This window comes from Schistocerca nitens, chromosome 5 (genome assembly GCF_023898315.1).
Source record: "Schistocerca nitens isolate TAMUIC-IGC-003100 chromosome 5, iqSchNite1.1, whole genome shotgun sequence".
Classification (NCBI taxonomy): domain Eukaryota; kingdom Metazoa; phylum Arthropoda; class Insecta; order Orthoptera; family Acrididae; genus Schistocerca; species Schistocerca nitens.
Window position 1 is genome coordinate 316,541,903 of NC_064618.1, and position 288,358 is coordinate 316,830,260.

General features: G+C 43.2%; 1 protein-coding gene across 1 annotated transcript; it reads right to left on the reverse strand.

Annotated features, from left to right (window-relative positions):
* Positions 1-1,506: 1,506 nt before the first annotated feature.
* LOC126259687 (5-formyltetrahydrofolate cyclo-ligase-like) lies at positions 1,507-124,987 on the reverse strand. Its single transcript, XM_049956646.1, has 5 exons — positions 124,933-124,987; positions 92,547-92,660; positions 47,206-47,333; positions 30,704-30,843; positions 1,507-1,952 (listed from the first exon to the last, which is right to left on the reverse strand). Exons 2-5 carry the CDS (start codon positions 92,658-92,660, stop codon positions 1,705-1,707), a joined length of 630 nt encoding a protein of 209 aa, XP_049812603.1. The 5' UTR covers positions 124,933-124,987; the 3' UTR covers positions 1,507-1,704.
* Positions 124,988-288,358: the final 163,371 nt, after the last annotated feature.

Genomic DNA, 288,358 nt, shown 5'->3' on the forward strand with positions numbered 1-288,358 from the left:
ATTCCCTTTTTTCCTTAATTCGCAATGAGTGGTAAATTAAAAAGACACCACATGTGTACAATTAAGGCGAAGACAGCCAACGCTCTCTTCAGTACAGATGCACACCAGGCTCGGACTCTTACGGGAATCGGCGAAATGCCGCGATTGACGAGGATAATGGGCAAGGGGTTCTACACACTTAGTGTGTGGATAAGCTGAGAATTAGTGTCTGACAGGAGGCATGCTACTCAAAAAAGTAGGAATAGACTATAAAGATAGAAAAATGGTATGGAACCTGTACAAAAACGAGACAGCAGTTATCCGTGGACGGACAAAACAAGATGTGCAGATACGGAAAGGTGCCCGACAAGGTTGCGCACTATCCCCTGTTATCTTTAACCTATACATTGAAGAGGCGCTGAAAAACGTAAGGGAAAACTCACAGACAGGTGTAGTAATTCATGGCCAACGAATAGATATGATAAGATATACCGATGATATAGCTGTCCTAGCTGAAAGTGAAGAAGATCTTGTAGTCCTGCTGAATAGAATGGATATGTTATTGGGGAAGAATATAATATGAGAATTAATAAAGCAAAAACAAAAGTAATGGCATGCGATAAAAAAGATCAAGTGGAAGTTCAAGTTCATGTAGGCAACGAAATGCTTGAACAAGTTGATAAATTTACTTATCTGGGTAGTAATGTTACCAGGGATGGAAGGAACAAGGCAGAAGCGAGAAGTAGAATTGCTCAAGCAAAGGGTGCTTTTAACAAGAAGAAAAACATCTTAACATCAAAGAGCGTCAGCCTTGAAATCAGGAAAAGATTTTTGAAATCATATGTGTGGAGTGTGGCATGCTATGGGTGTGAAACATGGACTCTCGGGACAGAGGAAGACCAGAAGCTAAATTCTTTTGAAATGTAGTGCTATAGACGTATGCTCAAAATAAAATGTATCGACAAGGTCACGAACGAAGTGGTTCTGGAAAGAGCAGGTGGGAAGAGAAGCTTCTGGGGTTTCATTGTTAAAAGAAGAGTGCAATTTACAGGCCATCTATTAAGACATAAAGGACTCCTGAACACAATCATAGAGGGATATGTCGAGGGAAGAAGACCAAGTGGAAAACCACGGCTGAGGTACATGTATCAAATCGTGAAAGCTGTGGGATGTAACACCTATAAATAAATGAAGAGAAAAGCTGGAAGACGCACAGAATGGAGACAAGCTGCCATTGTAGCTGTTGCAAACCAATCCTTGGAAGAGGAGGCATGCTAGGGTAATCTGTACAAATGCGATGACCACTGTGTTCGGGTGGCTTAGTGGTCAGAGCATCTGCCTAGTAAACAGGAGACCCGGTTTCGAATCTCGGTCCAGCACAAATTTTGAACTTTTCTCAGTGATTTAAATCAATGCCCACTCGCAGCCAATGTCTAATTCCTTTGTTCTTGATGCTGTCTGTCCAGCCAGGACTAGTGAATGACAAAGAATAGGTAATAAAGGTATTATTTTCTGTAGAAAAGATGGTTTCCCAAGTATAAAAATTCAGAATTTATTCCCATGTCAAGTTAAGTAATGTAGCAGGTTTACTCCACCGTTCAGAACGAGCCGCAAATTTACCAAGTTTTCAAGGTGAACCTTCTCTCTCTATCCATATTGAGAAAGCGCGATGGTCTTCAGCAGTTTGTCGACAGCCAGCCAGACGTGCAGCAGCAGTGGGGTTGCTCAGGTGTTTCCGGCCTCTGGAGGGGGGTAGAGCACCAGGTGGAGCGGCACGTCCGCCTTGTCCAGCGGCAGGTCGGGCAGGACCTGCTGGCGGAAGGCCAGCCCCACGGTGAAAGGCTGGGGCCCCGCGTAGCCCGCCTCAGGCCGCAGCCTGCCCAGGTACACGTCGTAGTAGCCGCCGCCGCGGCCCAGCCGCCCTCCGTCGGCCGTGAAGGCGCGCCCGGGCACCACGATCAGGTCCAGGCCTCCTGCACAGCCACACACACGGCAACCCAGCTCAGTTACTGTCACTCGCACACATTAGGACACTCAGTCCTTCAGGTCTATGTTGTTTTCTTAACTTACGGCCATTGCGACTTGCAAAAAGCGTTCGACGGTGTAATGTGGCGCAAGATGTTCGACAGTCTGAGAAAAACTGGGGTAAGTTATAGGGGAAAACTAGTAATATACGATATGTACGAGAACCACGAGGAAACAGTAAGATTGAGAGACCAATAACAAAGTGCTCGCATCAAAAAGCATGTAAGACAGGAATGTAGTATTCCGCCCCGACTTTTCACTCTGTACATCGAAGAATCAAGGTTCAAGAGTGGGACTGAACTTCAAGGTATAAGGATAGCAGTGATAAGATGATGTATAGTTAATTTTACGAAGAAGAGCTACAGGATCTGTTGAAAGGAATGATCAGTCTGATGAGTAGAGAATATGGATTAAGAGCAAGTCGCAGAAAGACGAAAGAACTGAGAGTTAGCAAAAATGAACATTGTGAGAAAATTATCGTAATTGGAGATCACGAAGCATATAAAGTCAAGCAATTTTCCTACCTATGCAGTAAAAGAACTCATGATGGACGGAGCAAGGAGGACATAAAAAGCATATCAGCACTGGCAGAAGCGGGACTCCTAAAGGTACGCGTACCAAATAAGGCCCACCTAACGTTTAGCATTTTCGTATTCAGTATGTGTTAAGTGGTAAGATTCCGAGATCGTAAGTGCAACATCCTACAACTATATTGAGTTCAAAAATAAATGAACATTGAAAGTTTATTTAAATAATATCATCATTTTAAAGAAAATGTTTAACCCTTGCAAGTGGTCCTTGTTAGGAGACCTTGTTCCTAATATGGCCAGTAGGCACAACCTATTCATATTAACATTCTGGGGCGTGTAAATGGCAGGAAAACTGTTTGAATACACTGCAAGAGTTGTAATGTAAGTTTATTTTAGAAATAAGTGGAATGAGATGATACATAGACCTTTATAATTACTTGTTTTTACAAACGCTTCACACATAACTGTAGGTACTTACTGCTTATTAGCTTTTCAGATTTTTACATTCAATCAGCAATCAAAATTGTTCTGACAGCAGTAACTTTCCTTATCGTAATCATTACATTTTCAATGAACACATGAATAAGGATTTTTGAAACTGGTTTAGCTAATTTAAATCATTTTTTACAGGTGGGGCACAGGAAATTTAGCGCTTTGTCTTTTCGTGTCAACCCTACACAATCTTCATGCACGTATTTCATACATTTTCTGCAAAATCTCATGTCGAATATCCTGTCTTCACAGCATACGTGACAAAACCAGCCAACCTCTTGCAACACATTCTTAGAGGCAGACCTGCTGTTTGCTTCAGTGGAGTCTGTATTTTTGTATTTTTTCTTCTGAATATTCATTACCGAGGGTGAAATCTTTTGGCGACGTCAATCTGCCTTAGACGCAGTGCTTTCGTTGGTACCATTTTTCTTTTGAGTCTGCGTAAATAGTGCCTTAGATACGACTTGCGCCTTGTAATTTAGTGCCTTCTTCCGTGGTGTTTGGTTTTTGTTCTTCAGCTTTGGGGTTTGCAAAATTTCCTCGAAAGAACACTCGAGATCTTCAGGTGCGTCACTATCTTCAAGACTGAAGTCACTTGAACTATCCTCTACTGAATATGCCTCGCTTTCTGATGAACTGGAATCAATGGACTGGCGCCCCTTTTTGCGGGAAGCCTTTGGGACTGATTAAGTCTCTGGCAGTTTCCCTGTTTCAGGGGAAATTGTCATGTCCTCTTCTAGGTCAGAACACTCTGATGGACGACAGGGAGCAAATGCAGTGTCTGGAATAGCTTCTGGGTCAAAAGGATGAATCCCTGTTGCACGAAACCCAGACATGACATTTACTGGGGATGCTGCTTTTGGCCACACCTTGCTGAAGATTTTTCCAAACACACGTCTATTACTTGCTCTGTTTTCTTCCTTTTCATGTGTAGACCAGTACAGCTGAACTTCGTCATCCCAGTAAGACTCACACGGCTTGAATACTGATTTATCCATGGGTTGCAGCTCATGTGTTGTGTTGCTGGGCAAGCAGTAAAGTCTGATATTGTGCTCTTCAGCAACGTCGCAAATTTACGGGTCCACATGTGACGATGCTCCATCAAATATCAAAATAACATCTTTTGCAGGCTTGTATTTGGCAAAATGATGTATCCATTTGATGAATGTCGCAGTATTCATTGAGCCCTTATCTGTCATTTCTACTGCAGTGCCAGGTGGCAAATAGTCTCCCCATTCTGGTTTGCGTCGCTTTCCTTGGAAAAGTATCATAGGAGGAATAACCTGTGCAATTGCATTGCCACATGAGACAATGGTAACGTTTTCCCCATGATCTGGGGCAACAAAGTGCAAGCGTTTCACACCTTTCTTGGCTAAAACATCAGGAGACTTGTGGAGTGCGAGGCGACATCCCTTTTCGTCCATATTACAGATAAGATGGGGTTTGTCAAATAACTCCAATTCGGACAAGACCGTTTTCAGTTTGTGAAAACGATCATTTACAATAAACTTGTTCAGCTTTGCAGCTCTTCCTGGATTCAAGTGTTGTGCCCTCCTTCTTACAATGTCTGGGTGTCTTTGTAGGAAGAGCTTGAGCCACTTGCGTCCAGCCAATCTCTTCGTCTCATTAAAAGGATTATGCACACTATTCTTTTCACAATATACATATACACATTTTCTGAGCACTTTTGCTGTAATTGGATACCCAACTTCAGCGAGTCGAAAAATTCTTTGGCAAAGTTCTCTTTCCTGAGCTTCGTCCAAACAAGTTTTTCGTCCCAAACGTTTGGTTGTTAGTCCAGAACGTATGTGGTTGCGTAACGTACGTCGAGGAATCCCGTATGTTTCCGAAGCGGCTCTGACAGGCATCCCTTCAGAAACAGCTTCTACAGCTCGTTTTAAATTATCTGCATCCCATGTTGCTCGTTTTTTCTGTGGCTTCATCTAAAAACAAACATTACCAGTAAACCTGATGTTCCTGAATTAGGCTTGTTAAACTGTGATTATATATATTTTTAAAGTAGCGTACTTCAATTATAGCTACTAAACGTTATTGATCTAAATGCAGATCGCCCTGTCACAAAGATTACCAAGAACTAATTTAAAATGTTTTCTTTTGACATTTCTTGCAAGGACCAACTAATAGCTCGGTAAAAATGTATAAAATAATTTAGATTTAATTTGCGGATAGTAAATACGTGTTACATGAGGTTTCCCAGGATACACTGAATTTAAATATGCATTGCAGTTATGCACAGCTCTATACAACAGGGTGCCTAATAAGGCCCGCCCGGGCCTTGTTTGGAGCGCCACGGATGGGCCTTATTGGGAACAACAAGTTTAAAACGCGTGTGCGTTAATTGTTTAAAAAGAAACTTATTGTTAGGAAGATAATGCAACTATCTTAATACAGCACAATTTTCTGTTCATAAATACATATTTACTAGTACAAATGCTTCATAACCGAAACGATTGCATTAGATGAAACGTACCGTGCAAATAAGAAGCAGCCCTCCTTTGCTGAACGCCGGAGCACAACTGAAAGTAAAATAGCCGGCACGAGAGCGGGTGCGGAAATAGTTGTTGCCTTGGCCACTAGATGTCACAAGCTGTCACTACCGAAGACATTTCGCGCTGTTTTCAAACTTTCTATGCTAGGAAATGAGAGTGGGCTATATTAGGAACCGGGCCTTATTTGGCACATGTACCTTGATCAAAAGAAGTCTACTAGTATCAAACATTTCCGAGAATGTACGTTCGAAGCACGGCATTATGTGGTAAATAAACATGGACTATGGGAAAAGAAAATGGAAGCATTTGAGATGTGGTGCTACAGAACAATGCTGAAAAGTAGGCGCACTTATAAAGTAAGGAGGAGGTTCTGCTCAGAATCGGCGAGGAAAGGAAAATATGAAACGAAATGATCGTATTTCGTGGCTCAAGAAATAATGAGCATATTCAGCCCAGTTGTGAGTCGTGTGATTATTGCCAAATGTTTCGGGGCAACCTTACCCCATTTTCAAGTGCTTTGTTTTAAGCTCTGAAAAGGTGTAATGGCATGAAAAATTTTCAAGCACTTGAAAAGTGAATAAGATTGTCACGAAACATGTTGTGGCAATAATCACACGACTGACAACTGGGCTGAATATTCTCAGTATTGCTTGAATAACAGTTGTATGATGGCTTCACATCACTTAGTATAGCACTGACAGCTGGTAGCCCCCACCCATTGAAGTTCGGCCGCCTATCTGCAAGTCTTGTTAGCTGTCGCCACATTGGGTGACTCCGTGTTGATGATGATGAAACACAACACCCAGTCTCCGAGGCTGGAAGTCTTGGCCGGCAGCATCAAAACAGACAGGAGAATTACGACAGAAAGAAAAAAAAAAAAAAAAGTTGAACAATTCTCGGCCTAGCATAAAGATGACGTTGAAATCAAAACGTTTTTATTTCTGTAATTACTTGACATTGTATCAGTGTAAAAAGGCTTGCAAAATGAAAGTTTCATTGCTCAATTCACAGTTGATACATATTCTGATTACTAGTTTCAGCAAAGTTATATTGCCATATAGAGATCGTTTGACACGTGAATTTTAAAGCCTCTACCTGTGGCATATTTCCATATAGCCATTGAGAACATGGAGATAGCCTCACAGAAAAAGACACTCCCATGCCAAACTAAGTACCACTAAAATAAATCTATATCTGTATTAGCGAGACACAGAGCTGTCATATTCATTACTGCTGACAGGTGTATGTATGTACGTGTGTATGTGTGTGTGTGTGTGTGTGTTTGTGTGTGTGTGTGTGTGTGGCTAACTGGCTCCGTACTGGCAGTACGGAACCCCCCGCTGATACATTTATGGCTTTTATTTCGGTGTACTTAGTGATGCCTGGAAGTGTTTTTTCTGTGATGTTTTCACTGGCTAGGTGGAAATGGCCCGTACCTGGCGGCTTTATAATTCACGTATCCGATGATCTGAAGATGGCAATATAACTTTGCTGAAACTAGTGATCAGCACGCATCATCTGCGACCTGGGCAATAAAATTTATATTTTTGAAGCTTTGTACGTTTTTATTTCTTTTGTGTTGATAAATCTTCTGCAATAATGTGCCAGCTTGATCTACGGGATAGTTATTTTGTGTGCTACACTTTTGGCTAATATGGGTGCAACGTGAAAATCAGGCAGAGCCATAGCGTTGATACTAATGACGTTTTTTACATTGGTACATGGTGCTTGCCGCTTTGATCAGTTCGGGTGCAAGACGGTAGAACTGGCACAGATATAACTGTATTAACGATTTTTATGCTGGTACATGATGCACAATAATGAGGTGCTAACCTGACCAATAGGTGTTGAAGACGAAAAACTGTCATAGACAGAGCACTGTACCGACGATTTTTTTTGTTTTGGTGTGTGAGGCACAGTAATGCAAGTACTAGCTCGATCTGAGTTATATTTATGGTTATATGGCTCTTTTAAGTTATAGTATTGTGCATGTCCCCTTCAAGTGGATAAACTGGAAGGCTGTAGTCTCCTAAGTTTGTTTGTTACGAATTGTTTATCATCTACAGAAATTCACCCTAAGTTTGTGTGGGTTTGTAATGGAAATGAGCCTTATTTTGAAAATGGCTGATGTGAAGCACGTCGCGAAACTGCTACCATACTGGGTTACCTGCAGAGTCAATGGATCGTAATGGCCGTCTTTTGATGTGGTATGGAACTTGTTTATTAGTCCACAAATGTAACAAAGTTCTCAGGGACTAATAAAGGTACACACACACACACACACACACACACACACACACACATTACAGTAATTTGAGGCTTATAAACTATTATATGGAGCAGAAGGAGTTGTGAAGCACATAAGAGTTCAGTTTATGACCTATTAGATTCTGGGCATCACTCCACAGTACATTTCATATAAGGAGATAACTATGGCACAGTTTTGTCTAACACGTGCTTCTGCATTTGTTAAATGATAACCAAGACTAAATGCGAAAATGAAGCTCTCAAAAATATATGGACAGTTTTAAAAAAGAATGAAAAATAATCAAGAGGTCCATGACACTACAAGCACATAAAATATCGTTCGACAACTGTACGAGTGGGAACACCAGGGTTGTATTCCCAGAACGGAGCGATCCTTCCTATGAGGACGATACTTCAGGTACGGAGTTGGCACTTGGCCTCATACCGATACACGCACGAGGATGGTGTCTCACAGGGGAGCGTTTACAATGTTACCCATAAAATGCTCATTGGCCTTAGTCAGCACCCCTGTCTGATGCTGTCCTTTTGTGGACGATTCTACAGTCTTTTGTTCGTCTATGGGTCTCGAGAGGACTGGTCGAAAACTGCAACTAACGTTAAGAAACTCTAATTATCGGCTAAAACTACAGGCTTCAATTCGTCCCCAGATTAATGCGTGTGTCTCCGATTTAGTCGTGTATGTAGTCGTTAATCAACCCGATCTGCGACTGGGGGACATCAATTTTACTTTTAAAGATTCAGTAAGGTTTTGAGCTTCATCTTTGATGAAGAACTCGACAGACTGGCACACATGGAGCATCTGAAAGGAAGAGACTTAAATGATCTGAATATCTTAAAATGTCTATGGCAGGGCACTTACTGAGTGGCATTCCTGTATTCAAGATGTCCTCTTAGAGGAGCTTCTTTCTCAGATTGTAAATCTGAGACTTTTCCACGATGTATCACAAACATGTGGAGAGGCCTCAGCGAATGTGTCGTCCAGACCTTACCAAGAAAGAGCACGTGATTACTTGTTTAGTAACATTTACAATCACGCATTAATTCAGGAGCCAAAATTACAAATCAAATAATCAAGGCCAAGGGCCGATTGGACGAACATTTCAGAAGGTAGAAAACTGTTACGCAAATTTCTATTAAAATATTTTTTCTCTGTGTCTGAATCTGCTTGTGTGTTAGCTGTGTATGTGACATCAGATGATGGGGGAAAAGCAATCGAGGTCGCAATCAACTTTATCGATATGAGCTCCCGAGAACAATTACGCTGTTATCCCTAAGGTAACATATAATTTAACAAAGTCTAAAGATGGCGTAAATCGTTAAAAAATGTAGCCCTTGCGCTCAGACTGGAGAAGCAGACACGTTATAGTGGAGGTGTATCTTTTTTTTACATGGAGACGCTTCCTGGTAAAAAAGCGAAAAAGCTGCGGAAACGCCCCCCCCCCCCCCCCCCTCCGACGATAAAGTTGGCTACTATTTCTCCTGAATAGGCACTTCACAATGTCTCCTGGAGAATCAAACCATGGAGACCTGCTCTTGCAGCTCGTAATCAGCAGACTGTTGATGGAGCCCATTCAGCTGCAACTATGAGACTGCGCAGTAACTGCCACTACCTTTAATTAAAATGTACTAGCATCCATTGCCTTGGAGCCAGTCATGTGTAGAATTACGTCAGTAGGATTCCGGTCACGCTGCGAAGACATGCATGCATCTACTGCACTCGCTCGTGTTTTACACGTACATGCAGCTTTCTCTGTAAACTGACCGATGCTAATGGGTAGGTTTTGCCACACTGTCCGCCTTTGTACTGAAATCACCCACTGTCAGCAAAAATTGAGCCACTTTTTGTTCAGATGGTTTCCAACTTTTTCTAATTAGGTCTCTTTAGGAGCTGGACGAATATTACTTCTTGTTTCATTGTTTCTCTCTTAAAATTTGTAATTGACATGGAGCACTGACTACCTCACTTTGTGTTATGATTGAAACGGTCAATATATAATTATTTCACTGATCTACTGCTTTTCTGTAATGTGTTTCCGGGCTTCCGCCTGTCCCTTGTTCTGTATCTTCATATGGCTGAAACAGCTGCTGTAGTTTTGACCTGCGGTGCTGCCACGGTTCAGGACGCAGGAGATTTTCAAGTGAAACCGTTTTATCTGTTGATAGGGAACTGGTAACAGAGCTATAGAAGCAAGATTACGCAGGGAGACTGTGTTGTGTGAAGAACAGTTTGGGTTCATGCCTCGAAGAGGAACGGCTGATGCAATACATGCTTTAAGGCGGATAGTGGAGAGACACGGGGAGCTACAAGCCGATCTACATATGGCTTTCATTGATTTGGAGGAAGCATATGACAGAGTCCGAAGGGACGAAATATGGAGAAGCATGAGAGAGCAGTGCTTGCCAGAGAAGTATGTGAGATTAGTGAAGGAAATGTACAGAGGATCAATGACACAGGTGAGAAGTAGTGTGGGCATGACAGAGGAGTTTCCAGTAAAAGTAATGTTACATCAAGGGTCTGCGCTTAGTCGTTACCTCTTTGACCTGATTATGGATGTGCTGGTGAAAGGTGTGAAGAAGGAAGCGCCGTGGAATGTGATGTTTGCGGATGATGTGGTTCTTTGTGAGCAGAGCATTGACAGACTTGAGGAAAAGCTGGAGGATTGGAGGAAGGCACTAGAAGAAAGAGGGATGAAAATTAGCAGGACAAAGTCAGAATATTTAGCACTGAAGGATGTGCATATGAGGTCTTGCAAGATCCAGGATGATGAGCTGAAATCGGTCTGCAAATTTAAATACCTGGGCTCATACATACAGAGGGAAGGAGGACTGTAAACCGAGATACAGCACCAAATAAATTGCGGTTGGAACAACTGGAGGACTCGGGCATGGATGTGTGTGATGTCCTTAGGTTAGTTAGGTTTAACTAGTTCTAAGTTCTAGGGGACTAATGACCTCAGCAGTTGAGTCCCATAGTGCTCAGAGCCATTTGAACCAACTGGAGGAAAATGAGTGGAGTGTTGTGTGACAAGAAGGTGAGCATTGGGTTGAAAGTGAAAGTGTACAAGTCAGTGGTAAGGCCTGCTATGATATACGGGGCAGACACATGGCCAATCACAGTAGCCCAGGAAAGGAAGGAGTAAGTGACGGAAATGAGGATGCTGAGGTGGATGTGTGGGGTAAGAAGGAAGGACAGGATTAGAAATGAATTTGTTTGAGGAGCTGTGAAAGTGGGACCCATGGGGAAAAAGATACAAGAGAGCAGACTAAGGTGGTACGGACACTTGCAGAGAAAAGGGGAACAGTATATCGGAAACAGAGTTGAAGATATAAAGATTGAAGGAGCGAGAAGGAGAGGAAGACCGAAGATGAGGTGGAAGGATAAGATATCCGGGGACCTGAGGAAGAAAGGATGGAAGAAGGAAGAGGCAATGGACAGAGTACTATGGAGGAGAAGGATCCAGAAGAGCAACGCCGACCCTACGTGACGTGGGACAAGGCGACGATAAAGAAGATGAAGAAGAAGAAGAAGAGGGAAGTGGTAACAGATAGGACAACAATTTTAATCCATTCTTCTTATTTACTTCGAATGAGACTCCGTCGCGCAAACGTTTGATCGTTTTCTATAACAGTCCCACGACAGCCACAAGCTCCATATCAATATCTGATGCCAGTATAACTCTTTTAGTGCCGAGGTCCTTCTTTGCCAGTGCTAAATTAATTCTGATATCTTCTGTACTTGGGCTATCCTGTGTAATATTGCTCCCTCTGCTTGCTTCTTCCACTACTACATCGTTTCCAATTTTTATTTTAAGCAAGTCATTATTCTCCTTTCTACTACTTAACACCTTCGTCATTGCTTTTTTATCCTTAAGCAGTAACGTGTGCCAACTATGCTGTCCAATCCTTTAAACAGTTCCTCTTGGCCGTCCTTACGCCCACACAGACAAGCAACTTTGCGTTACACCCTGTATGATTAGGATAACTGGATAACAACTTGTAGGTGGCTATCTGGTTTCAGGATATTGACGGCCCCTCAGAAACCCCTATAGTGTGCGCGCTTCACACTGGAAACGGGAGAACGCCTTGCGGTCCAGGTGCGACCTGGCTGCCTCGGTGTTTCCGAGTGGCGTGTTTCGCCAGCCATCATTCAGCTGCCACGCCACGCGTTATCTCCCGGCTTGAGCGCTGCCGGCAGGTAGCAGGTGGTGGACCCCTCTGATGGATGGCCCGTGCGTCGCAGCAGACCGCTACAGCCGCGCGCTGGCTGCCTCTGTTCCGCTCTCTTATCTGCACGCGGCTCCAGTCGCTAAGCGCCCTCGTTACGCAAGCCTTAAGCGCTCGAGTTTGCCCGGCTATTCGCATAACAGCTCCGTCTACTTTCGCGCAAAACGGCGCAACGAGGTTTTCTTTTCCCTTAGAAAATTACGGCCACTTCTTCGAAAGAGGTCGCAATACCGCGGTACTGCACGGCTGCGCTGCAATGGAATATCTCGCAAGATTTCTGATGATGGAAAACATTCAAGCCCTGTGACGTCTGACTTAAAACTCGATCTTTCCTTTAACAGTCGAGTGCTAAGATCGATGTGTCTCATATAGTTGCTAGCCGTCCTGTATAGGAATTTGTGACAGTTAAGCTGAGTGAAACTTGTGGGGAGATGGAATGTGTTGATATTTCTGTGGAGCCAAGACATTTCAGATAGCTCTTATTTTCTTACTCTCCATTGGCGGTGCTCCTACAACCAACCTACTGTATGTCTGTCGATCCATTGTGGATGCGAGACAGTAACTGGTCAAATACACACATAAAATGAAAAGTTTTGCATTATCCCGGTTCCCAGAACTCCTGAAGACAGACGTTGACTGTGGATATTGTATCACAGACACAGTCCCTTTGACTGTTCAGAGATGTCACTAAACCCGCCCAAAGATGTAAACAACTATGCGTGAGCAGCGCCCATTACGCGGAGGGGGTCCGACAGCCGATCCACCAGGAAGGAGGTACACAGTTCGTGTTGTCTGCAGTTCAACCACGCCTAGACGGTCTATACCGTGGTTCGATTGCATCAGCATTGTTACTTAGTGCCAGGAAGGGCTCTCAACAAGGGAAGTGTCCAGGTGTCTCGGAGTGAAACAAAGCGATGTTGTTCGGACATGCAGGAGATACAGAGACTCAGGAACTGTTTATGACATGCCTCGTTCAGGTCGCCCAAGGGTTACTGTTGTATTGGATGAACGCTACCTACAGATTATGGCTCGGAGGGACGCTGACAGCAACGCCGCCTTGTTGAATAATGCTTTTTGTGCAGTCACAGGACGTCGTGTTACGACTCAAAAGTGTGCGCAGTAGGGTGCATGATGCGCAACTTCACTCCCGACGTCCATGGCGAGATCATCTTTGCAACCGCGACACCATGCAGCGCAATGCAGATTTGGCATGTTGTTACAACATGCCAAATTGGTATCACGTTCTCTTCACTGATGAGTGTCGCATATGCCTTCAACCAGACAATCGTCGGAGACGTGTTTGGAGGCAACCCAGTCAGGTTGAACGCCTTAGACACACTGCCCAACGAATGCACTAAGGTGGAGGTTCCCTCCTGTTTTGGGATGGCATTATGTGGGGCGCACGTACGCCGCTGGTGGTGATGGAAGGCGCCGTAACGGCTGTACGATACGTGAATGCCATCCTCCGACCGATAGTGCAACGATATCGGCAGCATATTGGTGAGGCATTCGTCTTGATGGACGACAATTCGCGCCCTCATCATGTACATCTTGTGAGTTACTTCCTTCAGGATAACGACATCGCTCGACTGGAGTGGCAGGCACGTTCTCCAGACATGATACCCATGATACACTATGGAACATGCCCACAGTTGCCGACTCCATGGGGCCTGAGGGGGCCCAGCCCACTCAAAAATTCGTTTGGGGAGTGGGGGGGGGGGGGGGGGGTAGAGCCCCCCCCCCCAATAATTTATGAAAATTATTAGTTATATTATGCTTTATAAAATGACAAAATTATGTTGGAATTTTATATTTTCCTTGTTTAATGATAGTTGCCTTTTAAGATACATTCAGTAATGAGTTAAAACAAATGATTGTAACTGTAGTAAGCAAGTTAACTGAAAACGAGTGATGTGAATCATGATAGTGTTACAGTGGTGCGGCCGCACTTAGAATTTCTCCCGGTGCACGAATCTTCGGGTAAACTCTGGCGCCGGCTGGCCACCGCTGCGGCCGCGGCGACATCTAAAGGCCTGGAGCAGAAGCGCCTGGTACCCTCCGCCTCACGTCGCCTTGACTTCCAGACATTACGATGCCAAGGCTATATAAAGACCACTCTACTGTCGCAGTCATTCAGTGTGGATAGTTTCGTTCAGCGCATGCTGCAGACGTGTTTCGTGTTCCGAGTTTGATGTTTAGTGGACTATTTTATATGACTATAGTTTAATCGTTTACTTTAGTCTCTTAGTGAATTGTGAATTAAGTTTCCAATGGATAAATTTATTACCAAAGGGCGCGCTTGGAAGTTGATGATACTGCATATCAACCTCCAACAATTATTGTGTCGTTAATTGCTTAGTTATTTTCAGGCGAGAACCGTTCACAGCCGAAACCTGGACAGTACAGTAAGGAAAGATCGTTTCAGAAATCTTGATTGATCAAATATACGTGGCTAGAATATGAAGCATCTAACGAAAAAGTTTTTGCAAAACCTGCAAAGAGTCAGATTCTAAACATTTATTACAATTTTCTTCAAAAAAAAAGATGCATTTACTTCTGTAGGGTTTTATAACTGGAAAAAGGTTTGGAAAAATTCCGTCTTCATGAAAATACGTTTACGCATAAAGAAGGTATTCTGAAACTAAATTCTATCACTAACCGAAGAGTGGCCTCCCAATTGAATGAACAGTTGGATTGTGGTAGGAAGAAAGGCCGTTTAGTTCTTGATAAAATTTTTACTACCGTGCAATTTCTATGCCGACAAGGACTAGCAATTAGAGGGCACGAAGACATAAACTCAAATTTTTTTCACTTGTTGGAACTCCGAAAGAAAGACATACCCGAGTTTAACGAAGGGTTTGGGGTTCGGGGTATAAGTGGACGTCCCACGATATTCAAAACAAGATCATTGATCTACTAGGAAAGTCTGTGTTGAGAAAGGTATTGGCTTCAATCAAGAAGACTGAACATTTTTCTATTATGGTTGACGTAACAAGTGAATCTTCGATACATGAACAAGTGTCATTTTGTGATCGTACTGTCGATGATTCCTTAATCATTAACGAAGACTTTACTGGCTTATACGAGACCCCCTACACTGAATCACAAACTCTGTTTAGTATTTTAGAAGACGTTTTTGCTCCTCTTGATTTGTCAATGGATAACTTAAGAGGGAAGTGCTATGATGGTGCCTTGAATATGAGAGGTAAGTTCAAAGGACTAAAAAAGTTAGTTTTGGATACACAACCAAAGGCACTTTACGTGCACTGCACCGCTCACAGTTTAGATTTGGCAGTTTTAGACAGTCTCCGCCATCTTACGTGTATGAGGGGTATTATGGCTTTAGCCAAGGACTTAATAAACTTCAAGAGTTTTTTGAAACATTTTCTGCAGAGGACAAAACAGAGATAGTTTACAAATGTGCAGGCTACCCTGAGTCAATGTTACAATTCAAGACATTTCTTTTTACGTCTGTACTGCCATGCAAAGAACCCAGTAAGGATGTCAATGAAAAAATTCAATGCCCTCATGTACGTGTTCCTGATCTGGTAAAAATATATGAGGGCTTCATTTGTATGTTAAATGGAATGCGTGATAGTTTGGAACACTTTTGGGAATTGTGTTTAAAAGAAAAACCTTCACAAACTGATGATCCTTCGCTTTCTCGGAATCGAAGTATACCACAGAAGTATGAAAACTAGCTCACCGCACTCTTTCAAAACCCCGAAGGAATACTACAAAGCTACTTACATTTCAGTTTGTGGAACGGTGCAATCTTGCATTACTGAGCGGTTTTCTTCGACTGGACTCACACACGTCATTGTAGCAGAGCAAGAGTGCTTGCTTTTAGTAAACAGAGGTGAAACAAATTTGGAAAAATCAACTGAGTTTTTCAAAAATGCCCTAGACATTGAGAGAATGCGCTTAGACTTGAATATGTTAGCCGATATCGCTAACAAAAAACAACTGGTCTTAAAAAACATGCCTGATGTAAGAAAGTACATTACACAAGAGCCTGCAGTTGTAGAAAAGTTATGCAAAGTACTGAAGTACATTAAGCTTCTCCAAGTAGTTCCAATCACGACAACAACAGAAGAACGGTCATTTAAAGCTTTAAAACACCTGAAGTCATATCTCCGATCAACAGTGGGACAGAAGGGATTGAGCAACTTCGCTGTTCTTCATGCCCACCGAGATGTTTTGGATGAATTGGGTGTCAAACCAGTCACCAACGACTTCATATTCAGTAATGCAGTCAGATGGTTGACATTTGCACCTTTCTAAAGCTCTAATGATGGCATTCAGAGCAATATTAAAAATCTTTATAATATAGAGAATACATACATAATGTTAAATTTTCAGATTCGAAATATTAGTACTAGCTTAGTACTGTATTACTACATTACAAGAGTACTGTATTAGTTATTTTCAAATTCTTAGATATTTTTAGGATGTAAGACCCAATTAAAACCTGCTATTTACATACTTTTTGACTGAAAGTATTAAATATACTGTATTAACTTTATTAACTGTATTAAAGCATTAACTTTGAGATATTGTTTTTATTTAATTAACCCTTAGCCTTATTCAAAGTAAGATTAAATTAGCTATTTCACTTATTAATCAAAGTGCTATTACTGTGCGACAGCAATATTTTACGTTTTATTCCTTTAATGATAATTTAGGATTTATATAAATATAATTTTAATCTTTTCAGAACTATATATTCACTGCTCTGTAATAGTCTATAATCATGATTATTACTGTAAATTAAATTAGCATTTTACGAAAATATCGTGCGTGTTTATGTTATGTTTCTTTTTTCAAAGCCAAAAAATGTGTCAGACTTGTCGAGTTTCCCGGAGAGTCGAGTTATTGAGAGTCCAGTTTTCGGGGTTCTAATGTTGATCATATGACTCTAAAATGCTTAAAAAACTTTAAAACTTACTATTTTTCATCTAAAATTTAGAAACTTTCCCCGGGTAAGCCCCCCCCCCCCACCCCCGTATGGGCCACTCCAATATTTTTGGTAAGTCGGCGCTCCTGAACATGCCTGGGATAATTGAAATGGGCTGTTTATGGACGACGTGACCCACCAACCACTCTGAGGGATCTACGCCGAATCGCCTTTGAGAAGTGGGAAAATCTGGACGAACAGTGCCTTTATGAACTTGTGGATAATACGTCACGACGAATACAGGCATGCATCAATGCAAGAGGACGTGCTACTGGATATTAGGGGTACCGGTGTGTACAGCAATCTGGACCACCACCTCTGAAGGTCTCGCTGTATGGTGGTACAAATACAATGTGTGGTTTTCATGAGCAATAAAAAGGGCGGAAATGATGTCTATTCCAATTTTTTGCACAGATTCCGGAACCATCGGAACCGAGGTGATTCAAAACATTTCTAGATGTGTGTATTTAACAAAGAAATTCGCCAAACAGTAGTGCAAATCAAGAAGTTATTTTATCTTCGCTACTACTTTCGGAAATTCAACATGCCATCTTCAGGCTACATATGCACCCCTCAAAAATTATCGGTATCGGCTTACTAGGGCCATCTGTTTCTGGATGTTGTGAATTCTCAAGAGCTTCCTTCGAAGACTTGATTGCAACTACTAATTGCTAACTGCTAGTTGCAATAAGGTCTTCGAAGTTAGCACTTGAGAATTCACGACATCCAGAAACAGTTGGCCCTAGTATGCCGGTATCGATAATTTCTCAGAGTTGTATATGGGGCCTGAGGATGATACACTGAATTGCCGAAACTTGTAGCGAAAATATTTATTTGCACGGCTGTTTGGCGAATTTCTTTGCTAAAAGCCTAATCTATGTGTAGTACGACGTATGACCCTTCGGGAATCCATAGCGACAACATCATACGGCTGCTCACTCGTGGTGGTTGTTGTTTTTTTGTTTATCGACCGACTCCGTGGTCAAACGGTTCGCTGGCACGATAGCTCAGCGTGTTTGGTCAGGGAACTGGTCACAATATTTAATAAAAGTAATTGAGTGAAGTTTTCATCGAGAGCATTGATGTCATGCAACATCCGGAAAGTACCACTGACGACATAACGACGAAGATACAGGTCAAAATCAAGAAGACAAAAAATTGTCGCTGCCTTCGGTGCGGATAGACCCGGGTTCGATTCTTGGTAACTCTTTAGATTTTTTCTCTGTACTAGTCAGTCTGAAACTCTGTTCACTCTGCTCCGTGAAGCCAAATGAGAATCTGCTCTAATAAAGAAGCACCGGCTCCATCAGAATTCATCTATTGACAGAAACGGAAGGAGGGGTTGGTGATACGCAGACTACATGTCCCACGATACACAGATCGCTCTTCGTACTGTCTTTAAGCATTCGGCGAGTCAGAACAGCCCTCTGGCCTGATTCCAGAGTAGCGGTGGTGATTTTTGTTGTTTAATTTTGAACTGATAAGTGATATGTTGAACTGTGGCTTGTATGTTCGCGTTTCAGTTTGGAGTGGTAGAGTACGACATCTGTGACCAATATGTTGTCGCCAACGCTGGTTGACTTGTCGGCCGCTGTGTTTCCCCCAATTGGTGTTACTTTATTGTACTCCCGCCCAGCCCTAGCACTGGAAAATACCATTGCTTTTGGAGGCTGTTTATCCTACGCGTCGACCACCTGTGACCTGGCTGCGATCGGAAGCGATGATGTTGCACCTTTTCCAGTTCCTGAGCGCGATTGTCACACTGACGGACATTACAAGGTGTAGCTACTCCAATCGCAGCGTCTACAGGAGCCGTTTTCTCTTCAACATAGCAGCTCTTCCTAACTTAACAGCTCACGGTTCTAAGCTCTGCCTTAAGTTCGTGGAAACAATGACGGCTTATTGTACAGGGTGGACCATTGATCGTGACCGGGCCAAATATCTGACGAAATAAGCGTCAAACGAAAAAACTACAAAGAACTAGATGGCGCTATGTTGGCTCGCTAGATTGCGCTGCTATACGTCAAACGGATATCAACTGCGTTTTTTAAAATAGGAACCCCCATTTTTTATTACATATACGTGAAGTACGTAAAGAAATATGAATATTTTAGTTGGAACACTTTTTTCGCTTCGTGATAGATGGCGCTGTAATAGTCACAAACATATGGCTCACAATTTTAGACGAACAGTTGGTAACAGGTAGGTTTTTTTAAAATTAAAATACAGAACGTAGGTACGTTTGAACATTTTATTTCGGGTGTTTCAATGTGATATATGTACCTTTGTGAACTTATCATTTCTGAGAACGCATGCTGTTACAGCGTGATTACCTGAAAATAAGACATTAATGCAATAAATGCTCAAAATGATGTCCGTCAACCTCAATGCATTTGGCAATACGTGAAACGACATTCCTCTCAACAGCGAGTAGTTCGCCTTCCGTAATGTTCGCATGTGTATTGACAGTGCCTTGACGCATCTTGTCAGGCGTTGTCGGTGGATCACGATGGCAAATATCCTTCAACTTTCCCCACAGAAAGAAATCATGGGACGTCAGATCCGGTGAACGTGCGGCCCAGGGTATTGTGCATCGACGACCAATCAAGCTGTCACGAAATATGCTATTCAATACCGCTTCAACCGCACGCGAGCTATGTGCTGGACATCCATCATGTTGGAAGTACAATTCCATTCTGTCATGCAGTGAAACACCTTGTAGTAACATCGGTAGAACATTACATACGAAATCAGCATACATTGCACCATTTAGATTGCCATCGATAAAGTGGGGGCCAATTATCCTTCCTCCCATAATTCCACATCATACATTAACCCGCCAAGGTCGCTGATGTTCCACTTGTCGCAGCCATCGTGGATTTTATGTTGCCCAATAGCGCTTATTATGCCGATTTACGTTACCGCTGTTGGTGAATAACGCTTCGTCGCTAAATAGAACGCGTGCAAAAAAATCTGTCATCGTCCCATAATTTCTCTTGTGCCCAGTGGCAGAACTGTACACAACGTTCAAATTCGTCGCCATGCAATTCCTGGTGCATAGAAATATGGTACGGGTGCAATCGATGATGATGTAGCATTCTCAACACCGACGTTTTTGAGATTCCCGATTCTCGCGCAATTTGTCTGCTACTGATGCGCGGATTAGCCGCGACAGCAGCTAAAACACCTACTTGGGTATTATCATTTGTTGCATGTCGTGGTTGACATTTCACACGTGGCTGAACACTTCCTGTTTCCTTAAATAACGTAACTATCCGGCGAACGGTCCGGACACTTGGATGATGTCGTCCAGGATACCGAGTGGCATACATAGCACTCACCCGTTGTGCATTTTGATCATAATAGGCATACATCAACATGATATAGACCTTTTCCGCAATTGGTAAACGGTCCATTTTAACACGGGTAATGTATCACGAAGCAAATACCGGCCGCACTGGCCGGAATGTTACGTGGTACCACGTACTTATACGTTGTGACTATTACAGTGCCATCTATCACAAAGCGAAAAAAGTGGTCCAACTAAAACATTCATATTTCTTTACGTACTACACGAATATGTAATAAAAAATGAGGATTCCAATTTTTAAAAAACGCAGTTGATATCCGTTTGACCTATGGCAGCGCCATCTAGCGGGCCAACCATAGCGCCATCTGGTTTCCCCCTTCAAGCTAAACGAGTTTCGTTCTGTGTAATTTTTACGTTTGACGCTTATTTCGTGAAATATTTGGCCCGATCACCATCAATGGACCACCCTGTATATGTTGTAGCTTTCACATTTGGAAACCTGGACAGTCGAGAACAACTAATACACCGAGGGTAAAAAAATCGTAACAGCAAAGAGGAGTTGTGCAACATAAACGAAGATTAATAGGTGTGTTTCTACATCTGAAAGATGATGTGTATTCAACATTTCGCAACAGTCGCGTAAGAGCGGCGCTAGTAGTGCCACAATGAGGATGCGAATCGCGTTTGCTTTAAATACACGCTTTAACGGCCGTGAGTGTTAGTTACCCTTGATTCTGGACTTGATGACTTAATGTTAATCAACGATGCCTTTCAGACGACTAAGACGCCATTAAAGATGGCACTATCAACACCTTACTTAGTTTGAACGACGTCGTCTAATAGGGCTAGAAGAAGCTGAATGTTGCTTCTGCGATGTTGCAGAAAGACTCGGAAGGGTGTAGCCACTGTACATGGTTGCCGGCGGTCACATGAAAGCACGGTCGTTAGAAGACCAGGCTCCGGACGACCATAAGATGAACGGGCTCTGAACGGCCACCGACATGGAAGAGCATCGTGTTCAGGGCATGGCTCTGGAGAATCCTACTACCCTGCAGCAGCAATCTGAGAAGCTGGCACCACAGTGACACATCGAAGTCTTACAAATCGGCTACTCAAGGACGGTTCCGAGCGAGACGCCCTGCAGTTTGCATTCCTCAGAACACCGCCGTTTGGTACTTCAGCGGTGTCAAGCGAGAGCTCATTGGACGGAGTGTTGGCGGTCGGTCGTGTTGTTGCCTGGAGAAAGTTAGTTCTGCTTCGGTGGCAGTGACAGCCGTGAGTTGATTAGGAGAACAGTTGAGGGCCTGCAACCAATCTGACTGTGTGCTACACACACGGACCTGTATCTGGATTTAAGGCCTGGGGTGGGATTTCGTATGACAGCAGGAGCACTCTCGTGGTTATTCCACGCACCCTGGCTGCAAAATTGAACGTCAGTCTGGTGATTTGACCTGTAGTGCTGCCATTCATCAACGACATTCCAGGTGGTGTTTTCCAGCAGGATAGCGCTAGCCCACATCCTGCACCTGTTGTAACCCAACATGTTCTACAGAGTGTCGACATGTTGCCTCCGCCTGCTCGATCACCAGATCTGTCCCCAGTCAAGGACATATAGTACATCACCGAAAAACTCTAGCGTCATCCACAAACAGCATTATCCGCCCCTGTGTTGACCGACCAAGTACAACAGGCATGGAATTCTATCCCACAAACTGACATCCAGTACGTGTATAACACAATGCAGGCATATTTGCGTACTAACATTCAACAGTACACCCGTTATTAATATACCAGCATTTCACATTTTCAATGGCTTATCTCATGCTTACATTACATTGTAATCTTGCAATGTTAAACGCTTAAATATATTACCTAAATAATTAATTCCTAAAATTTAATTTCTCTACATTATTAAATATATTAATTTTTTTTTTGGTACGGAGATTTTTTTCAGTCAATGTGGATGTGTGAGAAAGGTCGGTTACATATGCTTCTTCACAAAGAAAAGACAAGAGTGAAATGTCGACTAAGCTATCTGTTACAGACCCAGAAACATCTTTCTGTTCATCTTGCACTACCCACTGTCCTGGACCGGCTTTTTAGGTAGATATCGACTCATAAGTAGAAATGAAACGTGTACCATCTTTCATGAAATAAAGGCATACAACCTCAGGAAAATCTTCTACAGACACGAAATTACTGTAGTATTTAGGCAGTAAAAGGGAATGGCATCAATACAAAACCATGTTCAACGGCTCTTCTTTTAATTGACTGGAAATGTAATGATTTTATTTCCTTACATTGTGACACAGTGGTGTGTGATCTAATAGTGAGATGAAAACCAGAGACGAAAAAAAGAGCCCTTGCCCATACGCTCCATTATTGCAGTATTACACTCGGGCTTCTCGATGTGGTTTTAATATGGAAAGGACTGATAGTGCGATTACCTGTTTAGAACCAACAGGTTCATCATTTGACTGCTGATCACATCTAAAATTACATTGTACTTATGCTGTACATTTTGGCAGTTTTAGTTGTGTGAAAATTGTTTGGGGTGCTTGTGCTTGTACCACCGATGCTATTCTCTACCCTTTTGACACATGGTCCTGTCATCCTTTTCCTTCACCTTTTGGTATTTTCTGCATATTTCTTCCCTAAACGATTCTGCAGAGAGCCGTCTCATTGCTTATAATATTAGTCCACATAACATACAGCATCATTCTGCAACATCACGTTTCCTTCTTTTAGGTTTTCCCCACAATCCGTGATTCACTCTTACACAATGCTGTACTCCATACGTGTATTCTCAGAAATTTCTTTCTCAAATTGAGACCTATGATTTGACACTAGCTTTCTTTTGATGAAGAGTTCTGCAATTTTCTGTGTTAGTCTGCTTCTTACGTCATCCTTGATTCGCTTGTTATGCACTGTTTTGCTTCCAAGCGAGCTGAATTGCTTCGTTTGGTATTATAGCGTAGCATCTGTATTCGGTCAAAAAGTACACCAGACTGGAAGTGAGGTGCAACAGAGCCAGCCACAGGCAGGCAAGTGTGTTATGCATGGCAAAAGAAAACACGGAAGACAGGCGTTGCCAAGCGGACCGAGCTGGATGCAGTATGACAACAGCCAATATAGCAACAGCCAACACTGCGATACGCTGGTGAAAGGAGTGAAGCCTTTCCTCATTTGCCACCTCAGAAGTGTTTATTGCCTTAACCCCTGAACGAACATTGTCTGGAGTGTATAAGTACTCAGCCTTTTGCGAACTGAAATATTCTCATCCCAGTATCACGGCCTACACCTTAAGCCAGTGACAACCAGAGCGACCTGCTGGAATGCAGTACGGGGTTTGCTGTTTTACCAAGGACAGGACAGCCTGCCGTGAGACATGAACGCAGTCGCCGCCAGAGCGGAGAGCCGCCTGCTTGCTGGAAGGAGGTCACCCCACCCCCTGTGGAAGCCTCAGCTGTGCTGCTGCGCTGTCAGCGTGGTCACATCTGGAGATGTCACTGGTAGCAGCATTCTCCGCTCTTTGCACTGTCAGCAGTGCTGAACGTCTATTGATTCGCGTGAGAGGCAACTGGGTGCCTCCACCTAGCTGTTCCTGATGTACTATAGCAGAGGACCGGAATAAAGAAGCTAACTAAACAAAACTATTGTCGTCCTGGCGTCTCATTTCACTCTACATGGATCGTCTAACAGTCCACTGGCAAGCCTGTAATTCTGATGTTACGTTTTACCAAATCTCATTTTAGTTGCTCCACCGTACTTCAGTTTTCTTTGATTTATTCCAAATCTATATTCTGTTCTCAGCAGTTTCTTTATACCCTTTAACGTTGATGCAGTTGTTCCGCACTTTTACAGAGAACAGCAACATCAATAATAACCTTTCAACCTGAATTTTAATTTCATGTCTCAATCATTTTTTATTCCTTCGTTGCTTCTTTGAGGTGTAGGTGTATAGTTTCAACTGTAGAGGAGAAAGAATGTATCGCTTTTTAATCACACTACCAGTGACAATATAACTGTGAAAATGTCTCCTCGATGGTATTAAAACGGTGTTGTACGCTGTAGTAGCATATTATGTTACGTGGTATCTGTGATCCAGTCTTCTCCCCATGTTTAAATTGGAACATAGAAAAGACCCAGATACCTAACTGTTAGTGGTGCTGACAGCTCCTTTTGTTTTTTTATCAGTCACCAAAAATGGCTATTGAATACTGATGATGCCAAGGACTCCTTCTCGTCATAACTGACGTCCACAGGGGCAATGAACTCGTGCACGTATGGTGACACCAAGTGCATTGAGAAGCAAAAGACTCATTCATTCATATATTGTGTCCTGTAAATCCCAGGACAACCTCCAGGGATATGGCACAAGTCAAATTACACACTGACATGTAGAAGCAGCCACTGCAGGATACTTCTGTGAAGTACACTATCTGATCAAAGGTATCCAGACCCTTATTAGTGTCATTAATATGTGATGTGACCACCTTTTGGTTTTACGATGGCTTGAACTCTGCTGAGGACCCTTCCACTGAGAAGTTTGGAAGCTGAAACTAGAGAAGGTAGAGATGCTGGACGCGAAGTCAGCGTTCTAACTAATCATAAGGTATTCCACTGGCTTCAAATTAGGACTCTGTGTAGGTCAGTCCATTTCAGGGATGTTACTGCCCACAAATCATTCTTACGGACTCTGTTTTATGACAGGCCGCATTATCATGCTAATATAAAGAAGCACTGTCTCGGAACTATTACCCCACTATACGCAGTACACAATGATTTAAATGAGTTCGTATCCATCCACATTTAGTGTTTTCTTAAGTGCAATAAGGGGCACCACACCCAAACCACGAAAAACACCCTATACTGTATCACAACTACTCCATCGATAATTGTTGGCACAGGACCAGATGGCGAGTGACGTTCTTCAGGCATTCGCCAAACCCAAACCCTTTCATCACACTGCCACAGGATATAGCGTGATTCATCACTCCAGATTACTCATCCATTGTTAAGTGGCGTCGCTCTTAACACTGTCTCAAGCGTCGCTTAGCACTGACTGCAGAAATGTGTGGCTTATGAGGGGCTGCTCGCCCACTGTACCATATTGTTTGTAACTTGCTACGCACAACGACTGTGCTACCTGGACTGCTAGTAGTACTTCATCAGTGGTTCCTTCCGAAAATTTCAGGCGATTTTATAAAAAACACTCCCTGCAATGCTAGATGGTCCTTGTCCGTATACAAGGTCTGCTTAGCCTTGGTTCAGCTTTGGCCGTCCCTTCGCGCTTCCACTTCAGTGTCACATCACCGAGAGTCGAGTTGGCCAGCTTTAGAAGGTTTGAAATGTCCCTGATGAGTTTGTTACTCAGGTGATATCCAATGTCTAGTCCACTTTCGAAGTCACTGACCTTTCCATATCAACAGATTGCGCTGTTACTGCTTCTCTATTGGCAACACAAGGTTCCTCGCCTCTTTTTACGCTGGTGAGTCTAAAACGCCTCTTCTTCTTGATGATTTGGTTTGATTTGTACTCGACCTCGGCTAAAACTCGGCGACAATCGGTAGAGTGTTGAGATCGTTATCAAGTTACGAAGACGACGTTACACAAAATAACAGTGCTGAACCGAAATGTCGACGTGCGTGAGATATTTACTTCACCAAGAATCGTAATTAATCGTTTGTAATCGATGTTTAACTGATTAATGATGAAATATTAATGGTAAAACCAATACAGTCACATCCACGACAAATTCCCTACAAGCTGGTCGTAATTCCAAGTATCTAATAAATCGTAACAGTGGGCTTGTTATTTGAGTCAAAGATTCTAAACAAGCGCCGAGCGCTGCAGTCAAATATTATCTCTGAGCGTAATTATTACTCGGGAGTTTCATGTCAATAGTTTGATAGAACTGTAAATCACAAATGCACGACTTGGCACGAGAGGGTGTTTTATTGCACAATATCAGTCACTTCCTAACAGAGCCTTGAAAAGAAAACTATCCCAGGTGTTGGGGGGATTGAAATTATATGCTTCGGACCTATCACTGAAGTTCCATAAACCACTGGCTATTATGAATGAAAATTGTCTGTCAGTGTTCGTTGCCTAAATCACTGACTAAGTAATGTTTAGTTCAATTATCTAGTTAAAAGTTCACTTTATTCTAGTAGGTAAAAGTCCTCCGTTCGAATTCTAATGCCATGATATTTGAAGTCAGAAGATCGTATTACTGCGTCAAATTAGATCACAATTATTCAATCTCAAAAACAATCTAAGCGCGCCTACATGTAAAAGCATTCAAACATATGACCTGTTTCGGCTAGCTCTCGTAGCGTAGTGACAATGCATTGAATTATACTTAGTCATTACTCACGATTCCTAAAGAGTAATCACAAGGAGTATTCTTTGAGATCGTTGGTTCTACTTTGCGAATGTGAATTTATGCTAATTTCGCGATTTATTATGATTCTGATTTTAATTTTACTGAAATTTAATCTTTCTTTCGTAGATTGCTAAATTGTCAGGTCTTAGATTCCTGATTTAATTACTTGTTGTTGTTTTTGTTGTTGTTGTGGTCTTCAGTCCTGAGACTGGTCTGACGCAGCTCTCCATCCTACTCTATCCTGTGCAAGCTTCTTCATCTCCCAGTACTTACTGCAACCTACATCCTTCTGAATATGCTTAGTGTATTCATCTCTTGGTCTCCCCCTACGATTTTTACCCTCCACGCTGCCCTCCAATACTAAATTGGTGATCCCTTGATGCCTCAGAACATGTCCTACCAACCGATCCCTTCTTCTGGTCAAGTTGTGCCACAAACTCCTCTTCTCCCCAATCCTATTCAGTACTTCCTCATTAGTTATGTGATCTACCCATCTAATCTTCAGCATTCTTCTGTAGCACCACATTTCGAAAGCTTCTATTCTCTTCTTGTCCAAACTATTTATCGTCCATGTTTCACTTCCATACATGGCTACACTCCATACAAATACTTTCAGAAATGACTTCCTGACACTTAAATCTATACTCGATGTTAACAAATTTCTCTTCTTCAGAAACGCTTTCCTTCCATTGCCAGTCTACATTTTATATCATCTCTACTTCGACCATCATCAGTTATTTTGCTCCCCAAATAGCAAAACTCCTTTACTACTTTAAGTGTCTCATTTCCTAATCTAATACCCTCAACATCACCCGACTTAATTCGACTACATTCCATTATCCTCGTTTTGCTTTTGTTGATGTTCATCTTATATCCTCCCTTCAAGACACCATCCATTCCGTTCAACTGCTCTTCCAAGTCCTTTGCTGTCTCTGATAGAATTACAATGTCATCGGCGAACCTCAAAGTTTTTATTTCTTCTCCATGGATTTTAATACCTACTCCGAATTTTTCTTTTGTTTCTTTTACTGCTTGCTCAATATACAGATTGAATAACATCGGGGAGAGGCTACAACCCTGTCTCACTCCATTCCCAATCACTGCTTCCCTTTCATGCCCCTTGACTCTTATAAATGCCATCTGCTTTCTGTACAAATTGTAAATAGCCTTTCGCTCCCTGTATTTTACCCCTGCCACCTTTAGAATTTGAAAGAGAGTATTCCAGGCAACATTGTCAAAAGCTTTCTCTAAGTTTACAAATGCTAGAAACGTAGGTTTGCCATTCCTTAATCTTTCTTCTAAGATAAGTCGTAAGGTCAGTATTGCCTCACGTGTTCCAGTATTTCTACGGAATCCAAACTGATCGTCCCCGAGGTCGGCTTCTACTAGTTTTTCCATTCGTCTGTAAAGAATTAGGCCGGCCGAAGTGGCCGTGCGGTTAAAGGCGCTGCAGTCTGGAACCGCAAGACCGCTACGGTCGCAGGTTCGAATCCTGCCTCGGGCATGGATGTTTGTGATGTCCTTAGATTAGTTAGGTTTAACTAGTTCTACGTTCTAGGGGACTAATGACCTCAGCAGTTGAGTCCCATAGTGCTCAGAGCCATTTGAACCATTTTTGTAAAGAATTCGTGTTAGTATTTTGCAGCTGTGGCTTATTAAACTGATTGTTCGGTAATTCTCACATCTGTCAACAGCTGCTTTCTTTGGGATTGGAATTATTATATTCTTCTTGAAGTCTGAGGGTATTTCGCCTGTTTCATACATCTTGCTCACCAGATGGTAGAGTTTTGTCAGGACTGGCTCTCCCAAGGCCGTCAGTAGTTCCAATGGAATGTTGTCTACTCCGGGAGCCTTGTTTCGACTCTCGTCTTTCAGTGCTCTGTCAAACTCTTCACGCAGTATCGTATCTCCCATTTCATCTTCATCTACATCCTCTTCCATTTCCATAATATTGTAATCAAGTACATCGCCCTTGTATAGACCCTCTATATACTCCTTCCACCTTTCTGCTTTCCCTTCTTTGCTTAGAACTGGGTTTCCATCTGAGCTCTTGATGTTCATACAAGTGGTTCTCTTATCTCCAAAGGTCTCTTTAATTTTCCTGTAGGCAGTATCTATCTTACCCCTAGTGAGATAAGCTTCTACATCCTTACATTTGTCCTCTAGCCATGCCTGCTTAGCCATTTTGCACTTCCTGTCGATCTCATTTTTGAGACGTTTGTATTGCTTTTTGCCTGCTTCATTTACTGCATTTTTATATTTTCTCCTTTCATCAATTAAATTCAATATTTCTTCAGTTACCCAAGAATTTCTACTAGACCTCGTCTTTTTACCTACTTGATCCTCTGCTGCCTTCACTACTTCATCCCTCAAAGCTACCCATTCTTCTTCTACTGTATTTCTTTCCCCCATTCCTGTCAATTGTTCCCTTATGCTCTCCCTGAAACTCTGTACAACCTCTGGTTCTTTCAGTTTATCCAGGTCCCATCTCCTTAAATTCCCACCTTTTTGCAGTTTCTTCAGTTTTAATCTACAGGTCATAACCAATAGATTGTGGTCAGAGTCCACATCTGCCCCTGGAAATGTCTTACAATTTAAAACCTGGTTCCTAAATCTCTGTCTTACCATTATATAATCTATCTGATACCTTTTAGTATCTCCAGGGTTCTTCCATGTATACAACCTTCTATCATGATTCTTAAACCAAGTGTTAGCTATGATTAAGTTGTGCTCTGTGCAAAATTCTACCAGGCGGCTTCCTCTTTCATTTCTTAGCCCCAATCCATATTCACCTACTACATTTCCTTCTCTCCCTTTTCCTACACTCGAATTCCAGTCACCCATGACTATTAAATTTTCGTCTCCCTTCACTATCTGAATAATTTCTTTTATTTCATCATACATTTCTTCAATGTCTTCGTCATCCGCAGAGCTAGTTGGCATATAAACTTGTACTACTGTAGTAGGTGTGGGCTTCGTATCTATCTTGGCCACAATAATGCGTTCACTAAGCTGTTTGTAGTGGCTTACCCGCGTTCCTATTTTCCTATTCATTATTAAACCTACTCCTGCATTACCCCTATTTGACTTTGTGTTTATAACCCTGTAGTCACCTGACCAGAAGTCTTGTTCCTCCTGCCACCGAACTTCACTAATTCCCACTATATCTAACTTTAACCTATCCATTTCCCTTTTTAAATTTTCTAACCTACCTGCCCGATTAAGGGACCTGACATTCCACGCTCCGATCCGTAGAACGCCAGTTTTCTTTCTCCTGATAACGACATCCTCTTGAGTAGTCCCCGCCCGGAGATCCGAATGGGGGACTATTTTACCTCCGGAATATTTTACCCAAGAGGACGCCATCATCATTTAATCATACAGTAAAGCTGCATGCCCTCGGGAAAAATTACGGCCGTAGTTTCCCCTTGCTTTCAGCCGTTCGCAGTACCAGCACAGCAAGGCCGTTTTGGTTATTGTTACAAGGCCAGATCAGTCAATCATCCAGACTGTTGCCCTTGCAACTACTGAAAAGGCTGCTGCCCCTCTTCAGGAACCACACGTTTGTCTGGCCTCTCAACAGATACCCCTCCGTTGTGGTTGTACCTACGGTACGGCTATCTGTATCGCTGAGGCACGCAAGCCTCCCCACCAACGGCAAGGTCCATGGTTCATGGGGGGGGGGGGGGGGGGAATTACTTGTTATTGTCCTAATAATAGTGATAAATGGAACTTGGTTCGCTTATTCACTTTTCTGTGAATTTGGGACTTGGGGGGAAATCTTTGGGGTATTGGGAGCTAATTTTTGATTTTTATTTCTCGTCCGAGGAAGTGGCATTACAAGTCCTCCTCTCGTAGCATCTAGTGATCAGTTCGCATTCCATAGGGGTGACCGGATACTTTTGATCAGGTAGTGTATACTGGTAATAAAGAGCCTGCTGTGGTGGATAACATTAGTAGGCAGGTGCCTCGGAGGGAAATAGTTTGCTGCCTGCTGGTTACCGGGAGAGGCTCCCGTACCTGTGAGTAGCGCGTTCTCCCTGGAGTCAGCGTCGTCGCCGCTGGGCTGGGAGATGCCCCAGGCCGTGCTGGGCAGCGCGGACAGCTCCTCCACCGAACGCAGCCGCAGCATCTCCATCCGTGACTCGCACTCCCAGTACCTGCCGGACGAAACATTGTACCACTGTCCTGAAACCGGTTTTAACAGGCACGAATTACCTACACGCGCATGCCCCTGCAAGCATTCACGTAAGCCTAAGTCAGCTTACACGTGGAAACACCGTTCTTGAATACTGTCACGCCAATTTACGTGTAAGGTATGAAAGTTAAACGGCGTTTCGCTTTCTTGCAAGAAGTCACTTCTCCCATCATCGCCTACAAGCTAGGTGTATCTGCTCTCTTTCTGATCTCGTTTGTTCGACAGTATGGGTCTTGAATAGTTTCTTTTGTGAATAGTAAGTGCCATGGCAAAAAAATTGACCTAGTTTTAAACCAAGTGGTTGGGAAGGGAGTGAGACAGGGCTGTAGCCTCCCCCCGATGTTATGCAATCTGTATATTGCGCAAGCAGTAAAGGAAACAAAAGAAAAGTTCGGAGTAGGTATTAAAATCCATGGAGAAGAAATAAAAACTTTGAGGTTCGCCGAAGACATTGTAATTCTGTCAGAGACAGCAAAGGACTTGGAAGAGCAGTTGAACGGAATGGACAGTGTCTTGAAAGGAGGATATAAGATGAACATCAACAAAAGTAAAACGAGGATAATGGAATGTAGTCGAATTAAGTCGGGTGATACTGAGGGAATTAGATTAGGAAATGAGACGCTTAAAGTAGTAAAGGAGTTTTGCTATTTGGGGAGCAAAATAACTGATGATGGTCGAAGTAGAGAAGATATGAAATGTAGACTGGCAATGGCAAGGAAAGCGTTTCTGAAGAAGAAAATTTTGTTAACATCGAGTGTAGATTTAAGTGTCAGGAAGTCGTTTCTGAAAGTATTTGTATGGAAGTATTAGTATGGAAGTGAAACATGGACGATAAATAGTTTGGACAAGAAGAGAATAGAAGCTTTCGAAATGTGATGCTACAGAAGAATGCTGAATGGGTAGATCACATAACTAACGAGGTATTGAATAGAATTGGGGAGAAGAGGAGTTTGTGGCACAACTTGACAAGAAGAAGGGACCGGTTGGTAGGACAAGTTCTGAGGCATCAAGGGATCACAAATTTAGCATTGGAGGGCAGCGTGGAGGGTAAAAATCGCAGAGGGAGACCAAGAGATGAATACACTAAGCAGATTCAGAAGGATGTAGGTTGCAGTAAGTACTGGGAGATGAAGAAGCTTGCACAGGATAGAGCAGCATGTAGAGTTGCATCAAATCAGTCTCAGGACTGAAGACCACAACAACAACAACAACAAATAAATAACTTATGAACTGGCAAAATGTTCTTGAACAGTGCGAATGGAATCTCATTCCACAATAATAAAGTAATGCAGCATCGTTTAAAGTGGTGAAATGGACTAGAAAGTTATTGTAACAGAGAAAATGGTCTAGCTGAGGTTCATATTATTGCAGGACTGTCGATAGTATAAAGTTACTATTTATTTCAGTATAATGATAATAGTTTTATGCTTTAGTCATTGCCTGTATCATACCTCTTTCGCTTGAAAGAAAAGATCAAAGAGAAAGTGCAGTTATCTTAACGACGTTAGCTACGAAAGAAATCGGCTTAATCAGTGGTTGCTGATTCGTTTGCTAATAGGTTGATGCGTGATCGTGAATTGGTATTTCAGTGCCTGTATGACCTTTCTAATGCTATCATTTCTTGTAAGAAACCGGAATTCGTGTAATAAATTTAGAATACATGGAGGGTCTATTAATGACCATGCGATATGCATTGAAGGCTGCTGTAACAGTGGCCCGTCAATGGAATCACTGTGCCGGCCGCTGTGGCCGAGCGGTTGTAGGCCCGTCAGTCCAGAACCGCGCTGCTGCTACGGTCGCAGGTTCGAATCCTACCTCGGGCATGGATGTGTGTGAGTCCTTAGGTTAGTTAGGTTTAAGTAGTTCTAAGTCTAGGGGACTGACGACCTCAGATGTTAAGTCCCATAGTGTTTAGAGCCATTTTTTTGGAATCACCGTATTATGACTGTCCAGCTTAAATCGCCCTTTACCGTCACAGAAGGTGAAAAATATTTAAAAATAAATTTCAGAACAAGGAATTCTGATAACATTAAGTAAAAAACATCACCTCTCACAAGAATTTATTATTAGTCTAGGAAATACGAAACTAGAATGTCATAATCTTATACTGAGATTTGTGACAGGAAGCGCGAAAAGACGAGCGATACAGGAAGCTGAACCTGATCCCTCAGTCAACTGTTTTTAAACCAAATCCAAACGATTAGCCAGAGTTTACATACGTTACAAGTGTGTATAATATTATCTATGCGTTTATATGGTTCCGACATCCGTACCTATATTGTTCGACTGTAAGTGTAAACATTACAATAAAGTAGAAATACAAAATTTATTTTTACGTTTACAGATTTAATGCTACTTTTGACCGTAGTTAAAATCCTACGTAAATACAAATGTGTTCATATTATTGCAGTCACTAATTAGTCACTGTTTTGCACAGTACTACAGGGTTTTGTTATATACTGACGAGTCAAAGAAACTGGTATACCTGCCTAATATCGTGTCGGGCCCCCGCGAGCACGCAGAAGTGCCGCACCACGACGTGGCATGGATTCGACTAATGTCTGAAGTAGTGCTGGAGGGAACTGACACGAAGAATCCCGCAGGGCTGTCCATAAATCCGTAAGAGTACAAGGGAGTGGAGATCTCTCCTGAAGAGCACGTTGCAAGGCATCCCAGATATGCTTAATAATTTTCATGTCTGCGGAGTTTGGTGGCCAGCGTAAGGGTTTAAACTCAGAAGAGCGTTCCTGGAGCCACTTTGTAGCAATTCTAGACGTGTGGCTGGAATTTCTCAAGTCCGTCGGAATGCACAATGGAAATGAATGGACGCAGGTATCAGACAAGATGCTTACGTACGTGTCACCTGTCATAGTCGTATCTAGATGTATCAGGGACCCCATATCACTCCAACTGCACACGCCACTAACGTTACTGAGCCTCCATCAGCTTTAATAGTTCCTTGCTGACATGCAGAGTCCATGGATTCATGAGGTTGACTCGATACCCGTACGCGTTCATCCGCTCGATACAAATTGAAACGAGACTCTTCCGACCAGGCGACATGTTTCCAGTTATCAACAGTTCAATATCGGTGTTGACGGGCCCAGGCGAGGCGTAAAGCTTTCTGTCGTCCAGTCACCAACACTGCACGAGTGGGCCTTCGGCTCTGAAAGCCCATATCGATGATGTTTCGTTGAAAGGTTCGCACGCCAACACTTGTTGATGGCCCAGTATTGAAATCTGCAGCAATTTGCGAAATGGTTGCACATCTGTCACGTTGAACGACTCTCTTCCGCCGTAGTTGGTCCCGTTGTTGTAGGATCTTTTCCGGCCGCAGAGATGTCGGAGATTTGATATTTTACCGGATTCCTGATATTCAGGGTACAGTCGTGAAATGGTCGTACGGGAAAATCCCCACTTCATCGCTACTTCGGAGATGCTGTGTTCCATCGATCGTGCGCTGTCTATAACACCACGTTCAAACTTACTTAAATGTTGATAACCTGCCACTGTAGCAGCAGTAACCGACCTAACAACTGCGCCAGGCGCTGGTTGTCTGATAGAGGCGCCGATCACATCGCCGTATTCTGCCTGTTTACCTGTCTCTATATCTGAATATGCAGCCTATACCAGTTTCTTTGGCGCTTCAGTGTAAAATTAAATACTGGACTAGTAAAGCAAATGTCATATTTACAGCACCTGTGACCTTTCCGAACCTTGACCAACTCCAAAAGTACAAACAAATCAGACATGTTGAGTCAAAAACCCTGCTTTCCGATGCACCAGCAGTATATTGTAGGTAGGATCTAGTACTTCACATAATTTCCTTTCTCAATACTCTCTCGGAATCTAGGTGAGACGGCTTTACATTAATGAAAGCAGCAATTGTTCTCACATCTGAATCCGGTTGTTCTGACAATACGGGGACACTCGTCTTCATGCTCTCTCTATTAGTATTTTTCTTACAACCATTGTTCTTACATGGCAGCAAGTGGTACAACATTTCATCTAGACATATTGGACACACCACGTTGATACATCAGTTAACTGAGCAACTTCACTCATGGTGTGTCCGTGGAGACGTACAAGCACGATAGCCCATTTTAAAATTCTGAAGCGTGTGCCATGTCGACCTATCTTACTGCGCTGATTCTGTAAAATTGGCCTCCCCCGCCCCCCCCCCCCTCACCCACATACCACACCGCTGCATTGACTTATCGCCTGTTAGCAGTTCTAAACAATGTACAGCGCTCCAAAGCTATGAATGTGCTCTTCTAAGTGGGGGACTAACATTCTGTCTGGTGAGCATATTTTGAATGTTGAAGAATGCGGAGGGACCGCAATATTTCCACAGGTTATTATATTCACAATACAATTGGATAATAAATTCAAGTGAAGACATGTAATCCTTTCATAATAAAAAAAGCGTCACCTGTTGACAGTAGCTAATTTTTGTCACAAAACTAATGTAATGAAAGAAATACTGCGGAGGCGACTTAACTGGTTCACACTGCGACGGCAGCGATACGACCCCGATAGGCCTACGTAGTTGTGTCGTATAGCCTGCCGCAACACGGAGTGCTGGTCGCTTCAAACAACTCTTGTACAGCATTGTTTTATCTAGACGAAGGAAAGAGGAAACTATTGGGTAAAAAAATGACTTTTTTCATATTTTCTACTCTCATATCAGAGCTTTATGATGAACTAGTTTTCTTTTCGATGTTGCCCCAAGTAGCTACGATACTTCTAAGGGAAAAAAGAGCTCCGTGCATGTTTTGAAAAGTTTGTCGTGGAGAATATAGTCGCTGGCCAGTTTACATTTGGCAGTTCGTAAGTTCGTGCATACGAAATATAGCTGACTTGTGAAAATTGTTTTTAACGGTAGAAGGAGCGCGATACCTCTTCTATTCTCCAGAAAATACTTCAGATATATTGGAGATTGTGCGCGAGGAGATACGCCTCCGCGCCAGCGCCACGCTATTGCCGCCTGCCTTGGCGTGCTATGCGGAGTGCGGAGATGCCCCGTATTTCTCTTTTCCGTAAACTGCCGGTACGAGCCGAAGCAGGAAATGAAAAACTTACTGAAATGAAAAGATACCGGCAGTCCAGCTGGTGATGCTGATTGGATGTTTCTCCAATCTATGTTCCCTGGTTTTAAGAAACTTTGTGACAGGCGTAAAAGAGAAGTGAAAACAAAATTCCTGTTACTTCTGAATGAGCAGCTGGACGAATCCAAGGAGGACACATCGGAATGTTCCTTATCATGGGCTTCTTCCATTTCTTCGAAATATGGTCTACTCCTTCACAGAATTCACCACTCGCTGCTTCGCCACTGATGGTAACTGATCACACTTAAAATCCAAGAAGGTTTCTTCTGAATACTCCACAAACTGAATCACATACTGCTCCGTAGGCTATAACAGTTGTAGCAATGATGTCCTAACTTCATCAGTCTGCTACTAATATTTGTGTATCTACCACACGGAACGAACGTTGTGTCTTGCTTTGTCCGTGTAGCTGATACTAGTAGCTCGAAACAGTGGAAACTGTCTCGTTTCATTCTGTAAAATTCGTGGAATTTGTGTTTGTGTTGGGAAAGATCACCACAAATTACGGCTGAAAAGTGTTCGATATTTATGGCATCGTATGGGTGCACCCTGTACTGCCGGGTATTTTTCATTTTCTTGAGCTTTAGATAATAATAAGCCACAACAACGTCACATCAGAAGAGCAAATGATCGCAACTGAGAATGATACAGAAACGTGAATCATGTGGCCTTGTTGTCTTTTGTATGGTGAGTCACATCGCATAGTGTATCATCGTGTCCTCTCAGTGGAAACACGAGTATCATATGGACAAGCGTCGCGTCGCGCGACCTTCATTGCAACGTGTCGTATGACACATCGTATCACGTCAGTGTGAACCGCGCCTTAGATCCTCAGCAGCACCAGGGCTTAGGCCTATAGGCTTGTTTTAGATCCTTGTTAGCATCATATTTTACATTTAGGCATGTGCTGCAAGCGCTGCAATCAGTTCTTCCTGTACTAATGTATCATTACTGTATCAATAATGCTCTGAAGCATCAGCTCCTTATCGCGTGTCCTCGTTCATTTTGTTGTCAAATAGTGAATATTCCCCAGCGTTTCAGCATAGGAATCACACAGCCAGCGGGTTGCAAATAACAAAAATGGTTCAAATGGCTCTGAGCACTATGGGACTTAACTTCTGAGGTCATTAGTCCCCTAGAACTTAGAACTACTTAAACCTAACTAAGCTAAGGACATCACACACATCCATGCCCGAGGCAGGATTCGAACCTGCGACCGTAGCGGTCGCGCGGTTTCTTACTGTAGCGCCTAGAACCGCACGGCCACTCCGGCCGGCTGCAAATAACAGTTTGGTACATTGACCTGGGTTTAGACACCTCTAAGGATATTTTCGTCAGTATGAAAATTTAAGAAACCGTGAAGTTACATTGCGAGAAGGCAATGGTCAGAGTTTAGAGCAGAAATAGTCAACTCAAAAATTAAAATTAAACACGTTCCAGCACTTGGCAGATATGCCTTGCTGGGAACAACATCTCCTATAATGTTCCTAGCAAGGCATATGTGTCAAAGGCTGGAACGTGTTTAATTTTAGTTTTTGAATTGAGCATTTCTGCTCTAAACTTTGTCCATTGCCTTTACGGTTGATTAAAATTTCATTCTGATGAAAACATCCTTACAGGTGTCGAAACCTAGGTCAGTGTACCAAACAGTTATTTGCAACCGGTTGGCTGTGTGTTTCCCATGTTGAAACTTATATATGCTTGCTTGGAAACGGCCTTGTTTAAAATTGTCAGTCCCCAACTTGTCATTTCCACTAATCGTTAGACTTTTCCCGAAGTCCAGCTTTCACTCCCACGCAGCAAAAATTGTACTGCATTTACCTTACATAATTTCCTGCCTGTGGTTCCTTAATTCACTCATTCATGCACATACCGTGGTAAACAGATCGCAACGTGTACGACAACCTTGATGGATGTGGATCGAGTTAATTTGTACAGTGTGTTAGTGGTACAAGTGCAGGTACTTTTACTGGTGATTGAGTAAAGTGCAATGAACAACATTACATCAGTATGTACTTCATTTGCAGAATAATAATCATAACTATCACTAGTGCTATGTTTTGAGGATTGTTAATGCCTCGATGTACATGTCGCAAGAGCAAGCGGTCAATGTTTATTTTCTCCTGGGCACCAAGTCAGCTGCTGAAGTGTAGGTACGTGATTCAGAACTGTTAGTCTATACTAACAGGCGTAATGCACTTAGTAGCGCAGTTACGACCGTGCGGAAAACACCAGGTAGTGAATTATGGGACATGTTTGCAGTAAGACTGTTTGACGCAGAGGAAGAAACAACTATCGCACTGAAGTGTGTTCATGTTAAGGTACCACTGATCACACTACCTGCCCTTGCACCCCTAACACCATGTACGAGGCTGCAGCAGTCACTGTACGCTACTTCCATAGAGAATACTAGTAACGAATTATGGTTAGCGCTAATGTACTTATACGGATAACGACGAGAATTACTTATAAATTACTTCAGAAACGTCTGTGTAAAGTTAAAAAGAAAAGTTCCCCGTTCTAGCCTTGACAGGCCAATAGCGCCCGACCGACCACTATGCCATTCTTTGTCAACGACGTCACTGGATCAGTTGACCACTCAGCTACATAGGTGGACAAATGTTTATGTATCTTAGAAAAACAACGAACTCATTCAAAAAAATACAGCCACTGTACCTCTTCCTATACCACTCACTTGCTTTTTTTAGCCAATACTTCAAAAAAGCATTTACATAACTTCGCAAAGACTACTACAGGAAAAGTAAAAAACGGTTTAATACAAATATTACAGTTGTGCAACATATACATACCAGAGTCCATCTAATCTGATAAATTGTAGATGTAATGCCTAATGCTGTATTCTTTTCCACTCAGGTTCAGAAAAAGAAGCGAACGCCTTGAACGACTATAGATACCCTTAGTATATTCTGCAGAAATGATTAGCATTTGAACCATGTCGGCCCATGAGTTCAAGGTCAACATCGATATCGTCACGCAACACCACCCACCGTTAAATGAGTCTGCGGCTATCGTTGTTTCTATAAACCGAAGTAATGGATCAGTGTGACTTGAGCAGAAGTGCAGGATGCCATGCAGACGTAAGTGCGAAACGTACCGTCAAATCAGTGAGTTTGAAACATGGCGCATTATTGGTATGAGAGAATGTGATGCATCCATTCGGGAAATTTCCGCTCATTTGAGATGAAGTATTCCGGCAGTGCTACGGCTGTGTGCGGAATGGTTCGCGGAAGGCAGTAGAAGACACTGCACCGAACCCCCCCCCCCCCCCCCCCCCCGAGAATGTCGACACCTCAACCGAATGGCTTTGCAGGCCAGATACGCCTCCTCCTCGGCTCTGGCGCAACAGTGGAACAGTACAACACATCGGACGATATCAGAAGTGACAGTCCGTTGCCGTTTATTACGGCATGGTTTACGTGCGCGTCCTCCACTTCTCCGCCTACCTCTGACATGTTAGACGGCAATGGTGTATGGAACGACGTCACTGGGGACAGGAACGGCATCAGCTAGTGTTTTCGGATGAATCCAGGTTCTGTTTGTTTAGAAATGATGGTCGCATTTTGGTTTTCCACAGACCGGGAGGGGGGGGGGGGTTGGCGGAGATGGGGTGCGGTATCACAGTGGCTGCATTCTCACAAGACATGCAGCGCCACCTTAAGGCCTTATGTTGTAAACTGCTATTGGGTACAACCACAAATCACAGAATCACAGTTGATTAGTGTCCAGCGCACTATGACCAGTGCGACCTACGTGAATGACATCCTGCCACCCGTAGCCATACCCTTTCAGCACAACAACCAGACGCCATTTTTTAGCAGTGCCAATGCACGACCACTTGTTGCTGCACAACCACGTGCCTTCGTGGTGTTAATGGATGCCAGCCTTTTGCCCTGGCCCGCCTCATCACCAGACTTGTCGCATCGAAAATGTGTGGGATGTGGTGAAACGACGGGTGCAGCACTGACCCAATGCCAACGGCTACACATGAACTTTGGAACCAGGTGAATGCATCATGGACGGCTATACTTCAGGACGCCATTCGCGCCTTGTATGCGTCTACGTCATCAAGTATGGAACAAGTTATCACGGCCCATGGCGGACCCTCTGGCTACTAGGCGACACGACTGAAATGTTAATCATTTGTGTAGAACATTCTAAAGTACATGTCCTGTGAATATGAAACCTATCTCTAGTCGTTTTAGGTGTTCTGTTTTTTCTGAACTTTGGTATCGAATTACTGGACATTTTCAAGATGTTGCCAGGTAATATGTTATAGACTTTCATACCAAAATATGAAATAAAATTCCGATGGATTGTTTAGATTGTACATTATTATTACTCCTAGTACTGTGATTGTGATTATGATCGTCATTCGTACAGTTCATCCTAAGTTATTTCTTCTTGTTGAATGCAACTAACATTAGAGAGTATTTTTGTGCCACGTAGTTATGACTACATCCCTGAAGAGGTTTCTGCAAAATGTTCATTTTACACCACATTCTTACTGCACACTTGTTTAGACTAAATACTTTATTGCCTTTGACTGCGTTACCCAAAAAATGATGTCATAGCAATTCATTAGAAGTTTGCAAGGTATACTAACAATTTCTCCTGCAGGTCAACACAATGAGAAAGATTTTTAAGTGGAAACTTAGTTTAGGACTCTACATTTTTGGGGCACCCTGTATACGTGGTGGTCACAATGTTGTGACTGAAGTAAGTGTACGTTGCCGTACAGGGGTTCTACAGAAATATGGAAGCACAACGAAAAATGCATTTTTGAACACAAATGCAGATGCTAACTGAGCTTACAGGTTGCACTGTTGTAATTGACAACGAACGGCAGCTGTGTAATGTCCTCAATACGTTATGTGTTAGTCGTGGGTAGAATAGAGTTCCGTGTAGCTGTGAGCGCATTATGTCGGAGATAAGTGAAGTCGAGCGTGGGCCAACTGTTTGTGCTTGTATGTGGGTGCTTCTATAAACAAGGGGTACCATATCGCAGATTTATACCGCATACGGGGAAAGTGGGGAAACATCACCCGTCAAGTCATAACGCGGACGAAAGTCTATGTTGAGTGATCGCGACGGACGGACATTGTAGAGGACTCTGACGAAGAATAAGACGACGGCAGCTGTTAAAGTCACTGCAGAACTGAGTGTCAACACTCGCGAATCCCGTCAACACCAAAACAAAATGGAGGGAGCTCCAGAAGCTGGCAACTGCAGAGCGATACGGAATTCCAAAACCACTCATCAGAGAAGCAAAAGCTCGTAACAGAAATAAGTGGTATGGAAGCCCTGAAACCTGGACTGTGGAGCAATGGAACAAAGTCATTTGATCGGATGAGTCTTACTTCACGCAGTTTCCAACTTCTGTTCGAGATTACGTTCCAAGAGTGGAACATTGTGGGGATTCGGTGGTGTTTTGGGCAGTCATTACGTGGAATTCCATGGGCCCCATTGTTACTGTGCAGAGTAGGATTAAGTACGATGGTTATGTGGCCATTTTGACTGATCAGGTCCACCCCATAGCACAGCGTTTGTTGCCCAACGATGGCATCACTGTGTTCCAGGAGGACAGGGGCCCTGTTGACACATCTCGTATCTTTCAGGATTGGTTTTGTGAGCACGAGGATGAAGTGTTATATCTCTCCTGGCCACCACAGTCACCAGATCTCAATCTAATTTGGAGAGAAGAGTGTGCGATCGCTATCCACCCCCATCATTGCTGTCTAAACTTCCCACTATCTTGCAGGAAGAATGGAACAAGATTCCCTTAAAAACCGTACAGACCTGTGTTATCAGTTTCTCGATGACAGAAAGCTAGGCCGGCCGATGTGACCGAGCGGTTCTAGGCGCTTCAGTCCGGAACCGCGCGACCGCTACGATCGCAGATTCGAATCCTACCTCGGGCATGGATGTGTGTGTGATGTCCTTAGGTTAGTTAGGTTTAAATAGTTCTAAGTTCTAGGGCACTGATGACCTCAACTGTTAAGTCCCATAGTGCTCAGAGCCATTTGAACCATTCTGAAAGCTGTTTTGAATGCCAAAATGTCCCCTACACAGTATTACACATTGTAAAGTATTTTTGGTGTTTTCATATTTTTGTCCAACGCCGGTATATTGCATAAACATGAAGTACAGGAATATAATGCAATAAAATTTCTGCATCCGTATCATTGTGGTTCAGCAAAAGACGCCCATGACGAACGGCATCTCGAACACAGTGTCTGCAACGGGCAGGGACGGAGGGCTTTTTGTTCAGTTTTAGAAATTCAATGTACACCATAAACACCACAGCAGACGTTTCGACGCCGTGTTACTGGATTTTACGATCTTTCCTAAGTGCGACGTGACGGTAGTAACATTACCCGATTTACGTAATATACCGTGTACGTAAAATAACTTACCATTAATTTCTGCACACGGCAACACCGCGCTTAGACTCATCTGCAGAACTGGTATAATCAGAATTCCTGAACTTGACTGATGCCTCACGTACGGCGCTATTCTGGTAACGCTGTGTGTGTGCCTCGCGTCTGTAGTTTCGGGTGTCAACTGTGTTATCAAAACTTCCTGGAAGATTAAAATTGGTTGCCAGTCTACGACACCAAATAGGAACTTTGCCACTTGCCGGCAACAGTCTTACCAACTAAGTTATCCAGTCACGACAAACAGCCCGTCCTAACAGCTTCACTTCTTCTATTAAATCTCTCCATTATTCAAAGTGCACAAAAGCTCTGCTGCATACATGATGGAGTAACGCCTCAAAGAAACGATACAACAGAGAAGTGACTTAGCCATAGCCTAGGAAATTGTTCCCAGCACGAACCTTTCAGTCTATTTTGTACTGTGCGCTGCTTTGGAATTTTCTAGAAGATTAAAACTTGTCCTGATCTGATATACAGTTTTAACCTGCAGGAACATTCAAAACAGGTAACTACACTCCAGAGAGAAAGCTTCATTCTGGGAACTATATTATTACTAACCAGTGCATACCTGTAGAAAAACAGAATGAGCTTATTATTATTAATATGGCTAACTATATCCACGGTATAATCCTGGACCGGCATTCAGTATAGTTTCTCGTCAACATTCAGCTAACTGAATATTTCACTAAACAAATAAATAAGTGTCATATGGCTACAACTTTCGGCAGCTCTTTTTCATCAAGCGACATTAAGTAGGCCTCACAATGAAGAGTAGAGCCCCTTCCATATTTTCCGACAGCAGAAAAATTTGAACTGATCATCGGGCTTCGAACACGGGGTCTACGCATGGGTAGCCAGCGCCACTGAACACTTTCTCTTCCTTCTTCTGAAAATACTGAATTTATTCAACAATCCATAATACGAAATTCCTTACAGTTGCCTGAAAAACAGCATAATATATACTCTGATTTCGTTCAGAAACTGCATAAAGCACGTGGTGTATACACACGTATGTCAGATACTTTAGCGATTTGTTTCCGACATCAAAACTTTACACCAAGTTCATCTGAACATGGGTCAGAAAACCTTCGTTATGGATGTGTGAAAGAAATTACCGTAATGACTCCTGGTAATGTAATTAACTTCAAATGTGCATTTTTACTCACTTTCTTGTTTACAGTTGGCCATAGTATTTATTTAGCTTTGTCTCTCGTTGGTTTTGTTCTAGAGGAACTCCTATCGCGACATATCGCAACGATTTATTCAGTGTCTGAAACGACGGATATATGAGCACACTATACGTGCGGTTTAGCAGGTGGGAATGCGGACGCAGAAATTCACAGTCTTGCTGATCGTTACCCTGGGAGACAATTAACCTTGTGCAAGAACATTTGCACGACTCCACCAACTATTGCAAGAGAGAGGCTCATTTGAGAAGAGAGTTGTTGATGCTGGGAGACAACGTAACGAACGAACGACTAAGCTCGAAGAACGGGTTCTTCGTACTGTGCCCGAAACTCACGGCAATGGAAGCATTAATCAGATGACGATCTGGAATATTCTGCATGAAAATCTTCGACAGGTGCAAGGATTGAGTGAGGCGGACTTTAAGCCGAGAATAATTTTCTGTCAACGCACATTGGACAGTGTCCTGTGTTTCTGCAGGTTTTACCATGTACGCTATTCACTGAAGAGGGTTATTTGTAAAGTGATGGGATCTTCAGTTGTCTTAACAATCACGAATGGGCTTACGAAAACTTCCATGAAGTGCGACAAGACTGATGTCAGCAGAGCTTCAGCCTCAACGTGTGGGGTGGTATCATTCGTGTCCATATCATCGACTCCTATGTCTTTCTACAACGTCTGACTGGACAATCGTAGTTGCAGTTTGTCAGACATGAGTTGCTTCATTTACTTCATACAATACCAGTAGACGTCAAACTACGAGTGAGGTTTATGCACGATGGTTCTCCATCTGACTTTACACGGATAGTTTGATAGAATTGGGACAAACACTGACTGAACAGGCGGATTGGTCACAAAGATCTATTGCAAGGCCTGCCCATCTCCCAATGTGAATCCAATAATTTTTTCCTTTGGGGACATTTTAAATCTTTTCAGTTACCATACCGAATGTCTGTGTACTGAGGGAGCGTATCCAAAATTATTTGACCAAATAGGGACACAGCCAGAAGTTTGCTATAAAGTATAGCGAAGTAAAGAACACAGGTTCGGGGGATTCGTGGAAGCAGGAGGTGATTACTTCGAGCAGTTTCTGTAAACGTAAATGTGTTTGGTGTCACTTCTGTGCCATGAATAATACTTTCACACATTACGAACGAAGAATGTCAAGAATAAATCCCTAACGTTTCTGACACGTCTTCATACACCCTGTACATTCAAGTCAACTTCATATAACTGGTAGTCTGTTCTTTTGGAAGTTCGCCTATCTTTCCTTGCAGTTTTTAGTCTGTTTTGGCTTATGGTGCCGCGATTTAATGTTCCGCCAGATATCTTCTTTACTCTTAATTTCTTCTGTTAAGATATAACAGACTACATTAACACAGAAAAACTGTAACACAAGTAATCTGGCTGATTAAGACACATATAATAACGAGACAAAAATAGCACTGGACTCATACAGCAAAAAAAAAAGTACAATAGAAACGCATCAAGAGATGAATTTGCATGAATCACGGCTAGTTATTATACCACGTGCCATATTAATTTGTAATTAGACTACATTAACGTAGAAAAACTTTCACACAAGTAATCTAGTTAATCAACACGCATAAAAACACAAACAAAACCTAGATATTAGAACACTTCTGCGAGAGATGAATCAAATCCTGACAACCGAGACGTGAATTACCTCGTGTAATAAAGTAACAATGGGACTCGCTGCCCAGAGACGTTGGTTTTGTGACACCTTCCGAGGCCAGCTCCCTGAACAGCCCCGGCGAAGGGACAACTGTCTCCACAATTAGTCTTCCCTATCTTCTTCTTTCTCTTCTTTTAAAGAAATATTTTATAATTTTCCATTTTATAATTTAATGTACCATAATTTCACTAAGTAATCACAGCTGTGGCCTAAACAAAAAGAAGAGAAGAACACCACCTTTGCGTGGTCCTGCACGGTCAACGGTGCCCACGGCCTCAGCAGTGGGGCCTTGGGTATCGGCTAAGTGGACCGAGTGGAGCATTAAGACCCGAGTGAAATTTATCACATGGCGGGCCCTAGTTGTTTAAGTACAGCCTTATACACCAGAGCAAAAGCTGTGGTCGCACTGCGCTCCAGCGGGATGCTACCACGTCAACTGTGGTTGCTGGCCAACGATGACCTTAGAGATGGGTTGAATCGTCCGGCGGGGTATCAGCAGTGACAAAAGTTGTCAAGAATAGTTTTAAACATGGTTGTCTCTCAGGAACCGTACACATGTTTCAATGGGGAAATACCGGTTGCAAATAATTTTTATTGTATTGACCTAGGTTTCGACACCTATGATGTCTTCATCAGAATAAAATTTTAACAACCATAAAGTTACACTGTAAGCAGGCAATGATCAAAATTGCGAGCAGACATGCTCAAGTCAAAGATTAAAAATTAAAAATACTGTCAAGAACATCGTCCTGTTGCACATCACGCTGCAAACTGCCGTCTTTCACCGCGAAATATGTGAGAATCAGTATCACAAGAAAAGATGCGATTTCGATGACATCCTTTATGCCATCCCGCAAGGCCTTTTCGTGGCGATTCTGAGCGGCGGTGAGTCTCAACTATTTTCACCGTCGCCCACAAGGAAACCGAGTGATTTCGCCCACCTGCCCTCCGTCGTAGAGGCGTCAAAAGAAGGGGTGACTTGTGAGTAAGAGAGGCTGTGACTATTTTCTCCAGTGTGACACGTCACTGTGGCATTCGGTAAAATTGTGGTAAACTTTGATACCAATGTTACATCAATAACCCACCTTGTACCTCACATGAACTTCTGAGCTCTGGTCGTTTATTCGCAAGTTTAACACCTTGCTGTTTCAAGCGTCACCGAACCTGAGGGTGACTAGGACGCCACGCTTTTGCGCCATTATAGAGGAATGTTGGAGGCACCTTCGAGTCAAGTTTCAAACTTCTACGTCGCAATGGTGGTCAATTACGGTATTTCGAAGAAAGCGATCGTTTAATTGTGTTGCGCGTTGTACCACCCAGCTTGAAAGTAAAAAATAAAAAAAATGCACCTGTACTCTGAATGGTATTTCCAAACTCGGATATTTTAACGGAAAACTCTATCGGCTGTACTACCTAGACAGCACAACCAGGCAATATTGAATAAAGACACTTAACCATATATGTCATTACAGAGCTGCAAGATTTCCTTTCTTTGACGACAATTTTGTACCGGACATACGCAAGGTACGAAATTTTGTTAGAGACATTTCTGTAGTGCAGGTGTGCAAGGACTCGTACTGTGACGTCCGAGTGCACGATTTTTGGTCCACCCTGTATAATGCTGCATCTTTATTATGACATCCGCGACGTTTAGCCCTCCTCTATTGGTTGGACGTGATCACATGTCATATTTCTCTTTGAATGTACTGTATCTCTTTGATTAATGGAGTAGTCTGAGGCTGCTCTTGTCCTATTCGCTTTTTCTTGCGGCACTGGTGAAAATCTGGGCTGAGATAGAAAGCATATATTTGTTTGACGTCTGAGAACCATATAATTCAGTTTTAGGAAGCACACGCGCCGTGTCTACCACGCATACGTACGTGGGTATGAAGCACGCCCTTCCAGACTCGATGATGCACCGGATGAGCCGCTCGGTGCCGACCTCATCCGACTTGCTGACGTACGCCGCGACGCGGCGGCTGCGTTCATATTCGGGCCGCTGCAGAAGCTGCTGGCCGCAAAATCAACTCCAGAGTTACAGTACAATGAAATTCGCATTGTTAAAAACATCTCACTAACGTTTCTAATAAGTACCATCTATCATAAACATTACAAAGTAACTTGCAGTTCCGTCTACACACTGTGTGTGACAGCGATGCGTGTCTGCAACAAAACTAAAGATTCTTACTTAGTATCTTTCGTTTAAACTTGAGAGACATTCTGCGTAATACTCGTTAACAAGCGAGCTCTGAACTATTTTTGACGAAGCTATTTTCTTTGATCATAAACTGATCAAGAAGAAATACTTTCATTACCTTCTATAGGTAGTAGCTAAACCACGCACTTCTTTTAGCACCGAATTCATATTCGACCTCGGTTATTTTTGTGTCACGTAACGTTTTGACGCCGAGGCCCACGAGAAAGGTCCCATAATGCTCGGGGGCCTGCACCTGCACCCACGAGAAAGGCAGTCTGGGGCATGTACAGTCATGCTCAAAAGTATCCGAACGACCTGAATTATATTTCGCCTGATTCGCATGCAACTTACATAACGCAGCTGTCTAGCAGGTCCTCTAATCGCTCATTGGTACAGTCGTTTGACTATTGAAAATGGTTCCAAGTCACAATTATAAAACACTGCTCTGTATCGCAATAACTCAAGATGTTAAGTAATACCACGATACTACAAATATCAGGGAACACCTCATCACAAATAAGACTGTCTTGAAGGCTTGTAAGCTCACATTTATTGCAATAAATGACATACCTGAAATGTTAGCACTCTCATTATTACGTCAGATAGGTAATGCGTGTAGTAAGTTCGTCGTACTCATGATTTTCTCTTCAAAGTAACATACCATATTTGTTATTTAACACAAAATGTCATTAAAAATTTACCTTATTCACGAGCAGCTTGTTGAGAATATGTATGAACTTCAAATGACACGACGAACCGCCTCGTTCTGCCTATGGATTCAAACCCAGGTCATGCAGGCTAAGATTTCGTGGCTCTCGGAAATTAACAGTCATTCCTGACTAGGCATAAAGAGAGTGACATACCTCATTTTTGGACATATCAGTTAGCAAATATCAACTTTAAATTACATGATGTAACATTTTTAACGGACGCGAATTCCTACCCAGCATCTATTGTCCCTGTTAACGAAGTACGAGATATGTTAAATACTGCTTCTTCACTAGTAACTTACATGAAATGCAGTGAGGTAAAGCTTTGTGTTGGACAGGGATTCTAACCCAGAACCTAATCGGATTGTTATCGCAGCACAACCAACTTTCACATATCGGATTTTCTCGGCAGAAGCTAGATGTTTTAACTGAAATGACGAGACGAAACATTAATTTTACCTTCCCAGGACTCCAACCCGGCACGTATCGCTGTTATATTCTAGAGGAAAGGAACGTTAAGTATGGGTTTGTTACACCAGCAGCGACATGTGAGCATGTTTGAACTAGAAATAATATGACGAAGAGTTCAGTGTTCACTAGGAATAGAGCCCCACACATATCGTTGTTGACTACACACAAAGAGACGACAGTTACCGAATTTTTTTCCACCAGCAGCACGGAATAACATCCTTGAACTTACAGTGATCTCGCAAATAGTTCTGTGTCTCTCTGGGAGTCCTCCCTCGGGCATGGGTGCGTGTGTTTGTCCTTAGGATAATTTAGGTTAAGTAGCGTGTAAGCTTAGGGACTGATGACCTTAGCAGTTAAGTCCCGTAAGATTTCACACACATTTGAACATTTTTTTTTTCTCTGGGAGTCAAAAACGTCAGATATCGTTAGTGTTCGCTGCTACATTTTTTTTAAAAAAAGCAATTCTGCTGTCTGCTGAAGCTATCATTTCAATGGAACTTTGAACATAATTCTCTTCACTTCTCAAGCCAAAATAGTCGCATGTGGAAAAAAGGCTAACTTCTGCGTCATTTTGTTCTTTTCAGATTTAATAGACGGTCTAGCAGCAGATGCGTCTCGAAGCTTTTGTATTATGTATGGGGAGAGCGCATCGTGCCAAAATAGTCAGAAAGTATTTTCTACATTACCTGTCGTCTGGTAGTGGCATTTTATTCTTCTTCAAACCTTGTTTGACAGCTTTAACTCAGAGAATTCGCATATATCGTTGATGATTAATTTCTCTCTTATGTTTAGTATTTTTTTAACAACACTAAAACAAACCTTACGAAAACTGTGCACTGTATAGTAAGAAATGAAATAAAATTACCCACGATAACCTTACGACGAAAGTCTGTTTTAACAAAACTGAGTATCTGTACACAAGCGTGCCTCTATCTGCACGAAATAGTAAAATACTACTCACTTACATTCCGATTGGGTCTGTGTTTAAATGGTATGCTGTGTCATACTCAACAGGTATGCAAATGTGGCATTTCATGAATAAAGTTACGTATTCCTAGAAACCGAAAATTTGCTTGTCAGCAGCGGAAAGAGGCGTTACCTGTTGTGCAGCATTGTAAGTTTTTCACCATTGCACTATGAGCTGAAAGTATTTTCTTACGATTTGCTTATCGATGTTTGATCTGACTGCTTGCAGCTCTTACACAGAAGGGATAAAAACGTTAGATTCAGCTAGTCTGGAACCGCGAACCATAATAGTCACTTTTCGACAGGTCAGCACGTCAACACAGAGCCAGCGGATAGATATGGTTTGCGCCTTCCTCTTACGAGACCAATAGTTGCTAGAACCCGTAAACCGCTATTTACAGGACGAGATTAGTTGCGATTGCCACATTCAATAACTTTGCTGGGTTGAAAACCGTAAATTTACAAACTTCTGTTACACCTCAAGCAATAACAACTCAGATTATTCAATGGAAACGACAGGAGAAATCAAGTGAACTTTGAGACTTAATTCCGTGCACACCAGGAAGTAACTCGTCGATCACAGAGCTGCCAAACATACCTTGCGTTGTTTCCAAATCTCAGTTACATTACCAGTAGGAAGAAGACGAACCGATGTGATCCTACAGCGGGCTGGGAAGTGACCATAGCTGGCGCCTCAAAGACGCGGCTGCTACTGCCTGGAATACGTAATGCGTGTGATTCGCATTTCTGTAACTAGGGTTAGGGACTGGAGCTTAGTTACTAATAATACTCAGAACTGACTGCTACTAAGCATCATAAATCAGCCACTCTCAGCCGGCAGGAGTGGCCGAGTGGTTCTAGGCGCTACAGTCTGGAACTCCGCGACCGCTATGGTCGCAGATTCGAATCCTGCCTCGGGCATGGATGTGTGTGATGTCCTTAGGTTAGTTAGGTTTAAGTAGTTATAAGTTCTAGGGGACTGATGACCTCTGCAGTTAAGTTCCATAGTGCTCAGAGCCATTTGAATCATTTGAAGTAACTCTCATAGTTGTTTTTATATTTCTTTCGTAACTGTACTCAAAACTAAGAAACTCATTCACGGACGTTTTCGTGCCTCACCGAGCACAACAAACAAATAAAAATAAAAAGAGAATGTGTGTGTGTGTGTGTGAGAAAGAGAGAGAGAGAGAGAGAGAGAGAGAGAGAGAGAGAGAGAGAAAGTAAAGATATTGAATACTGGTATGTAAAGAAATCTTTCATTAAAATGACTCGCTCCACATCATTACGAAACGGCGTATTCATGATCTATGGAATAAGTATTAATCTAATCTAATCATATCATATTCCTGACTATCCGTAGAGAGTTATGAAGTACCGAAATTTTCGCCTATATCAGTAACCAAATCTAAACTTGAAAATAAACGACGACAGTTTTTGTAATAAACCGGGACTCCTATCAAGACCCTTTCATCCCTGTTAACTAACCATGAAAGATGTCTGATATACCTCAATTCAGAAGTAACGAAGTGTGTATGCATTTAAAGGTGAAGCGCATGATGTGAAGTTCTGCGACGGAGATACGAACCCAAGACGTAATCGGATTGTTAACTAAGTAAAATCAAATGTTACGTATCGGTTTTTCTTGCCAGCTGCTAGGTGTTTGATCTAAAATAAGGACACAAATTTTTGTGCCTGAGCGACAATAGAACCGCACTCCTATCGTTCTTCTTTATTGTCCACTAATATTGCTTAAGTATCGATTGCTCACTCACCAACAGTAAGATTTGTGCGTGTTTGTCCAGAAATTGTTGGCAATATGAACAGGCATTAAAAATGCACGTTAATTTTCACTAGCAGACCGGTGTGCACGTGATAGGGCTTGAAATGAAATTATGAATATTTTTGTACTGGATCAGGATTCGGACCCACATATTTACCTTTGGAGGAGACCTAGAGAAGACAGCAGTCTTGGGAAAAGGAACGAAATGATTGAATTATACTGTTCCGAGAGGAGCTACGAATTCGAATCACAGTCCAGCACCAAATTTTTCAACGTCTCTAGTTCAATCAAGTACAAGTAAAATAAGAGCACTGTTCCTTTAGACGGCTATTAGTTCATCAAATAAATTGAAATTTTCTAACGTAAGTAATTTTACTGGCGACTGTATTTCTGTTTACCCTGACCTCCACTTACGTCATTTTCCAACGTAAACCGGCTCTGCCCAGTTTGGAATGAAGGAACGTGGTGTTTAATGCGGATTCTGGATTCAAATGGTTCAAATGGCTCTGAGCGCTATGGGACTCAACTTCTAAGGTCATCAGTCCCCTAGAACTTAGAACTACTTAAACCTAACTAACCTAAGGACATCACACACATCCATGCCCGAGGCAGGATTCGAACCTGCGACCGTAGCGGTCACGCGGTTCCAGACTGAAGCGCCTAGAACCGCACGGCCACACCGGCAGATTCTGGATTATAACAGCTTTCTCTTGAGGTTACCAGACGTAAAGTAAATCTTTTGTGCCTCTTAAAGGTAAATGCCAGAACCCACGCATTGCACTTGTGATAGTTCGTTCCACCAGACCATTGTGGGCATATTTCCCAGCCCCAGGAGTGTGCTGTAATGGATGATGTGCTTAGCTTACAAAACTAGTCACGGTGGAAAAAAATGCGAGTCTATTATATGGTTAACTAGAAGCAAGCTTCTGACGTGGAGATTAAGCTATTATTATGTCAGCAGGATGTAAAGACTCTTCTAGGCCTCATAGCCTCGATTTGAAGCCATTTTGAAATTTTCACTAATTCAGGAAATTTCTTAGTTCGAGAAAATCCACTGTGAAGTGTGAAGTTACCGGATAATTCGATTATCACCGTCATTATTACTATCATTTTCTTCATACCGCTGCTGGAACACATGTGCTTGAAGATCATTTAAGGCCTTTTTGTCATTATAGAAGTAGTTGCCCAAGAACGCGTTCTTTGCCTGTCTACGGAATCGTTTTCATGTTAATATCAAACATCAGCAATTACTCGTAGATCACATTAAAACTAAAGTAATTGATGAAGACGTTACTTGATAACGAAAACGCGCTGCCTTTCTTCATTTACTTGCGCCTAGAAATGGCTGTCGAATACTGCCAAACCAAAAGCCAAGGAATCTTACTGCCTTCCGATATTATGTCGCTGTCGGGTTCTTCCATATGATTTGGTCGACGTGACCTGTTTCAAGTTGTTTATGACAAAGAATGTTTTAGAAAACCAATTGTTTTCCTTTGCAATAAATAAAAAGATTTTTATTCTAAGCTATCCAAGTCCAAAATTTTCGCAATATTAGTTCAATTTTAATATTCGCTTCTATAACGTAGGAAAGTATTTCACAGTTTCAAAACCCGCGTTGGACTCATTGTCCTTACACTTAGTCGCTGACCATAAATTCTAGCTCAGAGTGAGCCAGTTTGAGTAACCTAATGTAGCGAAGATTATTTACCAGTGCTCTTTCTCACCGGAAAATATGCAATTCACTCATTGGGATCCATAAGTACAATGTAAAAGTAATTTCTGTGTGTATGCAATGCATACAGATTGTAGAATTTAGTGGTGCTCTCTCTTCCACCTCTGTGTACAATGTGCCTGACCTAAACGGGCCCTTTATCAGTACAGGCCCTGGGCGGTGCAACGTCATATTGACAACAGTAATGTGCTTATACTGACAACCTCATTGTTCGTTTTACCCGATTTTGTAATCATTTAAGTAAAACAACATGACCTTCGAGTGGGGGACATTTCATCCCCCTTTTCTTTCTGCGAAATTTGTCAGTAAGCTTTTTGCCTTCGAACCAGCGAAATGCGGCAGAGTACGGATGGTAAACGATTTACAAAAAATGGTTCAAATGGCTCTGAGCACTATGGGACTCAACTGCTGTGGTTATCAGTCTCCTAGAACTTAGAACTACTTAAACCTAACTAACCTAAGGACAGCACACACATCCATGCCCGAGGCAGGATTCGAACCTGCGACCGTAGCAGTCGCACGGTTCCGGACTGCGCGCCTAGAACCGCGAGACCACCGCGGCCGGCATGATTTACAAACCACGATTTAGTGCCGTTAACGCGATTTCTTTAAACATTGGCGTAGCTGAAAAAATTTAGTTTCTTCTTAAACCGTCTTATACAGCAACGTTCACAGATATCTCAAATAGGAAAAGCTCTTTATGCAGGTACAAAGGTTGTAAAACAAACTTCCCACAGCTTGTGTCAGGTTGATCTTTTCGTCTGATAGCACTGCGTAAGTATTTTGTCTAAGAGGTATTAAAGTACTGTTCCTGTAGCTGTGGGAATCATTCGTTGAAAACGAGTTTCACACCAGTGGGTACAGTACTGATAAATATTCAAAATGATTATCAACCTAAGTCTGCGTTCATCCACAAACTGAGGCGTATTTGTAATATTGAAGCTAGACTATGTATCCTTGTCTTCCTTGAGTGGGCATTGAAAGGCGTTTACACACACGTACATGAGGGTAATCCCAAAGGTAAGGTCTCCTAAGGGACACGGAAGTGCCAACGCAGGCACAAACGAGAGATCCTTAATTTTACTGGCAAGCAGAAACCACAGTGTTGGCTGCATGGTGGCAAGGCGATAAAGAGCAAGAGTATGGATACGAAGATCTCAGGTTCGATCCCTCACCAGTCCCACGATTTTTATGTGCCATTTTACACATATTTCCCCTCGGGCAGTGTTTGTTGATGTGAAAAATGCCGAGTTGCACTGTGGTCCGAAAGCCACGTAAAACTGTAGGTTCCCCTATTAACTGGCTAGGTAAGTCACCTCAAAGGTCGGATGAAAGCAACAGCATACCACCTCCAACAAGACCGTGTCTATTAAAGCACTGTGGTGTTCAAACCACTCTTCCGACTGATGACTGCTTTACTTTCTATGAGTTCCAAAACTAATGACCTTCGGGTTATTAACATTTTTGTGTTTTCATGCTGTAGCTTTGATACCAGTAAACGTAAGTAACCGGCCGAGCACTGACACCGTTCGAGTTGTCAAGGTGGTAGACGACGATGCTGTCGACCCCAGTTACAATTTTGGTCATGGCTATGTTTCAGTCGAATACCTCTATGGGCCTTTCTGCCTATTTCAAGATATACTTTTATACACTTGGTTCGCTTCCAAATTGATATCTGATAGAGCCGTATTTAGCAACATGAATCAGATATGATTTCCGTGCAATATATCGGACAACACGTCAGTGCAGCGAGATTTCGTTTATGCGTTGCGCATGGTGCAAGAATTATTTGTGTTTTGCTTGCTTCTGTGATAGGTTTCACCCCACTGAATGCGAGCAAGCTCACGAATAGACTTTCAATAACTGGAATTAAGCAATAACACACTTAAAAGTTGTATTTTTGCATTATGTATCCCGATGAAAATAACTGTAAACAGGTTATATGCCTACTTGCTTATTATCGCGATTCTCGATGCTTTCCTAAAAAAATTAAAATAAAAATAAAAAGAGAGACAGAGACAGAGAGAGAGAGAGAACAGAAATGTATTTGAAATATCAGCTCAGTGACGCCAAGTTCGTCTCGTGATGGAAAGCAAGGATAGTTGATAGGTAACATCTCGTTGTACTAGCTATATGTATGGCTACAGGGTTCTTTGTTTTCTCTCTGCAAACAACTAGAACAGAATTCAGTAACAAAGTGGTAAGAACACCTACTCAGTGCGCCAATTAAACACTCACCCATTCTTGGTTATTTTGTTAATCGTCTGTAATGCAGTAAACACCCTTGATTATTGATTTGTAATTACTAGCATTGTTATTGTTATTCGTCACCCCACAACAGCTTTCCTATCACTCATTGCCGCCGATGCACGTAACTAATGGATCAGGATGAATGGAATGTGGGATGTTTCGTCACGGAGAATATACACATTTATCTCGGCGTCTTGTGTCAGGGTAATATGAAAATGTTAATAAGAGAAGACGACAACGGGATGCCGGTGATGGAGGCAATAACACCCAACTATTTCTGTCCACTTAACACCATGACGACAGACAAATTGGCGTCGCACTGTATTTTGATTATAATTCGTTAGCCTTTTTGCGACCTCATTTTAATACCTCGTGGGAGCAGACATAATATTTTCCTTTTTGAACACCGAACAATAACACTCAAAGATAGTATATGGAAGGATACAAAGAAAAATTCAGACTCATGGGTGTGCATCCAGTTCATCAGAAGAAGACTAAACAACAGGAAAAGCAATGAATACGCTGGTTAGTATACATTATTTGTATAGATCTGAAGATGAAAAAGCACAGATCTGCACAGTGCCGCATCTGCACTTTAGTTTCTGTTTAATGGGCATAATTTTTACATAGTTTCTTCTCTTCTGAATTATCAAATGAATTGATTATTACGTGGTACAGAATAATTAGGTAACTGTGTTTCTTACAGCTTCCATTCGCATCAACATTTTTCTACATTCTCGTGCAATTCATGAAATTCTACTTGTATGATCACAAGACTGCACATAGATGCAATCGATTTCGAGGTGCAAAGTGTTTGTTATCTTACTTTTCGTGACAGGTGGGCAAACTTAATTTCCAAAGACTTTTTATTGTACTGAAATAATATTTTGCCACAAAGTAACAAGATAAGTGTTTTATTCGTATATATTTTGTGGGAAACTGTAATCGTGATGGAAGATTACACACCTGAATGTTTGACACAGCTGTTAGGAGAAAACGCTGCATATTAACCAAACCCCGCGCCGCCTCTCCGTATCCTCCTATGACGCGAGCACAGGATTCTCCTCCTATAACGCTACAGAGCTGTTCCTAGTACAGCTAAGAACTGGCAACATCGTCACAAACATTTGGCAACACTGTGACAGTGCTATCAATTCCGCGTATGGTACCGAATTGACTCGCTAAATTCACTTGATATTCCCTTTCCATTTGAATGACTCGTGGTATATAATCTTCAAATCAAATGGCTCTGAGCACTATGGGACTCAACTGCTGTGGTCATCAGTCCCCTAGAACTTAGAACTACTTAAACCTAACTAACCTAAGGACATAACACACAGCCATGCCCGAGGCAGGATTCGAACCTGCGACCGTAGCAGTCGCACGGTTCCGGACTGCGCGCCTAGAACCGCGAGACCACCGCGGCCGGCTATATAATCTTCACGTAAACTAAGACACTGAGACAGAAATTTCAATTTTTTGGCTAAAGAAATGCTATTCTTCACATAAGTGACAAATTTTAATATCTTTCACGATGCGTTATGAGGCTGAGCGACCAATACCACGATGAGAATGGCGTGCTGGCGGCAGTGTATCCGTAGCCCCGTGGTACCGCGCGTGTCTCGTGTTCCAACGATTAAGAGAATCGTCAGTTCTAACCGTGGGAGCGGCAGCGGGTGCGAGCTTTTTTGTGTATTATTTCATGGAGCTGCGAATTCACAGAAAAATCGGAAGAAAACCTTTACACATCAAATCCTCTTGGCAGCTGGACTCAGTAAGTTGCGGTAATAGTCGTAGATCTCGGCTTTCTGACTGCCAAGCTGCTATACAATACAAGCGTCTCTGAAGAAATTCGAATCGCCCGTCAACGATACTACATTCAATATTGTTCTTCACTTAAGACTCACATGCCAGGGTGATAAGTATGAAGGAAAGAAATTGATTAGCAAATCGCAAGAAAATACTTTCAGCTCATAGTGCAATGGTGAAAAACTTACAATGCTGCACAACAGGTAACGCGTCTTTCCGCTGCTGACAAGCAAATTTTCGGTTTCTAGGAATACGTAACTTTATTTATGAAATGCCACATTTGCATACCTGTTGAGTATGACACAGCATACCATTTAAGCACAGACCCAATCGGAATCTAAGTGAGTAGTATTTTACTATTTAGTGCAGTTAGAGGCACGCTTGTGTACAGATACTCAGTTTTGTTAAAACAGACTTTCGTCGTAAGGTTATCGTGGGTAGTTTTATTTCATTTCTTACAATACAGTGCACAGTTTTCGTAAGGTTTCTTTTAGTGTTGTTAAAACAATACTAAACATAAGAGAGAAATTAATCATCATCAATATATGCGAATTCTCTGAGTTAAAACTGTCAAACAAGGTTTGAAGAAGAATAAAATGCCACTACCAGACGACAGCTAATGTAGAGAATACTTTCTGACTATTTTGGCACGATGCGCTCTCCCCATACATAATACAAAAGCTTCGAGACGCATCTGCTGCCAGACCGTCTATTAAATCTGAAAAGAACAAAATGACGCAGAAGTTAGCCTTTTTTCCACATGCGACTATTTTGGCTTGAGAAGTGAAGAGAATTATGTTCAAAGTTCCATTGAAATGAAGACTTCAGCAGACAGCAGAATTGCTTTTTTTAAAAAAAATGTAGCAGCGAATGTAATAGAACACGCGACGGCTTATCAACAGTGCGCGACGCCTACCGTTACGCTACTGGCTGTGACGTAGCTATAGCAGCTCTGGAAGTGAACAACAGTTCCTCCAGAACTTACACATTCCACAGTGCTGTGAGATAATGCATATGGCCGGATCTAGACTTCTGAGAGACAGACAGTTTCAGCATTTCTTTTGCACTGCACGACGGTTTCAACAAACAGATAGCGCAATAGAGTAGCTCAAATGGAAAGGAACACTTCCTATTTAAATTTCTGCGTCCTACACTGTTGGCAGTTCTGTGTAGGTGGCAGTTACGTTATTTTATTTCGGTGATTACAAAATAGAGTCGAATGTATGCGCTGGGTAGCCAAGGCAGCTAGTTCATGGCGATTCGGTCAACCAAGTAAATGAATGTACTGAAAATCCTGCAAACCACTACAGGGAGCCTGTGTGTCAGAATTTTCATCTTGTGTGTCGCAACGGTGTTATGATAGGGAAATGAGTCGTAGTGAAGAGGGTTTGATGGTCTGTTGGACTGATGATAGTTTCATATGATGATGGTGTGGGTTCGATTCCAACTTCTGCCGATGTTTTTTTTTTTTATAGGGAGAGGCAGATTCTATTCTCTTCTGGCTACGCCAAGTGAAGAAGGTATAATGGCATTGTGGTCTGAAAATCACATTAAACATGATAATCCTTCTCTACCAAGTAGACGTTAGGTGGAACCACAATAAAGTAAGGAGTGGCGACATGTAGAAACTCTATCACCAGTAACCTTTCTTATACTAGTTATTTATTTCTAGTGACGAAACAAACCCTGTGTATGGTCACTGGACACTTATTCCATCTTTTATTTGAGCTTTTGTATGTCGAAAAAATTGGTTCTGAATTGGGAATGCAACTCAGACCGCCCTTAACGCGGAATTTGATCCCTTCGTGACAATACAGCTCGACTACAACTTGTTTCTTGTTCAAAACTGCAGATTCCTCAACATCTCCACATATTGCGCATGAATAGGTTGGAATCCTGGCCCAGCACTAAAGTTTTCCCTATGTATTATCAAGCTCTAGCACAAGAACACCTATCTGCTGGTGGATAATAATTTTTATTTTTAATGCATTTTCATTCGTTGTCAACACTAACGATATCTGACGTTTTTGACTCCCAGAGAGACCCAGAACTATTTGCGAGATCACTGTTAAGTTCAAGAATGTTATTCCGTGCTGCTGGTGGAGAAAAATTCGGTAACTGTCGTCTCTTTGTGTGTAGTCAACAACGATATGTTTGGGGTTCGATTCTCAGTCAGCACTGAGCTCTTCGTCATATTATTTCTAGTTCAAACATGCTCACATTTCGCTGCTGGTGTAACAAACCCATACTTAACGTTCCTTTCCTCTAGAATATAACAGCGATACGTGCCGGGTTGGAGTCCTGGGAAGGTAAAATTAATGTTTTGTCTCGTCATTTCAGTTAATACATCTAGCTACTGCCGAGAAAATCCGATATGTGAAAGTTGGTTGTGCTTCGATAACAATCCGATTAGATTCTGGGTTCGAATCCCTGTCCAACACAAAGCTTTACCTCACTGCATTTCATGTAAGTTACTAGTGAAGAAGCAGTATTTAACATATCTCGTAGTTCGTTAACAGGGACAATAGATGCTGGGTAGGAATTCGCGTCCGTTAAAAATGTTACGTTATGTAATTTAAAGTTGATATTTGCTAACTGATATGTCCAAAAATGAGGTATGTCACTCTCTTTATGCCTAGTCAGGAATGACTTAATTTCCGAGAGCCACGAAATCTTAGCCTGCATGACCTGGGTTTGAATCCATAAGCAGAACGAGGCGGTTCGTCGTGTCATTTGAAGTTCATACATATTCTCAACTAGCTGCTCGTGAATAAGGTAAATTTTTAATGACATTTTGTGTCTAATAACAAGTATGGTATGTTACTTTGAAGAGAAAATCACGAGTACGACGAACTTACTACGTGTATTACCTATCTGACGTAATAATGAGAGTGCTAACATTTCAGGTATGTCATTTATTGCAATAAATGTGAGCTTACAAGGCTTAAAGACAGTCTTATTTGTGATGAGGTGTTCCCTGATATTTGTAGTATCGTCGTATTACTTAACATCTTGAATTATTGCGATACAGGGCAGTGTTTTCTAGTTCTGACTTGTTGGAACCATTTTCAATAGTCAAACGACTGTACCAATGAGCGATTAGAGGACCTGCTAGACAGCTGCGTTATGTAGGTTGCATGGGAATCAGGCGAAATGCAATTCAGGTCGTTCGAATACTTTTGAGCACGACTGTACGTCACGAGACTTGTCTCGTGCTCGCTCGCTAAGCTTATCAGACGAACTGCGTTTATACACCTGTTAAATAGTAATTCGGTATTTGCGATTGCATATTTAGGTACAAACAGGAATTGCATCTTCTACTGGAATCCGCTGTTATGAAGCCATACTGTTTATTAGTCCTACAAAGGTTGGAATTCTGTAGGCCTACTAATAATTTGTTAGGACTGTACTGGGTACAAATCAGTTGTAATCATGTCAAAATAAATATCTATTGCATGAGACACTACATCTTGCATGAAATGAGGACTGTTAAGTAGAAGAGACGAAATGCTATAAACATACCGTTATACTATTTGTATCGAGTATGGATCTAAAACTACAGAATACCTCAAAGTTATGTATTTCGTTGTAGTACTAGTAATCGAGAAGACTCCGTAATAGCAGATTCCAGTAGAAGATGTAATTGCCCTTTGTGCATAAATACCAAATCACGAGTTACCACGTGCAGGAACGCAGTTCATCTGTCGAGCTGAGCGAGCGTGCTCGGGCCTACCCTCAAGACGTATGCACTGCGGCTTGTCTTTCTCGTGGACCTCGTTTGCAGCGCTGTGACATTATCGTAAGCTAGAATATTAGCAAAACACATGTAATCAGAGGGAAATAAAATTTAATTTTTCAATATTAAGGGTCGTCTTATTTGATAGCAACCACTGACAAACCTCTTTATTACGTAGGAAACACATGGCAGTTAGATTATACACTGCCTGGAGAAAAGAAGTTCACTACCGAGAAGACATGGTAGACATCAGTGTAACTTCGTATACGCTATCGGCGGGAGTGTAAATGATTTAGAGTTGTAACTCTCCAAGATAGACGTAACGGGCACCACAGTGCATTAATGCTGTTACCAGGACTTGTAGGATATACGGGGTGTTCAAAAAGTCTCTCCGCAGTGCCGTATGATTGTTAGCCGTGGGTGCCGTATGATTGTTCACCTGCCTGGGTTACTGGGTTACTCGATTACCTTCAAGTGGACTCTCCCAACATTCCACTGTTTCGTTTATCTCAGCCAGCGTCAGTAATGTCGTTGGTGTGTGTCGTTACGTGTTGACGTGAACGTTTAAGTTTAGTTCCTTTGTTCGTTTGTTACATTTTTGTCAGAATGCTAACCATTGAAGAACGTGTGTTTTTAGTCGAACAAGTGTTCAAAGCTGGCGGTAAATACACAGTTTCAGTTCGTCAAACATTTAATTCAGTTTTCCCGGAGACAACACTCCAACATCAGGATACTGTGCGAGATTTGATTAACAAATTTCGAAGTACGGGTTCAGTGACATGCACCGAGACGTGGTCGTCCTAGCGTTTTGTCTGAGGATAAACAACTCTATGTTTCCGATAAAATGTCCACGAGTCCAAACGAATCAGTAAGAAACCTCGCCCAGGAAATCGATGTTAGTGTCGGAACGAAAAAATTACGGAAGGAAAAAATTACAACTTTTCCCATACAAAGTGACAGTCGTGCAAGAACTGAAAAATACTGATCATGGCAAGGGACTGCATTATTGTCAATGGTTCAAAAATTTCGTTCAACAAAATGGAAGAAATATTCTTAATGAAAAGTTTTTCACTGATGAGGCGTGGTTTCATTTATCCGGGAAAATGAACTCGCAAAATGCTCGTATGTGGAGTATTGCAAATCCATTGTGTATTCATGAGGAACCACTTCATTCTTTGAAAACAGGAGTTTGGATTGCAATTTCTAGACGTCGGATTCTGGGTCCCATATTTTTCAACGAAACGATAAACGCACAACGATACTGCAGTGATATTCTGTACCCATTCGTAGGAGATCTTGTGTTAACTGAAATACTGAACGGTTATTTTCAACAAGATGGTGCAACACCGCATACAGCTCGCTTTTTAATGTCACTGCTTGCTGTTTTTGGTGGTCGCATAATTTTCACAGGGACTTTGGCCTCAACGATCGCCTTACCAAACATCACCTGACTTTTTCTTCTGGGGTGCAGCGAAAGCAACTGTTTATAAAAACCGTCCAAAATCCATCGATGAATTGAAAACTGCAATATCCACTGTCACTGCTTCTGTTCCAGATGAAATGTTACAGCTTGTGTTTGGAAACATGATTAGACGGATTGAATTGTGTATTCAACAACAGGGATGACACTTTCAACATTTAATGTGAAAATTTGTAAGTAAAAATGAATATTCAATAAATTAATAACTTGTATTTCACTGAGTTTCATTTCGGTATATTCACTGCGACATACGGCACGCGCGGTTAATAATCATACGGCCCTGCGGAGAGACTTTTTGAACACCCCGTACAAGGGTGAACAGCGTCAGATGTTGAGTGAACACTCTGAAAGACACGGAGATACCGCACATTCTTATGAGACGATGTTATCAGCACCTGACAGTGAGGGACTCCATTTACGCGTTCGGTCGAATCGTGCAATATCTCGATTTCTGGTGCATTTGGAAGTGCCAGTGGCTCGAGGATAGACGGAACGTGAACGTGAGGGCAGACATACTCTTCGTTTAGTTTCCGGTCGACCACGTCTGACCATCACAAGGGAGGATCCTCGCACTGTGCACCAAGAACATCGTAACCCCTTCACATCTGCGCCTGCCATACGAGAACAAGTAATGGACTCCTTGATCCAGTCTGTGAAATCCCGCACCATTAGTGGGAGACTAGCAGACGGCAACGTTTGCAGAGGGGAGCATGGACTGCTGATAAGCGGCGTCTCATTGTGCTGAGCGATGAATCGTGGTTCTCCCCAACCCCGGATAACCGTAGTCGGGCGATTATCGCGGCGAACTGGGGACAAGTCCCATTGTTAAGGTGTGGAGAGCTATCAGCTAAGACTTCCCGTCTCTGTGAACGTCTCTGTGCTGTGCAGCTTGAAAAGACATTACTAAAATTACGATATAGTATTTGTAACCCTGTGCGGGAATCACGAATTGTGCGAGCATAAGAGTTGTGATGAAGTGATATACGGAGGTTTGGATCGGCCGTGAGGCGTGCTCGGATAGCTGATTTAGTAAGGCAACCGCTCACGATAAAAGGAAAATCCGTGTACGAATCTCTGTCCGGCACAAATTTTCATGGGACGCAAGCATCTGACGTCATTGCACAGTCACAGAACGCAAATCTACACTCCTGGAAATTGAAATAAGAACACCGTGAATTCATTGTCCCAGGAAGGGGAAACTTTATTGACACATTCCTGGGGTCAGATACATCACATGATCACACTGACAGAACCACAGGCACATAGACACAGGCAACAGAGCATGCACAATGTCGGCACTAGTACAGTGTATATCCACCTTTCGCAGCAATGCAGGCTGCTATTCTCCCATGGAGACGATCGTAGAGATGCTGGATGTAGTCCTGTGGAACGGCTTGCCATGCCATTTCCACCTGGCGCCTCAGTTGGACCAGCGTTCGTGCTGGACGTGCAGACCGCGTGAGACGACGCTTCATCCAGTCCCAAACATGCTCAATGGGGGACAGATCCGGAGATCTTGCTGGCCAGGGTAGTTGACTTACACCTTCTAGAGCACGTTGGGTGGCACGGGATACATGCGGACGTGCATTGTCCTGTTGGAACAGCAAGTTCCCTTGCCGGTCTAGGAATGGTAGAACGATGGGTTCGATGACGGTTTGGATGTACCGTGCACTATTCAGTGTCCCCTCGACGATCACCAGTGGTGTACGGCCAGTGTAGGAGATCGCTCCCCACACCATGATGCCGGGTGTTGGCCCTGTGTGCCTCGGTCGTATGCAGTCCTGATTGTGGCGCTCACCTGCACGGCGCCAAACACGCATACGACCATCATTGGCACCAAGGCAGAAGCGATTCTCATCGCTGAAGACGACACGTCTCCATTCGTCCCTCCATTCACGCCTGTCGCGACACCACTGGAGGCGGGCTGCACGATGTTGGGGCGTGAGCGGAAGACGGCCTAACGGTATGCGGGACCGTAGCCCAGCTTCATGGAGACGGTTGCGAATGGTCCTCGCCGATACCCCAGGAGCAACAGTGTCCCTAATTTGCTGGGAAGTGGCGGTGCGGTCCCCTACGGCACTGTGTAGGATCCTACGGTCTTGGCGTGCATCCGTGCGTCGCTGCGGTCCGGTCCCAGGTCGACGGGCACGTGCACCTTCCGCCGACCACTGGCGACAACATCGATGTACTGTGGAGACCTCACGCCCCACGTGTTGAGCAATTCGGCGGTACGTCCACCCGGCCTCCCGCATGCCCACTATACGCCCTCGCTCAAAGTCCGTCAACTGAACATACGGTTCACGTCCACGCTGTCGCGGCATGCTACCAGTGTTAAAGACTGCGATGGAGCTCCGTATGCCACGGCAAACTGGCTGACACTGACGGCGGCGGTGCACAAATGCTGCGCAGCTAGCGCCATTCGACGGCCAACACCGCGGTTCCTGGTGTGTCCGCTGTGCCGTGCGTGTGATCATTGCTTGTACAGCCCTCTCGCAGTGTCCGGAGCAAGTATGGTGGGTCTGACACACCGGTGTCAATGTGTTCTTTTTTCCATTTCCAGGAGTGTATTTCGTAGTGTTTACCACGGCTGTAATCGTCAAAGACACTGTCTGTTACCTTAGACATGCAAGCATGTGTCAAGGACATTGTACCGGGCAGATACAGAAGCTGCACAAACACAGGCAATGTAACCACCAATAAAAAAATGCATTTGTGATTTTTGTTTGAAAATCCGGAATACTCGAAACGATGACGGCAAACAATAAAAAATATTAAGAGCGCTTCGAGAAAACTAATATGTTTTTCAGTTACACTGATCAGTTAGAACATTATGACCACCTACCTAATAGCCGGTGTGTCCACTTTGGGCACGGATAACAGCGGCGACGCGTCGTGGCATGGAAGCAGTGAGGCCTTGGTATGTCTCTGGAGGGAGGTGGCACCACGTCTACAAACGCAAGTCATCTAAGTCCCATAAATTCCGGGCATTGAAGGGCCTGCACATCAATTGGAACTCAAAACTGTTCCTCAAATCATTCCATCACACTCTTGGCCTTGTGACATGGCGTATTATCTCGTAGAAAATTGCCACTGCCTTCGGAAAACATGATCGTCATGAAGGGGTGTACGTGGTCTGCAACCAGCGCACGATACTCCTCATGGTGCCTTGTACGAGGATCACTGGACCCATGGATGCCCACATGAATATTTCGCGGAGCATAATGGAGACGTCACCAGCTTGTCTCTGCCCCACAGTACATGTGTCAATGTCTTGTTCCCTAGAAAAGACGGATTCACGCCCTCCCATCGGCATGAAGAAAAAGATGTCGAGATTCATCACACCACACAACGCGCTGCAAGGCGCCAGCGTCCAATGCCGATGGTGACGTGCCGATTTCAGGCATAGTTGCCGATGTAGTATAAACAATGGCTCATGCATGGGTCGTCGGTAGCGGAGGCCCATCATTAGGGATGTTCGGTGCACTGTGTGTTGAGACACACTTGTACTCTGACCAGCATTTAATTTGATGTTAGTTGCGCCACAATTCGCCGCCTCTCCTGTTGTACCAGTCTGCCGAGCCTACGACGTCCAACATCTGTAATGAGGGGTAGTCGACAAGCCACCGCGACGTCTGGACATGGGTTCCCCTTGGTTTCGCCACGTGTTGAAGACACTCATCACAGCACTTCTCGAACAGTCAACAAGATGATATGATGATGATGATGATGATGTTTGGTTTTTCGGGCGCTCAACTCTTCTGTCTTCAGCGCCTGTACAAAGTCCCAATATTTACTTTGTCCATTTGTTTTCACGGTCCAATCTAGTCACTGGCACAAATGATGATTATCATGATGATGATCATGATGAAATGATGAGGACAAGACAAACACCTAGTCCGCGGGCAGAGAAAATCCCCAGGACCCCGTGATCCAGAGGCACCAACGCTAGCCACTACACCACGAGCTGCGGACAACAGTCAACAAGTCATCCAGTTTTGCGAAATATTTGTATCGAGCTTCCGGGCCATAGCAGTCTGCTCTGAATTAAACTCAGATGATCATGCGCCTTCCCCGTTCTACACATGGACAGCACGCTCACTGATACTACATGACCAGTGTGTGTGTGTGTGTGTGTGTGTGTGTGTGCGTGTGTGTGTGTGTGTGTGTGTGCGCGTGTGTGTGTGTGACCAGTAGTCTTTCCTCGCCAGGTGACGCTACTATCGCCTGAACTGGTTTATATCGATGGTAGATCTGTGGTCATAATGTTCTGGCTGATCAGTGTATAGGACAGTTGTGAACCCATCTTACATCAGATTACAGTCCATTTTTAATTTCACATTGTTTTGCGTTCTGGAAACGATTGAGTTCTCATTGTTATCGTAAGATTTTGTATATTGCATGAACTTAATCCGTACAGTCTCGTCAGGTGTTTCCTCATTTATATGTAGCATTCACAAATGTGTCTGTCTTAGTTCCTGATCCCTATGTACATTTCAGAAGAGTGCGTTAACGTATATCACAACCGCAACATTTGTGACGACAGGATTCGAAGCTGTTTCCCAACAGCGACCCCTGAACTATCAGGCTTCAAGTTAATACATCAGCTCATTGGAAAACAAGAGCAGTTAGCGAAACATGCTATTGTACATCTCGATCAGAGTAGAAGTCACGAACAAGTTAGGGCATTCAAGACAATATGAGGGGGCACATAAACTATTACGACTGAACGAACTGTGCACTGCTGTAACGAGTCACAGGTCGCCCGCTGGCAATTCACTTCGGCTGCTGCTAAGAGTTGGTTCATTATTCTCTCTCAAATACACTCCTGGAAATGGAAAAAAGAACACATTGACACCGGTGTGTCAGACCCACCATACTTGCTCCGGACACTGCGAGAGGGCTGTACAAGCAATGATCACACGCACGGCACAGCGGACACACCAGGAACCGCGGTGTTGGCCGTCGAATGGCGCTAGCTGCGCAGCATTTGTGCACCGCCGCCGTCAGTGTCTGCCAGTTTGCCGTGGCATACGGAGCTCTATCGCAGTCTTTAACACTGGTAGCATGACGCGACAGCGTGGACGTGAACCGTATGTGCAGTTGACGGACTTTGAGCGAGGGCGTATAGTGGGCATGCGGGAGGCCGGGTGGACGTACCGCCGAATTGCTCAACACGTGGGGCGTGAGGTCTCCACAGTACATCGACGTTGTCGCCAGTGGTCGGTGGAAGGTGCACGTGCCTGTCGACCTGGGACCGGACCGCAGCGACGCACGGATGCACGCCAAGACCGTAGGATCCTACGCAGTGCCGTAGGGGACCGCACCGCCACTTCCCAGCAAATTAGGGACACTGTTGCTCCTGGGGTATCGGCGAGGACCATTCGCAACCGTCTCCATGAAGCTGGGCTACGGCCCCGCACACCGTTAGGCCGTCTTCCGCTCACGCCCCAACATCGTGCAGCCCGCCTCCAGTGGTGTCGCGACAGGCGTGAATGGAGGGACGAATGGAGACGTGTCGTCTTCAGCGATGAGAGTCGCTTCTGCCTTGGTGCCAATGATGGTCGTATGCGTGTTTGGCGCCGTGCAGGTGAGCGCCACAATCAGGACTGCATACGACCGAGGCACACAGGGCCAACACCCGGCATCATGGTGTGGGGAGCGATCTCCTACACTGGCCGTACACCACTGGTGATCGTCGAGGGGACACTGAATAGTGCACGGTACATCCAAACCGTCATCGAACCCATCGTTCTACCATTCCTAGACCGGCAAGGGAACTTGCTGTTCCAACAGGACAATGCACGTCCGCATGTATCCCGTGCCACCCAACGTGCCCTAGAAGGTGTAAGTCAACTACCCTGGCCAGCAAGATCTCCGGATCTGTCCCCCTTTGAGCATGTTTGGGACTGGATGAAGCGTCGTCTCACGCGGTCTGCACGTCCAGCACGAACGCTGGTCCAACTGAGGCGCCAGGTGGAAATGGCATGGCAAGCCGTTCCACAGGACTACATCCAGCATCTCTACGATCGTCTCCATGGGAGAATAGCAGCCTGCATTGCTGCGAAAGGTGGATATACACTGTACTAGTGCCGACATTGTGCATGCTCTGTTGCCTGTGTCTATGTGCCTGCGGTTCTGTCAGTGTGATCATGTGATGTATCTGACCCCAGGAATGTGTCAATAAAGTTTCCCCTTCCTGGGACAATGAATTCACGGTGTTCTTATTTCAATTTCCAGGAGTGTATGTTAATACCAGTGACGTTTAATCAATGGCGTCATCCACAAGAAAACAATGCGTGATACTTGACAGATTCAACTTTTTAGGAGAAAGAATCATGCCTCTACACGGTCATGACGAGTTCTTTGCATTATACTTACAGAAATCTCGTACACCCAACATCCAGTCGCACACAGTGCCATTCGCGTTACTAGCCCTACCGCTCATTGATGGCTGGCCTTATACTGACAGTCGTAACGTTATTCATGAAATGTTGCGCTCTCGCGGTAACGTTACAAGGAATAGCCACACCTACAGCACCTGATCAAAAGCATCCGTACACCGTCTTGTAATGTAGAATTGATCACTATACGAGAGGAGGACCCATCAGTATAAAACAATGTGGTGAGTGTTATACTGTCAGCAGTGAAGAAGTAACATCAGAATGGGGCGGGCAGGAGACAGCTCAGTGACTTTGAACATGGAGCAGTCGTTGGATGTCAGCTGAGAGACAGATCCAACAGGGATATTTCAAACTTCCTAAAGCTGCTTAAGTCGACTGTTGGGGATGAGACTGTGAAGTGAAAACGCGAAGACAGACCTACAGCTAAACCAAGACGACTTGGAGTTTATGTACTGACGGACAGGGATCGTCGACCGTTGAGGAGTGTGGTTGTAAAAATCCGCATAAAATCAGCGGAACGAATCACGAGTGAGTTCCAAAGTGCTACCAGCAATGGAGATAGGACAATGACTGTGCGTAGGGAGCTAAAAAGGAAGGAGTACAATAGGCACACATTTCTGTGCTCACTGCTAATCGATTCTTCAGGTGGGGTGAAGAACGACGCTACCGGACACTGGATGACTGGAAACGAGCGATTAGGAGGGATGAATGACGCTATACCCTGTGGCAATCCTACGGAAGGGTTTAGGTTTGGTGAATACCTGGAGAACACTATCTGCCATCATGTGCAGAGCAGACAGCGAAGAATGGAGGAGGTGGCGTTACAGTATGAGAGAACCGAGCGAGGTGGCGCAGTGGTTAGCACACTGGACTCGCATTCGGGAGGACGACGGTTCAATCCCGTCTCCGGCCATCCGGATTTAGGTTTTCCGTGATTTCCCTAAATCGTTTCAGGCAAATGCCGGGATGGTTCCTTTGAAAGGGCACGGCCGATATCCTTGCCTAACCCGAGCTTGCGCTCCGTCTCTAATGACCTCGTTGTCGACGGGACGTTAAACACTAGCCACCACCACCACAGTATGAGAGTGTTTTTCGCGGCTAGTGTGTCATCACTTTCACTGTGCTTAAGAAAACATTAAATACGGAAAGATATGAACACCTATTACAGAACCGTGTACTGCGTGTAAGAGAGGACCAGTTTGGAGACGGTGACTGTGTCAGCTTGATAATACACCCTGTGCTAAAGCAGCGTATTTGAGGCAATGCTCTGTGGACAACTTCATTTCTGAAATGGATTGGTCTGCCGAGAGTCCCGAACTGAACCCGCTGAAACACCTTTGGGATGCTTTAGAACATCGACTTCGCTCTAGACTGGAATGTCAAACATCACTACTTAATATGGTTTCGACTTCTGATCAAGACTGGGCTGCAGTTTCTCTAGTCACATTCAGATACCTTACTGAAAGTGCTTCTAACACGGTTCAAGTCGACAAAGGCAAAAGGTCTTCGCACCACATACTAATGTTCACTGATAGGTGTCCGGATACCTTTGATCATTATTGTATACATGTTTTAGACAACTTGGGAATCCATCATACATAGTGAAACGCATACAATGTTATCTGAAATCGGTAACGCGTTGTACACTTTATTTCATTTCACTGTGTCGTTAGTTACGAATGTAATGGTGTTGGTTGTAAGATGTGGCTCAAATGGTTCTAAGCACTATGGGACTTAACATCTGAGGTCATCAGTCCCCTAGACGTAAAACTAATTAAACCTAACCAATCTAAGGACATCACACACATCCATGCCCGAGGCAGGATTCGAACCTGCGACCGTAGCAGCAGCGCGGTTCCGGACTGAAGCGCCTAGAACCGCTTGGCCACAGCGGGCGGCAGGTTGTAAGTTATAACACAAGAATTTCTTGAATCGACCGTCTTCTGCAGATGGGTTTCCGTGAACAGTAGCAACGCTTTGGAACAATTAGAAATATGTCAGGAAATAAGAACAACTTGAGAAGCCACGGCGCCGGCCGCGGTGGTCTAGCGGTTCTGGCGCTGCAGTCCGGAACCGCGGGACTGCTACGGTCGCAGGTTCGAATCCTGCCTCGGGCATGCGTGTGTGTGATGTCCTTAGGTTAGTTAGGTTTAAGTAGTTCTAAGTTCTAGGGGACTTATGACCTAAGATGTTGAGTCCCATAGTGCTCAGAGCCATTTTTTAGAAGCCACGGCAAAACCACGGACAGACGCTTCGCCGGTGGTAACCACAATAACGTGAACAAGAGCGCTAGAAGACGAGACAGAAAATGAAACAGCTATGTGACCGACGAAGGAATAAAAGACTAAGACGAAGATGATGCTGGCTTAGAAATCACGGCATGGCGTAGCTGACTGGCTGCAGCGACGGCCTCCCGCGGAATATCGAAGACCTGTGGTTCCAGGGATCCAGAGTGGTCACGGAAGGTGCGGTAGCAAGACATTTCCAGGGGCGCTACGGGCAGGACTTTGCATACGTGGTAAGCTAAAGAATATTAGTTCGTCTACGGATTGCTCTCTGTCTTCTGGTTCCACTTTAATGCGCTGCAGATGATCATTAACTGTATGGTTTCGTAAAACTGCTGAAAAAATTGACTGAAAAACGTGTATAACAAAAAGTGCGACAAAGTAGTCGTTTAATGTAACAGTAGTATCGATAAATTATTTTCACTTAATTTTCTTCTTTAACTGCTTAATCATTAAATATTTTCCTTACATGCACTAATATTACACTGTTAAGCCGAAACATTCTGACCGCTGCCGTCTGACGACGTTGACGTTGCGACCACATCAATCGGCAAGGAAAGTGCGAGGGCGGTCGATAAGTAATGCAACACTTTTTTTTTCTCTTGAAGCATGTTGATTTCATTCATGATTCCACTACACGATATTATTCCTCCATTTTTGGCTAAAAATTCCTATTTTTCAACATAATCTCCGTTCAATGCGACGGCGTTACGCCACCTTACTGGGAAGGTCTGTATGCCTTCACGGTACCACTCTACTGGTCGACGTCGGAGCCAGCGTCTTGCTGCATCAGTAACCTCCCCTTAAAACACTTACTGCTTCCTGCGAACTGCATCCTTCATTAGGCCAGATGGACGTCGGAAAGCGTGAGATGCGGGCTATATGGTAGATGAGGAAAAACAGTTCAATGACGATTTGTGAGCTCGTCCCGGGTGTGCAGACTTCTGTAAGGGCTTGCATTGCCATGGAGAAGAACAAGTTCGTTTGCATTTTTGTGGCGACGAGAACGCTGAAGTCGATTCTTCAGTGTCATGACGATAGCAAAATACACTTCCCGTTGATCGTTGCACCATGAAGAAGGGCATCAATCAGAATATCCCTTCACAGTCCCAGAAGATCGTCGTCATAACTCTACCGGCTGAGGGTGCGGCATTGAACTTTTTCTTCGGAGGAGAGGTGGTGTGGAGCTACTTCTAGTTCGAAGTGAGGAACCCATGTTTCATCGGCTGTAACAATGATCGACAAAACACTGTCACGATCAGCCTCGCAACGCGCAAGCAATTCCGCACAGTTGGTCTTCGTTGCTCTTTGTGGTCTTCTGATAGGCGGCGAGGAACCCATATGACACATATCTCTGAGCGCCACAACTGGTGGCGAGTGTGTCAGAACTACCAACAGAGACGTCCAGTTGCACAACAAGGTGTTTGTGATCCGTCGGTCAGGTCGAAAGGCAGTGTCTGCACGTTCCAACACTGTAGGAGTCACAGCTATGCGCGACTGGCTGGCAAGCGGGATATCGGACAGGTGCGTGTCACCTTGTTGCGATGATGACAGACGCCTCCCCCAACGACCCACCGTGCTTTTGTTCAATGCCAGCTCTCCGTACGCGTTGTGCAATGACTATGAATATCTGTCACGCTCTGGTTTTCTGCCAAAAGAAACTCAGTGGCAGCTCTCTGCACATGCGTTACAGACGCTGTTTGAATGCTATGTATAGCACCACCACCTATCGGGACTTCATGACTATAGGCGCTTAAGCGGGAATATTCCAAGATGTCCCACAACAAATTGCACATTTTTCAACCGAAACTGGCCGAGAGAAAAATTTTTTGTATCACGTATTGAACGCTCGTGGTATATAAGGGAAGCAGAGACGACTGTAGAATCATTCCAGGGACAATACGGACTGCAAGTGGGTAAATCTACTGACCTGAGCGGCTTTGACAAACAGCATATTGTCATGGCCTGGCGGCTGCTAACGAGCATCTCGGAGACGGCGAACCTGGTCGGCTGTTCGCGTGCTGCCGTTATTACTACCTGCGGAAAGTGACTGAAGGACTGTGAAACCACGATTAAGCGATTAGGCGTTGGATGTCCGGCTCTCATCGCAGAATATGCAGGTTGGAAGCCTTCCTGCAGGATAGAAGGCGATCTGTGGCAGATATGGTGACAAAGTACAATGCTGGTGCAAGCACAAGTGTTTGGGAGCCCATCATTTGGCATACGTTGTCGAACATGGAACCCCACAGCAGATGACCCCTACGGTTTCCCATGTTGATCCTGTGAGATAGTCAATTACGACTGTATTGCGTACGGAATCACCGATACTGAACCGTAAATAAATGGAGAAGTGTTTCCTGGGCGTATAAATATTTTTTTACGATAGTCTATAGTATTGTTAGAAGTCGCCGCTACCCAGGCGATCAGCTTCTCTAAACTTTCATTGTGGCACGGTCGCAGGCCGGTGGGACCAGTATTGTGATATGGGGGACATATACTTGGGCTTCCATCGGTCCTGTAGTGGTAATCTAAGGCGCCATGATAACTGTAGAATATTTGAAGATTATTACAGGTCACCCGCATCCTTTCATGCTTGATGTTTATCCCGACAGAGAAGGCAACTTCCAGGAGGGTAACTGTTCGTTTACAAGGCCAGAATCGTGTTATAGTGGATTGCTGAGCATGATAGTGAATTCACGTTGACGTCTTGGCCAAGATTACGGCCCCGTAATTTATCGTGACCAGTGCGTTGACATAAGGTGCCACATACTCCCGAAAACGTATCAAGAACTTGTCGAATCGCAACAGTATTGCGTTCCAAAGGAGAGAAAACATGCTATTAAGCAAGTTCACAGAGTTTTGGGCTTATTAGTGTATGTAAATTGCATATTAACTGGCAGAAATTCAGAAGGGCTGAGTTTGAGCTAGACTAAATCTGGAGGCTTGTATCCTGAGAATCCAATGGGAAGTATTCTGGATAGTGAGAGATCACCTTTTTTTAAAACTTAAATTACTTTGTTTAAAAATGTACGATCTGCAACAACATCAAGATTGCGGGCTACCATTAAATTACGTAAAATACGAAAAACTATAAATAGTAATCAAAATCTTTTTTTCTTGTCTTTCACCCACATATGTCTCAGCTGATTTTTGTCAAACATTCTAGACAAGTGACTTAGTTGCCAAGTGCCGCAGTCCATCTGCATTAAATAATTGTTCATTCCCAATAAAACAGTCTGATAATCTGTGAGGCTCCGACCGATGTAAAATGTCATCAAGTCAATGAAATGCCTCTAATTAAGCCAGTCACCAGCTTGATGATATTTTTTTCTGTTTCTGAATTAGCAATCCCACTTTTACGCAAGATGTCTCGACAGTGGACCTAACTAACTTCTTCAGGTGCTTTGAACCGTGGTCCTACGAGCGCTTATTGCTTGAATGCCAGCATGACTGCAAGACAGTTTTGTCCTTACTTTCATATAATTTTGACTATCAAATAAAAAGTTCAGTTTGTGATCTTGTGCATTCGATCGTAGCTCACCTACCAATAGGAATTTTAGTTCATACTTACATTTAAGCTTTTGCTATGCAACTGCTTGTCATGTACCTTTTTTTTTTGTGTCATCAGTCTTCTGGCTGGTTTGATAAGGCCCACCAAGAATTCCTCTCCTGTGCCAACCTCATCATCTCAGAGTAGAACTTACAACCTACGTCCTCAATAATTTGCTAGATGTATTCATCTCTGTCTTCGTCTGCAGTTTTTGCCCTCTACAGCTCCCTCTACTACCATGGAAGTCATTCCCTGATGTCTTATCATCCTGTCCCATTTCCTTGTCAGTGTTTTTCACATATTTCTTTCTTCTCCGATTCTGTGCAGAATCTCCTCATTCATTATCTTATCAGTCCACCTCATTTTCAACATTCGTCTGTAGCACCACATCTCAAGTGCTTCGACTTTCTTCTGCTCCGGTTTTCCCACAATCCATGTTTCACTACCATACAATGCTGTGATATAAACGTATATTCAGAAATTTTTTCTTCAAATTAAGGCATATGTTTGATACTAGTAGACTTCTCTCGGCCATAAATGCCATTTTTTGCAGTGCTAGAGTGCTTTTGATGTCCTTCATGGTCCGTCCGTCTTTGGTTATTTTGCAGACTAGATAACAGAAGTCCTTAAATCCATCTACTTCGTGACCATTACTCATATTAAATTTTTCTCTGTTCTCATTTCTGCTACTGCTCATTACTTTCGTCATTCTTCGATTTACTCCAATCCATATTCTGTATTCATTAGATTGTTCATACCATTCAGAAGATCATGTAGTTCTTCAACACTTTGACTTAGCATACCAATGTCATCGGCGAATCGTATCATTGATATCCGTTCTCTTTTAATTTTAATTCCACTCGTAAAATTTTCTTTTATTTCCATCATTGGTTCTTCGATGTACAGATTGAACAGTAGGGGTGAAAGACTACATCCCTGCCTTACACCCGTTTTTATCAGAGCACTTCGCTCTTGATCGTCTACTCTTATTATTCCCTCTTCGTTGTCGTACATATTGTATATTACCCGTCTCTCCCTAGAGCTTCCCTTATTTTCCTCAGAATTTCGAACACCTTGCACTATTTTACATTGTTGAACGTTTACTAGGTCGACAAGTCCTATGAACGTGTCTGGATTTTTCTATAGTTTTGCTTCCATTATCAACCGTAACGTCAGACTTGCCTCTGGTGGCTTTAACTTTCCTTAACTGATCGTCATCTAACACATCCTCAGTTTTCTTTGTCATTCTTGTGTATATTATTCTTGCAAGCAACTTGGATGCATGAGTTCTAAACTTGTTTATGCGATAATTCTCGCACTTGTCAGTTCTTGCAGTCTTCGGAATTGTGTGGATGTTATTTTTCCGAAAAACAGATGGTATGTCGCCAGACCCATACATACTATACACCAACGTGAAGAGTCGTTTTGTTGCCACTTCCCACAATGATTTAAGAAATTCTGATGGAATGTTATCAATCCCTTCTTCTTTATTTGATAAGTCATTCAAAGTTGTCTTAAATTCTGATTATAATGCTGTATCCCTTATCTCTTCTAAATAGACTCTCGTCTCTTCTTCTATCACATCAGACAAATCTTCCCCCTCATAGAGGCCTTAAATATACTCTTTCCACCTATCCGCTCTCTCCTTTGCATTTAACAGTGGGATTCCCGATGCTCTCTCAATGCTACTACCCTTACTTTTAATTTCACTGAAGGTCGTTTTGATTTTCCTAAATGTTGAGTCAGCCCTTCAGACACTCATTGATTTTTCGATTTCTTCACATTTTTCATGGAGCAATTCCCTCTTAGGTTTCCTGCACTTCATATTTATTTCATTCCATATGTACTGCTCGCTGGAAGTGGAGACTTTGCGAAGCTGGCGCCCCGGAGTAGGTCACACCGCGGTGTAGATCTTGGCAGGCGACCAGCTCCGCCCTGGAGTAGTTCTCGCGAGATTCAGACACAGCAAAAACGTGGCGACCTCGGCACACCATTCGGCGCAATTGTGCTCCGGTGCAGCTAATATACGATCTTCCATCCACCGCTGCAGGGAGCGCCAGCCCAACCCAAACCAACCCGCAAAACACCGCGAAGATGCGCTCAGCGAGCGAGCACAGTTGTGTCGGGACAACAGTGCATTTCCATTACAGGACAGGTGACGGCAATTCCTTACTGGATGAATCTGTTTCAGGCAACGTTCTTTGCCATTAAACGGAACATTCAGGCGGAGTACGTAGAGGGCATCATACTTCCGTTACTACAGCGTGTCCCACGAAAAATGGTCAATATTTAAGTCTATGACAGAAATGATGGTGTGAATCAAAATGCTTCATATGGACATAAGCCCTATTCCGAATATTTACTATTAAAAACAGTCTTGATCACAAATTTATTTAGTACGGTGACCGGTTTCGACCATTACTGTGGTCATCTTCAGACCAATGCGTAAGAACCTCCTTCTGCTAGAGAATCACTACAATTACAGCCGTTGCACAGTCCACAATAAATGTTCAAAATTCGCTACTGTGATTCTCTAGCAGGAGGAGGTTCCTACTCATTGGTCTGAAGATGACAACAGTAGTGGTCGAAACCGGTCACCGTACTAAATAAATTTGTGATCAAGACTGTTTTTAATAGTACATATTTGTAACATATTGATCACTGTCACTCCCATAATGTATTCAAAAGTAACCTATTTCGAATGTCTTCCGATAAAGAGCACATTTAATGTACACTGTTGTTTATGTTCTGTATTATTCAATATACTGTCAGGTTTCCACATGTAAAATTGACAGTAAGAATTACAATAGTGATTTTACTAAATATTAATTGAAAAAATATGTATTTTTAACAAATTCACCTCTAAGCATCATCGTACAGGTCAAATTACAGCCTTTGCACAGTCCACAACAAATGTTCAAATATCCCACTGGCAACTTGATTGCATTTGTGCACTCTTGAGAGAACATGCTGTGTTGCTTGTCAGAGTACCTCAACACGTTCTCTAATGAGGGAGCAGCGTCAATGGTGCAACTAAGCAGCTCATCTCCCGTATTCACCTGTCGTTTGTATACCTCAGACTTCATCCAACACCATAAACAAGAATCTAATGGCGTAAGGTTTGGCGGTGTTAGTGGCTAATTAATTGTACTACCGCAACCAATCCGGCCATTAGTGTAAGTCCGGCTGAGGTGTTCCCTCAAACGACTGATAAAATGTTGAGGGGCACCGTGATACTGGAGATACATTGCAGTTCCCGTGGCCAAAGGAATATCATCAACGTTTTCAAGAAATGAATTTTTCAAAATGCAAGTAATTCTGTCCCATCATTGCTCTTCTAAAATGACTGGAGCTGCCAACATGTTGCCTACAATGTCGCACCAAACATTAATCGAAAGGAACTTGGAAATAGGTTTCAATTGTAGCCTCTGAATTCTTCAGCGACCATTGATGATTATTACGTGTGTTGTTGATTCCATTCCGTGTGAACATTGTTTCATCAGTGAACAGTATTAACGCAAGCAAACGACGATTGTTATTTAACCATTGACAAAATTCAAGCCCTGTAGAGTGTGAAGATTGTGGAAACGCTGTATCTGGAAGGCTACAAGTTTTCCGCATGTCACTCGTGGGATACTGATAGCGTTAGGACGTGACAATTGTTTTGATTTCGTTTTTCAAAACAATGAGGAGGTTCATAAAGCTGTTTTGGTTAGTAATTCACAATTATATTTACAAGAAACGGCTGTTACATTGTTTTGCTTGATAAATAGCTACATAAATTTCAAGATTTTTGACGTTTCACGTAAAATTCGCTCAAACTATGTTCTTTCAAGAAGTGCCTTCTTATCATTATTTTTGTCTGTACTTCTGCTCTAAGGATTAGAATATACAATAAAATCTGTAATCATTTTAAGCCAATTGTAAAAGTTTTTAAACTAGCAATACTCATTTGCAGATGAGCTTCTTTTTCTTAATATCGCACAAACAGAGATATTTATTTTTCTTTTTCCAACCATAAATAGACTTTTGCACTTTCAAAATCTGAAAATTCAGAACCATGGCTAGTAAAAGAAGTACAGGCTGGCAACTACCACTCCCATGAGTAACTTCATTGGAAATGATCGGGAAATGCTGCCTTCTGAGCTCCCAACTCTGCGTGATGTTGTAAGATCTGGGTTTATGCTAAGAGAACAGAGTGGAGAGAGTGTCAGAAATTACCAGCAGCCACTCTTGCAAAAGATATTTATCCAAAGGTGCTTCAAAAGTGGCGGCTAGCAAAAAATTGTTTTGTGGTGAAGATTGTAAATTCTAGAGTCGTAGTCCTGAATAAGGTAGAAGGATACTGGGAAAAGACCAAAACATATAACCTGGTAGAGGACAAATGGAAGTGAAAGATGCTTTCATAGCATTAGATATGCTACTTGACATTTTCAATTGCAAGTTTGAGATTAAGCTATGTTCAGAATTTTAGGGTCCATGTCCAGGTGATGCTAAAGGACGTGAAGATCCCTGTCAAAGAACTGGTGTTTATTGAAGGTCAAAGAGAAAAATTTGGATGTGTGGGACGGTATAACATTGGGTTACCAGATCTACCTGAGTACGGAAGGCAAATTAAAAAGCAAAAGAGGCAAGAAAATTAATTAAGAAGAATTTCTGAATATAAGCTGAAAATGAAGAATTAACATTACAGTCAAATGAAATTCTTTTCTCCGAAAAAGATGAGGAGGCAATGATGTTAAAGTTGAAGTTTCTGAAGATTCTTTGCAGATATCATGTGATGATATGATGTACCCTCTACCTGAAGGTCATATTAGTATAATACATTACAACTGCGCAATGTTGCATTGCAAAGTATTACGTGTCGTGTCGCTCTTTGTGCTACAGGTGCCATTACAACAACTAAATATTGGATGCTGGATTAATTACCGAAGGAGACAGGACACTCGCTGTATATCTCAATAAAATAAAAAGGGCCCAAGAGAAAGTCATGAATCACTTGATTATGAATTTCATGGTCGATGCAGGATAGGCAAGATTGCATCTATCTTCTTTAATGGAGACCAAGATTCCACTGAAGTTGTGTTACAGCCAGATAACTCAAGATTTCTGTTTCCAAGTATTGTGAAAGAAGAGCGTTACATTGTTTGCAGTCAGCCAGGTGGAAGGTACGAGGGTAAGTCAGTTATTATCCCCAAATTAGTTGAAAAATTGTATTGTAATCAAATAGGAAACTTACAAAAATATCATTTTTCGACATACTCTCCTTGCGTTTCAACGCACTTGGTCCACCGTTGTACAAGCTTCCTGATGCCCTCATAAAAGAAGGTTCTCGGTTGAGCTGCCAGCCAGGAATGCACAACTTCTTTCACTGCTTCGTCCGAGGCAAATCTACGGCTCTTAATGCCCGTTTGAGTGGACCAAACATGTGATATTCAGACGGGGCAAGATCGGAACTATATGGAGGATGATCCAGTACCTCAAATTTGAGTTTCTGTAGCGATTCAGCAATATGCGGACGGACATTGTCGTGCAACAACACAACACCTTTTGACAGCAATCCTCGGTGTTTGCTTCCAATTGCAGGCTTTAGCCTGGCAGTATGCATCTCACTGTAACGTACAGTGTTTATTGTTGTGCCCCTTACCCCATAATGTTCCATTATGGACCTTGTGCGTCCCAAAAAACCGTAAGCATCAGTTTTCCTGCAGACGGTTGGGTCTTGAACATTTTCTTGCCCGGCGAATTTGGATGTTTCCACTCCATACTCTGCCGTTTACTCTCCGGCTCATAATGATGGATCCATGTTTCGACACCAGTAATGATCCTGTCTAAGAAGTTGTCCCCTTCGTTACCATAACGATTAAAATGTTTTTTTGCAGATGTCCAAGCGCGTTTATTTATGCAACTGTGTGAGTTGTTTTCGGACCCATCTTCCACAAACTTTATGAAACCCAAGTCTGTTGTGGATGATTTCGTAGGCAGAAGCGAGACAAATTTTCAGACCATGTGCCACTTCGTCAATAGTTAATCGTCTGTCTAAGAGAATCATTTCACGTGAACGCTCAATGGTTTCTTCATTTGTGGCGGTAAACGGTCGTCCGGCTCCTTCATTGTGCGTAACACTTGTGCCACCATTGCGGAGTTTTTCAATCCATTCGTAGACACTTCGTTTTGGCAAAACACTGTTCCCGTACTGTAACGAAAGTTTCCGATGAATTTCGGTCCCTGATACGCCTTCCGTCCACAAAAAACGGATCACTGAACGTTGCTCTTCTTTGGCCCAAGTAGGCAGCGGAGCAGCCATGATGAACAGCACGGCAGCGATAACGAAACTAACCTAGCAGCTTGAAAATTGCAAAGATATAACAACAAATAAACAAAGTATGTGTCATCATCGTAAACCGACAGTACTACCAATATAAACAAAAATATAACTCAATTGCCGGTAATACTTGACTTAACCTCGTACTAGTACAGACTTCGAGTAGTACAGTCTATAAACAGGTTAGGAGTGTTAACACCGTGTGTTCCGTCCTAGGTCGTCTTTGTTATCCAAAAGGCTCCCACAATTTGGTAGGAATTCGACGTGATGGAAAGAATCATTGTTACTCTTCGATAGCAGCAATAGCACTACCATCGCAGAAGTCTTAAACGTATGCTATGTGTTCTTCGTTAGAGTTGATGTGTGTCATTTTAGGCAGCGTGTGTATAAAGACCATTAACCGATGGTTCTCTCTGACACACTCTCAGCCCCTTGCACTACTTCACTCACAACGCGCCATGGACAACTGCACGTGGTATGTTGGCAAGGAAGTCGGGAAGTCGGTGAAAGAGGGGGGGGGGGGCGATGGGTTGTAAGACACACAGGTTTTTGCCTGTACATTAATTGGTTCTACCTCGGAAACAATTCAGAAGAGGCCACGCGGCAGCATGAAGTTTTTTGTTACATATGTGAGCTTTCATGTCGTACCCCTGAACGTTTGACGCCACGCATTAAACATTTCGGGAGAGGTACCGATGTCAGGCGCAAGTGGGCGTTGAAATAATTCAGTGGCTAAAGTTGAAAACTTGTACCGGACCGGGACTCGTACCCGGATTTCCCGGTTTAAGCGAGCGGTCGCCTTGACCGCTTCGGCTATCCGAACACGCTTTGCGTCCGACCCAAATCCTCAACTTACTGCACGCTACGAAGTAGCGTCCACTCTCCACTACCTCATTTGATCGCAGCGTTTCTTGTATTCTCACAAGAGGTACGGACGCTATCGTGCATCCGCATTGAGGATATCATAGCAGTCAAGCGAAAATTTGTTGACTTCTCTGATATCCGCAGTTCGGATGCATAATGGGATCCGTGCTAGACGTGGATATACGGGACACACAGCGAGCAATGAGGTAAATGGGCAGTGGACGCTACTTCGTAGCGTGCAGTAAGTTGAGAATTGGGGTCGGACGTAAAGCGTGCTCGGATAGCCGAAACGGTTAACGAGACCGCTCTCGAAAAGCGGGAATTCCGGTTTCGATTCCCGTTCTGGCACAAATTTTCAACTTTCGCCATTGAATTATTTCATCGCCCATTTGCGGCTAACATCGGAACCTCCCTCGAAATGTTGATATTAACGCCCGATGCATAAAAAAAGTGGTGCCCGTTGGGTTGGACATGTCCGACAGGACAGAAACCACAGATATATATGTAGTACTCTGAATCTAGTTTACGGGTTGTCTATCGGTGCCGAAAGACCTTCCCCCCCCCCCCCCCCTCCCCCGCCTTAACCACGACGGTAGTTTCGATTGTGTAACACAAACAATAGTCCATCTACGATAAAACATGAATTTGTATTCCGAAAGCCATCACATCATTTGCACAAAGGACACAAAGTGTAACAAAATCTTTACCGCAGACACCCTTTCTCGTTGCACTCGGGCTTGGTACCCGGCAATATTATTGTACACGTATGTACACGGCCGAAATACCCTAAGAGACAATCTCCATTCCTTCCCAACTAACTATGCAAATGTAGACGAGATGTGGCTCAAATTCAAAGATATAGTAGCAACAGCAATTGAGAGATTCATACATCAGTTGGTAAGAGATGGAACTGATCCCCCATGGTACACAAAACAGGTCCGAACGCTGTTGCAGAGGCAACGGAAAAAGCATGCGAAGTTCAGAAGAACGCGAAATCCCGAAGATTGGCTAAAATTTACAGACGCGCGAAATTTGGCACGGACTTCAATGCGAGATGCCTTTAATAGGTTCCACAACGAAACATTGTCTCGAAATTTGGTAGAAAATCCGAAGAAATTCTGGACGTATGTAAAGTACACAAGCGGCAAGTCGCAGTCAATACCTTCGCTGCGCAGTGCCGATGGTACTGTTACCGACGACTGTGCCCTTAAAGCGGAGTTATTGAACGCAGTTTTCCGAAATTCCTTCACCAGGGAAGACGAATGGAATATTCCAGAATTTGAAACACGAACAGCTGCTAGCATGAGTTTCTTAGAAGTAGATACCTTAGGGGTTGCGAAGAAACTCAAATCGCTTGATACGTGCAAGTCTTCAGGTCCAGATTGTGTACCGATTAGGTTCCCTTCAGATTACGCTGATACAACAGCTCCCTACTTAGCAATCATATACAATCGCTCGCTCACCGATAGATCTGTACCTACAGATTGGAAAATTGCGCAGGTCGCATCAGTGTTTAAGAAGAGTAGTAGTAGTAATCCATCGAACTACAGACCTATATCATTGACGTCGGTTTGCAGTAGGGTTTTGAAGCATATACTGTATTCAAACATTATGAATCACCTCGAAGGGAACGATCTATTGATACGTAATCAGCATGGTTTCAGAAAACATCGTTCTTGTGCAACGCAGCTAGCTCTTTATTCGCACGAAGTAATGGCCGCTATCGACAGGGGATCTCAAGTTGATTCCGTATCTGGATTTCCGGAAAGCTTTTGACACCGTTCCTCACAAGCGACTTATAATCAAGCTGCGGGCCTATGGGGTATCGTCTCAGTTGTGCGACTGGATTCGTGATTTCCTGTCAGGAAGGTCGCAGTTCGTAGTAATAGACGGCAAATCATCGAGTAAAACTGAAGTGATATCAGGTGTTCCCCAGGGAAGCGTCCTGGGACCTCTGCTGTTTCTGATCTATATAAATGACCTGGGTGACAACCTGAGCAGTTCTCTTAGGTTGTTCGCAGATGATGCTGTAATTTACCGTCTAGTAAGGTCATCCGAAGACGGCAGTTGCAAAGCGATTTAGAAAAGATTGCTATATGGTGTGGCAGGTGGCAGTTGACGCTAAATAACGAAAAGTGTGAGGTGATCTACATGAGTTCCAAAAGAAATCCGTTGGAATTCGATTACTTGATAAATAGTACAATTCTCAAGGCTATCAATTCAACTAAGTACCTGGGTGTTAAAATCACGAACAACTTCAGTTGGAAAGACCACATAGATAATATTGTGAGGAAGGCGAGCCAAAGGTTGCATTTCATTGGCAGGACGCTTAGAAGTTGCAACAAGTCCACTAAAGAGACAGCTTACACTACACTCGTTCGTCCTCTGTTAGAATATTGCTGCGCGGTGTGGAATCCTTACCAGGTGGGATTGACGGAGTACATCGAAAGGGTGCAAAAAAGGGCAGCTCGTTTTGTATTATCACGTAATAGGGGAGAGAGTGTGGCAGATATGATACGCGAGTTGGGATGGAAGTCATTAAAGCAAAGACGTTTTTCGTCGCGGCGAGATCTATTTACGAAATTTCAGTCACCGACTTTCTCTTCCGAATGCGAAAATATTTTGTTGAGCCCAACCTACATAGGTAGGAATGATCTTCAAAATAAAATAGGAGAAATCAGAGCTCGAACAGAAATGTATAGGTGTTCGTTTGTCCCGCGCGCTGTTCGGGAGTGGAATGGTAGAGAGATAGTATGATTGTGTTTCGATGAACCCTCTGCCAAGCACTTAAATGTGATTTGCAGAGTAGTCATGTAGATGTAGATGTAGATGTAGATCTAACTTTATCCTAGAGGACATTACGTTTCGGAGGACGTAATTACTTTCTGAATTCGACTGGAACGTATAATAACACGAAGCCGTGGGTCGTGGGGTCTAGTTCCGAAGCGGGAACTGGCTTCTGTTTTCAGTTTTTTCGTTCCTTACACTGTGAATAAACCAAAAGAATGCTGAGTCTATTGTATTTATTAATGTTCGCATAAAAGGCATGGAAAGACAAAGGAAAATTTTGGATTGCAAATAAACTTGAAGGGGAGGATCATAAGGCGCACATAAGAACTTCGTATCTAAAATTAAATACTTTTATCATGTTTACAGTTGATTTTTATATGCTTTGTGTGATATTCACCGTGAAAACAGGAGAAGCAGTAATTTTCTCGGAATCTTGCACACGTTATAAAGGCAGCATTTTTAAAATTGCATGGTTCAAATGGCTCTGAGCACTATGGGACTTAACATCTGAGGTCATCAGTCCCCTAGAACTTAGAACTACTTAAACCTAACTAACCTAAGGACATCACACACATCCATGCCCGAGGCAGGATTCGAACCTGCGACCGTAGCGGTCGCGCGGTTCTAGACTGAAGCGCCTAGAACCGCTCGGCCACACAGGCCGGCAAAATTGCATGGTTATCTAAAAGTTTCTATAGAAGAACTGACTTGGTTTACACTTATAAAAGACTCTCTCATACCATTGCTTACTAGGAAAGGGTAACGTACTACTGGAAATTGGAGATTTGTGGTAAGGTCTTCTGAGACCAAACTGTAGAGGTCATCGGTCGTTAAGCGTACACACTACTTAATCTAACTTAAACTAACTTACGCTATGGACAACACACACACCCATGTCCGAGGGAGGACTCGAACCTACGATGAGGGGAGCCGCACGGACTGTGACAAGGCGCCTTAGACCGCGCGGCGACCCTGCGTGGCCAACCTGTCATTTCGACAAATATTGGCAAGATAAGCTGGTGATGTACAGTGGAATGTATTTTGTTGCAGTCTTCTCGGAATGTGATTTATTTTTCTCTCTCGAAAAGATCCGTTTTGAAGCTTATTGGTTAAATTCTTTTCCTAACGGTAAAAACAGAAATCGGAGGTTTCCATTAGCAGCCGTGGACTGCTCACAGGCCAAAAGAAACTAGTAGGATACGAAATCCTTTATGCCTTAATTACAATCCATTCTTCGAAAGTTATTTACAGTGCCCTGGTGGACATTGTCAGTCTTTTCTCAGAAATTTAATTGCATTCCCAAATTTTCCTTTGCCTTTTATTTTCATGCCTTTTGTAAAAACATTAATAAATACAATGTATTAAGCATTATTTTGTTTTCTTTTTCAGTACAATTAACGAAAAAATTTAAAGTAAAATAGTGTTTCCGCATAGGGACTCGAGCCAACGACCCCCGTATTACCGTTCTGTACTCCTTCCGCTGCGCCAACCCCTGCCTGGAAACAACGTTAACATAAATGATTGATACCTCGCCCGACCCGCGCCACAAAAATGCTATTTTTTTCTAAACCCTTCGCATCTGGAGCTCGCACTTCTGTCACTTTCGTTTCTGGTCAAACCCTGCATGTGGGTTAAAACTGGACTAAACTGGCGTTGGAGAGTAGGAGCCGTCCCCTTCTTAGTAAGATCCCCAGACCGACGAACAATTGTCAAAAACTGGACAAGGTATTTGTAAGTGACATGCTTAGGATTCCTTCGATATCTCTGACTGGCGTGTCTTCCCCACCGCTACATTTTATTGTTCGTTCACAACAAATCAGACCAGACCAATACTTAACGGATGTGACTGATAATAGTGACTGGTCACCGCTTGGATACTCAAATGACATCGAATCTGTGAATTTAGACGCATTATACACTCCTGGAAATTGAAATAAGAACACCGTGAATTCATTGTCCCAGGAAGGGGAAACTTTATTGACACATTCCTGGGGTCAGATACATCACATGATCACACTGACAGAACCACAGGCACATAGACACAGGCAACAGAGCATGCACAATGTCGGCACTAGTACAGTGTATATCCACCTTTCGCAGCAATGCAGGCTGCTATTCTCCCATGGAGACGATCGTAGAGATGCTGGATGTAGTCCTGTGGAACGGCTTGCCATGCCATTTCCACCTGGCGCCTCAGTTGGACCGGCGTTCGTGCTGGACGTGCAGACCGCGTGAGACGACGCTTCATCCAGTCCCAAACATGCTCAATGGGGGACAGATCCGGAGATGTTGCTGGCCAGGGTAGTTGACTTACACTTTCTAGAGCACGTTGGGTGGCACGGGATACATGCGGACGTGCATTGTCCTGTTGGAACAGCTAGTGCCCTTGCCGGTCTAGGAATGGTAGAACGATGGGTTCGATGACGGTTTGGATGTACCGTGCACTATTCAGTGTCCCCTCGACGATCACCAGTGGTGTACGGCCAGTGTAGGAGATCGCTCCCCACACCATGATGCCGGGTGTTGGCCCTGTGTGCCTCGGTCGTATGCAGTCCTGATTGTGGCGCTCACCTGCACGGCGCCAAACACGCATACGACCATCATTGGCACCAAGGCAGAAGCGACTCTCATCGCTGAAGACGACACGTCTCCATTCGTCCCTCCATTCACGCCTGTCGCGACACCACTGGAGGCGGGTTGCACGATGTTGGGACGTGAGCGGAAGACGGCCTAACGGTGTGCGGGACCGTAGCCCAGCTTCATGGAGACGGTTGCGAATGGTCCTCGCCGATACCCCAGGAGCAACAGTGTCCCTAATTTGCTGGGAAGTGGCGGTGCGGTCCCCTACGGCACTGCGTAGGATCCTACGGTCTTGGCGTGCATCCGTGCGTCGCTGCGGTCCGGTCCCAGGTCGACGGGCACGTGCTCCTTCCGCCGACCACTGGCGACAACATCGATGTACTGTGGAGACCTCACGCCCCACGTGTTGAGCAATTCGGCGGTACGTCCACCCGGTCTCCCGCATGCCCACTATACGCCCTCGCTCAAAGTCCGTCAACTGCACATACGGTTCACGTCCACGCTGTCGCGGCATGCTACCAGTGTTAAAGACTGCGATGGAGCTCCGTATGCCACGGCAAACTGGCTGACACTGACGGCGGCGGTGCACAAATGCTGCGCAGCTAGCGCCATTCGACGGCCAACACCGCGGTTCCTGGTGTGTCCGCTGTGCCGTGCGTGTGATCATTGCTTGTACAGCCCTCTCGCAGTGTCCGGAGCAAGTATGGTGGGTCTGACACACCGGTGTCAATGTGTTCTTTTTTCCATTTCCAGGAGTGTATTTCTTTGGTTTACGTTTTGGGTCAACCGCCACTATTTCCATTAGAGCTGCAGTCCTCAACTACATCCAAACGACTTTATCTCAAGATATACTACTGCGTCATATGTGAACAAATGGTTCAAATGGTCTGAGCACTATGGGACTCAACTGCTGTGGTCATTAGTCCCCTAGAACTTAGAACTACTTAAACCTAACTAACCTAAGGACATCACACACATCCATGCCCGAGGCAGGATTCGAACCTGCGACCGTAGCAGTCGCACGGTTCCGGACTGCGCGCCTAGAACCGCGAGACCACCGCGGCCGGCCATATGAGAACATCTCAGACAGGAACAGACGTCTGCTTAGCCACGTGTAGGCTTACCCGCTCTATAATAGAGGACTACAAGTAGCTTACCCCGTCGTACAATGAAGGCTAGGTGATAATGAACTCACCTTGAGGTTTTAGCTGTTAATTCGGCTGATTTGTATTCGATGAAAAACATATGGGTTGCTACCGCGCTCCATTCCCGTAATCACAATCGGCCATTTACTTAACGGGAATTGCCTAGACCTCATGTGCCACGTACTCCGGAAACCCAGCAAAGGCTTGTCGAATCCTGACAAGCAGAATCTCCACTGTATTGGGTTCCAAAGGTGAAGTCTACCAATGCACCTGCAAACTCACACTGGCATATCTTAGGGAGAGGAAATGTCTGCTGGCGTGATCTGATCATACCTTGTCAGCAGACAGTTCCTTTGCTTTGTGCAAGATCTCACTTTCAGCGAATAGTTCCTCTGATTCGTTCAAGATCTCACTGCATTATTTCTGTTCCTTCCTTTGTCTTTAACAAATGAATTCATCTTGGACTCTCAATAATAACGACTTATTTTGCATTTTATTTAGGCTGCCGACGCCTTTCTTTTCAGATTTCCTCACGTTTTTACTACAGACATTTCACTATAGCTTCCTTGCATTTCCTACTGATTTTATTTCTGACAAGGGAACCTCCCCATCGCATCCCCCTCACATTTAGTTATAAGTTGGCACAGTGGATAGGCCTTGAAAAACTGAACACAGATCAGTCGAGAAAACAGGAAGAAGTTGTGTCGAACAATGAAAAAAATAAGCAAAATATACAAACTGAGTAGTCCATGCTCAAGATAGGCAACATTAAGGAGAGTATTAGCTCAGTGGCGCCGTGAGCCTGTGGTAAGCATGAGCAGCTGTGGTACGAAAGGTGCTTGGTTCAAGTCTTCCCTCGAATGAAAATTTTAATTTTTTATTTTCAGACAATTATCAAAGTTCAGGCACACACACACAATCAACGTCGCTCTCGAAAATTCCAGGACATGTTCAGATTTGCTTGGACATATGCAGGATTTGACGGTCTACACACGGAAAAATTTGAAAACGTTAAAAACATATGTTTTGACAGAGCACAGGGGAAACTGCGCGACTGTGAAACTGTTGCATTCATTTGTTGCAGTTTATGTGACAAACTCTTATGTTTTCATCACTTTTTTGGGGGTGATTATCACATCCACAAGAAAACCTAAATCGGGCAAGGTAGAAGAATCTTTTTACCCATTCGCAAGTGTACAAGTTAGGTGGGTCGACAAAATATTCCTGTCATGTGACGCACATGCCGTCACCAGTGCCGTATAGAATATATCAGGCGTGTTTTCCTGTGGAGGAATCGGTTGATCTATGACCTTGCGATCAAATGTTTTCGGTTCCCATTGGAGAGGCACGTCCTTTCGTCTACTAATCGCACGGTTTTGCGGTGCGGTCGCAAAACACAGACACTAAACTTATTACAGTGAACAGAGACGTCAATGAACGAACGGTCAGATCATAACTGCGAAAATAAACAAATTAAAATTTTCACTCGAGGGAGGAGTTGAACCAAGAACCTCTCATTCCACAGCTGCTCACGCTAACCACGGGCCCACGGCGCTCCTGATCTCACACTGTCCTTGATGTTGCCTATCTTGCACATAGACTACTCAGTTTGTATATTTTGCTTATTTTTTCATAGTTCCACACAACTTCTTCCTGTTTTCTTGATTGATCTGTGTTCAGTTTTTCAAGGCCTATCCACTGTGCCAACTTATAACTAAATCTGAGGGGGGTGCGATGGGGAGGTTCCCTTGTGAGTGACTTCTATTGCTGGATTCTTTTATTTCTGTTCCTTATTCTTTCTATATTTCCGTCTTTCGTCGATCAGTCGGAATATTTCTTGTGTTGCTCCGTTTGCTCTAATTACCTTCTCATTTTCATCTCTCCAACTACGGAGATGCGCTTTCCTTGTGGTATTATTATCTCCGTATCTACAGCCCAGGAACTTCAAACATACGTAACCATTCCTTAGTGCTTTAGTATCTCACTTATTTGGACACTGATGCTTCTTGATACTTCTCTTAAACTTCAACCAAATCTGCATTACTAAATTTTAATCTGAGTCTGTATCTCTTCCTGGGTAAGTCTTAAAATCTAATATCCTATTTCGATATCTGTCTATCCATGACCAATGTAGTTGGTGTCTTTCTGTATGTCCGGACTGTCCTCACAGTGGGCGTAAATAGCGACTGGCGTAAAAAAAGTTGCTGTTATAAATGAGAGATGATGCTCCAGAGTCGTAACACAAGTTTGTGTGCATCATCAATTCCTGTAAAAGCTTTACTGAGTTGTGCTAGTGATTTCCATCCATATGGGCCATGTTCTGTCACCGGACAACAAGTCGTTATTATGGGATTTTGATTTTTTGTCTGTCAAACATAGTTTCCGTAATAATGACATAAACAGCCAAACATGAGTATTTGTGTTGCACAGCACTTAAACTCTTTTGATAACTGATACATCTGTACTCTCAATGAAAACTTGGCATATACTCTTCTTAAAAAATGGTTCAAATGGCTCTGAGCACTATGTGACTTAAGATCTGAGGTTATCGGTTCCCTATAACTTAGAACTAGTTAAACCTAACTAACCTAAGGACATCACACCCATCCATGCCCGAGGCACGATTCGAACCTGCGACCGTAGCTGTCGCGCGGTTCCAGACTGAAGCGCCTAGACCCACTTGGCCACACTGGCCGGCTCTTCTTAAAAGACCTGTCCAAGTTACTCATATTACATTAAAGCGCAATCATGAGAAAATTTCGTTATGAAAAACGATAGCCTACAGACAAAAGGATTATTATTGATTGGCGACTCCATGGAGTGTTCTGTGCACTTTTATGTGATCGCTCTAAGCTTGTTGATACCAGTGCCTATCGATTTTAATTGTATATTACAGCACTGAGGATGGTCACTAAGTGACCGAAAATCGATTTTGCGGATAATAAAACAAAAAAATACGACCAATGCTGTTTCTTCTTCCAGTTATATCCAAAAGGAATATGTTTTTCATCACCGCAGTTACAAAATCTCTGTAATGGTTACAACATGAGGGTACTGAGAGCGACTTTGACAGATCTTCCAAGAAGTGTATATGCCGCCTTTTCAGCTAGAGTACAAATGTGACGAGTTAACAGAAGTGTGTTAATGACGCGTAACATAAATACGAAGCTTCAGTTATGACGTTGTGATTGCCTTGATCGCATGTAGGTGTACTAGATTACTAGCAGTATGTACCCGGTTTTCATCTCAGACGCATGCGACACTTTTTAATGTTGTTGCCATGAGAAGAAAGTTATGCTTTTTAACGTTTTACCCTTTTTTCGTTATGAGGTAACGTTGTCTTAGGCGTGTATTGGAATTTGTACATTTATTGTAATAACTACTGCAAAGGTAATCTTATTTTTTATTTCAAATTCATAGTCCGATACGATGGCACAAAAACAAACAGCATAATTTCACAACCTTTACACTGCGGGTATGTCAAAAAGAAATGTAAAATCGTTAGTTTACGCTTATAGCTACAACAGTAATATTTTTCTAATGCTTGAGGATCTGAAGATGGAAGCTTAACCATGCCGAAATTAGTAATCCAGTGCGATCAAGACAAGACACAGCATAATTTCACAACCTTTACACTGCGGGTATGTCAAAAGGAAATGTAAAATCGTTAGTTTACGCTTATAGCTACAACAGTAATATTTTTGTAATGCTTGAGGATGTGAAGATGGAAGCTTAACCATGCCGAAATTAGTAATCCAGTGCGATCAAGACAAAGAACTTCATATCTGAAGCTTTCTATGTACTATATAGATGGTAGCCCTCCAGGTGACATTGTCAGGTATCTATAAACACTCATGTTCGCCCATTTAAGCCATTATTAAGGAAAGTATTTTCCTACATCAGAAACCAAAATGCTGTAACGAATGATTGGCCAGTGCTGGAAAGTAGCCCACATAAGCGGAAACTACTAGTATCACATTTTAATAAGGTTTGTGCAGCTGCTGATGTTGTACATAAATAAAGTTTCCACAAAAAAAAAAATGCCTCTCTCTCTCTCTCTCTGTGTGTGTGTGTGTGTGTGTGTGTGTGTGTGTGTGTGTGTGTGTGTATCTGTCTATAGCACAGTCACACACGTTAAATCTAAACCCACCATGTTGGTGACGATCTGTGATTGGCGCAGCTTCTCTTCTGTAGTGAGCGCGCCAATGACGCTCTTCATTTGCCTCCGGACGGCGTTCTTCGCCGCCTTGAGGGTGGCTGTCATCTGCAAAGCAAAGAATTCGTACTTTACAGTCTACAACATTTTATCGTAATTTACGGTAAAAACTGAATATGAAATTTAAATTTAAGACAGTGTAAATTATTTAGGCCTACGCTAATGATCCACACACACACTTACGCGAATGCATTGAAGAGGACCTGGAGCACATAGTCTGTTCAGAATGAACTTTAACACAGAGAATTTTGCATTTACATAAATAGTTAGGGCCGCATGTTGACGGGGGCAGCACCCCGGCAACTGCCTGTAATTGAGCGACCGCCTACATTGTTGGATCTTCGCTAATATTAGGGGAATTTTATAGTTACTATTTGCACTTATGATTTTTGATGATGATTAGTTTGGTTGAGGGGGCGCTCGACATCACGGTCATCAGCGCCCTGACGAATTATGATTTTTACTGACAACGTTAACCAAATACTGTGTATTAATCTATTTATAAGTTTTTATGGACATTAACAGAATATTTGTGGCCAAGACAAACATAAAATTAAGTTGTACAGGATATCTCAGGAGGAATAGTAAATATTTTGGGAGGTGGAAGTATATACGAGGGGCGTTCAGAAAGTAAGTTCCGATCGGTCGCGAAATGGAAACGACTATGAAAATCCGATAAAGCTTTGCACAGATGTGTTGGGTAGTGTCTCTAGTATAACCCCAGTTAGCATCACGTCGCTCTTCTCATTTCTGAGCTCGCAGTGAGTGCGTAAAGATGTCTAGAAAATAGTGTCTGCCGCCAAGTACGAGGGCCTGGTGAGAAATTTCGCCTGAAGCTATGCAGCTAACATTACATAACTGTCGTGCTGTTTCTTCTTCAAGACAATTCTCAGCCGCATTCTGCAGGGGCAATGAAGATGCTCCTGCATCGTTTTCAAATGGAAATGTGAGATTACCCACAATACAGTCCGCAATTGTCTCCCCCTGAGTTTCATCTCTGGTCACATGAACCGCTATCTTTGAAGACAACATTTTGACACAGACAACGAGGTGTAGGCCAGCGTGGAGAATTGGCGGAAAGCACTGGCGGCTGCCTTCTACGATGAGGCTATTGAAAAGTTGGTACAACGCTATGACAAAAGTCTAAGTCAGAACGGCGACTACGTAGAGAAGTAGCTGAAAGGTGTAGCTAATTGTTACAAGTAAAACATTTCTGATGTTCACTGTGGTTTCAATTTGACAATCAATCGGAGCTTACTTTCTGAACAGGCCTCGTATTAACTCCAATAAAAGATTCCATATAACATGTGTTCAACTTTAATTGTTTACAGAGACACAGCCTATTACGTAGATAAATATTTATCGATTTTCATTTTCTTTTGAAATTCACGTCATGAATTTGAGTATGAATTTGCATTTATTCAGTTTTTTAAATGTGACTGTGGTTTTTTGGACTACTAGACTATTGTATTTAAACATCTTCTTAGAGGGCTGCGTTGTCTAGACTATTTAAAACGAACTTTCCGGATCGACTACAAGAATGAGTATGTTCTTCCAGCAAGACGGGGCCTCGCATATTCTACTCGTCAAGTGTCACATCATCTAAACCTAACGTTTCCGGGGCCTTACCCCTTCAATACTGACTGTGGGCATGACTAAAAGGAAATACTGAAATGAAATAATCGTATGGCATTGTTGGCCGGGAGGCCCCATTCGGGGGAGTTCGGCCGCCGTATTGCAAGTCCCTTTTAGTTAACGCCACTTCGGCGACTTGCGTGTCAACGATGATGAAAATGATGATGAACGACACACAACACCCAGTCCCTTGCCGGGAATCGAACCCGGGCCCCCTGCGTGATGGGCGGTAAGCCTACCGCTACGCTACAGAGGCGGACAAAGGATATATTTACAAACAAAAAGTAAACACAAGAGACGAATTGATCGGTCTGATTATTAAAACTTGTGCCCTCATAAAAGAAAGACTAAAACGACATTGGAGGAGCTATAAACTATGTTATTATGAGGATTCCAAGGAGGACTGAATTCGGAGGTGAAATTAATGAAATCAGCTGTGAGATTAATTATTTGCGTCTGCTTAGCATTTTCCGTGAGTATTTGTTTACGATGCAATCAAATTGTTGTATCTCTAAGTCTATGGGACTGATGACCTCAGATGTTAAGTCTCATAGTGCTTAGAGCCATTTGCACCATTTTTGAACAAATAATTGAACGCGTATTATATGGGTTGTTTTATTCGAATTAGTCTTCTCAAGTGTTTACTGTGCGTCCTGGGACACTCTGTACAAATGCAGCTATGACCACGGCATCTTTATTTGCTTTCACACAGTACGTATTTTCAATTTTCTATTCTATCATCAGCAGCAAAAATACTATTACATTTTGTACTATGATGTATATTTCCCCTGTCGATAGGATGAGCTGTTAGAGAAAATAGACCGACGGAAAAAGAAATCGCAACTGGGCGTTAAACCCTCATGTATATGCAGTCTGTTAGTGATTACTGTTTCCTTCGCAAAACACTCCAGATGTAAACTAATTCCCCGTTCTGATTTCTGAGTGGAGAAATCTGGGTGGGGATTTATCAAGAGGACGATGAATAAGGCTAACGCTATCTGAGTTGGATAGTGAAATATTACAATCTGAATGATTTAAGTGAACTGGTAGGTCTGAGAAGTGAAATTATCGTATTAAAATTATTCTTGCAAAGTACCAGTGAATTGAAGATGTTGTGAACCGCACTCCAGCTGAGGTGACAGAAGTCATGGTTCAAATGGCTCTGAGCACTATGGGACTTAATTTCTGAGGTCATCAGTCCCCTAGAACTTACAACTACTTAAACCTAACCAACCTAAGGACATCACACACATCCGTGCCTGAGGCAGGATTCGAACCTGCGACCGTAGCGGTCTCGCGGTTCCAGACTGCAGCGCCTAGAAGCGCTCGGTCACAGCGGCCGGCCAGAAGTCATGCAATAGCGATATGCACATATACAGATGGCGGTAGTATTGCGTACACGAGGTGTAAAAGCGAAGTGCATTGCCGGAGCTGACATTTGGATTCAGGTGATTCACGTGAAATGGTTTTTCACGTGATTACGGCAGTATGACGGGAATAAACAGGCTTTGAACGCAGAATGATTTGTAGCTAGACGCATGGGACATTCCATTTCGAAAGTCGTTAACGAATTCAATATTCTTAGATCCACCGTGTCAAGATTGTATAGAGAATACCAAATTTCAGGTACTTCCTCTCAGCATGGACAACGCGATTGCTTTCTTTCAAGGACCGACAGCAGCGGCGTTTGCGTAGAGCTGTAGTGCTAACAGACAAGCGACTCTGCAAGAAATAACGGCAGAAATCAATGTGGGACATAGGCACCCGTTAGGACAGTGCGGCGAAATTTGGCGTTAGTTGTCTATGGCAGTAGACATCTCCTGGGCTTCTAACCATTCTAATAGGACCTCTTACTTTAATCTTACGTGTTTTCAGAACTGGCAATTCCTCATTGGCATTACACTGCATGAATAAATTTTCTGAGATCACAGTCAGTTCACTTCCGCTATCAATTACAATATTGACTGGGATATGCTTTACCATGGCCTTCACAATTGGTTGAATTTGAAAGGGTTGGTCCTGTTCTTCTTCTTCTTGCATCAACGAATCCTCCACTGAATCATACATGAGTCTTTTTAGAAATTTCCCTTGTGAATTCGAACTTTCTGTAGGATAAGCTTCGACTGCTACTTCTCTCTCTTTTATTTCCTCTTCTCTATTTCTTCCTTCATTTACGCTTTCTTCAACATCCTCTACTTTTTCCTCATCCTCGTCTATCTTCGCCTTTTTCGTCGCTACTTCCACATAATCGCATCTAAATGCTCTAATTATCGCTTCATAACTTCCTTCCTTATATACGTTGGGTTGTGTGCCCACTAGTAACTTATTTTCAACTTCTGTCGACTGCGCATTATCCTCATTGAATTCGCTTTCCCTGGTTTCCATCTCAAATAGCTCTGCAATACTCATTACTTCGTCCTTTCCGCCTACATTCGTTGTGCATGCCTCTGGTAATTCATCTGCCTCGTCAGCATTCTCCCAATTAATTTCGTCCCAACACGATATTGTTATTTTCCTGTCTTCGTTTTCATCTGGTCCCTGCGGATTTGTTTCATCCTTCTTCTCTTCTCGTGATAAGGTATTTCCTTCTCTGTTCAAGGTGCTGCGATTGTCCTGGGTCGGTGCGTCATTCTCTTTGGCATGGGCGCTTAGCTGCCAATTCGAACGTTTTTCGGGGTTTGGTGGTCTTACATCCACCTCTTCTATCTGTATTATCTTTCCTTGCTCCGCCTGTTGATATTGGTTTCTTTGTTGATAATTTGTCGGTCTATTGGCGCTCCAATACCCGTTCCGGTTCTCGTTATTCCCTCTGTAATAGTTATTGCCGTTCCTGGGTGAATTATAGTTATTGCCATATTATCTTCTAAATCCATAACCGGTTCTTTGTTGAAATCTACTGTCGTTTCTTGGTGCGAAGTTATCACGTGGTTCGTAATTATTCTTTCTTCGTACTGTGTCTTGTGGATTCCACTGCTTTTTGGTTTCGTTTTCACGTGCGCTTCGTCTTTTTCTTGCGTCATCTTCCGAAAATATGAGCTCTAGTTCCCTTTGAATACCTTTAAATGCTTCGACGTCATTGCCTCCGCGACCTACTAATGATTGCTGGTATTTCAATAGTAACTTCATCGCGCATAATTTAATCAACTCTCCGTCACTGTATGGTACATCTAAGCATTGATTTTTCGTTGCCATTAATTCGAAAAATTTCACGGGACTCTTCTCTCCTGAATTTTCAAAATATGGGTTCTGTAATAATTCGTACTTCACTCTGTTCTGTGCTTCGCTGGACCAATATCGTGAGAGAAACTTCTCTCTGAAATCTTCGCACGATCGGCATGTCGTTGCAACATTCTGCATGGTTTCTGCGACTGTTCCTGACATGTGCGCACATATAAAGTCTAATTTGTGTGCTAACGTCCAGTGTTCTGGTAATCCTACTCGGAATTGATCAATAAAAGTTCGTGGATGTAATGAGTTTCCTTCTCGAAAGTGTTGAAATTTTCTGACTGTGAGGAAATGATCGTTGTCGTACTTCGTCATAGTTCCATATGACATTCGCGATTCTTCGCCACTTTTGTTTCTGATCATTTCTCCCGTCGTTCTTTCCGGTTGTGGTAGATCCATTGGATATTGTCCACTGTAACTTTCGCGTACCCGCGGTGCAGGCTGTCTGATTTCACGTATGTTACTTTCCGCCTGTGACTGGAATCGCAAATGTATGACATCTTCGTTAATTGTTTGTTTTTCCGGTGCTGTTACAGAACGGATGTGGTTACAGACTCAGTGCTTGTTCGATCCTGTTCACTACGCCCTTCAATGGTTTGCAACAACACTGTTCACAATTTCTGAAATTGTTGCTTCGTTTGCGCTTCTATTTTGAGTATGCGGTTATCATATCTTTTCAGCGCTGCTTTTGTGATACGTTTGCGTAACACACTGTTTTCAACAATTTCACGCGCTGTACCTGCTGCTTGTCTAGTAATTACGTTTATCTGTTTCTCTAGTTTATGACTTCTCCCTGGGTGTTGTTACGTAATGTTTTGATCTCGTCCTGAGTGTCATTACGCAATCTTTGTACGTCAGCTTGTACCTTGTCAATGTCTGTTCTCAATTGATTGTGACCTGTTACTAAGTTTCCTATCACTTCTCGAGATTCTTTTGCCTCGTCTTCAATATGACTTAGGTGTAACCAAATTTTTTTGTTTTGTTCTTTAATCTCACGCATTTTTCTCGTGGTTTATGCATTCTGAATTTGAATTTGGTTCGCTATGTCTTTATTTTGCCTTGTCATGGTTTCCGTAATTTGTTGTAATAATTCTGCCACATTGGTGGGTCCTATTGCGTTTTCTTCCGACGTCCTACGCTCTGTGTTTTCGCCCAAGTGTTGGTTCGCAACCGATTGCATTGAACTGTGCTGTGACACGTTTCTGCTCGCATTCCTTGTACTCTGTGGTGAGGGAGCTCTGATTACTTGTACTATGGGTTCTACGTATTCAAGGCGCAAGTTAGAATCTTCATCAACTGTCTGTCTACTTTCCTGCTCCTCTGTCGTATGCTGACTTATGTTTTCTATGCCTTGACGTACATTACCCTCGTTATGGTGCATTATCTGTCCTATTTCTCGCGATACTGCATCGTCTGTTGTACTGTCTTCTATTCTCTGTCCGTCTTCATGTTGGGTCTCTACTTCAATTCGGTCAAGTTCTCGATCTGCCATTGCTAATCTTTCCGAATCCCTTATTTTCTGTTTTAAAAGCAATTCACGCGCCCTACTTCGAGTCAACATGCGCTCATACGATCTCACGCGTTTCATAAACTATTTGTTCACACGACTTGACATTATACCCAAGACTGACAATCCATTCACTTACTTGTTGGGTCAGAACCAACTTGTCAACGATGTATCCGCCGCCTGCGCGCTTGCATTGAGGAGAAAAATTAATTCTAACAATATTAAAATTCATAAGTAAATTATGCTATTGTCTCTGCTAGAATGTCTCACTTTCTATTGAATACTTTATTACCATCTATCGGTGCAGCTACTGTTTTCAACTATTTATGCCTTTCAAAAAAATTTTTTTATTACGAAAACTTTTTTACAGGATATTTTTCTGACCTAGTTAGGCATGTGGCGACCTTCAATCATGGTATTTTACCATCCTGGCGGGGTCGCCATTCTCTAACATTCTGCGTGGTGTCTGTTGTTCTATGTCATGTCTCCTTACCACTTTCGCGCAATGATGCTCTGAGCGTGTTTTTTAGGGAATTGACTAGTTTGAACCTGGGACCTGTTACTGGTAAGGAGACGCCAGACCACACATGACATGTAGACTTCAGAAGAGTTCAGTGAGACTAGCGATGATTTAACCAAATACTTAAGGATTTCAGCGTCAGCTCCACTGTACTCCCTGTAAAAGAACCTTAATACTAACTAAATTTAGTGGAAGGGGTTCAAGGCTTTCCTATTTTTAGTTATCTGGTAAAATAACGTCGAAAAAGCAGTTAAGTTTACTGTTGGAAATTTTATTCTACTCACAACACATTGTTTATAAATTGCACTATTGATAAAAGGAAATGTTTTAATGCAGGATGATAAAAACCAACTGCGTTCAACAAAAATGTTAACAAATATTCCCTGAATGGGTTTCCAAGTTCTATAATGGATCGAAGGATGACCTATGCCATATCACATCTATAATCTAAGTTTAAATTAAGTTTCACAAAACAGAGAACTATCAAAATGGTCTACAGTGACCCTCAATTATCTTTAATTACTTATCTAACTTGTCGTAAATTACAGTGGCTGATGTGGCTTCTCAATAATTATATAACAGAAAAATCATCACGTTTCACATTTTAACTTATGTAGCAAATGTGAATACCATGAGCTTCAATTGACGATCGACACTAGTATTACTTAAAAATGGGATGTAAGAGATGAGACTTCTGCAGTTCTGACTGAAGCCTGATGCGCTCAAAAATGCGGCATCGCCTGCGTTCATTACCTTGTCGGTGTTTAGGCAGCGTCAGGGGGCGGCGGGCAGCGCAGCTCCTCACATCTTGCCGTCTCGGAAGCAACTCTTGTCCTAACTTCTCTTTACTACAATTTACCGAAGTTGGTTTAAAAAAAGCTATCTGGCTTTGTTTTCATCTGACCAATCAGGGTCTCAATGTTAACCTTAAGCTCCGCCTACAAAAATTCTGTCTATCCAATGAGAAACGTTATACTTTTCGTGGTGGGGCAATGTTTTTAAAGTTCGCAACGTAACAGAGACGCGAAAAAGTCTCACGCTAAAACTTGCGGCTGGTGTGGCCCTTTTAGTGTTATCGTAAGATCTATAATGTTCTTCTGGAGGGCTATATCTTTTAACATGGGCTGGGGGGTAGTCCTGGCGGTTACTTTTCGTGGTGGGGCAATGTTTTTTTAGGTTTACAACGTAACAGAAACGCGAAAAAGTCTCACGCTAAAACTTACGGCTGGTGTGGCCCTTTTAGTGTTATCATAAGATCTATACTGTTCTTCTGGAGGGTTCTAGCTTTTAACATGGGCTGGGGGGTGGTCCTGGTGGTTAGCTGGCGACGTGGGTGTCCGTCCCTTATCGTGGGGCCTTCTATCTTAACACAGTTCTGCTCTCGGCTTCTGTTCTCGTTTCTCCCCTCGGAACTGCGTCTGTCTCACGGTGGGAAAGTTGTTGTTGTTGTGGTCTTCAGTCCTGAGACTGGTTTGATGCAGCTCTCCATGCTACTCTATCCTGTGCAAGCTTCTTCATCTGCCAGTACCTACTGAAACCTACATCCTTCTGAATCTGCTTAGTGTATTCATCTCTTGGTCTCCCCCTACGACTTTTACCCTCCACGCTGCCCTCCAATACTAAATTGGTGATCCCTTGATGCCTCAGAACATGTCCTACCAACCGATCCCTTCTTCTGGTCAAGTTGTGCCACAAACTCCTCTTCTCCCCAATCCTATTCAGTACCTCCTCATTAGTTATGTGATCTACCCATCTAATCTTCTCGGGAGGACGACGGTTCAATCCCGCGTCCGGCCATCCTGATTTAGGTTTTCCGTGATTTCCCTAAATCGCTCCAGGCAAATGCCGGGATGGTTCCTTTCAAAAAGGGCATGGCCGACTTCCTTCCCCGTCCTTCCCTAACCCGATGAGACCGATGACCTCGCTGTCTGGTCTCCTTCCTCAAAACCAACCAACCAACCAATCTAATCTTCAGCATTCTTCTGTAGCACCACATTTCGAAAGCTTCTATTCTCTTCTTGTCCAAACTATTTACCGTCCATGTTTCACTTCCATAAATGGCTACACTCCATACAAATACTTTCAGAAATGACTTCCTCACACTTAAATCTATACTCGATGTTAACAAATTTCTCTTCTTCAGAAACGCTTTCCTTGCCATTGCCAGTCTACATTTTATATCCTCTCTACTTCGACCATCATCAGTTATTTTGCTCCCCAAATAGCAAAACTCCTTTACTACTTTAAGTGTCTCATTTCCTAATCTAATACCCTCAACATCACCCGACTTAATTTGACTACATTCCATTATCTTCGTTTTGCTTTTGTCGATGTTCATCTTATATCCTCCCTTCAAGACACCATCCATTCCGTTCAACTGCTCTTCCAAGTCCTTTGCTGTCTCTGACAGAATTACTATGTCATCGGCGAACCTCAAAGTTTTTATTTCTTCTCCATGGATTTTAATACCTACTCCGAATTTTTCTTTTGTTTCCTTTACTGCTTGCTCAATATACAGATTGAATAACATCGGGGAGAGGATACAACCCTGTCTTACTCCCTTCCCAACCACTGCTTCCCTTTCATGTCCCTCGACTCTTATAACTGCCATCTGGTTTCTGTACAAATTGTAAATAGCCTTTCGCTCCCTGTATTTTACCCCTGCCATCTTTAGAATTTGAAAGAGAGTATTCCAGTCAACATTGTCAAAAGCTTTCTCTAAGTCTACAAATGCTAGAAACGTGGGTTTGCCTTTCCTTAATCTTTCTTCTAAGATAAGTCGTAAGGTCAGTAATGCCTCACGTGTTCCAGTATTTCTACGGAATCCAAACTGATCTTCCCCGAGGTCGGCTTCTACTAGTTTTTCCATTCGTCTGTAAAGAATTCGTGTTAGTATTTTGCAGCTGTCGCTTATTAAACTGATTGTTCGGTAATTCTCACATCTGTCAACACCTGCTTTCTTTGGGATTGGAATTATTATATTCTTCTTGAAGTCTGAGGGTATTTCGCCTGTTTCATACATCTTGCTCACCAGATGGTAGAGTTTTGTCAGGACTGGCTCTCCCAAGGCCGTCAGTAGTTCCAATGGAATGTTGTCTACTCCGGGGGCCTTGTTTCGACTCAGGTCTTTCAGTGCTCTGTCAAACTCTTCACGCAGTATCGTATCTCCCATTTCATCTTCATCTACATCCTCTTCCATTTCCATAATATTGTCCTCAAGTACATCGCCCTTGTATAGACTCTCTATATACTCCTTCCACCTTTCTGCCTTGCCTTCTTTGCTTAGAACTGTGTTGCCATCTGAGCTCTTGATATTCATACAAGTGGTTCTCTTCTCTCCAAAGGTCTCTTTAATATTCCTGTAGGCAGTATCTATCTTACCCCTAGTGAGACAAGCCTCTACATCCTTACATTTGTGCTCTAGCCATCCCTGCTTAGCCATTTTGCACTTCCTGTCGATCTCATTTTTGAGACGTTTGTATTCCTTTTTGCCTGCTTCATTTACTGCATTTTTATATTTTCTCCTTTCATCAATTAAATTCAATATTTCTTCTCTTACCCAAGGATTTCTACTAGCCCTCGTCTTTTTACCTACTTGATCCTCTGCTGCCTTCACTACTTCATCCCTCAAAGCTACCCATTCTTCTTCTACTATATTTCTTTCCCCCATTCCTGTCAATTGTTCCCTTATGCTCTCCCTGAACTCTGTACAACCTTTGGTTCTTTCAGTTTATCCAGGTCCCATCTCCTTAAATTCCCACCTTTTTGCAGTTTCTTCAGTTTTAATCTACAGGTCATAACCAATAGATTGTGGTCAGAGTCCACATCTGCCCCTGGAAATGTCTTACAATTTAAAACCTGGTTCCTAAATCTCTGTCTTACCATTATATAATCTATCTGATACCTTTTAGTATCTCCAGGGTTCTTCCATGTATAAAACCTTCTATCATGATTCTTAAACCAAGTGTTAGCTATGATTAAGTTGTGCTCTGTGCAAAATTCTACAAGGCGGCTTCCTCTTTCATTTCTTAGCTCCAATCCATATTCACCTACTACGTTTCCTTCTCTCCCTTTTCCTACACTCGAATTCCAGTCACCCATGACTATTAAATTTTCGTCTCCCTTCACTATCTGAATAATTTCTTTTATTTCATCATACATTTCTTCAATTTCTTCGTCATCTGCAGAGTTAGTTGGCATATAAACTTGTACTACTGTAGTAGGTGTGGGCTTCGTATCTATCTTGGCCACAATAATGCGTTCACTATGCTGTTTGTAGTAGCTTACCCGCGTTCCTATTTTCCTATTCATTATTAAACCTACTCCTGCATTACCCCTATTTGACTGTGTTTATAACCCTGTGGTCACCTGACCAGAAGTCTTGTTCCTCCTGCCACCGAACTTCACTAATTCCCACTATATCTAACTTTAACCTATCCATTTCCCTTTTCAAATTTTCTAACCTACCTGCCCGATTAAGGGATCTGACATTCCACGCTCCGATCCGTAGAACGCCAGTTTTCTTTCTCCTGAAAACGACATCCTCTTGAGTAGTCCCCGCCCGGAGATCCGAATGGGGGACTATTTTACCTCCGGAATATTTTACCCAAGAGGACGCCATCATCATTTAATCATACAGTAAAGCTGCATGCCCTCGGGAAAAATTACGGCCGTAGTTTCCCCTTGCTTTCAGCCGTTCGCAGTACCAGCACAGCAAGGCCGTTTTGGTTAATGTTACAAGGCCAGATCAGTCAATCATCCAGACTGTTGCCCTTGCAACTACTAAAAAGGCTGCTGCCCCTCTTCAGGAACCACACGTTTGTCTGGCCTCTCAACAGATACCCCTCCGTTGTGGTTTTACCTACGGTACGGCTATCTGTATCGCTGAGGCACGCAAGCCTCCCCACCAACGGCAAGGTCCATGGTTCATGGGGGGGGGGGGGGGGGAGGGGGGGAAGTATGACATGCATTTAGGCATTGTTGTGTTAGTCTGTGGTATTCCATTTGCTCACTCGTTACTCGTATTACTTTGGTTAATTTAATGTCATGATTTATTCGGAGTTATGTGACATACTACTGGATTTGCTTATCATGTCAGGGTTTTCATGGAAGGTGTTGGATTTGCCTGACACCATACACCATATCTGTTTGACCCTAGACGTCTGGAAGACCTTGGCCCGGTCGGATGATTCCCGATTCCTGTCGGTAAGATCTGATAGTAGGGTTCGAGTGTGGCGCAGACCCCACGAAGCCTTGGACCCAGATTGTCAACAAGGCACAGTGCAAGCTAGTATTGGGTCCATACCGGTGTGGGCTGTGTTTATATGGATTGAACTGGATCATCGGTCATGCTTGGCTACTTGGGGACCATTCACAACCATTCACGAACTTCTTGATTTCAAACAACGATGGAGTTTGACACTGCACCATGTCACTTGGCCACAATTGTTAGCAATTGGTTTGAAGAACGTTCAGACAGTTCGAATGAATATTTGACCATCCAGATCGCCTGACGCGAATCCAGTCGAACATTTATGAGACATAATCGAGAAGCAAATCCGTGCCAAAATACTGCACCAGTAACATTTCCGCGCTTATGGATGGTTATAAAGGCAGCATGGTTCTATATCTCTGCAGGGGACTTCGAGCGACTTGTTGAGTCTATGCCACGTCGAGTTGCTGCACTACCCCGGGCAAAAGGACTTCCCACACCGTACTACAAGGTACCACATGAACTTTGTCAACACAATGTAATAGCCTTTGTCCGTTCGAATGTTCATTAGAGTAAATGTAAAGCTTTGACGTAAATCGGTCAATGATTTCTCGAGAGTTTTGGTAATAACGGTTCAACTTTACATGATACATATTTATTTGCATATTTTATATATTAAAAGCATAGGTATATAAGAACTCGCGTGTATTCGAATGCAACATTGTGTAAACATTTCAAAGCAACTGGCGATCAACTTTTGGAGATTTAAGATTTTGAACAAACGAATATTTGCATGTAAATATTCGTTTGTCCGATCCCTTAAATCTGCGGAAGTTCATTACCGATTGCTCCGAAATTTTACACAATTTTCCATCCGAGTACAGATGTGTTCTTACTGGAGCGCCGTACGGTATATACAGATATAAAAGGGGATACGTACTAAGCTAAAATCTTAGTCCTTATCTTCAACTCTTCTGTTCTCATTATGAAAGACAGCCACCAATCATCCGCAAGAATCCGTCGCACTCGTGTCATTGCAAAGTGGAATGAAGTTTTGCTTAAAATTATGGGAAAACCGCGACAAGAACTCATGAAACGTCAGTGCAAGTTTACGTTGTTGAAGCAGTGAGTAAAAAGTGAGTGTTAGGATGGATTAAACGCTTTTACAGACGGATAAGACGCTTTCGAGGATGAACTGCGTTCGCGTCGACGCCCACAATTCTAGACAACATTGAACGAGTGCGGCGGACTCTTGCGAATGATCAGCGGGTTCCTGTGGTAATGAGAGCGAAAGAGATGAAAATACGTACGAGCAGTGTAAGGAGATTCGCAGTCGTTGCGTCACTACGGTGCTTAGAACGATTCTACAAGAAGCGTTTGCTGACAGTTTCCAACAGCTTAAGATCCGGTCAAAGGTTCTTTGTAGCTAGTGATTATTACTTTAAAGGCCAGTAAAGGTATCTGGTTTGTAACTCTTGTATTGTTTGTTTTGTGAGAACATTCACCGCACTTTTCAGACGAACCTTGTCTTATAAACTGGCAACGCAAACATTATGACAATGCCCACCGCGACGTTGAATGCCGCCTGGTGGCGGTGCAGGCACGTGACGTGTAACGAAAGTTGATTGGTTGATTCCGGGGAGGGGACCAAACAGCGAGGTCAACAGTCTCATCGGATTAGGGAAGGACGGGGAAGGAAGTCGGCCGTGCCCTTTAAGAGGAACCATCCCGGAATTTGCCTGGAGCGATTTAGGGAAATCACGGAAAACCTAAATCAGGATGGCCGGACGCGGGATTGAACCGTCGTCCTCCCGAATGCGAGTCCAGTGTGCTAACCACTGCGCCACCACGCTCGGTGGTGAAGAAAGTATATAAGCGGAGCAGACACGGACGGGGGATCATTCCTCCCAAACGCAGAAGCTGGTCGAAATTTAATATCCTACTGTCGTCAGCGTCTAAGGAAAGAGGTAGAAGCACAGTGAAACTACCACTAGGCGCTAAGTGGTTGGACGTCCACGACTCTTCGCCGAACGTGGAGTTCGGAAGCTGTTCTGCTCTGTAAAGTAGGATAGAAGGTGATCCGTGGCATTTCTGCCGAAAGAGAACAATGCTGGTGGACCCACAAGTGTTCGGAGCACACCGTTCATCGTACACTGTTGAACGTGGAACTTCGCAGCAGAAGTGTTCACATGTTGACCCAACGACATCGTCAATTACGACTACAGTGGCCACGGGGCCATAGGGAGTCGACCGTCGATCAATGAGAACGTGTCCGTTTTTCGGGTGAATTACATGTTTGCTACACTATGTCGATGGTCGTTTCCACAAACGGCGTCATCGAGGTGAACGGCGGCTCGAAACGTGCAGCGCACCACTGTCGCAGGCTGGTAGGAGCAGTATTATACTATGGAAGACGTTTTCCTGCGCTTTCATGAGACTTGTGGTAGTAATCGAAGACACGCTGACAGCTTCGAACCACCTGCATTCCCTCATGCTCCTTCCCCGACGTCGATGTCATCATTCAGGAGTATAATTATCCGTGTCTGGGAGCCAGAAACGTGCTAAAGTGGTTTGAGGAGCAGATAGTGAAGTCATATTGATGTCTCAGTGACCAAATTTGGCTGTTTATAAATCTTACGGAACCCATCTGGTTCTCTATTGGAGGTCATCAAGGCGTACGCAAATCAGCGGCCCATTATTTACACGAAATACATGGCTTGTGCGTAGAAATCTAATTCCACATGCATCCACAAACCTACCAATGAGCTGTCGGATCCCTGATAAGCAGACTCAGTGATGTATTTTGTTCCACAGACGGACAAATACGCTATTAAGCAGTCTGTCGTAATGTTTTGGCTGATCAGTGTATTCAGTTTACGTATCACAATGTTGACAACTTAAAGTCATTGCCAATAGTCATTCAATAAAGACGTCGAAGAGAATTTTACTAAACGTCGATTAGGAATTTGTTTCTTCTTCAACACCAGTGCATCCGCAAATATACACTTCACACCCGCTAATGTGGACTGTGTTGATGTGGTTTGTATGCCTAGCGGTGAGTATCACAAAGTTCTACTAATACTTCCATCAGCTGTGATAGGCAGGTGCGCTAGGTAACAGCAAGAACTGTTATGATTTTATTATGTGTCAGTAGAGTCGCGGTAGTGGGTTCTTAGATTTTGAAAGAAATCATATTGTTACAGTTGATTAGTAATGACACAGCGGTGAATTTTTAACCTTGACTACCGGGTCAATGCAAAACTGGTGATCCTTCTACTGAAACTACTTCATTTATGTGGCAGAACAGTCGGTTGATCTGGGTCGCTGATTAACCATGGCTTCGCAGGAAAAAACCCAGTTTCGGCGGATAGCAGGATTGCTAACGCCCGGCGCAGGTGCAGTGCATCTTCACACAACTCTAAAGAGAGGATGGCCCTCAAAAATGGGAACTTAATTAAAACTTTGTGATGTTACGTCGGTTGTGGGGACTGTGGGAGGCAGTGGAGTATCACAACAACCGAACTTCGTCAGCACTATCTGCGGACGCTTATCACCTGGAGAGAAGGGCTGGAGATGTGCCGCTCGTTTGTCATTCCGAACAATTAGCAATCGACTATTTGTGTTTGTTCATATTCCAGCAGCTGCATGAACATGGTCATCTAACGAGCTCTTGAAAGGTGTACATATCATGAGAAATATCAATTTGTTTGGTACGTTTCTCGTTATAAATGTCTTTGCATGGCTGAACACATGACTGGCGTGTATTGTTTGGCTACCAGAGGTTAGGCTATTCTCTCCAACGGGGATGTGGCTGATAAGCTATAATAAGACACAGGTAAAAACAAGTATTTATTACGACCACAATAGAGAGATTTAAGAACAAAGGAAAATTATCGATAAAAATAATACTTCTCACACACTGACAGCCATACGCTTGGAACACACGGTAAACTAATGTTGTGGGAGGTGAAGACTATGTCACAGATAACCCCTAACGAAGGAGGTTGAGCGTTCGCCACATTTCGCCGACAAGTACGTATCGGGATATCGCTGGAAAGTCGTAGGTCCTGCTGTGTCGGCTTCCAACGGGGTTCTCACTGGTGGGCTGCTAAGAGCTGGCTCATGAAGTGGCCCAGAGCTTCGTTGGGGTGAACAGACGACGTGTTAACTTGCAACCCCTAAACAGCCGGGGTGCGGAGGGATTCGTGCTGATCCAGTCGCACACACGTGACTCGGCAGAGGAAATAGGTCCCCGGTAAGGAGGACCTCTGGAAGTGCTCGTCCCGACTTCTGTCGTCGTTTTGATCGCAGCAGTCCGGGGAGGCAATGCGTTGTTTATATGCATGCTCCAGTGTCTGTGGCGTTGCCGATCCCTCAAGGCGAACGTCGGGTACATGGCAGTATTACTGACTAGAGCTCGGGTGAGCGAAGGAATCGAAGTAGTTCTCGGTCAGACAGAGAGAAAGATGGGGGGGGGGGGGGGGGGAGGAGAGAGAGAGAGAGAGAGAGAGAGAGAGGGGAAGCTTCGATGATCGAGGCGTCACACAGACAACTGACGTGCTCCCTGATGCGAGTGAGGATAAAACATAATTTTAAAAGGATTTTGTAGAAAGACGGTACATTTGGAAAAAAAAGTAGTTTGCATTAATTTTGTTGAAAGCGCTATCCGAGTAATTATTGGAGCGTAAAGAGTGTATTGTGTCTAACAATATCTACGTGTTGGTATCCAGGGCGAATTATGAGTCACGTGTTCAGTACTCTAATTAGCTTTCTCCCTCCATTGTTGGTCAAAATATTTCATTATGAAAGGGAAAGAGTAAATCTCATATAATTTAAAGACTGCATACAAAACTAATTCTTATGGTGTGTGTCTATGATAAAGGAAAGGTCACTGTTCATTGTTCCTTTTTGTTGCATTAATAGTACTCAATATAATTTCAAAATATTTTCCTATTCGTTTATAATTATTTCATGAAGCTTATCCCCACTATTAAGTGAAAGATAGTTTTAGCAAAACCTGCACTTTTATGCATTGCGCTACTGCGTGGTCAGTGACCTACGAGGGCGGTTCAGAAAGTAACCTCCGATTGGTCACAGTGCGGGTTGTGGGGGGAGTAGCGACGCCATCCGTGCGTTCACGCACTCAACAGATCAGTCGGCATCAAGCCGTGGTCGAGTGAACGTCGTACCTGCGCTAGTTTAGTTTTTGTGGTAGTTTGAAATGTGTGCTGCAATAGAAAACCCCGCCAAATGTGAAGTGCGTGCTGTCACAAGGTTTTTTACAGCCAAAGGATATTCTGCAGCAGCTATTCATCGTGAGCTTTGTGCCGTGTACGGACCAAGAGTTATGAGTGAAGGAGTTGTCCGTGAATGGGTACGTTTATTTAAAAGTGGACGAGAAAACGTTCATGATGAAGAGAGGAGTGGTAGACCATCATTGGTGACTGACGAACTCGTTCAGACAGTTGATGCAAAAGTTCGTGAAAATCGACGTTTCTCAATGTCGGAGTTGTCTACTGGTTTTCCACAGATTTCTAAGACTCTCTTGTACGAGATAGTGACAGTAAGATTGGGTTACCGTAAGTTCTGTGCACGATGGGTGCCCAAAATTCTTACCGACCACCACAAAACTCAAAGAATGGCCTCTGCATTAGACTTTCTGTCACGTTATGAGGACGAAGGAGAACCATTGTTAAACAGAATCGTGACCGGTGACGAAACCTGGATTAAGTACGTGAACCCTGAGACAAAAGAACAATCAAAGATGTGGGCACATTCAAATTCGCCTACCAAACCAAGAAAAGCCTCGCAAGATTTTTCTGCCAGAAAACTGATGGCAACGGTGTTTTGGGATGCCAAAGGGGTGTTGTTGGTTGAATTCATGGAACGTGGTACGACCATTAATCAAGACGTGTACTGTGAAACAATAAAAAAGTTACGACGGGCTATACAGAACAAACGCCGTGGTATGCTGACTTCCGGTATCGTTTTTTTTGCACGATAACGCCCGTCCTCACTCTGCTCGCAGAACAACGGCCCTTCTTGAGTCCTTCAAGTGGGACGTTATCAACCATCCACCTTACAGCCCAGACCTGGCGCCAAGTGATTATCACCTCTTCATGCATTTGAAGAAATGGCTCGGGTCACAGCGGTTTGATGACGACGAAGAGCTCAAAGATGCGGTCACAGGCTGGCTCCAGGCACAAGCGGGTGATTTTTATGCAGAAGGAATTTCAAAGCTTGTGAAGAGATACGATAAATGCCTCAATCGCTATGGAGACTATGTAGAAAAATAGTGCAAAGATGTAGTTGTAAGATGTATATATTAAAATATTTTTATTTAACTTGGTGTATTTTTTTAAATCAACCGGAGGTTACTTTCTGAACGGCCCTCGTATATTTTCAGAAAAGGAACAAAAATGTTATTTGTTAATGGAGCCGTATTAATAGAATAAAAAAGGATAAGGCAGTCTCCCACGCAGTGATTTATTACAGGTACATGCAGTTCGGCACTTTACATTCTCGCAGTTTGCAGACAGAGTAGAGCCAACTTACCCGCTATTGTAAGACCTAAATGAACCTGTTGAGAGAAAATTAAGAATACAATTCATTAGGAAAATTTCATATAAATTTAGCTGACGTATTTTTTCAATGGGGCATTTCTTTTGTTACGCAACATTTAGCCAATACGTGTGAATGTTTCACGGGAAAACCACTCTGATATTAGTGACAACCATTCTTTAACTCATTATACAAATAATCAGATAGAGTTTACAGTAATTAATATCATACACATCAAAAGTGATTTGCACAGTTAAGTTCTGTTTAAGAGTGGGGTAGCGAAGGCGATTCTAGATGCGACACTGTAATAGGAATTTAAAAGTACTCGTACTTGCTTTCACAGTACTAGCGATGGGGTCTTAACACATACAGTTTTCACACGAGTTTCAACTTTTATAAGTTTCGCTCTTAACTTCTTTATGTCACTTCCTTTCTGTGTCCACGTTTCGGAGCAAATGAGTTAAGGACAGAAAGAAAGAGATGTGGTGTGACAGAAAGATTCTGAAACTTGAGTGGACTGATAGAGGACTAAATGAGGTGGTTTTCTAAAGAACTGGCTAGGAAAAGTACAAGTGGGTAACACTCACAAGAAAAAGGGACATGATGGGAGACGTGTGTTACATAAGGGAGTAATTTCCATGTTGACTAGCAGAGGCGTCCCAACCTTACCTGGGCACATTAGAAGAAGAAGAGTATGATTTCCAAATTCAAATGGCAAATATTAAATTTATTATCACTTTCCAGAATAGAAATTTTATGGACTTTTTTATCGATTGTGTAACAGATGCTCACTTCTTCAGCCGCACTGCTACTTGCTTTGGGCCGAATGCAACCCGCGTGCCGTGAGTTGGACCCCATGGTCTAGAGAGAGACGTAGATGGCAAAAAATGTGTTCTGATATACATCCAATAAATAATTGAGGACATTGGGTGGAAGTGCTACTAGGAATTGAAAAGGTTGGCACAGGAAGTCATGGCGTGGCTCATCAGACCAGTCAGCAGACAGAAGACTCGCAAAGAACGTTATTTGCTTGTGGCTATCCTCACAGCTTTACCTCAGGGATATTTTTCAAGTGCTGTGATCTGGTGTACGAGCTCCGTCTTACTTCCCATTATTAATTTAGGAAATTCTCTCTTGCTCTGCAATCTCTACCAATGACGCTGTTCATCAAATTACAGTTGAATCTACTAGTAACCGACGAGTCATGGGCTCACAACCAAATGCCACATCATAACACACAAGTTCGCAGTCGACACAAGGAGTCTAAAAAACGTGTTCTTCCCGGTGAAATATTCATTGTAGGACTATTCTTAGAAGTCGTAAATGTAACCTCTAACCTCACTCAAAGAAACGTTTTTGTCGATGTAATCGTGCATCCTTTTTATCTAGTTGGTGGTGGTGGTTGTTAGTGTTTAACGTCCCGTCGACAACGAGGTCATTAGAGACGGAGCGCAAGCTCGGGTTAGGGAAGGATTGGGAAGGAAATCGGCCGTGCCCTTTCAAAGGAACCATCCCGGCATTTGCCTGAAACGATTTAGGGAAATCACGGAAAACCTAAATCAGGATGGCCGGAGACGGGATTGAACCGTCGTCCTCCCGAATGCGAGTCCAGTGTGCTAATTATCTAGTTCTTCACACAACTGAGAAAAAATAAGTAAGGTTTTACGTCGGCGATAAAATAATTAGAGATAGGGCACAAATTCGGAGAGGACAAAGATGAGGACGAAAATTGATCACATCGATTAAAGAACGTGACCATGAGATAGTACGTGGCAAGTCCATGTAAATGACTGTTTTATAATTGTTTCAATTCTCAAGTTAGTCAAGTATTTGAAGTGTGTATCTCATTCACAATTTTACCCTTGCTATCAAGGATGGAACTGAACGGCCAATTGTTTTAGAAGTTCATTCAAAGACATATTACAGTTATGGGAAGCGGAACAAAGGAATCTGAATTCTTAAAACTTGCGCACACTTGTATGTATTGTACTGTATGTTAACTGTAGGCCTAGATATTACGGGGAAGCTCCGTTCCCGCCGCAGCCGCAGTGGTCCACAACCCCACGACTACTACCTCAGTACACTTCGGCCCTCCGCCGTCCCACACCGAACCACTCTTTCAGGGATATTGAGCTGTTCGACCCCCGGTCCCCCCCCCCCCCCCCCCCCCCCAGGGAACGTCTCACACCAGACGAGTGTAACCCCTATGTTTGCGTGGTGGAGTAATGGCGGTGTACGCGTTCGTTGAGAACTTGTTTGCGCAGCAATCGCCGACATAATGTAGTTGAGGCATAATACGGAAACCAGCCCGCATTCGCCGAGGCAGATGGAAAACCGCCTAAAAACCATCCACAGACTGGCCGGTTCACCGGACCTCGACACAAGTCCGCCGGGCGGATTCGTGCCGGGGACCAGGCGCTCGTTACCAAACCGGAAAGCCGTGTGTTAGACCGAGCGGCTAACCGGGCGGGCGTTGTGCATACTTACTTGGGGTGAACGTTGTGCTGCTGAAACGCGGAACGTTTTCCACTTCAGAGGGATTTATGTAGTAAAAATCTGAGCAGCTGTCTCTCGTTTTATCCGAAGCTATTTTGTCGTTGTACATCTACATCTACATCTACATCTATACTCCGCGAGCCACCTTACGGTGTGTGGCGGAGGGTACTTATTGTACCACTATCTGATCCCCCCTTCCCTGTTCCATTCACGAATTGTGCGTGGGAAGAACGACTGCTTGTAAGTCTCCGTATTTGCTCTAATTTCTCGGATCTTTTCGTTGTGATCATTACGCGAGATATATGTGGGCGGTAGTAATATGTTGCCCATCTCTTCCCGGAATGTGCTCTCTCGTAATTTCGATAATAAACCTCTCCGTATTGCGTAACGCCTTTCTTGAAGTGTCCGCCACTGGAGCTTGTTCAGCATCTCCGTAACGCTCTCGCGCTGACTAAATGTCCCCATGACGAATCGCGCTGCTTTTCGCTGGATCATGTCTATCTCTTCTATTAATCCAACCTGGTAAGGGTCCCATACTGATGAGCAATACTCAAGAATCGGACGAACAAGCGTTTTGTAAGCTACTTCTTTCGTCGATGAGTCACATTTTCTTAGAATTCTTCCTATGAATCTCAACCTGGCGCCTGCTTTTCCCACTATTTGTTTTATGTGATCATTCCACTTCAGATCGCTCCGGATAGTAACTCCTAAGTATTTTACGGTCGTTACCGCTTCCAATGATTTACCACCTATGGCATAATCGTACTGGAATGGATTTCTGCCCCTATGTATGCGCATTATATTACATTTATCTACGTTTAGGGAAAGCTGCCAGCTGTCGCACCATTCATTAATCCTCTGCAGGTCTTCCTGGAGTACGTACGAGTCTTCTGATGTTGCTACTTTCTTGTAGACAACCGTGTCATCTGCAAATAGCCTCACGGAGCTACCGATGTTGTCAACTAAGTCATTTATGTATATTGTAAACAATAAAGGTCCTATCACGCTTCCTTGCGGTACTCCCGAAATTACCTCTACATCTGCAGATTTTGAACCGTTAAGAATGACATGTTGTGTTCTTTCTTCTAGGAAATCCTGAATCCAATCACAAACCTGGTCCGATATTCCGTAAGCTCGTATTTTTTTCACTAAACGTAAGTGCGGAACTGTATCAAATGCCTTCCTGAAGTCCAGGAATACGGCATCAATCTGCTCGCCAGTGTCTACGGCACTGTGAATTTCTTGGACAAATAGGGCGAGCTGGGTTTCACATGATCTCTGTTTGCGGAATCCATGTTGGTTATGATGAAGGAGATTTGTATTATCTAAGAACGTCATAATACGAGAACACAAAACATGTTCCATTATTCTACAACAGATTGACGTAAGTGAAATAGGCCTATAATTATTCGCATCTGATTTATGACCCTTCTTGAAAATGGGAACGACCTGTGCTCTCTTCCAGTCGCTAGGTACTTTACGTTCTTCCAGAGATCTACGATAAATTGCTGATAGAAAGGGGGCAAGTTCTTTAGCATAATCACTGTAGAATCTTAAGGGTATCTCGTCTGGTCCGGATGCTTTTCCGCTACTAAGTGATAGCAGTTGTTTTTCAATTCCGATATCGTTTATTTCAATATTTTCCATTTTGGCGTCCGTGCGACGGCTGAAGTCAGGGACCGTGTTACGATTTTCCGCAGTGAAACAGTTTCGGAACACTGAATTCAGTATTTCTGCCTTTCTTCGGTCGTCCTCTGTTTCGGTGCCATCGTGGTCAACGAGTGACTGAATAGGGGATTTAGATCCGCTTACCGATTTTACATATGACCAAAACTTTTTAGGGTTCTTGTTTAGATTGTTTGCCAATGTTTTATGTTCGAATTCGTTGAATGCTTCTCTCATTGCTCTCTTTACGCTCTTTTTCGCTTCGTTCAGCTTTTCCTTATCAGCTATGATTCGACTACTCTTAAACCTATGGTGAAGCTTTCTTTGTTTCCGTAGTACCTTTCGTACATGATTGTTATACCACGGTGGATCTTTCCCCTCGCTTTGGACCTTAGTCGGTACGAACTTATCTAAGGCGTACTGGACGATGTTTCTGAATTTTTTCCATTTTTGTTCCACATCCTCTTCCTCAGAAATGAACGTTTGATGGTGGTCACTCAGATATTCTGCGATTTGTGCCCTATCACTCTTGTTAAGCAAATATATTTTCCTTCCTTTCTTGGCATTTCTTATTACACTTGTAGTCATTGATGCAACCACTGACTTATGATCACTGATACCCTCTTCTACATTCACGGAGTCGAAAAGTTCCGGTCTATTTGTTGCTATGAGGTCTAAAACGTTAGCTTCACGAGTTGGTTCTCTAACTATCTGCTCGAAGTAATTCTCGGACAAGGCAGTCAGGATAATGTCACAAGAGTCTCTGTCCCTGGCTCCAGTTCTGATTGTGTGACTATCCCATTCTATACCTGGTAGATTGAAGTCTCCCCCTATTACAATAGTATGATCACGAAACTTCTTCACGACGTTCTGCAGGTTCTCTCTGAGGCGCTCAACTACTACGGTTGCTGATGCAGGTGGCCTATAGAAGCATCCGACTATCATATCTGACCCACTGTTAGTTTCAATTTTGCAACGTATTTTCCGTTCTGTTTCTTAGTTGATTACTCTCTGAACCCTCTCCTGTTGCTGTCGTATATTCAGCTGAACTGGTCCTCTCGCCGCTCTGCCTTCTTGTTGCTCTCACGTTTGCACTGGAATTATGACAATTTTTTTTAAATGTATGCGCTGCGTTAACCTGTCACAGGCGATTTTATTTGACAGATTGATAAGTTCATCATTATTCCATTCTACATCGTTTTAGCTACATATATAACCTGGAATACGCAAAATTTGGGGTTTTACACATAAAAAACATTCATTTGTTCTGAATTTTTCGATAATAACCAGTCTTTTGTTTATTTGTTAGTTAAAGAGCATCAATTTCACAGACATTGGGAACAGATCACCGACTCCACTGAAATGTCGTCAGGGAAGGAATCAAATCAGAATTGTTTGAAATATCGTAGAGAAAGTAACGTGCTCCAACAGTGCAGCTACTTGGTGCTGTTAGAGACACAGTGAGAATAATTTACTATTAGTTATCTTTTCTCATGTTTGCTAATTGTGAAACTTGTTATGCAGAACTGACAAGGACCTAATTAAAAACTGGCAGTTGGAGACTGACTCGAGTTATTTGAGGAAGCTCGTTAAGTTTTATCGGGCGTTTTTAGTTTCCTGGTTACATGAATATTAATTAGTTTCACAACTTCTGCTTTAAATGCAGGCGCCACTTGCGGGAAACGTGCCATGAATTTTTCAGAATACACAGACAGGTAGTACGCTTTATTAGCATGAGAAAAAGAGGAAGTCCACATTTCTCAAACAGGACAGACACGTACATTGTACAGGGTTTTAGGACTGGCAGTGCAGTAGGAATTTATCTCCTAGTTTTCAAGCTTACACAGCTTTACGGACAGAATCCAAACTTTTCCAGTCTCGTTTTATATGGTCGTCACTATTTTACGGACGTCCACAATGTAGACAAAAAATATAATGCAAGCAAAATATCATCTGATACTGACCAGTACAGTATTGTCCAATATAAATCCGTACTTAAATACTTCCGTGCACGGTGAGCTGTATGAAAACCGTGTAACGACGATGTCTGTACGGTGGGAAGGTGATCTTGGGCCGCAAGATTATTATATAGCGGCGGTTTGGAATAGACATACGAACTCAACTAAGAGTACCACAACGGCAAGAACACTTATGGTACACTTTGGGGTCTAAGTTCATTGAATGATGGTGATTAATGGTCCCAGAAAACAGAGGTCATCAGTCTTCAGATTTTGGTAGTTATTTTAATATCAGTGGAATTTGTTGCTAATGATTGTCACATAGCACCGTCATTTGTCAGCAATCTCTGCTGAGAAGATTGCTCCGTTGTAGGTCCACAATGCGACAATCTTCCAAAGAAGAAGGACCACTAGCCTTCACCCATAAGTGAATACTACAATCGGAATTTATCTTACAACGTCTACGACAAGACAAAGACAAACTCCCGTGCGGAAAAAGGTAGGAACCGTCAGTAGCAATAATAATCTCAGAAACAGGTATAGTACGGTAGGCTAAGATTTCCCGACTTTCAAAGGATTCCAAACCGGCTCTAACTGCATTGTTACAAGCAACGAAAGCTACAGTTAGCCATCCGTTACCCAAACTAGAGGAAGAAGAAACTTCCATTAAAGAAAAAATTAATCTCGCACCACAAAATAAAGTAGGTCCATGAATAAGAACAAATTGAGCAGTTTTAGAAACTCCTCTGGTTTCGTTCTTTTTACCCTTAGCAGAAGATGTCGAAGCACCAAGAGTGCCGTCCACATTGACAAGTGATTTGTAAACCAACATTCGCCGGCGACGACGAAAACAGCGTTTACGCATCATTGTAAGAAGCAGTGCCTCAGTGGCTATTCACTCAAACCAAGTGAATGCGCTAGACAGAACAGTGTGCTATTTATAGCATCAGTCCTGGCGCACGCAGCGGATGTGGACTCTTATCAGTACGAGCATTTATACCACTTTCTTTTTCAGAACAAAAGGGAAAGCTAGGTGCTCAGCACAATTTCAGTTTTCGTCAGTGTTTTCTCGTGGACTCCTCGCTGTGAATGAGAAATAGTTGTCACATTAGGGCTAAAAATTATAGGGATTCCCAATGTTTCGGTCTAATGAGCCTTGTACGGCCAACTATGACCTCTTGGGTTTTTGCTGAACTGACCTTTAACAGTCCACGGTATTTTCGTCGTCGCCGGCGAATGTTGGTTTACAAATCACTTGTTAATGTGGACGGCACTCTTGGTGCTTCGACATCTTCTGCTAAGGGTAAAAAGAACGAAACCAGAGGAGTTTCTAAAACTGCTCAATTTGTTCTTATTCATGGACCTACTTTATTTTGTGGTACGGGATTAACTTTTTCTTTAATGAAAGTTTCTTCTTCCTCCAGTTTGGGTAACGGATGGCTAACTGTTTTCTTTTTTTTTCTCGGTCTCTGAAGGCTACGTCGTTTGCGGTATTCTTTTACCTCTAGCAGTAAGCACCTCAAATGCTCTGAACTACTATATTGGTTGCTCTACAGCACATCAATGACCGAATGAATTGGCGCAATGGTTAAGACAGTGTAATTGGGATGAGCGATTTCAAACCCCCGTCGAGACATCCTAATTGAGGTTTTCCGTGTTTTCTTTAAATCACTCAAATACCGGGGTCACTTCTTCAAGAGCGACGGTTTAGTCCTTGCTCCATTCTACTCCAGTGCGAAGTGTCTCGATGTGCACCAATAATTCTAACTTTCCTCTCACCATGCAGTACAATATGACAAACTGTAACAGTAAATAATACTATCGTATTTACATGAGCTCGTCTTTCTTGACTTTTCACTCTTTTCTACGCAAGGATGATCCACAGAACACCTACAACGTTTTACCCTTTGAACTGTATTCAGTATGACATAAGTTTTCTGATCATCGTGCGACATCATAATGTAAAAAACTATGTTGCAGAAACCAAATCATCGACCATGGCTACAGTGGCTTTCTTCTGGATCCACCGACGATCATCATTAGACCCAGAATAACATCACTGTGACCGTTCCCGCAATGTTAGTTTCTCCAGTATAGTTTTTTACATTATGACAAGGTGGTCTCCTGGGTCTAATGATCATCATTACGATTATTTCTCAACCAGATTCTGGATACCATAGACTTCTTTTCTGTCCCTGCGCCTCATTCATGTTCTCCGAAATCCACTTCTTATGGGAGACTTTATTTCTCTTGTTTTGGTCTTCATGCGTAAGGTTGATTGATACAGTTCTCCAGTCCATTTCAGTACAGCCGCTGCATTCCTCATCATCGACGATCTAGGCATGCCCTGCTATTCTTTTCTCCGTTCAGCTATTGTCGTTAGCAATGACTTTTACGTAATATGTAGCCATCCATTCTCTTCGTTTTATTACGTTCTTCATTAGGCCTTTTTTCTTCTTCTTGACTTCTTCCAGGACATCTCCTTCCATATTCGATCTAGCAACCTGATTTTGTACAGTCACTGGTAGCTCACGTTGCAAAGGCTTGTGAATATGTCCACTGCCTAGAATAACCGAGGTCCTCAGCCTCGCCTTGACTAACGGTCTTTTCCCTGTGATCTGAAAACAGGAACTAAAGCACTACCCGAAAAGGACGTAGCCATAGGACCGTCCGATTACCGTCCTATTCTCATTCTTCCGACGCTCTCCAGGGCCTTACGACATACAGTCCACGACCAACTCACCAATTACTAACTGTAGACAACCTACTAGGCGATTACTATAACAGATGACCGGCAGCTGCCGGCCGAAGTGGCCGTGCGGTTAAAGGCGCTGCAGTCTGGAGCCGCAAGACCGCTACGGTCGCAGGTTCGAATCCTGCCTCGGGCATGGATGTTTGTGATGTCCTTAGGTTAGTTAGGTTTAACTAGTTCTAAGTTCTAGGGGATTAATGACCTCAGCAGTTGAGTCCCATAGTGCTCAGAGCCATTTGAACCGGCAGCTTTCCATGTAGAGAACGGAGGCGGCTAACGTTTTTCTGAGACTTTAACACAGCTTTTGACTCTGTCGACTTCCATGTTTTATTTTCCAAACTTTGCAGCCTAAATTTCTCTCCGAGTACTGGTTTCGCTTGTATCTGACATTACGCCAAAAACGCGCCATGTCCGGCACCATAAAGTCGCAATGGAGACAGATTGTCATCAGGCGTTTCCCAAGAGTTCTGTATTAGGTCCTACACTCTTGGCAGTCCTTGTCAGTGACATCATCTGCTACTACTGTAAATACCACATGTATGCTGACATATTCCAATTATACATGAGAACATAATCGATATACATGAAGACAGCTATTGAGAATGATGTATGTGCACTATCAAAATAGACATGAAATACAGAGTTAAAGGTCAGTTCAGCAAAAACCCAAGAGGTCATAGTTGGCCGTACAAGGCTCATTAGACCGAAACATTGGGAATCCCTATAATTTTTAGCCCTAATGTGACAATTATTTCTCATTCACAGCAAGGAGTCCACGAGAAAACACTGACGAAAACTGAAATTGTGCTGAGCACCTAGCTGTCCCTTTTGTTCTGAAAAAGAAAGTGGTATAAATGCTCGTACTGCCAGTTGTTGATTACAGTGATGTTATCTAGTAAGGTTTTTCACATGAAAGCTCACTGATCCTGAAAGGAGATGACCGCCTGCACCACATATATCTGTGACGATCGACTATTTTAATCATATATCACCATCTCATTCAGAACTACACTGCCTTTGTGCAGACGAGCCCAGAGATTGTCATACACTCTGTCTCCTCTGCCGACTTATCAGCGTAAACAGCCCTTCGTATCTCTCCTCGACTTTACAGCTCTTGTCTGAACAATAGAGCACAAACACTCGTTCCCATCACAGAAAAATACTTTCTGCTCTACCCCATCATTCAGCTGCTTTCTAAAAGTCCCTTTCAGTAGCAGAGGTCCACTGTGTAATGAACTCCTTGATTATATAGGTTTTGACAAATCTACTTAAGCAACAGTAACGTCTGACTTTGTTCATGTACGCACTCGTTAACTAATTACAGCTAAGGATCCCTATTTTGAACCGGAAGTTACTTATTTTCAAAAGATCTTAGCTAGTGCAGTACTCTCAAGTTTCTCTCCCTCAGAACTTGCTGTCTTAGAAATAATTTTATATATAAATCTTTTTTAATAATACCATTTTATTACCATCATTCACATTAAAATTGTCATTACTTCAATAACTAAGATTGTCAAAAAATACTGTGTGAGTAGAACTTGGTCCATATGAGTGGGCTTGAAAGCACTAATCTAATCAAGTTAAATAAATAAATAAATAAATTATCCACATTTCGTGCTCACCCAGAGTCACGCTCAAAACTTAGATTATTGGCTCAAATGGCTCTGAGCACTATGGGACTCAACTGCTGTGGTCATCAGTCCCCTAGAACTTAGAACTACTTAAACCTAACTAACCTAAGGACATCACACACATCCATGCCCGAGGCAGGATTCGAACCTGCGACCGAAGCGGTCGCGCGGTTCCAGACTGTAGCGCCTAGAACCGCTCGGCCACTCCGGCCGGCTTAGATTACTCTTCCCATCGTCTTAAGGTTTATATTTTTGGATTTCAGCAGCTTTTTCTTTTTATAGGCAATGTTCTTACTATTTTGTATTTCTTATATCTTCCTACTTTATCTATTCTACCTGCAGGATAACAAAATTCATCCAACTCGTCAAGGAACCACTCTTGAAGAAATGTTTTCTTGTATCCATATATTCCATCACGAAGCGCAAGACATGTCAGCTTTTCAGTGTTGCAACCTCACTCGGTAAAAACGAAACCCTTTTAGGACCGCTTTGCTTTAAGTCTGTCTATTACGCCTTTTTTCTGAGGATCTGTCAGAGGTATCACGTTGAAATTTATGTCCAATACTAAGGTCTACGGTTCCTTGGCGAAATAAAAAAATTTAGCTTCTGAGCCAGTGCAATCAAAAGACAGCCATTTATGTCACATATTTTGATACTCGAAAACTCAGTCATCAAAACTGTACGTGAACTATGTACGCAATTAAATTCGTCCGGAACTCAGAGCGCGAGTGCTATTCTTACTTGTCCATTTTTCTTTTTTGTCTAATCTGAAATGTCGACGCTAGTTATAAAAGAAGGGCAACCGTCGAATTTTGTAAGTAACCATAGATTGTATAAATGTAAGAGCCATTTCCCGACACGAGAGAAGTTTCATTAAAGAAAGAGCCATACACTAAAGAAAGTGGATAACAGATAATCTTTTGTGATTGGAAGAGGTGCGGATGCAAGGGGTGGTCTTGTGGATCACTACAATCATCACCTCAACCAAAACTACGGCCGCTTCTCTTACCAATCTTAATTCTTTCTAAGCTACAGCTCAGGGTCGATATGATCTAGCTTTCCTCTGTAATTAGTGACGTTTTGATAAAGGGAAATGCAAAATTCGTCCTCCCCTCTTCATCGTCGAATCGATATGATGAGCTGGACTTCACAAAAGAAAAAACCTAGATCCGGTTAGTCGGCAGGGGAAAGAACTATACTCCTCCGGAACGGGAAGCCTGTGGCATATGATGAAACAAGCAGTTAAAAACTGACTGGAACACTTCTTCAATTATCTAGCAGCTGTCACAATATTCTTTCTATACCTACAAAAATTTACTAAAATTAATTTAATCAGTCGTCATCTGGCAGCGCAGAGGTATAAGGTGGGGAAAAAATCTTAAGGACCGGAGTAAGCGGCTGTTAAGGTAATCTTCATAAATATTTTAGCTTAGAACTACTAGTATTAAGGAAACAACTACAGCAATCCGTTTCGGGACTCAAACTCCAATTATCTGTATGTCTTACGTTAATACCATATAAAATGAACTTCAAAAGCACTCATGGTCAAAGTAGATTATGTGAAACGCTTGACACAACTAACCACAGTTATGGTGTCTTTACTTGTCCTTTTTAACATCTATGGAATATTAAGGAACGGTTGATGGCTCAGTACAAGCTATCGGAGCCTTACACATGTTTACGAACTATAGGTTCACGTAGAGGCAGCTAATGTGAGCGGTGTTTACCGCCTTATGAAGCAACGCGTTTGTGAGTGCGCGGTAACATGGATAAGCGGGAGAGATAATCTGGTGTTGCTGTTTTCAAAGTAAGGCAAGGACTTCATATCTGAATAATTCTGTGCTTTAAATTCACAAGCGAAGGGCATTTAATGTAGGGTTAACTTAAAACAGCTAGTGATAATGAGAGGCTAAAATATTTATAACGAGAAATAATATCCTTAAACCTAGTTTTACCGAAAAACATAGCAATTCGTCCGTTGGTGAAGGCACTAGACTCCCTTTCAGGAGGAGTATGGTCGACATCCCCCTCCGTCCAACTGCATTTAGGCTTTTTATATTTCCCTAAACCTTCACAAAACAAACATGTAGTATTCTAAGACTGTAATATCAGACAGTCACAGAAGGAATTGGTAAACTCATAGCAATTCCAGAGTGTAACATCTGTAGGGACATGAACTGGAACGATCACATAGGCTCATTCATCCGAAAGGCAGATAGCAGACTTCGATATAGTGGTAAAATGGTAGGGAAATGTAATCAGCCTAGAACACTGCTCACATGTTTAGGACCCGTACCAGACAGGACTAACAGGAGATACTGAAAAGTTTGTTTCACCCACGGGGGAGTGTCAGAAAGATGATGAAAGAACTAAACCCGCAGAATCTTGAAGAAGATCGAAACCATCCCCAGAAAGACTACTTACAAAGTTTGAAGAACCGTCTTAAAATACTGATTTTAGAAATATACTACAATCCCCTACACGTCACTCCCATAGGAACCGTGAAGACAAGATTAGATTAATTACATCGTGCATAGATGCACTTACAGATTCTTCCCGTGTTCCGTACGTGAATGTAGCGGTGAAAAGCTCTAGTTAACTGGCGAAATGGGACGTATCCTCTGCCAAACACTTGACAGTGGTTTGTGCAGCATGTACATAGAGATTTTGAAAGTGGTAAATCTTTCAATGGTTTGTACGGAATGGACAGAGATGTTGAAGTGGTAAATCTTTCAAGGAAAATGCCAAGATGTTTTCTTTGGAAAGGCCGATTTCCCTTCCCCATCCATGATCTACACCAGCTTGTGCGTCGTCTATAGTGACATCGATGTTGACGTGACTTTATACCTCGAGCTTCCGTAATTCTTAAAGAATAAAAAGGGTTCAGCTGGTCTGGCGCCCGCAAATTATCTCCGTCGCCCCAAGAACTATACAGCCCGCGCTATCTAGCGGAGGAAGGTCGCACTGACTGCTCGCTTGACACGGCTCAGCTGGGCAGCTGCAGACATAACCTTCAAATCACATTCATGTTTGCTTAGAATATAAGTTACAGAAACGTGGATAGTACACAGTAGCCGGTGCACATAGCAGGAATTTACATTTTATAACAGGCTCTTTGTGCTGTTAGTAGGAAGAAAAGTCTATCATTTGTTACTTACATTAAAGTGCACACTCTTCCGACCGCCAACGCTGCTTAGCACAGTAACCGGCAAGCTTCTATCGAAGCTTCGATACTTATCGCTTTGAACATAAGAATATCGATACTTTAGCAGCGAGTTGTTGGAAGAAGTTCGCGGCAAGAGAAATGAGAAGTGCTATCTGAAGCTTTTTCAGTCTGATTTATACAACAACGGAAGAATAATAATTTTGGAATTGAGAAAGGTATTTTATCAATTGGTGAAGGTATGGTGAGATATTGTCAAACTGTTTAGCAGGTATTTAACTGAAATAAGCAATAAAAGCGACGTTAGGCCTATATGTTAAATGTGCATGATGGAGTATAATCGTCAGTACTATGTATTTTCTTTTAGCAGAATTTTATTGAACATAAGCACATTTTATATAACATTTAACATAAGCACATCACACACCAGAATGTGACTGTAAACAAAACTCGTTTCATAAACAGGTGGAACAGTAGTTAAGAACCTACCTTGCAGTCAATATTCGTCTATTTCTATTTCATCGACATAAAAGCAGCACATTTAACAGGCACAGGTTGGTATAACATAAATCAGGAATAGCTGCGGTGAGTATAGAAGCCCCCCCCCCCCCCCCTCATTATCCATTTAATAATTCGCTAATCACTATGATGACTCGATTCAATGATCATGCGCAGTTTATTTCACGCTGTCCACGCGTGATATCCTACACGTTGGGAGAGAAATAACTTGGGGATTCAGAATTTTAATTGTGGGAACGCACACCAGCACCTACAACAGAAGGTACAGTCATACGTTATTCTAGCGTGACGTGCAATGCTGCACGTTAACCTCGAAGGTATATGAACAAATGAATCCGTAGTAATATGAGAAATCAATTATGAACTCGTAATAGTTTGTAACGTTTGTAAAAGAAGCGAAATATGACCGTTATACATTAATTACTTGGCGAACGGTATTAGTCGCCGTGTGATACATTGGTGCGATTATCTGCTAGATACTGTGCACTTAACGTAGCGTAAATAGCATTTAATTGCTGAATTATGTTATCTAATATACTCAGGAATAAGAACACGTCAGAATATGGTATTAGAATGGTCATGTAGCTTCATTGGGGGAGGGGGGGGGCAAGTAGTAACAGGTTTGTGTTCCTATTTGGCATACTGGGACACTGTTTTCGAAATCGGTTGATTAGAAAACGCTTGTTGGCCTGTAACTGTTGCTGGCTCTGGCTGGGATCCATTTCAGGTTGAAATAAGGAGTAACAGCGAGAGTAAACACACGAGTGCAGTGTGTCCTCGACAGCTTTATCTGACTCGATGGAGAGAGTCACAGAAAAGCGGAAAGATTTAAATTTGGTATATTTTCAAGGCGAAACGAGCAGTATTTCGTGAAATAAAAGTTTAACAAATTTTAAGGAAAGTTCAACAAATAGTTTTAGATAACATGGTTGGAGATATATTTTAAATTATCACTTAATGAAACATTCAAGATCGCAAATAATCATTTACTTAAAATGATGACCGTTACACTGGCCTTCTTCAGATCTACGGCACAATACGCCTAAAGTCGATGGTGCACAGAACAGTGCGTCAAGCCACGTCCGTTTACTGCAGTCAACGACCATGAAGTCACGAAGTCAGGCCACTTCTGTGCACCAGACATCAGCCGTATTGTGCCGTAGATCTGAAGAAGGCCAGTACAACCACCGAGACCAGTCATCATTTTTAAATAAACCTGTATTTGTGATCTTGATTGTTTAATCAAGTAGTTCAACAAACATGACTCTGCCGGCCGAAGTGGCCGCGCGGTTCTGGCGCTGCAGTCTGGAACCGCGAGACCGCTACGGCAGCAGGTTCGAATCCTGCTTCGGGCATGGATGTGAGTGATGTCCTTAGGTTAGTTAGGTTTACGTAGTTCTAAGTTCTAGGGGACTAATGACCTCAGCAGTTGAGTCCCATAGTGCTCAGAGCCATGACTCTCACATCGCACTAAAGTTTGTCATACCTGTATCTTCAGTTGAAAACGTGTCCGCCCCCGGTAGCTGAGTGGTCAGCGTGACAGAATGTCAATGCCAAGTGCCCGGGTTCGATTCCCGGCTGGGTCGGAGAGTTTCTCCGCTCAGGGACTGGGTGTTGTGTTGTCCTAAGCACCATCATTTCATCCCCATCGACGCGCAAGTCGCCGAAGTGGCGTCAAGTCGAAAGACTTGCACCAGACGAACGGTCTACCCGACGGGAGGTCAAAGTCACATGACACAGTTGAAAACTTAATGTAATGTTTCTTACGATATGCCTAACTAGTTGCGTCGGTAATGCAATGCCCTTCTAATCGCCGATCGTCCAATATCATACTGTGATTATTTCATATGTTTTATATGTAATCGCAGTTTCGTGATGTCCTATATGAGTTTCATCTTTAAGAATAGACAAACTACGCTTCTATTCAGCAACTCACTTGTTATATGTGACTCCATTAGACCTTGTATAAATTTCTGTTGGTGATAAATTATTCGAAACAGATCGGAATGAATAAAACGCAATATTCTACAATATTTATTATTTTACAAACGGTTTTCGGCTGGTAAGAAGCTAAATGGGTGTGGCTGTGAACTTCTTGTGTATCGGAGATTTTAAACTAGGTGCATCTAAAGAATATCTCAGTATCCAAACATGACAATCTATAATCTTTGATGTAGTAGCACAATGGGGGAAATTATTTCAGTAAAATGTGATGTAAAACTATTTACTTTAGATAAATAGTTTTATGATTACAGAGTCTTGCAATTCCTCCATTTGAATACACGCAGGTCACTGCTACTTTAAAGAGCTGCATAAAAAACATAAGCTAAGAATAATGATTATATGTTACTGCACAACGTGTACGAACGTATCAAAACATTTCATCGATATCAACGCCATGTCTGTGCCAGGTGGAGGACTTAAATCCTTGCTCTCGTATGTAGACCAACGCAGCAGTCGATATGTTCAGCAAGTTATGTATTTGGTCGAATGTGGGTTCCCAGGATGGGCTAGTGGGGTGGAAGAGGAGAGATAAGCCAGTAAAATGTACAGCACAAACTGTTCGCTGTTTCTAATAACCATGAAATGTGCAGCAGATACGCCGTTCGAAGCCAAAACCTCGACGGGACGATGTCATAGCATGGACACACGTAGCTTTCAGGAGAGAAGCACTTTGCGGCAACAATTTTCTTCGTTTTTGTTAGAAACTGATTTTACACTGCTGACTCAAAATATAAATCGCAATAAATTACGCAAAATTAGCGAAGGTTTTGCAGAACCTGCATACTTGCATGAGGTATGTTGTCTTACGTTCAAGGGGAGCACTTAATTAAAGAATAAGTCTTGTGAAACAAAACAAAAAATAGTTTAACTGTGAAATGGAAACAAAAATCTAGAAAATAAAGGCAGTCTGTTCGAAGAAATACATCTTTGCACAGATGTTAAAGGAAAATCTGCTGCTGAGTGTCATTCGGTATTGTTTATTTCCAGCACGTGCGCTGTCACATGGATCGATCCTCAATGATAGCTTCTCCACAAGGTAGGCGAGACGTTGCTGCTAAGTCTGCGGTGGCCCTCATGTGGAGGGAGGTGTTCATCAAGTGTGTGCCGAGTGCTCGTGAATTATTGACCTGGAAGATGAAACCACCGTTGAAATTAAAACTTTGTTTCTGTATGGATCCATAGCCAAGAAGACTCATCCACAGACTTCATGTATTCAGTTGATAAATTTCTGCCTAGTCAGGCTGGTAACGAGAAAAAAATCTTTCATTAAAATGAAAATGCGCACAACGAAACATGCTACTAAAATCAGGTTTTACAAATTCTGTTTAGTAGAGGGGATTATTCTTAAATATGTTAATGTAATGATTAATAATCGTTCTGCGGCAACGGTACGTTTGAAATGCAGAAGTGTCTCACCGATAAGCAATGAGATCAGCGAAGAATACAGGGGTAAGGAAAAGTGTAAACTGGAAGCATTCAAACTTGTTACTTTTAGATACATTGCTATCGCCATTACAATTTTCATGTCTTTTTAAAGGTGGTGATAACGTGGTAGCATATGAACAGAAAAAGGTCGCACTGAGAAATAGGACGAAAACCTTCAATTTACAGACGAAGTATAACGGAATAGTAGACAGAAAGCAGGAAAGCAAACACCAATTTGTGAAGAGCGTAGTCAATCTCAGGAACATAAAAATGACAAATAATGAAATGGACCATCTAAATAAGGATCTACATTAAGCCCAAGTATAATCAAACATACTATTGCAGAACTAAAAGTTGCTTATGACGTAGCCAAACTTAATAAATTCGAACAAATCGACGTAGCAGTACAAACTAACAAATGTATATCGCTACGAACGAAGTAATGCAATCCATATAGAAGCATTCAAAAGCCTACATCATAAATCAGAAATGGAAAGCGCTACGCTTACGAGTAGTGACAAAGAGAACTCAGCTGCTGCAGCTTACGACAATGAGTACATAGAAAAAAGTGAAAAGTTCTTGCCGATAATAACATAGTTGAGATTAAGAGGAACCTGTGGTAAAATTTCGGTCAGAAACAAAGAAAAAAATTGAAAATGGTAACTTAGTGTTCCCAGATGATTAAGAGAAACGCAGATTAAAAATGATGAATCCGTCTATTCCAGGTCCCAGTTATAAACGAGAATGCCACCAAAGTCTGAGAGTAGCGTATACTTGCAAAAATGTCTTACGTAGTTATGAATTACAGATATATCAATCCCATTTGGAGCTAAATTGCCTTTTTTCGACATTGTTAACCGATATACTAACGTCAGAGCAGACGATACAGTGAAAATTATAAGTGAATCGCGACTCACTCTTAGGATGGCCGGACGATACGAGGCCGAAATATCACTGGAAGAAATTTTATTTGCGCGGCTGCATGCCCGAAATTTAATGGACTATTCATTACGCCGTGAGAAGCTGAAAATGCACATTTAAAATGTGTTGTCATAAACGTCAGTTACAGACGTTATTAGACTACAACATACCACTACGAAAAGGCGACGAAACTGAAATACTTGAGGTAGCTGGCTGTGGGATGCACAAAAAAATGAAGTTCACAGTGGAAATGGAAGAAGAAGAAAGTGTAAGTTTTTTGGACCTATGTCAACTAAACGAGAGATAAGACACAAGGTTAGCTTATTAAAGAAAGCGACAGCTACTGATGCGATTATTAATGCGAAATCCTTTGACTCAAAGAGGCATAAATGGGCATACTTCAGAGCAAGGCTTCGGAACCAGCCCTAGGGTTAATCAAGAGTAAATCGAGCAAACGTATAGTTCTGACGACCACGGCGGACAGAGCCATCACACCGACGCCATCTCAGACGCCGTCGCAATCTGTTCCACCGCGCGACCGTGGCGCGGGGCGCGGACAGCGGAGGGAGCGCGCCGCGGGCGGAGGGTATTTAAATCGGCCGCCGCCGTGACCGAACCCAGTTCCCTCTGAGCAGCCATACCGTACGGATCTCCGTGCCGGCACGTTCACAGGAGCTCAGTCCGTCAGCTCACCTGATTTGATGGCGACATGTATGATCGCCGAAATATTGTGCCCGTTGGACACTGTAGACCGGCAGTACACCCGTGGATATTTTGAATAATAATAATGAATATAAAACATCCAACATTCCACATAACACCTTCACTTTGTGTTTTTTCCTTCTTTCTTCCTTGCTAGAAATACTTATTGCCCAGGCTATGCATAGCACAATACTAACACCGCTTCCTCTTTCTGAGCTCAACAACTCACTCATTATGGAGGGAAGCTGACTCAGTTTTTCAGGATAGCAAATGGGAAGTTGCGATACAGAAAATGGCCCCGAGATCACCAGTGTGTGTGTGTGTGTGTGTGTGTGTGTGTGTGTGTGTTGTGAGTGAAGTGTTATGAAACAATGTGCGTACACTGTGTGTAGTGACTGATAGTGAGATATGAGTGAACAGTGTGGCATTACATTATTTAATAAGTTATTTGTAAAAAAAGTATTATATACGAGGACTAAATGTAATGATTGTCTCTAACTAGAAGTCTGTAAATATATGTATATACGAATTAGTTTATTTTAAATTGGTCTAATCTTGTAAATATTTTGACATGTTCTATATCCTTGTAAAAAGAGATCTACGGATGAATAAAGCTACTACTACTACTACAACTACTACGCTAAGGACAACACACACACCTATGCCCGAGGGTAGACGCGAACCTCCGACGGGGGCAGCCGTACGAACCATGGCAAGGCGCCCAAGCCCTCTCGGCAAAACGGAAATTTATGTTCGTGTTGCTGAATGAACAGAATGAGTTTAACCTGACCGCTTATTCTGATGTATTCAGAAACCCACTGGTTTGAGCGGCGTCGAGAGCCGCACCATCTTGGCTTGCGGTCGTGTGCGCCGGTCAGCAGCGACGAGGAGACGGGACTTTCTTTCGCAAGCTGCACCAGATGAAAATAAAATATTCTTAAAGGAGATTACGAGGCGATGCCACTGAGATTCCAATCCGAGTGTGTCATCGGCTATCGAGATTTTAATTAATCGTCAGTGTCTTGTTAATTATTTTACACTTACGGTTATGTTCAAATGTTTTGTCAAGGTGGAGAGTTCCGATTTATAGATGTGATGTTACGTTAAACTATTTTCTCTGACTTTTATACAATTATGTGTTACGTAGTTTCTCAGCCTAATAACATTCTATTATTACTCTTTACATGATGTATGTGAATTTTATGTATGGATTTTATTCCCACATATTTTATGTAAATTGGTGTTTTATTGTCAGACGCTCTTATTGCCATATGAAGTAATTTTAATTAATGACTACGCATACTGAGTGCTTCCATTGAAGATACGACACTTGTTTGCCACCAATGCCCTCTACTGTCCTCAGTTATTTGTGTGAATACTGGACGTATCCAGACCGTCACCAGCGCTTACCATGTAGCTAGATATGCTGGGGATTGATCGATGAGAGGATACGGAACAAAAAAGTTCTAATGAAATTATGTCTGGAAATGCATGGTTTCCAAGCTAAAGGCATTTATTCAGTCAAACATAGACACAGAGACTGTGGTCTAATACGCGCTGCATCATGCAGCCACAGTTACAGTATGTGATGGAAATGGTTTCCATGTGCCTCGACGCAAGCGTGTACGCGTCGTAGCATGCTCTGTCTCACACGTTCACATCGGCCATGCTGCATCCGAACGATGTCAAAGGCAGCATGAATGCGCTGACGCTGAGTCTCCACATCTGAAATGGGCTTTGGGTACACTTTTCAGATCGCCCCATAACCAGAAATCGCACTGGTTGAGATCCGGTGAACGAGCACGCCACGTACCCTGGACTTCCTCACCCGATCCATCCTCTAGGGAAGACACGATTGAGATGCCTCCGGACGTTAACGGTTAAGTAGACTGGAGCACTATCAAGTAGCAGCCACATAACCCTCCGAATCAAATGGTTCAAATGGCTCTGAGAACTATGGACTTAACATCTGAGGTCATCAGTCCCCTAGAACTAAGAAGTACTTAAACCTAACTAACCTAAGGACGTCACACACATCCATGTCCGAGGCAGGATTCGAACCTGCGACCGTAGCAGTCGCGCGGTTCCAGACTGAAGCGCCTAGAACAGCTCGGCCACAACGGCCGGCCTAACCCTCCGAATCATGAATGGCACTTCTTCCAGCAGTGCGGCAAAGTCACTCACAAGAAACGCCTATAGTTACGGCCTGTTAGGCGACGTGGAAGGAAGACTGGTCCCAAAATACGGTGGCCAATTATTCCGGCCCACACATTCCGGCTGCACCGATGCTGATGATTCACTGTCACCATACCATGAGGGTTCTGCATACTATTCCACAGGTGACTTATGAAAGCTGAAGATAAAGGTGGCCTCATCTGTGAATAGGATGGCTGACACAAATCCCGCAACTATGGTTGCCTGGCGAAGAAACCAGTGACAAAACTGCTCCCGATGTGGAAAGTCTGTGGCTAATAAGCCCCGCACACGCTGTAAGTGGTAAGGGTAGTAACAGTTGTCATGGAGAATGTTCCACACGGTCGTCTAGCTTACCCTGTACTGGCGGACCAACTGCCTCCTGACACTGCGGTCGCCATCCATAGTGTTCATCACATTATTTTCCATGTCTGGTGTCCGAACATTTCGGGTACGTCCTTTATTATTTCCTACTTACTGAAACGGCCCTGTCTCAGTCAAAAGGCGAAACACTGTTGCAAACACTAAATGCTGTGGCTGTTGTCGGCAAGAATGGGTCACCTGATACAACCTCACTACCCGCCGCCCGTTGCCATTTGCATTTCCATAAGTAAAAAGCACGTCAGCAAGCTCTCGATTCGAATACGAAACCACTTTGTACAACGCTGTATCACATCCGCTACAGAGTCAGAAAGAGAAGTGAATCGAAGGATGCATTACCAGTGACTATGGCAGGAGACGGTGCTATGGCAGGAGACGTTTGAGGAACAGTACCACCATTAGCAGGAAACCATGCACACTGTAACTGTGGCTGCATGGTGCAGCGCGTATTAGACGGCTGCCTCTGTAACAAAGTATAACTGAATAAATGATCTCTAGCAAGGAAACTATGCCCTTACGAGCATAAGTTCTTTATACATTTTTGTTCCGTATCCTCTCGGCGATCAATCCCTAGAGTTTGTACACGGCGTCAAAAATCACTCGTATAGAGTTTGACGTTGATACGTACGTTAGAATATCTTTCTGGTATGTATGGCTAGTAAGCATGGCTGTTAATCATATTAATATTTTTATTGTTCTTATCTATCACTAGGCCTGTGTGGATTTTACTTTAGCTTGTTGAAATTAGTTGATTACTCTACTGTTTTTCTATTTGTAGCAGAACTGAAGATGGAAATGCCAAATGTGGTAATTGTCAAACGTAGAATTTCGTGATCAAGAAGGACCTTTGTAAATACGGGAACAAATAAAACATTTCACAAATGAAAACCTGGTTCTCTATAGGCTTTATACTAGTAATATTTTAAATGAGGAACATGTGGGACAGCATCTCTACGATGTGCAAGGTACCCAGCCGCCTATACACTCCTACTATGTTCACCAGGCGCCAGGCAAATCCCGCAGTCGTAAGTGAAGAGAACCCAGCGCCACAGATCCAGGTTATATTCAAGGCATTCTACTGCACGTCTTCTTCGAAAATCGCGGTGCAATTTGAATTATTATTCATAATGGACACCTAGAAACTAAAACAGTTATGCTGCATTCACCTCGAAGTACCTACGAGCCATAATTTGTAGGAGGATTGGAAGACTTGTGAGTAGTGACACTTCTGCATAGAGATATTTCTGCATGACCTGGGAATCTTCCTGGGATAAGCACGCTTTCACAGGTAGTCCGTTTGTGAGTTGGTTGAGCCAACAGATGTGAAAGCAAACCACGTGGATGTGGTGACGGACTGATCTGCTGCTTAGCCCGAGGTCTATGTAACGTTGAAAGGAGATAGTTTGGTTGTGAGTTGGTAAAGCCAACAAATGTGAAGGCAAATAATCTGACCATTCTGATAGACTGTCATGAAAGCTCGAAGTCAGATTGGAATGTGACAGTTTGGTTGTGAGTTGACGAAACCAACAAATGTGAAAGCAAAAAACTATTAAAAGTGTTCTAGGTTTCGTGGAAACATCAACACCCTCCATCTCCGCACAACTATCATTCCACACAACTGTCAAAAACTCATTAGTAGGTAGCGATCATCAGGTGGTGGTGTTGGCGCCGGCAGCCACTACGAAGCATATTAGCTTCTTGAGATAGCTATTGAATGAGAAAGTAATGGTGACCTGAGCCACACACCGTAAGACCGCTTGCAGAGAATGGGTGCAGATGTAGCTGTACAGACCAATAAAGCGAATAAAGATCGTTATGGTGTAAGTGAAGAAGAATGGGTAGCTTTGAGAGATGAAATAGTGAAGGCAGCAGAGGATATAGTAGGTAAAAAGACGAGGGCTAGTAGAAATATTGAATTTAATTGATGAAAGGAGAAAATACAAAAATGCTGTAAATGAAGCAGGCAAAAAGGAATACAAACGTCTCAAAAATGAGATCGACAGGAAGTGCAAAATGGCTAAGCAGGGATGGCTAGAGGACAAATGTAAGGATGTAGAGGCTTATCTCACTAGGGGTAAGATAGATACTGCCTACAGGAAAATGAAAGAGACCTCTGGAGAGAAGAGAACCACTTGTATGAATATCAAGAGCTCAGATGGAAACCCAGTTCTAAGCAAAGACGGGAAAGCAGAAAGGTGGAAGGAGTATATAGAGGGTCTCTACAAGGGCAATGTACTTGAGGACGACGACGACGACGACGACCCGGGCTTCTGCAGGGGCTCCCCGACCCCTGGTTGGCGGAGTCCTAGTAGGCTTGCCCTACTTTGCCTCCAAGTCTTCTTTCATTTGGAATGGTTGGTTCTTCTCGTTTCTTAGTGTCTTCTTGGGCCCTTCTCAGGTTGTGAAGACTTCTCTGTGTCTGCGTTGCAGACACTGGGTGGGCCCATTACAGGCCGACTTCAGTGCTCCCGGCGCCGACGGCGTTCGGAGTGCCTTATTTCGACGGCTGTTGAACAGCCGCCGGTGAGGCGGTCATCACTGTTTCAGCCACTCTCTGCAGCGTGTCGGCAAGGTGTGTTACCTTGTCGATTGCCGCAGAGAGTGCTGAAATTGCTGCAGCCAGCCCTCCTTCAAGCGCTGATGTTGTGGCGCCTTGGCTGGTTGCTGCAGGGTGACGTGAGGCGGCTTGCGCGTTGCCTCGCCTTTCGCCTCCCGTCGTTGCGTGGTCTTCTTTGCGCGCCTTCCCATGGACTTGGTAGGCGCGCTGGGCGTCTGGTGTGCGCTCGCGCGCACGTTTTCTGACGCGGGTGCGCCAGCTTCTGTTGCCCCCTTCAGTGGGGACGGAGTTGGCAGCATTGGCTGCCGGCGTCTGTCTGGCGTGTGCCGGCCGCCTCGCCGATTTTGCGCCTGGGCGCGGACGGCGGAGGGAGCGATCGGCAGTCGTCGTCGCCTGCTGCCCGTTTTGGCGAGCTATTGCGGCTTTGAAGACTTCGCAGCCGCGGTAGCTCGCCACGTGTGGGCCGCTGCAGTTCGCACACTTGGGCGCGTGCGACCTCGGTAGCGGACACAGCCTGCTGGCATGGTCCCCGGCACACTTCACGCACTTCTCGGGGAAGGAGCAGTGGCGAGCCACGTGCCCCATCCGCTGGCAGCGGAAGGACAATATTATGGAAATGGAAGAAAATGCAGATGAAGATGAAATGGGAGATACGATACTGCGTGAAGAGTTTGACAGAGCACTGAAAGACCTGAGTCGAAACACGGCTCTGGGAGTAGACAACATTCCATTAGAACTACTGACAGCCTTGGGAGAGCCATCCTGACAAAACTCTACCATCTGGTGAGCAAGATGTATGAGACAGGCGAAATTCCCTCAGACTTCAAGAAGAATATAATAATTCCAATCCCAACGAAAGCAGGTGCTGACAGATGTGAAAATTACCGAACAATCAGTATAATAAGTCACGGATGCAAAATACTAACGCAAATTATTTACAGACGAATGGAAAAACTGGTAGAAGCCGACCTTGGGTGAAGATCAGTCTGGATTCCGTAGAAATATCGGAACACGTGAGGCAATACTGACCCTACGACTTATCTTAGAAGCTAGATTAAGGAAAGGCAAACCTACGTTTCTAGCATTTGTAGACTTAGAGAAAGCTTTTGACAATGTTGACTGGAATACTCCCTTTCAAATTCTGAAGGTGGCAGGGGTAATATACAGGGAGCGAAAGGCTATTTACAATTTGTACAGAAACCAGATGGTAGTTATAAGAGTCGAGGGGCATGAAAGGGAAGCAGTGGTTGGGAAGGGAGTGAGACAGAGTTGTAGCCTATCCCCGATGTTATTCAATCTGTATATTGAGCAAGCAGTGAAGGAAACAAAGGAAAAATTCGGAGTAGGTATTAAATTCCATGGAGAAGAAATAAAAACTTTGAGGTTCGCCGATGACATTGTAATTCTGTCAGAGACTGCAAAGGACTTGGAAGAGCAGTTGAACGGAATGGACAGTGTCATGAAAGGAGGGTATAAGATGAACATAAACAAAAGCAAAACGAGGATAATGGAATGTAGTCGAATAAAGTCGGGTGATGCTGAGGGAATTAGATTAGGAAATGAGACACTTAAAGTGGTAAAGGAGTTTTACTATTTGGGGAGCAAAATAACTGATGATGGTCCAAGTAGAGAGGACGCCGTAAGTATAATGAAAGGACTCGATGTGGCAAATCCACGACGAAAGGAAGCGACTAAGACCAAGAACGAAGCAAGTCAGACATCATCGTGACTGTTCTGTGCAGGAATGCATTTTAATAACTTAAAAGCACTGATTTACAACATGCTAGCTCAAATTTTAAAGGTTACCGCTGTTTAAACGGCTGCAATACATCACGATATAGTGCAACGGGACACACGTACTATAAGAAATAATAGACTACCTCGTTTCTATTTATGAATTAGCCGTCCGCCGAAATTAGTGAGCCATGTTTAGTTTAACTGTCTGAATTTTCTGTTTTTCAATGTTAGTGTAGTGTGTTGAGACAGACAATATGATCATGGAGGAACTCGGCTTGTAATTACACATGAGACTACAATGAAATTTTGTATTTAATGCTGACCGACGGAGAATGTAATTATGCCCATTCTCTCAGATACTGGAACGTAGGTGTAATCTGTAAATGCAGAATAACAGGCCAGTTGCATACTCTTATTATTACTGCCATAAACTAATTAATAACAGAGGACTTTAATGAGAGAATTGTGCTGGGAGGTTCATATGAAGGCACTGTAGACAAAAGTTATCAAGTAGCTAATATACGAGGTTGTAATGCCCCACATTGTTTTTTTAAAGCCGTTAATATACATAGACAAACGTCGTTGTTGGTGCTTCACATTTGATGTTTGTTCTGTGCGCCGGTGAAGTTCTGTACCGTTCTGACAGGTGGTAGAGCCATAATGCAGCGTCAAAATGGCGACTACATACGACTCACGTTACAGTCAGCGTGCTGTTATTGAATTCTTGTGTGCAGAAAAAGAAACCGTGGTGAACATCCTTAAACGTTTGTGTGCACTGTATTGCGATGTTGCTGTTGATAGGACTACAACTGGGCAATGGGTAAAGAAACTTACAGCTTCAGGAAAGGCAGAAACGGAGCTCCATGATCACTCACGCTCAGGACGCCATTGTTCGAGACAAGCTGAATCGTGTGGATGCTGTTATTCGTTACGACCGGCGCATCAGAAGTCGACAATTGGTTCAAATGGCTCTAAGCACTATGGGACTTAACATCTGAGGTCACCAGTCCCCTAGACGTAGAACTACTTAAAGCTAACCAACCTAAGGACATCACATACATCTACGCTCGAGGCAGGATTCGAATCTGCGACCGCAGCAGCAGCGCGGTTCCAGACTGAAGCGCCTAGAACCGCTCGGCCACAACGGCCGGCTCTGACAATTGGCTCTACAGTTGTCGGTCAGCATTGGAAGTGCGTCTGCAGTGATCGAGACTCTCGGATATTCAAAGAGGTGCTCACGATGGGAATCCGGGAACACATCGCCAAATCGGGTTGGACATCATTGCGTCATCCACCCTACAGTCCAGACCTGGCACCCTCGGACTTCTATCTCTTTGGGCCGCTTAAAGATTCTCTGAGGGGAACACACTTTCAAGATGACGAGCGTGTCAGTCATGCAGTGAAAACATAGCTACGCCTACAGGACAAGAGCTTTTACAGGCAGGGAAAACATGCTCTTCCACAACGCTGGCGTACGGCCATAGAACGTGATGGAAACTAAATAGAAAAATAGGACATGGATAAGACATGTTGATGTATATTGTCACCTAATTATGACTCTTAACAATAAATATGTTCTGAGAAAAAAATGGGGGGCATTACTTATTGAACGACTCTCGTATAAGCTGTATTCGTTTCAGTTTATCAGAACTCTCAGATACCTTACAGTAGTGTCCGACCGACAGTACATTTTTTTCTGTTAGCATAATGAATTTGTTTGGAAGCATTCTTATTATTTTATTTATATAACTGCTTTCATAATTCTTGCATTCGGCAAATGAAATCCATGCTGTCACGTGACGGGGGAAAAAGGAACTTCTACGAGGGGCGTTCAGAAAGTAAGCTCCGATCGGTCGCGAAATGGAAACGACTATGAAAATCCGATAAAGCTTTGCACAGATGTGTTGGGTAGTGTCTCTAGTATAACCCCAGTTAGCATCACGTCGCTCTTCTCATTTCTGAGCTCGCAGTGAGTGCGTAAAGATGTCTAGAAAATAGTGTCTGCCGCCAAGTACGAGGGCCTGGTGAGAAATTTCGCCTGAAGCTATGCAGCTAACATTACATAACTGTCGTGCTGTTTCTTCTTCAAGACAATTCTCAGCCGCATTCTGCAGGGGCAATGAAGATGCTCCTGCATCGTTTTCAAATGGAAATGTTAGATTACCCACAATACAGTCCGCAATTGTCTCCCCCTGAGTTTCATCTCTGGTCACATGAACCGCTGTCTTTGAAGACAACATTTTGACATAGACAACGAGGTGTAGGCCAGCGTGGAGAATTGGCAGAAAGCACTGGCGGCTGCCTTCTATGATGAGGCTATTGAAAAGTTGGTACAACGCTATGACAAAAGTCTAAGTCAGAACGGCGACTACGTAGAGAAGTAGCTGAAAGGTGTAGCTAATTGTTACAAGTAAAACATTTCTGATGTTCACTGTGGTTTCAATTTGGCAATCAATCGGAGCTTACTTTCTGAACAGGCCTCGTATAACATGTAGCTGAGCACAGTGTACCCTAAAAACAAGTGCAAACTTGCCTAAGAACTTAAAAATGTCGTGTAGTTAACGGGAGCTCAGCTATTATATTGTAAACGCCTCTCTGGGTCTCTTCAGTCGACGAATTACTGTGTAATGTTTTCTCATCGTCTGATGACGGCTTGATAATAAGTCTAAACCGATAACGATACCACTTACCTGCTATGAGATTGAAATATGTAATAAAAAAGCTGCAAGACAATTGTCTCCCTAATTAGAGTTTTTTTAATGTTCAGTTTGTACTGGCAATCCATTGATTATTGTACACTGATGTGCAAAACTCAAGTACGAAAGCAAGCTTCGCACCATGTGTCAATGCCAAGTAAAACAGCTCGATGAAACTTGGATCATACGGACAAAGGACTGCTACAGAATAGTGTAATACAGTATAGTAAAGTGCACTATAGAAGGTAAATGAAAGAAATACACAGTGAGACGAACAGAAATGACACTTTCATTCAAAGACAATAATTACAGTGAAGTCACCGTGATTCATGACAGTTCTCTAGACGTTATAAACGGAGGGACTTATTTCTTAATAGGGTGTGTGAACACCACGGGTGACAGTGCTTGCTCTACAACATGCTCCTCTGCTGGCTACAAGGCCGGTAAGGAGTTGTTGTAGTAGGGGGTTTCATTTGTCCACTAGCGCCGTTGACAACTGCTGGACGGTCACTGGTGCATGTGAACGTGCTACAGTAAATCTTCCCAAAGCTTCCCACACGTGTTCGGTGGGATTTTAGTTGGGGGAACGGCCAGAGCAGTCGCTTAGCCAAATATTCTCGCGTTCCGATAGCTCCTCTACCTCCGCTGTTCGTTGCGGTAGCGCACTGCCATCCATCAGGAGTGGAGTAGGGTCAAACGCACTCCAGATAAAACGCGTATGGGCAAGGAGTGATGATGAGGTCCCATACTCCGAGGAGCGTAGGGAACGATGCGGGATGCAAGCACCGCCGACTAGCAAGAGGTGGTTTGCCATTGCCTTCCTCCGACCGTAATGGGAATGAATGATGATGAAGCCAATACAACAACACCCAGTTATTTCGAAGCAGGAAAAATCCCTGAACCCCCGGGGAATCAAACCCGGGACCCAGTGCGCGGGAAGCGAGAACGCTACCGCAAGACCACGAGCTGCGGACATCGGCAAGGAGTACAGTGTCACAATAACGTTGACCAGTGAGTGTTTCGTGTTGAAACATTTGCAGATGAGTACACTCATGTAACATTATGCCACCACAGATTAAAATTCCTGGACAACCAAATCGATTGTGCTCCACAGTGCTGAGCGGACCCTCATATGGCAAGAGGAGCATGTAATGCAACCAGTAATGTTGTAGAACATGGTCGTTTTGGTGGTCCAGATGTTACGCTGGCGGGGAGGCATAATGTTGCATGGCCGTACTGACCTCCAAGTCTTCGAACGTTATTGTGACACTGTACTTCTTTTCCACGTGCATTTGTACAGAAGTGCATTTATTTTTATGCATGAAAGTGGACGACCGCATCGAGCAGCGCAAGTGGGGGAGCTCTTGGAACGAGAGGATATTCAGAGAATGGACTGGCCTGACCGTCCCCCACCTTAAATCCCATGGAGTACGTACGGGATGCGTCGGGAAGTCGAACGTCCGCCAATGACCGTCCAGCAGCAAGCTCGCTGGTGGAGGAAATGAGCGCCGACAAAAACGCCTTAGCAACCTCGTAGCCAGGAAGGGAGCATATTGCAGGCGTCCGTGGTGTTCACAAATACTACTAAAACGGGGCTGGTACAGCAACCAGTATGCATGATACGAAGAAACAGTGGTTGCAGTATTAAAATTTTTTGTTATTTCCCGAAGACCCGTTTCACATTTACTTAGGTATCTTCAGATTGGCTGATACTTGGTAGCAGTGGGTACAGGGGATACCGAGCATGAAATATCCCAGCAGATAAATGCCCCTTGGCAAAACTTTAAACGCAGTGTGCAGTATCCTTATTACGGCAAGTGGCGCAGTCCAATACAAACCAAACGGAATCAAGACTACAGTAAAGCTTTATATCATAAACATGCTGGAGGTGTAGTGCATATTCTTGTTGCACACATAGTGACGTGATATTTTATGCGCGCTATCCCATGTATCCATCACTACCAAATATCAACCAACCCGAAGACGTGTAAATAATTGAGAAACTCGTCACTGGGAAATAATAAAAAAATTTAACATTGCATGCAAGATTGCTTGTTTCTTCATAAGACAGTGTAGAGTATACGGGCACTTCTGAAACCAACTGTAAAGTTTATACCACATTTGACACCAATTGTAAATGTATTTGATCCCACTTCTGGTCACCAATTGAAAATGTATACAGGGTTTGGGATAGGGGGAAGGCGGTTGTTACATGTGCCTCGTGGCGGCGGTGTGCAGGAGGTTGAGCGGTGAGGATTTGAGAGTAGGCATCCAGGGCTGCCGTTAAATGACAAAACAGGAAATTAGGTACAACAAAGAGGATGTATTTCAATGTACGGTACAAGGGGCGTCCCTAGGGTCGGAAGTTACCGGGTTTAGGCCAGTCTAGGAGGTCGAACAAATCACTGAAATGGGCAACGGATAGGAAAGCGGTTCATGTTAACTTAGGTTGGTGGCTGGTGGTGAAAAGCAGAGTCAGAGGCTCTGCCTTCCAAAAAGACGTCTGTTCTGCTCGAGGTCTGGATTACAAGAGAGAGAAGCAAGTGCGTTCTGCACTTCAGGATGTTCCGGCATCCACACATGTGATCGATATCCCGCGCACGCTATTGGCTAAAATCAATGGCGTGAAGTCGCTAGCAGTTTCAGCATAGAGCTCAGGGCGTCTCCTATCAGCAGCTGTAACTGGAAAGAACTGTCTCGGTTTTGAAAGGCAAGCGATTTGTGTCACGCAGACACGGCGTGAATTACTCTGGGACAAAACTTGTAAAGATTCCACTGGGCCTTTGAAATAAATTTCTTAAACCAATTCCCTAAAATATTCTTTGACTGGCTGCCATCTTGTACAACGGCTAGAACTCAAACTGTCGGTCATCTTCTGTATGTTACCCTCATTTGCACGGCACACCCTCTTACAACTGCATATTTATGCACCAAGAATAGATTTTCAGTTGCAGAACGGAGTCCACTGGCTACCAGGTTGCTCCTATATTATGTTTAGTGGAACACTGTGGACTACCTACACCGCAGATAAAACGAAAGAATGCTCAAAGGTCAAGGGACAGTGAGGAGCTGCGCTTAGATTACTGTCGGTTTGGCGCGTGCAGTGGAACAGTGTACTGTATAGAGCGGGCACAGAGCCCTCGTACGCGGGTGCTCAGAGAGTGATTGAGGGGGAGTGGGTCGCGTCGCAGCACTCCAATTACTGGCGAGCCAGGCGGCGGCGACGTTTGATGCCGGGCCGCGGCCATAAGCGGGTGCAGTAAACACGGCGCCGGCGGCGGCGGTCGCCGATACGTGCTGCACTGGCCGCAACTTCACCACCAACACGCCACAACGCGCCACGCCGCGCCAACGCCCAATAGTCCATAGCGTCATTCACTGGACAATTAGAGCAGTCTCCAGCACCGATACGGATCAGTCAGTTTCCATATAAAAGAACCCTATTTCGACGACTGCATATTCGGCAGCAATTTACATTGTCGTAAAAATTTGGTACACCCTTTTAGAGATTTCCGATCTATTCAAGATTTATTGTTTGCAACGCTGCATATGGAGTACATGAAATTATTACATTTATGGATCAATAGCGCAAGGAGTACTTGAAATGATTACATTTATGGACCTGTTATGTATCAGGCGGAACTATCGGTCTCATGGAAAAAGGGTGACCCGGCTGAGTCACGCAGTTTGACTCTTAGTATGATCACGAGGTGTGGCCATTAACTGCACGCGTTGATCACGTAGGCTGACGTGAGGGTCAATGAACTACACTTGACAGGATGTATCTGGAACATCTTAGGTGATTAGAAAGTTAGTAGACAGGAATACAATTAAATACTAAGCTTTAATTCAGCATCAGCCGTGAACGTCGTTCTTGACTTTGTACAATAATATTTACAAGTGCAGTTATAGACTGATCTGTGAATACTTCTTTACAATTCTCATTGCTTCACACATATAGATCAATCGTCAATGCATTAACTGTATGTGGCGCCTGGCTAGGTCGTAGTTACTGACTTAGCTGACGGCTATGCTAACTAGCGTGTCTGCAGATGAGATCTCTGAAGGCATAACAAGTGAACCATTCCTATTAAAGTCGGCTGTAGGACTGGCCAGTGCACTAGCTTGTCTCGTAAGACCAGGCGAGTGGCGGCGCTCAGTCTGCTAAAGTGCGCGTCATTTACGATGGCCGCCGAGTTTAGGTTCGTTCTGCGCATCTGACGTCACAAAACACAGTCAGCCAATGAACAGAGAACGACGTTGCCAGAGCTCGACTGCAGTGCAGAGCACAGACGAGTGTCTTCAGTTTTAGAAACGTTGAGTCATAAATAAAGTAATTGAACAAAAGCAATGTCTTGATAGCAGACTTTCTTTTATAGAAAGTTTGGAAAAAGCATTCTTTATACTAGTTGCTTCATGTTCTATTAATTAATTAAGCCAAACAAGCAATAAGCCTCCTAATTCAGGCGATAGCAAGGAAAGGTGTTTGTATCATTCTCACTAACCGCTTTTTTGCAATAAAGAACAGTGATAATTGTTTATTTCCTATTGTACTTCGACGAAACGTGAGTAATTCATAGTCATACCAACAGTGTTTGTCGGTATTTTGCGTGACATTTTAAATTCCTCCGGGAGGGCTATTGTATGACGAGCTGCATTAGCGTAATGGCTAAAGTGTTGGGATACTAAGCGAAACGTTCCGAGTTCAAACCTTGTTCAGTGGTTCACATTATCTTTATTTAAAAACAATATCGAAATGTCTTACTTCACGAATTTTATTCGTTTGAATAATTTTTTTGAAATTTCTAATTGCAACTAAAATTGACCATACGGAAAGTATACGCTATGGACTTTTACCTCTGCAAACTCTTCAAAATTTCGTGCAATGGTTTACTACATCTAATGCTGCACAATAACTGCGTTGAACATCGAAACAAAACTGTCATTTATGAGGGGAAGGTATTAGTCAAGGAGATGTGTAAAAATCAAATTTTTGGGCCAAATAGTTTTTGTGAAATCGAATGATAAAGTGTGACAAAGCAGTCGTAACACCATGTGTCTGCACAGGCGAGCAGTGCAGTGATGACAAAATCACGCACAGCGCGGAGTGCGGGGAGCACGTCTCTGTAGCAGTGAAAGGGTTAATGCGGACGTGGTGGCTTTACTTCATAAACTGCGCGCTCCCCCCTAAACGTAAGTTTACGAACTATACTATGGCGCTGCTTCTCTTGGCGCTTGCAACTGGCAACGCAGCAATCTTCCGCGTCTGGGAGGGCATGCGCGAACCGCCAAGATAAAAGAATTGAACTATAGCGTCGACAGCGGCGACTCGCGGGTCTGATGTGTACTGACGGACCGCGGCCGATTTGAAGCTTACAACCTAGCAAGTGTGGTGCCTTGCTGTGACACCACAGCATCAATAGCACAAGGAGTATCTGAAATGATGAAATGAAATGAAATGTCGTGTGACGAGGGCCTCCCGTCGGGTAGACCGTTCGCCTGGTGCAAGTCTTTCGATTTGACGCCACTTCGGCGACTTGCGCGTCTATGGGGATGAAATGATGATGATTAGGACAACACAACACCCAGTCCCTGAGCGGAGAAAATCTCCGACCCAGCCGGGAATCGAACCCAGGCCCTTTGGACTGACAGTCTTTCGCGCTGACCACTGAGCTATCGGGGGCGGACACCTGAAATGATTACATTTATGGATCAATAGCACAAGTGATTCTGAGGTTCAAAAATGTTCAAATGTGTGTGAAATCTTATGGGACTTAACTACTCAGGTCATCAGTCCCTAAGCTTACACACTAATGAACCTAAATTATCCTAAGAACAAACACACACACCCCCATGCCCGAGGGAGGACTCGAACCTCCGCCGGGACCAGCCGCACAGTCTATGACTGCAGCGCCTTTAGACGGCTCGGCTAATCCCGCGCGGCGATTCTGAGGAACCAGCTACCGACCCATGCTGAACACCCATGTTAGTACGTGGTGTAACTTCAGCGGAGGGCAGTGCAGACGCTGACTGTGACAGATAGTCGATCGCACAAACGGCGAATACTGTCATGGGATACGTTATTTCACGCCTGCACGATCCGTCCGCGTAGTTCTGTACGAGTTATTGGTTGACGAGTCGCATGAGTCACTACTCGCCCCATCATGTCCCACACGTAATCGATTGTAGAGAAGTCTGGAGATTGTGTTGTCTAGGAAAGTTGCTGCACATCTTGCAGAGCACGAATAGTTTCACGGGTACTGTGTCGGTGAGCATTATCTTGCTGGAACAACACGGCACCTTCCTGTTGCAAGAACGGCGAAAGAACGGCTCTAGTAACATTTTGCACGTACAGAGCGCTGCTTAGCGTTCCCTCCAAAAACAACAAAGGTGAACGAGAGTTTGAGCCTATCGCGCCCCAGGTGATAAGGCCTGGGGTCTGTCCAGTATTTCTTGGATGAATGAACTCTACGAGACAGCTATCTCCAGGTCTACGTCGTACGCACAAACAACCATCACTTGCGTGCAGGTAGGATCTACTTTCGTCGCTGAAGACTACAGTGCGCCGTTTCATGTTCCGGTTGTCATCTGAAGGCACCACTCGAGGCGTGCACGTCGACGCTGTGGTGTGAGTCCCACTGCTAACAACTGCAACGCAACTCCTCTAGGCACACAAGCCCTTTTATCTGTGCTGTGGTAGCTGTACGATCTGCCACTGCTGCCCTTACAATACAATGGTCTTTTGGGGGGGGGGGGGCAGGAGGAATCTGTGCTGCGTGGACACCCAGAAGGGTGTGAAAATATTCGTATAACCACTGACACCAGCATCTGCCGCAGCACCTCCAAATTGTGTGACAATTCTCCCACCACTCACAAGCCCGCAAATTGACCCCTTTCAGACTCGCTCACTTGGCAGGAGTGCGTCTCTGGCATGGTTGCCTGCTTGCTGCACGTGTCTGCATCACACTGAGCCATCTGGATGTAAGCATTTCCTATTAAAGGATAGTCACAGATGGCGCTGTACTGGCTATACCACTACTCTGTTGGCGGACAACATTGAAACCATTATCAGTACATCTGCTATACCTCAAGTGGCGTACACCGTCATCGGATCAAAATTGACAACATATTTCTAGGTGTACTTTTTTTTTCAGCAGAGTATACACTAATATGTGTGGTGTTCGTTTGGAGGAACACATTGAAATGCCAGCACCACAGTACTGTAGAACGCCACTAAGAGAGCTAAAATGAAATGGGGCAGTCCTTTGATAAAGCTGAAAAGGTACTGTGGCGCTAGCATTTCACTCTATACCAGGACTGAAGACATGTGCTTGCAAACAAGCAAAAAATTCACAAGCTGCGACAAAGTCTCGAATAGAAGAGTGATCCAGAAAGTGTAGAACGTATTTCTTTTATTTCTGGCCATAATCACAGATTGTTAGGTCATTAAACTACCGGTTTCGGTCAGCGATAACTATCTTCAAATCTTTTGTTTTTGTGGCCATCTTCCGCAGCAGCTGTTATCATCTGTTATTATAGGTTAACTGTCTTGAACTGACTGCAATGTAGTTAAAAATAACTACACCAGACGCGTTTCGCTTTTATTTATAAAGTATGTTCTGTGGCATTCTGTAAATTGGATACATACGTTTGTACTTTCAGTATTTGATTTTTTTAGGTTAAAATCACATCTGCAGATCTTGGAATTTTGCGTTATTGCCTGTGCTGCACTATTTATAATTGACTTCCTTAACTGTTTCTCATTCATCACTGCTACAGTGTTTATGCCTATTCGTTTGTTTTCGTTCATGTTGTGATTGTTACCAGCCTATGAAACACACAAAATCGTTTCTGGTCATCTCACTGTTTATTTCAGTTACATTTGTGCTATGTTCTAGCAGCTCTTCCTATGTGTGGACCATGTTTCATCGACCTCTGTTACTTGGCAGTTATACACAATCTGGAAGAAACTTCCGTCCTTATGTTTTGCACACCGGTGTACAGCTCGAATCACTAGCTGTCTACCTCCGCCTGGAGCTTAGGCTGACCCGTGCAGCCCGCGTTACTAGTGGGAAGGCTAACCTGCAGTGGAGTTGCGATCAGGCGACTCACAAGCACAACATGGTGTTTTATGAACGAGGCAGACCTCGTGAGATCTAGTTGATGGCAATGAATTTCATTTGTTCTCGCGTGAACTTTCTGACGCTGTACTTTCATCGTGTTTTGTTTGTGGAGGTGATTATCGGCGAGATTTGCTATAAACGAGCAGGAGGTGGTGTAGTAACTATTTGAGGAGCACATTTTCCAATATTGGTGTCGCACGTGAGGGTCTTTCTAAGGACATTTGGATTGACACGGAACATTCATTTGAAGTATAGGACTAGTGAAGGTTTAACCCTGCCTCGCGGTTGAAAGAAGTGGTGTCTACTTGACACACAGAATGGAAGAACTTTTCTTTGGTTTTTACTGTCCAGAAGAAATTAGCATGAAATTACCCGTCTGTACGCTCTTGCAATCAGCATTAGTCATGAGCGACTCCTATACAATCTCCACAGTCTCGTCTACAACAACTACCTCTCGCTGGCCGAGCCTTTTCACGAATCCTGATACAGTATACCCTTGATCGGGTAGCACATGACAGTGCATGAACTGTAGCAGCAGGAGCTCTCTCTCCCTTCAGAACAACACGCACTTATAAGAGCGTTGCTCCTGAATTTATCTCTCGAATGGTGAGAAGTAAACATGGGTAATTTCTCCATGTCTGATCCAGAATTTTACACTATGACCACTAGTCCCCTTGAGGGACAAAACAGTGGCTACGCTCGACAGCTCTTTCGTTCTCCAGTAATATTAGAAACAACAGCTTGAGTTAGTGACCTTGGACATGGGAAAAGTTTTGAGGGGGGGGGGGGTGGAAGTACGAGGGCTGTCCAGAAAGTATTGATCGCGAAATGGAAACCACAGTGAAAATCAGAAATGTTATTTTGTAACAGTTAGCTACACCTTCGAGCTACTTCTCTACGTAGTCGCCGTTCTGACTTAGACATTTGTCGTAGCGTTGTACCAACTTTCCATTACCCTCATCATAGAAGACAGCCGCCAGTGCTTTCCGACAGTTCTCTACGCTGGCCTATGGCCTACAGCTCGTTGTCTGTGCCAAAATGTTGTCTTCGTAGCCAGTGGTTCATATGAGCAGAGATGAAACTCGGAGACAATAAATGGCGGTATTGTGGGTAATCAAACATTTCCAATTGATAACGAAGCAGGAGCATCTTCATTGCCTCTGCAGAATGCGGCTGAGAATTGTCTTGAAGAAGACACCGCATGATAGCTATGTAATGTTGGCTGCATAGCTTCAGGCGAAATTTCTCATCAGGCCCTCGTACTTGGCGGGAGACACTATTTTCTAGACATCTTTACGCGCTCACTGTGAGCTAATAAATGAGAATAGCGCCGTGATGCTATCTAGGGTCATATTAGAGACACTGCCCAAACACATCTGTGCAAAGCTTTATCGGATTTTCATAGTCGTTCCATTTCGCGACCGATCGGAACTTACTTTCTGGACACCCCTCGTACAAGATTATGCCCAACAAAACACAAAATGTGGCGACATTCTCCATTTACATGGAAGTGGGCGTCTCATGCAGATCGCAGGGGTGCACATTCACCAGCTCATATTTTCATTTAGAAAATTATGTGACAAATGATAATCCATCGCCGGCCGCGGTGGCCTTGCGGTTCTAGGCGCGTCAGTCCGGAACCCCGCGTCAGCTACGGTCGCAGGTGCGAATCTTGCCTCGGCCATGGATTGGTGTGATGTCCTTAGGTTAGTTAGGTTTAAGTAGTTCTAAGTTCTAGGGGAATGATGACCTTAGATGTTAAGTCCCATAATACTCAGAGCCATTTGAACCATTTTTGATAATCTATCGTTGGCTCACTGGATCGGGTTCGAGCTATTGTGATCGTCAGCTAATGTATAATTTCTCATATTCGCAACGACTTACAACATATATCAGCGAGATTCCAGTTGAATATTGATCACCAAAGAAGAATCTATATACAAAATGTCACAAACTTGAGGGTGTTTTGGGAACCCAGTGGAGGATAAACGATCAACATAAAAATGATCCAAAAGCCTACTTCTATATGAGACTTCTGAGTTAGTATAAAATATCGAGACGCATGAGGGACAACTTTCACAACAGCGTTCGCACTGTTATCAAGGCAGTAAGATTAATATGCTTTGTGTATGCAGGCTGAACAAAATATGGACGTACAAGAAATGCATTAACGTGCCTGATACGGTGTAGGAAAACCGTTGGCATTCAAAACAGCTTCCAGTCGTGTCGGAGTGGATAAATACAACACTTGTATTTCACGATGTACAGACCTTCGCATTCGTTTGATGTTAATGTACCGTTTGGTTATAATTAAACTTCTCCCATTTAACACGTTGTAGCACGGAAACTAATTACCGTACGAGTACCAAACTTGGTAGTATTAATGCCCAGAGCATGGGGTGCATGTGTCACAGCGCCACCGTCCATTTCCAACTATGGCCACCAGGTGCCGTGATCAGTCATCGTGATTCACAGTCCCACATACCTAATTATTCGCAGTGCACTTCTTGACGTGTTAACATGAGTTCGGACAAAAGGAGCAGGGCGTTATCAAAACAACAGTGAAGCTGTAGCTGCTTCGAGAATATTGCCGGCTGAAAGGATTACGGAAGGGTCCTCTCTCTCCACCTGCTGTGCGAAGCATGATGAAGGAGCTCGAATCAATTTGAGAAGTGGTTCTCGTTCTCTTCAGAAGTAAGTTCGGTTACATATTAGGCCATTAACAGTTTTAATGCTTATATTAATCCAATTCCTAACGTAAAGGTAGCTACTGTTAAGCACTACACTACTGGCCATTAAAATTGCTACACCAAGAAGAAATGCAGATGAAAAACGGGTATTCATTGGACAAATATATTATACTAAAACTGACGTGTGATTACATTTTCACGCAATTTGGGTGCATAGATCCTGAGAAATCAGTACCCAGAACAACCACCTATGGCCGTAATAACGGCCTTGATACGCCTGGCCATTGAGTCAAACAGAGCTAGGATGGCGAGTACAGGTACAGCTGCCCATGCAGCTTCAACACGATACCACAGTTCATCAAGAGTAGTGACTGGCGTATTGTGACTAGCCAGTTGCTCGGCCACCATTGCCCATACGTTTTCTGTTGGTGAGAGATCTGGGGAATGTGCTGGCCAGGGCAGCAGTCTAACATTTTCTGTATCCAGAAAGGCCCGTACGGGACCTGCAACATGCGGTCGTGCATTATCCTGCTGAAATGTAGGGATTCGCAGTGGTCGAATGAAGGGTAGAGTCACAGGTCGTAACACATCCAAAATGTAACGTCCACTCGCAGGTTCGAATCCTGCCTCGGGCATGGATGTGTGTGATTAGTTAGGTTTAATTGGTTCTAAGTTCTAGGCGACTGATGACCTCAGAAGTTAAGTCCCATAGTGCTCAGAGCCATTTTTGTAGCGTCCACTGTTCAAAGTGCCATCAGTTCGAACAAGAGGTGACCGAGACGCGTAACTAATCGCACCCCATACCATCACACCGGTTGATACGCCAGTATGGCGATGACGAATACACGCTTCCAATGTGCGTTCACCGCGATGTCGCCAAACACGGATGCGACCATCAGGATGCTGTAAACAGAACCTGGATTCATCCGAAAAAATGACGTTTTGTCATTCGTGCACCCAGGTTCGTCGTTGAGTACACCATCGCAGGCGCTCCTGTCTGTGATGCAGCGTCAAGGGTAACCGCAGCCATCGTCTCCGAGATGATAGTCCACGCTGCTGCAAACGTCGTCGAACGGTTCGTGTAGATGGTTGTTGTGTTGCAAACGTCCCCTTCTGTTGACTCAGGGATCGAGACGTGGCTGCACGATTCGTTACAGCCATGCAGATTAGATGCCTCTCATCTCGACTGCTAGTGATACGAGGCCGTTGGGATCCAGCTGGAAACTTTCCTCATGTCAGCGCTTTGTAGTTGTCGCCACCGGCGCCAACCTTGTGTGAATGGTCTGAAAAGCTAATCATTTGCATATCGCAGCATCTTCTTCCTGTCGGTTAAATTTCGCGTCTGTAGCACGTCATCTTCATGGTGTAGCAATTTTAGTGGCCAGTAGTGTTTATTTCCATGCGCGCGTGCGCGTGACTTTCAGCGGTGCTCGGTACCCAGCTGCTCTCTGCGATTAGTTCCGGAGCAGCTCTCGCGGCCTACCGACCTCGTCCGCTCAGTGGGGCCTGCCGTTTCTCTTCAGCTAAGTAATGTAGATTTATGACTGGGTACTACGGTGCTACAGTTTTATACTTGACATGGCCAAACTTTGGCATGCAATAGTTTAGTGTCAATAACTTCTGAAGAAGGCCGCCGGCCGCGGTGGCCGAGCGGTTCTAGTCGCTTCAGTTCGGAACCGAGCGACTGCTACGGTCGCAGGTTGGAATCCTGCCTTGGGCATGGATGTGTGTGATGTCCTTAGGTTAGTTATGTTTAAGTAGTTCTAAGTTCTAGGGGACTGATGACCTCAGATGTTAAGTCCCATAGTGCTCAGAGCCATTTGAACCATTTTTGAAGAAGGACAAATTATTTTGGCTGAAACCTAGGTAAAGATTGGTTTCTATTTGCAACTGAGGCTGACGTGTTATTTGTTTAATTATCACAGTTGCTGACGGGTCTGCACGATGTTAAAAATTCTTGAAGTCATATCCATATTTATTTTTATATTTGATGGCACGGAGAGTACGAAGAGTCTATATGCGCTGCAACGAAGTTTATGATAGTTTAAATTTTGGGTGAAGTACTGAACTTAGAATTAAATGTAGGATTAAGTTTTGATTAGGATTTCAGCGTTCAGCTAACGGCGCAATCATATTTTTAGTATCATTTATGTATTAGAATCTGTAAGTTACGCTGATGAAACTACAAAGTCATTAAGTGGCATAGAAGCCGGATTTTCCGTTGAAGGGTGAATGAGGACGATGATCTTACGATAGGACATCGTTCTGTACGCCTTAATTGAGGCAACATCTGTGCTTGCCTGAGAGGCGTTCCAGTCGCGCACGTTTTCCTCATTCATGATAGAATTATTTCGCGTGGATTCATTGTGCACTTAGCACTCTGATCTATTTCTGCCAGCAGTTCAGCGGAACTTGAAATTTTTTGCGTGCCTCACTTTTGAGGAACTAATTCTGTTTTTCGACAATGAGTACGTTAACACAGCGTTTCCCGTCGATGAACTCAACGTCTGAGAGAACGTTCGAACTGTTATTTAGAGGATTGGTGACTATGGTGAAAAACAGTGTCATTTATTTGGGTCACTTTGAAGTGTAATGCACCACTAAGTACAAGCTACCTGGCCTGCCGTAATAATGTGTAACTTATTTTTTGAAGACACCTCGTATAACTTTCAGATAGATACTGAATGTATCTGTCTACTGTGCAAATCCCGCATCTTCTACTACAAAATTACAAACGACGATATTTTTTAAATAGGATATGGATCAAACTGGTCTGATCTGCTCTGATTATGTGAAAAATTCATACGTCTGCGGTTTTTAGCCACAATCTTTAAATTCATTACATATTCCTGAATTAAGCCTATGTATGTATTGTTCTTTTTCAAATTATGGTGACTTCCTTGAGAACGATACTTAATTTTACAGTTTTATTGATCTTTTTAATCTCCCTAACCATACATTTGTTTATAAAAGTAGCTTTAGTGTTAGAATCTTCCACACCGTTTGGAGTTACATGTTTCAATCATTTTTCAATTTTATATCTCAAAATTTTGCTTCAATTTAACGTTGCGATTTACAGTTGACTACGGAAACTCAGTGAATGGATTGATCTGAGATTTGGAAAATATAACTCTCTATACATTGTTAACGTGAAAACAAAATTAAATTGATATGTTACGGAAGACGCCTATTCACGCCGTGGTAAGCATGGATCCGTTTTTTCCGTAGCTGTGTCCTGCTCTGGGAACTTAAACTCTGCTTGCTCAAAATTACCAACAAAATGTTTTTTTCAAGTGGATGAGCATCTATTTCGATAAGTTACACATGTGTTCCAGAGAGGGACTCCAACACGGCACGCCCCACTAATTATCTCCGTGGTGCACATCTCCACTGCAGTGGACAGCTTTTAATTTCGCTTCTTTTGAGTTTTCAGCCATTTCTGACCCTGTAAATGCGTGCAGTTCCCTCTAGTGGACACTCCCTAATGGTGCTATGCCGTTAAGTCCAAGACAATCGAATCTGGGAAAAAGCAACAGGAGCTTCAAAAAACTTGTTTATACTCAACGGAGCATGCAGTGCATGAATATGTTACTCCAGCAGAATAGTGGAGCTTGGAACATAAGGAAAGTCATGAGAGCTTCATATTTGGGCTGTTTCCCGACGTGTGCGGATACCGTAATTGTTAGAACACCATCAAAGAAAGGCAAAAATTCGAACTCAAACTTAACGCTCCCAAAAATATTCGCCGCAGTTTTCGTTAGCCGACTAAAGAGTAGGAAAGAGCCATTTGAACAGTGTGGTTGACCTGCTGCATCTGATGATCCCATGTGTGACAAGATTATCTATATACAGTGAGGAAAGAGTCATGAGAGCTTCATATTTGGGCTGTTTCCCGAAGTGTGCGGATACCGTAATTGTTAGAACACCAACAAAGAAAGGCAAAAATTCGAACTCAAACTTAACGCTCCCAAAAATATTCGCCGCAGTTTTCGTTAGCCGACTAAAGAGTAGGAAAGAGCCATTTGAACAGTGTGGTTGACCTGCTGCATCTGATGATCCCATGTGTGACAAGATTATATATATACAGTGTGTTTCACTAAATGTGTTTGCCTCTGTAAGTTACAAAGTAATAGGCGACAGAAATATTTATTGCGGTAGGTCGCCATAAAAACGCTACATTGTCTACGGAGCTATGAAAATAGTTTATTGTGTTAATATCCAAAGAGTTACAGCAAAAAGAGAATTTTTTTAAAATGGAACAATAGTTATTTCTATCATGCACTGGAAACAGTAACACCTACTGTGTATACATCAATTTAAATTACATTCCTATGACTTTTAGTTTGGGGGCAGATACCACACGCTGTACATAATACATGGCTGTGTGGTGGGTGATGGATGTTCTGGCGGTGGGAAGTTGATTTAAATGAGATGCTCCAATGTGTGTCCATGTTCCTGAATGCAAAATAAAATGCGCCTTCTAACGAATCTACGGACTAGGTGTAACATCGCCGGTGTCACGAAGCAACATGCGTCCTAAAAGCGCCTTTTTAGATCATCTGGGGATGTGGACTCAGTGACATAAACACGATCCTTTAGATATCCCCATAAAAAAAAAATCTAATGGTGTTAAATCGGGCGACCTTGCGGGCCATAATGAGAACTATGGCCGCCCAACTACCTACCTGCAAACCTCTTGTTTAGTTCTTCGACAATGGAATGCGCAGAATGGGCTGGGTGACCATCGTGCTGCATCCACATATGGACTCTTGTGTGTAGGAGATCATGTTCAAGGAGATCACCTAAACTGTCGACTATAAACGCGTGATATAACTCACCTGCCAGTGTACCTGGGAAGTAGCGTGGACCGATAATTTCATCCCCAAGGATTCCACACCATATATTAATAGACCATCTACGTTGACAGTCGACAGGTCGTACCCACCGAGGATTGTCTGTGGCCCAGTAGTGCACGTTATGGCGATTCACTGCATCATAATTTGTCAACGTGGACTCATCAGAGAACATAATACCTTGTAAAGACTCCAGCGTGAAATTACGCATGGCCCACTTACAGAATGTAACTTTCGCACGGAAATCGTTCCCATGCAGCTCCTGGGTCAGTGACAGGCGGTACGGGTGAAACCTGTGGCCGTGTACTATACGACACAAAGATTTGAGACTGACACCAGCGACTATAGCAACGGCTCGTAAGCTGACATGACGATCGTGGTGCACTGCAGCTAAAACAGAGACCTCCGTCTCCTCACTTCTTTCAGTTCTTCGTCTGTTACTGCGGCGCATTACCAAGCTGCCTGTTTCCCGAAGTTGTCGTTCAGCACGCAAGAACGTAATGGCTGCCGGAGCTCTTCGCCTAGGATATCTCACGGCGTACGCCATGGCTGCTTCAGTGGCATCGTGTCGGCACCCGCCGAGCATCAGAAACATGTCAACGTACTCGTTGTTCGTGTATGCTATCTTCATCTGATGCCAGTAACTGTGGTATATTGAGCCTCGATTGTTCGTGTGGGTCAAACTGTCGGGTATACGGCGATGTGCGGCGACAGTCGGCAGTCTAACAGCGCATCGAGGAAGCTTCTCAATCCGTGACACCGGCGACGTTGCAACTCGGCCGCACCATATTTAGAAGCCGCATTGCTTTATGCGCAGCGTGTGTGGTATCTGCCTCTGAAACTCTGAAGGGTTGTAGCTCCCAAACTAAAAGTCACAGGAATGTAATTTAAATTGGTGTGAACACAGCTGGTGTTACTGAATCCAGTGCATGATAGAAACAACTATTGTTCCATTTAAAAAATTATCTTTTTGGTGTAACGGTTTGGAGAATAACACAATAAACTATGTTCATAGCTCCGCAGACAGTGTAACGTTTCTTATGGTGACCTACCGCAATGAATATCTCCGTTGCCTATTACATTGTAACTTACAGAGGCAAACACATTTAGTGAAACACCCTGTATACGTACGTTTGACGTCAATGACCATTAACCACACACAGACGACACGTGACAGCACTGCTAAGTGGAGGGTATACAAAGCGTGCCATGGGTACATAGGAAACAGTGCAGTCGTTGTCGTAATGCTCAAAGGGAGCGATTTATCTGACGTCCAAAAGGGCACTATCCAAAACCGTCGTCGAGGGAACTGTGGTGCACCATGGGTTACAGACGACAGGGGTGGACGACAGTTGCGGAGATTTGTAACGGCGAATAGACATGAAACTGTTGAGCAACTAATCGACCATATGAACCAAAGACTGCCAAAACTGTCTCCTCGACGACTGTTCTGCGAACGTTGCTACGTATGGGTCTCTGCAGCAGGGCCTGATTCATGGACCCATGCTGACTGCTGCTCATAGGCAACAAAGGCTGAAATTTGCACGCCAGTACCCAAATGGACATCCATGGAATGGGGACAGTTGGTTTTTCAGATGAACCACGTTTTATGCTCCATTAGACAGATGGCCGTTCGTATATACGGCGTGAAACGTCTGAAAGCAAATGTCCGACAATGATTGTCGGAAGTGTCCAGGCCGGGGAGCAATATCTGGGTGAAAATGTCATCGTGCAAAGCACAGAGGATCAACACATGTATGCATATATCCCTGTGGACCATGTCCACTCCTACATAATATATGTTTTTCCTTGGCACAATGGAATCTACCATCAGGAAACTCAACGTGTCACCCAGCACACAGGGTACCTAGGTTGTTTGAGGAGCACCAAATTGAGTTTACCGTAATGCACTGGCCACCAAACTTCTCAGATTTAAACCGAGTCGATAATCTGTGGGGCTACCTCGATCGGGATGTTCGGACCATGGATCCTCAACCGAGAAACCAAGTGCAGCTGCCCATGGCTCTTAAAGCGGCATGGCTTCCAGAACGTCACTGCTACTCTTCCCGCACGTCTCGCACTGGTTCGAACTGCGAAAGGTGTTCTGGCCTTCAGCCGTACAGTTTCTGAATTCTTTTAAGGACATGTGTAATTAAGTGTTTTATCAAAATAAAGTGTATATGTTTGGGACAGTGTAGTACTAAATTACTGAAAATGGTTTTGTATAAGACCTGCTATGATTACTGTGTAACGAAGAAGAAGCCAAACACAATATATAGGAGCGTAAAATTAGACAATAAAAATGGGCGTCTAGACTAGAGTCGAACCTGGTTCAAATGATTGAAATGGCTCTAAGCGCTATGGGACTTAACAGCGGAGGTCATCAGTCCCCTAGAACTTAGAATTGCTTAAACCTAACTAACCTAAGGACATCACACACATCCATGCCCGAGGCAGGATTCGAACCTGCGACCGTAGCAGCAGCGCGATTCCGGACTGAAGGGCCTAGAACCGCTCAGTGGAGTCGAACTCTCTAACTCATCTGTCTATAGCAAAACTGTGTCATCTGCACTAACAGGGCAGAACAGCTACGCAATACTGAATGAAGACGCTTGTCAGACATCAGTTTACAAAGTTGTCAAACTGTTTTCCCTTTACATCCACTCGCTACCGAAAATATTCAAGGGACTATTTGTAGTGTTATTACACAAGGAATCGCGCTGTGGAATCTGAGTTCGTGAATTTTGGCTCATCACATCAAGGCAGTATGGCTTACCATATATATATATATATATATATATATATATATATATATATATATATATATATACCATTTGATCAAAAGCATTCGGACAGACAGACCTATGCTATGTGGGACGGACCAGTATGTGTTACGGCAGCCGGACCCGTCAGCATAAAAGGAGGCGGGGAGTATTGAGTTGTCAGTGGAGAGGCAGTAACAGCAGGATCAGTCAGTTAGTAGCGCTCAGTAACTTAGAACACGGATTAGTTACTGGATGTCACCTGAGTAACCAATCCACAAGGGACACTTCAAATCTTATAAAGCTGCCCAAATTGATTGCTGCTGAATGCGAAGGAGACACACGACAGAGCAACCGAACTTCATACAGAACAACGTAGATCTCATTTACCCACGGATACGGAGCGACGAGCAGTGCAGTCAGCGGAAGAAGCTGAGTTCCAAAGTGGTGCGAGCGATCCAGCTAGCACAATGACAACTGTTAATGAGTTGAAGAGGACGAGGTCGAATAGTGTAAGTGAGCCGCGCGCGGCTCGCGGTCATGCCGTTCATAACTCGTCATCTTGTTTTGGTGGTTCCGTCGCCTCGTTTTTATTTTAATTCGATTTACTGGTGTCAGTACTTGCCGACCGCTGGCCACACACGTCTACTGTCCGACGGAAGTAGATTGGAGCGGAACGACTGCCGGTTGGTCGTTCGGTTGGTTGTTTCATTGAGCGACGTGTATTTCGTCTTTTTACCGTTTCTGGGCCTCGTCAGTTGGTCATCTTGCCGGTCGTGGCTCGGTTCGTTCCTCGTGTAGAGATGACGTCACCGATGGGCAAGAATTATCTCTGCATGGGTGGGTCCGAGCCAGTGTGCCCGAGTCGCTGTATCTCCGAGTTTCGAACGGACATCGAGTTGAGTCAGGTTGGAGCTGCAGTGAGCTCTGGACAGCCAAGGCTCGCCCGACCGTTACCGACACTCATAACATGACTGGGGACGACCTTGGTTGGTCGTTCTGTCGGTCGTTTCATTGGACGATGTGTATTTTGTCGCCGACCGCTTATGGAAACTCTCTTTGTGTGTGTGACTTGTCATTTCTCCTTGTTGTTCCACGGTGATTGGTTTTAGGATTGTCGGAGTTCTTGGTGCAAGTGTTTACTTGTAACTGTGTGTAGCTTCTGTGTAAGAAAAAAGCGGAAGCGTGCTGGGCCCATAACCCAGAGGTCCGTGGATCGCAACCACGCTCTGCTACCTGTTGCAATCTGGGATTGTGGGACAGAGCGGATCTGGTTGTGGAAAGGGGCCCAAATCAGTTGCTGCTAATTGCACAAACATATAAACTTTATTTAGCTAAAACATTTAATCACGCATGACTTTAAAAGAATTCAGAAACAATACGGCTGTTGGCCAGAACACAAGTTATAAAAATTGCTTTAAGGAATAAACACGGCTGAAGGCCTTAGTCACAAAATAGAAGAACCAATGGCTTAAGGCCTGGATAACAAGAACTCTAGTAAGAAAATTTTATAAAGGTTTTAAAATAAAGACCTTTCAAGTTTTAATTTAAGTAGGCTGAAGGCTCAGCCGTCAGAAGAAAAAAAATCATTTTAAAGTTTGAGAATTTCCCCCTCTATCTTAATTTGGTTACCCAGGTCATAAGACTTGAGTTGTTCTATGTTCAGTATATGGCCTTCAGCCAAATTTATGTGAAATATTTTAGGATAAGGCCTTCAGTCTACTTAATTTAAAACTTGAAAGGCTTTTTTTTAAAACCTTTTTAAAATTTTCTTACTATAGCTCTTGTTATCCAGGCCTTAAGCCCTTACTTCTATTTTGTAACTAAGGCCTTCAGCCGTGTGTATTCCTTAACGCAATTTTTATAACTTGTGTTCTGGCCAACAGCCGTATTGTTTCTGAATTCTTTTAAGGACATGTGTGATTAAGTGTTTTAGCAAAATAAAGTTTATATGTTTGTGCAACTAGCAGCAACCCCTTTCCACAACCTGATACGCTCTGACCCACGAACCCAGATTTCACTAAGATCTCCTCATAAGCCACACATTGCTATTGCCAGTGAATATAAGACAGGCTTTAGGTGGTGTAAAGAGCTACGCCACTAGGCGGTGAATGACTGTAGTCTAGTGATTTTCAGTGTGATACAGGCTGTACTCTGTTGAATTCATATAGAAGGGTTTGGGTTTGGCGAAAGTCTCACCTGCCCTCATGGGTATGGACGTTTTTCCGTGGCTAGGATGTGGTCCCTTTATTGCGTTTAAGAAAAGCGGAAGGATATGAACACACTTTACAGTATTGTGTAATGTGTGAGCAGAGGAACAGCTTGAAGACAATAAATGTTTATCTCAGGACGAGACTGCACCCTGTCGTAAAGCAGCATGTGTAAGGCAACGGTTTGTGGGCAGTATGATATTCCTGAGGTGGGCTAGCGTACTCAGAGGCCCGCCCTGACCCCAGTGGAACGCCTATGGGGTGAGTGAAAACGTTTACTTCGCTCCATATTCAAGCGTCCAGCGTCATTAGGTTCTTTGGTTTCGGCTCTTGAGGAAGACTGGGCTTCCATTCCTCCACTGACATTCAGACAGATCATTGAAAGCATCTCCAGCAGTGTCCAAGACGCAATAAAAGTGGAGGGTGGAAACACCTCACATAAATGCCCACCAGTACGTGTCTGGATACATTTGATAATATTCTGTAGGTCAGATCACACACGCTCTTGAATATAACTTATTTTTGCACCCACAACGTCTGCGATTACTGAACATTGTACGAGGGTTGAAACTCAAATAGTGGCAACTATTTATTCACAACCGATACAAAAGAGTTACATGTTTGCACCTGTTACTGTCCTTCAAAGTAGTCACCAGCGTTGTGTAGAACCCATTGCCAGCGATGTGGAAGACGTAGTATACCGTTAGCAGAGCCTGTTCTGTTGATGGTGTGAATGGAGCGGTCTACTGCCTGTTGAATCTGTGGAACAGTTGTGAAGCGAATGCCACAAACAGTCCTTCATTTTCGGAATCAAATGAAAGTCACAAGATCTTAAGTCCGGAGAGTATGGTGGGTGGTACAGTACTTTCCAGTCCTATCAACCGAACAGAGCAGCCACAGTTTGCACTGTATGCGCCCTCGCATTGTCGTGCAAAATGATGGGTTGGTTGCGTAAAAAGTGTCGACACTTCTTTCGCAAAGCTGGTCACAGGTGATGGTCCAAAAACGAACAGTAAGACTGTGCATTGATGGTCTGCTGTGGAGGAACGTAATGCATAGGGATAACACCATCATATTCGAAAACGTAGTAACTCCGTTACATTAGCCCGCTCGCCCATAAGTGATTGTGTTTCCATCGATTGTGTGCACGTCGGTGACGTGGGACGGGCGAGTCCATTTGCTCGGAAGTAAGGTAGGTATATCAACAACGTGCGCTTTCAGCGGCAATAGTAGATTCTATTGCATAGTGTCTCCACAGCAGTGTTGCCACTATTTTAGTTCCAACCTACATATGTTCAGCGGGCATACAACCGAATATAATAAAACAACAATGATGATGGTAGTCGTTTTAGAGTTTTAACCTCACGAGCTAATTTTTAGAAACTGTTGATGTGAGCATTGTCTCTAGAAACGCGTTGTTGAGCTGTATATAGGACAAAAATAGGTTTGAATACTACCAATTGTCATAAAATTTCTTCCACTTCACTAGACCGTCTGGTACAGCAACCATATGTAGACTATTGGAGTTAAAAACAATGTTCGCTGCAACGTCTTCTTTTACTAACAAAGCGTTTTGCCATCGTTAGGAACCTTCAGATTATCTATAGAGGCAACAAAATAAGGAAAACTTAGGGTATGTTCCTATCTTGCATAATTCTAAATGTGAATAAGAAGTTGTTACTGACGTTTGAATTTTCCTTTTACGATTTATTAAAAACCATAAAACGGCTCTATGTTAGACTGAAGCACGTGTCGAATCAGAACCCACAGAAACCATTTTTGGGGAGGGGCGGGAGGAGAGGGGGGGGGGAATTAACAAAACTGAAGCGGAACCCATCATATGTTAGACTGAAGCACGTGTCGAATCAGAACCCACAGAAACCATTTTTGGGGAGGGGCGGGAGGAGAGGGGGGGGGGGAATTAACAAAACTGAAGCGGAACCCATCATAAGATCATAGCCAAATTAACATAAAAATTTTAAAGAGTGACATCATTGAAGCATACTAGTCTTGTTTCTTACTAATGAACTAACCTTAGGACAAAAATGTGGTGGAATGCTACCAGTTATTACTGTAATTCCGAGTAATTGTGAAGTTTAGAACATTGTGACCCATCAGAAATATTTTCTGCGCAAATTGTAACTTTCTTTCAAAGAACAAAATATCCCATGTGGAATGCAATGGTCTCATAAACGACCACTATGTAAGTATCGTGTGAAGATTGCAAATAATACGTGCGAGCATGCAAACCTCGAATCACTGTGTGTATTTTTTCGGGGCCAGATTAGGATGGAAACCATAAATAGGTTACCAGAGAGTGGTTGTACTGTATGTGATGTATAGGGGAATGGATTAGTGTAGATTGTGTTCTGGCGTAAGGTCAAGCACTGGCGCGCCGGTCGGGAACGTTAGAATAGAGAGGGCTGTGAAGAAGATGTCAGCCAATTGCACGCCCCCCCCCCCCCCCCCCCCCGACTGTCCGCAGCCCAGCTATCCGAGTTCTGTGATCTGGATAGAAGCATTCACTGCATTACTTCTCTTGAATTACGAATTGTATATACTGAAGAGATACACTCCTGGAAATTGAAATAAGAACACCGTGAATTCATTGTCCCAGGAAGGGGAAACTTTATTGACAAATTCCTGGGGTCAGATACATCACATGATCACACTGACAGAACCACAGGCACATAGACACAGGCAACAGAGCATGCACAATGTCGGCACTAGTACAGTGTATATCCACCTTTCGCAGCAATGCAGGCTGCTATTCTCCCATGGAGACGATCGTAGATATGCTGGATGTAGTCCTGTGGAACGGCTTGCCATGCCATTTCCACCTGGCGCCTCAGTTGGACCAGCGTTCGTGCTGGATGTGCAGACCGCGTGAGACGACGCTTCATCCAGTCCCAAACATGCTCAATGGGGGACAGATCCGGAGATCTTGCTGGCCAGGGTAGTTGACTTACACCTTCTAGAGCACGTTGGGTGGCACGGGATACATGCGGACGTGCATTGTCCTGTTGGAACAGCAAGTTCCCTTGCCGGTCTAGGAATGGTAGAACGATGGGTTCGATGACGGTTTGGATGTACCGTGCACTATTCAGTGTCCCCTCGACGATCACCAGTGGTGTACGGCCAGTGTAGGAGATCGCTCCCCACACCATGATGCCGGATGTTGGCCCTGTGTGCCTCGGTCGTATGCAGTCCTGATTGTGGCGCTCACCTGCACGGCGCCAAACACGCATACGACCATCATTGGCACTAAGGCAGAAGCGACTCTCATCGCTGAAGACGAAACGTCTCCATTCGTCCCTCCATTCACGCCTGTCGCGACACCACTGGAGGCGGGCTGCACGATGTTGGGGCGTGAGCGGAAGACGGCCTAACGGTGTGCGGGACCGTAGCCCAGCTTCATGGAGACGGTTGCGAATGGTCCTCGCCGATACCCCAGGAGCAACAGTGTCCCTAATTTGCTGGGAAGTGGCGGTGCGGTCCCCTACGGCACTGCGTAGGATCCTACGGTCTTGGCGTGCATCCGTGCGTCGCTGCGGTCCGGTCCCAGGTCGACGGGCACGTGCACCTTCCGCCGACCACTGGCGACAACATCGATGTACTGTGGAGACCTCACGCCCCACGTGTTGAGCAATTCGGCGGTACGTCCACCCGGCCTCCCGCATGCCCACTATACGCCCTCGCTCAAAGTCCGTCAACTGCACATACGGTTCACGTCCACGCTGTCGCGGCATGCTACCAGTGTTAAAGACTGCGATGGAGCTCCGTATGGCACGGCAAACTGGCTGACACTGACGGCGGCGGTGCACAAATGCTGCGCAGCTAGCGCCATTCGACGGCCAACACCGCGGTTCCTGGTGTGCCTGCTGTGCCGTGCGTGTGATCATTGCTTGTACAGCCCTCTCGCAGTGTCCGGAGCAAGTATGGTGGGTCTGACACACCAGTGTCAATGTGTTCTTTTTTCCATTTCCAGGAGTGTATGTATAGGCTGCCGTGCATGACAGGTGTGTTGTTGGACTAGTATCAGCCAGCAGAGAAAGGTAGGCGCTGGGTATGGATAAAGAGAAAGAGGAAGAAGGGTGGGAAGAGATACAGAAAGAAAAGGACAGAGAGTGGGGAGGAGGAAAGAGTGTGGAGGAGAAGTTGGACACGACAGAGAGGGGGAAGAAGAAGTGGACAGTGAGAGGATGACAGAAAGATGGGGAGCAAACGATTAACAGAGGGAGGACGAGGAGGAGAGGAAGGACGGAAAGTGTGATTAGGAAGCGTTGGACAGGGAGAGGTGTAAGAGGATGCTCAGAGATAAGGTAGAGGAGTAGATGGTCAGAGAAATGGGTAACAAGGAGATGGTCGGGGAGATGTGGAGGAGGAGATGAAGACAGTGCATGTGGGAAGGATGAGATCGATGGAGGATGATGTGGACTGAGTGATGGAAAAAGAGGTGGAAACAGGGTGGGGAAAGCGGTGCAGGCAATATTGTGTTGAAAGTATATGCAAGCGAAACTGTGTCGTAAAGGCTAATTTAAAATAATAGCCTGGTAGAAACGATGTCGTTCTCTAAATTATCCGAGGCAGTGACTTCTAACTAGAAGAAGTCAATCGTTTTAAATCACCGTGACCACATATTTGACCACATAAAACTGGCTATAATCCTGAAATTGCAACAGTGGATTTTAATAAAGTACATGTCAAAATGCTGCTATTAGAAGCCTTAATTGTATTGTGCATTAATGACAAACGAGACTATACAGTCGCAGTGACGTACATTCCATTGAGACAACGTGTCACGCAAGGCGTCAGAGTGTGGTAGGTCGGGTGGAGAAATGAGTAAATATGCGGAAGGGAGAGTCAGCCCAGAGGGATAGCCGAGGCTTTGCAGAGCAACGCGGCTGGTGGCTGCAGCCAGGGTCCACAGCGGGGCCGTTCTGTTCCTCCGGGGCTGCGGGCAGCGCGCCCAGCCGTATGATGTGCGGTCCCTCAGAGACTCGGCAAATTACGGGGAAACTTGAGTGGGCTCCTGCGGTGCGGCGCCACACAAAACTCGCGGCCAGCTCGTAACATGCTCTCTGCAGCGTGAAGCACGGTGGCTGAGGGAAAAAATATTTTCACATCCCTGGCTCTATACTTACAGTATTAATAGCTAAAACATACACCCCTTCTATGTCGTGAGGGGTTCAAGACGTCGCTACGTGGTCTTCGATAAGTGTTCATAGCCAGAATACAAGCTACTTTCATACAGCTTTAAACATGGCTATTTCTCAGAAATTGTATATAATCTTCAAACATATGAATTATACAGCCAATAGGTTGAAAACAACTGTTTGGTACACTGATCTAGGTGTCGACTCCTACTAAGTCTGTCTTCATCATAATGAAATTTTTGAGAAACCGTACAATTACATTGCGAAAAAGTAGGGTCAGAATTTAGACTTGCTATGCTCAAGTCAAAAACAAAAACAAAACAACATCAGACTCTGATGTTACTAGCTATGCATACGTGCCAAAGGCTGGAAAGTGTTTCATTTTATTTATGACTTGAGCATGGCTGACCAATGCTTTCTCGCAATGTAATTTTACGGTTCCTCAAAAATTTCATCCTGGTGAAGACATCCTTAGTAGGTGTCGAAACCCAGGTCAATGTACCAAATAGTTACTTGTCAACAGGTGGCTGTGTAATTCCTGTGTTTGAAAACCTAATTTCATTGCATGGGTAATACCGATAACTGTTATATCAACCGAGATGTTGAAACAAGTATGATTTCATTGAATTAAACGATGGACTCGACGTACAGGGTACAAAGATCTTGAAAGTACGAGTGTAGTGATATATACTTTATTGATTATATTAAAACCTTTGAATGTGGTGAGCACAATGAATTATGGAAAGTACTCAAAATATTGGAGTACCAGATCATCTCACTTGCCTCATATACAATTTGTACTCTGAGCAAGAAGGCACGGCGAGAATCCTACATGGAGCAACTAAATCGATCAAGATTTAGATAGGATTACTTTAAGGTTGTAAGTTGTCAGTTCATTTAAGCGATCTGTCTGCAGAGCACATTATGAAAAATACCGGTTTAGATGAAGAAGAAAGTTGAATTACAATATCTGGGACAACTGTAAATAACATTACATATGCAGATGATGGCAGAAAATTAGGAGGCGGTGAAGATCATCTTAGAGACCTTGAAAGGAGGAAGTGTAAAGGCTACACGAGGGCTATTCAGGAAGTAGGGAAAGTTTTGGCATTAAAAAAAACCAAGTACAAGAAATACATTTTATTATATACATCTGAAAGAGCGACTGACTTACTACTTTTCCACATAGTCACCAAACACATGGGGCACTTATCATAGCGGTGCACAAGCTTTGAAAGACGATTCAAATGGCTCTGAGCACTATGGGACTTAACTTCTCTGGTCATCAGTCCCCTAGAACTTAGAACTACTTAAACCTAACTAACCTAAGGACATCACACACATCCATGCCCGAGGCAGGATTCGAACCTGCGACCGTAGCAGTCGCGCGGTTCCGGACTGAGCGCCTAGAACCGCTAGACCACCGCGGCCGGCTTTGAAAGACGTTCGTCGTAAAATTCTGCCGCCTGAGACTTCAGCCACTGAGTCACACCTGCCTGGAGTTCCGCGTCGTCATTAAAGCGCTCCGTTGCAAGCCAGTTCTTCATCTTGGGAAATAGGTGGAAGTCGCTTGGTGCAACATCGGGGCTGCAGGGCGGATGGGAAAAAAATTCCCATTGGAATGAATTAAGTTCTTAAGTACAGTTTGCCGTGTGAGGTCGTGCATTGTCGTGCAAAAACAAAAGTTTGGACGTGAGCTTTCCTCGGAGTTGTTTTAAACTGCTGTTCGAAGGTTGTGCAAAGTTTGATAGTACTGGGAAGAATTTATGGTTGCTCCACGTTCGAGAAAATCAATAAGAAGCACACTTTGCCTATCCCAAAACACTGTCGCCATCAACTTCCTTGCTGACACGGTTGGCAGACATTTCTTGGTTTTTGGGGGGACCTTGTGTGGCCCCACTTCATGGACAGTAATTTTGTCTCGCAGTTGACATGTTTTACCCATATCTCGTCACCGGTTACGATTCGATCCAGTAATGTCAATGTTGCATCCATTCGCTGTTCTTTATGGTACTCTATAAGCGTTTTGGGCATCCATCGCGCTCAAAATTTGAGTGACAATTTGAAGTAACGAAGTCTGTGAAACTTGTGGAAGAGAAAGCGAAAGCTCCGTTATTGTGAAGTGATGGTTTTAGCGACAAAATCGTCAGTCACAATGCTCGGGCGTCCACTCTTCTCTTCGTCATGAGCGTTGGTTCGGCCATTTTTGAAACGAATGCACCATTTCCGGACGGAACATTCACTCATTACCTTGTTTCCGTACACTTCACAGCACAGTTCACGATAAATTTCTGTAGGTTTTAGGTTTTTTGTCAACAAAAACCGTATCACAGGCCACACCTCACAACTGGCCGGATTTTCGACTGCAGCGCACTCAAATTGGAAAATAGAAGAAAGCCAAAATACCAGACGCGCAGAGACGTTCCTGCTGACACGGATGGATGCCGAATGAGCGGCCGAGAACGCACATATATATATGAGAGAGGGACTACACCTATCACGTCATGGTATGAAAGAGAGGAACTATGGAAGCACTTCCTATTATCAACTGTCTTGGCCCCTACTTTTCTGAAAACGATGACTGCACCCACGAAATCAGGAGACGCTTGTCATCTGGTAGAAAGGCAACGTCCAATTCTGAAAATGTTTCAAGAAGTGGAGACGTAACTTTGAACAACAAAGACCCTTATAGTAAGAGGTATAGTCGTTCCAGTTATGACGTACGGATGTGGGACCAGGAAAGTCTGAACGTCGTAGAACAGACTCCTTTTAATTGTAGGATTGAAGTCAGAGTTCCATGGACTACAAAGGGAATTAAGAAGTCAGTATTACAGCAAATGAAACGAGATTATACCTTGGAAGGTCTGACGCTAACATTGAAGCTGACCTACTTTAGGCACATCATGAGAAGGCATGAATCGCTGAAAACGTTAATGATGGGAAAGATCATAGGCACAAGCAGAAGACGGCGAAAAAAGATGACATGGACTGATGGCACCACAAAAGTAATGGAGTCCAACCTGGGAAATCTTTGGGAAATACTGCAGGACAGAACGGTGCGTTTCAGTTCATGTGGTAACGGAGAGTCGCAAGCTGACAAAACGACTGAGAGAGATATAGAGCTTGCTGACGTGCTTTTTACTTATGGAAATGCAAATGGCAACGGACGGCGGGTAGTGAGGTTGTATCAGGTGACCCAGTCTTGCCGATAACACCCACAGCATTTAGTGTTTGCAACAGTGTTTCGGCTTTTGACTGAGACAGGGTCGTTTCAGTAAGTAGGAAATAATAAAGGACGTACCCGAAATGTTCGGACACCAGACTTAGAAGATAATGTGATGAACACTATGGATGGAGATCGCAGTGTCAGGAGGCAGTTGGTCCGCCAGTACAGGGTAAGCTAGACGACCGTGTGGAATAGTCTCCATGACAACTGTTACTATCCTTACCACTTACAGCGTGTGCGGGGCTTATTAGCCACAGACTTTCCACATCGGGAGCAGTTTTGTCCCTGGTTTCTTCACCAGGCAACCATGGTTGCGGGATTTGTGTCAGCCATCCTATTCACAGATGAGGCCACCTTTATCTTCAGCTTTCATAACAGTCACCTGTGGAATAGTATGCAGAACCCTCATGGTATGGTGACAGTGAATCATCAGCATCGGTGCAGTCGGAATGTGTGGGCCGGAATAATTGGCCACCGTATTTTGGGACCAGTCTTCCTTCCACGTCGCCTAACAGGCCGTAACTATAGGCGTTTCTTGTGAGTGACTTTGCCGCACTGCTGGAAGAAGTGCCATTCATGATTCGGAGGGTTAGGCCGGCCGTTGTGGCCGAGCGGTTCTAGGCGCTTCAGTCCGGAACCGCGCGACTGCCACGGTCGCAGGCTCGAATCCCGCCTCGGACTTGGATGTGTGTGATGTCCACAGGTTAGTCAGGCCTAAGTACTTCCCAGTTCCAGGGGACCGATGACCTCAGATGCCAAGTTCCATAGTTCTCAGAGCCATTTGAACCATTTGATTCGGAGGGTTATGTGGCTGCTACTTGATAGTGCTCCAGTCTACTTAACCGTTAACGTCCGGAGGCATCTCAATCGTGTCTTCCCTAGAGGATGGATCGGGTGAGGAAGTCCAGGGTACGTGGCGTGCTCGTTCACCGGATCTCAACCAGTGCGATTTCTGGTTATGGGGCGATCTGAAAAGTGTACGCAAAGCCCATTTCAGATGTGGAGACTCAGCGTCAGCGCATTCATGCTGCCTTTGACATCGTTCGGATGCAGCATGGCCGATGTGAACGTGTGAGACAGAGCATGCTACGACGCGTACACGCTTGCGTCGAGGCACATGGAAACCATCACATACTGTAACTGTGGCTGTGGCTGCATGATGCAGCGCGTATTAGACCACAGACTCTGTGTCGATGTTTGACTGAATAAATGCCTTTAGCTTGGAAACCATGCATTTCCAGACATAATTTCATTAGACCTTTTTTGTTCCGTATCCTCTCATCGATCAATCCCCAAAGCCCGCACACGGTGGAAAAAATCACGCTGCATATCTAGCTACATGGTAAGCGCTGGTGACGGTCTGGATACGTCCAGTATTCACACAAATAACTGAGGACAGTAGAGGGCATTGGTGGCAAACAAGTGTCGTATCTTCAATGGAAGCACTCAGTATGCGTAGTCATTAATTAAAATTACTTCATATGGGAATAAGAGCGTCTGACAATAAAACACCAATTTACATAAAATATGTGGGAATAAAATCCATACATAAAATTCACATACATCATGTAAAGAGTAACAATAGAATGTTATTAGGCTGAGAAACTACGTAACACATAATTGTATAGAAGTCAGAGAAAATAGTTTAACGTAACATCACATCTATAAATCGGAACTCTCCACCTTGACAAAACATTTGAACATAACCGTAAGTGTAAAATAATTAACAAGACACTGACGATTAATTAAAATCTCGATAGCCGATGACACACTCTGATTGGAATCTCAGTGGCATCGCCTCGTAATCTCCTTTAAGAATATTTTATTTTCATCTGGTGCAGCTTGCGAAAGGAAGAGATATAGAGAGAGATGTATTTGCATTCAAGGTTTCCGCGACAGGACCCGGTAAATAATGCTGAAGCTGAAAGGCAAGGCGTCTGGAATCGCCTATTCCACTGTGAAGTACATAAAGCCAGTGTCCGTTGCTGTCTGCAGCAGGAGGACTGGCCTACACTACTAAGGTGAAACGTGTTTCTTATTGCTTCTGCCTTATAACACACACCTAATGCTGCTGTAAATCGAAGTATAAGGGTTGGACGAAAGTATTGAAACCCCGGAAGAATTTGTACTTGAACAGAAATGCACAGGTTACCCAAGACTGCAGGTGACACTGTTGTATCTGAGAGCGACGACATCAGTGCAATGATTTGTTGCAAGTGTCAGTAGCCATCAGAACAGTGTTATGCGTAGTTGTGAGTGCATTACGTCGGAGTTAAGTGAATTCGAACGTCGTTAAGTCGTTGGTGCTCATATGGTGGGTGCTTACGTAACAAAGGGAGCCCAAGTGTTTGTAGAGTCAACGTATTGCAGATTTATACCGCAAACTGGGAAAGGAGAGAATCGTCATCCACTCACTATGTGGATGAAAGTGTGTGCTGAGTGCTCGTGATGGACGACCATTAAAGCGGTGATGAAAAATAAGAGCGCGACAGCTGCAAAAGACACTACAGAACTGAATGTCCCACTCGCGAAATCTGTCAGCACGAAAAGAACATGTAGGGAGCTCCAAAGCAAGCAACCGAGCTTTAATTCAAAAACCAATTTTCACTCATGCAAATACTGGTAAAAGGAAAACATGGTGCAGAAGCCCTAAAATCTGGGCTATGGAGCAATTGTAGAATTATATTTCGTCGGAGGAGCCTTATTGCGCACTGTTTACAACTTATGTTCGAATTCACGTCCCAAGAGTGAAACATCGACAAGTTCAGTTATTATTTGGGTAGTCATTTCGTGGTGTTCCACAGTAACAGCGAGGTCGCATTACTGCCAGGGAACATGTCCTATTGTACAATGTTCCTCAATGGTGATGCTGTGTTCCAAGATTTCAGGGCATCAGTTCACACAGTTCACATCGTACAGGATTGGTTTTATTAGAACAAGGATGAATGGTTCACCTCCCCTGGCCGCTACCTTCACTACTTTGGAGAGGAGGGTACGTGATCGCTATACACCTTCATTATCTTTACCTGAACTTAACTATTTTTCAGGAATAATGGCATGAAAACTCCCTTGAAAACCACACAGGATATGTATTTATCGATTCCGAGGCGACTGAAAGCTCTTTTGAATGCCAAAGGTTTTGCTACGACGTACTAGGCATGGTAATGTATTGTGTTTTCGGTGTTCCACATTTTTTCCCACCTAGTGTGTAGGTCAATTTCTAGCATATCAGAGTGATCTTTGGAAGAAAATTTCAAGATTGTGAACTCACTCATGTTTCTGTTAAAGCAAATAAGCGTCGAAATGCTTGATACAAGGCCAGAGCTTACATGAGAGCCTCTCTAGTGGTATTTACTCGGCCGTCCTGCCTTTCAGTTTAAGCACATTTCTCGGACGTTTTTGTGAAAAGTTTCAGCACCAACACTAACAAGCATTGGATCATTGAGCGCGTTTTCTAGAGCCTCGGAAAACCTTTTAAAAAGTACGTCATTCCTGAGATGTCACGACCTTACGCCTGCGAGGGCAACAACGTATCACACACTACAGCGTTGAGGGTTGCCTACTCGCCAGGCAATCACTTCTCGCCGAGAATAAGATTTCTTGGCATTCCACCAAGCGCCTCTAGCAGTACGGCCATAGATACCGATTCGGAGGAACCTACTGGCTTCCGCGATCCACGTGATCGAAAATAGATCCTAAGTTATCCTGCCGCTGGACTGAACTTAGGCCGGCGCACGGCCGTTCATGTACATTTCAAAGACGAGGAAACCAGTTCGAACGAAAACGCTGTCGCTACCGACAGCGGCCTGGGTAGCTGTGATGCCGCCGGCGGAACTGTCTTCGTGGTTGTGGATATTCTATAACTTAAGTTGTTATTGTCGTACATTGGTTGCAAACTGTTCCAGGCGAAGTTTAACCCCGTGCTAGATGGAAGAACATAAAACTTTACTTTAACTTTGCTTCAAGATGGTATCGTCAAGACCTAGCATTTTCATTGGTGTCGCGAACTTGTTATCTATACTACCTTAGCTAGTGACTTTTCAACTTGTAAATCTTGTATTGTTATTCGTCGGAGTAGACGATCAGTGTTTTAAATTTTTCTAAATAATCTTTTTGTCGAATTAGCGACATTTTTTGTGGAACCCACGGCGGATTCTTGAGTTTTTCTACTTTTGTCAATATGAAATTGTTGAGGCTTTCGTGGTCACGTGTTGACATATTGGCTCGTGTTTTTTGTCGCAGGGTTTTCGTCCTACGATTTGTTGATGATATTTCTGGCCCTTCACCAGCTCAAGTGATTGGCACTTTCAGATATTCATCCTCCTGCAGGGGACTGCAGGCTGTACGTATCAGGAACAGGTATTGAGAAGGAACGCTAATAGGGTTATATTCATTCGCGGGATTATAATGGTAAACGAGCAGACGTCAGAGTGATATGGGAATGATGAGTCGGAAACGCGCCAGTGGCCTATTAGATAATTTTTTCATTGACCTTCTGAATGCTTTGATGGGGCCCGCTACGTTGCAGAGCTGAGATCCTTTTTGGCTGCGAACTCTCTTCTCTCGATGACGTGTGGAAGAGATGCAAAGTTTTCGCACGTCACAGGCTGGTTGCCGGGTTTGTCGCACAAACCAACCCCTTCCACACTTCGTCGAGACAAAGGAGCTGTGGCGACCTGGGAACAGCTCGGGAAAGGGACATCAGTGACACATGCGCCTATACAAAAATCTATGAAATTTGCCCCTAGTATTCCTGGAAACTAGCTGCTCACAAGTCACGCCCTACCTGCATCTCGAGAGTCATCGTCCACCGTAAACGTTCAGAATTCCTGTAGAAACGTCTATGGCGAGTTGGGTCGACGCCGCCGTGAGGAGGTTCAGCAACGTAAACGTCTTATTGCCAGATGAAGAGCAAGAGCGACAAACTTCCTACTATACGGCTTCTTACCTACTAATATTCCACTTGTTCTAGCTTTGCCTGAAGAAAGTAATGTTGACTGGCTTGTAGATGCTAGAAGTTAGTGTGGAAGAACACATTTTGAATAACTAAGAATTGTATTGAATTGTCATGTTTTCTCATTCGGTAAATTAGACAGGGAGTGTTACCTGTGCGTGTTGCAGAATCGTTATCCATGCATGTTCTTCATACATGGAGTATATGACTCTGTACTGTTCAGTTGAAACTTTTCTGTTGTCAAAGGGTGCTTTCTCAAAGTCGTTTTTGTGTGCTAGCTTGCGAACCTAAGTCCTAAATTTATATAAGCGTTTCTTTTGTTTGGAAGTAAATGTCTGAAATTCTACTTGTTATAATTCTGTGAGAAATTATTTGTAACTAAGCATTCTGAAATTCGCCCTTAGTATTGATATTATTGTGTGAGGAATTCTCTAAGGTATTTTCAAACTCATTATTATTATTATTATTATTATTATTATTGTTATTATTATTATTATTGTTATATTATCGCGTGAGGGATCATTACAATAAACTTACTGGGAATGTTGGGATTTTAAGATCCTAACACAGAAATTATTAGTGGGGATTTTTAAAACTGTCTTAACGAAATGCTTCCTCGCTTGTAATATTGTAATAAATGCATGTTGTCTTAAATAAATGTCACACCCATTTCGTCCTAGCCTTCCACTCACACAGCTATACATTGTTTCTTTATAATGTAAATAATTTTATGAAGTCTACCCCGTCCTTTTATAGTGCAAATCAGAATACAATTTTTTGATATTCATACATCTTCTGCTGTGCAGTAATGATACTGATACGCAGAATTATAACTATAAAGAAAATTGGTTTAACGGTTTTAAGAAAACGTTTAGAGGACGCCCGTACGTAGCGCTAGGAATGAAAGAAGCTTATGTCATCTGTATGTGTGGATAGTCTTGTGGTGTTAGTTTGTATGACAAAACATCTTGTGTACCTCACATATGCCATACACTAATCCATGTGTGAGCCGTGGCGGCTCTAATACGGGCGGTATGGCTTTCCACTGGCGCCATTAGCTGCTTAGGTTGCCTATGTCGAGTCGATCGTGTGTCACCAACTACGGTCTTTGGGAGAGGTGTGTGTGTGTGTGGGGGGGGGGGGGGTGTTGTTGCTTTGGGAGGACCTCTAGAGGAGTTGGCTGAGGGCACGTGGCTGGCATGTTGTCACTTTTCGGGGACTCCGGCTGTCCGGCGCGGGTCTCGAGGAACGGCGTAAGTCGTGGGCAAGACTGGCCGGCTCGCATAAGAACTGGTAGCGGTGGACGGCACGAGGAGAGACGGACGTCGCATGCAACCTCGTCGACAATCTCCCGGCCTAATCTGGAAACTTAAGGTTTACACCACCTCGAAGGTCGTCTTTGTGGGTTGTAAGCAGTAATGCCCTGCATGGAATACAGCAAGTCGCGGCTCCTCCTCACCTGAGTCGAGTCAAGTGTGCTCTTATTTTGATCACCTGATATTGTAAGGTAATACCTTTGTTGTATGGAAGAGGCCTGTTGTATTAACGCACCTACCAGTGTTTGAGCGCTGACCACCGGTCAGTGCTACTAATTCCATCTTATGTTCCATGCCATATTTCGTGAAAGAGTTCCCTGTGATAGGTTTCGTGAAGGGAATAATTTGTGGCAAGGTGGTATTTTCGTATGTTTGTGTTACTGAATCAGCGGGTGCTGACATGATTGGTAGTGCATATTAGTAGTTTTAAGGAGTGTTAAATGTAACCTATTGGTAACCGCATGCCATTAATCTATACAGGGTGTTCGATTGATAGTGACCGGGCCAAATAACTCACGAAATAAGCGTCAAACGAAAAAACTACAAAGAAGGAAACTTGCCTAGCTTGAAGGGGGAAACCAGATGGAGCTATGGTTGGCCCGCTAGATGGCACTGTCATAGGTCAAACGGATATTAACTGCGTTTTTTTAAATAGGAATCCCCCTTTTTATTACATATTCGTGTAGTACGTAAAGAAATATGAATGTTTTAGTTGGACCACTTTTTTCGCTTTGTGATAGATGGCGCTGTAATAGTCACAGACGTATAAGTACGTGGTATCACGTAACATTCCGCCAGTGCGGACGGTATTTGCTTCGTGATACATTACCCGTGTTAAAATGGACCGTTTACTAATTGCGGAATAGGTCGATATCGTGTTGATGTATGGCTATTTTGATCAAAATGACCAACGGGCGTGTGCTGTGTATGCTGCTCGGTATCCTGGACGACATCATCCAAGTATCCGGACCGTTCTCCGGATAGTTACGTTATTTAAGAAAACAGGAAGTGTTCAGCCACATGTGAAACGTCAGCCACGACCTGCAACAAATGATGATGCCCAAGGAGGTTCAAATGGTTCAAATGGCTCTGAGCACTATGGGACTCAACTTCTGAGGTCATCAGTCCCCTTGAACTTAGAACTACTTAAACCTAACTAACCTAGGGACAACATACACATCCATGCCCGAGGCAGGATTCGAACCTGCGACCGTAGCGGTCTCGCGGCTCCTGACTGTAGCGCCTAGAACCGCACGGCTACTTCGGCCGGCCCCAACGAGGTGTTTTAGCTGCATGCGTTCTATTTAGCGACGAAGCGTCATTCACGAACAGCGGTAACGTAAACGGATTCTAATACGCACTATTTGGCAACGGAAAATCCGCGATGGCTGCGAAGAGTGGAACATCAGCGACCTTGGCGGGTTAATGTATGGTGCGGCATTATGGAAGGAAGGATAATTGGCCCCCATTATATCTATGGAAATCTAAATGCTGCAATGTATGCTGATTTCCTACTTAATGTTCTACTGATGTTATCACAAGATGTTTCACTGCATGACACAATGACGATGTACTTCCAACATGATGGATGTCCGACACATAGCTCGCATGCGGTTGAAGCGGTATTGAATAGCATATTTCATGACACGTGGATTGGTCGTCCCCGGATTTCTTTCTGCGGGGAAAGTTGAAGGATATTTGCTATCGTGATCCACCGACAACGCCTGACAACATGCGTCAGCGCGTTGGGTTTGGTTGTTTTGGGGAAGGAGACCAGGCAACGAAGTCATCCGTCTCATCGGATTGGGGAAGGATGGGGAAGGAAGTCGGCCGTGCCCTTTCAGAGGAACCATCCCGGCATTTGCCTGGAGTGACTTAGGGAAATCACGGAAAACCTAAATCAGGATGACCGGACGCGGGATTGAACCGTCCTCCTCCTGAATGCGAGTCCAGTGTCTAACCACTGTGCCACCTCGCTCGGTGTCAGCGCATTGTCAATGCATGTGCGAACGTTACGGAAAGCGAACTACTCGCTGTTGAGAGGAATATCGTTACACGTATTGCCAAATGCAAAATGCATTGAGGTTGACGGACATCATTTTCAGCATTTATGGCATTAATGTGGTATTTATAGGTAATCACGCTGTAACAGCATACGTTTTCAGAAATGATAAGTTCACAAAGATATATGTATCACATTGGAACAACCGAAATAAAATGTTCAAACGTACCTACGTTCTGTATTTTAATTTAGAAAACCTACCTGTTAGCAACAGTTCGACTAAAATTGTGAGCCATATGTTTATGACTATTACAGCGCCATCTATCACAAAGCGAAAAAAGTGGTCCAACTAAAACATTCATATTTCTTTACGTACTACGCAAATATGTAACAAAAAATGGGGGTTCCTATTTTTAAAAAACGCAGTTGATATCCGTTTGACCTATGGCAGCGCCATCTGGCGGGCCAACCATAGCCAACCATAGCGCCATCTGGTTTCCCCCTTCAAGCTAGACAAGATTCATTCTTTGTAGTATTTTCGTTTGACGATTATTTCGTGAGATATTTGGCCCGGTCACGATCAATGGACGCTTTTACTCCCAGGCCATTACTCTGTGAAGCTATATTTCCGCAGATTACTGATCTCTTTTCATGTGCGTTGGTAGGGAAGTTTTTGCGCCAGACGGCGCGTTGCTGTTCCCCGGGCCCGGTGCAGAAGCGTGTTTGTTCGTTGGCGCGGTGGCACTCCGATCGTGGCACGGCGTCTTGGTACGTCGGCAGTGTGGGACGTGTTAAGTAACGTTGATCTTTTCATATATGCCGCGGATGAGAGCCGCCGTTCGTGCGCGGATCAGAAGTTAGATCTGTCTGGTAAATTTAAAAATCTCACGAGCTTAAGGCGCGTTGCCAAGCCTGAGGTTTTTTTGTCGTTATTCCTCTATAACTGTTCTTTAAAGATGGCACACTTATCACTTCTTATCAACGTGTTCAGTTCAAAATCTGTTAGTTATCAACATAAACCGGTGAACCTCACCTTGATCCACAGTCACTAGCTTCTACAGTTGCTGCGAAATTTGGCTGCTCGTTTCTCGTTGTCTGTCTTGACCGTCTGCTGTAACTCTAAGCTCACTCTGAAAATTGGATAACTGTTTGGTTAGTAAGGATTTCGTCAAAGTTTCAACTACATTTCTATTGCATGTACTTCAGCTTATCTTCAAATTTGGGCAATTGTATATTTATTAAGCTTTGTTGTTAATGTTTGGCTGCGATGCATGGGTGCAATTTATGTTTAATTTTTGTACCTTTCTAGGTAGTGTGTTTGAGGGACTGTGAGTTTATTGTTTAGGGAATTTTTATTGAGGGTTATGCATTGCTAAGCGGCCTCTCAACAGATTCACCCAGTGGCGTGTCCTGTGAGCAACCCGAGATTTGGATGAATGTTGTTCAACAGTGTAACGGTCAGCTAGGCATGAAATTCGTTAATACATTTAACAGCTGTTACTTTAATTCATTTGGTTGAAAAAATTGTTTGTTGAACCTGCTTGCACGCACGCTCAGTTGGTGAAACTTTTGCTTTTGGGACTCTGAACTTCCAATTTTCACGTCCTTTTGGTAGAATTGTTAGTTTTTCGTAAAAAAAGATTTTAGCCATTTTAACTTTATTCATTTCATAAGTTTTTAAATTGCAATATTAATACTGTCATTAAGTAATAAAGTGTATTACATGAAACAAATCTATGGGTCCACCTCCCATGATTTTCCCTTAAGCTGTCTCAAACTTAGTCCTGAGGTATAAATGTGAGTGGACCATATTTTATTTCATGTTTATTTTAAAGTGTGCTTTGTCAAGTAGAACAGAAATGATTCAGTGTTTGTGATAGTGTGTTTGTGTTTTCCAATGTAGTCTCTGAACATCTAGTCTCCAATAAAAAAAATTTTTTTGATTGTAACAGACAGAAAATGTAATAAGGTGTGATCACGTCCCACTGCAAAAATCATGGCATTACAATTGTCGTTCAAGCGTCTCCAGTTCTTTCTCAGTACACTCCGTAACAACCTTCGGCTCTTGTCGGGCAAGTTGCATTGTTCTAGGTATCGCACACATAAAAATAAGAACCATTGTAAGTATATATAAGCAAATAACGACCCAGATTGCCAACTACAAAAACAAATATTTTTTTTTAAATTTATCACAAATGTAACCTTTATTATTGAAGTAGCCAACGAATACACGAAGAAATTGGAAAAAACTAAACCCTCATTTTTTTAAGGTGTTTTCACTCTGGAATGTAATTTTAGAAAACTTTCCCAAAATTGTTTTTATCTTCATAGCAAGCAAAACATACGAGAAACCATTGGCGAAAAGTAACCTCTCAATTGTTTTAGGGAGGTGGTTCTAATCTGGAACATAATTTAAAAATTTTCACTAAATTAACATTCATTATTATAGTGAGCAACGAATGTGATAAGGAATTGCCAAAAGTGAACAATCAATTATTTTGTTGAGGTGGTTTCAGTTTGGAACCAATAGCACATAAAGTGTTCAACCATCTTGCATTTCATATGCTATATCTGAGAGCAAATTCATATTTGTTCTAGACATAATCCCACATCTCGAATCTTCCATGAACTCATAATGTTTAAGCAAATTGTAGTCCGAAATAACAACCAAAAGTGTGCCTAAAATGTCATAAATTTTGTGTGAAAACTATGCTGTCCTGTTATTTAATTTCGAAACTACTCAGGAAAGCAGACGCACAGACACAGATTTACATTGCCATGCCATTGATATACTTGCGTTCACTCTCAATGATCTCAATATGGCCACTTAAATAAAAAGCATGTCACAATATCCTACAAAAACGTAGCGCAGTCTTCGTGCTGGCTGTAGCTTTGAAGGCTATAAATGACTGCTACAATGCAGTACATTTGTAGAAGTACCTCAGTGTACCACTAGATATCTGTCTTACAATATCAACGATGGTTTCATGCTAAAGGCACTGATAGTTCAAAAGAAAATTAATAACATTGTGGTTTCAGATAGAAACCCCCGGTAATCAAAGTGTTAAGATAAATACCATACGTAGAAAGAATATCACACTCTGTGGGTACACACTGCACTCGCATTCGGGAGGAGAGGACGACGGTTCAAACCCGCGTCCGGCCATTCTGATTCAGATTTTTCGTGATTTTCCTAAATCGTTTCAGCCAAATGCCTGGATGGTTCCTTCGAAGGAGCACGGCCAACTTCCTTCTCCATCCTTCCCTAATCCGATGGAACCGATGACCCTGGTGTTTGGTCCCTCACCCCAAATCAACGAACCAACCGACTCTGTGGGCGACCTATAGCGTTATCTCTGTTGACTACGTGTAAAAACATCTTCGTAGCTCTGCTTAGCTATTTACGCTATTTTAAATCTGTACTATGCACAAAATAGTAGAAAATTCCATGTAATGTTTAATATGAGTGAGATTTAGCATAACTGAACCAAAAGAATGCTGTAACTGAAAGTTCTAAAATTGGCAACTAACTCCGAACTTCCTCCCCATTCTTATCACCGGATTAGAAAAAAATGGTTCAAATGGCTCTGAGCACTATGGGACTTAACATCTGTGGTCATCAGTCCCCTAGAACTTAGAACTACTTAAACCTAACTAACCTAAGGACATCTCACACATCCATGCCCAAGGCAGGATTCGAACCTGCGACCGTAGCAGTCGCACGGTTCCGGACTGAGCGCCTAGAACCGCGAGACCACCGCGGCCGGCCCGGATTAGAACATTAAAATATAAAACATACTTGAGACTAAGCTATCTCTATATATTTATCATTGAACTTCAACTAAAACACAGCCCAAGAAAATACAAACACAAGAAGAAGGAAAAAATGACGCTCAAATTCGGGAGTGCAAGGAACATAAACCAGAGGCAACAAAATTGAAAATCCAGAACACTTCATTACCAAACTTCATGTTAATTACAAACTTACAACGGAAAAAATTTAATTACGAAGCGGTTCAGCCATCTGTTACAGAACAGGCACAACCCGCCCCATAGGTCCCATATTGTGCAAATAGCACCCGTCTGCAGTATCGTCAACAGTCTAGTTGCAGGACAGTAAAGGTTACTTCTAAAACAAGAAATGAACATACATATAACAACAAAATACAATTACGTTTAAACCCTTTGCCCGGCCGGAGCTCGGAATTGTAATAAACTTTAGCAATTATTATGAAGAATATTTTCGTAGATAAGAAGAAATTTTATATTTCATTAAAACCAGCTTTAAGTAAAGACACACTGCGTCAGGTAATGGCTCTATAATAACGATTCACAATTTAATTTGTTTTTAAGAAATGAAACTCTAGCAGCAGCCGTCCAACAGCAAAACTCTTTGCGAACGGTAACTGCCGTAAGCTAAAGGGCCAATGGTTGCAAATTGGAGTAAGGAACTAAGAGTCCCTTTCAATAGGCTCAGCACCACTTAAGAGCTTAGTAAAATCTAAATCGCTAAAAGACAAATTCAAAACAACTTTAACAGAGCACTTAATAATGCACTCTATCCTTTGAGTGCAGTCAGCACATCAGCTAATAAAGACAACACAAAATTCACATTAAACTACTAGAAGACACTGCTGTTAAGCTCAGGCTATATCCTATTACAGCAATTAAAGCTCGGGCAATGAACGAAGATTTATGGACCTGCAGTTGCTCACCCTTATCATGGCGAAGTGGAATTCACCTTTATTCAACCTCACTAAACAACTTTCCAACTGTCTAGACGCCTTCTAACGTGGCACTAACAAAAGGCTCTTAGGATCAACCGTATGCCGCTTTAGCGATCTGCACAATGTGCCCCCTCCCCTCCCCTCCCCTCCCCTCCCCCCCCTCCCACCGCCAGTGCGATTACAACGGCCGACTCAACTAATATTAATATATACGGCAGAGGCGCCATTTAAGAACATGCGGATCGATAACACCTTCGAAGTCACCAGTTCACTTTTGTTGGTCACTTTCAAATTATACCTGTATACCTGCACAGAGATTTCGATACTACTGCAGCCGGCTGGCGCCATGTTGCTTGACTAGCGCCTGCTTGCGTGCATTCGGAATCGAAGGAGTGTCGAAGGGGTTGCCTACCCGAGGGCAGGGCGCCCTGCTATCGCATCATTACAGAGGAAGGTTGTAGCCACCACTGAGTTTAAATTTTAAACTTCTGCGTCACAGTGAGAGGCAGCTACAGGGTTTCAAAAAAGTCCCTTTTAATTGCGTTGCGCAGTCTATATTTGGTTGAAAACAAGTGAATATTCAGTTGCAAAAGACGGATGATATTTGTTCATTTCTACATGATAAACATAGCCTAAGTAAAGCTAAAATGTTGTGGAATAGAATCATCCTCAACAGCACAAATAATTGAAGCATCTCTGTTTGTCCCACTTTACCATCAATCATAATAAATCCGGAAAATCGTCGTATCTGTCTGTTTGTCTTTGAACACGCTAATCTCCAAAGCTACTAGATGAATTTTCATGCCGTTATCGCAGATAACCTTTGCTTAGTTTGCGGCACCATATAGGCCTTAGTTTAGCTAAATATGACCACGAAAAAAGGAATGGTGCTTACAAAGACTTTCTTGTCTCTGAGTCTGTCTGTCTGAACACACTAATCTCCAAAACTACTAGACAGAATTCCATTACGGTTTCACTGGTAGCTTCACTGCAGCATGGGGCACCGCAAAGGCTATATTTTACGGAAATTAAATCACGAAAACAAGATATTCATACATATCCTTACGGAAAAAAGTTGCAACTACAAAAAATAGTTAACGTCGAGTAATGAGATTTCGGGAATACATTTGTCTAAGTAACGTATTTAAGTGACTGACATTGCAAGATGAGAGATTAATGCAAGTGCGAGGAAGCCATTGAAATAGTGAAATGCTGGTACATTAATAACAGGTGTAACCGACAGAATGTTGAATGCAAGCATGCGAACATACATGCATTGTGCTGAATAGTTGCCAGATGACAGTTTTTAGGATGGAGTCCCATGCCTGTTTGTCGATCAATACAGGGTCGGTTAATGCTGTTTGTGGATGACGCTAAAGTTGCCGTCGGACTATGTCCCGTATGTCATCGACTGGAGATAGATCTGACGATGGAGCAGGCCAAGGCAACATGTAGACACTCCGTAGAGTATGTTGAGTTACAACAGTGGTGTGTGAGCGAGCGTTATCCTGTTGGAAAATACCCCCTGGACTGCTGTCATGAATGGCAGCACAACAAGTTGAACTATCAGACTGACGTATAAATTTGATTTTAGGTCGCGTCTGACAGCCGCGAGACAGCTCCTACTGCCATTAACAGTCGCTCCAGATGCAAGTCCAATGTGTCTGGTACGAAGACGGGTTGGTTGCAGACCCTGAACTGGCATCCTTCTAACCAATACCGGCCATCACTGCCTCCAAGGCAAAACCGGTTTTCATCAGAAAACACTCCACTCACTTCCTACGAGCTCTCGCTTGACACCACTGAAGTCGGAAATGATGGTGGTTTGGGGTCAGTGAAGCGCAGCTAAAGGGCATCTGTCTCGGAGCTGTTCGTGTAGTAACCGAGTTGTAACAGTTTGTTGTGTCAAGATCTTGCCAACTGCTGCCCAGAATGCTACTGAAAATACAGTACGATGCGCCAGAGCCATACGCCGAAGACGACCGTCTTCCCTCACGGTAGTACCACATAGCCCTCCAGAGACCGGTCTTCTTGCGACCGTACATTCTCGCGACCGCCGCTGCCAGAAATCATGTTTAGACCTCCTACACGATCTTGTTAAAACTCATTGAGGTGTTGATAATGGCGTCTTCGTCGCAGTAAAAGCACTCTTGACTAACATCAACTCACCACGTCCAATCTCCAGCTAAGGCTCACGATCGCTAGGGCGTGTATTTATAGTAAACCTGATTTTCATCCTGATAGTGGCGCTACTAGAGACACTATTATTTGACTGGCGAGAATGTTTAATAGGCATTATCTTTCTGATCTAGAAACACGTCAACTAACTTTCGTTGATGTCGCACAATTCCTTCTTGAATGAGATTTTCACTTTGCAGCGGAGTGTGCGCTGATATGAAACTTCCTGGCAGATTAAAAATGTGTGCCCGACCGAGACTCGAACTCGGGACCTTTGCCTTTCGCGGGCAAGTGCTCTGTAAAGTTTGGAAGGTAGGAGACGAGATACTGGCAGAAGTAAAGCTGTGAGTACCGGGCGTGAGTCGTGCTTCGGTAGCTCAGATGGTAGAGCACTTGCCCGCGAAAGGCAAAGGTCCCGAGTTCGAGTCTCGGTCGGGCACACAGTTTTAATCTGCCAGGAAGTTTCAATTCCTTCTTGGTTTGCAATTTTGTTTTCTGTCAGTGTGCAATAAAAATGTATGTATGTATGTTCCACATCTCCTCCGAAACCACATTGGTACTCATATCACATACTTCCTGGAAAGACTTGCTGTGGGGGTTAGAACCACGCATCTATCAAAGGGATGGGAGTGGGGTGGGAGAGAGAATGTGATGTATGCCACAATGTATGAATATCCGAATTTCATTCATCCAGTATTCGAGAACGAGAGCACTTAGTGATTTGACACATTGCATAATACACACGTCAAAAGAAAAAAAAATTGCATCACACCGGTTCCCAGATCTCCTAAAGATAGATGTTGACTATGGATATTGTATAACAGACACAGTCCCTTTGATTGTACAGTGATGTCATAAACCAGCCCAAGGATGTAAACAACGACTGATAATCAGCGCCCATTAGATAGAGGGGGCCGACAGATTATGATTCGGAGGACCCTTGACAGCAACGCCACCATGTTGAATAACTGTTTTTGTGCAGCCACAGGACGTCGTGTTACGACTCACTATGCGCAATAGGCTGCATGATGCGGAACTTCACTTCCGACTTTCATGGCGAAGTCCATCTTTGCAACCACGACACCACGCAGCACCATAAAGATGGGCCCAACAACATACCGAATGGACCGCTAAGGATTGGCATCACGTTCTCTTCAACGATGAGTGTCGCATATGCCTTAAACCAGACAATTATCGGAGACGTGATTGGAGGCTACCCAGTCAGGCTGAACGCTTTAGACACACTGTACAGCGAGTGCAGCAAGATGGAGGTTCCCTGCTGATTTGGGGTGACATTATGTGGGGCCGACATACGCCGCTGGAGGTCATGGAAGGCGCTGTAACGGCTGTACGATACGTGAGTGCCATCCTCCGAACGATAGTGCAACCATATTGGTGAGGCATTGGCCTTCATGGCCGACAATTCGCGCCCCCATCGTGCACATCTTGTGAATGACTTCCTTCAGGCTAACGATATCGCTCAACTTGAGTGGCCAGAATGTTCTCCAGACATGAACGCTACCGAACATGCCAGGGATACATTGCAAAGGGCTGTCTATGTACGACGAGACCCACCAACCACTCTGAGGGATCTACGCCGAATCGCCATTGAGGAGTGGGGGAATCTGAACCAACAGTGCCTTGAGGAACTCGTGGATAGTATGCCACGATGAATACATGCATGCATCAATGCAAGAGGACGTGCTACTGCGTATTAGAGGTACCGGTGTGTACAGCGATCTGGACTACCACCTCTGAAGGTCTCGCTGAATAGTGGTACAACATGCAATGTGTGGGTTTCATGAGCAATAAAAAGGTTGGAAATGACGTTTATGTTCATCTCCATTCCAATTTTCTGTACAGGTCCGGAACTCTCGGAATCGAGGTGATGGAACACTTGTTTTTTATGTGTGTCTATAGCTAAAATGCGCAGTATAGAGTGTTTCAGAACGAGACATTTAGTTTCTTTCAACTAACCAACTTTACGCATAGTTTTAAATATTTACCAAACGTTTTCAGGTTGCCAACCCCCACAAAATGATGGAGACCCGGTAGTCAGGGAGAGGCAGGAAAAGGCAACGATTGTGAATGGGGCCATAATCAGCTACCGTTGGCTACAGTAAACACATACACTTTATTTGAGGAAATAATTTTCAACAATCATTTTAAAGGAATTTACTACACAGACGGCTGAAGCCCTTACTAAGAAATAATTCAAAGTTATTTGTCGTCTGAAGGCCACAAGCAACTTCAGAATACTCAACAAAAAAAAAAAAATGGCTCTGAGCACTATGGGACTCAACTGCTGTGGTCATCAGTCCCCTAGAACTTAAAACTACTTAAACTTAACTAACCTAAGGACATCACACACACCCATGCCCGAGGCAGGATTCGAACCTGCGACCGTAGCAGCAGCGCGGCTCCGGACTGGAGTGCCTAGAACCGCACGGTCACCACGGCCGGCAGAATACTCAACAGCTGAAGGCCTGAATTACAAGTGAGGAAAACAGTTACACGTTAGCAAGTACTAAGATATTTTTTTCTTAAACAATCAAAAGTGTAACAAGCTATAGTAACGGCTGAAGGCCTCATTAAGAAGGAATTCAAGATTATTTGTCGGCTGAAGGCCACAAGCAATTTTGGAAAATACTCAACGGCTATCACACGTTAAAAAATACAAAAACCTTTTTAACAATCTTATCAAACTGTAACAAACTATAGAGGCGGCTGAAGGCCTTATCAAGACAGAATTGAAAATTATTTGTCGGCTGAAAGCCACAAGCAATGTTACAAACAACTAACAACTAACGGCTGAAGGCCTGATTAAGAAAGAATTCAAAATTATTTGTCGGCTGAAGGCCACAAGGAATTTCGGAAATATTCAACGGCTGAAGGCCTGAATTACAAATAAGGTAGGCAATTACACATTAAAACATTAAGGTAAATTTTAAACAATTATGACAACTTGACCAAGTAAGACGGTGTGATCCACAGACAGTGCTCCACGGATCGACCTGAGGAAGGTCGTTACAGCTGTGCAAGTGGTGAGACTGGCAGCCAAGAGTAATCTTCACCTAAGGAGGGCAACTCAAACTAGAGATAGTTTAAACGGCGATCAACCCTCTTACCAAATCCACCTAATGCCAGTTAACCAATACAACGATGGAATAATTCAGGCGAGGGCGAAGTGACAGATAGCACTGCATCTCCAGAATCTGGTGTTTAAAACACCAAAAGGCAGAAGGAACCACTATAACCAAGGTAGACAAGGGAAACAATTATCCATACCCCAATCAAGGAAGCTGTCAAATTACACGACATGCTGGACAGCATCGGCAAGATGAGGAAAAGTACACTGCCGCAAATTACGCTAACCTAGGAAGACAGGTAACTGGGGTGTTAGCGGCCACTAGGCAGTAAGATACCACTGGTCGCACTTCACCAATAACAACACCAAATTCAAAGAGGGCCGTTCAGAAAGTAACCTCCGGTTGATTTAAAAAAATACACCAAGTTAAATAAAAATATTTTAATATATACATCTTACAACTACATCTTTGCACTATTTTCCTACATAGTCTCCATAGCGATTGAGGCACTTATCGTATCTCTTCACAAGCTTTGAAATTCCTTCTGCATAAAAATCACCCGCTTGTGCCTGGAGCCAGCCTGTGACCGCATCTTTGAGCTCTTCGTCGTCATCAAACCGTACAAGAGAGTCTTAGAAATCTATGGAAAACCAGTAGACAACTCCGACATTGAGAAACGTCGATTTTCACGAACTTTTGCATCAACTGTCTGAACGAGTTCGTCAGTCACCAATGATGGTCTACCACTCCTCTCTTCATCATGAACGTTTTCTCGTCCACTTTTAAATAAACGTACCCATTCACGGACAACTCCTTCACTCATAACTCTTGGTCCGTACACGGCACAAAGCTCACGATGAATAGCTGCTGCAGAATATCCTTTGGCTGTAAAAAGCCTTATGACAGCACGCACTTCACATTTGGCGGGGTTTTCTATTGCAGCACACATTTCAAACTGCCACAAAAACTAAACTAGCGCAGGTACGACGTTCACTTGACCACGGCTTGATGCCGACTGACCTGTTGAGTGCGTGAACGCACAGATGGCGTCGCTACTCCCCCCACAACCCGCACTGTGACCAATCGGAGGTTACTTTCTGAACCGCCCTCGTAATATCAAGCAGTAGAAGGCGGCTACTAGCTTCCGCCAACCTGACAGACTTCACTTGTTGTGGTTGGTCTCACCAACCCTGAGAGCAGCAACACGCATACAACAGCGAGATCTCTAACAGTGGAGGTTTCACTACTGGATAAGGTTCACTCAACTTCAAACATCCTGGGTTCGGTTGTCGGCTACAGCCCTTCGATCCAACAGTGGCTGCACGCCGCCAGCGGTCCCAGCCTGCACTCGAGCTGTGGACATGATTGCTGCTCCGTCCGAAGCCGAACTGCCTGACACTCACGACGACCCGGAAATACAAGCGGTCGCACCAAAGATAGTACCGAAGTACTGGCTGTCGATAACCGCAGCTGCTGCCCCTCGTGGACAAACAATAGTAGCAAACTCAGTGGCGCCATTAACACAAGAAGGAAACGAAACGCCGCTAGCACTATTACAAGATGCCAAGTTAAGAACGGCAACAACGTGAGCTGCACATGGCTCAATGAAAAAAAGGAAAAGGTTTATCATTAACTACATTTTCGGTGTTCCTGGAGTAAAACTGTCGCATCAGGAATGACGTCCTAGCCGTTTACATTTATTGCATCTTTGCTACTAACTTTATTCGCAACATATTTAGCAGACTGTGTCCACAGATGTTGTCGAATATACCCACAAAATTACATCATTGTACGACACGCAGTTCAGGAGATGGAAGGAGGAGATGGACAGAGAAAGGGAAGAACAGGAGATCGACATCGAAAGGAAAAGGAAGGGAAAGGAGATGGTCAGTGGGGGGGGGGGGGGTCGATAAGGAGATGAGCGGGAAGGAGGGGGGGGCGTGGGGGTGAGTAGGAGATGGGTAGAGAGAGAGGCAGAACGTGATGGACAGAGAATGATGTTGGACGAGGTGGACGGAGAGAAGGAGGAGAAGGTGGCGGACAGAGCAGGGGGGAGGGTGGCGGAGAAGACGGACAAAGACAGGGGGAGAGAGGAGATGGACCAATAGAAGTAAATATATGCCAGAGTAACACAGGGTACAGTGTTAGCACTCGATAAATAACCCGGGTTATTTATAACTTAACAACGTATATTGAAGGAAATCCTTTTTGTATGCTCTTGGTACCGCTCTCTGTCATGCGATCTGGGATTTATGAATGTTAATAACTTTTCATAGAGTTTACATATATAAAATTTCCTGGCAATTCACACTTAAGTATACGGAATAGGGCTCGTAGAAGTACTTTCAAATTATTTCTCTTACTGCTCCACTCTCAAAGAGCACGTGAAGAGGAAAAAGAAAATCCACATCCCTCCGTGCGAGATTTGGTTTCTCTTAGTTTGTTACTATAGTCAGGACGTGCAGGAGGAAGTCAGCAAAACTGTTTTTTTTTATTATTTGGAATAGGAAGGTGGTGATTTTAAATTCTCGCCACAACAAAAAATGTTTTTGTTTTAGTGATTGTCTCCTCAAAACTCTTATCATATTCATGCCACTCTCTCCCCTATTTCCTGACAATAGAAAACGAAGTGTCGTTCTTTGAACTTTCTCGAAGTCCCACGTCAATCTTATCCAGTACGGATGCCAAACCGCGCAGCAATAACCCAGAAGAGAACGGCAGTTATAATGTAGGCAGTTTCTCTAGTGGATTTGTTGTACCGTCCGTTCTTTTTTGGTTCGTCTCCCTCCACAACATCTTGTATGTGATGGTTTCAACTCAAGTTATTAGCAATTTTCAACCCTATATAACTACTACATCTATACTCTGAAATCAGTTGTACATCGTGTGGTACAATGCATTTCTGGAACCACGATCTTTCCCCACTTTGCTGTTCCATTCACGAACTGCCCTTGGGGAAAATGATTGTCGGTAAACCTCTGTATTAGCTCCAATTTCTTTCTCGTCCTGATCATTTCGCGTGACATACGTGGGAGGAAGTTATACGTAGCCCGTCCCTTCTTGCAATGTAAGCTCTATAAAATGCAACAATAATACTCTTCATCATGAACAACGCCTTAATTATTCAGTGCTCACTTCTTATGGGGTTCTTAATGAGAGACTGGTATGTATTGGCGAAATTTATGGGGTAATGATTATTTTCGAAAAATCAATGTCTTACTAAGGTTATACTTTTTCTGCACCTGAACTTCTTTTTTCTGTTGTCTGCCTGTAAGTTTATGGCCCCATTTTCCCTGCTTTTCATTATTAATAGCCAAACTACCTGGAAATTTCTTCTCTTATTCCGTCACATAAGATTATCAACTAGGCTAATGATTTTGTGTTTTCTGTCTTTTTACTACAATATGAGATCTTACTGTCACTTTTGTATAGCCGGTCGCGGATGTCATGTAACTTAGGGTTACTGATCACAGCCAACGCTGAAACCGACCTCTGTTAGGTCATTCACCCACGTATAGGCTACCTTCGGTTTTGGATTTTTTTTAGTTGAACTGAGCACACTAAAACTCTTATTGTGTCGAAGTCTAACACACTGACATTCTTTGTTTACAAATTATTCTGTCTCATTTGACATTGTGTTGGAAACTGCTTCTGACAACTTTTTCCCATCCTAATCTGTAAGCTTGCGTGTGATTTAAGATAGTTTTCCTTAAAAAAGTAAAGTGATGTTAGTAACACATATTTGCCAGTCGTATGTGACACTCATTTCAGTGATCCGATACAAAAGTGAAGTGCACTGGCTACATTTTAACATACAAGAGCGTGAATTAATTTCACATAAAAATTGATATCTTAAAAGTAGTCGCGGTAGTGTAAAATAAGCAGGAAAGTACAAAGGTGAAGAACTATCTATGCAGAAGACAGTAGGAGGTGTCTTGAAAGTCTCTTCGGGTCTGCTGCCGGATCCTAAAATCAACTTCAGTATCCGGCAGAAAACCCGAAGAGATTTTCAAGATTTATTACGCCGGGAAAGCCTACGAAGTCACAGTAGGGGGTGTCTGTCAAACGTGACGTCATCAGGTGCCCCTCTGCGTGGGCAGTACCTTAGCATGCAGCCGCCGTGAACGGGCAGTGCTATAGGCAGTCCATCAGTTCATTACGGTGTACTGGGGCGTTGGAGCCACCACCTCATGTTAACATCGGTAGGCTGTGCGCAGGTCGTCGAAGCCGGCAAACACTTCATAGAATACGGACGGTGACATACAACTGAACTACACAGAGACTAGATATGACCACGATGAACTCTGTTACAGCAAGTCTTTAAACATGTCCAGTAGGCACTGTGATGAAACCCTCATTGCTAATAAAGGGGGGATGTTCATGAAACTGACCTAAAATGTGGATCTTCAATTTATTTTTTAGTCAGTATATCTTGTGAATAATAAGTTCCCAAAGCTTCAATGATGAAATCGCATCCGAAGTGCCTGAAAAATAATTAAATGTAGTGACACGATCTTCCAGCCACACCCACTTTTTGAACCAACACTCTATTATTAGCTCGGTGGACACCGATTCCGTGGATTACTTTTTAGCGAACTTGCACCTGATATATGCAGAAGGCTACATTAGACACATCGTGAAGAGAATGGTCTGTAGATTGAGGAAACAGTAGGTGATACGAAGGGAGAACGTCGTAAGATGGAAAGGGCATTGGTGGATACAACAGACTGACAAAGATGATGACATACAATCTTCAAGTATATTATAACGAGGTTATCAGATAGAACCTATCCGGTATAAGTAACATGAAAAGTGCAGTGTGGGCTACATGTCTCCGTATGGTGTCATCACATGAACATCACTTTTCTCATCTGTGTCACATTAGCTGGTGTATATACAGGGTGGTCCATTGATCGTGACTGGGCCAAATATCTCAAGAAATAAGCGTCAAACGAAACAACTACAAAGAACGAAACTTGTTTAGCTTGAAGGGGGAAACCAGATGGCGCTATGGTTGGCCCGCTAGATGGCGCTGCCATAGGTCAAACGGATATCAACTGCGTTTTTTTAAAAAATAGGAACCCCCATTTTTTAATATATATTCGTGTAGTATGTAAGGAAATATGACTGTTTTAGTTGGACCACTTTTTTCGCTTTGTGGTAGATGGTACTGTAATAGTCACAAACGTATAAATACGTGGTCTCACGTAACATTCCGCCAATGCAGACTGTATTTGCTTCGTGATACATTACCCGTGTTAAAATGGACCGTTTACCAATTGCGGAAAAGGTCGATATCGTGTTGATGTACGTCTATTGTGATCAAAATGCCCAACGGGCGTGCGCCATGTATGCTGCTCGGTATCCTGGACTACATCATCCAAGTATCTGGACCGTTCGCCGGATAGTTGTGTTATTTAAGGAAACAGGAAGTCTTCAGCCACATGTGAAACGTCAACCACGACCTGCAACAAATAATGAGGTGTTTTAACTGCTGTCGCAGCTAATCCGCACATCAGTAGCAGACAAATTGAGCGAGAATCGGGAATCTCAAAATCGTCGGTGTTGAGAATGCTACATCAACATTGATTGCACCCGTACCATATTTCTATGCACCAGGAATTGCATGGCGACAACTTTGAACGTCGTGTACAGTTCTGCCACTGGGCACAAGAGAAATTACGGGATGATGACAGATTTTTTGCACGCGTTCTATTTAGCGACGAAGCGTCATTCACGAACAGCGGTAACGTAAACCGGCATAATATGCACTATTGGGCAACAGGAAATCCATGATGGCTGCGACAGGTGGAACATCAGCGACCTTGGCGGGTTAATGTATGTTGCGGCATTATGGGAGGAAGGATAATTGGCCCCCATTGAAAATCGATGGCAATCTAAGTGGTGCAATGTATGCTGATTTCCTACGTAATGTTCTACAGATGTTACAACAAGATGTTTCACAGCATGACAGAATGGCGATGTACTTCCAACATAATGGATGTCCGGCACATAACTAACGTGTGATTGAAGCGGTATTGAATAGTATATTTCATGACAGGTGGATTGGTCGTCGAAGCACCATAGCATGGCCCGCACGTTCACCGTATCTGACGTCCCCGGATTTCTTTCTGTGGGGATATTTGCTATCGTGATCCACCGACAATGCCTGACAACATGCGTCAGTGCATTGTCAATGCATCTGCGAACATTACGGAAGGTGAACTACTCGCTGTTGAGAGGAATGTTGTTACACGTATTGTCAAAAGCATTGAGTTTGTCGGACATCATGTTGAGCATTTATTGCATTAATGTGGTATTTACAGGTAATCACTCTGTAATAGCATGCATTCTCAGAAATGATAAATTCACAAAGGTACACGTATCACATTGGAACAACCGAAATAAAATGTTCAAACGTACCTACGTTCTGTATTTTAATTTAAAAAACCTACCTGTTATCAACTGTGCGTATAAAATTGTGAGCCATATGTTTGTGACTATTACAGAGCCATCTATCACAAATCGAAGAAAGTGGTCAAACGAAAACATTCATATTTCTTTACGTACTGCACGAATATGTAATAAAAATGGGGTTTCCTATTGAAAAAAAACGCAGTTGATATCCGTTTGACCTATGGCAGCACCATCTAGCGGGCCAACCATAGCGCCATCTGGTTTCCCCCTTCTAACTAGACAAGTTTTGTTCTTTGTAGTTTTTTTCTTTTGACGCTTATTTCGTGAGATATTTGGTCCGGTTACGATCAATGGACCACCCCGTATATACAGGCACAGAGGGATAACAACCCTTACACTCACAAGTAGAGACTTCCAAATTGTATCCTTGATGTTGCCAAACCCATTTGCAGGTTCCTGGCCGATCCTGAACTAAAAATGTGTCTTCACAGCAAAACCTAGAATCTGAGTCTCTAAAACCACATTTTCAGTTGGTACAGTTGTCAGAATTGCAAATTATGATGTTCTTGTATTTAATGATGGAAGCTTAAGGAGACTGAAGCTGTTAGAGAGAATGGGATTTAGATAGGAAATTTCACTAAAGATATCTTGATAGCAATAAATGCACAGCGCCTCTCTGCATCTAAAAACTCAGTTGAGGGCGTGGTAAAGGAAAGAAGGAATCCAAAAACCAGAAGAGAAGTCTCGAAGGGAAGGAGGACCCTCGGTACGAATCTGGGACCTTCTGAAGAGGTGACATAAGAAAGAACGTTAGGTTGAACTTTAAATTGCATTTCCCGAAAATTATGTTATTTTAAGTCTATGTACCACTCTCTCATATTCTATGAAGGCTAGAATTATGAAACTTCGTACATTTGTTGCTATAAACCCATTAAGTATTGTCTCAAGAGAAAATTTGAAATTCTGAGTCAAAGGTTACATATGAGGAAAGTGCTTGGCATTTTATACGAATTTTCTACTACATTTAGAGAATAACAATTTCAAAAAAATATAAATCTCCTGTATGATATATTCCAGAAACGTCTGGTGAGAAGCTTACTATATGGAAACAGATTAAACAGAGAAAATTTTGTAGAAATCTCTTGAATATATTCTGAGAACAAAGTACAAATACTATTTTTAAAAACAAATTTCTTTAAATTGCATTCAAAAGTTGAAAATATAATCCAAGTAACTTAAGAGTAAATGTGTTAATTTCACGTAAACTATAGTAAAATTCATTTCATTGCTTTATCTTCAAAACTATGTATTTTTCATGAACATCTCCTCTTAAGGGTGATCTAGCGGTCATTTTTCATATTAGTTAATTATAATTTCTTCCAGTAGTTTAAGTAGGATGCCATTTTTTTCGTTATGTAAAATCTTTAAATCAGATTGAATATTGGTCGTGGTATGAGCAGCAGCAAAAAGTGTATCACGACAATGTATAGAAATTGGGTTGCTGATGTTGCAAACTATGGTTGAATCGATTTTTCCATTCGTATGAAACAGCTAGCTCCCAACGGTTACGACAGTTTGCTGCATTTTGTTTCTGGAGTCCAGTGATTAGCGAATGGGTTCATCATGGTTATCCACGAGATGGCCACATTGGTATACGAATACTGCGTGTTTTTCATGGAAAAAGTATTAAGTGGAAACGTTGCTACAATGGATAGGTTCCACGTATGTAAATCATTTGTGGGATGGTTTGCCATATCCTTAAATTTATTATGTCTGTATGTATAGCTTCGAGGCTTATACTCTGTGGTGTTAAGTACGTACATGTTTACATTATGAAAGTAGTCAACACGTGGACGATTTACTGTTGCGGTAATTTTTTCATATCACTGTTGGAGGCTTGTCCACTGTAATAGGTGTCGCAAAATAACGAGCACAGGTCGAAACTAGTCCTACGTAACAAATTATCTTCAGCTTTGGCCACGGTTCAGCTACGAAATGTTGTTAAACGACGGAACTGCTAATGCTCACCAACTACAGAAACTTAAAGTAAGCCTACCGTAACATGTAATTAGTGCTCACAAGGAAAAGGAGCAATAAATAGATATAATACGCTGAAGAGCTATGAGCTGATAGGTGTTTTATGAATAGCCATGACTTAATAGTAGTTCGTCATTTTACGTATGTCTTACGGTACTTGTATACTTTGATAAGGTCGCAAGTCTCACGACGCGTTCGGAGAGAAGGATCTCAATTTCAGATAAAATATGCAGAACTCTTTTAAAAATGTCAGCACTTTAAGAACGTTAAGAATGTGAAATAAGATGTAGACCCTTAAGTCCGAGAATTTTATTGGTTTTTTGTTGGTAACGTGTTACATCTTTTTAAAGATTCTTTTACATTTTACCCGCTGATAAGAGCTTGCTCTCGGGAAGTGTCGCCTGATTAATGATCTTATCACAAGCATTATGTAGTTGAGTCAAGTTTTAATATTTTATTAATACTTTCCAACTACGATCTTACCTCCGCCTAAAATGGACAATTCCAAACAGGCACGTATTTTATTCCCCTGAAATTATTTCCGTTTATGCGGCATTTACAGCACCTGTTTATGTACATCGATCAAAAAGGGGGAAAAATATGATTTTTCGAGAGCGAATGTTCGCATCTTATTCTGATTACCTGCCGCCAGTCCTTGTTTGTTTTCAGGATGAATTTTTGCGTCACAGTGGCTTATCACTTTAGCACATGGTGTAAAAAAGGTGGGTTTTACCGCATTTTATCTGTACATTTCCCTGGTTGTATGATAGTATATTGTGATACGTATTGATATATTATGTTGAATGACACACTGCTCACTAGGTGTATATTTTTTTTATATTGTAGATCTGAGGGTAGTCATTACGGACTGAAACCGGTCATCGTCTAAAGAATTGATATTGTGATCAACGACTGGAATAAAAAACATGTGACAGTGGCATCGCTTGCTGATTTGAAATTTTCTGGTATATTAAAATTATGTGGCAAACCGGGCCTCGAACCTGGACCCATTTACTTCTACCGACTGAGCTATCTAGGCACGATCGACGACCCGTTCTCACAGCTTTACTTTCGCAAGTAATTTACTTTATTACAGAATTTCTTCTACTCTAGATGGTTTTGTTAACTATGTAAGGACTGCTGAACTCCACGTAGAGAAGCTTTTATTAAGCCTGCCGTAGAGTGTAATTAATTCCTAATCAACAGTAAATAAAAATTATTCACGAAGAAAGAATAAAACTACAATTATTTAATTATTATCTGTGACTGAAATAGAAGTAGTTCGTCATCTTATGCCGTTAATTTGGTAGTTGTGTGCCTGATATAATTTCGTTAGTACTTCTCTCAAGTGTTCCTATTTACATAAAGGTAGTTAGAGGCAGTCGTCCCTCACTGTGTAGAATACAGCATGTAGGTCCTACTGCAACTGTTTACGAGTATGTTCATCGATCAGAAGTGCGGACAACGAAACATTTTTCGAGTGTCTTAGTTTGGTGAATGAGCGTATCTGATTCTTACTAGTTAGCGCCAATCCAATGTGAGTTCCTATTAAACTCTTCCCTTGGTTTGGAGGGAATGGTTATGTCCACCGTTATTTAACTGCGCAATTTTAGGCTTTTTATATTGAGCTTTCATACCTGAAGATTACCTTAGCAACCGCAGTTTCCATATAATCTTATTTTGTCAATGACAAAATTTGTTTAGTCGTAAACAATCTCTGGAGAACTTCAAAACTTAGTCTCACTTTTTTTCTTACTTTAGTAGTTGGAGTTGTATTACATCTCATAGAGGGAACTGCGATTATGAGAATCAATTCGTAGTTCTGTTCGCTGCCATCGTGCAAGGAGTCTTCAGACCTGATGAACACCCTTTGACAAACTTATACTGATTGCACTAGGTGAAAAGTAAGGGTATTTGTTTCAAATTTGCGAATTTGGTCTTAATGAGATGTTTCTAGGATACCTGCACAAAATCTCGCATGGTAGTATTTAGTAGTAATGAAACTCAGAGCAAGTTCGTCAGAATTTTATAGTATTCGTACATCTGTTCTCAATAAATGTGCGTGTGTGCTCACCAGACCTCTCACAAAGGGAAAATACCCACAGTAATGCATTCCATTTAAAACAACAGTGAAGCAAGGACTGCATATGTCTGCCGTTTAAAGATGGGACAAACCGAACAAAAATGGTTTCTTTATTCTTCTTCTGTAATCTGGAAATTTTTTCTCATGCCCTGTCTTTAGAAATGGCGACGCCAATGTTGCGTTTTGAAATGTAGCAGCTTATGTTTTCTTCAGCTGATACAATGTTCTTCGAGCACGACTAATACTGTGTTGCATTTATTCTCAAACCTCACTGGGTAGTAAATTCGTCATAATTGTGTATTTAGTGACGGTGTTTCCAAAGAATAACTACAACATTCGGCATGAAACTAAATTGATACTCTACGTAGTGAGGATGGCACAACATATATCGGATTTTATACTATTACCAATGCGCTACTACACACATCAAAAAAAAAGTTTTGCATCACACCAGTTCCCAGAACTCCTGAAGATGGACGTTGACTGGATATTGTATCACGGACACAGTCCCTTTCACTGTTCAGAGATGTCACTAAACCCGCCCAAAGATGTAAACAACCATGCATGAGCAGCGCCTATTAGACGGTGGGGGTCGGACAGCCGATCAGTTCCAGTCATTCCACCAGGAAGGACGTACACGGCTCGTGTTGTCTGCAGTTCAACGATGCCTAGGCGGTCGATACCGCTGTTCGATCGCGTCCGCATTGTTACTTTATGCTAGGAAGCGCTCTCAACAAAGGAAGTGTCCAGGCATCTCGGACTGAACCAAAGCGATGTTGGTCGGACATGGAGGAGATACAGAGAGACGGGAACTGTCGATGACATGCCTCGCACGGGCCGCCCAAGGGCCACTATTGCAATGGATGACCGCTACCTACGGATTATGGCTCGGAGGAACCCTGACAGCAACGGCAACATGTTGAATAATGCTTATCGTGCAGGCACAGGACGTAGTGTTACGACTCAAACTGTGCGCAATAGGCTGCATGATGCGCCTCCTCGCACCCGACGTCCATGGCGACGTCCATGTTTGCAACCACGACACCATGCAGCGCGGTACAGATGGGCCCAACAACATGCCGAATGGACTGCTCAGGATTGACATCACGTTCTCTTCGCCGATGAGTGTTGCGTATGCCTTCAACCAGACAATCATTGGAGACGTGTTTGGAGGCAACCGGGTCAGCGTGAACGCCTTAGACACACTGTCCAGCGAGTGCAGCAAGGTGGAGATTCCCTGCTGTTTTGAGGTGGCATAAAACGTTTTTTCATATGTGTATATGGAAAATACTTGTAGTATGACGTCCTAGAATAGTTCGCTACATCTTTTGGGGAGATATCATGTTAACATTTTCCTGTACCGTCTCATGCAAGTCATTTAAATCAAGAAATTCACGGATAAATAAAAAAAAAAAAGAGATTTGTACTCCGAGATAAAAGTGAAGATATTGTCACTGATTAATATATGTTATCTAAACTATTCGTAAAACACATTTCGCTCTTCACACTTTCAGTTTACCTTTTTTGTAGGGGAGGGTGATTTGGGGTTCATGAGTCATCTGATAAGTTTCATGCCGCCCCCCCCACGAATTATTCTCCTGTGTCAACCTCTTCATCTCAGAATAGCACTGAGTTATGTCTCCTCATCTATTCTGCGAGGAACCTCATTTCTTGTCTTACCAGTCCACCTAACTTTAAACATCCTTCCTTAGCACCACTCTCAAATGCTTCATCTTTCTTCTTATCCGGTGTTCGCATAATCCACGGTTTACTATCATACAATCGTACGTTCTCAGAAATGTTTTCCTCAAATTGAGGCTGGTGTTTGACACTCGCGGTGAGGAATAACCTCTTCGCCTATACTGACTTGTTTCTTGTATCCTTCTTACTGCGTCCATCACGCACTGCTTTACTTTAGGGTTTTAGAACTCCTTGACTTTGTCTACTTCGTGGTCCTCAATTTCTATGTTAAATTTCTCAATAGTCTCATTTCTGCTACTCCTAAACTTACAAGAAAATTATCACTTGTACAAAAATGACTAACAGAAAATAGCAAACTGCTCACTGTTTACACTGTTTGATTTTGTAGTTGAGGGTAATCCGAATGGCTGATTACAAAATCAAGAATAGAAATGTATGGAAAAAATAAAGAAAACATAAAAATAGGAAATAAAAATAAATAATGAAAAAATAAAATAAAAATATGCAGACACACACACACACACACACACACACACACACACACACACACACACACAGAACTTACATTACCACACATATAGTCACAAAAAAAAGTTGAAAACCAAACGTGAGAATGTTGACCACACTTGCAGAAATAAATAACACTGTATACACAAATATGGCAGTTAAATTGCTGTAATTTGAAAAGAGTGACAAAAAGAAGAAGAGCAAACTTTCAACCAGTACACCACTAGAGAGAAAGTTGTTTAGCTTAGAAATAATAAATTAGACGCTGATCTGTAACTACTTTTCCATTTCAGGACACCCACTGAAGATGCTTTGTAATTAAGGCGAAACGCATCTGGGTGTACAAGATAAATACGAGAACCTAATGTGCAGCATGAAAAAGACGTTTTTCGTTTGAACCGTTGTAATTTGTATACATCTGCCGGCACAAGAAACATTGCTTTAATGTCGATCAATCTTCTGTGCTTGTTAAGCTGTTCATTCTATTCGACAGATCCTGTAATTCCTCATCACTTTCACTGTGGATAGCTGTGTCATCAGTGGTCTTATCACTGATACATGTACAACCTGAATTGTAATCACTATTTGTTTTTTGGTCGTAAATATAGCGACGGATTACGAGAGTGCACGTCTCCAGCCAGCCTCTCGATAACTTCTTGATGCATTTTTCGTAAAACACAAGTCCCCAGGCACTCTGAGAATCAGAGGACAGCAACAGGCATGGACGATTTGCGAGATGCGTGATGTATTTTTCGTAAAGCACGAGCCCCCGGGCACTCTGAGAATCCGAGGACAACAACAGGCATCGACGATATTGTCGCAGAATAAGTTGAGTAGCACAGTCAGCGTGGTGTAGTGGTTGTGATACTAGACTGTTGCATGGAGGGTCGTGACTTCAAAACTCACCTAAACTTCAAAACTTTAATTTCTATATTCGGTTCGAGTACATTCTAGAAGCATCCACAAATGTCAAGAATCAAAAAACCGAGACACTTCAAGAGGTCATGAGGGAGGAAGTGGAACAGACATTGAACCCAATCTCTCGTCCTTCATTTCCCTTTAAAATGGTGAAAAAGTCGAGATCCAGGCGAAGTTAGTTTCCTACAATACCTCATGAGGGACTTGTTTGGGCACCATATGTTTCCACTGCGGACGACCGGGATATGTGGTGCGCTATTGTAGAGAAAGGCGGCGGATATTTGATGACGCCCGCGCCAGAGCACAGTAGACCGATCTTGGCCGACGCCAACTGCGGAACGACGAACAAGAAGATGTGGGTAAAGGACGACGTAGGTCACCATCGCCATAAGCTAGCCGCTGGATAGGACGCTCCCCAACACGCCGAACAAGGTCTCCATCGCCGTTTACAAGCTCCAGCTGATCACCTAGCCGCCGCAACCTGGAAAACTAAAGGGTGCTATCTTCCTTGGAGGTGAGGCCGCCGAAGAGAAAAATCCTCCGCCGTCGATCACTACAAAAATAATAGGAAACTACGTCGATATCCTCATGGATGACCGACCAGCCCAAGCTCTTGTGGTCTCTGGAGCATAATATTCAGTCATTCCGGAGAAGTACCGTCGCCAGTTGCAGAAAACCGTATTCGTCGACAACAAAACATCTCTGCTAAGGAGAAGGAAGATGTGTCATTCGTGTGGTTATAAGTGGCCACACACAGCCCTTAGAATTCATCGTCTTACGAGAGTGTAGTCATCACGTCGTTCTCGGATGGGCTTTTTGAAAGCTTTTCAGGCAATTATAGATTGCAGTCGCTCGAAGATTAGACTAGACGAGATGTGACACTGTAGACAGGAAGATGCGCATCCGAGTGTGTGGAGACTATGTGTGCTAGATGATGTGATCATTCCTGCAGTCAACGCTAGAAAGGTAACTGTCAAGTGTCATGCCATGCATCAATCCATGGATTGTGTACTGGAATGTAGGAGAAGCATACCACTGAAGAATAACTTGATCATCCCAGCCATTCTTCAAGAGTTCTCTGAATGCTTCAATCCACAGGTGAAGAGCAAATTAGACAAATCGACGGTGAAGCAATGGATTAGCACCGGAGACCATCAACCAGTAAACCAGAGAGCATACCCTATATCAGCAACGGAACGTCGAATAATTCCCAACGAGTTAGAGAAAATGATGAAGAATGACATTATTCAGCCTTCGCAGAGCCAATGGTCGTCACCAGCGGTTCTCGTCAGGAAGAAGGATGGCAGTTGGCGCTTTTGCATGGATTACAGAAAACTTAATAAGATAACTAAAAAGGACATTTATCCCCTTCCACGAATTGACGATACAATAGATTGTCTGAAGGGGCTAACTCTTTCTCAACCATGGAAATGTACCACAGATACTGGCAAATCGAAGTAGATGAGGCTGATAGAAAACTGCATTCATCACCCCTGAGGGCTTGTATGAGTTTAAGGTAATGCCGTTTGGTTAGTGTACTGCACCAGGAACTTTTGAACGGATGATGGATAATCTTCTAAGTCACCTGAAGTGGACAATGTGTCTTTGTTATTTAGATGACATTATAGTGGTCTCAGAGACATTTGATGAACACGTAAAAAGACTAAGGACCATTCTTAAGCGTCTCCAACAAGGTGGACTGAAACTTAACCCAAGAAAGTGTCTCTTTGGAGTAAAAGAAATAAGAATACTTGGGTATCTTACGTCAAATGAATTATTGCGGCCAGATCCAGAAGAGGTGAGATGTAAAAGTATCAGAGATGTGAGAAGCTTCCTCTGATTATATTCTTATTACCGTCGTTTTATCAAAGTGTTTTGTATCAAAGCCAGGCCACTCCAAGAGTTGTTAAAAGCTGGTGCTAAATTTATGTAGGGTGGTGCTCACCAAGATTCTTTCGATGTGCTGCGAAACCCTCTGACGCCTGATCCGTACTTGGTCTGTATGATGAGAGAGCTGCTACAGTACTACACAGAGATGCCAGTGGGTATGGGATCGGTGCTTTTCTGGTGCAAATTTCGGATTGAAAACAGAAGGTTATAGCCTACGCTTCTAGGACACTTACAAAAGCCGAGAGAAACTATTCAACTACAGAAAGAGAATGTCTTGCTGTGATATGGGCCATGTGGAAATTTCGACAGTATCTCTATGGAAGGCTATTCACAGTTGTTACAGACCACCATTCACTTTGTTGGTTGACAGGTCTTAAGGATCCAACACGACGACTCGCCAGGTGGGCACAACCTAAATAGTGACTGTCTCGCTGCACTCCAGGATCTCTCTGTTGAGCAGAAGAAGGACGCCAAGATATTTCAAATTATGCTTGCCTTAAATCGATCAGAGGATGTGAAACGACGATTTAAGGTAGTTAATGGATTACTTTGCAAGAAAAACTTTGGTTCGTTTGGAAAAAGGTGGCTACCAGTGGTTCCTAAACACATGCGCTTAGATGTTCTACAGAAATTCCATGACACACCTGAGGCTGGACATTTAGGATTTATTGAGACGTACGATATGATCCGCAAGGGATTTTTCTGTTCAGGTTTATTTATGAGTGTCCGTCGCTATGTGTCACACTTTCGAGAGTGCCAGAGGAGAAAGGCAGTTCCTCAGAAACCACCTGGCCGACTCATGGCAATTCCACCAGCCGAAACGCCTTTCCAGCGTGTTGGGATTGACCTCCTCGGACGATTTCCAACGTCTGCTAGTGGCAATACATGGATTATTGTTTGCACTGATTATCTGACAAACTGTGCCATTACAAAAGCCGTGAAAACAGCCGAAGCATTCGCGGTAGCCAAATTCATCGTGGAAGACATTGTATTAAAGCAAGGTGCCAGAAGGTCGTTAATTACGGATCGAGGGAAAATTTTTCAGTCGAATCTTGTGACTGAGATAAACAGTCGGTGCAACATAACTCATCACATGACGACTGCCTACCATCCGCAAACTAACGGGCTTCCTGAACGCCTTAATAAGACCTTGGGCGACATGCTATCCATGTTGATCAGAGCAACTGGGATGAGGTACCACCTTTCGTGACATTTGCCTACAACACCGCCAAACTAGACACCACAGCATTTACGCCATTTTTCCTGGTGCATGGGCGTGAGGCGACTACAACGATGGACACTGTGTTTCCGTTACATCCTGATGACCTGGACGACGACTACATCGACCAGGTGTTAGAGCTGAATCTTCACTCCTGTTCGGAAGGTTGATCGCTCTGAGAATCTCCTAAGACGCTACATTGGACCTTATAAGGTTTTAAAACAGTTGTCTGATGTTACTTATGAAGTTGAAGATTTCGACCCCGACACAAGACGTCTTCGAATGAAGTCCTATATGGATCCTGCCACCCAGGGTAAATTCGAAACTCTAGCTACAGGCATCAAGCGGAAATGTGACGGAGAGCGTAGCGACAAAGGAAGTTCTAAGAAGATCACTGCCCGGGCGAATATCAGTCATTGGGAGTCGGAGTATGCAGGACCGATTACTCGTTTCCGGACTTGGAGGACGTAACACCGAGACGCTGTTCTCTTAAGGAGGCAGCAATGTCGCAGAAGAAACTGAGTAGCGCAGTCACCGTGGTGTAGTGGTTCTGGTGCTAGACTGTTACATGGAGGGTCGTGCGTTCAAAACTCGCCTAATTTACATATTCGGTTCGAGTACATTCTAGAAGCATCCACAAATGATAAGAATCATTGTACTGCAATATTCTATAACTGTATATATACCGTAAGTGTTGTGGCAGAAGGCAGTTCGCTCCGCGCTCTTGTATGTGAAAGGTCTGAATAAACTTTCGTTGAGGGAAGTTAGTGTTCGTCATTCATCTAATTACACCTTCTTCTACGTGACAATATTTACGAGATGCACCACTGAGCTAAATCATAAACAGATATGCGACCTGTTCACAGAGCATAGTGTACATTCAATCTGGAAGGCTTGCAAAGCTAAACTACATGCAAAGCAAATTCATTCATTTCATTTGAACTTCGTCAGTAATATGGCTCGGGAAGCTGTATTAAGCACAGAGCAATGCGTATTAGTATCAACAAATATGATGGCATGGGCGTGGGAACATTGCACGAATATCCCAGTAAACAAAGTGCAAAGACCTATTTTATCGAGGTGTCCATGTCATGTAGTTATGACTAAGAAGGAAAATATGCAACTGATCTCTAAGATATTCTCGGCGTGAGTGATTAATAATGTGGTTTCGGATGAACAGGCGAGTTTCCGTTGCCATTTACTGTACAATTTTTCGAGAAATGGCCCAGTTATCTCCTTCTGGAGCTGCGCGACCGCTACGGTCGCAGGTTCGGATCCTGCCTCGGGCATGGATGCGTGTGATGTCCTTAGGTTAGATTTAAGTCGTTCTAAGTTCTAGGGGACTGATGACCTCAGAAGTTAAGTCCCATAGTGCTCAGAGCCATTCTTCAGATGCTGCCAACTATGTTGTTTTATGTACTCGCTGACTGTGAGGTCGTGTCGGTACTGGTTGGTCTATAGGCAGCGAGGACACAAGAAAAGACAGTTCGCTGCACCTGAGGAAGATAAAGGGTGGTTTATCGAAATATTGCGCATGAAATCTAATCAACAGCTCAGCTGTACACACGATAGCACTCAAATATAATGGCGGTGAGAGATATTATTTTGTTTGCGTTTCAGTAAAACCGTTTCTTTGTGTAGTATTGATCTCTGTATTCGGTTGATTTTCTTTGTAGTAACCATATGAAATTACTTTTTCCACCCTATATTCACGTACACTATGAGTAAAATGTATTCGGACACCTACGGTTTTGCAACTTCTTTAGGATTTAAGAACGTGAATCGCAGGTTGTAAATTTTATAATATTTCTTTTACATATGAAGTTAGTATAATTACAAAAAATGAAACTTAGAGTTAAATAAAACAAAGCATTAAGCAGTCCCGATTTTAGAAGCGCAACGGATATTCAGACACATATGGAATTCTCTTTTTCACAATTACTAGTCATCTATTATATTCTCGTGCTAACATTATTTGGCTGTACACCATCTGCCCAAAAAGTACTAAGGTTGATATCATTCCTGGCGTGTAAGCGACGTCATCGCAGTAACTAACTGTAGTAAACAAAGGACGTGCGTTCGACCAGTCAATTATGAGCATCCCGTCTCAGGTAGTGAGCGTGCGACCTTAGTGTACAAACGCTGTTGTGTCACAAATCGCAATGGAGCAACATCTCTAAATCAAGCGTTCAAAACGTTCTCCAAAATGTAATTCTTAAAGCTTTCCCGCTACAGTCGCAGGTTCGAATCCTGCTTCGTTGATGTGGGTGATGTCCTTAGGTTAGTTAGGTTTAAGTAGTTCCAAGTTCTAGGGAACTGATGACCTTCGATGTTAAGTCCCATAGTGCTCAGAGCCATTTTAAAGATTTCCAGGCGAGGCGTTATCATGTTGATAAATCGGGTTTCTGTCGGTTATTTGCGGCTTTCCTGCACGATATTTCAACTGCGTGACTCGCAGTCTTCTTCGGGTGCTGTCTGATATCAGACTGCCCCTGAAGAAGACCGTGAGTCACGCAGTTGAAATATCGTGCAGGAAAGCCGCGAATAACCGGTAGAAACCCGATTTATCAACATGACGTTCTCCAAAATGTTTTGAAGAAGAGAAAAGTGTGTGGAAATTTTTTTTCCCGCACACCTTGACTCCAGCGCAAAAACAACGACGCTTTTACGCCTGCCGCGAATTGTTTGAAATGAAAAACGCGGACAGGTTTTTGTGGAAGAAAATCAAGACCGACGACGATATGTGGCATTATCGATATGAAACTACCACAAAACTACAAAGTGCCGAAATTCACAAGAAAGGTCAACCTGAGGTTGACGACATAACCGACATGTACTACGCGAGTTGAACAGGAACTAAAAAAAAGGACCTTTCTAACAGTTTTACATAGTTATATCAGCGTTCTATGGGTTGTACTGGTATGGGGAAGGAGTATGTAGAAGACCTGAAGCATGAAAACCACCAACTTAGCTTTTCTCTGTTTTTTGTTAATCCAGCCTCGAAGCAATTTGCAATTTGCAAATAAAGGCAATTTAACGTTGAACGTCATGTTGGTATGATTTACTACGATTGTATCATCAGAGATGGCCGAAAATTTGTAACTGAGAAAAAATATACATAAAACCATTTTTAAAAAAGACTTGTTTCATTGTTATCTGGTGCTGGATTTCTGTGTAAGTGGGAGACATTTATCACATGTTTCTGTCGACACCTTCATTGCCGATATCTTGCTCCAGGCTTAAGAATGTGTCTTAATTATATCAGTTTTATTTGAGATATGACAGCAAGAAGAGATAGTTGTTTGGTATGTGGGCAGTACAGAGTGATTGTAAAAATTAGGTGGATGGATAAGATCAGAAATGACGAGGCTATGCGGAATCGACGAGGAAACGGATATGTGGTAGACACGGATTGAACGAAGGGACGGAGTAACAGTACGTGGACTAAGGCATCAGAGAGTAACTTACGTAATACTAGAGGGAGCTATTCAGGCTAGAAAGTATTGAGGAAGATAGTCTGGAATATATCCAATAAATGAGGACATTGTGGTAAGTGCTGTTCTTAGAAGTAGATTTTGTCGCAGGAGAGTAAGCCATGATGAGCCAAATGAAACCAATCGAAAAACTGACGACTTGAACAGACAACACATAGACACAGAGTCTCTGGTCCACGACGACAATCTTTCTAAACGGAACCACGTGCTGTCTAATTGCTGAAGATGAATAGGTTGGGCCACTACCATTGTAAAAGCGTGTCCGTAGTAAACAGTGTCAAAAATGTAACAATCTGCGCCGGCCTTTGTGGCCGAGCGGTTCTAGGCGCTTCAGTCCGGAACCGCGCTGCTGCTATGGTCGCAGGTTCGAATCCTGCCTCGGGCATGGATGTGTGTGATGTCCTTAGGTTAGTTAGGCTTAAGTAGTTCTACGTCTAGGGGACTGATGACCTCAGATGTTAAGTCCCATAGTGCTAAGAGCCATTTGAACCATTTGCAACAATCTGCGTCATGTTTTCAAATTCTTCTGCCACTTTTGTATTTAGTTTTTTTTCGAGGAAAACCAGCGGTTTGAAATAACTAATATGGTACCGGAAGTATTTCAAAGTTCTCCATATTCCATTGATGGTTACGAAAATGGTTTCTCTGCACTCTGTATATCCTGGATATTTGGACTGAATTACCTCAAAATTAATATTCCACAGCCTCTTACGCAGGCACATCGGACAACATTGTTTGTTGGAATAAAATCATTTGGGCATTAGGCCTCATTATAAAACACTAAAACAGCTATACAAACGATGTTTCGACCGTCTTTGCAGGGATCGTCATCAGGGCGCTTTGTTGACCTGAAGAGAGCCGCTGCAAAGATGGTCGAAACTCGATGGTGTAGTTGTTTTAGTCCTTCTTAATATTGGGATCTAACACCAAAAACAATTTTATTTAAAGTGGCATGCGTCATGGAAGACTACAAGCTTATAACATTGTTTGGTATTAGTCAAAGAGTCAATTGATTTGGTCTTTGGTACGAAGATAACTTACTGAGTAAAAGGAAAACTTCTATCAACTATTATTTTTCACTAACAGTGGCACGTGGAGCACGTCAAGCCGTGTTACAGATAATCGTAACACTCAGGATTAATCTTCCGTGGAGTGTGCGCTGATGTTCATCTAACACTGTTGACGAAATGAATATTGCGTAATCTGCCACTAAAGAAAATGAATAATATTTGCTACTTGATCTGAGAACAAGGAGCATACAAATTCTGTGATTTCTCGTACCGCATCAAATCGTAGGGGTACGTTAGTGTGACTGGTGTTCGCACTCTCATGCTATGGATTCAACCTGCTTAACAGAAGTGTTTGCTGAGTTCCCTGCTATCAGGCGCGTACTGCGCTTAAGCATATCCACAGATCCGAGGAGCTCCAGTAGTAAACTGAACTAAAGCCTCATTTTTAGTCTAAAAGCCTTTACTTTTTTTAAATTATTAAATAACGTAAACAGAGAGTGGATTTTGGCGCAGGTGTAAGAAACTCATGAATCTATTCGCAAACTGGAAAACAAATACAACGAAGTTGGTGTTAGCATACAGTGTAGCCAAGCACTTAAATAATAATAATTTATGTCGGCAATACACTTGCTGGGTGTGCACTTGACAATATTTTTTTTTGTTTTAGCTTTCAATGCATCGTCACTACGAAATGGTTACGTCAAGACACGGCGAGAATCAAAATAATAAGAAAAGTACATGTCATTTAAAAGCTCTGTGAGACTGATCAGTGATAGTCGATAGTGTGTGTGTGTGTGTGTGTGTGTGTGTGTGTGTGTGTGTAGGAAACGTTTGTTGACCAGCAGCTGATCAACGAGCAACTTGAAGTGCTAGACATGTAATAGTACCGCCGCTATGACAGTTGGGCTACAATACACATTTCTCAACTCAACATCGCTTTTTCTTAACAAATACAAATCGTACAGGGATGAACGTCGTATCGTTAGAAAGGTTTTTTATCCAGCTTCTGACATTGCGCTGAAACTTGCAATTTGTGGAAAATTTTAACATGAAAGAGATTTAACTATCACAGGCAAAAGGGCATGTTGCATATCCAGTTTCAAACCTATATTTTACAAAGCTAACTTATTAATCACATGTAAGAGACTCTCTTTTCATTGTCCGCAAATTGTGGTCTAGTAGCTAGCGTTGCTGGCTCTGGCTCACGGGGACCTGGGTTCGATTCCCGGCAGAGTTGGAGAATTTTCTCTGCCCGGGGACTGGGTGTTTGTGTTGTCCTCATCATTTCATCTTCATCATTCGTGACAGTGGCTACACTGGGCTGTGAAAAAACTTGGACTTTGTAGAAGTTGGGACTTGTACGGGCGTTGATGACCGCGCAGTTGAGTGCCCCACAATCGAAACATCATCATAATCCTTTTCATATTATCTTACAGCAGATATGATGTTGTTTGTTTTAAAGTACTTATTAAATGAATATTTTGTACACTGGATCCTCATATCCCACCAGTTCTGATGCAATTTAGGTCTGTCGTCATGTCGGTAGATTCCATAGTTTCTTTCTTGTCGGTCACGTGGTGGAGAATTTCTCCCTGAATCGTAACTGTGCGCTGGACCGTTGCGTCTGAAGTTATTCTGTCTCCCTTGATAATAATTATTTTGGGTCCCATATTGTCTGTTTCTAAGGATATCTCTGTCATATTCATTACTACGGAAATGCCATCTTTCTCTGTAATTATTACTACTCTGCCAACGGTTGTCGTATGTGTGGCGACTGTTTTGGTCACGATTTACGTTGTAAGAATAGCCTTGTCGTGTCCATTTATTATTTCTGTCATCGCGAAATTGTGACGGATGTGACCTGTAATTGTTGTTCTTGTTTTCGCGTCCCGCGATTGTCAGTGTCAATTTCCAATTCTTGTAACAGTCCCTGAAAAGCTTCAATGTCGTCTTTGCAACGTCGTGCCAAAATAATATGTCGTAAATGTTCAGGCAATTTGATTAAGCAAATGCGGATGAGTTATGAGGGGCTGTATGGTTTTGACAGGTACTGATTCTTGTCTAACATGTCTTGAAAATATTTCACAAGACTGGAAAATTCAGATTGTTCGAAATGTTTCATCATTATGATGCTATGTGTGGCTTGAGACCAATATGCTGAGAGGAAGGCATGATAAAATTCTCCTTCACTGTGGCAATCGTGAATGACCGATCGCATTCTTAGAGCTGGTCCATTCTCTAAGTAGCCACACATAAATTCTAATCTGTGCTCTAATGACCAGTTGGGAGGAAAACAATGAGAGAATTGATGAAGCCACGCTTGTGGATGAATGTCGTTGCCAGAATTCTTAAATGTTTTGAATTTACGTGTAGTAATGAACAGAATATAGTCAAAATCATCGTGTCGGCGAGTCGCATATCGGTCATTGTTACGTCGTGTCGGCGGTTCCATCTCAAAATTCGGTGCACCTTGCCAATTTCTTTCATAATTTCCGAAATGCCCTGTGTTATTATTTTGTGGCTTTTGCGTATTTATAAGTCTCTCTTCCCGTATTGGAGCGCGAGTGTCCTCTGAAATATGTAATTCTTGTATTACTTGTGCCAACTGATCTTGTACTTCCCGGATTTCTTTTTTGTGTTGCGCATTAATTTGATTCTGATTTTGTTTGAATTTCTTAATTTGTTCATACTCTTCTGTGTCAGTGAAGGCTACAGGTCTTGTGTCATTCAGATCATCATCCACCTTTGTAGATAAGTTAGTGAACTGATCCGAAAGTTCGGCTACTTTCTCCGATAGTGAACTTATTTCCTCAGTGTGTTTTTCTGAACCAAGTTTCAGAGTGTCCATTTGTGTTGAAATCATATCTACTGTGTCCTTTAAGTTTTCCTGAATTTTTGCAAGTTGCGTAACCGAATTGGAAGATGCAACTGGGTCAATTTTAGCTTGCAAGGTCACATGATTTTCATGAACAATAGTTTGCAGTTCTTTTATGACCGCTTCGTCATTCTGTAATGTATTTTCATGCCGCGAAAAAATAGGTTGGAAATGCTCACAAATTTGTGTTTTTACGTCATTACAGACTTTTTGACATTTCGATTCGATTTTATGTAACTCAGTACTTAATACAGCGAGCGCCATTACTGTCAGCTAAATAAAAGAGTCTAACTACTGAAGGCACTAACTACTGATAGGCATATTTAGCAAATGAAAGATTTTGATAGAGAACAAACAATATATTTACCTTAATAGTGTTCAAAAGTCATAATATCTATAGCAGTTCATGATATCCAGTCTTACAAATGTACTGTCTCTGATGGACACACGTCCAGATCATCCGCTCTCAAAACTCCGCCATCTCTCTCCCCACATTCACCACTGCTGGCGGCTCACCTCCAACTGCGCAACGCTACGCGCTGTTAACAGCCAACTGCCCAACGCTACAATGGCGAGTATTACAACAATGCCAACCAGCCACAGACTGCACACAGCACAGCCAGTGATTTTCATACAGAGCGCTATGTGGCGTTACCAATATAAAAACCTAAACAGCCTACTAACAGAACTTAATATGAAGACGTTCTGCTCACTAAATTCGAGATTAGCAATGTCATACGAGAATGAGGTAGATGCAAAAAATAAATGTGCAATGGAAAATCAGAAAATGGTTCCAGTAACATGCATGTCATAAGTATGTACTGTCGCCGGATGTTTGCTAGATGGTAGCGTTGTCCAGCAGCACGAAGATCGGCGCAGGAACAGTCTACAAATTTCCATTTCACTAGGAAGTTCACCGGAAAAAACAGCATTCTGTTTATCGGTTTCTGTGTAGCCAATGTATGAAAGCAAACGAAATTTGTTGCACGCATGTATTTCGTAGCAGGAAATCGGAAGTTCACAAATGATAAGGCAGATGTCGCACACATAGCGCCACAATTGCAGAAAACATAGCAACCGTTGAAGACATCACGATGGAAAACCACTAACCAGGGACACCTTCAACGCTCGGAACCACACGAAACCATGATTAGAATAAAACTCGAACATGAAGAACAGCGGTCCGTCTCATTTCCATGCAAAACGTTGCATTATACCACAAGTAACGTTTTATTAGAGAGAAACAAAATAATAAGATATCAGGAGGGAAAATGGACGTAATTCACTAATGTCAGTGTATGATTATGTTGTTAGTCAACATTGTCAAAAATTTTCTGTTCACAGTAATTGTAATAGCGCAGAACACGCATGTCCTACACGCCTGATAGCGCTTGTATTAGTCCCCTTAGTGCAGGTGCGAGATTTCGATGAAGTGGTTAAATGAAAGTGAAAGAGAACAATATGCACCCACCACTAAAGCCACAGTTTTAGATTCAAAATCACTTTAGTATTCAAGCAGTCCAATATCAAAAGCTACACTAATTACATTTTCAGATGATGACGTGGGTATGTCAATGTTATAACCTGTCTTTCGCCAAGCATACCATAACACAGGCGTATACTTTGGTGCATAAAATTGATTGTAAAACAGTGAATGAAGTTTGATGATGAAATAAAGATTATGTATCTTCACATGTCGTTTGGCGCATTGCAGTCTTGCAAAATCAGAAATCCTTCTGATATAGAACTTATATTGCCGAGGGAACTAAACATCAAGGGGTTGGCAATACTTTAGGTGGCAATTTGTCAGCATAACACCTTTGCTCGGAAAGCTTGCCTGTAGAATGGTACGATCTGCATGAGCTGACCAAAAATCACACAGCAAGAGCCTTTTTTCACTTGTTACATTTTCACCGAGGACTGAAGTTAGAAAACGTTTTAGTCTTTTTCAACCTTTGCTCGGCTCCAAATAAATGTTTCATTGGCAGGTTGTCTAAAGTTTCTTTGAAATATTTGGGCCGAAGGGGCATTTGTGCCATTTGAAAACAGATGTATAACTTGTTTGCTAGGCTTCCTGTCATTGATAAAGCCACGTCAGCTGTGTAGCTGTAGGTAGAGCTATGTACAGTTTCAGCACACTAGCTGTAGTTTTCTCTCCTCTGTGAGGCAGTGTTGATGGTGAAGATGTTTCATACCGGAATTGACTCTAATTAATGTTCCAAACCTTTTCTTTCTCCATACCCTGCTCTGTCATAAACGTGTTCACTTTCTTCACAAACTTTTGTGTCTTCTGCACAATTATCGTATTCTACGCGTATGTCCTTATGTGTGACAAACGTAGTAATACGCCTGGAATTCAACCTCAGGATTGTCGATAGAAGAAATCGAAGCTTTGTTATATCAAATTATAATATTAAATGTTCCTTTATAGTTCGTATTTGCGACAGTATGTTAACACGTGGTCGAGGGGACAGTCCAGCTTTCTTAGCCGTGCAGTGCGTACATACCACGTGTTTCCACCTGCGGAGCGCTCGCGCTCGCTGTTGTTTACATACATCGGCCGTCAATTACGTGTCGCTGAAGGTGTACTAAAACCATGGCCAGCCATTTTAAAATATTCACACTTCGTTCATTTTCTGCAATGATTAAACCCGACCAAAACCTTTGGAAGTGGAACACTTGGCTATGCGCACCATACGAGTTTTCGAACGATATATGAGCCCCCGGAGAAAAACGTTATCGCGGCTTCCCGCCTCTATGACACCGTACATGGTCACCCTGCCGAGCACTGGGCGCAATTCCAAACGTACGCCGTTCTTAACTGTGTGCGGCACATCACCATCGATCTCCGTTGCCATATGCTGTCTTTTCTACAAACAGCGGGTGCCACGTGGTTGTTATATACGACGTCCAACCCAAGACCTGTTCCGGATTCTGCAAAGAAGACACCTCAGGTCTAAGTGTCTGCAGCGGCGCATCACCCAATTGCCGGCCGCTACCGTGGCACCTCCGACTCCGACGACGGTTTTACCCGTCACCTAGGTTTTGGCTCTTTATTCTCCTTCCGCCGACCGTCGTCAGTAGTATTGTCCCTTCTAGCTGCCGCCATAATGCCGGGGTTGACGCGTTACGCTCATAACCTGACACCGATCGCCTCACGGACTATGATATGGACGTCAAATCGCTTATCGTCGCCGCATCCGCAGTGACTCCCTCCCGTCATCCGACACAGAGGGATGGACAAGGAAACAACTTTCACCTAAACGGCACAAAAGAAGGCGTCGTACGATCTTGGAACGAGACAACTTACCTCCGCAGAAGCTCCAGAGGCTGTCTATCCCGATGAGGCCTCGGAGAAGCTGCATGACGACACGAATGGAGACAACGCGACGCCGAATCTGGCCGCGCTGGTGCCTACTCCACCAGCTCGCTCAGTTGCTCCTGAACCCATGCTCTGCAGCGTTACGACTGCCGCCGAGATGTCCTCCGCTCCTGCGGTCGACGTGGAACATATTAAAACTACGACAGTACCCTTGACGGCGTCAGCCATGACCTGAACCATGCAATGGGGACGGAGTTATCCCGGACGGAGGCCTAGTTACGCCGACTAGATCACAACTAGGTGGCGTACGACAAGGATCACTGGTGCCTCAACCTTTTCCAAACCCGCTGATGGAGTTCCCCTCCACGGCGGGGCTCTACACCAAACGTACAGAGTGGCAAAGATCAACACTAACATCAGCTCCCGAGTGAAAATTCAACAGCTACGAGAGATGATATGGGCCTCGAACGTCGACATCTCACAAGTGCAGGAAGTACATGTGGCCATGCCGGCCGCTGTAGCCGAGCGGTTCTAGGCGCTTCAGTCCGGAACCGCGCTGCTACTACGGTCGCAGGTTCTGCCTCGGGCATGGATGTGTGTGATGTCCTTAGGTTAGTTAGGTTTAAGTAGTTCTAAGTCTAGGGGACTGATGACCACAGATGTTAAGTCCCACAGTGCTTAGAGCCATTTGAACTATTTTGAATATTTGGCCATACTTGTCCCGCCCTATAACAGTCATCCTTCCCCTAGTGACCACCTGGAACGTGGTGTGGCCGTCTGTGACCGTGATGACCGTGGTTGAGTCCCGATAGCTGATGTCACATACCTTCCGTCCACCAGAGGCTTGGCGATCACCGTTATGGGGACTCGTATTGTTAACATTTATGCTTCGTCAGATACCTCCCGCAGTCACGATAGAGCACCTGTCTACTCAGAAGCAATCACCCCTTTATTTCTTGGACGCGTTGGGGTACTCCCTGCAATATCTGCGAAGAACTGCACCTTGTCATCCGAGATCTGATGCTCTGCGACACTCGGGAAGTGCTCTGCGAGACGCCTTGGCGAGATTTGCGTCTCTGGGGAACTCACACCAGCACTCCAAGGTGCAGAACATTAGCATTTGCCTTTTCAGACCACTGTGCCTACATCTGCAACATTCTCCTCCCATAACAGGTGGTTTGGCGCAGTCGTGTATTGTGAGAGTTCTCCCATCTCAACCGTCCCGAATGTCTTCAACGCGTTACCGAGTCATAGGCCACCTGCGAACGTCACTTGCCTAAGTACTGCACTATTGGTGACTGAAATGTACCTTGATTCAATAAGGTAAGGAAGTAGATGCGTGGCGCAGTCACACTACCGACTATTTCTACGCTGTTCTCCGCGAGATGGACGACCTGGCGCTGACCACAGAAAGCCAAAGGGAACGCACCAGGGTTAAGACACAAATCGTGACGCTGGCACACCGTAGACTGCAGGGAATGCTTGTGAGGATCAGAAGAGATTCTATGGAAGAGAAACAACCCACGACGCATAAAATTGCCTGCGATGGGAAACAGAGACGACAGCGTCTCATCACCAAGACCTACACTTGTCGCGCCCAGCACGTCACTTGTCACTCTGAAATCATCAGTGGCTTTGTAGCCCATCACCGCACAATGTAACAGGAGGAGCCTACCAACAGCCGGCGACGAGGCGGACGAGCTGGCGGAGCCGAATAAGTGACCTGACATCGGCGGATTGCCGATAGAATTTCATCGCGCCTTCCTGGCGCTAATGGCTTCGTGTTGGACCACAACGTTCTACGACACAGAACGCCATACCGCCAGCCTCTGTCACGGTAGTTATAAGCATCGACAAACAGACATCGGAAGCGACGACAGCACATTACCATCTCCTAACTCTGCTTAACACAGACTACAACATTTTTACACGACCCTGGCGATGGGGTGGTCGCAAGATATTCGCTTGCATTCTATTTGCAGAACACGCACATCCGGATGGCTCAGTTAATGTACAAACGGCCACAGGGGAATATCGCGATTTAATCGAAGTAGCAGCAGCGTGCAGACTACTCGCCGCGGTAGTTACCATTGATTTTGACGGCGCGTTTGGCAAGGTGCGGCATCGTTTATCTATTCTCTGTAATGGACCAAATGGTTTTCCACTCCCCTTTATTGCTATCACCTGGCGCTAGTAGGGCTGCGCCAGGTCTATGATTCAGATAAATAGCCATGTAGCGGGACCACTGACTATATTCCGCTTCTTAAGGCACTGCTCTACGCCATAACCCTGGAGCCACTCATCGGAAGACTGACGACCCACCTTTCTGATCTCTGTGACAACAAATTTTTCGTTATCTTATGTATGCGGATGACCTTCTCCTCTTAGTCTCTCGCGGACAGGAACACTGATGATACTCGTTGATATGAATGGTACGGAACTGCGGCAGGCTGTACCAAAATCTTCGAAGGCTCATTGGACGAAGTCACTCACACGACGACTTAACATTCATTTTGGTATCATTTTCGCCTCCACCATGTGCCGCTCCGCTCCCATCCATTTTCGGCGTACTCTCCAAATTATCAGCATGGTAATGCGACAAAATCTTCTTTGCCGACTCGATTCTTTACAATGTGTCATATACCTCAATAACATGTGGCACCCAACATGGTCCACATGTCACAGTTACTCCCACTGCTATCAAGTACTAAATGTGGCCTCCAGGCCGCGTTCGCATACTTTCTTAACGGCCGGCACGCTTTACAAGGTCCATTATGAAACGCTCCCCGAGCGGGAGGCCGTGGCCTCGTCAGTGTGCGATTCCAAGCGGCCTCTTTGTACACCTCCTGAGCCGTGTGTGGCTCGTGTTCCCGCCGTCATGTATTTTACACCCTGTTTTTAACGTACTTCAACCTTACTACGTTAATTTATTACTGTCACTGATTTGCTGCTTTGCCTGACCGTGAGCGGCGTTAGCAGCGCGTATCGATATATCCCCTCTAGTAGTATCTTCGCTCGACTGCTATTACTTCCCGGGCGTTGTCTGTCGGTAGGCAGTTCGGGTCGCAAGTTCGGGTCTGCCAGTCAGTTTGAACGTGTCTGGAGCGCAGTTCGGAAATGCCAGTTGGGGAGTTGCAATGCGGCACTATAGTTCAATTCTTTTATCTTGGCGGCTCGCGCATGGCCGCCCAGACGCGGGAGATTGCTGCGTTGCCAGATGCACGCGCCATCAGAAGCAGTGCCATAGTATATTATAGTATAGTTCGCAAACTTACGTTGAGGGGGAACCACACAGTTTATGAAGTAAAACCACCACGGCCGCATTAATCCTTTTGCTGCTACAGAGACGTGCTCCCCGCATTCCGCGCTGTGCGCGATTTTGTCATCACTGCACTGCTAGCCTGTGCAGACGCATGGTGTTTCGACTGCTTTGACACTCTTTATCATTCGACTTCACAAAAACTATTTGGCCCAAAAATTTGATTTTTACACATCTTCTTGACTGATACCTTCCCCCCATAAATGACTTAATTTTGTTTCGATGTTCAACGCAGTTATTGTGCAGCATTAAATATAGTAAACCATTGCACTAAATTTTGAAGAGTTTGCAGAGGTAAAAGTCCACAGCGTATACTTTCCGTATGGTCGATTTTAGTTGTCACTAGAAATTTCAAAAAATTACAATCAAACGAATAAAATTCATGAAGTAAGACACTTCGATATTGTTTTTAAATAAAAAAATATTAAGCACTGAACAAGGTTTGAAATCAGAACGTTTTCCTTAGCAGCCAAACACCTTAAACATTACGCTAACGCAGCTGGTCATTCAACAGAATTCCTGGAGGACTTTAAAGGATCACGCAAAATACCGACAAACACTGTTGGTATGACTATGAATTACTCACGTTTCGTCGAAGTAAAATAGGAAATAAACAATTACCGCTGTTCTTTATAGCGAAAAAGCGGTTAGTGAGAATGAATTTCGTTGCTATCGCCTGAATTAGGGGGCTTATTGCTTGTTTGGTTTAATTAATTAATAGAATATGAAGCAATTGCTATAAAGAATGCTTTTTCCAAACTTTCTTTTATAGAAAGTCTGCTATCAAGACATTGCTTTTGTTCAATTACTTTATTTATGACTGAACGTTTCTAAAACTGAAGACACTCCGTCCGTGCTCTGCCCTGCAGTCGAGCTCTGGCAATGTCGTTCTCTGTTCATTGGCTGACTGTGTTTTGTGATGTCAGATGCGCAAAACGAACCTAAACTCGGCCGCCGTCGTAAATGACGCGCACTTTAGTGCAGTCAGATTGGAGCAGTGAGGTCTGCGTCGTCATGGCTCGCCCGACCATTGCCGCCACGCATCACTTGAGCCGGGTCATGGTCTTGGTGGATCGTCGGTCGGTCTTCCTACCGGACGACGCGTTTTGGCTCGCCGACCGTTCATGGGTCGGCTGTGTGTGTGTGTGTGTGTGTGTGTGTGTGTGTGTGTGTGTGTGTGTGTGCTCGCGCGCGCCCTTGTGTGTGTGCGCATCGACACCCGATTTGTCTTCGTGCGTGCTTAGTTACTGTTGGGTGTCGTTCAGGTCTTCGTGCATGTGTTTGTCAGGTTGTGTGTGTAGTTGGAATTATTTTCACTGACTATGTTTTTAGATGTTGTAGCTGTTCGGAGGCAGTCGGTCGGTTGCTGCGGACCAGGAAAGTTATCTACGGGCGGTGCAGTCGGCTGGGTCCGCTGGCGGTCCCTGCACAGTGTCGGAGTGTGCGTGTAGCTGCCTGATCGCTACGAGCTTCGTGGTTCACCGACCCAGGACGTCAAAGTTGGTAGTGGTTTCAACTACCCAAGCCACGTCCATTCATGCTGTGTGGTTCGTTTCCGTGGTTCGCTGTTGGGGAGGTTTTCCTGTGAGCAAAACCGAGTGCTTCTATTAATGAAATTTAGGCGCCATGCAGTGCAATAAACTATATTGGTTGACTACAATTCAAGTGCACCAGCGGAATTTTCTGCCTTGTGGCCGTTAGTGTTTTGGTTACCTGCCCTGGCCACTAACGTAATTTCAGGCAGCGTTCTTTCCTCACCTGAAGTCGCTGTCCTACATGGTTTGTAGTTTTGACAACTAATACATAATTTATTGTGGATAATCACATTCGTAACTTTTTGTGTTTGAGTTCTCATGTACCGGTTGGTGGTAAGCAAGTCGTTTTGTCGGTCGATCCGTGGCTGCCCCTGGTTGGGTTCTGACGGATCAAGTGTAGTTGAGCTCATCACCTGTCTCACCTAAGTGAACGAGGGCAGACCGACCTCCCTGGAGGCTTCTGAGCGCCGTTTCCTTAATTGTCCTTCTCACCGGTGTTTAATTGTCTGTTTATAATCTATCATAGCCAATGATTTAATAAATTCTTTCTTTTACTGGATTTTATGTATTTTTGAATTTTGGAAAATCAATTGTGGGCCTTCAGCCACTTAAATCATTAAAAAAAAACATTGCGGCCTTCTACCTTTGACAGGTTATGGTAATTTATTTTAAAATCTTGAAAATTTTGTTTTGGGCCTTCAGCCGTTTATGTTGCATCTTGTTTGTTTCTCTATTCTCCGTTGCCTTGATGCTTTTAGCCTCGCTGTATATAATTATTTTATTTGCAATTTTAACTGCATGTTTTTACCACTTGAGATTTATCTTGTTAAGATTTATTGTTCGGAGGCCTTCAGCCGTGAAATAATTGCCTTTTTCAAACTCGTAGTTCTAAAGGTTCGGTTATGTGCCGTTTAGGTTTAAAGGTGTTGTTAAATTGCAATAAATTACAATTTTGAGTGAACCTGACCGACACCTTATTTGGCCCTTTCCACAATCTTAATCACCTGATCTGCCCAGCGAGTTTAGCGGGCGTTTCACCTCCCTTACGAGCAGCTTTCTGGAAATTCCTATGCCCGTGACCATATCGCCGCCAGTACCCGTCGGCCACATCACGCACCATCTGGCGGCCATTTATGGTTTCATCGTCCAGTTATGCTCACACTTACTTACCGAGTACGCACCTTCTTGAACCAAACATTTCTACATCCCAGTGCTTCATTACATAGCCAGCAACAATGTCGAACTCAAACATCCATCGACGCGGTGGCCCACGGTTTGACGCCATAAAGACCAGCGTTTCCTTCCTTCCTACGTACAGGCAACATGGCACGACGTCGTTAAAGGAAAACTCGCCACAAATCAAAGTCTTGAAGCCATCGGTCTAACGGACACTCCGCTTTGTTCAATTTGCCATCTCGTGGATGACGATGTCCACAGCCCGACTTGTGTTGCTACAAGTGACGTCTGGAAACTGTGTCGATCGTTCGCTGCCCGCTACCGCCAAGTTCTGCCGGATACGATTGGACCATGGAGTTTTGTCCATCCTCAGAATACTTATTTCCCCGCCACCAAAAATCATTCGATTGTGTGGGGTGGGAGATTGACGATCGCTTACCGGTATAATGATGGCTATAAATCAGGCCTTGACTTCTGGTAGTACTTAAAAACTGCCCACAATGAAGTCGAGCACCGACCGCGCTATCGCGCCTTCTTCACCAATTACCTGTGCTCGATTTCTACGTCGACCCGGCTCAGATGGATGGTGCCACACTCGCACGACACTCCCCCCCCCCCCCCCCCCCCGCTGCTGATATCAGAAACCCTCCGAGCTACACTTCTATTTCGTAACCCACAGCGGAGCAGGTGCATTGACACGTCCCCCTTTCATTTATTCACTATACCAGAGCACCCTACTCTACTGTCCCCTCCTCCTTGGCTTCTGCCCTCCTTTCGAGCGTCTCTTCCCGGCAGTTGTGTCGGGGACACCGTGGCCAGGTCTCGCATGTTGACCTCTGTCCACTCTGCCCCCACGCCCCACCTGCCGAGCACAGGGATGGATGCAAGTCTTAACCATAACCCCGTACCATCTTCCCTCTTTGTCTACGGCCTTACGTCTCTTACCTTACTTCAGTATTATTTGAAACGTCCCCTTTGTACAATTATACATGACTGTGCTTAAACTGACACACAGCACTTTTAGCGAAACGCAATCTGACTTTCAAAAATCCCTACAAAAGAATGGCCCTGACTAACATTAACCTATACGTTTCACAAATCACTTACCTCACAAAAATCTTCGTTACTCGAACTACTGCAATACAGCGAGCGCCACTACTGCCAGCTAAATAAAAGATTCAAACTACTGAAGGCACTAACTACTGATGGGCACAGTTAGCAAAAGAAAGATTTTGATAGAGAACAAACAATGTATTTACCTTAATATTGTTCAAAAGTCATATTATATATATCAGTTCATGACATCCAGTCTTACAAATGTACTGTCTCTGATGGACACACGTCCAGATCATCCGCTCTCAAAAATTCGCCATCTCACTTCCCCACATCCACCACTGCTGGCGGCTCACCTCCAACTGCGCAACGCTACGCGCTGTTAACATCCAGCTGCCCAACACTACAAAGGCAGACAACAATGCATACTAGCCACAGACTGCACACAGCACAGCCAGTAGTTTTCATACAGAGCGCTACATGGCGTTACCAACAATAAAACCTAAACAGCCTACTTACATATCGTTATTATTTTTTTCCGCGCCTTGTCAATAAACGCTGTTTCTTGCCTTGTTCGAGTGTAATGTTTCTTGTTGATTTTGTAGGAAAGATCGTTCTTAGAATTTCTGCTTGTACAAATCAAGATAATTTGTTTACTTAACCCGTTTCCGCTTAAAAAAATAGCGTCTTTGATTACTAATCGAAACCTCCTCGGTTCCGGATTCAAAAACCGCCACGCTCTAAATTTTGATTATTAATCAGCACAGGCGGCCGCAGACTTCCTGCGTACGAAGTCACCCTCATTCTGCCAGCGGCCTTGTCAAACAGGGTGGAGTAGCGGACAGAGGTTCAGAGCACTCTCTTGTCCTTGATTTGGGAAACAGCCACTAAAGGCGGAAGAATCACCGATGATCAACGGCATGAGAATGCAAAAGGCAATGGAAACCACTGCATTAAAGACACATAATGTGTATCAATAGGACACTTGGCCTGTAATTGGAAAAGCGCCATAATGATCTCTCCATTGACGAAAGATTCCAGAATAATGCCCCATTCGGATCTCCTAGCGGGGACTACCAAGGGGATGGTGATTATGAGAAAAATGTTCAATCCACAACGAAAGGGTAAAGTTATACGAGTCGGAGTGTGGAATATCAGACTCTCGTATGTGGTAGGGAACCTAGAAAATCTGAAAAGGAAAATTCAAAGGCTCAATCTAGGTGTACTAGGAGCCAGTGAATTGAAATGGAAAAAAAAATACAAGGATTTCTGGTCAGATGACTATAGGGTAAATCAACAACAGCAGAAAACGATATAATGAATATAATGACTATGGTTCAAATGGCTCTAAGCACTATGGGACCTAACATCTGAGGTCATCAGTCCCCTAGACTCAGAACTACTTAAACCTAACTAACCTAAGAACATCACACATCCATGCCCGAGGCAGGATTCGAACCTGCGACCGTAGCAGCATCGCGATTCCGGACTGAAGCGCCTGGAACCGCTTGGCCACAGCGGCCGGCTAATGAATATGAAGGTAGGGCAGAGAGTGAGGTACTGTGAGCAGTTAAGTGAGAAGAATGTTCTCATCAGAATCGACAGCAAACCAACGCCGACAACGACAGTTCAGGTGTACATGCCGACATCGCAAGCTAAAGATGAAGAAATAGAGAAAGCATACGAGAATACTGAAAGGGTAATACAGTATTTAAAGGGAGATGAAAATCTAACAGTCATGAGGGACTGGAATGCAGCTGTAGGGGAAGGAGTAGAAGAAAACGTTACAGCAGAATATGGGCTTGGGACAAGTAATGGTTCAAATGGCTCTGAGCACTATGGGTCTCAACATCTGAGGTCATCAGTCCCCTAGGACTTATAACTAATTAAACCTAACTAACATAAGGACATCATGCGTTTCCCGCAGGCCGTTGTGGTCGAGAGCTTCTAGGCGTTTCAGTCCTGAACCGCGCTGCTGCTACGATTGCAAGTTCGAATCCTTCCTCGGGCATGGATGTGTGTGATGTCCTTAGGTTAGTTAGGTTTAAGTAGTCCTAAGTTCTAGGGGACTGATGACCTCAGATGTTAAGTCCCATAGTGCTCAGAGCCATTTGAACCATTTTTTAACCAGACTGTAGCGCTTAGAACCACTCGGCCACCCCGGCCGGCAAGTAATGATAGAGTAGAAAGACTAATTGAGCTCTTTATTAAATTTCAGCTATTAATAGTGAATACTCTGTTCAAGAATCATAAGGGAAGGAGGTTTATTTGGAAAAGGCCGGGTGATACGCGAAGATTTCAGTTACTTTACATCAGGGTCAGACAGAGATTCCGAAATCGGGTACTGGATTGTAAGGTTTTCCCAGGAGCAGACATAGACTTAGGTCAAAATGTAGTAGTGATGAAGAGTAGGCAGAAGCTTAAGAGAATGGCCAGGAAGAATCAATTCCCAATGAAGTGTGATTCGGAGGTACTAAGAATTAACGAGATATGATGGATGCTCTCTAAGGTTGTACACACAGCAATAAGGAGTAGCTCAGTAGGCAATACAGTTGAAGAGGAGACGATATCTCTAAAAAGGGCGATCGCAGAAGTTGGAAAGAAAACCATGGGTATAAAGAAGGTAACTGCGAAGAAACCAAGGGTAACAGTAGGAATACTTCAGTTGATCGATTAAAGAAGGAAGTACAGAAATGTACACGGAAATTCAGGAATACAGAAATGCAAGTCGCTGAGGAATGAAATAAATAGGAAGTGCAGTGAAACTAAGACAATATGGCTGCATGAAAAACGCGGAGAAGTCGAAAAAGAAATTATTATATGAAGGACTGACTCAGCATGTAAGAAAGACAAAACAACCTTCGGTGAAATTAAAAGCATGGGTGATAACATTAATAACGCAATGGGACTTCCACTGTTAAATGCAGAATAGAGAGCAGGCCGGTGGAATGGGCATAATGAAGGCCTCTTTGAGAGAAAAGATTTGTCTGATGTGATAGAAGAAGAGACAGGAGTCGATACAGAAGAGATTGGCTATCCAGTAGCCGGCCGGGATGGCCGAGCGGTTCTAGGCGCTACAGTCGGGAACCGCGTGACCCCTACGGTCGCAGGTTCGAATCCTGCCTCGGGCATGGTTCTGTGTTGTCCTTAGGTTAGTTAGGTTTAAGTAGTTGTAAGTTCTAGGGGACTGATGACCTCAGAAGTTAAGTCCCATAGTGCTCAGAGCCATTCGAACCATTTTTTTTGGGGGATCCAACAATAGTATCCGAATTTAAGAGATTTTTGGAGGAGTAAAGATAAAATATGCAGAAGCCATAGATAAAATTCCATCAGAATTTCTAAAATCACTAGGGGAAGTGGCTACAAAAGGATTATCCACGTTAGTATGTAGAATGTATGAACTGGCAACGTACCACCTGACTTTCGGAAAAATATCATCCACACATAAAATTTTCTCGGGTTTCCAGCCGTGTCAGGTGGTTAAAATCCCACGAGCTTCCAACCCAGCTCCCCTCAGTCATTGTCAAGTGATAAGAATAACTTGGAAGCTCGTGGGATTTTAACCACCTGACACGGCTGGAAGCCCGAGAAAATTTTATTAATTAATATCCCCGCGAAACCATGCATTCATACATCATCCGCACAACTCCGAAGGCTACAAGAGCTGAAAAGTGCGAGAATTATCGCACAATCAGCTTAACAGCTCATGCATCCGAGCTGCTGACAAGGATAATATACAGGCGAACGGAAAGAAAATTGAGGAGGTGTCAGTTGACGATCAGTTTGGCTTTAGGAAAGGTAAAGGCGCGAGAGAAGCAACTCTGTCATTGTGTTTGATAAATCGAGACACTTTCATAAGATCTTTCGACCTAAGAAAGCATGTGACAATATAAAACGGCTCAAAGATGTTCGAAATTCTGAGAAAAATAGGATTAAGCTATGGGGAGAGAGGGATAATATACTATACGTACAAGAGCGAAGAGGGAATAACAAAAGTGGACGATCAAGAACGAAGTGCTAGTATTAAAAAAGGTGTAATACAGGGATGTAATCTTTCACCCCTACTGTTCAATCTGTACATCGAAGAAGCAGTGATGGGTATAAAAGAAAGGTTCAAGAGTGGAATTAAAATTCAAGGTGAAAGGATATCAGTGATACGATTAGCTGATGACATTGCTATACTGACTGAAAGTAAGGAAGAATTAACAGGTCTCCTGAATGAATTAACAACAAAATCAGAACAGAATATGGACTGAGAGTAAATCGAACAAAGACAAAAGTAATGAGAAGTAATGAGAATGAGAACAGCGAGAAACTTAACATCAGGATTTATTGTCACGAAGTAGATGAAGTTAAGCAAATCTGCTACCTAGGTAGCAATATAACCAGTGTCGGACGGAGGACATCAAAAGCAGACTAACACTGACGAAAAGGGCATTCGTAGCCAAGAAAAGTCTACTAGTATCATACAATGGCATTAATTTGTGAAAGAAATTTCTGAGAATGGGGCTCAGCATTGTATGGGAGTGAAATTTGGTCTGTGAGAAAAAAGGAACAGAAGAGAATCGAATCATTTGAGATGTTGTGCTATAGACGAATGCCGAAAATTAGGTGCACTGATAAGGTAAACAAAGCGGAGATTCTGCGCAGAACTGGAGAGGAAAGGAAAATGTGGAAAAAAATGTAGAAAAAAAGGAGAAAAGACAGGATGATAGGACATCTGATAAGACATGAGGGAATAACTTCCATGGTACTAGAGGGAGCTGTAGAGGGAATTGAAGACGTATGTTGCAAGTGCTACTCTGAGATGAATAGGTTAGCGCAGGAGAGGAATTAGTGGCGGGCCACATGAAACCAGTCAGACGACTGATGACAAAAGAAAAAAAAAGTAGGAGGAGCAACTTCAGCAACTGGGCTTGGCTGGGAGAAATTGAACATGCGGCATGAAGACGCTCTCTGTAGAGTCAGCGAGGAAAGGAATACATGAAAACACCGACAAGGAGAAGGAACAGGATGATAGGTCACCTATTAAGACAGCAGGGAACGACTTCCATGGTACTAGAGCCAGCTGTAGATGGCAAAAACTGCAGAGAAAGGCAGAGATTCTAATAAATCCAGCAAATAATTGAGGACGTAGGTTGCAAGTGCTACTCTGAGATGAAAATATTGGCACAGGAGAGGATTTCGTGGTGAGCTGCTTCAAGCCAGTCAGAAGACTGACGATTCAAATTCCGTCTAAAACATTGTTTTAGCCTTCAAAGATAATAAAATAATAACAAGACCCCTCAAAAGCAACAGTTCACACGGAAACAGTGACCTAAGAGTTCTAAGTTGTATCAGCTTCAATCTTTCTAAGAGTGAGGCTTCAATAGTCAAAGCTGATAAAAGTAATTGTGCAATCATAACGTACGAAAATGACTATGTTGATAAAACCATGGAATTATTTAATAGTAACAACATGGCTAAATTAGTTTTTGATCCTACTTCTATGTTTCAGGCCAAAATTAAGAAAAGAAGAGCTATAAATTCCTTCTAACTAAATGGGAAGTTCGTGACTGCATTACCATGTACCTGACTGCACCTCGGTTCCGATCACAGCCTGAGACCCACAAAGAAAGCTGTCCTATCAGCCGATTTTTGAGGAAAAGCCCTTTTTATAGGTTAAATAACAAACTGCTTGCTCTGCTTAATATTCACTATACTTTGAAAACAAATTCTCCATTAAGAACACATATGAACTCACTGACAAAACTAAAGATGTTTACATTCCACCGACAGACACATTTGCATCACTTGACATAGAAAACCTTCATACTAATATCCCCCCTAGAGGACACCATAAACATAATCAGAAGCCATCTACTCGGATATAAGAAGGTATGCAGTGCTGAGATCTGTAAATTCATTGAGTTATCTTGGTACTGTCATACAATTAACACAGTTTTAATAACAAAATGTGTAGAAAGATGTATTGGTAATGGATAGCAGCCTAGCAGGGATATTAGGAGATATACAAAATCACTTGGAATAGACATTTTTTGTAGTTACATTAACAGCAAAATCGTCTATTACAAAAGATATGCTGACGACACTATTATACTGTTTGATGGCACCAATGAGCAAATAGACACATTAGCAACAAATCTGAGCAATATGTAGAAAAACATTAAATTCACCTTTGAACATGAGACCAACAACAGCATCAGTTTTTTTGAAATAAGACTCACCAACAAAATCATAAACATCATTTTGAGATTTATAGAAAACCGATATCCACTGGTGTGTGTATCAACAGCTCATTTTGTTATCCACACCAGCATAAGATGGCATATTTTATTTCCACATTGAATCGCCTACATAAAATTCCGCTTGAATCAACGCAAAAAGAAGAAGAAATCGGTGTCATCAAAACCATAGCCCCAAACAATGGATACAGCCCTCTCATGACAGACTATAACAAAAAAATCCAAAAACCATCCGGCACGAAAGCTGCACCGCAGACAACCATGCAGTTAACACAAGACACATAGGAAAAAGCAGAAAATATGCTGCACTACGTTTCTTAGGAAGCATATCCTAGAATATAAGCAATCTATTTCAAAACAAAAGCATTAAAATAAGCTTCCACTCAAACAACAAACTTCAGCAGATAGCACTACTTAAAGAATAATATCCCCCATATGAAAAATCTGGCATATACGAACTCTTCTGACAAAGTTGCGCCTCTTACTATACAGGACAAACTTGGAGAAGCATTGAGGCTAGGTTCAAAGAGCACATAGGTACCACAGATGCCATACGTTGAACAGCATATCAAAATTCAAAATTGTGCAAACTACTAATAATCATGGGATAAAGTGCGTTGAGGATCGTGCACAAGTATTGCACCATGATGTGAAAGGTGGCTTTATGAATTTGCTTGAAGAAAGTGAAACATTTGTACTTAAAAGTAAATCATCACAAAATCTCCTCAATAAGCAGACCGAGTCAGCCAATGCAGCCTTTCATCAAAATTTCATTCACCTCCTTTCCATTTTACATTAAACACAACTTCCTTTAGCAACAACAACATGCAGACATAAACGTAACACGAAATAGTGAATAATAGCTTGCTTTGTCATACAATACCTTCAACTAGCCATATCTTAAAAAAAAGAAAAAAGTCAATATCATGTCCACTGTTGTAATGTTTATTTATGTACATTCCATCCCAAATCATTTACTTTGCTTCCGATGTATGCCTTAACATGTACATAATGTCCACAGTTCTTAATATTTATTTATGTATGTCTGTCTCTTATCATTTACTTTTGTTCCAATCTGTAATATAGTATTTACACGATATAATTGCAGTATCACTTGGTAACAAACTGGTTGCTTGATTTGTCTGCCTCAATTTTACTCAATTCTCTTTTAATATAAATACTAACCAATGGACCATTAGTAATTTTTAAATTCCTTCTGTCACATACATGTATATATCGAAGTACCTCTGAGAGTGGAAGTCTTTGGCACTGTTATGGTTACGACATCGCCATCTTCATATACACTTTCATGCGGTGAAACTTCTTGGTGCGTGAGTCGTGCTTTTAAAAGGTGCATCATACAGTCAGCACTGGAACGTAATGGCGCGGATTTTTCAACTTAAGTAACCAAATAATTTGTTACACAATTTAAAATCGTTGTGACGCACAATTGCAGTTAAAAAGACATTGTATTACAATCTGTTTTGGTTATAGGGCACCACTGTCCCAAGGAAATTTCATCGTTTTGGAGAACAAGAAGTGCGAGCTAATGTAAAATGTATTTTAACGTGAACTAGTCATCTGAAGAGAAACCTGTTGGTTCGAAATCGGTAACGGTGCTATTTCAATAAATAAATAGCATTGCAAAAAAGTGGCTGGTTGCTAATCTTCTCTGTAAGAGTAAACTTTCAAGAAGTCAATTTCTGATCAGGTGCGTATAGGGTAATATCAACAGCAGCAGATCATGGTATAACGGGAATAGGATTCGTTATGAATAGGAAGGGATGGCAGAGAGTGAGTTACTGTGAACAGTTCAGTGATGGGGTTGTGCTTATTAGAGTCGACAGCATATCAACACAGACAACAATAATTCGGATATACATGCCGACGTTACAAGCAGAAGATGAAAAGATAGTTTATGAGGATATTGAACGGGTAATTCAGTAGGTAAAGGAAGAAGAAAATCTAATAGTCAAGGGGATTGGTATGCGGTTGTAGAGAAAGGAGTAGAAGAAATGATTAAGGGAGAATATTGGCTTGGTAATAGGAATGAGAGTGGCGGAAGATTAACTGAATTCTGCAACGATGGTAATAGCGAAAGCTCTGCTCAAGAATCAAAAGAGGAGGTGGTGTATGTGGAACAAGACGGGAGATACTGGAAGATTTTAGTTAGATTACATCATGATTAGGCAGAGATTTCTAAATCAGGGACAGATACAGACTCATATCACAATTTAGTATTGATGGAAAGTAGGCTAAAGTTTTAGAGACTAGTCAGGAAGAACCAATGGCCAAAGATGTGGGACACGGAAGCACTAAGAAATGAAGAGATACACTTGTACTCTGAAGCTATAGATATTGCGATAATGAATACTCAGTAAGCAGTTCAATTGAAGAGGAATAGAAATTTCTAAAAAGGGCATTCACAGAAGTAGTAGAGAAAAACGTAGGTAAGAGGAAGGCAACTGCGTAGAAACCATGGGTAACAGAAGAAATACTTCAGCTTGTTGACGAAAGAAGAAACTACAAAAACATTCCCGGAAATTCAGAAATACAAGTCACTTAGGAATGAAATAAACAGGAAGTTCAGGGAAGCGAAGGAAGAATGGCTGTATGAAAAATGTGAAGGAATCTAAAAAGAAATGATTGTCGGAAGGACTGCCTCAGCACATAGGAAAGTCAAAAGAACCTTCGGTGAAATTAAACGCAATGGTGGTAACATGAAGAGTGCGATGGTAATTCGACTGTTAAATTGAGAGGTGTGAGGCGATTGGTGGAGAAAGTACATCAAGTGCCTCCGTGAGGGAAAAAGTTTGTCTCCTGGCGTAACAGAAGAAGAAACAGGAGTCCACAGGAAGGAGATAGGAGATCCAGTATTAGAATCGGAATTCAGAAGAGGTCTGGAAGACTCAAAATTAAATAAGGCGGAAGGGATAGATAACATTCCACACTAATTTCTAAAATCATTTGGAGCGGTGATAACAAAAAGATTATTCTCTTTGGTGTGACGATATATCATCAGACTTTCTGAAAAACATGATCCACACAATTCCCAAGAATGCAAGAGCCGACAAATACGAGAATTATTGTGTAGTCAGCTTGACAGATCGTGCATCAAAGTTGCTGACAAAACTAGTATACAGAAGAATAGAAAAGAAAATTGAGAATCTTTAGATGATGATCAGTTTGGCTTTAGGAAAGATAAAGGCACCAGAGAGGCAGTTGATAATGGAAGCATGAATGAAGAAAAGTCAAGACACGTTCATAGGTTTCATCGACCTGGAAAAAGCGTCTGACAGTGCAAAATAGTGCAATACGTTCAATATCCTCAGAAGAATTAGGGTCAGCATAGGGAAAGACGGGTAATATGTAGTACAATGTATAACAACCAAGAGGAATCATTGAGAGTGGAAGACGAAGAACGAAGTGCACGGGTTAAAAAGTCAGGTATGTAGTCTTTCTCCCCTACTGTTAATCTCTACCTGGAAGAATCAATGACGGAAATACAGGAAAGGTTCAAGAGTGGGATTAAAACTCACGGTGAAAGGATATCCGTGTTAAGATTCGCTGATGAAATTGCTGTCATGAGTGAAAACGAAACAGAATTACAGGGTTTGTTGAGTTAAATGAACAGTATGATGAATACACAAAACGAATTGGGAGTAAATCTAAGAAAGACGAAATTAATGACAAGTAGCTGAAATGAGAACAAGAGAGAAAATTAAGATCGTAACTGGTAATCGCGTAGTAAGTAAAGTTAAGGAATTCTGCTACCTGGGTAGAAAAATAACTCATGACGGGTGGAGCAAGGAGGACATAAAAAGGTTACTAGCAATGGCGAAAAAGGCATTCCTGGTCAAGAGAAGTCTACTAGTATGACACGCAGATCTTCATTTTAGAAAGAAATTTCTGAAACGAACGTTCGGAGCAGAGCATTAAATGGTAGTGATCCACGGACTGTGCGAAATCTGGAACAGGAAGAATGGAAGCATTTGAGACGTGATACTACAGAAGAATGTTGAAAATTAGGTGGCTTGATAAGGTAAGTAACGAGGAGTATCTCCGTAGAACCAGCGAAGAAAGGAATATATAGAAAACACTGACAAGAAGGAGGACAGAATGATAGGACATCTGTTAAACGTCTGGGAATAACCTTCGTGGAAGGAGCAGTTTTTTTTCTTTTTGTCATCAGTCTACTGACTGGTTTGATGCGGCCCGCCACGAATTCCTTTCCTGTGCTAACCTCTTCATCTCACAGTAGCACTTGCAACCTACGTCCTCAATTATTTGCTTGACGTATTCCAATCTCTTTCTTCCTCTACAGTTTTTGACCTCTACAGCTCCCTCTAGTACCATGGAAGTCATTCCCTCAAGTCTTAGCAGAAGACCTATCATCCTGTCCCTTCTCCTTATCAGTGTTTTCCAAATATTCCTTTCCTCTCCGATTCTGCGTAGAACCTCCTCATTCCTTACCTTATCAGTCCACCTAGTTTTCAACATTCGTCTATAGCACCACATCTCAAATGCTTCGATTCTCTTCTGTTCCGGTTTTCCCACAGTCCATGTTTCACTACCATACAATGCTGGACTCCAGAAATTTCTTCCTCAAATGAAGGCCGGTATTTGATATTAGTAGACTTCTCTTGGCCAGAAATGCCTTTTTTGCCATAGAGAGTCTGCTCTTGCTGTCCTCCTTGCTCCGTCCGTCATTGGTTATTTTACTGCCTAGGTAGCAGAATTCCTTAACTTCATTGACTTCGTGACCATCAATCATGATGTTAACTTTCTCGCTGTTCTCATTTCTACTACTTCTCATTACTTTCATCTTTCTCCGATTTACTCTCAAACCATACTGTGTACTCATTAGACTGTTCATTCCGTTCAGCAGATCATTTAATTCTTCTTCACTTTCACTCAGGATAGCAATGTCATCAGCGAATCGTATCATTGATATCCTTTCACCTTGTATTTTAATTCCACTCCTGAACCTTTCTTTTATTTCCATCATTGCTTCCTCGATGTACAGATTGAAGAGTAGGGGCGAAAGGCTATAGCCTTGTCTTAAACCCTTCTTAATACGAGCACTTCGTTCTTGATCGTCCACTCTTATTATTCCCTCTTGGTTGTTGTACATATTGTATATGACCCGTCTCTCCCTATAGCTTACCCCTACTTTTTTCAGAATCTCGAACAGCTTGCACCATTTTATATTGTCGAACGCTTTTTCCAGGTCGACAGATCCTATGAAAGTGTCTTGATTTTTCTGTAGCCTTGCTTCCATTATTAGCCGTAACGTCAGAATTGCCTCTGTCGTCCCTTTAATTTTCCTAAAGCCAAACTGATCGTCACCTAGCGCATTCTCAATTTTCTTTTCTATTCTTCTGTATATTATTCTTGTAAGCAGCTTCGATGCATGAGCTGTTAAGCTGATTGTGCAATTCTCGCACTTGTCAGCTCTTGCCGTCTTCGGAATTGTGTGGATGATGCTTTTCCGAAAGTCAGATGGTATGTCGCCAGACTCATATATTCTACACACCAACGTGAATAGTCGTTTTGTTGCCACTTCCCCTAATGATTTCAGAAATTCTGATGGAATGTTATCTATCCCTTCTGCCTTATTTGACCGTAAGTCCTCCAAAGCTCTTTTAAATTCCGATTCTAATACTGGATCCCCTATCTCTTCTAAATCGACTACTGTTTCTTCTTCTATCACATCAGACAAATCTTCAACCTCACAGAGGCTTTCAATGTATTCCTTCCACCTATCTGCTCTCTCCTCTGCATTTAACAGTGGAATTCCCGTTGCACTCTTAATGTTAGCACCGTTGCTTTTAATGTCACCAAAGGTTGTTTTGACTTTCCTGTACGCTGAGTCTGTCCTTCCTACAAGCATATCTTTTTCGATGTCTTCACATTTTTCCTGCAGCCATTTCGTCTTAGCTTCCCTGCACTTCCTATTTATTTCATTCCTCAGCGACTTGTATTTCTGTATTCCTGATTTTCCCGGAACATGTCTGTACTTCCTCCTTTCACCAATCACCTGAAGTATTTCTTCTGTTACCCATGGTTTCTTCGCAGCTACCTTCTTTGTACCTATGTTTTCCTTCCCAACTTCTGTGATGGCCCTTTTTAGAGATGTACATTCCTCTTCAACTGTACTGCCTACTGCGCTATTCCTTATTGCTGTATCTATAGCGTTAAAGCAGTAAAGGGTAAAATCTCCAGAGGAAGACAGAGATTGGGATAAATCCAGCAAATAATTGAGGACGTAGGTTCAAACTAGTACGTAGGTTAAAAATGCTGCTGTGAGATGAAAAGGTTGGCACAACAGAGTGATTCGTGGCCATCTGCATCAAACCAGTCAGAAGACTGAAGGAAAAAAGCGACAGTTTGTTTCTATTGAAACGAGCTCCTGCTTGCCTTTTTCTACAGACGTAACTTATAATTTGAGATTTGATTCACTTTTAACACACTTACAGCGCCTATTTAGTTTGCTGTAGAAACTGAAGTAGCGATTGTAGTAGCCTTTATAAATGTTCTGTAGTACACTGTCAATATCTTCTGAAGACACTGGATCTCGACCGTTTAGGTGGAGCTAGTTCGTACTTTAAAAGACTGTTTCTGTTCCTCTGGAGATGAACGTCGTGTACTGCCTGAACAATCACCTCCAGGTTCAGATTCTTCCTGTCGTTCAAAGTCAGTATATCTATCCAGAGTAAAGTCATCTATTTTTATGTCATCCCCATTATTTCTGAATTATTATGTAGCATAACATACCCGATTTTTTCCCGTGTTCAGCACGTTGCAAAGGCGCTGATGACAGCGCAGTTGAGCGCTCCACAAATCAAACATCATCATCATCAGCAGCACGTCGCAACTTTGTCCCTGATATTCGGACCACACTCGTAAGATTAATTCTCTTCGTGATATCACTGTCACAACTTACACTGTAATTCGCATGCAAACATTCAAAGAGACACATTCGTACTGCAACTATACCATTCAAGCAACTCGGGCACTTGTTTAGCTGCAACATGCCACCGTCTGATAGCGCTAGCAGTCAAGTGTGGAGTTTTGCATTTATATGACACAGAACACTGTTTCTTTTTTATGCTCGAATGTGAGTCTAAGCGCCTTTTCGTGCAGTTAGTCATAGTTGTCCCTTGTGAGCGCGAATGGATAACAAGGCAGCAGCTGTAAACTCCAGTCACGGTTCACCACAACACAGCGAGTTTAAGGTACACCTTTCGTTATTGGTCTCTTGGTACAAGACATTTCATTTAAGACATAAATCTGTGTTACGTATTACGGTGACTTAAGGGACATTTCAGTGATAATAACGGTAACTTTTCAACAAATAAAGTATATGGTCAAAAGTATCCGGACACATATTAGTGTGCATTAATATGTAGTGTGTGCACCCTGCGCCTTTATTACGCCAAAAAGTCTACTGGGAAGTCTTTCAACGAAGTGTGCGAACATGTGTGGAGGAATGGCAGTCCGTTGTTTCTCAAGATCCGAGATCAGAGAAGGCAATGGTGTTGAACGCTGGAGTCTGGAGCAAAATCGACGTGTTATCGCCCGCAAACTATTTCTGCACGCATGCTGCCTTATGAGAGGGTGCATTGTCATGATGATAGAAACAGTCATTGTCTGCAAAGTGTTCCTGCTCTATGCAGTGTGTAATGACGTGAAATGTGTTCACACCTTTCGCATTTATCGTTTCTTTGAAGGCAACGAAGAGACAACATCCCAACAACCTAAAACACTTGCATACTGTAATACAAACTCAGTACTTCACTGCCGGCCGCGGTGGTCTAGCGGTTCTAGGCGCTCAGTCAGGAACCGCGTGATTGCTACGGTCGCAGGTTCGAATCCTGCCTCGGGCATGGAAGTGTGTGATGTCCTTAGGTTAGTTAGGTTTAAGTAGTTCTAAGTTCTAGGGGACTTATGACCAGAGATGTTGAGTCCCATAGTGCTCAGAGCCATTTGAACCATTTGAAGATCAGTACTTCACTGTTGGCGCAACACATTACACGTTCTGCGTATATTCGCCAAAACGAAACCCTTCCATGGATACTGAACGCAACGCAACGTGATTCATCAAAGCAAATCATTGGTTTCCACTCGTCCACCGTTCAAACACATTGCTGTTTACACCACCTCAAGCCTCACTTAGCAATGACTACAGAATTTGTAGCTTTTGAGGAGCTGCTCGACCACTGTACCTCGTAGTTTTTAACACCCTATGCCGGGTAATTGTGCTGGCTGGTTTGCTGGCGATATCTGATGACTAGTCCACATTCGAAGTCTTTAAGCTCTCGTGAGTGACCCATTGCGCTGTCACTGTTTCTCTACTGCAACTCAGAACTCCCCGCCTCCTTAAATTGAGGCAGGTCCACCTCTTGTGGCATATACTGGTCAAATCTGTTTTAGATAGAAACATCCAGGTGCTTATGATCAGATAGTGTATAGTGGCCAATACGTCTTTGCGTCTTGGGTTAACAAACAGTATTCTAAATAAACAAAATTTACTCCATATTTTCCCTCCCTCTCCCTCCCAACCCCCTCCCTCCCTCCTCCCTCCCTCTCTGTGTATATATCTCTCTCTGTCTCTCTCACCCCTTCTCTCCATCACTCTCCCCCTCCCTCTCTCTCTCTCTCTTCCTGTACCTCTCTCCCTCTGACACTCACCCATTCACCCACACACCCACCCGCCCACACATACACACACACACACACACACACACACACACACACACATAGTCTCATTAACTATACAATGTATGCTACCTTTTAACAGGCATTTAACGACAATTTGTAAATATACAGTAATACGAAGAGTATCAACGCATTAGAGGGAAGCTCTTGTTTTATTTCAACGAGCTCCATAAGTAGCCAATCTGATTCCCTGATGTGGCTACGGCAGCCAAAGTTTAGAGAGTTTGAAAAAGATTCATCGTGCACATGAGTGGAGATAGGAATTATGGATGCATTTCGATTTACGCTTCGGAACCACCCTGGTGCCACTAGTACACTGACGGTTCATGTGATTCCCGGTAAGGAATTGTATGGTGCTCCTAGCTGGATCGCTCGATTGCAGGAATCACTCAACTCGATTAATGGAAATCTGACTCTTTCCACAATTGCGAGGACATGCAGAAAATTTCATTTTTTCACAGCGTACAGTACCTACGCTCTGGCAGCTGCATGTAAGTGCATTTTTTAATAATGAGCTGTTTGAAAATGGATTGGGCCTAGGGTGGATCCCGCATTGCACAATTGGACTACAAGGTCGTCTGATCTCAGGTCATGTGTGGGACGAATTCGACTATCTTCCAGTGTGTTGTTTGTCCGGTGGAATGGGACGTGAAGGGAGACATTGAATATTTGTGAAAGGGACGTGAAGGGAGACATTGAATATTTGTGAAAGGTAAACGAAAACTTTGATTCTAAACGTCTGTGGAAAATACCCCAAGGCTGTGTGTGCGTGCATGTAAGAGATATGCGCTTCAAAAATGTAGGGTCCTTTTGAAAATAAATAATAGCAGCGTGCAGATGATATCACATGGGTCGTGTGACGGAGTTAAATTTAGGTCTGGCAATGGTCATTACAAATCTCTTATTCTTCCTCCTTTTGCCAACGAAGGTACTTTTCCCATCTCCATCAGTCAGAATACCATTGGAACTCTGGTATATGTGTGCAATAGGTTCCCTCGTGCAGATATTAGTTGTGTTCCTTTTTCCGTTCGTTTTTAAGCATATCTTAACTACAACAATAAAACTAAGCTGGAAACCATCCGTCTTATATTCCATTATTTGCTGCATTCTTTACCAGAGTATCGGCCTTCTCATTTCTCACAATCTTGGCGTCTCAATTTTGTGTACGTTTCTTCTTACAAAGGAATTAACCGAGCGTGAATCGCTGAAACAGAGTAAACATGGTTTTAAGATGTTGTGTCTGTTCTAAAACTCATCAAGATCATTTATTGGTAAAACTCTGCATTTGGTTTAATAACTCATATGCTTTCCGTCTTTCATTGTGAGTAAGTATCACATTCGTAACGTTTTCAATAAAATGCCAAACTAATGATTGAGTGTTAAATCTCGGCCTGAGAAAATAGTAAGCCATAGGTAAGGTAGAATGCACGTCTCTGCCTACTTTTTTGTATTTCTTCCTTCTGCTGTGGAAAACGTAGATTATTAATCATGTCTTGAATGAGCAATCTTGGTTAGCCGTCTGTAGAGAGTGAGCATGAATCAAGAGCTCTGCTCCGCTATTGAGAAAGAGCACAAGTAAAATGTCGAAGGCCACCTCTACACTAATTTATTAAAGAAGCAGTTGTTACAGACGGTATAAACAGAATATGTCGTTCACATAAGAGTTTTACACGCTGCATACCCGAATATTTTGTGCGAGTCTACAAAAGTAAAATAGTCAAGATACGTTTAACATTCTATTACTATTTCATAAACAATGCTAATTCTATTTAAAGTTTTGCTCCTAGGCCCAGTGCCAGGTCCGTACTAAAATTACTTTTTACAAAATCTGATCGATATTTAGTTGCCTTTGCATTCTGGCTCGTGGTCTATAATGAAATATTTTCCAGGTGAGATCCTAAATTGCATAAAATCCATGTCTGAAAGTTAAAGAATCTAAAGAAACAACTTGTGTAACAGCGGAATGGAAGTGTATGCGCACTTGACAACGGGACTGTGTGAACACGCTACATCACTTTCGTTGTATCCATACTGTAGTATTCAATGTCATAAGCAGCAGTGCTAATATTTTCCACGAGTTGTACCATTCCGCCGCGTTTCAACAAATCCACTGAAATTCCCCATTTGCACATCGATGACGAATAATGGAAGGACATTCGAAAACATAAAACATGTGTTTTGTGAAACATGGTCCGTAAATATTGCACGTGGCCAGTGAGATATACGGGCAGTGCGGCGGCCGTCACAGCACCTGACACTTTAGGTCTTTACGAGTTTCAGCGACTGTCACCGGCAGGAAGCTATTTACTACTTCACACCGGTTTAATACTTCGTAACTGCTCGTTGAAATATAGCCAAGCTCTCGCTAACACATGACAAACTGAGGGGCTCTAGTGGGTACCTTATCATTCACCTACTGATGTCCCTCCTGGCCCCGGACGTAGCCGAGCGTTCGCGCTGTACATTGGGCTAAGGCAACTAGTGTGACGTCACAACTACGTTGCGGGAGCGAATTTCCCGTGGGCCCCAGTATTTCACGTGTTTATATACATAGTTTGAAACAAATTTTTAGCTTTTTATCAAATAATGTTTCATGTGTTTCTGCTGGTCATAACAGTCTGTCACATGGCATTGTTTCTTCACCAGTTTATGCCTCCGTAATCTTTACATTTGTACACAAACCAGAATTTTACAGATAAAAGATCTTGAAGAGTGGTAGAAGCACATATCCGTACATTAAAATTACTTTTATTCTGTTTTACCTGTTCGAGCTAAGGTACTTCCTTTGTTAGTACCGATCCAGAAGTAATCATATAACAGGGCAATAACAACTCGCTCTGTTTTTACTATCAGAAGTCAGTTTTGGAAATGTTGTTATTATGACATGACTTGAATCGTCATAAAGTGTCTCAATACTCCCATTTCACAAGCCGTGTACAGCATGGGTCTTCTAGCCGCTGAAGCTTGAGTTGCGACACGTTGATGTGTGCGAACAACGTCTGCGGCACGTTGATACTTTCTAACCGAGGTCACCTTTGACGTTATCTAATTATACTACTATGAGTCAGGAACGAAAGAACTATACGCCGTTGTTAAATACAGGATTCCATCATACCATGGGCTGAAGCCCTATGACAGTTACATTCATCGAGAAGACGGGTTACAGATAATCCTTGAGTACACTGGTGTGCTAAACTGAAGGACGAAAGAAGTTTTCACATGATGGGTCACTGTTTGGAGCATACATAAAAAGAAGTGATGCCGTATAGCACACAAGGTAACGAAAGAAATACGCATTGAGACGAACAGAAATGACACTCTTATTCACAGACAAAAGATAGTCTGAAATCACCACTATTCACGGTGGTAGCTTCGACATAATGAAAGACGGCACATGGTTCTTAATAGGGTGCGCCACGGACAACACTGAATCTTCTTCAACGGTGTTGGCTGCACTGTTGGTAAGGAGTTCTTGGGGTAAGGCGTTCCATTCCCCCATCAGAGCCGTTGACAACTGCTGGAAGGTCGCTGGTGAGCGTGGACGTGCTGCAGTACGTCTTCCCAGCATAGGCGACAAGTGCTCGATGAGAATACATTCGCCGAATTTCCTCTCGTTCCAAGAGCTCCGCCATGTGCGCTGTTCGCAGCGGTCGCGCATTTTCACCAATTAAAATGAAGTTCTGGCTGAATGCACTATGAACGACGCACTTTGAAGAGGAGTACAAAGTCAGAATGATTTTTCTGTATACAAAAAGTGGACGTCAGAACGCCCACGCAACTCCCGACGTCGTAACGCCTGAACCTCGGAAACGCTGACGTTCGACAATGTTCCTGACCTGTTTGCATTCCGAGTGCCACGCCACGCCACATGAGGATATGGCCAGCATCGTTCTGTTGGGTCAAGTGTTATGGTGTGGGGGGAGAATAGTGTTGCATGGACGTACTGGCCTCCAAATCCTTGAACACGATACACTCAGCGGTCAGCGGTATTTTGAAACTATACCCCCACCCACCCAAGTGCATTTTTCCGGTTCAGCTCTGACTTCATTTTTATGGAAGACTATTCGCAGCTGAATCAAACAGCGCAGATGGCGGACCACTTGGAACTTGAGGATATTCGGCGAATGGACTGGTCTGTCTTTTACCCTGATTTAAATCACGTAGAGCACGTGTGGAATGCGTTGGGGAGACATATCGCAGGGCGCCCACATGCCCTACCTCAAGAAATTACCCACCCTAAGGCCAGCATAGGAACACGCTGCAGGTCATGCGTCGCCGTCCGTAGTGATTACACACCCTATTATGAACCATGTTCCGCCTTTTGTCACTTCCAGGGGACAAACATGAATCGCCTTTACTTCTGTGTCGTTATTGCTTGCTTGCTTACTTATTAGGACTTTTTCATTCTTATGCAGTTGCCCTGTATTCCCATTCACCGGCATTCGCGAACACTGCGTCCTTCCTCTTTCAGACCTCTCTTCGAGTTATTCCGATTCACCATGTTATCCTCGGCCGTCCGCGATTCCGGCCGCGACTATTAGCCGATTGCCTTTCGCCATCGCCCTTGTTCCACTTACCGTACATGGCTTCAGCATTGAAGAACTATTTTTCTGTTGCACATTCATTATCTCCCTACTTTCTTCTCTCTGTTCTGGATATCGTGGCTATCCTCGTTATTCCATCTATATGTACTGCATGTGCGCTACTTCTCTTCCGCTCCACCAAAGTCCATGCTTCTGCATCATATGTCACTTACTTTCAATTGCTGTTTGCAAAATCATCTTCTTTGTTTCTTTTTATATTTCCCAGCTCCACGGAGCTCCATTTAATATCTGATTGCTTTTCCTTGTTTGTTGGATCCTGCATTTGACATCTGCTTCACAACTTCCCAAGGTAGGGGTAATCGAGCTTAAGTACTTAAATTGCTCTATTGCATTTAAAGTTACTTGCGTCAGTACTAAATCCTTTCCATCTGCTCCCACTACTAGATATTCTATTTTGTTCTCAATTAGTTTAAGCCTCTCTCGTTCAAGTGTTTCCATTAACTTCTTTATCATAAACTTGACATCATACCTACTTTGTGCTATCAATACATGATCATCGGTAGGAAAAAATAAGTTCATAGTCCCATGCTGCAAAAGAATTGCCATACCATTCCAATAGAAATTGCATATGTATTTCAAATAGGGTCGGCGGCGGTCTGCAGCCGTGTCTAGGTCCATTCAATACTTGGAATGGCTCACTCAGCTTTCTCCCAACTTTAACTGCTGCGTACGATTGTTGGTATAGTCTCCGAGTTACGGATATTTTGCTGTGCTTATTTATCTGTTGCTCCATCGCTTCCCATAGAGGTTTGAAGGGTACAGAATCACACGCTTTTTCTAAATCTATAAATAGCACGTGAACATCGTGACACTTTGAACATGCCTTCTCACTTATTTGTCTAAGGCTAAAAACATGATCCATTCAAGAGCGTGCCACCGTATAACCTGTCTGATCCTCTCACACCTTTCCCTCAATCTCATTCTCCAACCTGTTTTTCAGTATAGCGCTAGAAAGTCTACTGATACATGCGATTACAATAATCATGCTCTAACTGCTTGGGTGCGCCTTGTTTCTTTTTATATAGTTAGGAGACATGTGTGAAACACCCCACTTTCTTGGTATTTGCTCTTCCCCCACAATCTGATTGACTGAACTAACTTACATGGAAGTCTCAATATTTGAGAGGGGTCTACATCTTCATCTACATGCTTACTTTGGAATTCACAATTAAGTGCCTGGCAGATGTTTCATTGAACCACTTTCAAGCAATTTTGGTACCGTTCCACTCCCGAAGAGCGTGCGGGAAAATCGAACACTTACGTCTTTAGGTGCTAGCTGTGATTTCTCTTATTTTATTCTGAAGATCTTTTATCCCCATATAGGAGACAGCCCACAAAAATTTTCATACTTTAAAGAGAAAGATGGTGAATGGAATTTCATGAGAAGACCCTGCCGCAATGAAAAATGGCTTTAATGATGGTCACCCCAGTTCCCGTATCATATCCGTGGCACTCTTTCCTCTATTTCTCGACCGCACAAAACGAGCTGCCCTTCTTTGCAATTTTTTGATGTTCTCCGCCAATTATGACTGGTGCGTATTCCACATCGCACACCAACACTCCATGAGACAGTGAACAAGCGTAATGTAAGTAGTCTCTCTAGCATTTCCACAATTCTATCACAGCTCCTCCTAGTCCACTTGCCTTTCCATTTCTTCCATTTTTTCACCATCTCTTTCACTTCTTCTTTTGGCATAAATTCTTTATTCTAGTGTGCTGCTTTCTTTTTGCATACGTTACCATATGGTCTTTTCTTTTTTTCTACCAGAAGTTCTTCAAAGTACTTTTTTCATTGCCCAACAGATACAGGCTGTAAAGTGGATGCTGGATTGCCAGCAGTTTTCGTCCTCCATTCCTCGGTTGATCTCCTGGATCGAAACGAATGCTCTATTCCTCCCCCGAAACTCTTTCCTATGCCTCTTTCTAGCCCTTCTTGTTAATTTCCTAGGCCTGTTTTTATGTCCTTTGTACCTGTTCCTATCCTCTTCGCTCCCAGAGCATAAGCATATGTGATTCAGGTTTTTCTTATCGTCAAGCACCTCCAACAACTCAGTGGTCATTCATTCAGTTATTAAACTTTTCTCCCTTTCCCCTCCCACAGCCTCACCACGCAAAGCCTCGTTCATTGCAGCCAGTCTTCGATTTAATCTTCGCTAATACGAACTTTCATCTGTTGTAGACATCTCCTATGTTTCAGACCCTCTATAGTTGTACTTCCAACAACCTTATCCTTCCCCTCCGGTTTCATATTCGTCTTAACCGGTAAAAAATTTTTGAAGAAACTATCTAATGATCGAAGCCACACACTCTTCCTCTTTTAACCCATACGCCTTGATCACTCGCTGTTTCGCAATATTATACTCGTATAAGTATAATTATTTTCGATTTTAGGTTCATTGACGGACTAACCGGGTGGATTTGTGCTGGTATTGGCCGTTTATGGCTATACAGTTCTAAGCTTCACAGAAGTTAATCAACCTTCTACCGTTATCATTCTTTGCATCCTTTTGCCATGGAATTACAACGGCACCATTTAATTTCTTTTCCAACTCCATTTAAATCCCCCGTTAATAACAACTCACGTCCATCTCGACAGTCGCCATCCACTTCTTGCAAGTCGTCGAGGTGTCTTCTTCTCAGGGACCTCTTCGTTAGTACCATACACCCAAATTAATTCCAGTTTTGTTACACGAATTTGTGTTGTTATACTGACAGTTTTTCCATTCACGTCTTTCCAAATAATTTTTCCTCGTTTCCATTCTCTTCTAATAAGAACTGCTGTCCCTGACTCTAATCGTTCATTTTCTTCCACTCCAAAACGGAATAGTCCCTTGTCACTACTTGTCCACGTCGTTCTACGATTATTAGGGTACCATTTTCAATACTTCCATTTCTTTAGTTATATTCTCAATTTTTCCTGCCCACGCCTGAAACTTCCATCTTCCGCAAAACAGAGACTATGTTCTTAACTAAATTCGATGCATTTGATGCATCCAATTTTTTTTATTTTCTACTGAAAACGTAGTAAAGCCTGTTTTTACCTTCGGGTGGACTGCCAATCCCCCAACCGAACCTGCAAACTGGAAGACCGGGAATTTTGGTTCAAATGGTTCAAATGGCTCTGAGCACTATGGGACTTAACATCTATGGTCATCAGTCCCCTAGAACTTAGAACTACTTAAACCTAACTAACCTAAGGACAGCACACAACACCCAGCCATCACGAGGCAGAGAAAATCCCTGACCCCGCCGGGAATCGAACCCGGGAACCCGGGTGTGGGAAGCGAGAACGCTACCGCACGACCACGAGATGCGGGCCCGGGAATTTTCTCTGGCTTGCTACGTTAAGGCGACATCTCCTCAAGTGTCTTTGAAAAAAAAAAAAGTGCTATTTCTGTTCGTCCCATTGCGGAATTCTGCCAGTGACCTTCTGTACTATTCTTCTATGTATGATCCAAGTTTCATTGAGATGTGTTGTTTTTTTTTAATTTATTAGTTTTTGGGCCGTGCTGCGTCAGCCATCTCAATAGTAATGTCAATTATGAGGATACGGAAGTAAGAACACCACGAAACCCAGTTCCCGAGCACAGAAAAATCTCCACCCGTCGAGATTCGAATTCAGACCCCTTTGCATAGCGAGCCACCCGCTGATCACGCAGCTACCGAGGCTTACGTCGAGCTGTGTAGCTTGGCAGCGACACGTAATGTGAAAGTTACCTTCGTCCTTAAGTCTTGCACACCATTGTACTTTCGTATGTGTGTCTTTGTGATTATGTCTATTTGATGTAGACGTGAGGCGTCTCAGCTGAACTGAGATGTGCGCCATGTGGTGCAAGCATCAGCCCTTATCAGCCCGTGTGTGTCGGAGGACAACGAAGCAAAACTGAATGGTAATTACGGAGAAGGTGCTCAACAAGGAGACTAGCGAGGGAAGTAAACGAATACCGAGTTTCTGTTCTAAAGAAAAGGTACGCCGAACAGTAAATGGGTGAGCAGGCACTCAAGTCAGTACATTGGGAGGGGAATTTAGGAACTTTAGGTGGAAACTGTTACGAACTAGTTACTGATTTTATTCATCGCTGTTCTGATTCTTGTGATGGTTTGAACCGGAGGATGGAAACTATTACTTCCGAAACGAGTGTTTTAATGTAAACAATTTTAACGTAACATTGAAAATGCAGTTGTATTGTGCTGAACTGCCAGTAGCTGCTATGTTGCAACGTGGTAAGACAGAGCCCCATACGATCGGTACAACAATTGCGACATCCACAGATCTGGAGTCAGTCTGTCCCGTACAGCCACCATACTCAGCACACCATTCCTAGAGCATTTCCTTATGACTGGGCCACACAGAGAAGTACTGAATGACAAGAGCTTCTGTTCTGAAGAAGAGGTACGCCGTGCAGTACATCGATGCGCCGGCACCCAAGTCAATACATTGGGAAGGGAACTCATGAACTTTGTAAGCGATAAGAAACGCAAACTGAGCATGGGGAGGGAAGGGCGAATTACATTTGCTGTGTGTCTACGGGCCACACATCCTTGTTCCATATTCTGTTGCGATTCAGGCCTTGTTAAGTACGATATTGGCAACTCTTTCTTGAGGTGCTACTGATGTTAGTGAAAGTGGGTTACTACTCCCAGTTTCACATCAGGCAACCCTTCCAAACACACAGCTACTAAAATGAGTGCAGTGCAAGGTTCCTAAGAGTCATTTTTATTGCAGGAATACAATTCTCAACTTCACGATTTGTACGCAGTGCAGCTTCGTAGGAGACCTGTTAGCGACTAACACAATGCTCAACTTCAAGATCGTTCTGCAATGCAGGTGCGTAAGAGTCCTCTCAATGACTATGCCCAGTTACACAATTCAGTCTTTATCCTGTTGTGATCAAGGTCGAAGAGCGTCAGTCCCACTTCGATCCGATGCAGAGTGCGGCTGGAGCTGTAGCAGCTGCCACTGTCGACACAGTCGAAGCGTTTCGCTGCTGAACAACTCTGTCGAAGTGCGCACTAGATAACACCCAATGCTGGCTAAGCCGAGGGGCTCTACTTATTAATAGCGCTCAGAGATACTGCAGCTCCGTCCTATCGGTTGCACATGACAAGATCCGTGCAACGTTGTCCCTCGCAACTGATGACGTCTCCGAGGGCCACTGGAATACTGACGTAGTATAAAGGGCTATCAAATGAAAACCGAACACGTGCTATAGTGGGATTAAGCAGTGATTCCAGTCAAAAGTAATCGCCATACTGGGAGACGTGACGATGAATTCCCGTTTCGTAGAACGCATTCGGCCGCTTACGGGCGCACAAACGCATTCACTCTCGCACTTCCTCGTCCGACTGAACCGAAAGTCCGCGCATGTCTTTCTTCAGGTCGCCAAAGATGAGAAAATCACACGGTGAAGGATTCGGCCTGTACTGAGGATGTTGTAGTATTTCCCAACCAAATCGTTGAAATGTGGCTTTCGTCCGATGTGCAATATGGGGGCGGGCGCCATCGTGTGACAGGCGACAGCGTTTCTGGGCTTTTTGATTTCATGGCGCGTTGCAGTTTTGCTTTGCCACTTGTCCAGGAGGTGTCAGAATGTTGTCGGACGGTATCATCCTGCAAGCGGACACGGGCTACGCTTCAGCGATATGTTTGGGAAACACTGCAACGTCCTCTGTGCAGCCAGGGTCTTTTACCGTGTGATTTCACATCTTTAGCGACCTGAAGAAAGACAAACTTGAGCCGGCCGGGATGGCCGAGCGGTTCTAGGCGCTACAGTCTGAAACCGCGCCACCGCTACGGTCGCAGGTTCGAATCCTGCCTCGGGCATGGATGTGTGTGATGTCCTTAGGTTAGTTACGTTTAAGTAGTTCTCAGTTCTATGAGACTGATGACCTGAGAAGTTAAGTCCCATAGTGCTCAGAGCCATTTGAACCAAAGACAAACTTGGACGTCTGTTTCAGTCAGACGAGAGAGTGCAAGACTGGGTGCGGTTGTGGATCCGTCAGCGGTCGATAACTTTATGCAACTGGAATTGATCGTCTCGTCTTCCTGAGGGATAAATGTCTTAAAGCGTATGATGATTGCTTTTTTATTAACCATTTCATGGTATCACTGTGGCGGGTATTCAGGTTTCATTTGACTGCCTTTCGTATTAGCACCGATAGTATACGCAATCCCTGTCAACTCCCGCGACAGAAGGGTAGTCTACATAGCAGGGGTGCCCATTCAGGATCACATAAATATCATAAAATGGTAAAGCTTCGTGATGCATGTTCGTAATAAATAATTATTAAAATCTACTCCACTGATCATTACAATGGCAACATGAAGAATAACAGCAAATAAAGAAATTTTAATTCTGTGAATACACATTATAGTGGGAAGAATACAACATCAAATTTTGTAGGTGATGTAGGGATGTAGACACGAAATTGATTATGTAGAACTACCACCTCTGACAGCAATGACAGATCTTGCTTGGCTGAGTCAAATTGAGGTTTTATGATAGATATTGGCATCCCATTCCATGCTGTTTCATCCCTACGCCAGACTTAATTTAACATTGGCTTGCGAGAGGTTACGTGCTGTCTCTCCATGAGGTGAGAGATCGGGAACGTACCAAGAAGGTTACAATCGATGACCCCCATTTATCTCGGCAGCTCAAACCAGCAAAGGCTGTATGCAATCTTCAGTTATCTTGTTAAAAGATAATGTAGCAGGTAGAGCGTAGACATTGACGTTTATACGTCAAGAGTGTAATGCTTTCTATATAAATTGTCAACTATACGAACCAGTGGTGACCATGTTGTATATGCAATCTACATCTATCCGGACACCTGGCTGACAATGACATACAAATTCGTGGAGTACTCCATCTGTAATGCTGGAATTCAATATGGTGTTGGCCGCGCGGGATTAGCCGAGCGGTCTTGGGCGCTGCAGTCATGGACTGTGCAGCTGCTCCCGGCGGAGGTTCGAGTCCTCCCTCGGGCATGGGTGTGTGTTTGTCATTAGGATAATTTAGGTTAAGTAGTGTGTAAGCTTAGAGACTGATGACCTCAGCAGTTAAGTCCCATAAAAATAAAAAAAATAAAAGGTGATGGCCCACTCTTAGCTTTGATAACAGCTTCCACACTCACAGACATACATTCAGTCAGGTGCTGGAAGTTTTTTGGGGAATGGCAGCCCCTTCTTCACAGAGTGCTGCACTGAGGAGAGGTATGGATGTCGGTCGGTGAGGCCTGGCACGATGCATAGATGTCTACCTATTACACATTACAACCCTCTTCAACTATCGGCGGTCTCTGTCAGTCTACAGACGAAGTCGGCCGGTACGCTTTTGTGTTGTACGTGTCCCTTCACGTTTCCACTTCACTATCACATCGGAAACAGTGGACCTAGGGATGTTTAAGAGTGTGGAGATCTCGCCTACAGACGTATGACACAATCAACTGACCACGTTCGAAGTCCGTGAGTTCCGCGGGCCTCCCCGTTATACTCTCTTACGATGCCAAATGATTACTGAGGTCGCTGATATAGAGTAACTGGCGGTAGGTGGCAGCACAATGCACCGAATATGAAAAACGTATTTTTTGAGTGTGTCCGGTTACTTTTGATCGCATAGTGTAGAGATACCTCAAAGCACGGTCCCATGCATTGTGGAGGGTACCTTGTACCACTACTAGTCATTTCCTCTCCTGTTCCACACGCAGTTAGCCTGAGGGAAAAACGTCTGTGTAAAAGCCTCCGCACGAACCCTAATTTCACGCATCTTATCTTCATGTTCGTCATGCGAAATATACGTTGGTGGCAGCAGTCGGCTTGAGGTGCCGGTTCTGTAAATTTGCGAAAAGAGCATTGTCCTCTCTCCAGAGATTCCCATTTGAATTGACGGAGCACCTCCGTAATAGCTGTGTACTCACTGGAGATACCGGTGACAAATCCAGTAGAACGCCTCTGAATTGCTTCGATGTCTTCCTTTAATCCGACCTACTGGCGTTTCTAAATACTCGAACACTACTCAAGATTGGTTCGCAGTTTCATTCAATACGCCATCTCCTTTATTGATGAGCTTCACTTATCAAAAATCTCCCCTCTTTCGCCTTATCTACTATCAGCCTGATGTGCTCATTCCATTTCATATCACTTTGCTACGTCACGACTAGGTATTTAATTGAAGTGACTGTTCGATAAAGGTAGAAGGTGAAGCAACTACTTAAAATTTGTGCCAGGATCAGAACCTGGACCCAGGTCTTCTGCTTAGGAGGCACATGAGCTAACCATTAGACCACTAGGGTAGTCAGTGCAGCAGTAGCAGTCACAATGTTAAGGTGGTGTAATGGTTAGCTCATGTGCCTCCTAAGCAGAAGACTTGGGTTTAAATACCGGCTCTGATACAAATTTTAATTCATTCCTTCAGCTACATTCCTTATCAAAGACAGCCGTCTTCCGGCCGTGGTCACGTGCGGACCGGCTCCGCACACCGCAGTTGTTTACTTCCGAGTCGCCATATTTCGTGTTATGTAGCGTCCATCACTACTGCGCCTCATGGCACACTGCTACCGCCGAGCGACACTTAAAGTAACACTCCAAGCCGAACATGCGCGACGACGTGTTGATGAAATTGAACAATTCATTCGCGAAGGGTACGTCTGGATCCCAGCGAAGTGATAGGTATTCACTTCTCTATCATTGGCAGTATTGCCTATATTAAAATGACGAAGAAGGAAGCTCGACAACAGGCACACTGACAAGTCCAAGCATTCTGAAGGGCATTTGGAGAGGAAACGGTAAATCACGCTGGTTTTGGTCTTTGAACAATTCGGGTCTTTGGGATCCCTTTCGCAGTGCCAGAAGACGTGGTCGTCGACGCTTTCCGACCCCATGGAAATGTTGTGAGGCACATCGTTGAAAAGTAGCAGACGTTCACGACGTACCACGTGTTGAATGGTGTCCGCCAAATCAAAATAGAACTCTTCAAACACGTACAATCCTATATGCTGATAGGTGGCGTGCGAGCCATCGCCATGTATAATGGCCAGCCGCGGACGTGTTCCAGTTGCGGACAAGAGGGCCATATTCGGTCAGACTGTCTCTCCCGATATTTGCTCCAAGTCCCAACCAGTGACTCAGCTCCCAAAGCGACGATTTCTTCTTTACCAGACAGCTACGCCACAGCCGTAAACAGCCCCGATGCGTCACTCCAGGAAACGCCAGTTCTCCCCCCGGAACTCCCCACTGGATATGACGATGACCAGCACGCCCACTGCAATGGACATCGATGCAAGTGCGATGCCTACCTCTGATTTTCTTCAGACGGGCGCGACCTCGGACAATGAACGTCCACATTCTGATTAAGCCCTGTTGCGGTAGGCTGGCATCGTGTAGTAGGGAGAGTGGCGTCTCGTTTTCTTCTTGTGTTTACTGGCGCCACTCCGTTTGCTAGCATTGTCTGTCCACGAGTAGCACCAGCAGCGGTTATCGATATCTAGTGCGGTGATACTATCTTTGGAGGGACGTCAAGTGTTTTCCGGGTCGGAGTGTGTCGGGGAGTTCGGTTGGGGCGGAGCAGCAGTGAGGTCCGGCAGCACGAGGACGTGCCAGGGCTGTAGCTGCAAGGGCCACAATCTCATTGTCCACCGGACCCAGGACGTTTGAGTTGAGTGAACGTTAACCCAGCAGTGAAACATCCACTATTTTGAGATCACGCCGTTTGTTCGCGCTTTGCTGCTCGCAGGGTCGCTGAGATGAAGAGCAACGACTGGAGTCTTTGGAGTTGGTGAAATTAACTAGCTGCCCTCCACTTCTTATTATTAATTATTAATTATTGTGTTATTATTGATGAAGTTCCACCAGCTGTATTTTTTCTGCCTAGTGGCCGCTAACGCCCCAGTTACCTTCCCTGGAGGTTAGCGTATTTTAGAGGCAGTGTACCTTTCCTCGCCTTGCCATTGCTGTCCGGTAAGGCGTGTAGTTCAACAGCCTCCTTGATTGTGGTTCGGATATTTGGTTTCTTTTGGACTACTTTGGTCGTAGTGGTTCCTTCTGCTCCTGGATGTTCTAAACATCGTATTCAGAAGACGCAGTGCTGTCCTCCGGTTCCGCCTTGCCTGGGTTATTCCATCGTTGTGTTAGTTGCCTGACGTAGATAGCAATGTCTGAGGCCCGCTTCTCTCCTGATTTGGTCAGGTTGAGATGATTGTTTTTCTTTTTTTTTAATTTGAATTTTGAATTATTACTGTTTGGGCCTTCAGCCGACAAAGAGTTTGAATTTCTTGTTAATAAGGCCTTCAGCCGCGAATGCAATTGGTCTTAAGAATTTTTAATTAGATATTGTCTCTCAGTAGTGAAATTTTGATGGTTGTCTTTTTTGAAATGTGTTATTATCTCTTGGAGAAGTTTAACTGGTTCTTAAGAATTTTCTATCCAGGCCTTCAGCCGTCAAATTGTTTTTTGAGTTATTACTATTGGGGTCTTCAGCCGACAAATAATTTGAATTTCTGGTCAATAGGCCTTCAGCCATGAGTGCAACATCCTTAAGTTTTTTTTTTTTTTTATTATTTGACATTGTGACTTAACAGTCAAACTGAATAATTGTTTCTTGCAATTGTTTCCAAATAAAGTGTACGTGAGTATTTTTAAAAAAACGGCCTCGTCCACACCGAATCCCGCCTTTCCCTAAGTACCACGTCGCACTGATACAGAACAGCACCTTCGAAAGCAGCGGTCGCCCCGAAAACGGAAGAAGTCAAACTCCATCCGACGACACACTTCTTCATGTGGCATCACACGCAGTGGAGAGGATACAAGACAGTGATCTCCCTTCGAGCACCCTGGCGAAAGGAGTGGCCGCTCCCGATGTACCATCTGAGGAACGATCCCATGGAGGGAGAGTCCCTGGACCCCACTACAGCAGCGTCACCAAAACTCGCCGTAGATGAGTGAGACAGTTGCTTGCCACCTGTTCCAGTCTCCTGAGCTCATGATGTCGACGATGGAGCAGATCGAGATGGTGGACCTCCTGTCAGGTAGTGACCCTTGGAGGTGCCTGACCCACCTTCCACCCAGTGATTGCGACTACAGTGACTGCGCCGGATGTTACACACCAGCCGGACATCTCTGCCAGAACACCTGTGCCAATTGTCGGAACACGCCCACAAACTACCGAATCGCGACGATGAATCTGGCCACCATTTGGGATTCCCACAAATTGGCAATGTTTCGAGAGACAATTTATGCTGCTGATGTCGACATTGCCCTCCTCCAAGAACTGGTCGTCGCTGATTTCTACGCCCCCACTGGCTACACGGCACACATCTCCCATGTTTCTGACAACGGTAGTGGAATCACTCTCCTTCTCCGTTCTGGACTCCCTGCTGAAAATATAGTGTACCTTCCTAATGCTAGAGATATGGCTTGCACGCTGTTCGTCGTCCGCATCCTCAAAGTATATGCGCCGCCCGGCTCCAGTCGACGTCGTGACCGACACACCTTCTTTGCTGACGAGGTAACGCAGCTTTTTGAGGGTCACTTGCATGAAATGGTCCTCGGTGGCGATTTCAACTCCAGACAATGACCTAATGACCAACTTCCACGCCAGCCGAAGTGGCCGTGCGGTTCTAGGTGCTGCAGTCTGGAACCGTGAGACCGCTACGGTCGCAGGTTCGAATCCTGCCTCGGGCATGGATGTGTGTGATGTCCTTAGGTTAGTTAGGTTTAATTAGTTCTGAGTTCTAGGGGACTAATGACCTCAGCAGTTGAGTCTCATAGTGCTCAGAGCCATTTGAACCAACTTCCACGTCATTCCCCGTGTGCAGCCATCACCATCGACAGACTTCAGCTTTTTGACACATGGACAAAGGTTCATGGCATCCGCACAGGTTTCACATACTATACGGTGCATTCTTCCAGTCGCCTCGACCGTATTTACCTCACTCGTTCCTTTCTGCCGACAGTCGACGTGCCGAAGTATGGCCTCTGGTTTTCTCTGGCCAAGACGCCTACATCTGCGATGTTGTCCCCATCCGCCAACAGATGTGGCACAGCCGTGGGCTGCGAAAATTAAACGTTACCCACCTGACTGTCCCCGATTGCCAACAGATCGTTGAGGATGCGTGGGCCCTCTGTCGCCGACGACGCCCCGCATACACATCCACCTTATCCTGGTAGCTATTCTGCGCGAAACCAGCTCTACGCAGGGCACTGATGAGATATGGCAAAGACTTCAAAGCTATTATGCGGTGCTTTGTGACTGCACTTCGATGGCATTCTCTGCTGTCCGTCAGACGATAGTGCATCGTGCTGGAGCATCGTGCAACGACGCTTTGAAGGGACTCTCGTCAGATACTGCACCCGTGACCATATGAGTCACGAAACGCCATCGATGTACCACTGTCGCGCAGAACGGCGACGTCGTCGTCGTGCACTCGTCCACAACCTCACCGACGCGGAAGGACGACGATACATACGCAATGCGCCATTAGTCACTCTTTCTATTCTCATTTCAGCCGGCTGTACGCTGCTGTCCTACATCCCCCGATCTTAATTGAGGAGGTATCACCACTGTCAACACCATGCCTGAGGATGTGGCTGAAGAACTTCAGGAACAAGTGACCTCCGATGAAGTCCTATACGCTAGTCTCCTGAACCTAACGGCCTCACCCTTTTACCAGTGTTTTAGCTATCTTTTGGTACCTACTTGGTCGTCCATCTGTCGTGAACTGATGTCACGCACAATGACGATCCCAGCCTCCTTCCTTGATGGGGTCATCATCCTGGTCCCTAAGCCACATGGGTGATCACGGATCTGTGATTACCGGCCCATCACTCTACTCAACAGTGACATGAAAATATTTACCCGTTTGTTGGCCTCGCGACTCAAGAAGGTAGCAAGATACTGCATCTCCCTTGATCAGCTCGCGCTATTCATCCACGAGACTCAGAGGGCCACAGACACGGGTTCCCAGGTAGATGCCGTGTTTCTTGACTTCCGCAAAGCGTTTGATACAGTTCCCCACAGTCGTTTAATGAACAAAGTAAGAGCACATGGTCTATAAGACCAATTGTGCGATTTGATTGAAGAGTTCATAGATAGTAGAACGCAGCATGTCATTCTCAATGGAGAGAAGTCTTCCGAAGTAAGAGTGATTTCAGGTGTGCCGCAGGGGAGTGTCGCAGGACCGTTGCTCTTCACAATATACATAAATGACCTTGTGGATAACATCGGAAGTTCACTAGGGCTTTTTTCGGATTGTGCTGTAGTTTATCAAGAGGTTGTAACAATGGAAAATTGTACTGAAATGCAGGAGTATCTGCAACTAATTGACGCATGGTGCAGGGAATATCAATTGAATCTCAATGTAGATAAGTGTAATGTGTTGCGAATACACAGCAAGAAAGATCCTTTATCATTTAGGTACAATACAGCAGGTCAGCAACTGGAAGCAGTTAATTCCATAAATTATCTGGGAGTAGGCATTAGGAGCGATTTAAAATGGAATGACCATATAAAATTAATCGCCGGTAAAGCAGATGCCAGACTGAGATTCATTGGAAGAATCCTAAGGAAATGCAATCCGGAAACAAAGGAAGTAGGTTACAGTACACTTGATCGCCCATTGCTTGAATACTACTCACCGGTGTGGGATCCGTACCAGATCGCGTTGATAGAAGAGATAGAGAAGATACAACGGAGAGCAGCGTGCTTCGTTACAGGATCACTTAGTAATCGCGAAAGCGTTATGGAGATGATAGATAAACTCCAGTGGAAGACTCTTCAAGAGAGACGCTCAGTAGATCGTTACGGGCTTTTGTTGAAGTTTCGAGAACATATTTTCACCGAGGAGTCAAGCAGTATATTGCTCCCTCCTACGTATACTCGCGAAGAGACCGTGAGGATAGAATCAGAGAGATTAGAGCCCACACAGAGGCATACCGACAATCTTTCTTTCCACGAACAATACGAGACTGGAATAGAAGGGAGAACCGATAGAGGTACTCAAGGTACCCTCCGCCACACACCGTCAGGTGGCTTGCGGAGTATGGATGTAGATGTAGGTGTAGATGTAGATCAGACTTCGCTGGGCGGTGCCCATGATCGCGCTCGTGCGTTCGCAGCATTTACCTGGTCCATTAGCATCACTTGGCTCGTCAGGCATTCGACCGTGTCGACCATACCTTTCTGAAATCGGTCCTCGATCACATGGGTTTTCCGGCTGGTATAGTAACGGTGGCATTGCGGCTCTTGAGCGGCGCGACTTGAAGAATACTCTGTAATGGTCGCCTCACCGCGCCTCTAGCAATCGAGCTCTCTGTCCGACAGGGTTGCCCACTTTCCACGATACTGTATGCTTTCGCATTAAAGCCCTTACTCCAGGGGCTTCACCAGCGCCTGGTGGACCTGATATTGCGTGGGCATCGCCTCTGTTGTACAGCCTATGCTGACGATATAGTCCTCTTCTTCCGCAGTGAAGAAGATGTGCGCGCGGCTCTGACTTGGGTGGCGACATATGGGGAGGCATCTGGCAGTTCTCATATCATTTCCAAATCGAAGCACCAGAGTTCTCTGTCTGGGCTTTGATTTTATGAATGAACTCCGTCGTTCAGAGGCAACCAACAGTAGACCTCCTCCAAACGACCAGGGCTGCCCTTGTGGACCACCGGCTTAGATCCCTCCCATTGTACAGAGTGCGCAATCCGTGAATGTTTACCACGCCTCATGCATCCCCCAGGTGGCACAAGTGTTCCCGGTCCCGATTACCTTCGCACGTCGTATGTTGATGGCGATGGGATCCTTTGTCTGTACCGGGATGTTATTTAAAGATCACTATTCATCCCTTGCCCTCCCGCGGTAGCGTGATGGGGTGGGCTTATTCCATGTGCCAGACAGAGTTACGGCACTTTTTGCTAGTTCCCATCTGAAAGTGTGGCGTTGCTGCCCGACAAGCCTGACCGGAGTGCATGAATACGCGCCAGTCTTCATGTCAGCCCCAGTAATACAGGGTGATTCAAAAAGAATACCACAACTTTAGGAATTTAAAACTCTGCAACGACAAAAGGCAGAGCTAAGCACTATCTGTCGGCGAATTAAGGGAGCTATAAAGTTTCATTTAGTTGTACATTTGTTCGCTTGAGGCGCTGTTGACTAGGCGTCAGCGTCAGTTGATGCTAAGATGGCGACCGCTCAACAGAAAGCTTTTTGTGTTATTGAGTACGGCAGAAGTGAATCGACGACAGTTGTTCAGCGTGCATTTCGAACGAAGTATGGTGTTAAACCTCCTGATAGGTGGTGTGTTAAAGGTTGGTATAAACAAATTAAAACTGTGTGCCCGACCGAGACTCGAACTCGGGACCTTTGCCTTTCGCGGGCAAGTGCTCTACCAACTGAGCTACCGAAGCACGACTCACGGCCGGTACTCACAGCTTTACTTCTGCCAGTACCTCGTCTCCTACCTTCCAAACTTTACAGAAGCTCTCCTGCGAACCTTGCAGAACTAGCACTCCTGAAAGAAAGGATATTGCGGAGACATGGCTTAGCCACAGCCTGGGGGATGTTTCCAGAATGAGATTTTCACTCTGCAGCGGAGTGAAAATCTCATTCTGGAAACATCCCCCAGGCTGTGGCTAAGCCATGTCTCCGCAATATCCTTTCTTTCAGGAGTGCTAGTTCTGCAAGGTTCGCAGGAGAGCTTCTGTAAAGTTTGGAAGGTAGGAGACGAGGTACTGGCAGAAATAAAGCTGTGAGTACCGGGCGTGAGTCGTGCTTCGGTAGCTCAGTTGGTAGAGCACTTGCCCGCGAAAGGCAAAGGTCCCGAGTTCGAGTCTCGGTCGGGCACACAGTTTTAATCTGCCAGGAAGTTTCATATCAGCGCACACTCCGCTGCAGAGTGAAAATCTCATTCTCATGTTGGTATAAACAGTTTACAGAGAATGGGTGTTTGTGCAAAGGGAAAAGTTCTGGACGGCCGAGAACGAGTGATGAAAATGTAGCACGCATCCAGCAAGCATTTGTTCGCAGCCCAGGAAAATCGACTCGCAGAGCTAGCAGGGAGCTGCAAATTCCACAATCAACTGTATGAAGAGTCCTACGAAAAAGGTTAGTTATGAAACCTTATCGTCTGAAACCTGAACGTCAACTATCCGAGGCGATGGATCGGCCGCCAGGCAGCCCGTGACAGAGCACTTCATCACTGGCCTGCAAGAAGCCCTGATCTTACCCCCTGCGATTTTTTCTTATGGGGGTATGTTAAGGATATGGTGTTTCGGCCACCTCTCCCAGCCACCATTGATGATTTGAAACGAGAAATAACAGCATCTATCCAAACTGTTACGCCTGATATGCTACAGAGAGTGTGGAACGAGTTGGAGTATCGGGTTGATATTGCTCGTGTGTCTGGAGGGGGCCATATTGAACATCTCTGAACTTGTTTTTGAGTGAAAAAAACCTTTTTAAATACTCTTTGTAATGATGTATAACAGAAGGTTATATTATGTTTCTTTCATTAAATACACATTTTTAAAGTTGTGGTATTCTTTTTGAATCACCCTGTATTATCAGACATCCCAACCCCATTTTATCACTTTCGGCACTTCTTTCTTGAATTAAGTTACATCCTGCAGTCCTTACCCCTCCCACGTATACTCTGGACGAAGACTGTATACAACACATTACAGATGTGTCGAACCCTCAACCCCATCGAAGTTATCCCATGTCACATGGCGTCGTGTGTGGAAAGCGGTGCATGTTTGTTATCTCGAAACCAACGTCCGGTCCACCTGTTATATCACCTTCAACCAGTTTCATTTGCATCGCATCCGCCTCGCTGAGACACCCATCTGTGTTCACTGTGTAGAGGACACAGACGCTCATCGATTCTCATGTGGTCCGTCGGTCCGACGTCTGGAGACTCGCGCAGCGTATCTTGGCTTTCCTTACCCGACAGACACCTGATCATATCAGTTCTTGACGTTTTTATTCCTCGATGTGATTCATTTCCCCGCAACAAAAACTAACACTGTGAATTGGATTCGCGGTCGTAAGGTCCGCTACCTTCTTAGCCCAGATGAGAAATCAGAACTAGGTTATTAGACCTACCTTAACGATCGACACTGTGCACTTGCACGCAACCCCAGATACAAGCAGCTCTTTTCCAATTTTCTACGGAGCGCCTATCATGACCCGCCTTCCAGCTGGAACATCCAAGGCATGAGATGCTGATATGCTTTTTTTGCCGACATGATTTTGTGAACGCACTACAAACGGAATCTGCATTAAAATTTCGAGAAGACGCGTTCGGATGTTCCGCCAATCTGAAGACGCTAGCGCTTCCTGCAATTCTGGTACATGGACTAATGTAATAAAAAAATTAAAAAATTAAAAATTATGAAGTAAAAGAAAATAAAAACATACACATAAAAACGCAAAGAAACCAAAAACATAAAATTCAATAAAATAAACAAAGAAATCAAAGGCCTGTACACAACTACTTTGATTTTCATCGCTACTCTCTATGTTCTTCCCCCCTACTTTCTTCCTTTCCTACATCCTTATAGTAATACGTTAGTTGTTTTGGGACAAGCGTAGATAAGTGCCAACACCTGAAGAGGTGCATTTTTTTTATTTTTTATTTTTAGGACACAAGTGGCGTCGGCAAGTAGATTTTTTTTGTAGTTTCCCTTTACTGTCCAGGGGCGGAAAAAATGAGGTAGAACAAAGAAAGAAAAGGTTGGTAGAGCACTTACCCGTGAACGGCAAAGATACCGAGTTCCATTCTCGGTATCCGTTAAAAAAAAAAAAAAAAAAAAAAAAAAAGATAATGCTGAGACTCATATGTTTCCAGGAAAATGTAGTTGCATCTGACCGAAGTGATTGTGTCAATGTGCATCCTCCAAAAGGTTATATGACTTCTTGATGTGTAAGTACACTGGGAACCGTGTGCACCACGACCGTATAATTTTCAAAATATTTTGGATAAATGGCAGCACCGAACGTAAATGTTAAAATCCTTTATTTTACTGGATCGATTTCGGTCACTGTGTGACAATCTTCAGCGCTAAATATACATAAGAACCATCACACTGTGGCCTTATTTATAATCACCATCAAAATATATCTAAAGATAAAAATGTAAGCAAATATACAGATTCTCGTACATGCCAAATCATTCAGAACTTGTAGGTCCATATCATAATCGAACAGCCGGCCGGGGTGGGCGAGCGGTTCTAGGCGCTACAGTCTGGAGCCGAGCGACCGCTACGGTCGCAGGTTCGAATCCTGCCTCGGGCATGGATGTGTGTGATGTCCTTAGGTTAGTTAGGTGTAAGTAGTTCTAAGTTCTAGGGAACTGATGACCTCAGCAGTTAAGTCTTATAGTGCTCAGAGCCATTTGAACCATAATCGAACAACATTTTGTATGAGGTGTTACATGTACTGTAATAATTACTTCCAACAACTCCACTTTTACTGTATACAATAACTTTTAAATTACAGTGGCCAATCCAACGTACGATCCGTTGGTTCAAATAATTTGGTATGTACGAGGATCTGTATACTAGTATATATTTTTATGTTTCGGTATTTTTTTGATGATGGTTATAAGTATGGTCACATTTGCGTTAAGGTCCTCGTGTATGATGGTTCTTTTTTTTATTTTTCATTTTTTTTAGCACTGAAGATGGTCACACAGTGACCGAAATCGACCTGTAAAACAAAGTATTTAAATGTTTACGACCGACTCTGCCATTTATTCAAAATACATTGGCTGCAGAACTGTTTCCCTTACCCATCGGTATTAACTTGCATTTTTCTACGTTTAGAGAAAGCTTTCATTCACCACGCCCACTAGAAATTTCGTCTGTTTTGTATGTTCCTGCAGTGACTTAACGACGCCTTCCTGTACACCACAGCAGCATCACCAAACAGCTGTTAATTGCTGCTCAGCCTGTCTGTCAGGTTTTTTGCGTATACAGAGAATAAAAGTGATCCTACCACACTTACCTGGGACACTCCTGTCGATAATGGCACTCCATGTCTTCACGTCGGGTTCCGGATCCGTATGACGACGATAAATGCAAGCTGGCTACATTCATTTCCTTGAAGCTCCTACACACATGTATCTTGATGCTGTTCGTAGAACCGGGACTCTTTTGAAATGACGGTGTGGTGCAATTTTTCGGTCTAGTCTTGTCATTGGGCGCTCCACTTCCTGTTGCTGCGTTAAGGGAAGCCGCAACAGTGGACGCCATGCTGAAAGTCCGTGGCGTTCCAGACGCCGTCACACAGTCCGTGTGGATACTTGGCTCTGTAAAGAAGCCCATTTCCTCACTGTGGAAGATAGAGCGAACGGTGTGTCTGTCTTCTCAATCGTCAGACGCATGGGACCTTTGAGATCCTGCATGGCGTTGAGTATGGATCTCTTCAACTGTAAGTCCCAAATTTCGACGAAAGTCGTGGGATTCTGACCAACGTGAGAAACAATACGGTGTAACGACAAACCACAGACCATATAGGCCACAATACCGCCACGGCTGAAAGCCGGTAAGTTCTCGTAAAGGCTTCTCTTTTCTACACGACGCCTAATACGATCTTCTCAGAAACAACCAACAACCAGATGCGAATGAGAAACCACGCCCTTAACTTTTCCATAGATATTTGTATATGCATCCTTAAGCTACAAACCAATTCGGAATACACAGCAAGGAGGTCATTCCACTGTACCAGTTATTTGGGTTTCTTCTCGTTCCGTCCACGTATAGAAGAATGACTAGCTAAACGTAGAGAGGACTGTAGCACTGCCCACATTCGTTAGTTAAAATTGGTTCTCGAAAATTAGTTAGTAGGGATAGTTTGCAACTACCTTCAAGTGACTGCCAATTTCTTCAGGTTCTCCGTAACACACTTCTACGATTGATAATATATGGCAGGCAAGTACACCGTGGTCGGTTGGATTCCACATTAAAACCCAATGTTTCATCCCGATCTGCGGAGAACATTTTGAAGGTGGATCGCAGTTTCTGAGTGTTCGATTTCCACCGTTGCTCGCTACTGACTGCAGCAAAATTTCATTTACACCTGCACCCGCTCTGTGACGTGTCGTCACATACTTTGAATACCCTTGCACAAAAGGCCGTTGTCGGGTGCCGTCGACCACTCTTTCTATCACACCATGGTTGAAGACCGATACACATCTTCTTCAGCACCAGGATCCATATGTCTTTCAATTTCATGCCCTCTTCTTTCTACTGAAATTCCTGTGGTGCTAACAGTCTACGGCCTCTCAGTCTCTCATGGTATCTAGGTATCTACTTGTGGTGCCAGTTCGTTTGGTCCTATCAAAATGAGTATGTTGTCTCCTGGATGCAAAGCATGTTCTACTACAGCTGATATGTCAGTCTCTCTCCTTCTGCAGTTGACCTTGTGCACTTCTATTCGTTTTTTGACCATTTTTTGTAGTACCCACTCACAGTTCCGCACAACTACAAGGAATACTATAGATTACCGCTTTTTCCAGAGGTTTGCGAGCATCGTTGATCAATTTTAAGTGATACTGTATCTTCCGAGTGGATTTGTAGATTACAGTGACCTTCCGTTTTCTGAGGATTTTTCCTATGCAGTCAGTAATATCCTTAACAAAAGTCAGGAAACATTAGATTTTACAGGCGCTTATGCATCGCTATCATTTTTGCCCGGCGATATTTATGCAAACGAATAGCCATTATTGAGCAAGGCACTGATGAGGTGTTTTAATTCCTCTTCAAGCAGCTGTGGTTCGTTAATGTTTGTTGCTCTCCCCGCCAACGTTTTTATGATTCATCGCTTTTGTTCTGGATGGTGGTGCGAATGCCGGTGTAGGTAACGATCTGTGTGTGTGTATTTTCAGTAAACTGTGTAGTATATGCTACCACCTTCTTACTTGAAAACTAGCTCACGAAGAAAGTTTTATCTTCCACCCCCGCGGTAAACTGAGTCTTCGGATTAATCCGACTGAGACGCTTCTGAAAACGAGCTAGTTCCTCTCTGCCGTGTTCCACAAAACAAATGTATCATCAACGTAGTTGAACTAAATATTAGGTTTTTGTGTGCAATTTCCAGTTCCTACTCCTCGAATTTTTCCATAAAGAAATTCACTATAATTGGACTTAACGTGATCCCCACAGCTACACCATCGGTCTGTTCATAGAACTCATCATTCCATTTGAAATACGTGGTCGTGAGGCAACATTTAAACAGATCTGCAACATCGTGACGAAAAATATGAGACGGAAAAATCCAGTTCAGCTGTTGCAACAGCTCATTAAGCGGGACCATGTAAGTATGGATACCACATCAAAACTAATACTTCCTACGGCTGGACCACTATGCCGCTAAAATTACTGATAAAATATGCAAAATTCTTGATATAGGAATTAGATCGGCACATTTGCATTCTTAATAATTCTGTTAAGAACTTGGCAAACGAATAGGTGGGCGAACCGATGGCGCTCACTATACGTCTCACAGGAACGTGTCCATTAAGGTACACTGAATCAAATGGTTTTCAGAATTCAAGTAATGCTGCATCTACCTGACTGCCTTGATCCATGCCTTTCACTATATCATGTGAGGAAAGTGCGAGTTTTCACCTTGTTTTCGGAATCCATGCACGATAGCGCAGAGGTGGTCTTTTTGTTCGGGACAGCTCTCTGCATTTGAGCACAGGTCACAGAACGTAAATGATGTTACTCCTATCTGCTTTGCGAGCTTGCCCTGAATTTGCTGATCAATTGCTTGTTCATGATTGTAGTATTCTTCATATCCATTTGATGTTTGTTGCACGGCGCCTTCGTGGTGGTGCAGTGTTAAAAGACCAGCTGTGTATTTACGATTTTCATTTGAATTATCGTTGTGAAACGGTATACTGAACATGAGTAGAACACACCGGATCTCCAAAACAGATACGTGCGGTAAGAATTCATGAGCAACAACAGATGTTCTACACTCAAAGCACCCAAAACTTCAATTAATATAGATTATGTTATTCAGGAAACCAAACTTATAACACGATGACTTTAAACCTAATTTCATTACAGAAGTACTCATTAAACTTGGTAATATTTTTCTTGTTTGAACTCCCCACCCGTATTTTAAAGACAGAATATTACTCTTTTGTCCACACAATGTTATTCTCGGCCGGTTTAATGCATTCAGCATCAGAGCTTCTGTGTTCGACTTACGAGGCCATTTTTTTTTTCAACTCGCCATTCTCAAACGTCAGCTGATGTCTGAAATCAAACGATTAGCAGTTTTATCTCTAAGCCTACTTATTTCAGAGATAATTTACTCGTTCCTTTCTGGTTAAATACAAAGAGGAAATACCGAGAAATCGACTGACAGTCCGTGGACTATTAGAGTCTTTCGTGGAGAGGCATGTAAATAATAGCAGCACTATTTCTACAAAGATTTCCTTTGTAAGGTGTCTTTGCCAATTTGTTCAGTATAATCACTTTCCCTGTGATCGTTTTCCGCAGCCTTTAGTAACGTCTTATCGTAATTTTCTCCTTAACATCTTTTACTGGCAGCAATATTTGTTCTTAATGTGTTTCTGGTACAGCGGTCATTATGTACCTTGCAATTCGTCCGTTCCCAACTTCTTTCTCAAGCATTTGCGTCACACTAACCCACCATCATGACATATTTCACACGCGAGTGTTGAACACTCGAATTTACATTCGTACCTAATGTCACAACCAAAGGCTCTATTTGTTGGTCATGTCTTTAATTTTTCAAGGTTTGCTTTCTTACACACTGCTGTCTCTCGTGAACACTAGTCAGTTGCTTTTTTATGTTGATCTAATAAGCCGAAAACCTAATTCTAATTCTAATGAATCAGCACACTGTTTCTTTCATCTCAAACTTAAATTTGAAATTTTTCTACCAGAAGGTAACGGAAGGATCCAGTTATATGTAATAATAAAGTAAGAGTAGTACAAAATGTGTAGCACCACAAGTTTATTTCCAGACAACGCTCTCCAATGGCGAGAGAAGCTGGAGAGTTATTCTATTGTGTAAAGAGGATTTGGGCTTTACGCGAATTAGAATACCAGAAACACCGGCTCTCAAACCGTTGTTGTGTTGTGGTGAGCAGGAAGGGCAGTGAGTCAGTGTAAGATAGAGTTGCAGGAGGTGAGTAACATGTAGCTTTGTTCAGTAGGGTAGAAACTCTGGCCGTGACTCCCAGACTTCCGGTCTGATAGCCACGACATAGCTTTCCCTGGTCCCGTGTCTCACACTCCCCTATGACGCACATCAATCTTCACTGAAGAGTTGGGCCAGAGGTATGCAGTGTATGTGGCGTACTCATGTCGATTCACCACTCTTCTGCTGATTGCGTTGTGCGCGCTAACGACAGGCAGAAGGTTCGTCCAATGCTCCGGTGACGATACTGAAAGCGGTAAAACAACGGAGTCCGACACTTTTTAAGTCTAGATAAAGCCAGCAACCCTATCAATTTTGCTGTAATTTTTCTAACGCACATACTGTTTTATGAAATGAATTAGCTTGTACTCCCAACATTCCACCTTAAGACAGGGTATATATTTTTTCACAAATAAGTAATACAGGAATTGTAGGTATAATTCTAACGATGTTGGTTACACATATGTCTAGTTCTTCCGAATTGCACAATAATTTGGTCACCAGTTGGTAAGGTAGGCCATTCAGTTCCAATTCCTTCTCATACGCTGCCACGCAGTTCATTTACGAATAACTTGTTTTGCTGTGAAACTTAGAAAAGTCAGAAAAAGGACACCTGTTATAAAATTTTAGAAGCACTCCGAAAACAGAGGCCTGTTACGTGGCCTACACAGTCCTTCGTCTCTTTCTTCGTTATCTGTTTCGTGTCTCCCACGTAAAACATAATCCTGGCCTATCGAAATTTGTGCGTAATCCCTCTTACCTTTCATACCTGCCCATCACGTGATTAATCTTTCTCCTGAAAATTTGGGTTTCCTGCGGAAGAGACCTTGTTCAAGAGTTCCTAGTTTCTCAGAAGCGATTCCTACGAGACACATTACATAAATTTGATTATTTAGGTATTGTTATAGACCAGAGAACACAGGTATGGGTGCGCAGAAGCTTAGGAGCTGACGCAGACCTGTACAACTTTCATCAGTACTAGTACACACGCAACCCGAGTAACAATTTTAGAATTCAAAATTTTCGTGAAAAAAGTCGAAATATTGCTTCTACTCCCCTTAGCCAGGAATAGCACAGTCGTGACAAACCAAATAGCCACTATGGCAACATAAGAATGTAAATCACGGATTAAAATGGGAACATAGAAGTTAGATGTGAATTACGTGTGTCGTACGACATACGACTTGTCTATAAAGCGTCAACTTCACAACCAGTGCTGCGAAACACTACGTACAGTTTTGAATATATTACAGTGATTTTCATAATTTCCGGATAGTGTCTTGTTCATATTGTCTTTAAAAATATAGTGATCTTGTAGTTTTCGTTGGTTCCGTGACTTCTGTGATCTGAAATTTACGTTGTGAATATCTCTGGAGTGTTTATTTCGTTCTAGCATTTGTATCCGATCGCGGTCTAGTTGTTACGTTTTGTTTGGATACATTAGACTGCTTTACTTAACTTCCGGATAGTGACTGTTTCAGGTTATTCTTAAAAACATCGTATCTCTTTTTAGTTTTTATTTATTTCGTGTCTTCTGCGATCTTAAACTTACATTCAGCGAATATCCCTGTGGTGTTTACGTCCGCCCGCCACCTGGAAGTTAGCTGTGCAACTCATCGGAAGGTAAGCACTGACTAGTTCTCACTTCATTACATTTTTGAAAAGTGTTTAAGTGTTTTTCAGTTTACTGTGGACCTATCGTAATGTGTGGTAAATGTTGGTGTTGTCGTATATTAGGAACGTAGGGGGAAACATTTCAGAACTGTGGGTTGGTATTTCATTGCTGTGTTGTAGCGGAAAGGTCACTAAATTATCAGATGAGGCTCTCCCATGGAGTTGTAGATTACGTAGTAGAGACAAGAGAATCGTGGAACAGGGAAGAAAGGTTTCAGTCGTTCAGGTAGAATCAGAAGTGTTGCATTCTGAATTAGACAGGCTGACTGGGAAAAGTGAGAGTGGGAACTGGGATAAGGTGACAGTAATAAGTAAAAAGAGAAAACATCGGAAATAACCTTTATTACCCATTATTAATGATATTAGTGAAAAAGAAAGGAGTTTACGAAGCAGCAACTGAAATATTTGTTCATTTGCCCAATAACATGAAATGTCTGCAGGTAGCAAAGTAAGTTTTAAATCTAACAAAAAATTATTTCTTCTCGACAAATGCTATTCCATGGGCGAATTCTTATTTGAAAACTGATTGCCTTTAAAAAACTATTTTTAAGTGTATTTCGATTATTCATTAGTGTTAATTATAATGCTGTACATATTTCCCATAAATAGATTCTTTCCATATCATTTTGATAAAAGAATCCATCAAATGGTCAGTGGAATACGTAACTAACAAACTAGGGTTCATGGTTAAAAGTAGCGACGCATCTACAAGTATTCCCTCAGTTACAGCGTTTTCAGTGTGCTAAACGTTTTCTAAACTGTAAATGTGTTCTAGGCTCCTACCTTTAGTGAAACATACTGTTACTTCAATAACATTTACTTCCGTTTTTGTATTTAAGTCTTTGTTTTTCTATAGTTTGCTTGTAATCTGCTAATAGGTTCATTATTGTTTCTTATAATAATAGCAACTGTAGAAAATGTTACTATGTGCATGAAGAATGAAAACAAAAATAAGAGTTTTAAGGCATTTGACACTTATATCACAGATACAGTTGAATGTTAGATGTAGTAGCTTTTGGATATAGAAAAAGTCTGGTGGCAAACAATGGTACTCAAAATAGAACTTCCACTTGGCAGCAGAATGGGTTGTATGGTGACAACAGATTGCAAGTGTGCGCTAGACTAGAGCTCAAAATAACTCGGGTCCTGATATTTCACTGAGCTATCCGGGAACGATCTATGACGCAACACCTCTCCTCCCCCCCCCCCCATTTTCATTACTGTCTTTATGTTTTTATTACTTTCCTTCCATATCTTGAGAGACATTGTTGCAGGAGTGCAAGTGAAGCAAGTGATAAAGAGAGCTTCTGCGACGTTACAGAAATGGTAATCGCTGAACACGGTACTTTAAAGACGGGTCACGAATCGTGCCTGGATCGTTCACTCTGAAGGAAAGATTAGGGTCTGGCGTCCATCGACGAAACAGTCATTGGAGTGCAAGTTCGGATCTCGGAAGGCTGCCTCTTTTTTATTTTTTTACCATCAGTCATCTGACTGCCCACTGATTTCCACCGTCTATAGCTCCCTCTAGTACCTTGGAAGTTATTCCTTGTTGTCTCAACGTATATCCTATCACTCTTGCCCTCTTTCTTGTTAGTGTTTCCCACACGTTCCTTTCCTCGACGAATCTGCGGAGAAATTCTTCACTTCTTATCTGCCTTCCTAATTTTCGACATCCTTCTTCAGCAATAAGTCTCAAACTCTGTGATTCTCTTCTTTCCCGATTTTTCCACAGTTCACTATTCACTTCCGTATAATATTGCGCTCCAAACGTACGTTCCCAGAATCTTCCACCACGAATTATCTTTTGCACTAGTAGACTTGTTGCGACCAGAATGTCCTCCTTAACTGTGCTAGTCTGCTTTTTATGTCCTCTTGCTTCGTCCTTAGTATGTTATTTTTGCTCCCAAGTTAGCAGAATTCCTTCACTTTGTCTGCTTCGTGATCCCCAATATTGATGGTAAGTTTCCCACTAATTTCACTTCAGCTGCTCCTCAATACTTTCGTCTTTCTCCGTGATTATTTGACTACGTATTCTGTGCTCAGTAGAGCGTTCATCCCATTCAGTATATCCTGCAATTCTTCCTCGTTTTGATGTTGGGTAGTAAATCAGCGGATCTTGTCATTGAAGTCCTTTTACCCTGAATTGTAATCCGCATCTTGAACTTTTCTTTATCTTTGTCACTGCTTTTCCGGTGCTTAGATTGAACAGTAGCAATGGAAGACTACGTGCCTGTCTCATACCGTTTCTAATTCAAGTACATTCTTTGTCTTCCATTTTTATTTTTCCCTCGTGGAGGCTATACATAGGAGCAGGGCAGCCTCTTGGATCCATATACTATTAGAAAAAGGTCTGCCAGTAGGACCAAGACTCCTACAGATCCAAGACCACATGTTCCGACGGACGGGAATGACAGACGCTCCCTCAGGGGAAGATCACGTTCTGAATCAGCTCGTATACTCCAATACAGTTGTGGAACTTGAAGAGACAATGACAGTACTTTTTTTTATTGTTCTCTGTGGCAGTGCACCCATAGTCTAGGAATAGCGCCTTTGGTAGGCAAAGACTGCCGGCACAAGAAGTCACCCTCTCTATACCAGTGGCAATGTCAAAGAGGATAGGATAAGGTTGTTCTCATCGGAATCGACAGCAAACCAACACTGACAACGATAATTCAGGTACACATGCCGAGATCGCAAGCTGAAGATGAAGAGATAGTGACTTCAGTTAGGTTACATCATGGTCAGCCAGAGATTCCGAAATAAGATACTAGATTGTAAGATGTACCCACCAATAGATACAGACTCAGATCACAATTTAGTAGTGATGAAGAGTAGACTGAAATTTAAGAGATTAGTCAGGAAGAACCAATACGCAAAGAAGTAAGATACGGAAGTACCAAGGAATGACGAAATACGCTTGAAGTTCTCTAAGGGTGTAGACACGGCAATAAGGAGCAGTTCAATGGGCAGTACAGTTGTACAAAGAGGGTAACTGTGGAAAGACCATGGGTAACAAAAGAAATACTTCAGTCGATCGATAAAGGTTCAAATGGCTCAAATGGCTCTGAGCACTATGGGACTTTACATTTGAGGTCCCCTAGACTTAGAACTACTTAATCCTAACTAACCTATGGACACCACACATATCCATGCCCGAGGCAGGATTCGAACCTGCGACCGTAGCAGCAGCGCGGTTCTGGACTGAATCGCCTAGAACCCCTCGGCCCCAACGGCCGTCATCGATAAAGAAAGGAAGTACGGAAATGTTCAGGGAAATTCAGGAATACAGAAATACAAGCCGCTGGGGAATGAAACAAATAGGAAGCGCAGGCAAACTAAGACGAAAACGCTGCATGAAAAATACGCAGAAATCGTAGAAGAAATTATTGTCGAAAGATAGTTAAAACAACATTCAGTAAAATTAAAAGGATGGGTAGTAACGTTAAGAGTGCAACGATAATTCCATTGTTAAATGCAGAAGAGAGAGCTGATAGGTGAAAAGAGTACATTGAAGGTCTCTATGAGGGGGAAGATTTGTCTCATGTGACAGAAGAAGAAACAGGAGCCGATGTGGAAGACATGGAGGATCCAGCATTAAAATTGCAATTTAAGAGATCTTTGGAGGGCTCAAGATCAAATAAGTCAGAAGGGATAGATTACATTCCATCAGAATTTTTAAAATCATTGGGGGGGGGGGGGGGAGTGGCAACAAAACAACTATTAACGTTGGATTGTAGAATGTAAGAGTCTGGTGACATACCATCTGACTTTCAGAAAATTGTCATCCACACAATTACGAAGATTGCAGGAGATGACAGGCGCGAGAGTTATTGCACAATCATCTTAACAGCTCATGCATCAAAGTTACTTATAACAGTAACACACAGAAGCGTGGAAAAGAAAATTGGGGATGAATTAGATGACGATAATTTGGTTTAGGAAAGGGTAAGGCACCAGAGGGGCAATTCTGACTTTTTCTTTGATAATGGAAGCAAGGCTAAAGAAAACTCAAGACACAATATATGTCAACCTGGAAAAAGCGTTTGATAGTGTCGAATGGTGCAAGATGTTCGAAATTCTGGGAAAAATAGGGGTAAACTGTAGGGAAAGACGGGTAATATACAGTATGTACAAGGGCCAAGAGAGAATAATTAGAGTGGACGAACAAGAACGAAGTGATCGGATTAAAAGGGCTGTAAGACAGGGATATAGTCTTTAGCTCCTACTTTTCAATCTGTACATCGAAGAAGCGATGATGGAAATGAAAGAAACGTTCAAGAGTGGAATTAAAATCCAAAGTGAAAGTATATCATTGATACGATTCGCTGATAAATTCGCTATCCTCAGTGAAAGTAAAGTACAGATTTGCATGATCTGTTAAGTAGAATTAACAGTGTAATGAGTACAGAGTATGAATTGAGAATAAATCGAAGAAAGACGAAAATAATGAGAAGTAGCAGACATGAGGACAGTGAGTTACTTAACATCTGGATTGATGGTCACGAAGTAGATCAAGTTAAGGATTTAAGTCAAGGATTTCTGCTGCTAGGCAGCAAAATAACCTGTGATGGACGGAGCAAGGAAGCCATCAAAACCAGATTAGCACTGGCAAAAGGGGCATTACTGGCCAAGAAAAGTCTACTAGTATCGAACATAGACCTCAATGCGAGGAAGAAATTTCTGAGAATGTACGTTTGGACCACAACATTCTATGTTACTGAAAAATGGGCTGTGGGAAAACTGAAACAGAAGAGAATCGAAGCATTTGAGATGTGGTGCTATAGACAAATGTTGAAAATTAGGTGGACCGATCAGAAAAGGAATGAGGAGGTTTTGCGCAAAATCGGAGAGGAAAGGAATATGTGGAAAACACTGACAACGAGAAGGAACGGGATGGCTGGGCATCTATTAAGACATCACGGAGTGACTTCCATGGTATTAGAGGGAGCTGTAGAAGGCAAAACCTGTAGAGAAAGACGGAGGTACATCCACCAAAGAATTGAGGACGTAGGTTTGCAAGTGCTACTATGAGATGAAGAGGTTGGCAGAGGAGAGCAATTCGCGGCGGACCGCATCAAACCAGTCGGAAGACTGATGACAAAAAAAGGTGTAAAAAATAGACATATAGATAGACCTGAAAGACATTGCGGTGACTTGATTGAGTCCTGCCGGGACAGAGAATCCATCGGAAGGGTCTCTAGTAGCACTAGTGGTGTTAGAAGCAGTGTAGGAGCATCGACGTAGAATATATGAATGTTTTAATGTTTTAGTTTGCTATAGTTTTATAGCGTTACTTGTTTCTTAATTTTTAAATCGATTTTAATATACGCTTCTTTTTGAGTTATTAGTCTTCTGTCTGGATTGCTGCTGGCCTCCAGCGATTTTCGTCCGGTGCCAACCTTTTCATCTCAGAGTTGCAACCTAATTCCTCTATTATTTGCTGGATGTAATCCAATCTTTGTCTTCCCCAATAATTTTTACCCCTACAACTCTCTCTAGAACCTTGGAAGCTATTCCCTGATGTCTTAACCGGTGTCCTTCCTCTAGTCAGTGTTTCCTATGTATTCTTTTCCTTGCCAATTCTACAGTGAACTTCTTCATTCCTCACCTTATCTGTCCACTTACTTTTCAACATTCCTCTGAAGCACCACACCTCAAATGCATCGATTCTCTTCTACCAAGTTTTCCCATAGTCCATATTTCACTACCATAAAGTGTTGTGCTCCAAATTAAGGCCTATGGGCAACCTTTATTTGCCAACGGACGTCCGCTTCTTACGTCCTTAGTGATCCGTCCACCATGGGCTACCTAGCGGTCCATATGGCAGAATTCCTTCATCTGCTTCGTGATCCCCAATTCTGATGTTTGTTTTCTAGCTGATCTCATTTCCGCTACTTATCATTATTTTCGCCTTTTTTTACATTTACTTTAAACTCCCATTTTGTACTCATTTAGCTGTTCATTCCATTCATCACACTCTGTAATTTTTCTTCACTTTCACTGAGGATAGCAGTGTCATCAGCGAATCTTATCACTGATATCCTTGCACTCTTAATTCTAAACCCTCACTGGAAGCCTTCTTTTATTTCTGTCATTGCTTCTTCGATGTGAAACTTGAACTGTAGTGACGAAAGATTACATCCCTGCTTTACACGCTTTTTAATCCGAACACTTCAATTTCAGCCCCTCACTCTTATTTTTCCCTCGTAGTTCTTGTATATAATATATATTAACTGTCGTTCGATTTAGCTTACTGCTATTTTTCACAGAATTAAAAAAAAAAAAACCTTGCTCCATTTTACATTATCGAACGCGTTTTCCAAGTCTTCAAATCCTATGAATCTATCATGATTGGTCTTCAGTCTTCCCATCCATTATCAACTGCAGCGCGAAAACTGCCTCTCTGGTGCCTTCATCTTTCCTAAAGCCAAAATAACCGTCATATAACGATTCTCAGATTTATTTTCCATTCTTCTGTATGTTTTTCTTGTCAGCAATTTGGATTCATGAGCTATTAAGCTAATTGTGCGATAATTCTCGCACTTATTGACTCTTACTATCTTCGGAAATGTGTGGATGATGTTTTTCCAAAAGTCTGGTGGTATACTGCCGGTCTCATAAATGCTACACCCAAACTTAAATTGTTGTTTTGTTGCCAGTTTCTCAAATGATTTTAGAAATTGCGATGGAATTTCATCAATCCCTTATACGTTATTTTATCCTAAGTCCCCCAAAGCTATTTTAAAATTTTGAATCTAATACTGGATGCCCTATCTCTTCCCTGTCGAGTCCTGTTTCTTCTTCTATCAAATCTTCCTACAAGTACTTCCACCTATAGACGCATTCAATATACTCTATCCATTCATTCGCTCTCTCCTCTGCATTTAACAGCTGAAATCCTATTGGACTCTTATTTTTTTTTCCTTTGCTTTTAATTTCATCGAAGGTTAATTTGACTTTTCTATATGCTGAATCACTCTTTTCGACAATGAATTCTTTTTCGGATTCTTCACACTTTTCACTTCCCGTTTATTTCACTCCCAAGTGACTTGCATCTCTTTATTCCTGAAGTTTTCCGATCATTTTTGTACTTCCTTCTTTCATCGATCAGCTGAAGCATACCTTCTTTTACCCATAGTTTCTTCGCAGGTACCTTCCAAGTACCCGTATTTTTCATTCCAACATTTGTGACTGCTCTCCTTAGAGGTGTCATTGCTCTTCAACTGAACTGCCTACTGAGTTATTCATTACGCCATTATCTGTAGCCTCAGATAATTTCAAACGTATCTCTTCTTTCCTTAACACTTCCGTATCCAACTTTTCTGCACATTTTATCTTCCTGAGCAGCCTCTTAAACTTCAGCCTACTCCTCATCTTTAGTAAATTGTGGTCTGCGTCTATAAATGTTCATAGGTACGCCTGACAATCCAATATCTGCTTTCGGAATCTATACCTGACCATAATGTAATCTAACTGATATCTTCCAGTATTTCCCGGCCCTTTTCAAGTATATCTCCTCCTCTTGCAATTCTTGAACAGAGTATTCACTATTACTACCTGAAATTTGTTGGAGAGATCAATTAGTCTCTCTCCCCTTTCATTCCTAGTACCAAACCCATGTTTTCTCGTAATCCATTCTTCTATTTCTTACCCGACAACCGCATTTCAATTCCCCATGACTACTATGTTTTCATATTTCTACGCATTGAATCACCTGTTCAGTATCTTCGTACACTTTCTCTATCTCTTCATCTTCTGCTTACGATTTCGGCATTTATTTCTGAAGTATTACTATCGGTGTCTGTCTGCTGTCGATTCTCATGAGAACGACCCAATCATTGAATTGTTCATAGCAACATACTCTCTGCCCTGCCTTCCTACTCTTAATGAATCCAGCTCCTGTAGTACCGTTTTTTGCTGCTGTTAATATTAACTTACACTCATCTCACCATAAATCATTGTCTTCTTTCCATTTCACTTCACTAATGCCCACTACATATAGATTGAGCCTTAGCATTTCCCTTTTCAGATTTTCTATTTTCCTTCCCACGTTTAAACTTCTACTACTCCATGCCCCGATTCGTAGAACATTATCGTTTCGTTAGTTATTCAATCTTTTTCTCAATGTCACCTGTTCCTTGGCTGCCCCCTCCCGGAGATCTGAATGGTTGACTAGTCTGGAATCTTTTGCCAGTGGAGACTGTCGCGACAGTTTCTCCATTACAGGCCACTTGTCCTGTGAAAACACATGACGCGTGTTTAATGCAGTGGTTTCAGTTGCCTTCTACACCCTCATTCCGTTGGCCATTGCTGATTCTTCCTCCTCTTAAGGACAGTTTCCCACCCCAAGGGCAACAGAGTGCGCTGAACATCTGTCCACTCCTCCGCCCTCTTTGACAAGGCCGTTGGCAGAATGAGGGTGGCTGCTTACGCCGGAAGTCTCGGTTTTATTATTACAGAGCGCAACCAGTCGTCTGACCGAACACGCTGAGCTAGCGTGCCGGCATCCCTAGACCACGCCTGCTATACGTTATGTAATGGGTAATCAGTTGCAAAGCGATTTAGAAAAGATATCTGTATGGTGTGGCAGGTGGCAGAATATTGCTGCGCGGTGTGGGATCCTTACCAGGTGGGATTGACGGAGGACATCGAAAGAGTGCAAAAAAGGGCAGCTCGTTTTGTATTATCACGTAATAGGGGAGAGAGTGTGGCAGATATGATACGCGAGTTGGGATGGAAGTCATTAAAGCAAAGACGTTTTTCGTCGCGGCGAGATCTATTTACGAAATTTGTCACCAACTTTCTCTTCCGAATGCGAAAATATTTTGTTGAGCCCAACCTACATAGGTATGAATGATCATCAAAATAAAATAAGAGAAATCAGAGCTCGAACAGAAACGTTTAGGTGTTAGTTTTTCCCGCGCGCTGTTCGGGAGTGGAGTGGTAGAGAGATAGTATGATTGTGGTTCGATGAACCCTCTCCCAAGCACTTAAATGTGAATTGCAGAGTAGTCATGTAGATGTAGATGTTGTTGTTGTCCTTGTCCTGCCCATTTGATTCATAACGTCCTTCTGTATAATCGTATCAGGACGAGGGGGAGGGGAAGGAAGGTGAGGGAAGACTGGAACCTGCTGGTTCTGCACCACTACTGACGATTCTGGTATCATTTGCAGGAATTCACATAATACCTTTTATCCGGGATAAAAAAGGGCTTCCCCTTATTAAACACATCTCAAAGTGTAAGATAAGTGTACATCAGGAATATGACGTTCTTTTAAACTGGATTGAAAAAGAAAAAAATGTATGTTTCATGAGGATAATGCAGCTTTCGACAAAGGTGCTTCGGCAATTCGAAAACTGAGGCATCTGAAGCAAAAGTTTTAGAATACGCCTTCCTAGTCGCATGTGACACCCTTTTGATCCAGCTAATCTATTTGAAGTAATTAGTAACTAGAAAAATTGTGGGTGCATTTAAGAGGGTGTCGCAATGGAAATGAATTTTTTGGTTCAAGAAACACAGATTTTAAAGATCGAAAAAATTTTCCTTAATCCCATATTTGTAAGTCTAATTCACGTTGCTTAAACGGAGACTCCTCTCAACAAACTGAGACAGAGTAGACGCTGAAAACCCCGCAAATTTACGTATCCAAAAACCGAAGAAAGTTCGAGGTCATTCACCCGCAGGGGACGTTATGCTGACATTTTTTGATAACCAGTTTGGTAACAGTGCAACCGAGAGCATAAAAGTCTCAATAATGTAATAAAAATTTGTACTAAGAAAACTATTGTAGTATCCGGACTGTAATCAATTCCTATATCAATATCTTTGGCCGAAATAAGTGTGCTTTTCTGCCTGTGCGTCATATTGATAGTATTTTGTCACAATCTACTTCAATGAAACTCGTCAGACCTAATCACGAATAGTTTCCACAAGGGTTTGTCAGATGAACAAAAGCTGTAATATTACACCTTCTCAGACTGCGGTTGAATTAATCCATATAATTCAAAGACACTTCTTAAACAGCTAACCTGTACAATGTGTCGACCTTATGGGGGCTTGTACAGAGCTGCTTCAGTCTTTTAATTTTTAGCACCCCTACACATGTCGGTGCTCATGCCATCATCTACAGGTGAGTTATGGTACTGGTCTTACAGTTCAAAGAAGTTTGCTTTCACAAAGATTCTGACCATATGCTAGCAATGATTCAGAGATGTGGAGATATGTTAATGTTATGGATTATTAATTATACATAGTAAAACAGTAATTTTTTACTTGTAGATTATAGATTGCAGCAGTCAGTCGTCCTTTCTAAACTTTTATTATGCAGACATAGATTTCAGCTAGAGGCCCGATCAACAGGGACATGCATGCTTTGAGCAAATATAATAGTGCATTGAGAAGAGCTAGCTTCTAGCCGAAATCTAGATCTACATAATAAAATTTTTAAAAGGACGACTGATTGCTGCACGCTATAATTTACAAGTCGATATAACAGTCGCTGAGTGCAAGCGCTTTCCGAGTGGAAGGTAATCTGACGAGTAATTTTTTAATTTAAAAATGGAATTGTAATAAAAATTGGTAACTAAGGTCTGTTGACTTTGGAAAGTTTATATTATTTTTGTTATTTACTTAATTTGTTTGCAAAATATTATTTCGTGAAAATTACAAAGCCTTTGCTACCGTTTAAACTTTCCATGCCATTCAACACGAAGCTGGATGAAACCTATCTGTACCACGATCGGCTGGAATCCATACTTAAACGAAGGAATACCATTCTGAACAGTACAGTATTATTGTAGTTTAAACACCTAATAAAAAACATAAGAAAAAGACTTTCCGTAAGTCAACTAAGGAAAAATTACCCAACCAGCCAGAGAAATTATTACATTAAATACAGTAGAAAAAAATAAAGTAAATACGTTGATACGACAGGATGCTACTTACAAAATAATTTAATTGCATCAATAACAAGTTCATGAAAACCAACACCCCCCCTCCTCCCTCCCCCTTACGAGGACCTTTACGAATTTGAATGTACACTAAAACTTTTCCCCCTAATAAACTTAAAAACGCTACGCTAAATAACATATAAGTAAACAAAAGAGGAAAACTTAAAGTAAACAAAAATAAATCATAAAATATTATTAGTTTACATTGTTTCGTATGGTATCCAAGTTTCAGCAGAATACAGTAGATTCTGCATGTGGTTCCACAACACCTGCATTATATCTGCCTCTCAAAAATAATAAAAGTTTGGTATCAAGTTAAAAGACAAAAGTAACAGGAAGATGTATCAACAACAAATGGTGATAGAGATATCAAAGTGCCAAAATAAAAGACATTCCATTCAGTTAAAATCATACACCAAGTGCTGTGAGAGCAATTGTCAAGACTAGTAAAATTACATGTTCGTACCGGGAGAAGCAATTTGTAAACCCTAAACTATTTTACTGAGCGCCAGGGAACCATGTTGAAAAATGACAGTTTTAAGTCACTTACTCATACTCACTTCACAAAAAATGCGGGACACATGAATGGAACAGATGGAAGAAATGGGCTTACACATAATCGTATTGCACGGAAACTCTCGATTACAATACCGAAGTTTTAATTTTGTTTAAAGCACCTCTACACAACGCAAACTGAAGTGAGCAATTCACGAGATACGGTGCTGTCGCTCTGGTGACGACGAAGTGCTGGCTCTTACTGAAGGCGTTATATTCGTAGCAGGAAGTGGTCGAAGCTAGTGACTCTCTCGATATGTTTATATACGAAAGAGACATACCGTCCGGTAACACTGTTACAATATTCCGAACCTGAGAGTGCAAGCACAAACCGTGGCCAATTCGCGAGCTCTGACAAACTTGGCGAAGGCTGTTGCCCACAGACGACCTAAGGGAACCTTTCAGTTTTACTGTGAAACGATTTTCGTTTATCGTCTATCAGCCTGTTGCTGCAGAGAACGTAAAACAATATGCCTTCCCCACTTCATTCTGAATCCCAGAATCACTGCTTTACTGGTCCATAACCCATTCTTTAGCTTGGTGCGTTGACGCGGGAGTGTGTTGTATTCGATCGACGCAACCGTTATGGTTCAGACAGTAAGAGGATATTCGACAGATGCCTTGACAAAACGGACAAAATGTTCTACGGGTGGGGAATAATAGTTTGAAATTTACAGCATAGTAAAGAAAACGTCCTCACTTGTGTTTTGCGCAAAATTCACACACGTTTGTCCATTTAAAAGATTTTGAATCTTCCGTAATATTGATGTGTTCGCTTCGAACGATTGGAAGTCACCTGCCACCGTGGTTATATTTTTTAAGGGACGTGCTAGCAATTGACTTTAGAGGACTTTATTCGTAAAATCCACCATTGACATTCCGGTCGTGTGATAAATATGAAGTGGATTATTGTGAAAACTGTGCTTTAGTACACGTCGAAACTTTAAAAAATATCTGACATGTGCACATATCATCATCACGTGTATACGCTGTATGTTTAACGTTGTTGTCATGTTCTGCGTAATCAACATCAAGCCACTATGCATGTTCTCTGTGTTAATGACAACTGAGCTCATGTGTAAGCATGACTTAACGAACTGTAAGTGTATTTGTCAGTATTTCTGTGTGTAAATTTCTCGAATGTCATCTTTTTCCTCCTTTCTTTCGCTCTTACATCAGTCCCAACACAACATAGGCTGATGTTAGTAAAATATTGAATTTCTGCCCACAAAGGTCATTAAATGTCTAGTTGCCGCACTTACCCACCAGTCTAAGTCAGTCAAGTGCTACGGATTCCTGCATTCAGAGTGATGAGACAGCAAAGTACCACTGTGTTAGAAGCAGACAGTTAAAGAAAACAAAGTGTAAGAGATATATTTTAGCCGTTACAGAAACTGAAATTCCTGTAGGACGGGCGTAGAAGAGAAAGTTCTGAGCTCAGACTGTGGGAGAAAATCATCAGTGTCCTTTTCAGTCAATCATCCGGCATTTGCCTCAAGCGATTAACACTTCGTTTCCCGCTGCATTTGAACCTGGCGATGGAGTCTCTACTCCAGCCGAGGTAGACGCGTTAATTCCGTGACAAGGAAAAACGTGAGGAGCATTGGAAATACCATAGCAAGCGCCTTCTCAAATGGTACAAATGGCTCTGAGCACTATGGGACTTAACATCTGAGTTCATCAGTCCCCTACAACTTAGAACTACTTAAACCTAACTAAACTAAAGACATCACCCACATCCATTCCCCGAGGCAGGATTCGAATCTGCGACCGTAGCGATCGCGTGGTTCCAGACTGAAGCGCCTAGAACCGCGCGGCCACAACGGCCGGCAGCGCCTTCTCACGTTCATGCATAGAATATCACGCTTGCTGTATATCTTACGCTCGACTACTGCGGACGGTGTTTCAAATGCCCTTCCGTTCTTCCAGATTCAGGTTTTCCATGATTTCTCTAAATCGCTCCAGGGAAATGCCGGGATGGCTCTCTCTGAAAGGGCATGCCCGATTTCCTTCCCCATCCATTCCGAGTTTGTGCTTCGTCTCTAACGAACTCGAAGTCGACGGAATGTTAAACGCTAATCTTGTTTCCACCTCATTTTTTCTGCTGCTTCCTGAGAGCTTGGCAGTCACATAAAACTTGTAAAATGTTTGTGATACTCGACAACTGTGTACCATCGTACTCCAGTGAAATATTCACCCTGCTAATAAATCAGGGGGGGGGGGGGGGGACCGAGACTCCTGTGTACTATAACATTTCAGCGAACCCTATTGCATGTGGTGCTCTGAAGCAGACGAATACCTATGCTAACGAGAGAGAGAGAGAGAGAGAGAGAGAGAGAGAGAGAGATCGGATGAGAGGAAAGAGCGCATTGAAATCCTCTACGAGGGGAACGAATTGTCTGATGATTTAATAGACGAAGAAATGTGAGTTGCCATGGAAGACATAGGGGAATCAAAGCTTAACGGAACTTCGGACGGATAGCTATCAAATAAGGTGGAAGGTATAGATGGAATTCGTTCACATTTTCTAAAACCATTAGAAATGGTGGCAGCCAAACAACTATTCAAGTTGGCTTGTACAATGTATGAATTTGGAGACATAATATCATAATTTCCAAAAAAATACCTTCACGAATCGGAAGATAGCAAGGGCAGATAAGTGCAAGAATTAACACACAATCAACTTAACAGCTCGTGCATCCGAGTTGCTGGCAAGAACAATAAATAGAATAATGATAAGAAAAACCAAGAATATGATGAAGGATCACTTCGGCTTTAGGAAAGATAAAGGCACCAGGGAGGCAGTTCTCAGATTACGCTTGATAATGGAATCAAGACTTAAGGAAAGCAATACACAGAATTTGTCAACTAAGGAACGGCGTCTGACAAAGTAAAATGGTGCAAGATCGAAAGTCTCAGAAAAATAACTGTAAATTATAGGAGGAGACGTGTCATATACAAAGCGTACAACAAACAAGGGGGACTGACAAGAAGCGAAGTGCTCAGACTAGAAAGAAAGTAAGACGGGAATATAGTCTTTCACCCACACCGTTCATTCTATACATGGAAGAAACAGTGATGGAAATAAGATAGCTTCATCCGTGGGAGGCTGGCCTTTGTGGCCGAGCGGTTCTAGGCGCTTCAGTCCGGAACCGAGCTGCTGCTAAGGTCGCAGGTTCGAATCCTGCCTCGGGCATGGATGTGTGTGATGTCCTTAGGTTAGTTAGGTTTAAGTAGTTCTAAGTCTATGGGACTGATGACCTGAGATGTTAAGTCCCATAGTGCTTAGAGCCATTTGAACCATCCATGGGATTTCAATGACAAAATTCACTGATGACGTTGTTTTCTTTACAGAAAGTAAGGAAAAATTGTACGATCTGTTAAATGAAATGAACGGTCTAATGAACACACAATATGAATTGAGAGACAGAAAAAAATATTGAGAACTAGCAGAAATAATTCTCAAAATGTGGGGGTGACGAAGTGAAAGGATTCTATTAAAAAAATGGGTCAAATGGCTCTGAGCACTATGGGACTTAACATCTATGGTCATCAGTCCCCTAGAACTTAGAATAATTAAACCTAACTAACCAAAGGACATCACACACATCCATGCCCGAGGCAGGATTCGAACCTGCGACCGTAGCGGTCTCGCGGTTCCAGACGGCAGCGCCTAGAACCGCACGGCCACTTCGGCCGGCGAGCAGCAGGGACATGACGACAGAAGTAACTTTGTTCATCCTGGAGGGAGCTGCAGAGGGCAAAAACTGTAGGGGAGGACAATGGATGGAATACAACCAGTAATAATTGCTGACGTTGGGTGTTAGTGCTATCCGAGACAAAGAGATTGGCTCAAGAAAGGGATTCGTGGCCGGCCGTACTATACAAGTCACAAGACTGCCTGTAAGGACTACTTAGTGGTTCCATTGTCCTTTGCATTCGTCTCCTTATCTCCGTGAGTACCGGTTTGTGTTGTCAAGCTGTTTTGACTGTCCTAGAGTTGGGAAGGTGCTACCAGTTGTTCGTGTGGTTCATTATTAGAAGAGCTGTTCGGTATGTAGCGTCCGTTTTCATGTAAAACGAAAACTGGTAAGTAAAGAGGGGAATGGAACTCAATGTGTGAGTTTTCTTAGTGCGGCGATAGCAGGGAACCCATATTGCTTCTCGCTCCCTCCTACAGCAGCAGTACAAAATGAGGGCCTTTTAATTAAAAATCCAGCCAAATGTAATAGAAGCAGCAAAAAATCTCAAAGCAAACATTCCTCGTGAAATTTGTGCAGTGTACAGACCGAATGGGAATTAGGAAAGGTGTACGTCATTCGTCTCGTTCGCTCTTGAGTGGAAAATCTAACGGTCATTATGGTGATAGTCAGCTCCGATCTGATACAGAAAATTGACGAAAAAGTCGTGAAAACCGGCATTTCGCAATATTTCAACTGTCTGACAACTTTCCGCAAGTTTCTAGGAGTATTTTACGTGGGATCATGGCTAATCGAGGATACGAGCTCTCATCTCACTAGAATTTTACACGGAAGTGATTTAACAACTTGTAAAGAGTGATCATAAATTTCCAACTCTGACAATGTGGAAAGACACCGAAAAGATGATGTTTTAAGATTTTTTATTAAATTTTCTGTAACGTTTCCAATACGTTATTTCTAGGCTACTTTTCGGGTAACACTGGTACAAAAGCTATGGTCTGAACTCTGATCTCTTCCCTAATGTTCTCATTAATTTCACTATGAAATACCGAATAGCTCGCTACAATCGCCTATATTCGTTTCAGTTGAGCAAATATTAGTCCAGGTTTCACTTCCTTACAGCAACAGTGGTTTTGCATTTTTTTTTTTTTTTTTTTTTTGTGATCCACCTGTGTTCGGATTGATCTCACGATGCAGGAATCTTGTGATTTATCATACTTATCTGAAAGCTCTGATATTTAAAATATTTATTTACGTTTAAAGACCAGAATATATTCGTGAATATCTATAGCAGACTATTATCAAGTCGTAGACGGGTAGCCTTCCCCAATGGGTCACGTTTTGTCGTTCGTAGGACTGATGGAAGTCAGCATGGCCTCCTAGAAACATAAACATGCTGCAAGTATATTTGGCATCTCACAGGATCACTTTTTTCTTACATGCAGTGGATCATGCGATCAAGAAATTGTACAACGAACTCGAGCAAGCACAGGCTGTTCCTCGAGCAACAGCAGTGCATTTGAGCATAAATGTGCATAATAATTAGAGGTTGGTGCACCCAATACAACAAGGTGCGAACTAATAAAGCTGGAGAGAGGATTACTTTATTTTCAGTACCATTGACAGAAACAATATGAAGTACTCCTACAGGATGAAATAACTGGCAGTGAAAACATTTTATCAGCTAAAAATTGCAAACACGTTCTTTAGAAAGAAAGACATAAATAAATACACCTGTAACACAGGATTTTCAGGCTCTTTAACTGATTGTGTAACAGCTAATAGCCGGCCGCGGTGGTCTAGCGGTTCTAGGCGCTCAGTCAGGAACCGCGCGACTGCTACGGTCGCAGGTTCGAATCCTTAGGTTAGTTAGGTTTAAGTAGTTCTAAGTTCTAGGGGACTTATGACCACAGATGTTGAGTCCCAGTGCTCAGAGCCATTTGAACCATTTTTTGTAACAGCTAATAAAAATAATAAGCTCTCAAATTCGAGACACTCGTGTATTAAAAGGTAATGATATAGGCTCTGATCACTTCCTAATTACTTCAAAGATTGTAATATGGGCAAGATGGGGGAAACAAAAAAATGTAAAGAAAACCCAAAGCCAAAATTTGAAACTTAAAAGTTCATCTCCTACAGGAAGAAAGCATAAAGTATGTATATCAACAAAGACTCACATGCAAACGACCTATGGTTGAAACTAAGAGACAATATCGAAGAAGAATGAGGAAAATTTAAATCGGCAGCGCTGAAAATAGGTAATGGAGATATTACGGGAAATGTACTAGTATCAAACCGGGCAAAATGCATGGTGTACAGAAGTAACCAACAATGTTAAAGAAAAACGAAATGCTTACAATGTCTGTTTAAAGACACGTGCGAACAAAACTTGGAAAATAGGTAAAAAGCTAAGAAATGAAGCAAAAACTTTAGTAAAAACATACCATAAAGAATCATGGGAAAGGTTTGTTGCTATTGTTGAATATGATATTCACTGGAGACAGAATAAAGCGTTGAAACTTATGAAATACGATGAATAAAAGGGAGAAAGATACTGCAAACAACAGACAGTCAATGGATATAACATTACTGAAATTTTGCTGTATGATGAAGATCGTGAAGAAAGTTATTATACAAAATCTGATAACACTGTAGATCAAATAGCCACAAAAATTAAAGGTAGACCAAAATGTGAAAAAAGCTACAGGCCCAGATGGAATTTTTTTAGATACGAATATGTGTTGGAAGAACTGCTCCGTACCTGAAGATCAGGAAGCAGCTAAAGATTATTTCTGTACTTCAAAAATGCAATGACAAAGGAAATTACAGAGGAATAAGTTTTATAAACGCAGGATGTAAAATTTACGGGAAAATTCGCAATTAAAAATTGCAAACCATCGCTGACACAATAATTTCACAAGAACAGTCAGGACTCCGGAAAGGTCGTTCACGTAACGATAATATACGAGTATGTAAGTAAGTTTCCTTTCGATGGCAGTAGAGTCCAGAATCGGTATGATAAACAGATAAAATCGTTATGACCATTCAGGCAATTATCACACCAACGAATCTGGTTGAAAATAACCGTTTGATAAAACCCACATTCTGATATGGAGGAGTCTATAACTGCCTGTTGTGCATCCTCTTCCGACAGCAATCGTCTTTTCAAGCCCTTTTCTAAGGGACCGAAGACATGATAATCACATGGGGAGAGACAAGGACTATAGGGCGAGTGCTCCAGTTGAGATGTCCAAAATGGAAGAGGTGTGTCCCCCCAGATCGACCGGTGTATTGTGTCGAATCGCGACCAGGACAGAAACTGGCACACCATTCCTCAACTGGTTTTTTTCAACAGACATGCTACCAAATAAACATTCTTCACTCTCCGATGGATGTCTTCCGGTGTTTCCTCTTCGCATGCCATATTAAGAAAAACACCACGTAACGATATTCACGTTTCCGCAATTACCTCACGGACGTCGGAAAGCTATGGATGCCACATCAGCCGGCCGAAGTGGCCGTGCGGTTAAAGGCGTTGCAGTCTGGAACCGCAAGACCGCTACGGTCGCAGGTTCGAATCCTGCCTCGGGCATGGATGTTTGTGATGTCCTTAGGTTAGTTAGGTTTAACTAGTTCTAAGTTCTAGGGGACTAATGACCTCAGCAGTTGAGTCCCATAGTGCTCAGAGCCATTTGAACCATTTGATGCCACATCAAACCCATTCCTACACGGCAGTGAGCCGCCCTTGATTAGCCGAGCGGTCTTAGGCGCTGCAGTCATGGACTGTGCGGCTGGTCCCGGTGGAGGTTCGAGTCCTCCCTCGGGCATGGGTGTGTGTGTATGTCCTTAGGATAATTTAGGTTAAGTAGTGTGTAAGCTTAGGGACTGATGACCTTAGCAGTTAAGTCCCATAAGATTTCACACACATTTGAACATTTTTGTACACGTCAGCGCTTATATATCCGAATGGGAAACGCGCTACGTTATATGTAAGCTGCAGCAACATCATCAAACGGGAACTTTTTGATAGCCCCCTTGTAAGACGAATCACTGGAAACCGTCGGCGGTCGAGCGGTTCTAGGCGCTACAGTCTGGAACCGCGCGACCGCTACGGTCGTAGGTTCGAATCCTGCCTCGGGCATCGATGTGTGTGCTGTCCTTAGGTTAGTTAGGTTTAAGTAGTTCTAAGTTCCAGGGGACTGATGACCTCAGAAGTTAAGTCCCATAGTGCTCAGAGCCATTTGAACCATTTGAAACCGTCGGGAATTTGGCTTAGAAACGCATTTAGCATTTATCGATTACGCGAAACTCTTCACTAAGGTAAGAAGACCCCATTTTTGGAAAATTATGGAAATAAAAAGTATTCCTAAACACATTAATACCATAAAGAGTCTATATTTAAATACGGAAATAGTTGTAAGTTCAGATTCGAAAATGTGGGATTAAATTTTAATAAAGCAAAGTCCTTGTCTAAGGTGTAGTGTATTACCCACTGTATTTAATATATGTGTTGATGATTCCTTACTGGAAACTTTCATTGGACACATGTTTTTCTTCTACTCAGCTGACTGATACCGAATACCCCTTATTCCATTTGTTCTCTAGCTATACATCATGCAAGCAGCAGCATTACGTCATAGCGTTACCGTCATCAGCAAGCACACTTAGCTTGAGGGGATTTAAGAGGATTAAGCTGCAAATTTAATTTAATGTATCATAAATGTACAGCTTCCTCCTCTTAACTTCACCCAAGTTGCGTGTACTTGCTGATGAGGGCAACGTTATGATCGAATGTGGTGCTAATACAGCGTTCATACGAGGGTGTGATTTTGACTTTCAACAGTAGTCATCTACCTGCATGCGCCAGAAAGCTCCTGAAGAAGATGCCAGGAGACGGGGACCCGCTTATCACGCAGAACACTTTGGGTGACAATGTTCGTTGTTGAAAAATAATTTAATTTGCAGAAACAACTTACTTTCACGATTAAGTATTATGTTTTAGCCTCACTACTATATTCATATTGACGATCAGACCGTTTTATTAAGTGTTTGTGTAGATGACACGTCATATTATTAAACTCTTCGTAACTGCGGTCTTTGGCACACTAGAAAGGTTTCAGGGATCAATATCATTGCTTAGCAGTTTTTTACTTATTTACTTTTATGTTAACGACGAAAGCTGGAACAACAACTAAAAATTAAAATTCTTTAATTAAAAGTTCGCATTAGAATGGCATTCACATAAGGTCCACATAACTTTTCCTTATTCTTTCTTTCTTTCTTCTTCTAAATGCTTACTCCATTAACATAGGTAACACTACATTGGTATCTGAAAAAACGAGCGAAAGTGGTAGATTGCAGTATGACAGTTTTCGCTCGCACTGCTTCCACCTGGGAGACGTAAGGTAAAAATTTATTTATATGAAATGTTTAATAGCCGAATAGCAGTTACTAGTTGGGAAATAGTTTCAAACTTTTTTTTTGTGTCGATGGTCACCTCTGGTTAACGTCCTAGGAAAGGAGAAAAATACAATCCCGGTAAAGCTATCCCACTTAACCGTGCAAACTGCTACGGTATCTGGATGTTAATAGCGAATATTTCTCGGTAGAATTAGCGAGTACAAAGAAAAACGCAGATATACAGCTATAAACTGTATGTATATCTCGCTACTTTAAATATAACGTTCACACTGACACAACACATCAATACGTATCACTTAACATTCATTTATAACTACCACAAATATTATGTGTGTGGGAATATTTCTCGTAAATATACAGTCAAGCTTCCCACTTACTCCGGTTTACACTGATCTCATAAAAGTCATGGAATACCTCCTAATATCGTGTCGGGTCAGCAAGGACTCAAGTCGTTAGAAGGCCCCAGCGGAAATACTGCCTCTATATCCGCCCATGATTGCAAAAGGGTTGCTGGTGCAGGATTTTGTGCACGAACTAGCCTCTCGATTACGTCCCATGAATTGTCAATAGGATTTATGTCGGGCGATATGGGTTATCAAATCACTCGCTCAAACTGTCCAGAATGTTCACACTAATTGGAAACACTTGTGGCCCTGTAACATGGCGAATTGTCATCCATAAAAATTACATCGTTGTTTGAGAACAAATAGTCTCCAGGTAGCCAAACACATCCATTTCCAGTAATGATCGTTTCAGTTGGAACAGAGGACCCATTGCATTCCACGTAAACACAGCCTACACCATTACTGAGCAACCACGAGCTTGGACGATGCCTTGTTGACAACTTGGGTTCATGGCTTTGGTGGGTCTGAGCCACTCTCGACCCCTAACATCTACCCTCACCAATTGAAATCGGGACTCATCTGATCAGACTACGGTTTTCCAGTCGTCTAGGGTCCGACCGATATGATCAGGAAAGGCGCTGCAGGTGATGTCGTGTTGTTAGCAAAAGGCACTCGCGTCGGTCGTCTGCCACCATAGCCCGTTAAAGCTAAATTTCGTCACCCTTCTCTGACTTCAGTGGTTATTTCAAGCAGTTTTGTTTGTCTGTTAGCACTGACAATTCTACGCAAACGCCACTACTCTCGGTCTTTCGGTGTAGGCCGTTGCCTGCTGCCTTGTAAGTGGTGATAGGTCATGCGTGAAATTTGATATTCTCGGCACAATCTTGCCATTGTGGAACTCGGAATATTGACTTCCCTAACGATTTCCGAAATGGAATGTCCCATGCGTCTATCGCCAACTGTCACTCCGCTTTCAAAATCTATTAATTCCCGTCGTGTGGCCATTATCACGTCGGAAACCTTTTCAGCTGGGTCACCTAAGTAAAACTGGCAGATC

What these genes read in the sequence shown, in the direction of transcription:
- LOC126259687 (XM_049956646.1), bottom strand. Translation starts at nt 92,660, where the DNA reads ATGACAGCCACCCTCAAGGCGGCGAAGAACGCCGTCCGGAGGCAAATG. An exon ending in CACAGATCGTCACCAACATG is followed by an intron (nt 47,334 to 92,546) that starts GTGGGTTTAGAT and finishes TGCGGCCAGCAG; the next exon opens with CTTCTGCAGCGGCCCGAATA. An exon ending in GGAGAACGCGCTACTCACAG is followed by an intron (nt 1,953 to 30,703) that starts GTACGGGAGCCT and finishes GTGGCTGTGCAG; the next exon opens with GAGGCCTGGACCTGATCGTG.